Source organism: Doryrhamphus excisus, chromosome 18 (genome assembly GCF_030265055.1).
Source record: "Doryrhamphus excisus isolate RoL2022-K1 chromosome 18, RoL_Dexc_1.0, whole genome shotgun sequence".
NCBI lineage: Eukaryota > Metazoa > Chordata > Actinopteri > Syngnathiformes > Syngnathidae > Doryrhamphus > Doryrhamphus excisus.
Genome location: NC_080483.1, coordinates 166629 through 414329, shown reverse-complemented (window position 1 = coordinate 414329; position 247701 = coordinate 166629). Strand labels below are relative to the sequence as shown.

Below are 247701 nucleotides of genomic sequence, written 5' to 3'. Positions count from 1 at the left end.
CAGTCATCTTTGTGACACGTGATTAACGTGCACGCCTCCTGTTTGACCCCCGCCCCCTACCATAGTATGGTTGAAGCACGGTAACTCTGTAGCCACAAGCTGGAACAAATATTGATGGGAAATGGAGAAAGAAAAGAGTATTTAGATTGGTAAAGTTAGCTTCAAAGCCCTGGCAGATGGCTCTTGTAGCAAGACCAAAGTTATTTAGATACTTATTTATCTGTATCATATATCATATGACTGTAGCAGTGCAGGTATTGTTTTATTGTCATATACAGTGCTACCTTGGCGAAAGAGCGTCAGAGAACGGTAGGGTGGTGCGTTCAACGACCGTCAAAAATGTAGGACAAATAGCAGCTCATTCAAAAACTGGTATATCTAATGAATAGTTACAGCATTGTAACAAACGATTTACTGGAATATAATGATAAATTTAATGTGTTTTAAAAGAAAAACATTGAGTTTGCAATTTGGATGAAATGTTTTATGACTATTGCCCTGTTTTAGGTATTTTCATTTGTACGTTTCATGAAGGAAAGGTGCATTGAGGCAAATCCTTATAACCCTTGCTGAATATTCCTAAATAGGCTTTTTACTAACAATCATTTAGAATTTAAACCCAGTATCATGAATACATCTTTTGATCAGGTGGAATGACCTTTTTAGCGCTGGTCCGCCCAACATAAACAAAACTACAATTCCCACCATGCCATCAGAGATTCGGCATCAATGGCGCTTGAAGATGACGTCATCACACTAATAAATACAGCCCTGTTTCTTCGTCACATCCTCTTTCCGTTGCTCTTCTCGCTTTGAGGTAACTGGCTTGTTTCTTCTCATCGCAATCTGAATTAATCTCTCCAATGTATTGATCATCCACAACTAATAACATTTTGTTTCGTCTTTCTTTGAACAGACTCCTCTCCACACGATGAGAGCTAAGGTAAGAACACATTGTTTGAGCCATTAGCTCATCTTGTTAGCGGCCGAGGCTGAAGCATGAAATTGTTACAACAGATTTATTTTAACCAGGCTTATTAAACAGAACGTGTTTCAGTTGTTCATAATAGTTTTCATATCTGCAAAACACGTGTTGGGTATTTCTGCACACTAATGCTTTCTTCTGTTACAGTGGAGGAAGAAGCGCATGCGCAGGTGAGCGTTAACGTTGATGCAGAAAGTGAATGTGGAGTGTTTGTTTAAATGGTACTGTGAAGCTATTAGGTGCTTCTCCACAGCTTCTATTTGGAGTTGTAGCTTCCATGTGTTAGAGTTGAATTACTGACAGAAAGAATGCAACTCTACCTTAGATTTTGTTAAAACAAGTGATTATGTCCAAAAATGTCAAACCTCAGTTAAATGCTGGTGGTTCTAAATGTGTTGGTGAAACTCTGACATCAGGGGGTGTTGAACTCAATGCCATGGAGGGCCGAGACATTACAGGTTCTTTCCAGCCAGTTTCTCCAGCAGGTGATATAACAGCTCCTTCCCTCAAACCAAAGGAGGGTTAATCATTAAAATCACCTGCTTTAGTGACCCGCTGGAAAGAACCTGTAGTGTCTTGGCCCTCAGTGGCATGAGTTTGACTCACCTGTCCTAGATGAGTTTTTGAAGACTATCCCAAGTGTGAGTTAACATTGTGCGGAATTCTGTCTGTTTTGATATATATATTTTTTTTAGATAGACTCCCTTTATTGTCATTGCACAAAAACACAGTGAAATTGCCAACGAAATGTCGTTGCCTGGCTCCCATATAACAGACACAAAAGATAAGTAAAAACTAATAATAATAATAATAATAATAATAATAATAATGTGGAGAATAGATAGAATAGACACCAAATATGAACATAATGTAAAGTGCAACGTGAACAGTAAATTGCCCAAATTTAAATAAATAATAATGTAAGAGAGGGGCTTATTTGGCATTGAGCAGTCTGATGGCCAGGGGGAAGTAGCTGTCTCTGAACCTGGTCGTCCTACAGCGGATGCTGCAGAGCCTTCTCCCCGATGCCAGGCGAGAGAACAGTCCATGCCGGGGGTGTGTGGGGTCAGAGCAGATCCGATGGGCTCTAGATGCACACCTGCTGTTTGCTATGTCCTTAATGGGGGGGAGCTGGGTCCCGATCTTCTCCGCTGTCCTCACCCACCATTTCATGTTTACTTTGAGTATTTTTTAGATCCTAAACCCAAATGCCCAAGCACAGACAACATAATTAAGTGCTTAAATCCCCAATAAAATCAACTTCATACTTAAACTTGATTTGATTAGATATTTGAGCTTCTATCAAGCAATGCAACTCTTCCTGCTCTAAAGTGTGTTTTTTTTTTTTTTTAGGCTGAAGCGAAAAAGGAGAAAGATGAGGCAAAGGTCAAAGTAAGCCTCATCCTGCCAGCTGTGGCCGTCGGACTGCTTTGACTGCGGCGACCAAAGTGGATGCACAGTGCTGCCAACTTTTGACCACCCTGGTGGCTCCCCGACGACCACAAGTCCATCCACCCGGCTGTGAAAGTCTGCAGGATGACTCCGCCCGACCTGGGACCGTCTTGGCTGCAGCTGTTTGGTTCATGGACCATGAAACATGTTTCCTTGCAACTGTCGTGTGTAACAATAAATGAACACTGTTTCAAATTTTGATACAAGTACAGTCTTTATTGGTTAACTCAAGAGGCCATTTTTAACTCAGTTTTTAAAACTAAATGTATGCGGAATATATAAAAATATGCTAACTACAGGTGGCTACAGTTCCATGGAACAATACAGTAAGGTGTTGTACACACTTGATCTTCCATACCACTGGACTGTAAAGAACTCACCTGACATTACCCCCCTCCATACCTGCTAATATTTGTAAACAACAAATTAGTGCTTTAGTTCTTAACCAATTTTATTTTGGAGGCCTGACTATCAGCCATGGGAGTATTGCTGAGCGGGCCGGAGATTGTTTTTGGTTTCCTAATTAAAATTAAGCTACAAATTTCCCCACTGAGGGACGAATAAAGGCATATCTTAATCTTAAAACGCAAGGCCGTAGGGGGAAATTGGCAAATTGTGGTTGTTTTCCAGCGAAAACGGGAGATGAACCCATCTAGCTCTCCAACAACGTTTTTAGTACTTTTTTATATACACATGAAAGAATCATGAAGTTAAAACGTCTGCAATACAATGCATCAATTGTGTACAATTAAACCAGTTGACAGTGGGCGCCCGTGAGCTAGCATGCGACTACTTCCGCATAACTAAATACCATAGAAGAAGACGTAAAGACAAGGCTACGGAGGTATGAACCTATCAAGTGCTCAAAGTCCGTTTTGTGGCTGGCTTCTTTTGGTATATTGTGTTCATATGATTTATACTTTCATATATGATATTAAAAACACTTAAAGCAGATAAAATACCACAATTGTGTACAAACAAGCTACGATAAGTGATCTTTTATATCCTGCTGTCTCGACAGGGGGGCGCCCGTGAGCGAGTGTGTCGCTGCTGCTGTGTAACCAAACACCGCGGAAGAAGAGTTAGCGTTGTAAACATAAGGCTATGGCTGACGACAGAGGCGGAGGTGAAGACAACGTCAACGACAACATGGGGAACCAGCTACAGCTCTTACCAGGTAAGCACTCCATTTACCGGCGACATGGCTTCACTACCAAACACCCCCCTACAAGAACTTTCATCCAGCTGACGTATTTGTCTCGTATCAACGCAGCAACAGGCCACATTCAGTCAGCACACAGTCTGCCTAGCTACGTCTATCCCAGTGTTTCCCTAAGAGTTTCCCTAAGAGGCTTGTTGTATTTCTGGCTGGCCAACAACAGGCAACGGGGAGGAGGAAGAAGAGGAGGAGGAGGAGGAAGAGGAGCAGGATGAAGATGACATGGAGACTCAGGACCGAGACAGCGAGGAGGGAACAAAACCCAGCATCATCACATTTGACCCCAGTCTACCCACGTCACACAGTGTAAGCTTTTCACAGTAAAACCACTCAAACCTCAAAACATTTACACCAGACTAAAGCTGCGAGCTGACGGAGCAAAATAGAACAAAATGTATAGAATGTATTGTCCGAGAGCTGTCCGACTTTAAAGACATGAGCGTGAAGTTGAAGAGGCACAATGAAAATGAACATATGTAACTGACACGTGTGTGTGTGTGTGCGCAGTACCTGGGTTCAGACATGGAGGAGTTCCACGGACGCACTGTCCATGATGATGACAGCTGTCAGACCATCCCTGTGCTGCCGCACACGGCCGTGATGCTGGTGCCGGGACAGACTCTGCCCCTGCAGCTCTTCAGGCCGCAGGAGGTCAGCATGATGAGGAGCGTTATACAGAGGGATCGAACATTTGCTGTGCTCGCACACAGGTACGTTGCCACACGGATGTCATTTGGGTGGTGTGACAGTTTCTGCCCGCTGCGGTTTTTCTTCTTCCAAAAACAATGTTAGGCCATAGAACCCATGGAGCCCTAGGACTACGCGTCAAAATTTGGTCCATCCATACTAACAAAATTGCATGGAATGAACCTGGAGAGAACCCACATAAACTAAGTTTTTTTCTCCCAGTGATTCAGGTGAACCGGAAGCGTCGTTTGGGACGACAGCAGAAATTTACGCATACCGGGAGGAGCAGGAGTACGGCATTGAGACGGTCAAAGTGAAAGCCGTCGGGAGGCAGAGATTCAAAGTCCACGAGATAAGAACTCAAGCTGATGGGTAAGTCGGAACTGTCCTGGAATAATCAGTTTTGGAAATTCAAGGACATCCAGCTGGAATAGGTGCAGATTGTGGAAGATCTAGAAAGCTGTCTGTGCGGATTATGGTGTGGAGCTGCTCTATAGGAGTCCACAAACCAATACAAAGGGCTGAAAAATGAACATAATAGGTCCCCCCTTTAATACAGTACAGTACAGTACCACCACGCCATTTTGCACTTCCAATTTTTCAGCTTGCTTTTCAAAAGTGTTATGGACAGACGTTATGCTAAGCGGGAGTTACATCCCGATGTACATATTGGGCAATTTTGGGGAAATGTGTTAGCTGTGGCCAGCACGTAGATTTGAGCCTCTTTGCGCGTTGTTATTTTTATAACACTAAAAGTTTGTGACAAACATAAGCAAATAATTTATCCAAAATGCTGGGACATAAGTCTCACTGCACTTCCAAACTGAAAGATGAATTTATGATCTTCGTCTTGGTGACTCATATTGAATATTCTTATTGATAATGCTGTACTAAATGGAGCAAGAATTGTTGTCGTGAGGTTATTTTAAATCACTAGCAAAATGTATTTGTAATATTTCTTTGTTATTTACCCAGCTGCTAAGGGTGCACCACATGGAGCCCCATCAGATACATTTCTTTTTATGTTCTTATTATTACATGCTGCTTTTTTGCAGCAGCAGAACTGGACTTTTATGGTGAGAAAAATTTCAATAAAATTTAAAAAGGCAAGGTAATTTATTTTTTGTATCGAACTGTAACACAAATATATTGAACCCAACCTGTACAAAATTCATTCATTCATTCATTCATTTTCTACCGCTTATCCTCACAGCTGTCTTTGGGCGAGAGGCGGGGTACACCCTGGACTGGTGACCAGCCAATCACAGGGCACATACAGACAAACAACCATTCACACTCACATTCATACCTATGGACAATTTGGAGTGGCTAATTAACCTAGCATGTTTTTGGAATGTGGGAGGAAACCGGAGTACCCGGAGAAAACCCACACGGGAAGAACATGCAAACTCCACACAGAGATGGCCGAGGGTGGAATTGAACCCTGGTCTCCTAGCTGTGAGGTCTGTGCGGTAACCACTCAATAATCTGCAGTTTTTAGGACAATTATGGTTCAGCAAAATGAGTTATGGTGACGGGCCCAAACCTGGACTGTTCCACTTTGATGGCTAAGTGTTACTATTATCTTTCACCGCTAGAGGGCAGGCGCGCTCTTTATAGGAAAGGTTGGCTTTTGAAATGCAGCTTCTCATCAGGAATAGAATGGCATGTATATTTGGTCTTATGTAACAAAAGCAAACATGGCCACTTATTGAGTTTGGCACCACAGAGGCAACTATGAGGGAAAAAAAAGTATCTTCTTGCCTCCGTGACCATCATCAGCACAAATGAGGAGATCAGTAATGCTGACAGCTCATCAAGACACATTTCCTCCCATTTGCTGCTGGCGCCGACGTGGCGCTCACAACAAATGGCCGTCCTGGTGAGCCCGTTGACCTTTTTTTGCTCTGCGGATGAAACGGTGGCGATGGAAAGCTTAGTGATTAGTAGCTGGTGTCCTCCCACTCTGATGAAAGTAACATCTCTGCTGCTTCGTTGCATCATGCTCATGTTTCCATGCTCTGCAGGAAGGAACGGGAATCAGGCAATAATTGCAGAGAGTTAAATGTAAAAGTCCTACATGTAAATAAATCCCTCGTTTATGGCAGTTAATTGGTCCCAGACCCGACCACGATCAGTGAATTTCCACAAAGTAGGATTATTATTTATTGGGGTGTCACAAGATGAAAATATGACAGGATTTCTTTTGGGCACTAGGCCTGGTAGGGTAATAAATCAATCAAACAATAATTAAAAATGAAGCGGATAATGAATATATTGTCATGTGCATGCATGTTTTCCTTGTCTCTCACCTCGAACATGCAGGAAAAGGGTTCACTCTGTGCATTGTTTCTGCACCTGCATGTTTCTTTCATAGAACAACGGCATGAACAGAGTGAGCCCTTTTTTGTCTGTCATACAGTTGAGAACAAAATTATTAAACTCAAAAATGTTTGAACGTTTGGAAGACACGCTTGTAGTGCTGACTGCTTCAGGTCTTCTTTCAAACTCTCCACATATCTTTCTTTCTTCAAGATTTCCACTCGCACTGAAGCATCCCCACAGCATAGTACTCCCACTACCATGCCTCTACCAGGTTCTCTGTGGCCAAAGAGCTCTAGCTTAGTTTCATCAGACCATAGGACGTGCTTCCAGTATGCATAATCTTTCTCCAGGTTGTCCTGAGCATACCCAAGTCTGGCTTGAAGGGGTCTCTTGAGGTCTGAACTCTGGTGATTGTCTTTTTAGAGCAGGGGTCGGGAACCTTTTTGGCTAAGAGAGCCATGAAGGCCAGATATTTTTAAAATGTGTATCTGTGAGAGCCATATACATTTTTTTAAACATTGAATGCAATAAAATGTGTGCATTTTTATGTAAGACCAACAGTTTTAGATATAATGGGCTCTAATTACGTAGACCAGGCACACTACCCCACGCCAATGGGGTGTGGCCAGCACACTTTTGTGAGCAGCGCAGTGTCTAATAATAAATCTAATACTTGCTGCCATTAATGCAACTTCTGCTGCTGCATGGTTTTGAACCGTATTCAGTACACGTATTTCATTCTTTTGGCCATCTTCACCAGAAGGCTTGGTTCTGCAGCTTTAGCTAGGTGACTATTTGACTAAAGGAGGAAAGTTTACATTTACATGTTGACATCTCAATGACCGAGGTAGACTACCGCATTACCCAGTAATAATCAAGTTTTGGTGTTTGACCTGGAAAATATCATCAGGAAAGATGGATATGGTCGGCCGTATTGCAGTAGAAAATAGATGGACAAATTAAAATGCATAAGAAAGTTTTGATTTTTAATATTAACATTTAACATTTCTGTGATGTTTACTTTAAAATGTTAGCAAAAATACATTTTTATTGTGGTAAGAAATGCTTGAGAGCCAGATACAGTCATCAAAAGAGCCCTACCTGGCTCCCGAGCCATAGGTTCCCTACCTCTGTTTTAGAGGCTACGATTCCTGATGTGGCCAAGTCATTCACCGGCGTCTTGGCAGTTTTTCTCTCACTACTTTTCTTTCCTGGCCTCTGCCAGGCTAGTTCTGTACTGTGTGCTGTCTTTGAATCTCTGCATTATACTTCTCACTCCAGGTCTTCACACTTGAGAACGCTTGGGTAGCTTTCTATATCCTTCTCGTGTTTTGTGTGCATCAATCATTCTTTTTATGTAGTGGACATTTTTTTTTCCATTGCACTTTTCTTACAAGAAATGGTCAAATCTGGTAGAACCAATCTTGTGTCATCTTGTAACACTCCTAACTTTTTTAGGAATGGAATATTTTTACAGTCAGAGCACAGAAAGCCTGTTTGCGACCTTCCTATTACGGTTTCTAACATAGTAGGAACCTTTAGACATGAAATAGCGCCCTTATAGTCATCTTAGTACTTCTATGACCCAATATAGCGAATAAATCAAATAAAACATGAATAAGACTGGCACATGATCCCATGTTAGGGATTAGTTAATTATTTAAAAAATGCATTTAGGCAAAAAAATTGGCTTAAATTTTAAATTATCGGAGCTTCTCAGTGTATGTCTATTGTACATTTTACAAGATTTTTTGGGGTTAAAAAAATGTGAGCCGTTTCCTCAAACACTGTGTTTGCCCCCCTCAGGATCCGACAGGCCAAAGTCCAGATCCTTCCAGAACGCATCCTTCCTGATCCCTTGTCTGCTGTCCAGCTAACGCCGCTGTCCAGGCTCATCACGCACCCTTCCTCCAAGCCCCCCCCTCAGAGCTGCAAGCAGGCGGAATGCTGGTGGAGCAGCTACCAACACGTATTCCCTCTTAAGACTCTTATGTACTCTGATAGATGCCTGCCTTGTGGTCCCGCCGTAATGAAATAAGTGCTGGTCTGTTGTTCATCGCAGAGGAAGTTCCACTGTGCCAGTCTGACGCCGTGGCCCCCGTGGGTCTACGCCCTCTATGACTCTGTGAGAAGTGGCTCTGCTACATGCCCGCAGTATTCAGTCTGTCCAGGATATGATGTCAATAAACCTGGGGGTCTCTCCCGTCCCTGCAGGAGTCCCTCATGAACAGAGTAAAGAAACAACTCCACGAGTGGGATGAGAATCTGAAGGATGACTCTCTGCCAACCAACGCCATAGGTTAGCTTCTGCTGTTTATAGCACACACACACACACACACACACACACACACCATTTGTCTCTTTGTTTGTGTTCCATGTGTTCTTGTCCTCTCTCCTTCCTCCCCTCCTGTCTGGTTACCGTCAGACTTCTCCTACAGAGTGGCGGCCTGTCTGCCCATAGACGACACGCTCAGGCTGCAGCTGCTGAAGATCGGCAGCGCCATTCAGAGGCTTCGCTGCGAGCTGGACATCATGGACCGGGTAAACCAAAACAACAATACCACGCCAAACTCACTCGTGTTCATACATATGCTGTACATTCAGTCGTCCCTTAGTAGTCCCTCCTTTATGGCCGCTTGCTGGTTCCAGACACCGCTCAAATTCCTTGAAGTGGGATTCGGTATTCATGAATGGAATATTTTTGTGATTAGAAAATGTGTCAATATGCTTTTTAACATGATTAGAGCCCTCCAGACATGAAATAACACCCCTATTGTCACCTTCACACTTGTATTACCCAATATAGTAGACAGAATAAGATAAAGTAAGACGTATAACACAAAGAAAACATGTTTATCAACTTCTAAATATGCTTTTTAACATGATTAGAGCCCTCCAGACATGAAATAACACCCCTATTGTCACCTTCACACTTATACTACCCAATATAGTAGCCAGCATAAGATAAAGTAAGACATATAACACAATGAAAACCTGTATATCAACTTTTAAATATGCTTTTTAACATGATTAGAGCCCTCCAGACATGAAATAACACCCCTATAGTCACCTTCACACTTATATTACCCAATATAGTAGCCAGCATAAGATAAAGTAAGACATATAACACAATGAAAACCTGTATATCAACTTATAAATATGCTTTTTAACACGATTAGAGCCCTCCAGACATGAAATAACACCCCTATTGTCACCTTTACACTTATACTACCCAATATAGTAGCCAGCATAAGATAAAGTAAGACATATAACACAATGAAAACATGTTTATCAACTTATAAATGTGCTTTTTAACATTATTAGAGCCCTATAGACATGAAATAACACCCCTATTGTCACCTTTACACTTATATTACCTAATATAGTAGACAGCATAAGATAAAGTAAGACATATAACACAATGAAAACCTGTATATCAACTTATAAATATGCTTTTTAACATGATTAGAGCCCTCCAGACATGAAATAACACCCCTATTGTCACCTTCACACTTATATTACCCAATATAGTAGCCAGCATAAGATAAAGTAAGACATATAACACAATGAAAACATGTTTATCAACTTATAAATGTGCTTTTTAACATTATTAGAGCCCTCCAGACATGAAATAACACCCCTATTGTCACCTTCACACTCTTACGACCCAATATACTAGACAGCATAACAGAAAATATGACATAACGCATAGAAAACCTGTTTACGACCTTCTAACTACACTTTTTTTTTTACATTATTAGAGCCCTCTAGACATGAAATAACTTTTACACCATTTCAGGGTTCACTTCCAAATGCACTAACTCATGATGTGAAACTTTGGTATGGTTTAACACCAGAATCCAACATTCCAACTACATTTGTAGGTCCCAAAAGTGGAAAAAGCATCATAGGTCCCCTTTAAATCGTTTATATATTTCTATTAATAATGTACTTTTTTACCATTTTTGCATTATTTGACAGAATGTTTTATGTGTGTATTTTTTGTGGTGATTGTATTCTGACTAACAAATTTCTTAGGGATTTCTAGACAATAAAAAGGTCATATTTATAAGAAAGCATCATTCCAACTCCAAGTCAATCATTCTAGCGGCATCCTGTCGGGAGGAAATGGCACCTCCATAAGTGCAGGCAATTCCCCCCCCGTTTTTCCAATAAATATTGAAGATGTTCATAAAGCTTGCTGTGACGCTCGCTCCTTCTGGTGCGGTCGCCTCGGTTCTGAAGCAGCGACTGGGTGTACTTCTTGAAGTTATACCGCCTTTTTTTTACCTTATGATGAAATAACATAATCCTCCTTAATGGGAAGCTATTATGCTTACATTCTAGTCTAGTCTTGGAGCCGGATATTCCAAACCATGACTGAGAACATGACGGGTTTAAAAATAAAAAATAAAAAATTATATCAATGACGTTGCCAGTACTTCTGCATTCATGCAGATTTGAGCCTTCCTTTCTTTGAAGGAAATACACTTGAAAGAAAGCTGCTCCCTTTTGAATGTTTTGTTGTGTCTCCTCCTCAGTGCACGTCTCTGTGCTGCAAGCAGTGCCAAGACACTGAAATCACCACCAAAAAGGAGATATTCAGGTGAGCTTGGTACAAGTCATTACTAATCGATTGAAGTCACCTACAGCAATCAGCTGGGTCATTGGTCCAGCACACTGGAGCACCGCAAAGCAGCCATTGAACTACTCACTACTGATCAGTCCCTCAACCTTCACCCCGTGTGTTGGTTTCTGTGTATGCAACAAGTTGCACCTGTGAGTCAGTGAAGTTCGAGTCTTTGTGGAGCAGCTGAGTCAATGAAACTCGAGTTTTTTGAACCTGTGAGTCAGTGAAACTCTAGTGTTCATGTAGTGTTTGTGATTCAGTGGAGCTCAAGTGTTCGTCGAGCACCCATGAGTCAGTGAAACTCAAGTGTTCGTCTAGTATTTGTGAGTCACTGAAACTCGAGCGAGTGTCGACCACCTGTGAGTCGGTGAAACTCCAGTCTTTGTCAACGCTTGAGTCAGTGAAACTGGAGCTTTTAACCCGTGAGTCACTAAAACCCGTGTTTTTAACCCGTGAGTCAGTAAAACTGGAGCTTTTAACCTGTGAGTCAGTAAAACTGGAGCCTTTAACCCGTGAGTCAGTAAAACTGGAGCTTTTAACCCGTGAGTCAGTAAAACTCAACGTTTGTTGCGTACCCGAGAGTCAGTAAAATCGGAGCCTTTAACCCGTAAGTCAGTAAAACTGGAGCTTTTAACCCGTGAGTCAGTAAAACTGGAGTTTTTAACCCGTGAGTCAGTCAAACTCAACGTTTGTTGCGTACCCGAGAGTCAGTAAAACTCGAGTCTTGTCTTTTCCACAGTATGCATGATCAAAGTCATTTGATATCTGCTGTTGGGCCGTCGGGACCAAACTCTACTCCACTTTTGCGTGTACCAAATGCGGCATAACTGACTTTGAAAGGCTTGCAAACGATGGAGGCAAGCGGAAGACAGCTCTTAAGACTAGGGTCACTAAGTTGGAATATGTTGAAGATCTGAAGGAACGTCGTCCATGCCGCGAGGAGCGTGTACCAGCACAAGGTTGCTATCCATGCCTTAAACGTCCAAGAGTCTGCCACTCTCGTATTGGACTAGTGACTCATCTCAGAGCTCACCACGCAAGGAGGGTTGGGGTTGAACATCTAATTGGATCTGTCCATCTCAACAAACCAATCACAGGTACAGCCTTGATGACTTAATGACTCTAATACTCTGAATTATGAGGACGTGGCAAGTGATTAGTTTCCCAGGAAACAAGAAGTTCCATCATGGAGAGACCCGACATGTTCGTATTATTCCAAGATGACATTATGTAAGAAAGTGGGCACACTGTACAGTCTGGCATCCATCTAGAAAGATAATTGGATTGAGCGAGCGGTTGCTGGCAGTATAGCGGTTCACTTGGTGTCCAATCCAGTAAATAAGCCAGCACGGGGGGGCGGTCTTGAGCGGCTATAGACTGCGTGTCCATCTGATTCTATGTTTTTTCCTCCCCCAGTTTGTCGCTGTACGGTCCCATGGCCGCCTACGTCAATCCACACGGTTACGTCCACGAGACGCTGACCGTCTACAAGGCCAACAACCTCAACCTCGTCGGCAGGCCGTCCACGCTCCACAGCTGGTTTCCAGGGTAACTCGTCTTCTTTGTCGTTTACATTCCAGCTTCACCTTCTTGACTCAGTCAGGGGGCAGACATTCTCTCTTTATTGAAAAGGAAGTAAGTAAGTTTTATTTATATAGCACCTTTCTCAGACAGAAGTCACAAAGTGCTTCACAAAAGGCAAAACACAGAGTTAAAATACACACATAAAAAAAAATACAATAAAACAATGTACAATAAAAATAGACATAAAACAGTATACAATAAAATAGACATAAATATATGATGGTCATAGTACCCTAAATCTACTGAGCTGGGTATGCCTGCAAAAACAAGTGAGTTTTAAGGTTACTCTTAAATGCATCGACAGAGTCAAGCGAACGTAGGGAGGGTGGAAGGTCATTCCAGAGCCTCGGCGCAACAACCTGAAAAGATAGGTCTCCTCGGGTCCTAAAACGACTACGAGGGACCATGAGTACATTTTGATCTAACGATCTCAGCCTCCGAGAGGGAGTATAGGGACGCAACAAGTCTCGTATGTAGACAGGGGCCTGGCCTTGCAAGGCTCTAAAAGTGAGCACCAGGATTTTAAAATTCACACGGAATGAGACGGGGAGCCAATGGAGAGCTTTCAGAATCGGCCTGATGTGAGCCCTTCTGATGCATCGAGTCAATAACCGCGCAGCAGAATTTTGAACCTGTTGCAGACGAGACAACTCTTTTTTGTTTAGACAAGAAAACAAACTATTGCAGTAGTCTAAACGAGAAGACACAAAGGCATGGATTATCATCTCGAGCTCACCTTTAGATAACATTGTTCGAAGTTTCGAGATTTTTCTTAGCTGAAAGAAACAATTCCGAGGAAACTCACCTTCAATCCAATCCAATCCACTTTATTTATATAGCACATTTTATGAACAGAGTTTCCAAAGTGCTGCACAGACGAGTAAAAATAAAAAGTAATAATCCAAAACTAAAAGAGCATTTAAGAAATAAAATAGTAAAATAGATATTAAAATATTAAAAACAAGAAACAAAGCAATAAAAGTATAAAAAATAGAACCAATTACAATAAAAACAAAGAACTAAAAGACACAGGACCATACGACTCACTCTGAGTTAAAAGCCAGAGAATAAAAGTGGCTTTTAAGACGAGACTTAAAGCTTTCGATATTGGGGGCCTTTTTTACTTGGGAGGGCAGAGAGTTCCATAGTTTGGGGCCGACCACAGAAAAGGCTCGGTCCCCCCTGGTCTTAAGTCTCGTCTTGGGCACCACAAGTTGGAGCTGGCCCTCGGACCTCAGTGACCGAGCTGGAGAGTAAACTTGGATGAGGTCCGAGATGTATTTGGGGGCCAGCCCATTCAACGCCTTAAAAACAAACAATAAAATCTTAAAATCAATCCTAAAGCGAACAGGCAACCAATGAAGGGAGGCCAGAATTGGGGTGATGTGCTCCCCCTTTTTGGTTCCTGTTAAAAGCCGTGCCGCTGAGTTCTGGACTAACTGTAAGCGGGAGAGAGACTTTTGGCACCTTATAGTCAGGATGTGTCTCCTAGCTATACCTCCATAGGCCTGGACTGGATCCTCCTTCATAAACCAAGTAGAGGGACAATTGCGTCTCGAGATGCACCTCAAACCTAACCCAGGCGTGTGTTGGGTTAGATACGCTAGGTTAGGGGGACCCTAGGACAGGGGTGGGAAAACTTTTTGACCCGTGGGCCGCATTTAACAAAATTGACCGTGGTCCAGACGTTATATTTTACACGTCTGGATTTATTGTATCTATAAACGTGTCATGCAATCTGCTATATGTGCTGGTGTCCCTTTTTCAGGATGTGATGCGTTATTTCGCTGTGGGTGTTACGTTTTGGTTTTGTTGCACCGCCCAGGTTGGATTCTCAATGCAACGCACATCTTGTGCCCTCAGGTACGCCTGGACCATTGCCCAGTGCCGAAGCTGCGGCTCTCACATGGGCTGGAAGTTCACGGCCACCAAGAAGGACTTGTCTCCGCCTCGCTTCTGGGGTCTGACCCGCTCCGCCATGCTCCCTCGCATCCCCCAGGCCGAGGGCGACGACGGGCGGGAGAGCTCTCGCCTCTTCTGCCTGTGACCGCCTGCCTTGGTTTCCTCCGTGGCGTGGTGGAATGACTGCAATGCAACCCCCGTGTCCGGCTGCGTGCTGCCTCCCGTCATCACACCCCGTCACCCTTGGCAGCGCATCCATCATATTAGCCCCAAAAGGTCACCCCGCATCTGTAGGAGGGAGACTGGTCGCTCTGCCATCGTGGTGCACTCGCAGATGTTTGCAGGCACTCTGACGCCAAAGCGAGTGCCGTGCTTTTCGAGACCACTCCATGAATTCACGCTCAGACTGACCTGGTCTGACCAGGTGGAAGGCTCTGCCAGGTGACACCTTCTTAAAGGAAGAGAAGGACCTGCGTACGTTGGTTGACCTTATCAAACCCTGCAGGGTTGTATCTTCTGTTGCTGTGATTTTTGCTCAATATCAGTAAACATGTCCGTGTCATGAGAAGAACGTCAGCTAAAAGCAACCAATTTTAGCAAAACAGAACAAATCCAAACACATAAAATGTCAAAAACTAGCAGACCGTCCCCAAGACCACAATATGAAACAAAACACAAATGCAACAAACTTGGATGAGCTTGAAAGCTAACACAGGAGACATTTATCCATCTGTAAAGATACTGTATGTAGTGTACATCTTCATATCTATAAGCATAAGCATATAGGCTACCTTCACTGCAGGGTATGATACACAGTTTTTCATGTGCTCGTTCACATGAACACAAAGCAAGAAGTACATGCACAGCGCACGTTTGTGAATGATGGGCAAAATGTTTTTCAAAAAGTGCTGTTCCCCTTTAAGAGGAAGGATGTACCAAATGCACCGCAAGTAGGGGGAAAAAACTCAACTTTATCAGTCACCTGAAATGGCAGCGACGCAACATTTGAAAAGTGTAAAAGGTTTGCCAGAGACCTCCAAGGCATCACAGAGGCTGTTCGGGACGTGTGCCCGAATACAGTGCACCTTGCTGGGCCTCGGCAGGTGGCTCACTCCCCTGTATACTCTGGTTCTCCTGGTAGTGATGTGCTAGTAATGTCATGATATTTGATCAGGACAAAAATACTTGGTTGCATCCTAATTTCTTCCAGTCCTCCTTATCTCCCGGTGTGTACAAACACAGTGAGGTAAATTTAAAAAGTAAGTATAAAAAGGTTATTGGTTATGGCTATCATATTGGTAAATCTACATATTGTACATCTCTGCTGATTATGTTTTTCAGCTAAATGTTGCGGGGGTCTCAAACTGGCAGCTCTACTGGTTAATGTTAGTGTGGGCCGTGATGGTGAGATGACAACACAACAAGGAACAGGTAAATAAACACAACTACTACTATTATAGGACAACTACTACTATTACGGCTAAGAATACATTTGTCAACTACAAACATTTTGAACAACTTTTACCAAAACAAGTGCTGCAAGGCATGCTGGGAAGCCCTCCAAGTCATACTTGAAAGCATTTTCCGTGGAATACTTGATGCGGCCCAGCCTCACCCTGACTAAGTCTCATTTTGAGGTAAAGTAGGACGGCCCTCGTTTAAAAGTTCTGGTTGGGTTTTGGATTTTTGTGTGATTCTCAGAGAGCAAGTACATGTACTCTCGTACACGGCAAAGTGAGGATGCAATCTTTGTGTGTATTCATGTGTCGGGATTCTCTTTTCACCATTGTGAAGCTCCAAGATGCTGCTTCGTGCCCATGGCTTTACGCTATTAAAAGTGCACTCCAATGCAACATGTTCCGTTGATTAGCTTGGGAAGATGTTCTTCTTCTTGCCACTTGAAAAATGTCAAGAATGTGCATTTGTACTGTTGGATCTTAAGGAGGTTCTAAGGAGACATTGTAAATTCAAAGGGAAGAAATGGATTGGATGATTTAGTGTCAGGTATTCACGCTGTCATCATCTCTCCATGGCGGAGACAACAAAGCTTCTTCTCTTGGAGGCTCATGGATCTAAAACGTCAAGCGGTAGACGCCATTGGCTGTCCGTCAAGACACGGGACCATCCCGGGCCCATAACCATCAGACGCCATCTGCCAGAGAAGAAAGCACATCTCCAAAGGCCTGGTCTCCTTCAAGGTTTGGAATGAGCAGGAGAGCACCAAACATGGGACATTGAAAGGTGGAGGAAAGTTTTCTTCTCCCTGGACGCTCCTGATGGCTTCCAAGGAGATCCCACCTGAGATGTTTTCCACCATCATTGTCTTTCAATGGAACAGTGGAGCTTCATGTGGTGCGGGGGCGTCAAACGGTGGAGGGGGATGAAGGCCTTGGTCTAACACCTGACTCTTTTGGACCATCCTGCGTCTTCCTATCATCTAAATCCAATGGAGAAGATTTGGGGATGGATTTAGAAAAATGCCCTGTGATTGGCTGGCGACCAGTACCCCGCCTCTTGCCCATAGACAGCTGGGATAGGCTCCAGCACCCCCGTGACCCTCGTGAGGATAAGCAGTAGAAAATGAATGAATGATTTATAAAAATGGACATGAGTTCCAGACAGTGAAGCCATCTTCAGCACCTGGAGCAACATTCCCACTAGCCATTACTCATTCCCTCGTTCAACATTTCATTCCTATTTTAGGGGTGTTTGGGGGTCGGGGTCGGGGGGGGTCAGCAATGGTCTTAAACTTTTGATGAAAATGTTTTAGCCTCCCTCTCGTTTCTTGTTGCATTTTGAAGCCCCACTAAGAGCCTCCTTAAGATCCGACAGTGCAAACATTCCCGAGTTGTTAGCATTGTTATCAGGAGTGTAGCTGTGATGATAGCCCGGCATGAATTGTGCTTAAACGTGCCCTAGAAGACCACGCAACCGGCCCAGGCTGAGGCCGCGTGGTTGATTCACCATGTCATGAACTTTGTACCATACGTGTCCACTCACGTGTCTTCTATTCCTAAAAAGGCTGTGTGGACTTTAGTGTAGCATATATTATGATATGTAGCATATATTATGATATGTAGCATATATTATGATATGTAGCATATATTATGATATGTAGCATATATTATGATATGTAGCATATATTTCCAGCCTTTGCTGCCACTCTACCTTTAAACAAACAGGCCGGCTGAGAATGTACAGCATGGAAATCTATTTCAGCTGTGGGATTGGTGGATGTGGCTTGCTTTTGAAAAAGTATTAAACATGGCTTTGTGTTGCACGAAGCATAGCATAGCATAGCATAGCATAGCTCACTTAGACACGCAGGATTTTATTGTCTTGGCTCACGACGTCACATGGCAATAGCACCCGTAGAAAGTAAAACAGCACCGTGAAGATCATGGGAGACGCAGCTCTGCATTACATACATACATACATACATACATACATACATACATACATACATACATACACATGACCAGTGCGGCCGTAGCCACCACCTCCACCTCTCAGGCACAGCGTGGCGTGACATCCCATAATATAGTTCACATATTTCACACTTTTTCATTCAGTGTCCTCCTGCCGGCTTGATGTTGACGTCTGCAATCAAAGGCGGTGATTAGATTACATGACATTACATTACATTAGATTAGCCCCACCCACACACACGCCCCTTCTCTCTTCAACTGCCGTTGTTTGCTCCCCACGATGGAAGGATGCTGGTCTCATACCAATCTAATACGCCCCATGTCTCATCATCACCATCATTTAGTTTACATTTACAGTCAAAAGTTCCAATAAAAGCAATGTCAATAATAGGATACATATTAATATTATTTTTCCCTGATAATCCACCTACTATCTAGAAGAATACATATCATACTTTTTTTGTAGCTTTTCCAGTACTTTTTATTTTATATTTCATATCAAATTAAAATAAACCAAAATATTCCTGATTTTGGAAGATGAAATATTAGGACCACATTGGAAAGAAAAAATGGGGAGATTTTCAGAATAAGGTTGTAAATGTACAATAGAAAAAAAAAGACTATTTTTTTCTCTTGACGACTTTTTTCTCATAAATCTACAGCTTTATTCTTGTAATTGTAAATCTTTTTTCTCCGATTATTCTTGTAAATATGTGACTTTTGGCTTCATTGTCATAAATGTATAAATGTACTTTATTCTGGTTATTTTACAGCTTTTTCTTCTAAAGGTACTCATAAATGGGCTTTATTCTTGTTAATGTGCAACTTTTTTGTGTGTAAATGTGACTTCATTCTTGAAATCTCCAATATTTTTCTCCAATGCAGCCCTAATACTCAGTTTTTTTCATTTTATTGTTAACATTTTACACTAAAAATAGACTATAAAAAAATGTAGTCATTGATTATTTTTGTTATATTATTCTTCAATTTTGTCAAAAAGGAATACAAAAAATATTTCTGCTAATACAAGTACTGCGTGCGGTCGACTAGTACATGATTTGATATTACTTTTGGACATGAAATAGTAAAAAAAAAATAGTCATGGCATGGAATGGCGGGCCATTGGACTGTTAGGGTGGTCTTAAACGACGTTTGGCCTCCCAGGCGTCATCGTTGATGCTGAAAGACTACTTAGGCGGGACACACAGCAGCCAGGCTAGCGACAGCTAGCTTCAGCTACAATTCCCCGACTCTAGTTTTCACACTATTTCTTTTTGGACAGTTTAGTCATGTATTAGTATTGGATGGATGACTTATTAATAACTGAATAACTTTTCTCACCCATCATAATGTTTTGGTACAGGAGCGTCCAATGTTTTTTTTTATTTGTAAAAAGCAGCTGTGGCTGCAAACGGCCTGGGACAGCCTTTGGCCATGCACCATGCACCATGCACCATGCACACCATGCACCATGCACCCTGCACCATGCACCCTGCACCATGCACACCATGCACCATGCACCCTGCACCATGCACCCTGCAGCAGCTGGAGCCAGGATCCTCATGTCTTTGAGCCCAACTGATGCGTCGTCCCGCATCTGCAGCCCGGCCCAGCATCAGACCACCCGCTCCTGCTTGGACCCCCGTCCCCACCCGGTCAGCCCGTGTTTGACCTATCACACGTCGCTGACAACAGATGAGTCTTTCCAGTCCACGCTTAGCAGCACCCGGTGTCAACGGCGCCCTGCTTTTTGCTTTGCAGGGGGCCCCCCCCCCCACACCTCATTTGGAGACGGAGAGGTTTTTAAAAGTGGTGTGAAAGGTGCTGACCAGCGTGGCCTCCTCGTGAACAGAGTCCTTGATGTCGGAGCGGCGCCGGCACACGGGCGTGGGAAGCTGGCCGCTGAAGAGGAGGTAGATGATGGGGTTGGCGCAGCTGTTGAGGCTGGCCAGCAGCATCAGGATGGTGAAGGTGGCCGCTGCGAGGACACAACATTAGGCACGCCTGCACACTTTCTCCGTGGCAAAGATGAACGCTATGCAATGTCATGCCGCACTCTTGGCTTCTCAGTGTGCACGACGCCGCCGCGCATGTGATGATGACTGTGGAACAGGAAGGAACTCACTTCCACTTCCTTTGACATCAAATCCGGACTACTTTGGGTTTTTTATTTAATTTAGTCCCGTTACACGACGGCAACTCTTTTTGAATATCCACAGAACGTTTTGTCCTTCTAACTCTTTTTGCGCTTCTGCTGTTTGTCCTTTTAACTCTTTTTTAATTTTTTTAATTTAATTTAGTACTGATACACGACGGGAACTCTTTTTGAATATCCACAGAACGTTTTGTCCTTCTAACTCTTTTTGCGCTTCGGTTGTTTGTGCTTTTAACTCTTTTTATGCTTCCGCTGTTTGTCCTTTTAACTCTTTTTGCACCTCTGTTGTTTCTCCTTTTAACTCTTTTGCACTCCTTCCTTTTAACTCTTTTTGCACTATGCTGTTTGTCCTCGAACTCTTTTTACGCTTCCGTTGTTTGTCCTTTTAACTATTTTTGCACCTCAGCTGTTTGTCCTTTTAACTCTTTTTACACTTCCGTTGTTTGTACTTTTAACTCTTTTTACTTTGGGTTTCTTTTTTGTTTTTTTTATTTTAGTCCTGTTACTCGACGGTAACTCTTTTTGCATATCCACAGATCATTATGTCCTTTTAACTATTTTTGCGCCTCAGCTGTTTGTCCTTTTAACTCTTTTTACACTTCCGTTGTTTGTCCTTTTAACTTTTTTTACTTTGGGGGTTTTTTTGGATTTTTTATTTTAGTCCTGTTACTCGACGGGAACTCTTTTTGCATATCCACAGAACATTATGTCCTTTTAACTATTTTTGCGCCTCAGCTGTTTCTCCTTTTAACTCTTTTTGCACTTCCGCTGTTTCTCCTTTTAACTCTTTTTACGCTTCCGCTGTTTGTCTTTTTAACTTTTAACTCTTTTTGCACCTCTGCTGTTTCTCATTTTAACTCTTTTCACACTCCTTCCTTTTAACTCTTTTTGCACTTTACTCTTTGTCCTTGAACTCTTTTTACGCGTCCGCTGTTTGTCCTTTTAACTATTTTTATGCTTCCGCTGTTTGTCCTTTTAACTATTTTTGCACCTCAGCTGTTTGTCCTTTTAACTCTTTTTACGCTTCTGCTGTTTGTATTTTTAACTCTTTTTACGCTCCTTCCTTTGAACTCTTTTTGCACTTTGCTGTTTGTCCTTTTAACTCTTTTTGCGCTTCCGCTGTTTGTTCTTTTAACTCTTTGTTCTAACTCTTTATGCACGTCTGTTTTGGGGTCTCTCCCATTCGTCTTTAGAAGTCATTTTGCTTGTCCAAAGTTTGTCTTATGATTCCTTGTGATCTTCTGTGTTTTCTTTCTAAGTGATTTTGCATTTCTTTTGTTTTTGCACTTCTCTTTTTTCACTCACTCACTCAGCGTGAAAAGGGCGTGGTCAATGAAGGTAGCGTACTAGCTCTACAGTAGCGTGAACTTACTTTCCGTGGGTGCGTGGTCGTCCCAGGCAGACCAGAGCTGGACGGTGAAGAAGGGGGACCAGCAGACTATGTAGGCCCCGACAATGACCACGGTCATCTTGAGGGTCTTCACCCTGGCTTTGGACATGCCGGCCGCCCCGCTGGCCCTGGGGGGCGGCGCGGCTCCCTTCCGGAGCACGTTCTTCCGGATGGCTCTGCAAATGCGCACCTGGCAGAAGACGAGCGTGACGACGGGCACCACAAAGATGACCAGCGTGGTCCAGGTGACGTAGGTCCGCAGCCCCCACGGCTGGACGAACTCCGCCCAACAGTCGAACACGCCGGGCGCCACCTCCGCCAGGGAGAAGATGAACACCTGCGGCAGGCCGCCCACCAGGGACGCCCCCCAGGCGGCGCGCACGGGCAAGTTGACGCGCGCGTGAATGCGCGTGAACCTGACCATGGGGTGGCACACGGCCCGGTACCGGTCCACCGTCATCACCACGATCATGTAGGTGGACGAGAACATGCCCACCACCTGCAGGTACTTGACCAGGCGGCACACCGCGTCCGGCCCGACGAACCTGTCCGTGACGTCCCACATGAGCTGCGGCCACACCTGAAAGAAAGTCACCGCCAGGTCCGCCACGCACAGGTGGAAGACGAACACGCGCATCCTGCTCGCGGCGCGCTTGCGCTGCCGCCACAGGAGCAGCAGCAGGGCGCCGTTGAGGACGGCGGCGCAGGAGAAGATGCACCCCAGGAGGCTGATCTCCACTTTGGCCAGACGCTCGTCTCTCGGATCCGCCGGCTGGCTGCCGTTCGCCGACATCTTAGCTTCGTTGGGAGCCCGCGTGGAGGACCGTGCGCGCGTGCGGACGTGCCGGTCTTTGTGGCCGCTGATGCGGGATGGCTCGGCTCTGTTCCTTTTGCACGTGCTGGGGGGGGGGGGGGGGGCAAGCTGGGAGGAGCTTCCATTAATGCTCTCGCTTCAACTTTAAAAAAAAAATGTATTTGTCGTCTCACGCGCAGCCTTCATGCGTGCGCAGCCTTCATGCGTGCGCAGCCCCAGGTGGGTTTTTTTTTGCCCTTTTCTCCCATTTCTACTGTTTTGACATTTTTATTTCTTCTGAATTTCAACTCTTCATTAATATGGAAATTTCTATTGGTAATATGATGACTTTATTCCCATCATATTTTAACTTTATTCTTGGCTCATTCCCCAACCTCATTTTCAAAACATTACAACTTTTAAAAGGACAAACTACCTTATACTCATGAGTATAAGGTAGGTAGAAAATTAATGAATGAATATTACATTTTTTATGTATTTTGTCCTTCATTATTTTAACTACATGCTACTAAAATGACATTTATTTAAAATTTTTACTTATTTTAACTTTTTTTTTTTTTACTTATTCTTACTAGTATTTTGACTTTTTTTTACAACTACTTTCATCGTGCATTTTCTACTGCTTGTCTTTTTTACCTTTCTTTATAACCGATTTTTAATTTTATTTTGTTTGTCTTTTTAGCCTTTTTAACTTGTTTTGACTCCACGAGTTGTCATACTTATGGAGCAATATTACAAATGTGAGATATTATCATTTGAAAGGAAAACTCCATAATCAATCCATATGTATGTACCTACATGTCCATGTCCAATAATACACGAATCTGTCCAGTCGCGCTGCAGTGACGTCACGGCCCCGTTCGCCAATCGCCTTAACAACAATCACGTGACGTCGATACCGGAAATGGGGAGGTAAACATACAAGTTTCCGCATAAGCGCCGTTACGTTGTTTTTTGGGGGGGTTTGTTGGGGTTTTTTAGCCTTTGCGTTTTTGGTTTAGACAATTTAAACCAAGTGAGTTGATTAAATGAACGGTCCTCGCGTTTTTTTACAACGTTCTTAGACCGCTGCTCATAGTCCAAAAAAAAACAACGTTAGCATTAGCAGCATGTCTGAAGATTGGGGTCTGCCTTTGGTTCGCTCCTTAAACACTCGCATTCCCACGAGTGTTGTCTTTTGCAACCGCAGTCCCCGAGTGGTGCGGCCACTGTGGATTGATTTCCGCGGGGAGCCACGGCCCTACAACGACTTACAGCCGAGGACTGGGCGAAAAGTCACAACATTCGTGGGTACGACACAGCGCTTGTTCATTGATTCACTCATAACAGCGGAGGGTGGGCGGATCGATCCAAATATCGATAGTGTCGTGAGCGATTTTTGCCGCACAAGTGGTACTGCGTATATAACAATATAATACAATATAACAGAATATAACAATACAAGACACAACTTTGTGAAAGTGCCGGGAAAGTCACACCTGGCATCAATCCGATATATTGATACTACAGGTACCATCGATATTTGGATCGATCCGCTGCCCTATGCCATTGAATTGGTGACGTGGTTGACGTGTGTGTGAATGTGACACCCAGGCCACCCGTGGATGTTCACCGATGCAGAAAGTGATGATCTGCTGAGGGTGAACGGCAAGGAGCTCTTCCTTCCTGCCCTGGCTGGCGCTGAGAATGCCGCATTTGTAAATATCACTTTGCCAGGTGAGTCTCTTTGCCACTTCCACAGGTTGTCTAATACGGTTAAGAAGATGGACAAACTTCCATCCTGCATTGATTTCACAAAGCAAAATAGACGGGAACGCAAAACAAAAAGCTCTAATATGTAACGTTTGGCTAGTCGCTAGCCGGCGTGGCGTGGCGAGGTGTCACTACACATACAAAGTAGTTCTTGGGCGTAAGAATGTTAATAATAACAATAACATTCATGTTGCTGTAGCATGGTAATACCCAGGTGCCGAGCCATCATGATGCTTTTTGGAGTTTTTTTCAGAAGGCTTTAAAGTGGAATAGGTGTGCTGCATTCTTAGCTGTTTCTTTTTTATCTGTTTTAATATCTTTTGAAGGCACAAAAAAGATAAATGTTTCACGTTAAGATTCTTTTTTAAAAAAGGGGTTGTTTTCCTCGGAAGTTTGAAGTGGTTCCAGCATGGCTCCTGTATTAGAACAAAAAGGAAAATAAAAGGAAAATAATTACCAAGGGAAATAGTCGCCACAAAACACATCAGCACTGCCGCCTAGTGGTCGCCACCAGGTACAGCAGTCTAGATTTTTAATCGTACAACAACAAGAAGGTGAAAAAGACAGATTCTTATTTATTATTTGTTTTTTTAAATGGATTTAAGTCACGTTATCATTTAAGTATGTTTGGGGAATTCAGGTTTTTTTAAACTACATCTTGAGCACCCCCCCCTTGCACCCAATGACTTCCATCTGTGATGCAGTTTACAGCCTGAAGGACCGTGCCCTCCAGGAGATCCGACGCCTGGTAGAACCGGAGGACTACAGAAGTTTGGAGATAGCACGCAGTCTCATTGAGGAGCTGGAGGATCCGCCCAGTTTGTCCAAGAGTCTACATCGCTTGAATCGGCGAGCAGAGCAACATCTCCTCCAGAGAGTGGAAGGACAGTCGGAGTGACTCCCAAAAGCCCCGACCAACGACGACTGAACTCTTCTTTTGTATTCATATTTGTTTGTTTATCAGGTGGTTTCTGTCAGCGTCATCCAAGTGTCTTCTGTGAAGCTGTATTTGATATTTTTATTGTACCGGCCCTTTAAATGGACCACGTCCATCAGCAGGCTTTAATACAGGATGTATGCTACACCCTGGATGTATGTATGGTGGATGTATGTACATCCTGACAGTGTCGTGCTGTCTCAAATCCATCATGACTGTTACACACCTCTTCTCTCCTTTTTTGCAACCACTCTGGTTAGTCCTTCCCTTCCCGCCATGGAGCCAAGATGGCGACGTTATAAAGCTTTTATTGCAAGTTGTTAATAAAGTTAACAAAATAGCTTTTCTAATATAGCCGGACACGTGTGAGTGATATTCATAATAAATAGCACATTTTGCCACAAATGATGCTGTTCAGTAGTGATATTTTTGTGTGCGCTTGTATCATTCCAAAGTTTACAGCCAGTGGAATTCTGCATTTCAAACTGCCAAATAGGTTCATGAGAAATTCTGCTGAAAGAAGTCTGATTCCGCATGAGGAGCCACCTGGCATGGCCCGGCAAGGTGCACGGTATTCGGACACACGGCGTAAGCAGCCATTGTGATCCCACGGAGGTCTCTGGCAAACCTTTTCCACTTTTCACTCACTGGTTGAGAAGAAAGCATCAGCATGTGAGACCTCCCACTAGATGACCTCGCTATATGCCACACTTTTTCTACGAGTCCTTTCTCTCGTGCTCCTTATACCAAATGCTGCGTGACGACGGGGGGAAACCACATCGAGCACACAAAAACCTTTATCAGCCACCTGAAACGTTTGAAAAGTGTTGAAGGTTTGCCAGAGACCTCTGTGGCTGCTCGGAGCATGTGCCTGAATACAGTGCACCTTGCTGGGCCACAGCAGGTGGCTCCTCCCCCCTCTAAGAAAAGGCATGCAAAAGGCCTCATGAAAGGCATGCAAAAACTTCAAAGTGAAGGACGCCATCAGCCAGAAGTATGTATGTCAAAGTATGGCATTCTGTATTATTAGCTGCTGGTTGTCCCGGTGCTTTTCCCTCATTCAATAACGTAAATAATATAATAATATATATATATATAATATATATAATAATATAATAATATAATAATTTCTGATTTTTCGTTGTTGTCGGGCTAATTTTTGACGTGTCAATTCCTATTTTTGGATCAATATTGGCTCAGAGGCACCAAATCTCGCGAGATGCGATCAAAGCTGAACTTTGTCGCCATCTGGCGTTAGCGTCTCGACGTTTAAAAAAAGCAACCTGCTCCACAGAATCAATTTAAAAATGAAACTTTGAAGTCAGTCTAAAAAAAAAGTAAATCCAATCTTTGTGGTACAGGCAGTCTCCGTAAAAAGGCTGCGAAGATACACTTTATTCATCATTTTCCATCAAAAGAAGGTAAAGGTCTTCGATATTTCATCCCATTAAAATCCACAGAGACGACGGCGTCATGCGCTTTGTGCGTGGCTGCTACGTTTATATGACGTTTAGCAAGTGTGTGTTTATTATTATTTCGCTTTGAAAAAGGCGAACATTGAAAATACAGGCAAGTTAGCAGCGGTGACGCGCAATGCTAGCTAGCTCTTAATTGGCTAAAGAGCGGCACGCTACCGAGCTAGCTAGCTAGCTAGCTAGCTAGCAGCAGTTAAAGTTTCTACTTGTGTAGCATAAACTCGTCACTTCAATTACGACGGCGAAAGAAAAAAAAAACGATAGAATAGTTGATTGCGCCTAAGATAAGGTAAGTTAAAGATTCCCATTCAATAGAACGGGACTGTATCATGCAGACACATGTTTCTATTATTTTGGCCTTTTTTGCTGCACAATGATGGCGGAGGCACCTTTTAAATGATGCTAATATCCATCCATCCATTTTATGTACCGCTTATCATATAAATAAACACATTAAATGGCGACCATAAGAATGAACCACGTCTATGCTTTAATGTTGTTAGCAAGCATAGCCAAAAGAATATGAGCAAATTTAGCCAAAAGAATATCAGCAAACTTGGCTGGCTGCACATGCGCTTCGCCTGATGGCCGCACAAAACAGTCGAAGAGTTTATTACAGCCGCATACCAAATCAGTCATAATGATTTTGTGTTTTCCGATGGCCTGCGATGCCTTAGTGCTAGCACATTGTGGTAGCATTGCGTAAGTGGAGATGTTCTATGTTCTTCCAGCTAATTTCGCTGATATTCATCTGATATGGTTGCATATTAAAGCTGATGGAGCGTCTGTAATGTATGTAAATTCAGGTGTCTGGATCGATAACATGAGTGCTTGTTTGTGTTTTGTTGTGACTGGTGACCAAAGTCAGCTGGGATAGATTCTAACTCGCGTCGCCGTATGTATGCTCTGAATAAATGTACTCATGCTTTTTACGGCCAGCATCTACGTTCTCCGACGACATGGACAGCAGCAGGAAGAAGGTGACTTTTAAGTGGCTGCAAAGGGCTTCCTCTCCAACTGCGACTTTCCAGGACAGAACACCCCCGTCTGCCGTCGGTGAGTCACCAGGATCGGCCAGCTTTGCTGAGCTCAGCCTGGACACTCCCAAGAGAAAAGCCGAGGTGCTCGGTGAAGCTGCCACATCTTTAAGCAAAATGGAGCTGAGGAAGCGCTCCAGGTTGAATTTTGGCACATTCAAGGTAAATGTGTTTGAAACACTCGTGAGTCGTTAACATTTTATTAAGAATGTTGTCTTGGCATCTGCCAGGACTCCGATGAGGAGGTATCTACACCCAGTGACGCTTCATCTCATCCCTCTCACTCCTTCGTCATGAAAAAGAAGGACAGGACGCCGGAGGAGGGGTTAAAGGCCATTTACAGGAGGGCGTTATCTGCAGCTGTCGGCAGCAGTGCGTTGAAGCTCACCCCGACCAAAAGCACACTGAGGGCAAATAAATGTGAGGATCCAAAAGATGAGCCGTCCACCTCTCGGCTTGTTGGAGTTTCCGTGACAGCCCTACCTGTAAGTCAATGAGGTCATGTTCTCTTCTTAAAGGGGACCTGTTATGCTCATTTGTGATCCTTTGTATCGAGTTGTGGACTCCTATAGAGCAGCTACACTCAATAACCCGCACAGAAAACTTTCTAGATCTTCCAGAATCTGCAACTGGATTTCCAAAACGCTCTGTTTTAATTTATTCCACCCATGGCCCGCCTCCTGGCACACTGCACTGTGATTGGTCACACTCTCAAACTGTCCGGACTTCTCTTTTGTGGGTATAGGGGTTGATGAGAAATGAATGAACCCTTTGGAGGATTACTCGGACTTGCTACTGACTTGCCTGTATGAACTCAAGGAGTGGTAACGTAGGCACGCCCATATAAGGAAGTCTGGCTCTTGTTGGAAAAAAAAACTCTCTGAAGCCAAGCATTGAGCGACATCTCAAACTTGTTTCAGGACAACGTTGGCATGGTTGAACATGAGAATGCAACATTTGTAGGTCAGAAAAGAGATAAAAGCATAACCGGTCCCCTTTAAGTAAGGTTTTAGACGTGAGATGAGGTTACACAAACCAAAAAGCCCTGTTTTACCCGTTGGTCCACAAACAGTATCTAAGTTTCTGAATGTTAGACCATGATGTCATAGAGAACCCCAGCCACAAACCCAGTGCCACAGATAGATTAGAGTCCTGTGGAAAGACCGACCTCACTCCTGTTGTTGTTTTTCAGAGCTCTGCGCTCAAAGTGGAGACCGACACAACACACAAAAGCTTTCCTCGTGCTTCCCAAAACTGTGTGGCAGCCGAACCTGCAGCTGAGGATGGCGATTTGGCCCCCCCTCTTCTTGAGGATGTTTCAGATTCTTTGTCTTGCTGTATGACTCCTATGGATGAACCTTCCGACGGCTGGCGGCGCCTCACTCCGACATTAAAACACAGTCTTGGAGCTGCACCTTCCACGGGGGACATCTGGGATGCAGGGTCCTCCCTGTCCCACAGGACTGTTTTTGTGTCCTGCAAGCAGCAACAAGCTGCTGCAGCCGGAGCGGACCCCAAGACCGCACGCTCCCCCGGCATTATTGATTCAGCACACATGCGAGCGGGAGACTATGCGACCACACGCAGGCAATCGTATGCCGGCACTTCCGTCCATTCGCCGCCTTTCTCATCTCTACGTGACGGCAACCCCAGGAGAAGACTGTCCATGGGGGACCCTCAACCCACCTGGACGCGCTACCCCTCCAGCGGGTCTGGCTTCATCGACACCCACTGCCATCTTGACATGCTCTACTCAAAGCTGCGCTTCCGCGGATCCTTTGGGCGTTTCCAAAAAGTCTACAGCAGCAGCTTTCCCGCCGAGTTTGGCGGCTGCATCGCAGACTTCTGCAACCCCCGCCTCATGGCACAGGAGGCATTGTGGGAAGATTTACTGGCTGAGGACATGGTCTGGGGGGCGTTCGGGTGCCACCCTCACTTTGTCAACGAGTACTCCGACGTCCATGAACGCAGCATCCTGAAAGCCATGGGGCACCCGAAAGCGGTGGCATTCGGCGAGATGGGGCTGGACTACTCGCACAAGAACTCCACGTCTTCCGACAAGCAGAAAGAGGTGAGCTGGATCAATGGATGTGATATCAATCCATGGTCTGTCACGCACGCTGTGGTCGTTGTGTGAAGGTCTTTGAGCGTCAGCTGCGGTGGGCTGTAGCCATGCAGAAGCCCCTGGTCATCCACTGCAGGGATGCAGATGACGACCTGATGAGAATCCTGAAGAAGTCCGTCCCCAAGGACTACAAAATTCACAGGTCTGTATTTTCGTCCTGAACATTTACACGATTCCCTCAAGCCTTTGTTTCATCTTACACCATTTGACTGATTTTGGATCGCAGGCACTGTTTTACAAACAGCTATTCGGTGATTGAGCCCTTCCTGGAAGAGTTCCCCAACCTCTATGTGGGCTTCACAGCCTTGATCACCTACTACAACGCTTTCCAGGTGCGAGATGCTGTCCGCAAGGTGCCTCTCCACCGCATTGTGTTGGAGACCGACGCGCCCTACTTCCTGCCGAGGATGGTATGTTCACCTTGACACCTTCAAAAAATGGAAGTATCCCACGTTGGGGATTATTGTGCCTGATGTGGGATCAGGTCTGGTGCTTGTGTGTCTCACCAAACTTTACAGTAACATTACTGACACCGAGGGACCAGTGTAGAATACATATTATCAGGTCTTTGAATGCGTCTTAGAGTGACTTATATTGGTATTTGACTTCTTTTAGCCATTTTGACTAATAAGCCGTGTTTAATTCAAATCAGCAACATTTGAAAAAACGTTGATGGATATGAAATATCCATATATGAAATACATTTTCCCAGCAGCCTGAACTACTTGACTCCACTTGTATTCTTTTGATATCTCTCCCGCTCTGCCAGGTGAGCAAAGACCTGTGCAAGTTTTCCCATCCGGGAATGGGCATCCACACCCTGCAAGAGCTGAGCCTACTGAAGGGGGAGGACATGCCCACAGTCCTCGCCGCCATCCGAAACAACACCACTCGGCTTTACGGCATCTGAGCCACTTGATGGGCCCTAATGTTAGTTTCTGGCTGGTTATATATTTATGTATCCTTTAGAGCAGGCAATGTAAGTTTTTACCGTTATTGTTCATAAGCCTCTCTTGTTTTTTTTGCTTCGCTTCATTCAGGATGTTTAACACGCCTTCTTTGTGTAGATACTGCTTACTTTGACAGTATGCCAAATATATTAAACAGTTGAAATCCTGCAGATGTAATTTCAGCGGTGCACACAAGACGCTGCAGCACATTAATATGTGGAACGAACACACTAAGGCAGATGACTCCTGAGCGCATTGATTGAAGGAGCAGCTCTGAGTGACACCACTTACACGCAATGTTCCTTTGTGGTGCTTTTATTTTGACATCCAGCAGCCTAGGTCTTAAGTGTTATACAAGGTAAGAGTGTACATCAAGTTTGACTAGAAGGATGTGTGGAAAACACACGTTACCGGGGGGATTCTATTCAAAGCATCACAATTAATCAATTGTTCAAAGTGTGGCGGTGAGCTGACAGAGTGCTGTTTTGTACAAATTTACCAGCTCTTTCCCCTGAGTTGGCCTGCAATTTCCGGCTGCTTTACAACAATGCAATGGTAACTGGTGCAGTACATAATTCTGGCCACTAGTCGGTGGTATACCGACATATAGGCAGCAAGCAAAGTCGTAGAGGAAGCCCGAAGGATATCACTCATGTACAGTTAGTTACCCGTGAAAAACAACAGTCTGCTAATTGCATCAAGACGATTTAAAAATGGATAAAAGGAAGAAACCATTTGATGTGACTGCCTCTTCGGTAAGTTATACGCATTGACAAATACCGGCAACGCCGCGTGGCGTTAAATGTCGCGACCAAAAAAGCGCTAACGTTAGCAAACATGCTAACTTGCTAACATCAAGTTCCATGACTGGACTCTTGTCGCTTCTTTCTAACAGTTGGTGGACCTTAAAGCCGAACTATACAGGAAGCAGGAGCAATTCAAACAACAGAGACTCGGGCAAGAGCACGGCGGCGCTGCATTTAAACCCAAAGCCAAAGTTAAGGTCGGTTGCTTTCCACATTTCATGTCCAAAGGAGATGTTTACTCAAGCTGCTTCCTTGTTACCTGTAGAAACCAAACGTATGGGCCAAGCAAAACTCTGGTGTTTCTGCGAGAGCCGACAAGGATGCAGAGCAGCTGGCTGAGGAGCAGAGGAGCATTGACAATGCAAAGTAGGTTTGAATCCTATTCTGTGGCCTGAAACAACGACACCGAGTGGTACTTGAATAGTTGTTGGTTCCTTTCAGGAGCAAACTCGAGGAGAAAGCCAAACTCTACGAGCAGATGACAAAAGGAGACTTCCCAGGTTTTATAGCTTAGAGTCCAAGCGCATGTCATTGGATCTTCCTGGTATTTACAGTGGTTTGTATTGTTCCAGATGAAGAAACAGAGGGATTGTACCTGGTGGATTTTGCTCAGAAGATAATTGACAAAAGAAGGGACAGACATGCCGAAAGTGAGGATGAAGAAACGGGAAGATTGTCCCCAATACCCCCTCCTCAGAACCCAGATGAGGAATGGTAATCGTCTCACCACATGTGCTTCCATGATGTCGACCAGATGATTAACTTTCCTTCTTTCTAGGGTGGACTTTGTGGATGCATTGGGACGATCTCGAAGGTGTATGAAGAAAGACCTGCCAGATTTTAAGAAAATGGACCAAGATCTTCATGGAAATTGGTAATCTGTGTTTAAAAAAAAAAGATGTTTTACAGCATTGAATGGCGTGCTGTACATCTTTGTGGAACTGTGTTCCTTCTAGGAGAGTGACCACTGACAAGACCTTGCTGTCAGAGGACATGCGCCGAGATCTGCAGAGGCAGGAGTGGGAGCGAGAAGAGGAGGAAGCTCTGAAGAAGCCAGTCGGACCCATCCACTATGAGGACATCAGGGCTCAAGGTTGGAAATTGACGGGGCGCCGGTGGTTAGGACTTGAAGTTCCTCACTTTGGTGTTGTCACACAGAGGCTCGGGAGCTCGGCGTGGGCTACTTCGCCTTCGCTCAAGATGAGGAGCATCGGCAAAAGCAGAGGCAGACGCTGGACATGCTGCGGGATCAGGTGAGCAGCTCCGTTTTAATGGCTTATCTTTTTGGAGGGCAATGCTATTGGATTAAAATGTACTTTAGAGTAGTCAGTGTGCAGCTTGTAAACCAGTATAGATTTTCTGATGATCCCTGGTGGTTAGTTGGTTCCAGACCCTATAGGATTTCTTATTTATAAATTGAATATTTTTGTAGCTGGAGCTGAGAAAACCTGCCGAGGACCTTCTAAATATGCCTTTTAACATTATTAGAGCTCTTCAGACATTAAATAACACCCCTATAATGCAATATAGTAGACATAATAAGAGAAAATCTGACTTTAATGACATTCTAAATGTTGCTCTTAACAATAGAGCCATCTCAACATGAAATAACACCCCTATAGTCGCCTTTACACTCCTATTACCCAATATAGAAGACATTAGACATAATATAGGCCCGGGGAGTCCAAGCGTAGTGAAAAATGAAAGGATGCCACTTGATATTTTATAAAGCAATGCTAATAGGTAGTTCAAGAAAAAGCTGCATCTCTGCTTTCTGATGGCGGTGGAAAAATATCAACTTCACTCACTTTTTTTCCCTGTTTTGCTGATTTAAAAAAATGTTGGCAATATTTTAACTTTCTTAAATAATTTTGGTAAATGTTCTTTTTCTAATATTATTTTATTCCCATAGTTGACTTTATTGCCTAATTTTATAACTTTTCCCCAAGTAAATATTTTGTATTGTGTTACATCTTAAAAACAAACAACACATTAAAGATATCCTAAAGTGCTTCATTTAGACAAGAAATATGTCCAATTTATTTCCATATGCATATTTTGGACTCGTGATAGACCACATTTAAGACATTTGTGAAGCCGTGAAATGTGAAGTGCCAAGTAGCGGGTCTTTACAGCTTATAGCTTTATAGCTTCACGATGTCATCCTTGTTTCAGACGACTGACCAGCGCAGCAAGCGGGAACGCCTGAAAGAGAAGAAGAAGGCTGTCCTGCAGGCCAGACTGGCCAAAATAAAGCAGAGGAAGATGAAGGCAAAGGGCGTGGTTGCTGAGGAAGATCCGCTGGATGCGGGTAGTGAAGGTTAGAATAACAACATTTGATCGGATTCTATCATTTCTTTTCTATGATTTCAACCTCTGGTGACTTGTTCCTCATAGAAGAGGAGGACGTGGCGCCATCGCCTCCACCAGACGACCCACCAGAGGTCAGCAGACTGAAGAAGGTGGAGGTTGAGATTCAGGAAAGGAGAGACACCAAACCTGGTGTCCCTCATGTCCGAGAATGGGACCGAGGCAAAGGTACTGTAGCGCATTCAAGTCTCGTATTTCATCTTTTTCTTTACTCTTGAATTGAAAGGCCTGCACGTTTCATTCGGAATCTTTTTTTGCCCGTTAGAATCCATGTTCACTCAGTGGAAAAGTCGGCGTCAGGAGGAGCGAGATTCAGAGTTTGCGCCTCCCTCCGCATACTTTACCGATGAGAAGCGTTCGAGACCTCCAAAAATACACATCCCGGAGAGGAAGATTCCCAACATGTCCTTCAAGGGGACCAAAGTCCCAGATGGGGATGCCGAGACCCCGGAAGATCCACAGCCTACCCCTCCTGAAGTTGCTCCTCCTCCTCCTCATCCTCCACCTGCACACAACCCCCCTGTCCAGCCACGGCCCCCGCCTCCATGTCGCCCCGCAGTTCCTCCCCCTGCCAACCTCCAGTATCCCCCCCCGCCTCCTTTTTACCCCCCTTATGCCCACCCCCACTTTATATGTCCGCCATACCCATTTCCTCACTTTCTACCACCCTTCCACAGCCAGTATCCGCCACAGTGTCGGCCCCCGATGCCGGGACCGTTCCTAGCTCAGCCGGCCTCTCAGCCCACACAGCCCATCCAACCTCAGCCGCCGCCCCAACCCACAGACCCCATCCAACCTCAGCCGCCGCCCCAACTCACAGACCCCATCCAACCTCACCCACCGCCCCAACCTACAGACCCCATCCAACCTCAGCCGCCGCCCCAATCCACAGACCCCACCCACCCTCAGCCGCCGCCGCCCCCCCAAACCCCATTGCCTGGCCAGGCTCAGCAGCCTCCTCGAGGCTCTTCCCAAAGTCTGGATGACATGTTGTCCTTCTACAGGAACGCCACCTGATGGTGGTGGTGATGATGATGATGATGGGGGGGGGGGGGGTAAATGAAATTGACACATGAGCATCAACATCATGAAATGTCAGGTTGTCCACCTCCAGACCATCAGAGGTGTTGTCAATCATCCCAGCTCACTCATTTAGTATTTAATAAATAGAAGCAACGTGACTCCATATTATTCTCACGTGGTTCATAGCGCTGACTGGCCACTCGATTAGGTACAGCTGCAAGTGCAAGGGGGGAGGACGTACCATTAGGCCAACATCTAGCTCAGGACACGGGAAGGATCATTTTCTCATATTGGACGCTGTCCATCACAATCAATCGTTATTCTATTTGGGAGGCATATTTTTGTTTTTATCCAAGCTGTTCTGATGAATCAGGTCACTTTTACCTACAACCACTAGATGGTGGCATTTCATTTATTTTATTCGTTGCACTAGGATGGCAGACACTAAGACAGCTTTATGTTTGTTGTAGTATAACAACAATAACACAATAACACTTGTTTGCTCTTGTAAATTTACGGCATTATTGTAAATGTACGCATTTTGGGAGAGAACTAACAAAGCTACTTCCGTGTTCAGAGCGGATGTTTGCGGTGAAACTTCAAAGTAAGAGCAGCACATTGCTTTGGTTTGTGTCCCGGCATCACTTCTTGCCTCTACCATTGAGCAGTGAGAGATGTGGAAATGAAATGATGCATATCCACCCAATTTGGGTTACTTGGAGGTAAACTTTCACCGGAAGTGTGTCCTTTAGCATCACTAATTTTTGTTTTTAAACCACGAGTGCTTGTGCTCCCAAACAGGTGAAAGTGTGTCAGAAACCGCACCCCCAATTCCCTGACATGTAAACCAACCCACCAGCCAGCATCACAGTGCCCCCTACAGAGCACCAAGTGTAACTTCAAGGGTGCCGAGTCAAATCGCCACGAAGCTGGTCAGCTGCTTCCGCCTGAACAGGTTAGCATGCTAGCTAGCTAGCCCTCTAGCTAGCTACATTTCTGACCTTTGTCGCCTAATTTATGTCATTGTCACGTTTTGTCCTGTAAACTTTATTCTTGTAAATGTAAAACCCTTTTCTTGTAATTTTACAACTTTATTCTCATTAATGGAAAACTTTTTCACATCAATTTCCAACATTTTTTTTTGTAAATTGACTTTGTTCTCATGAATTTACGACTATTTTCTAATTAATTTACAGCATTATCGTAAATGTACAAATTTTTTCTTTTCATAACTTATTACGGGGCTGCATGGTGGTCGAGTGGTTAGCGGGCAGACCTCACAGCTAGAAGACCCAAATTCAATCCCACCCTGGGCCATCCCTGTGTGGAGTTTGCATGTTCTCCCCGTGTATGCGTGGGTTTTCTCCGGGTACTCCGGTTTCCTCCCACATTCCAAAAACATGCTAGGTTAATTAGCCACTCCAAATTGTCCATAGGTATGAATGTGAGTGTGAATGGTTGTTTGTCTATATGTGCCCTGTGATTGGCTGGCCACCAGTCCAGGGTGGACCCCGCCTCTCGCCCAAGGACAGCTGGGATAGGCTCCAGCACTTGTTATTACGACTTTTTCCTCAATTTTACAATGTTATTCTTATAAATCTATGTCTCTTAAGTGTCTCGTAACTTTATTCTTGAAAATGTACAACTATTTCTTGTGAGTTTGCAACTTTCTGTCAAGGATTTTATCCTTGTCAGCATGAGAACCTGTTGATAGACGATGGAGAGTGCCTTTTATTCACATGTTGTTTGCTTTCGGTTTCAGTTGGACCTTCTGGAGCAAAAAAATGCTAACCAAGGAAAGGAATGTTAACCAAGGCACCACTGCAATCTTTTTCAGTTGGGACGCCGTAGCCAGATTCCAGCCAGAGAATCCTCTACTCATCTTTTTGATGGTAGGTGATTTATTTGTTTGTATAATGCGCTCCTTTCTTCCTCCTTGTGCACCCTGCGGCGAAAAGACGTTCAAGCGCACAGATGTGTGGAGTTAGCATGTTCTGTTTCCATTTTTTCAACCAGTTTTTTTGTTGAGTTGTATTTTTAGATTGTGGCAAGGGCCTTGAAATGGCCCCTGAGCCACACTTTGGCGTGTGTTACAATAGTATAGGCTCCCAGTGAAGACGCGTTGCAGGGGAACGGTTTAAGGGAGTCCAATTATATTGAAACATAAAGGTATGTGGCGTAGTCTGGCCACTAGGTGTCAGTAATGTCCCATTATTGAGCTTACCATTATGGAGTCTGCTTGGCCGTTGCATACAACGAAATTTGAGTGCAACTCCACGGTGCATTTTGTAGAAAGTAAAATAAGAATAAGGAAAAGGATAAGAATAAAACAAGGAATAACAATATAAATATAAAAGTGGCAGGTGCTGTTCAAAATAAGTGTAAATATATGTACATAAAAAACAATAACCTATACAGTAACAAAATGTAGAATTGCAGTAAAAAACAATAACTTATACAGTAACAAGATGTAGAATTGCAGTAACCAAAAGGTGGAATTTCAGTAAAAAATGTAGTATTGCACATATTTGACCTGAGTTTCACTTGGATGAATGAATCTTATTGCACATAAGTCCAGTATTGCACATTTGAAGCATGATTGTACATAACGGCGAGGTGTGTGTTTTAGTTGCAAATTCTTTTTTATTTTTTTTTATTTTGCAAAAATAAGTATGTTCATTCATCATTGTTCATTGCAGTCCCTGCGCACCATGCTCCTCCCATTCCATGTGGAAGTGGTAAGTTTTTGACCTCTTTGTCCTTCGTCCCTTCTTTTCTTCGTTTTAATCCCTTAAGTTTACAACACAGTCAATAAATTGGAGGCTAACTAGTTAGCTCGCTAGTTTGCTAATGTTCAAAGCCAAGGCCGCCTCATAACAGGAGAGTAAAAGTGGGTGTTATTTCATGTCTACAGGTCTCTAATAATGGTAAAGATTGTATTTAGAAAGTCATAAGGAGATTTTTAAGCTTTATTAATGTTGGAAAATCACTTATTGCGATCTGGTCTGGAACCAGTTAACGGTGATGACGGAGGGACGCCAGTAATGATCCTCTATGGAGTATGGAGTACGGAGTATGCTAACAGCTTTGGATGTCTGGAACGGCTAAAGTGACTTTGCATTAATTCTTTATGCAGATTTTGATGTTTGGGTTTTGGTCGGCCCTTTTGGAAAGCTTCCATGATGAAAATGCCCCCCCCCCACACACACACTTAGAAGTTACTTTTTAAAATAGTTTGTCTCTTGGAGCCACTTCACCAAGTCCACTTTTCAATTCTATTAACATCACAAACCTGATCCAAAAAGCTTAAAGACCATCTTATAATATCCCGGGGCGGTTTTGTAAATGCATTTAGTCGCCTCACTATGGCATGCGGGATTTAAGCAGTTGAGTCTTAATGACCTATTATCCTTAATGGGACCCGCAGCACTGCCTTATACCCTCCACTTGCTTTTATGTTGATGTTCTGCCGTTCAGGGAGGGATCCTAAATTCATCCAAAAAGCTCATGGTGTATTTTTGTCTTCATTTCACTGCCTTGTTAAATTGTTGTGCGTGATGCGCCACTTGATCAACTTGGCCGTCGTCGTGGGATCGTCGAAAGACGTTTCGGATGTCTTGATGATTCCCGTTTTCACTTCCTGGTCGGGCAGTTAAAGTGCGCCATCGTAAAAACGCCCAAAGGCTTAATTAAAAATCAACCACTGTTGAGGGCCTTGGTTTTAGCCTTGAACCGTGAACAGGAAGTCCTGGGAAGCACAGGAATTACCCATGGGCTGGAAAAATGACATCCGACCTCGGAACGCTTTAGATTTCATCACTTGATGTGACTTCTCAAACACTGTTCCACACGTCATCCATGATGGTACCTCCTCTCCTCCACCCTGATAGAAATGGAATTTATAGATGAAGTTGGAGGATAGAAAACCTGTTTACAACCTTCTAAATACACTTTTCTACATGATTAGAGCCCTCTAGGCATAAGGTAACACCCCTACAATCACCTTTACTCTCCTATTACCCAATAGAGTAAATATAAGATAAAATAAGACATAGAAAACATGTTTACAACCTTCTAAATACACTTTTTAACATGATTAGAGCCCTCCAGGCATAAGATAACACCCCTACAATCACCTTTACACTCCTATTACCCAATATAGTAAATGTAAGATAAAATAAGACATGGAAAACATGTTTACAACCTTCTAAATACACTTTTCAACATGATTAGAGACCTCTAGGCATAAGATGACACCCCTACAATCACCTGTACACTCCTCTTACCCAATAGAGTCAATATAAGATAAAATAAGACATAGAAAATATGTTTACAACCTTCTAAATACACTTTTTAACATGATTAGAGCCCTCTAGGCATAAGATAACACCCCTACAATCACCTTTACACTCCTATTACCCAATAGAGTCAAAATAAGATAAAATAAGACATAGAAAACATGTTTACAACCTTCTAAATACACTTTTTAACATGATTAGATACCTCTAGACATAAGATAACAACCCTACAATCACCTTTACACTCCTATTACCCAATAGAGTAAATATAAGATGAAATAAGACATAGAAAACATGTTTACAAAGTTAAAGTGATGGTACTTTTTGGGAGACGCGTATGAGCGGTAAAGCGTAGCGCTCCCTTCCGTGCTCCACTTTTAGTGCAAAACAGGCAAACAGTAACAGGAAGGAGTATATCAAGATGGGACTTCCTTTTTTCATCCGCGTGATTGTGTCACCCCCTCCCAGCAGGAGAGGAGAGGAGAGGAGGAGACGCAGAGTTTGATGTGGTCATGATCAGACGCTGTCAGTAGATCTGTGATGCGACCTAGCAGATAGGATGGGAGAGATGATGTCATCGTGAGACGCAGCCCGCCGTCATGTTGTTGTTGTTGTTGTTGTTGATGACGATGGCGTCACCGCTCCTCCAGCAGGAAGTACATCCTCTCTTTTCTTCGCCTTCCTGTTCCGCTCTGGAGTGAAGCTTGTTCCCATGGATGGGATGGGATGGGATGGGATGGGATGGGAAGAGCCGACTCTAAAAGTTCTCCTCCAGTCCTGAAGGTGGCAGTGATGCATGTCCAAGTGGTGACGTGCTACTAAGCTATGATAAGAATAGCAGTAACTTATGACCATATGAGTAACTCCTATCTTATGTGTTAGTTATGATTTTGATCATCTAAAACAATCCAGGGGTCCCGGTGGGGTACACGTGCCAATGGAACAATGTGGAACACTTCCATGGCGGCATTCCTCCCTAGCCTGAAAAAATTCCAATTTTTTTTCTTTAATATTTCATTTCTGTCCTACTTAAATTACATTATTTTATCTTCTAATTATATTTGTCATCAAATTTTTTTTTTTTCACTTAAAATTTTGACTATTTTTGTAGCATTACAGCTGGCTTTTTTAATTTTTCAAATATTTCAACCTTCTTGAACAATCTTAGTAAATGTTCTTCTTGTAATATTATGATTATATTATTCTTGTAATATTTACACCTTACTCTCATCATATTCCAACTAAATCCACAACCTACATTTCCCCAAAATACTTTATTTTGTTAGTTTCTCTTATATAATATTCCAACGTCAACAAAAAATAAAATGTTACAAGTTTATACTCATCAAACTTAGACTTTATTCTCTTCATATTTTAACTTTTTTAATCTATTTTTCTCAACATATTAACTTAATTCCCATCATATTTTGACTTTAGATGTGACATATAGATTTACTTTATTTACTAAGATATGAGCTCATTCTTTCCAAAGCCGTGATTACACGTACATTTTTGTCATAACCTTGATTGAGAAGTAAGAAAAAGCAACAATAATGTGACTCGCGTTGTTTACATGCACGCCTCATGTCTATTCCGATGTCAAGTGGGCTTTGGCCAGGAAACCGGAGAGAGCAACTTCCTGTTATGTACGCTGTTGTTTGGTCATTTGCTGTCAGGTGTGTTTATTGGGGTTTTTCTATTTAAAAAAAAAAAGATGGCTTACAACACAACCATAAATCAAATCTCAATTTTTATTTTAATTTAGCTCCTGATGTTAACTAATGTGTTTTTACTCTTGTTAGCTTTATAAATATATACCTTCCAAATATATTTTTATAATATAATTAGAGCCATCTAGACATGAAATAACACCCCTATAGTCACTTATACAGTCCTGTTACCCAATATAGTAGACAGAAGTGAAAATAAGACATGAATGGCCTTCTAAATATACATTTCAGCATGATTAGAGCCCCCCACACATAAAATAACACCCCTATTGTCACTCTTAGACTCCTGTTATCTGATATAGTCGACATAAGGAAAAATAACACATGGTCCTTTAAGTACAACTTTTAACATTATTGGAGCCCTCGAGGCATTATATAACTATGCTCTTATTACCAGATATCGTAGACTTTATAGAGAAAATAGGGCATAGAATATCTGTTTACTACCTTCTAAATACACTTTTTAACTTTATTGGAGCCCTCGAGGCATGAAATAACACCCCTATGTCAAGTTTCCCCCCCTACTACCAGATATCGTAGACATTATAGAGAAAATAGGACATAGAATATCTGTTTACTACCTTCTAAATACACTTTTTAACATTATTGGAGCTCTAAAGGCATTAAATAACACCCCTATGTCACCTTTACCTCCTCCTATTACCAGATATAGTAGACATTATAGAGAAAATAGGGCATAGAATATCTGTTTACCACCTTCCAAATACACTTTTTAACATTATTGGAGCCCTCGAGGCATGAAATAACACCCCTATGTCAACTTTCCCCTCCTATTACCAGATATAGTAGACATTATAGAGAAAATAGGGCATAGAATATCTGTTTACCACCTTCTAAGTACACTTTTTAACATTATTGGAGCCCTCGAGGCATGAAATAACACCCCTATGTCACCTTTCCCCTTCTATTACCAGATATAGTAGACATTATAGAGAAAATAGGGCATAGAATATCTGTTTACCACCTTCCAAATACACTTTTTAACATTATTGGAGCCCTCGAGGCATGAAATAACACCCCTATGTCAACTTTCCCCTCCTATTACCAGATATAGTAGACATTATAGAGAAAATAGGGCATAGAATATCTGTTTACCACCTTCTAAGTACACTTTTTAACATTATTGGAGCCCTCGAGGCATGAAATAACACCCCTATGTCACCTTTCCCCTTCTATTACCAGATATAGTAGACATTATAGAGAAAATAGGGCATAGAATATCTGTTTACTACCTTCTAAATACACTTTTTAACATTATTGGAGCCCTCGAGGCATGAAATAACACCCCTATGTCACCTTTCCCCTTCTATTACCAGATATAGTAGACATTACAGAGAGAATAAGGCATAGAAGACCTGTTTACCACCTACTGAATACACTTTTTAACATTCATTCATTCATTTTCTACCGCTTATCCTCACTAGGGTTGGGGGGGGGGTGCTGGAGCCTATCCCAGCTGTCTTTGGGCGAGACGCGGGGTGCCAATCATAGACTTTTTAACATTATTAGTGGTAATATTTTGAGATATTTAATTTCAACAGCTTGTGGGCGTGTATGTGTGTGTAGCCATGAAACACAAGTACTTTGTCTCTCTCTCTTCCTCTCTCTCTCTCTCTCTCTCTCTTACGCTCCTTGCCTTCTACTTTTCATTGAGTGTGACTGTGGAAGAGCAAAGATCAGTGGGGTCCAAGCAGGGCGGACAACAACGAGCACCAAGTTCACCCTTTTTTCTTTTTCTTTTTCTTTTTGAAGCACGTTGAGTTTGTCAAGCTGCTCTTATGGACGACCTGTTGGGGACGTTGGCTTGGTCAAAATGAACGCAGGTGAGTCCTCTTTCTAACGGCTGGCATTTGGAAACACAAATCATGATCTTTAGGCTCGTTTTAGGGGTCGGGGGGGCAATGTGAAAGTATCACTAATATGTTGTATTCCAGGGGTGGGCAAATATTTTGACTCGTGGGCCGCATTAAGTTTACAAAATTGACCGGGGGTCTACAACGTATATTTAACACACACACACGCTATTTTATGCTTATAATTTTCCTTGAAGTATTTGTGTACTTTTATGTGTAAAAGTGTTGTACTATCAGCTGTATGTTCTCATGTCCCTTTTTCAGGAGCACTTTAAACATCACACCACATCAAACTATCTTATTTCATTATACAGTTTTTTTACTAAATAAGACATCCGACTTGCAAGTCATGTTGCCACTTTGTATGTTAAAAGTTGAAATACTTACAAAGCAACTGGAGGGCCGGATTCAAACGCTTGGTGGGCCACATGTAGCCCCCGGGCCGTAGTTTGCCCATCCCCTGGGCTAAGTTAAACAAATACAGTGTATTCGTTAAAAAAAAAAATTCAAACTTAGTCCCAAAAATGAAGTGATATAATCTCAGCTAGCTAGCTTACTACCAGCTAGCTAGCACACTACTCCATCCTTTAATAGCTCGACTTTTTTCACTTTTTTCTAATCAACCTAAGCTTTAGATTTTTCATGTTTGCTAAAAGAAATACTGCATGTTTACCACGGCGACATTGGGGTGGGAGGATCCCCCAGAATATCGTCAATATCAATACCCGTGATAGCATCAGTGTCAGGTCCATGCTAGCGCCATACTAGCATGATACACTTCAGGTTTTGGTTGTTGGTCAGACAATGGCAATAAAGGAGAACGTCATGGCTCCATATGATTCCGACTTAGAGAAATTCATTTATCGGAATATTACTGCTGATTACAGCAACCGTGACAATTTTTACATATTTTATGAGGTAGCAAATTCAGGGTTTTTATTATCTTTAAGATATAACCATGAAGAAACTATTTGACTTGGTGTGCAGTACAAGAGTACCACCTTTTGAATGGAAGTACCAAAATACATCCATGTTTCTAACTCAGAATAATACATGTGTATTTTTATATTTTATGTTATATTTTATTTCATGTTATGTCGTTGGATATATTTGTAGCTTTCAATAAGAGCCAATAATTGTTTTGTAGTATTTTGTTTTATAAAGGTAATATTTTTTCCATATTTTTTATATTGGATCATATTGTATTTATACAGAAATTGAATTTTTGAATTTCACAGATTCAATTTAAAAAATGTTTGACAATATTTTGTTTAAAAAATATATATTAATATTGGTTGAATACAAACTATTTGTAAAAAGTAGCAAAATCAACTACTTTTGCCAAAATGAAGACACATTGAAAGACGTGATGATATGTAGTATTGTACACTGGTCACTAGGTGTCAGTAATGTTGCTGTATTGACAGCCGAGACACACAAGCACCAGACTTCATGGGCTAGAACATCAGGCTATTATTATTGCCGCTCCCACAACAGGGACAATAACCCGTAATAACAACATAGCCGACTCTTGTGGCCATAACCACCTACCTCACTTCCTGTCCACCCACCCACTCGGCTCCCCCAGGCACCGGAACAACACACGAGCAAGAGTCTTATTTTCTGTAATTATGTCTATATTGCCATAAAGGTGACAAGAGTGGTAAAATAAGGTGTTAAAGGCTATGCTCTAACTACCTAAATATTCCATTTATACATAAGAAATGCTACTTCAAGCAAATTGACTTATCAGGGTCGGGTGTGGAACCAATTAAAGGAGGGATGACTTTACTGGCGGTTCCTAAAGTATGGTCCCAAATCATGAGTATGGCCCACCCCTGCGTTGGGTCGTCATGGACTAACTTTGCAGTAGCTGTGTTTGAAATGCACCGGTTGTTCTAAGGAGGCTTTTCAATCACAGGAAGCCACTCAGGAAAACCCCTTCCCTTATTTTGGTTCCTCCAAGGGTGTACTAGCATTGTGGACAGTAGCAACTTTATAGCGGAGTCGAGCCTTGACTCCATAGACGCGCTCATTCGCTACAATCCCAGCCCACAAATGATCTATTTTAAGGCGTTTCCTTTTCCTGTCGCTCCTGCAGACAAGCCCTGCGTTGCTCCCAAAGCCACGCTTGTTGGTGCCGCCCGCCCGGCGCTGACGTCGGCAGCCAGGAGCCCCAAACCCTCTGTCGCCCCCAAGCCCATTCTGAAGCTCCACTCCAGGGACCGCCTCTTGACAGGCCCCCTGGAAGGAGGCGTGGATGGAGACGTGAGGATTGCTCTGAAGGACGATGAGCCTCGTCCGGGAAAGACGGAAGAAACGTTACAGAAGATGGACGAGGACTGGAGACTGACAGAGGAAGCAGACTCCCTGGATGGAGCGTGGACCACCGACTCCGAGGATGCGGTGGAGATGATTGACACCACGGACGTGACGGAGGAAATGGACGAGGACGGCGGTGAGGCGCTGGCCGACGCGGACGGTCTCTCCATGGGGGACTTTTCTGTTCATAGCGTGGAGGAAGAGAAAGGAATGGAGAAGATGGCGGCGGGACCACAAAAACCAGATGAGTCTCTTGCCAATCTCCTCGGTGAAGCTTCTCCTGATGGTGGTGGACACCAAATATATGACACGGTGGAGCGGCAGGATGCCGTGGAGGGGAGTCCACTTCGCCAGCCGTACTACGTGGCGCCAGAGGACATTATCGATAAAGACCTGGTCCCAAGTTCTAACGGAGCTTGTGGTGTGGCAGGAAGTCCCCTGTCACCACGGAGGTGCTATCTCGGTGGTCTTTTAGCAGGGAACTATCTCACAAGTCATGGCAAGCCAGGTCCACGAGGATGCCGTGGGGGTGAAGACCCCAAAGTGGACGCCTTCTTGAATCGTTTGTACCCCCAACCCAAGTCGCTCTGCAACTCTCATACCTCAGAAAACCACCTGAAGGACTTGGAGGCGTGCAGTGATCCGGATCCCCTTTACGAGGATCCGGGCGACGACAGCTCAGAGGGTGAGAATGTCCTCCCTCTACGGAGGAGGACAACAGGAATGCGGTCACGCTCCCTGTCCCACAACCTGAAGAATGACACGGGGGGCCGCCTCGTTCACGGACCCTGCATGAGCACGTCCGTACTGGGCAGCAGCCCCGCCATGAAGATCCGCTCCAAACCTCACTATCTGGCCCTCTACCCGCCCTCGCCCCACGTCCACAGAGACGCCCGAGCATCCCCATGTGGAAGTTTCTCCAGATGTTCACCTCTGCCATCCAGCGGTCTATCCACGCCCTCGTCTGTGGTGGACATCCCTCCCCCGTTTCAGCTGGCCTACATCACCAAGAGGCCCATCACCAAGAGCACGCCCTCGCTTCTTGTCAACGCGGACTCCTCGGAGAAAAACAGGAAGAAGAAATCCCCCATCAAGCGCTTCCTGATGCTGAAGTTTCGTCGGAAAGCAGAGAGCAAGCCCGCCATCGTGGACTCGCCCTCATCGGAGTCCTCCACGGACTGCGGCCACCTCAGCCACAGCAGAGTGTTGGATCTGGATGGACACGGCGTCGGGAGTTCCCCGCATCTCCGCCTGCGTGCCGCACGCCGACCTCAAGTGTCACCTGAGCCCACTTCCGTCTTTTTGTTCCGACCGGGAACCAAAGGAACAGGAAGCTCCGTGGCGTTCCTCAATCGCAGCGTGGTGCGGGTGGAGTCCTTCGAGGACCGCTCCCGCGTGCCTTTCTCGCCGCTCCCCCTCACCAAGCCTCGCTCCATCTCCTTCCCCAACGTGGGGAACTCCGACTACGAAAACGTGGCCGCTGTTGACTCGGACTACGAGAACGTTCACGTCTCGCAGTGGAGGCCCCTGCGCCCCCGGGCTCTGGGTGGCTTCTTTGAGCATCCGCCGAGGGTTCTGTCATTGACCAATGAGACGGACGGGTACGTGGACATGAGCAGTCTTCCTGGGTTTGAGCACCAGATGAAGTCACCTGCACGGGAAGAAGAGAGGTGAGTGTTCATTTAGGCTGATGGGGCCTAGATGAAGCCCCCATGATGCTCCTGCTCCCGCATTGGGGGGCTAGTGTGTGTTACGCTGGTTGCCCCCCCCTGCAAAATGGATGCTGTGGTGCCACCAAAGGGTGACTCGGGTTGGCATTTGTCTAGTACATTTCTGAGGTATATATTTGGAGTGTTAAGTTGCTGTGTGATGATTTTAGCATTAGTCAGTAATGACCTCCTGTGATTTCTGATGGGTTGACAAGCTTGTGTGGAGTTCACTTGTAGTCTGTGGTTGGCTCCTGCCAAAGAAAGAGCTGTCGTTTGCTCACTGACTCGCGGGCAGCACAGTATTCAAAAGACGTATTGGCGATGTCATGAGATTCGAACTTTGCCATATATAAGCAGTGCCGCTGTATAAGCCACAGGCTTCAAAGTAGTGGCTTATACACCAGAAATGACAGTAAATATCTAAGTAGGTATATAAGTAATAAACATTAAATACCGTAGTGACATAAGGTGTACATAATGGTAGCACTAATATAAATGCTGATTCCTCTTCCATCCCGAAATAAACACAAGGATGTAACTGTACTGCTTGATGGTGTCATCACGGTTTGGGCTTGAAGGTAGAATGGAACGATCCCGTACAGCAGAGTAACGATGCTTTAGTTGTTTCATTGCCCCAAAAGACCAATTTAGCAGCTGGTTGCATTTTGATGTCAGTGGAGCAAACCGGCTCAGTCATCAACCCCAAGCAGAAGGACAGTGAGTACTTATGTCTCCTTAACGCTTTTATGGTAGTACTTTGTTCCCCATGTCCAGAGTCAGCGTTATAAAAGACAAATGTAGAACGTGTGGATGTGGTTGCATCCATCCATAGGCGGCCATGTTCTAAAGTAGACATATGTCCTTCATATGCGACTCATTCGCTTCTCAGCGGGGGATTGGCGTGAACGCCGTCAAGACGCAATTGCATCGGCGACGTAACGTAAGGAGGCGTTCTTATTTGCATACATCCTCCCGCTGCCTGTGGAGTTGCAGGCGTACGTTGAGGCTTCCCCGCAGGCCCACATGGGACCACTTTATTGGCCCCACTAAAGCTGCAATGTTTCAGCAATTCACACCGGCTTCCAGCATGTTTATTATGGGGACGTGTTTATTGTGGGGATAATTCAACGGCGGCTCGGACGGCTAATCAAACTGATTTAGCGGCAAATTACAAGCTTGTGTATGGCGGCCCCACGTACGCCCACGGGACGCTTAGTTGGGTGCCATCAGATCAGGCCTTTTCATTATTTAGCACTTTGTGAGATGCGGGGGTGTCCAAACTTTTGTCCCAAAAAAAATCAACGGACGGCCACTTTAGACCCCCCCCGCCCCCCTGATATGAATATGTGTGTCTCTGTGCTCCGCTCTGCAGTGCCTACACAGAAGCCTCCAAAGTGTGTCCAGTTGCTGCGGTCCCTCCAAGCAGCCCAGTTAGCGGCGCCAGTGGACCCACTACGGCGGCGGTGGAAGATGGCGTTGGCGCACGGACCTCCGAGGAGGAAGACGCGAGCAGCGAGAGCCCCTATGAGAGACGGGTACAATTGAACATTGAAGATTCATTCATCAGAATATCTAGCAGGGGAACTGCAATACTCTCCTATGTAAACACTGAGACTATAGACCAGGGGCGTCACAGGATGCTCAGTCCCCAGGACCAGACCATGCACGAAACCATTGGCAGATTTCGTTTTAGAAAAGTACAATGAAAAAATCTATGATCTATTAATTTCACAGACTGTATGACTGACATAAGGTCTCACTCTGTTCATGCTGTTGTTCTACGGAATTAACATGCCAATGTGCTGAAACCAATGAACTCTCTTCCTGCCTGTTTGGAGGCGAGAGATGATGCACATGGCGATATATGAATTATGCAGCTTATTTTCATTTATTGGCATCAAAAATCATGTCTTATTGTCCCGGGCATAGTGCCAACAAGGCAGCCTTATTATTTATTCTTAATGAGAATATGTTTTAATCTGGCCACATCTTGTGACGCCCCTGCTAATGAAGGATTATGCAGATAAGTAGCTCAGATGAATCAACTGCTAATCAAAGTTTTGGCCATTAAGACACTCGTAGCAATCCAATGTATGCTATCGCATGCTAAGCTGTCTGTCACCGAGCTAATTAATAAAAATTAATAAATGGACACATGACATCCACTGATACCGATGACATAGATGCAGTGTCAGTGTTTTCGTGTACTGCTGGATATATCGGAGCTCACCAAGGTTTTTCCTTGGGAGAGGTACTTTTTTGGGATAGGCTTTGAAAGACATTGTTTATGAAAACATCCCAATATGTCACCAAATCTCTGATTGGCTGCCCGAGTCTGCCTCAAATGGATTTTTTATTCCAGATATTACTAACACAGATGTAGTATTAGAATGGAGTCTCGTCTTCTCCTAAAGGACAGCACATACTGTGTGGAGGAGAACCAACACGCTTGTTGAATATTGCTCTTCACAGATAGACGGGCGATCGCAAGCCTTTTACATCGCCAAGGAGCTGCTGGATACCGAGCGACTGTAAGTGGCATCGCACATATTCATTCATTCAAGATGTCGTCCTGTTAAAGCATTACTTCTCTCTTCATAGACACGTGGAAGCCCTCAAGCTTCTCCAGGAAGTAAGTGATGGATCTGTGCTTTGTCCTTTCTTCTGTGTTTATTTACTACATCCTTGGTCCATCATCCATGCAGTAATTCATAAGTTGTATGTATAATCTTGCCAACATGCTGTAGAGGAAGGCAATGAAAAGACAATTAATTAAATGTGTTAATTAAAAGCTCCCATCCCGTGACACAGGATTTTCGGGAAGCGGTCGGCGCGGCGGCGGGCGACGACGGAGAGCCTGCTTTGGATGACGGAAGACTTAGTGAGATCCTCAACGAGCTGCCTGATGTTTACCTCCTGCACCGCAGAATCCTCACCGAGCTGCAGAACGGAACCCGGCGCTGGTGAAACTCTTGAAAATACTTCCTAAAGTACGCCACCGCCGCCTTACTCATCCTCTGCCAATTCAGGGAGGAGAGTCAGAAGATAGCAGACATCTTCCTCCGCAGGAGGGCAGACTTTGTGGTCTTCACCACCTACATTGGACACTACGACAGAAGCATCAACCTGCTGGAGGAGAGCTGCAGCGCCTCGCCTGCCTTTGCAGCCATCGTTGGCCAGTTTGAGGTCGGTGACACAAGTGGCATGGGGCGTTCAGGGCATTTGCATAATGATGCATTCGGATGCAACAGTAATGGACGCTGTAGGACAGACAAATAATGTCCCGGGAGACAAAAAGCACAGAGCGACATACGAGTCTCTTTTAGAAAGCCCGCAATTTATTTCACTGATCATAATGTTCATCAAGCATTAAGATTTTGCACTTTCTCAGGCAGTCCTTAAACGCACCACAATTATGTGCAATGAGATGCAAAAGTGAAAGCTAAAAGATTCTGTTTTCCGACGCTGCCACAGAAGAACACACGGCTGTTTAACACCATCCTTCCTTCTCACAATCACGGCATTTCAGTCAACAACGCGCTGGCCTCGCAGCTAGGAGACCCGAGTTCAATTCCACCCTCAGCCATCTCTGTGTGGAGTTGAATGACTGAATGAATGAATGAATGAACTCTTGTTTACGTTTACTACGTTTAGCATTAACAATGGTATAAGTCATTTTCTCATGGTGCAAAATGTCAACACTTAACACAAAAAGCTTTATGAGGGAAGCATAAACACATACATTGATTTTATTAAATGTGGGCTTCTTTTGTTTTGGTACATTTTATCTGCACTATCGCATACTTTTTATTCCATATTTAAAAATGAATACCAAACATGACAAGATTTTTTTTTTTTAACGTCTAGTTGCCACTGGGCCAGGAACGTTAATAAATTCACTCATTCAATTCCATATCAATACATATTTATGTATGTTTTTCAACACCAACACACAATCCTAGACGTTTTTATACGTCTTGTATGTTGTTTGCGCGAGAGGCAAAAAGAGGTGAGATCATGTTTGGTGCAGTAGTGCATGGAGGCGTGTAGCGTTCCCAAGGTTACGTACGTACTGAAGGGACATTTTAACGTAGGCACATGTGTGCACGTGCGGGCAAACACATGCGCGTGCACGGTTCAGTCCCAAATGTGAAAATGGTAAAGAGTTGATGGTGTTATATTCCTACATAAATGGTTATTTTCATGTAAACAACCATTTTTTACGGTTGTTCATGTCGTGGCATAGTTGTTGAGACATCTTGGCTAAATATATTGTATATGTGAAAGTTATGCTTTAAATGTGTCTTTTCACAAAAAGCAGTTTTTCCTCCCTTTTTCCTCTCCTGCTGATTACTAAAGAATGGAAAAAGGTAGAAGTAAAGCTTTTATCAGGGGAAGATGAGAGTCAAGGTGCCATGTTTATATAGCCCAAGAATCAATATATCGCCATGTGCGTCTGTTTTGGTTCCATAAAACAACGGCATGAACAGAAGGAGACCTTCCATCAGTCATACGGTGTCTTTGTCTCCATGGGAGGCGGATTGCTAGCATAGAGTACTCGAGTGCGGAAGAGTATCACAAAGTCAAAAGGACATTTTTCACCTCATCTGGTTGTGAATGAGACGCATTAGCGCCATGTTTACGATAAAACTGGAGAGTGACTTCTTTCCACGGGTGCCAGTACAGGCATTGTGTTCCCTCCGGAACCTCAAAGGGCAGACGTCAACGCTGCTATTTTTTTCCCTTTTCGGTTGGCCCAGTTGCAGCTGGCTTTTAACGTGGTTGACATTTCAACGCGGACACGCGTGCATTCTCCCTACTTTCCTGTGTTGGAAAGGTCTTTGGTCATAAGAATGGTGTGACGCTCTTCTCCTGTACCGTTGTAGGTCATATCAACGCCACGGAACATGTCGTCATAATGGTGGATGGCCTTAGTGTTCATAGTTCAACGAACCATGAACCATGAATGAATACGATCCATGAATGACCTCCGTTGTTGTTGTTGTGAATTGAAAGTAAAATGAAACTATTAAATATGCACACTAATATAACGGTAGGGGACATAATAGGGTTTGTGTCATCCGTGCCTCCATACGGTTTTTCATGTTCAGCGAGAGGACTTTTTGTAGTTTTTGTATCAACCACAGTTGTTGTGGTGTTCCAGTGCGAGTGTACCACAGTCGTTCCTTGTGACATGGCCCCCTCAGTCCAGCACAGTTTTTCAAACATTAACCAATTAATCATCACTACCTCCATAAACTTGCAAATATTACTCTTTTTTTGCCTAAATGAATCATTTCAAGCATAACAATGGCCAAGCAAGTTAATTACATCAATCAGAAAAATTGTCAATGTTGTGTTCTACGTTGGTCACTAGGTGTCACTAGGGGTCACTAGGGCTCCCTAGGGCTCCCTAGGGCTCCCTAGGGGTCACTAGGGTGTCACTAGGGTGTCACTAGGGGTCACTAGGGCTCCCTAGGGCTCCCTAGGGGTCACTAGGGCTCCCTAGGGGTCACTAGGGCTCCCTAGGGCTCCCTAGGGGTCACTAGGGTGTCACTAGGGTGTCACTAGGGTGTCACTAGGGTGTCACTAGGGTGTCACTAGGGGGTCACTAGGGGTCACTAGGGGTCACTAGGGCTCCCTAGGGCTCCCTAGGGGTCACTAGGGCTCCCTAGGGCTCCCTAGGGGTCACTAGGGTGTCACTAGGGTGTCACTAGGGTGTCACTAGGGTGTCACTAGGGTGTCACTAGGGTGTCACTAGGGTGTCACTGGGTGTCACTAGGGTGTCACTAGGGTGTCACTAGGGTGTCACTAGGGTGTCACTAGGGCTCCCTAGGTGTCACTAGGGTGTCACTAGGGTGTCACTAGGGTGTCACTAGGGTGTCACTAGGTGTCACTAGGGCTCCCTAGGGGTCACTAGGGCTCCCTAGGGGTCACTAGGGGTCACTAGGGCTCCCTGGGTGTCACTAGGGTGTCACTAGGGTGTCACTAGGGGGTCACTAGGGGGTCACTAGGGGTCACTAGGGGTCACTAGGGGTCACTAGGGGTCACTAGGGGGTCACTAGGTGTCACTAGGTGTCACTAGGTGTCACTAGGGTGTCACTACGGTGTCACTCGGGTGTCACTAGGGTGTCACTCGGTGTCACTAGGGCTACTGCTCTACCTGTAACCCACCAAAAGCTGAAGCTAAACTCTGAACCCGCAACGCCACTTCCTGTCCTCCACACAGAACACATTTACTGCGACACACCAGCACAAGTTGTATTTAACTCTTAAATGTCTTATTTATGATGTGTACTATATTGGTAATAGGAGTTTAAAGGGGACTATATGGATGTTATTTCATGAATTAATCATCTTAAAAAACACATTTAGGTCATTTTCCTTAAATGTTGACTATATTGTGCAATAGGAGTGTAAATAGAGTTATAGGGGTGTTATTTCATGGCTACAGGGCTCTGATAATGTAAAAAACTGTATTTAGAAGGTACGTAAAGTCTTATTTTCTCTTACTATGGCGACTATATTGGCCAATGGGAGTGTAAAGGTGACTATAGGGGTGTTAGTTCATATCTAAAGGGCTCTAATAATGTTAGAAAGAATATTAGAAAGTCAAACAGGTTTACTCTAACTATGAAAATATTGGATTTATAAGTAAGTAAAGCTACTTGGTGTTATTTGTCTGATCATGGTCAGGTCTCGAACCAACGAAGTGCCATAAAGGAGGGATTGCTGCATCACTTACAGGGGTGGGGGGGTTGTCTCCACAGCAGCAGAGTCCATCCGGCCAGTCCGTCTCTGTCAAGCAGCAGCTCCTGCAGGTGATCGTGCGGGTGGCGCAGTACCGCATGATCCTGACAGGTGACTAAAATGTTTCTTTTTATAAAGTCAAACTTTCAAAACTCATCCTCACTTTTGCTTTCAGACTACTTGAACAACCTGTCCCCTGATTCACGAGAATACGAGGACACCCAAGGTACACCAGAAACACACAAGCTCTCACGGGGGTCTTACTGTAGCTTTATGGGGACTTTCTTTCATCCGGCATGGACCACTGGCCATGAGGGGGTCAATTTAGATTTTATTCTCCGAGAGCCAGCGGTGGTGTTTTCTGCAATGACTGGGATTCATCAGCATGGTAGCAAACATAAAAAGAAGAAAGGGAGTGTAGTGTGAAACCAGTGGGAATATTCCTACTGGGAACGTCTTACGTTCCATGACTGGAACACGGGTGGTCCTGCAAAAACCCTGCAAAGACCACATCTCCACTACCGATGTTAGGTCAAGATAGTTGCCACTAAATAAACACGGAGTCCTCACGTCCAGCTTTTCCTGATCTCCAACGGTGCCTACGTTACCACTCTGACTTCATCCACGGTTAATCAGGGGTCTCCAACCAGTAGATCAGGAGCTACCAGTAGCTCCTAACCACTGTTCAAAAGGCTTGATTTGTTTATTATCAACTCTTATACCCACTAAATTAGGAAGTGGGGTTCGGCAGTCGTTCAGAAGTACTCTGGAGCACTTGGAAGTCCAATCAAAGAGCAATCAAAGCGGAGTGGGCATTTTGGAAATCCAGCTGGAATAGGTGCAGATTGTGGAAGATGCAGAAAGCTTTTCTTTGCGGGTTATTGTGTGTAGCTGCTCTACTGGGGTCCACATCTCAATGCAAAGGGCAGAGATGAGCATGATGGGTACTCTTTACAATCCAACAGTGCAAAGTGTACGTTCTTCACACTTTTTAACTGCTCTTAACATGTCGTCAGGAGTGTACTCCACGTACCAGGCCTTGTACTCCACGTGCCGGGCCTTGTACTCCACGTGCCGGGCCTTGTACTCCACGTACGCGGCCTGGTACTCCACGTACGGGGCCTGGTACTCCACGTGCCGGGGCCTTGTGCTCCACGTGCCGGGGCCTTGTGCTCCACGTGCCGGGGCCTTGTGCTCCACGTGCCGGGGCCTTGTGCTCCACGTGCCGGGGCCTTGTGCTCCACGTGCCGGGGCCTTGTACTCCACGTGCCGGGGCCTTGTACTCCACGTACGCGGCCTGGTACTCCACGTACGAGGCCTGGTACTCCACGTACGGGGCCTGGTACTCCACGTGCCGGGGCCTTGTGCTCCACGTGCCGGGGCCTTGTGCTCCACGTGCCGGGGCCTTGTGCTCCACGTGCCGGGGCCTTGTGCTCCACGTACCGGGCCTTGTACTCCACGTGCCGGGGCCTTGTACTCCACGTGCCGGGGCCTTGTGCTCCACGTGCCGGGGCCTTGTGCTCCACGTGCCGGGGCCTTGTGCTCCACGTGCCGGGGCCTTGTGCTCCACGTGCCGGGGCCTTGTGCTCCACGTGCCGGGGCCTTGTGCTCCACGTGCCGGGGCCTTGTACTCCACGTGCCGGGGCCTTGTACTCCACGTGCCGGGGCCTTGTACTCCACGTGCCGGGGCCTTGTACTCCACGTGCCGGGGCCTTGTACTCCACGTGCCGGGGCCTTGTACTCCACGTGCCGGGGCCTTGTACTCCACGTGCCGGGGCCTTGTACTCCACGTGCCGGGCCTTGTACTCCACACGTGCCGGGCCTTGTACTCCACACGTGCCGGGCCTTGTACTCCACACGTGCCGGGCCTGGTACTCCACACGTACGGGGCCTGGTACTCCACGTAAGCTAACCTTTAGCTTTGCCCCCCCCCCCCAATGGCTAAAGCGTGTCGAATGCAAACGTGATATATTGTTTTTCAGCTGCTATCGTGATGGTGGCAGACATTGCAGACCAGGCCAGTGACAGCTTAAGACACGGGGTGAGTATCGCAGTATTTACCTCCAACCTAGTATGACTGAAAGCTGTAGTATTCATAGTATCTGAGTTATTTATTCTATGCTAGGTACTTTACGTACAGCAGGGCCACATAGTGAATAATGGAAGGATGCAGCTTTGCCACTTGATATTTTGTAAAGCAATATGTGTAGATATGCTACCCAGTTATATATTTTAACCTTATTCATAAAAAATATCTTCGTACTTTTTTACCATATTATTACAACCCCCCTCCCAAATTTTGTTTTGTATGTTTCTTATAATATTGTGATTTTTTTTCTAATATTCCAGCTCAATGCTCAATACAAAAAAGAATATTTGTCCTTGTAATATTAGCATTTTATTCTCCTGAAATTGCGGCTTTTTTCCTTGTTAGAATACGACTATTAAATACAAATACTTGGACTTTATTTCTCATAAAAAAAAGAAAAAGTGCATCGTGGTGGCATTTGAAGGCAGGCCAGCAGAACTTCCCTTAATGAAGCACGTGTGAGACTCTTCTTCATGGCTCAGAAGATACCGACAAAGCCGACCGGGCAGGAAGCGACCTCCAACAATATGATGGTGCTGGGAGATGACGCATTCCAGTCCTTCAGTCCTTCCCACATGAGCTGTCAAGGAGCAGCCCCACAAAGCCTCACTTGGAAAATGGAGTCTCCAAAACAACCAGCATGACTTTCATTGGCCTTTCAAGGTCAAATATTGTTTTATTTGTCAACGTTTCCAATGAAAAGGTGCCGCAGTAGAGCACTGGAAGTCATGCTGGCCTTGATGCTGGTATTCACACGGTTTACCAGCACTTTTAGTGAAGCCCTACTGGGAACGGGAGCACTCCATTCAGTAGCATTAAGGACTGGGTCAGGAGGACACTCATAGCATTGCTATAGCATGTGATGCTAACATGCGAACATGAACAAGAACAAGAATGTCATTCATTGATTCCTCATCCTCTCAAATGTTGTGTTGTGTCAGGAGAACATGCTGCGTCTGGTCAACATCGAGTACAGCGTCCACGGCCAGCGGGACCTGCTGCAGCCTGGTCGGGTATGACTCCCAGAACATTGCATCGTTTCTCTCTGGCTCTTTTAGCCTTTACAGGATTCTCACCTGGCTTTCCACAAAAACTATATTAACCATAATAAGTACAGTACACATAGTAATATTGCCTCTGCTTAAATGGTAAATCATTCCTACGTAGATGTAAGTGTAGCTTATGCCCACCTGGAGGTAGGAAGGACTGCAACAAATGGAGATTTGACCAAGTGTACCTGCTGACTAGTCCTAATCAAATATGATGACATGACTATAATACCACATGACCACCATCAGGAGAACCAGAATATAGAAGGGGAGGGAGCCACCTGCTGTGGCCCAGCAAGGTGCACTGTATTCGGGCACACGCTCCGAGTGTTCTCTCTGGTAAAACTTTAGCACTTTTCAAATGGCGCAGACGTTTCAGGTGGTTGATGAGGTTTTTGTAGTGCTCGGTTCAACATCCACCCCCTTGAAGCAAGTGTTTGTCTACAAGTCAGCTCAGAGGAAGTAATGGCAGTACGTGCGCTATCTGGGCTATTTTTACTCTTATCGGTTATCAGTATGACGCCATAATTCCCTCATATGGGCATGATAACTATGGTGCCCTTACTGTATACTCCAATTACTGTGTAGTACTTTTCATGGTTTCTTTTTGTGTTTTTGTCACATGTGGGGAACGTAAGCGCTTGTGAGTAGCGGAGATCTGGTCTACATACTAAATGTGTATGTGTGGTCTGATGGTTTTGTGTGTGTGTCAGGTTTTTGTGAAGGAGGGCACCTTGATGAAGGTCAGCAGGAGGAGCCGACAGCCTCGTCATCTGTTTCTGGTGAGTGCTGCTTCCTGTTTGCTCTTTACGTCTTATGCTAATAGTTCCATGACTTTCTAGCAAGTGCAGCGTCTTGGTTGGTATGTATCGGTACACACGGACTTTAACGGGAGGCAGACCTCTTCCCTCTGGCCTATTTCTACCGTCTATGTCAGGACTGCTCTACAAGAGCCTGCTTTCCTGACCGGATGTTTGTGGATGTTGACTTCCTGAGGCGCTGACAGGACAGGGAAGATCAGAACTTCCAAAGCAGCTCCTCCTGGTCTTTCCTGCCTGAAGTATTATTGGACTGTGCTTCACCTGTTGGGGTTTCTGTCCTCAATAATGGAAATAATCTGTTCCAGTGGCAAGCTGTGGTCATCGGTAAACCTTTATTAACCGTGCAGTCATCCTTTGCCACGTCGTGCTTTGAATTTTTCAAAAATCACAATATGCAAAAAAAATGATATGCATACAAAATATGCATATTTAAGCACCTTTTACATATTTTTTGGCCAAAATGTAGCATGTTCAAGCGTAACAATGGCTATACAAAGTAAAATACAAATATAAATCATTCATTGTACAGCCGTCCCTCTTTTATAGCTGCTAATTGGTTCTAGGCAATAAATCTATACAAAATCTATAAATCTATAAAATCATTTTCTACTACATAGGATTCAATATGAATAAATATGAATACATGGAATATTTGCATAGTGACATACCCTCACCATTCATCACTGTTTATCCCCTAATTGGCGCGTTTTTTTAAATGATTGCTTATTGGAGTAATTTTGAATGTGATGTGATTTATCGTGATGACGTCATAATTCTCCCATATCGATTGGCGTGCAGCTTGTTTTGTTTGCTTTGTGCTGATCTTAGTATGAAAATGTACCACATGATTGAATTCATGGTGAATTGCTCCTTACTACATGTCAGGAGTATGAGCTCACAGTGCCACCTAGCGGACAGTGGCTGCACATGCAGCGTTTGGAGTACAATGAGCCTTGCCGCCCTCCCAACGTTTGTGCTGTGTTTGTGTTCCCAGATGAGTGACGTTTGTGCTGTGTTTGTGTTCCCAGATGAGTGACGTGTTGCTGTACACCTACCCACAGCAGGACGGCAAGTACAGACTGAAGAACACTCTGTCACTCACCGGGCTCAAGGTCGGCGTCACGATACCTTTAGTATACTTTTAATGATCTTTCTTCTTTACAGACAGTACAAAGTCTTTGAATATTTTTATCACATGCATCAATCGTAGAATTATTAGTTTATAATACTGTTGTTTTTAACAGTTAGTGAACTATTAGCTGTAAGCAATTCAGATGAAGAAGAAACAGTAGATGCCTGCATCATTGATGGAGGTGCACCTGGATTACTGATACTTGTGTATCAATATGGGGCAAAGAAAGAAGTGAAATACGTCAGTAATTCCCTTGGGACGTGTGTAATATCACTAAGTACTAACTACTACCACTAACTCCAATGAAACTAGTCGTCTTGTGTGCTTCCAGGTTACGAAAGCCATCATAGAAAATGTCCAGAACGCACTGAGGATGGAGGGGACGGACATTTCCATCACTTTGTCTGCAAGGTGCGATGCTCATTCCGTCCTCATGATTCCCAGTATTTGTCTAGTAAGGCTGCGTTCGTTTGCCCAGCTCCTTCCTTGAACGAGAGGACTGGTTTTACGCTCTGAGCCGCACCGTGAGTGAACACAACCGAGGATGCGTGCAATCAGACGACTGCTCAGGAGAGGTGAGGATGTCTCTTTAACGCCGCTGCCCTCGCCATCGCTAATGCCACCTGCTAATGTATGTTTAGGTCAGGGATGGTCTTGGGCTCGCGTTAGGAGAAAAGCCCCCCACGCTGGTCCCCGTGTCCCAAGCGATGATGTGCATGAACTGCACTTCGGACTTCAGCCTGACTCTGCGTCGACACCACTGCCACAGCTGTGGGAGGGTACGCCACCATGCTAACGCGCGCCATCACATGCGCCAATCATAATAACAATAAGTGTGAAGCGTCCCTGCGGGGGCCCTCCTGCCGGCAGATTGTTTGCAGGAGCTGCTCCAGGAACAGATATCCTCTCAAGTACTTGAAGGACCGCATGGCCAAAGTCTGCGACCACTGTTACAAGGAGCTGAAGAAGAGAGGTGGGGACACCAAACATTATATTTATTACCATCACATACTTCACCTAAATACCACAATTATCCTACAAAAACAAATATTATATACATCATAAATAAATGTATGAGTAATGTATGTAAGGTTAAGGCCTTGGACTCCACATCCAATGGGGTCTTCCCATGCGGGTTCTAACCCTGCTGGCAGCGGTGGTGGTGCTTGCTTTAGGTGGATGGATGGATGGATAGATAGATAGATAGATAGATAGATAGATAGATAGATAGATAGATAGACTTTATTGTCATTGCACAATAACACAGCAGTGAAATTGCCAACGAAATACCGTATAATAATAATAATATGGACAATAAATAGATGACATCAGATATGAACAACAATATACAGCGTAAACAGTAAATTGCACAAATAATTTTCTTAATTGCACATTTAGAATAAGTAATAATAATGAAAAGTTTTGGTGTGGGCAGGTAGAGGGGCTTATTTGGCACTGAGCAGTCTGATGGCCACTGGGAAGTAGCTGTCTCTTGCTGTGTCATTTCTCCCACGACTTTATCGGCTCCAACACGTTTCTTTGTCTAGCGTGCCTCATGCTTCAGAGACATCATCAAATGTTGAGTAAAAAGATGAAATCTGACATATTTGTGATCTAAATGATGCATTTTAGATCACTGACTGAATGAATGTCTAAATGAAGTAAAATAGTAAAATAGAAGACACACTGACAGAAGTTGTGATGATATTTATGTAGTATTATACACTGGACACTAGGTGTCATTAAGGCTGCTGTAATGTCGGTTGAGACACACAAGCACCAGACTTGGTGGCCCCTTGAGATGCAGCGTGTGTGTGTGGGGGGGGGGGGTAAAATATAAGACACACTGACAGAAGTTGTGATGATATTTATGTAGTATTATACACTGGACACTAGGTGTCATTAAGGCTGCTGTAATGTTGGTTGAGACACACAAGCACCAGACTTGGTGGCCCCTTGAGATGCAGCGTGTGTGTGTGGGGGGGGGGGGAATAAAATAGAAGACACACTGACAGAAGTTGTGATGATATGTATGTAGTATTATACACTGGACACTAGGTGTCATTAAGGATGCTGTAATGTTGGTTGAGACACACAAGCACCAGACTTGATGGCCCCTTGAGATTAGTAAAACAAGGAGCACCTGTATTGGTGACCAGATGCTCCAACTGGACCTTCTGGTTACGTGGCTGTGATGGCCGAGAGGTTAAGGCCTTGGACTCCAGATCCAATGGGGTCTTCCCGTGCGGGTTCCAACCCTGCTCACAGCGTTGGTGTCCCTTCCTTTAAATATGTCTGCTTCTTTTAAGAACAGTGAAATATTATTGTAATGTGTGTCCACTGCAGGAGAAGACACATCTGCCCTCCCGGCCGAGAGCAGCCCTCGTCTGAGCCGCCCCAGTCGCCCCCTCTCCTCCGTCTTCCATAGCCTCCATCCTCCAAACATTTGGAGGCATCGCAAGGGCACCCTCTCCTTCAACCATCAGGTGCACCAGCGAGACCGGGTCGGGTTGCACACTGCTCAAAGAGCCAGGAGTGACTCGGCGCCTGTCGCCTTCTGCAGGTGAGCGTGTCTGATGAGGGCTCCATGAGTGGCAGTTTGCATCGCAGCAAGAAGAGCAAGAGGAACTGGAAGAGACTGTGGTTCCTGCTGAAAGACAAGGTCCTCTACACCTACAGAGGCCAAGAGGTGAGGGACTCGTGCGCTCCCCTCCGAGCTCCTCATCACGCCATGAAAGCGGCCATCTTGTCTGTTTGTGCAGGAGACGGTGGCGTCGGAGAGTTTGCCCTTGTTGGGCTTCACGGTGAAGTTACCCGACACCCACCAAGGTGACCAAGACGCCAACGTCTTCCAACTGTACCACAAAAATACTTTGTACTACACCTTTAAAGCCGAGGACAAGTACACGGCCCGAAGGTGAGACGTTTTCATCTTTTCTATGTACTGGTACTGCACATGTTGTGTATACGATGTTGTTAATGGGTACAACCCGCTCACTACACAGGTGGGTCAACGCCATGGAGGAAGCCACCCTTTTATAGGACCAGGCAGCGTGGACGACTAGGGGACACTTTCACCTTCTTTTGTCTGCAACCTCCTGCCAGCAGGTGTGATGCTGTGCACCACCTGCCGTGTCATGTGACCTCTATCTCCATCCGCCGCTTTTTTTTTTTTTTCTCCTGCCCGTGACGTCAGCAACCTTATCAGCCAGTCTGGAAAGTTAGCCAGAGACCTCCGTGGCGGCTGCTCGGAGCGTGTACCCGAATACAGTGCACCTTGCTGGGCCACAGCGGCCGGCTCCTCCCCCTCTATACTCTGGTTCTCCTTGTCCTGATAGCCTGGATGTGCTGGTAATGTCATCATATCTGATTAGGACGCTCGGCTTGGTCAAGTCCTCATTTGTTCCAGTCCTCCTTACCTCCAGGTGGGCACATTTTAAAAGTAGATATCAAATAATTATCGGTTATCGGTATCATGTGGGTCTTGAGGAGGAGAAGGTTAATATATTCCTTTTCTAAAGAAGCATCTGCTGTAAGGGTTCATGCGGGGGGGGGTTGCCGTGACATAAAAAGGTCCGTGTATAATGTCAGCACACCCCACGGTTTGGACTTTGTGCTGTTTGGACTTGTTGATGTATTGAGCTTATTTCTAAAAGGATTCTATTAAAAACCAAGCAAAGGGGAAAGATAACAATGGCAGCCATCTGTGTCCCGCTAATGGCTGCCGGTCATAATATTGACATTTGGCAGGCTGTTATTGACTTGGTGGTACTCTGTCCTTGCAGAAGGACACGCTACATATATGTACAGGATATACAGGATATACAGGATATATAGGATATACAGGATATACAGGATATATAGGATATACAGGATATACGTACACGAATGCCAACATTGGCCCTAAAGCGCTCACACTGCCCCTTACACACAAGTCAGCCATGCCTGCTCCGCTTCTCCTCTCCGCCGCCCCCCCTTGAGGTTTGCTGACCCAGAATATAGTCAAGCAGGGGGGCCTTCTTTCTGGGGCTGCTGAGAAACTGTTGACAGGTTGGTCCTACATGGAGCATGGAGGGCGCAGCCTCCGTTACCCAAATCCTAGCCCTCATTCTGATGCTTTTTATTTGGATCACTTACAGGGCCTGACCCCACACGGTCCTTTATGACATTATGGCGCTTAATTGGTTCCAGCCCCCCCCCCCCATAAATGAATTTCCACAATATTGGACTCAATGTTAATAAATGGAATCTATTTGGAATTAGAGCATAGAAAACTACATACCTTTTTAACATGATTAGAGCCCTGCAGACATGAAATAGCACCCCTATAGTCACCTTTACACAGTCGAGTCGAGGTGAGTCAATGTGCTGTTAACGATGCTAAGCCTTTGTATGCAAATTAGGCGGCGATTATCACCAATTGTCGTATGTGTGCCTGTGTATTATGCTGACGTTTTGACGTGCTAGCTAGCCTGTTGGCGCCCATTTTGTGGTGAAGCCAATCTTGTGTGTGTATAAAGACCACGTGCTCCTTTAAGCTAGCATTGACATTTATGTTGATGTTCATTTCTGACAGAAACCAGACTCCTTGAGATGTCATACCATCACAAATGACCCTGGTGGATGGGAAGTGGACTGGAGATAAATAAAGTCCATATAGTTCTGTTATTGTTACCAGAGTTCTGGTGTGGAGGAGGGGCTCCAGCGACCCCCCCACCCCAACTACTATACCAGGGGTGAGCAAACTTTTTGACTCACGGGCCGCATTGATATAACAAAATTTCCGGGGGGGCAGACTATATATTTTACACGTAACAGTCCACCTGGTATTATTGTATCTGTAAAATTGTCATGCAATCTGCTATTATTATTTATTTTATATTTATATTTAAATATTAAAAATATATATATTAAAAAAATAATATTATAATAATTAAAATAAAATTAAAATAATAATTATTATATTATTATTATGTAAAATGTGCAAATATAACAATATTATTATATATAATTAATATAATAATTAGCATTAATATAATAAATATAATAATCATAATAGTTATAATAATAATATAATAATTATTATTTTAAGTTTTTTTATTATTATTATGTGCTTGTGTCCCTTTTTTCAGGAGCACTTTGTAAACAACAGACCATGTCAAACAACGAAATTGATACAACCATCAAAAGGTTGGCTCAGGCCATGATGCCAGGTTGTATGTTGACTTTAAATGAAATACTTTGGAAAGATTGGGCGGGCCGTATTCAAACACTTGGCGGGCCGGATGCGGCCCCCGGGACGTAGTTTGCCCACCCCTGTACTATACTCTATTTGTACCCTCTCTCACCTCCTGCTTGCTCCCAAATACTCATACATGTGGGAATAAATCCGATCACCTTATTGCGTGCTAATGGGAATATTTGTTGGGTCCACCAGCCCAAATTAATGGATGTGTGTACCACCGTGCTTGAAAGTCATGTCAAAGTGATACCTCTTGTCAAAACAGAGCATCTTTATGTTGATCTTGATTGGCCCTGCGTTAGATAGAAGAGACAGAGGGTTTTTGTTGTTTTTTTTACGGTCATGCAGCAGCTCAGTGATCATCCCAGCTCACGTCCAGGTTGCCGCCGGCACAAGCAATGCCGATCAATCCCACACAATAACGTTGGACCAATGCCGCTGACAAATGGTTAGCCGGCCATGCTAAAAGGAAATCAATGAAAAGCTGCACTTTTGTGACTTCTTTCTCCTCCTTTTCCAACCTGCTTGTACGTCCAACACAGGAACTCCGACCGCTTGGCCTGGTGTTAGGAATCGTAAACAAATGTGGCTTTCCCGTATGAGCCACTGCTAGCTTGGGGGAGGGCAGAGAGTGTATCTGGCCTACAGCCACGCCCATATAAGGTAGTCCACTCCTCTGTGACATCACAAAGAAATGGTTTTGCAGTTTTGCGTTCTGAGCCATCCCAAACGTCTTTTAGGGCTCACTTACCTCATGATGTGAAACGTTGGCATGATGCAACACCAGAATACAACATTACAAGTACATTCGAAGTACATTCGAAGTACAGTTATTGGTCAGAAATGTGGAAAAAGCATCATTGGTCCCATCTTGAGCAAGAAAGGGAAAGGTCTTCAGAACGACTGGTCTAGACCAGGGGTGGGCAAACTTTTTGACTCGCGGGCCGCATTGATATGACAAGATTTACAAGGGGGGGGGGGCAGACTATATATTTTACACGTAACAGTCCACCTGGTATTATTGTATCTGTAAAATTGTCATGCAATCTGCTATTATTATTTATTATTTTATATTTATATTTAAAAAATAATAAAATATTATAATTACAAGAAATTAAAATAATAATTATTATATTATTATTATGTAAATATGCAAATATAACAATAATATTATATATAATTAATATAATAATTAGCATTAATATAATAATTATAATAATCTAATAATAATAATAATAATTATTAATATTATTATGTGCTTGTGTCCCTTTTTTCAGGAGCACTTTGTAAACAACAGACCATGTCAAAAAACGAAATTGATACAACCATCAAAAGGTTGGCTCAGGCCATGATGCCAGGTTGTATGTTGACTTTAAATGAAATACTTTGGAAAGATTGGGCGGGCCGTATTCAAACACTTGGCGGGCCGGATGTGGCCCCCGGGCCGTAGTTTGCCCACCCCTGGTCAGAACGAGTGTTTGCCAACCTTTTATTAGGCCAAGACTCACACAAGGTTTGAGTTATTGGAGCAGTGGAGTGAAACTGGATCACTTCCTGTCATGCATTGGTGTGTCACGGGAACGGGGGTTGGGAATGGACGCTCAGGACGTCCTCCATTGCGCTTTTCCTCCTTGGCCATGTGGTGTGGGCAAATTGTCAGGAGGAAATGATGCTAAAAGAACAACGTGGTTTTGGTGCGTGTCGGCGTAGCCTCGTCTGGTGTATCTGGTGTATCTGGTGTACGGCTGGGAGGCTGCCAAGCGGAAAGAGGAAAGCAATGTGCTCTCATGTCCTACTTTGCTAAGTCTTTGCAGCCCACGTTACACCTTTCCCTCCTCCCTGGATGCTTTAAATACACGGCTTCCTCCTTCAGCAGGACAAACAACCCCCCCTGCCCCCCCCCCCCCCCCCCACTGTGTACCGCGATGTGTTGGATGTGACCGTTCTGTCATCTGCGGCTCTCTGGGGGGGGCGGAGCATCGAGGTCGGCAGCTGAAGCCAAAGAAGGGCTTATTTTAGCTCGCTTGAGGGGGCGCTTGGTGCTGATGAGACGGCTGCTTCAAAGCTCCTCGTCTGGAGGAAGGACACTTGGAACCTTCTTGGCGCTACAAAACGTTCTAACACACGGCTACCAAGTTCCAGTCTCACGGCTACCGAGTTCCAGTCTCACGTCTACCGAGTTCCAGTCTCACGTCCACCGAGTTCCAGTCTCACGTCTACCAAGTTCCAGTCTCACGTCTACCAAGTTCCAGTCTCACGTCTACCAAGTTCCATCGTCACGTCTACCGAGTTCCAGTCTCACGTCTACCAAGTTCCAGTCTCACGTCTACCAAGTTCCATCGTCACGTCTACCGAGTTCCAGTCTCACGTCTACCTAGTTCCAGTCTCACGTCTACCAAGTTCCATCATCACCTCTACCGAGTTCCAGTCTCGCGTCCGCCGAGTTCCAGTCTCGCGTCCGCCGAGTTCCAGTCTCGCGTCCGCCGAGTTCCAGTCTCACGTCTACCGAGTTCCATCGTCACGTCTACCGAGTTCCAGTCTCACGTCTACCGAGTTCCAGTCTCACGTCTACCGAGTTCCATCATCACCTCTACCGAGTTCCAGTCTCGCGTCCGCCGAGTTCCAGTCTCGCGTCCGCCGAGTTCCAGTCTCGCGTCCGCCGAGTTCCAGTCTCGCGTCCGCCGAGTTCCAGTCTCGCGTCCGCCCGAGTTCCAGTCTCGCGTCCGCCCGAGTTCCAGTCTCGCGTCCGCCCGAGTTCCAGTCTCGCGTCCGCCGAGTTCCAGTCTCGCGTCCGCCGAGTTCCAGTCTCGCGTCCGCCGAGTTCCAGTCTCACGTCTACCGAGTTCCATCGTCACGTCTACCGAGTTCCAGTCTCACGTCTACCGAGTTCCAGTCTCACGTCTACCGAGTTCCATCATCACCTCTACCGAGTTCCAGTCTCGCGTCCGCCGAGTTCCAGTCTCGCGTCCGCCGAGTTCCAGTCTCGCGTCCGCCGAGTTCCAGTCTCGCGTCCGCCGAGTTCCAGTCTCGCGTCCGCCCGAGTTCCAGTCTCGCGTCCGCCCGAGTTCCAGTCTCGCGTCCGCCCGAGTTCCAGTCTCGCGTCCGCCGAGTTCCAGTCTCGCGTCCGCCGAGTTCCAGTCTCGCGTCCGCCGAGTTCCAGTCTCACGTCTACCGAGTTCCATCGTCACGTCTACCGAGTTCCAGTCTCACGTCTACCGAGTTCCAGTCTCACGTCTACCGAGTTCCATCATCACCTCTACCGAGTTCCAGTCTCGCGTCCGCCGAGTTCCAGTCTCGCGTCCGCCGAGTTCCAGTCTCGCGTCCGCCGAGTTCCAGTCTCGCGTCCGCCGAGTTCCAGTCTCGCGTCCGCCCGAGTTCCAGTCTCGCGTCCGCCCGAGTTCCAGTCTCGCGTCCGCCGAGTTCCAGTCTCGCGTCCGCCGAGTTCCAGTCTCGCGTCCGCCGAGTTCCAGTCTCACGTCTACCGAGTTCCATCGTCACGTCTACCGAGTTCCAGTCTCACGTCTACCGAGTTCCAGTCTCACGTCTACCGAGTTCCAGTCTCGCGTCCGCCGAGTTCCAGTCTCGCGTCCGCCGAGTTCCAGTCTCGCGTCCGCCGAGTTCCAGTCTCGCGTCCGCCGAGTTCCAGTCTCGCGTCCGCCGAGTTCCAGTCTCGCGTCCGCCGAGTTCCAGTCTCACGTCCACCGAGTTCCAGTCTCACCTCTACCGAGTTCCAGTCTCACCTCTACCGAGTTCCAGTCTCGCGTCCGCCGAGTTCCAGTCTCGCGTCCGCCGAGTTCCAGTCTCGCGTCCGCCGAGTTCCAGTCTCGCGTCTACCGAGTTCCAGTCTCACGTCCACCGAGTTCCAGTCTCACGGCGACCGAGTTCCAGTCTCACGGCGACCGAGTTCCAGTCTCACGTCCACCGAGTTCCAGTCTCACGTCCACCGAGTTCCAGTCTCACGTCCACCGAGTTCCAGTCTCACGTCCACCGAGTTCCAGTCTCACGTCCACCGAGTTCCAGTCTCACGTCCACCGAGTTCCAGTCTCACGGCTACCGAGTTCCAGTCTCACGTCTACCGAGTTCCAGTCTCACGTCTACCGAGTTCCAGTCTCACGGCGGCCGAGTTCCAGTCTCACGGCGGCCGAGTTCCAGTCTCACGGCGGCCGAGTTCCAGTCTCACGGCGGCCGAGTTCCAGTCTCACGGCGGCCGAGTTCCAGTCTCACGGCGGCCAAGTTCCAGTCTCACGGCGGCCAAGTTCCAGTCTCACGGCGGCCAAGTTCCAGTCTCACGTCCACCAAGTTCCAGTTGTCCACAAAGATCGAGATTGGATTTGTTATCATTTTTGAACAGCAACCTAACCTTTTAGTTCCAAATGTTTTATCACCCCCCAGACTTCCCGGTCCCCCCGGCCACCTCCTCCAGTTCCAGGCGTTCCCAGACCAGCTGGAAGACATAATCCCCATGAGGCCATCAGGACCACATCGTCTGCAAATAGCAGAGACCAGATCTTAAGGCCCAGAACCGGACTGCCTCCACGCCTTGGCTGCTGCTAGAAACCGTGTCCATGCAATGACAAAGAGAACATGTGACAAAGCAGCCTTGGTGGAGGTCAGCGTGATCAGGCTGGACTTACTGCTGGCGATGCCAACCAGGACCTGCTCCGGTTCTACCGGGACCCAATTTGGAAGCTTAGTTTTCAAGCTCCAAAATCTTTCAAAACGTGTCAGAAAGGATCCGACTGATACGAGTGGCGTGTCAACCGACCCCAGGAAGCACGATACCATGATTCTCACGGAGGTCATCACATTCCACACCTGTCACATGACCCGGCAGCGTGCATTGTTGAGCTGCTGTGTGCATTCACATGTGTCTGGTAATGCCAGATGGTGAGTGTGAAGGTCTTCATGTGTGCTCACCCAACGTTGACTTCCTGCGTGTATAAGAGGAGAGACGCCCTGTTTGGGGCCCATGATGCCATACTGTAAACATGGTTTAGTTGCTCTATGATTGCATGAATTCATGTTGTTTTCAGCATGACTGGGGGGGGGAGTATGGACGTTGGATAGATGTCCCTGTGATGTCCCACCAGCCATGATGCATAAGCACCATATACGTTATAGGAGGACATAGTTGATATATTTCAGAAGAACGCTCTTCCTTCACAACAACAAAAGAGGCTGGAGGCGGCGTCATGCTTCCTACCTCCTCATTAAGGTCCTATCTTATGTATTTGTGTGTGTGTGTGTGTGTGTGTGTATGTGTGTCTTTTAACTGCAAGCGCCCCCATAAGCGTTCTGTGTACTCTTGTCTCGGTGTGGAGTTACTTCGAATAATCCTATATTTCATCATCATTATTATTATGTAAAGGGTGCATCAACTTTGCTCTGATTTATTAGATATTGTTTGTCGTTATCTTCCACATTGTTCCATTTTTGAAAGCCAACGGTAAATTCAAAGTAGCTCCTGGGTTGGCCAAAGGCTTCTCCAGGTAGTCGGTAGTAGTCATGCCAAAATGTTGTGTTGCTGCTGGATGTTCATCGTATCCCAGTCATACTGGAAATGGGTTTTCTTTTCCAAAAGAGGAAGCTTTGTGCAGAGAAGGAGTTCTCGTTTTCGCTGATGACTGCGATGAGGCAAGACCTTTTACAAGAACCCTTCGGCTTGAAAGTACGCTATAAACGTATTTTGAAAAAGGATGCTATTCCACTGGTACACGAGGAAAATAAAAGACAACAGAATAACATAAGTCATGTGTTGTTTACATAATGATTTGTAAATCTTCTGTCCACACCACTATGTTGGTTTACATACCTAAGTACCTAAGTACCTAAGTACCCGATAGCGTCAAATGAGACTAAAACAGCGAGTGCTAGCTCATCATGGGTGGTGGCATGAACGAGGATGACATTTTAGCTAATGTATCCTTGGCTTTCCAAAGATAACGACAAACAATAGACCCTTTAGTTCCTCTATGAATCAGCCTTACTGTGGAGCTATGGTGTCTGGGGGCCATATTGGTAGGACCTCCCAAGGAAAACACTTCCTGGGTGATGGACCCAAGAGGGATTCAGAAGACCCCAAGAAAAAAACAAGTGGAAGGAATGTGGGTCAGAGGGGGCCTCACTCTGAAGCCAGGTGAGTGCCCCGTGGGCGGACCTTCACCGTGGGGCCTGGCCCGCGGACCAACCACCTGTGGTGTTTCGGGTGGCGGTCGAGGGCGGGCGACCTGGTCTTCTGGCGGCGACCTGGTCTTCTTGCGGCGACCTGGTCTCCTTGCGGCGACCTGGCCTTCTTGCGGCGACCTGGTCTCCCTGCGGCGACCTGGCCTTCTGGCGGCGACCTGGTCTTCTGGCGGCGACCTGGTCTTCTGGCAGCGACCTGGTCTCCTTGCGGCGACCTGGCCTTCTTGAGGCGACCTGGCCTTCTTGAGGCGACCTGGTCTTCTTGCGGCGCCACTTCTCTGATGGGAAAGGAGCTCCAACTTGTGCGAGAGGGTGAAACATTCTGACTAGACTAGCCTGCAATTTATGTTCCTGAAGCAAACTCCTCCACTGGTGGTGGACCTGCTCTACTCTGGAGTTGCCCCAGTGAGCTTATTCATTCATTCATTCATTTTCTACCGCTTATATTATTTTTATTTTGGAATAAAAACCCAAAACATAGTAAGCTACAAAGCCTTTTAATGTGGATCAGCGGTACAAAAATCGGATGAAGAAAAGCGGCGTACTTGACATGGAAATCTAAACCGAGACTGGACAACCCGCCTTCATGGAGGCGCGTTCGCGTGTGCGCGCGGGCGTCAGGTAGACGTCACGATGGTCCCGCCAGAGAGCGGGAGCGCGCGCTGCCACCGCCGCCGCACTTCCTCAATCAGAGGGTAGGAGGGAAAAAAGGAGGCGAAGACAAACAAGAACAAGTTGACGGTACTCCAAACAACAACAAGGTAAGACTTAACTTGGATTCCGTTGCTTTGTCGAGCCCTTCGCAGCCTTTTATGTGTGAACGTTTACATGAAAAACAACAACAAAAACATCTTTGTCGAGACTTTAGAGTCACCTTTGGATGAGTGTGACGTTAGCTAGCTTGATGCGATGCTGCTAGTTTGTTAGTTTATTTGGCATTAAAAGTAGGAAGATGTGTTGATGAAATGGTGAATGTCAACTAAAGTTCACCAACCAACTTTTGCCATTGGCGCCCATGAAATCTGTCATGTTGTGTTGTTTACATTAAACTTGATTTGTTTGTCAGTTCAGTATATTCGTTCCCATCTATCTGGTTTCTATACCACTCGTCCTTAAACACTAACAAGTAAAGAGCATCAAAATTATACAGTATAACGCTCCTGTCATATAGAGGATCTTTGGCTTGCTTCCTGTCCACACCGGAACGTGGCGGCTTGACAACAATTAAGTAAATAGTTGAATTGAGTGAGTGAAAAGGATGTAATACACAAGGCTCACCTACGTGTGGCGCTGTGAACAGACACACAGACGGAACCATGTGACGCTCCAAACCATAGAAGAAGAAACAAAGTCTGTTGTCTTCCGTTTTCTAAGGCTCAGCAAGACTTAATAGAAGTGGAATAACTTCTAGGAGTCGTTATGGAGTATAAACTAGCAAATATCAGGAGAATGTCCACCGAGGTGAGTCTTGGGGATGAGTTAGGACTGAACCAACAGCGCCCCTGCAGGGAGCAGCCCAGTAGTGCACTCTTCCTTGATGGGATTAATTATACAATTAATTATATTGTATAAAAATGATCACCAAATACTGATTGTTATATAAATATTCTGTAAATAAATTGTAATATTAGTATTTATTTTATGAATATATAATTTAAGAACGGAACGGAACGCCTTGGTGTCCTCCCGGTGGAGCTGGAGGAGGTGGCCGGGGACTGGGAAGTCTGGGCTTCCCTACTGAGACTGCTGCCCCCGTGACCTGGACCCGGATAAGCGGAGGAAATGGATGGATAATTAAAAAATATATATCCATCTATCTTATATGGCTTCTCCTTATTAGAGTTGCAGGGTATGCTGGAGCTAGGAGCTAGTATAATAATTAAACTACGGTGAACTCCGGTGCTAACCACTCGGTGACCGTGCAGCCCAAGCTAGTATAATATATTAGTATAATATAATAACACAGAAATGTATATACAGTATATATTATTTTCTATATTTTCTTCATATATTATTTGTGGAAAGATAAAGTAATTGTAATGCATCAATAGAATAATGCAGTAATAATATTTATTATTGTTAGATGTATTATTTGTACTGTCATTGATATTGCTGTTGTATTATTTCATGATTATTAAGATATGCCTTTATTCGTCCCTCAGTGGGGAAATTTGTAATTATTAGTAGTAATAGCATTATTAGTGTACAGCATGTGTTTCGAGGAAAGCTAAACTAAAAAAAAAGAAAAACTGCGGAAAAGATCAGTTTAAAAATCTGAAAATATATATCGTGCAGATAATATTTTTTTGATCAAATAAATCATACTAAAATGTCTGAATTGGTGAATAATATCTTCTTTACGATTTGTTTTTTTTGTAAGGAAAAAACTCAAATGAAAATGCAAAACTTCAAAATAGAAGTTTGCCAGAGAACAAGAAGATGGAGCACGAGGGATCGGTTTTGCCCTATTTGGCGAGTCATCCGACCCCTTGAGATCCTCTTTTTCCAAAAGGTGACAGATTGAACGTAGAGGAGAGTGTTTAGACTCACCAAGGATTTAGAAACCATATCGTATTCAACCCCAACCATCCGATGCAGCGTACAACGGTTATTGGGAAGCCCGGTGCTCTTTTGTTGCAATGAACCTGTTAGCTAAGATTGTGTGTTAGCTAAGAAGGGTGAAGTAACAGTCCTTGCTGGCAACCACACGTTTGTGTCATTCAGTGAACACACACTGCAAGGAGGCGACATGTGGTCTGTATTGTATGAACAGGAAGTACAGTATGTCACATGTCGTGTTTTGGAGAAAGGCACGGAGATGCACATCAAATGAAAAGAGTGCGGGGACACCAATCGATCATCGCCGGCCCCGATCACGCAGTACATTGTGTGTATTGATTCTACTTCCAAACGCAGCAGCCACAGTCAATCAGTGACTTTGGTGCAGGAAGCCCCGCCCCCAACACCGCCGCCGCCACTTCTCTTTATTACTGCACATTTTTCTCTCCCCGTGTTGCTTTTCTGGTGCAAGTGTGGGCGGTTACAGGTTTGGAATTGCAGAGCTTCCCATGGAGCGCTAAAGGCTTGTTCTTGGAGCGGGGACGTGTTGAGGCTCGCATCTTTGACGTTCAAGCTCCCTCCCCACATGCTGTACACACAGACTGGGCTGGACTCGCACGGGTGCCTTTGGCTGGGTCGGCCAGGGGTGTCAAACCGCTTTTCACCGTGTTCACTTATGGTTGCCCTCAGGGGGACACTGGTAGAATTCTATTTAGAATATTTTTCTTCAGAATGAATAATCATTATTATATTTAAAAAAATTAATAAGTAGCATATATATATTAATTTTAAATTGAATCTGACAACAAAAAATTTGATTTTTTTCCTGTCAAAATTGACAGTCTTTTTGATTTAATAAAAAACTATTTGTAACTTAATAATTTTTTTACTAAAAAGGTAAAAGGTAAATATATATATATATATATATTTTTACAAAATTAATAATTTAATTAATAATATAATTTTAAGTCATAATAACATGAATAAAAATAATAAAATAAAAATATGTTAGCAAATATAAAAAATAAGTAATACAAAATTGAATTTTAAATTGAATCCGACGGCAAAAATGCCAATTTTTTTTGGCAGAATTTGACACAAAGGGTCTTTTTGATTTAATAAAAAAGTTGATATAATAGAAATATTTTGAAATGAAATTGTTAAAAGTCAATGTATAAAATGTATGTTTACAGTAACATTACAAAAAATAAATAAAATGCTAAAACAAATAGCAATTTAAAATTTGGTCCACTGACAAAAATACACACTTTGTCTGTCCATGTCTGCTCAAAATACAAATATTGTAAAAAAACAAAAAAAAGGCACCAGTCTGGATGCGGCGTATGATAGCCTGGGGTGTCATCTGATATGTCCCCCATCCAGGTAACACTCCCTGGTTCTTGTGTCTTTGCCAGCAGGTGAGTCCTGGTACTTGTCACCATGCCTCCTTTCTTGAGGATCGCCTTCAACGCCTTTGAGCTGGGCGTCCTGGCCCCCCTGCCCGATCCCCCTTTCTGTGCGATCAAGATGAAGGAGGCCTTGACCACTGGTGAGAACGTCTGCATGAGCAAAGCCTCCAGGAAAGTCACGTTAATTGTCTTCCCCAGAACGAGGCAAGACCCTTGTCCAGCGGAAGCCCACCATGTATCCCGCCTGGAAGGCCAGTTTTGACGCGCACATCTACGAGGGCCGTGTGCTGGAAGTACTGCTGATGAAGACGGCGGAGGAGCCCCTGGCCGAGGTCACGGTTGGCGTGTCTGTGCTTGCCGAGCGCTGCAAGAAAGCCAACGGCCGCGCTGAATTCTGGGTAGGACGCCTCAGCTGGGCCTGTGTTGCCAAGCTGTGGCACGCCTGTCATGGTTCCTACGTGTGTGCTCAGGTGGATCTCCATCCTTCTGGTAAGGTGATGATGGCAGTGCAGTACTTTTTGGAAGGAGCGGATTCAGGTAAAGAGATCACGTATATGCTGTTATTATATTTTACTCTTTAGCAAACATGTGTACTTACAGGACTGAGTAGTAATCAAGTACGTATTCCAAGTACCCTTTCGTTGCAAATTAACTTATTTTGATATTATTGCAGGTTGCAATGATAAAATTATAAGTAATGCTAGGAATGTTGTATGCAGTAGAACCTATATTCTAAGGAAAAGCACCATTGGGACACTATAGACAGATTTAGGCCAGCTATTATTTTTTAATATATATATTTTTAGTAATATTTTGTGTTGGAATGGTAAAACTTTAAGCAAGGCGAGGGATTTAGTATACAGTACAAGTTGCAGGCCAGTATAAAACCGTATTGAGTTACTGAGGAATAAAGAAGAAAGTGGAGCCCAGACCTAAACGTGTCACGTCCTACAGTCAGACCCCTGTGGACCTTGCAAGTACCGATTGAGAAAAATGGGTTTTCAGAGCAAGCGAGGAAAGTGGGTGGCCATTTTTTTTTCTGCAGTCGCCTCACTGAACATTCATCAAATACCAGGCCTTATCTGTCATCCTTGCAACAAGTACACACACATAAACACACACATAAACACACACTTTTCCTGCACTCCTCCAATGCAGCGGCTTGCAGCAGAGCATATGAACTATGAAATAAATGTAAAAAGTGGATTATGGTGTCATTCACTCTGCTGTCTCTTACAGAGAGTAAGCAGGCAGCCAAAGAAGAAGAGGCCCCGACCCTAAATCGCAGACGAGGTGCCATCAAGCAAGCCAAGATCCACTTTATCAAGAACCACGAGTTCATCGCCACCTTCTTCAGGCAGCCCACATTCTGCTCTGTGTGCAGAGAGTTCGTCTGGTTGGTGCAGCCTACTTTCTGCTCCTATAAACAAAACACCATGGGAATTCAAGTGGGGGGGGGGGGGGGGATCTTGTGGTTCCACTCACTCAGTCTGATTTCTGTCATGCTTTTGAAGAAAGTGCAGTTCTCCACTCCAAGCGCACCGCCCACTAGTTGTGCCGTTGACATGTTCAACCTAATGATGGCACAGCTCCACTTAAAACTGGTCAGACTCTTTGTGGTCTCACATGACAGGAAGTTGATGCACAAGGGGAATAGTTACGCAAACCAGCAGGGGCGCACCACAGTTGCTGATTCTCACGTGCAAAGGATCCATCGGCCAATTATTCACTGATGTCATCACACTTTGGTAGTACGCTAATGTGTTTCCTGTTCCTCACAGGGGACTCAACAAGCAAGGCTACAAATGCAGACGTAAGTCATTCTAACTTCTAAACCTGACATGATTCATCAACATGGCTGAAATATGTTATATGTAATTATTTCCTGCATTGTTTGATTTGTATTTGAAATTGAACGGTAAATTGATGTTCAATTTCATTGACTATAAAAGAAGAAAAATGACATTTATAGTGGATGGTGCCAGCCATGACAAGCTAGTTCTCGCAGTCCAGGGTCACTCAGATAAACAAACACAGCGTCTGTGTCCGTGGCAGAGGATGTTTGCAGTCATTATAGCCAAGATTTCAGCCTTTGGAGATGAAATAGAAAACTTTTACAACATGGACTTAACCCTTAAGACGTGGAGATGACGATTCTAAGTGTAAATGAGTCTGGAGTTGCTTATCCTTCAATTCTTCTTTTAATTCTCAATGAGTGCAAAGAGGTTGATAGCCTGTTTGACTGTATGTGGGTGCCATCACCACCGCCCCCACACTAAACATACGGCTGTGGAAAGATATTTATATAAGATATAGAATGCTTGTACTGCACTTGCTTCATCCATTGTTGTCTTAAACCTCTTGTGGAAGAGAAAAGAAACTTCCAGCATGACGGGATACTGTGAACATCCAGCAGCAACTCAACATTTTGGCATGACTACTATTTTGGTGAAAAATATAGTGAAGCAATTCAGGTCTAGAATGTGACATATTCACATTAATAATAACAATGACTAATATTGTGTTGTGAGGGGTATTGTATGTTTTACTGGCAGTGATTGCTCATACACAGGAAGTAAGCCTTTTCATGTCATTTTTCAGGGCAGAAGCAACAAGATTAATATGTGTTTTGTTTTTGTCACGAGCTCTTGAAATGTGGTGTTAAACCCCTAGAACAAACGTACCGCTGTAGTAGGGTGTCTAGCCCCACATTTGTAAATATTGGATTTGGGTTTTCCGTTCCGTTGCTCAGACTGACGTTTCCAATGTCTCTTGGCCAGAATGCAACGCAGCCATCCACAAGAAATGTATCGACAAAATCATTGGCAGATGCACCGGCACTGCTGCCAACAGTCGGGACACTGTGGTACGTAACACATCTCCGCACGACACAAAATGCACTCACACTCACAATGTACACATTCACACTCGTCTCCAACTGTCATGTCTCTTTAAAGGGGTACTACACTTTTGGGACTTTTGCCCATCATTTATAATTCTTATGTCAAACATGAACACGTGTCTTTCACTTTTCTGTTCAATATAATGCCAGAAAATGAGTTAATATGAGCCTGCTAACAATGCACGTCATTGGGACACAGCTATATCGACTACCAAAAACCCCCAACATTTTATAGTTTTATATCCATCATGTAATCATGCATGAACAAGTTGATGATAATGTGTAATAGTTGCAGTATCTCACCCTATTTGGATGATTTAAAACATTATTGGAACTTCTTTCCTTGGCCCACATACCCATAGATTGGAACTAAAGCTACTTCCGTCAACTTCCTGTCTACTTCCTGTCACCTCTAGGCAGAGAATCATGTTGTTGTGTGCTATAGCGAGGCGTTGTGTTATTCTGATAGAAATATAGTGCTAGGCGTTAGCTGCTACAATACCAAGATGGCTGTAGCCCACTTAATATACGTACAAGTCAGCAATGGAAAATGGAACACTGCACCTGTGTGCCAATGACGTCCATTTTAGCTAGCTCGTATTGTCTTGTTTTTCTCGTGTTATAAGGTACAGAAAAGGGAAAGAAATATGTGTACGTGTTTCACATAATTCACATAAGGATTGTGAATGATGGGCAAAATTCCCCCAAAAGGCGTAGTTCCCCTTTAAGAGAATTAGTGATTTCATTTTTTCTGGGGGCATAAGTTCCTGGGTTACTTGACAACAAAGGCAGACGTCAGTCAAAGTCCATGTCGTATAAGGTCATCAATATTAAGGATAAAGACGTTCAAAGACCGACTGACCCAGATAAGAGCTTGATGGAATTGATCAAGTACAAATATCCACACTGTGGGAAATGCAAGCTGGGGCGGGGTCTATGAAGACACCTCCAGGAACAACACCAGAATTTGGGATCTTAACACGGAGTTGTGAAAGGTGCTAAGATGAGGCAGATGCGCGGACCTATGAGGTGTTGCAGAGCCCTCACGCGGATTCCACCATCACGGGTCAGTAACGGCGACGGCCGATCTCGCTTGTCCCTGCAGTTCCAGAAGGAGCGCTTCAACATCGACATGCCGCATCGCTTCAAGACCCACAACTACATGAGTCCCACTTTCTGTGACCACTGTGGAAGCATGCTGTGGGGTCTGGTCAAGCAGGGCCTGAAATGCGAAGGTAACACCCGGCAGACATGGAGGACCCGACCCCTGACCGGCGCCGAAGTTGGAATCTGGTCTTGGTTGTGTTTGCAGATTGTTGCATGAACGTTCACCACAAGTGTCAGGATAAAGTGGCAAACCTTTGTGGCATCAACCAGAAGCTTCTCGCTGAAGCGCTTACACAAGTCAGCCAGGTGAGAGCAAACACCCGACGTGACCCTTTAACTGGCGGCTGTCAATCAAATCTTCATCAACATTACTACAAAGTACTACAAAGGTAGTAGATATTGTAGGGGTTATTATAGTTATTATATTAGAGTTATTTGGGCACCCTGTGGTGCCGATGTGGCCTGTGAGGTGGTCACGGACCCAGGGGGCGGGGCTATGTGACATCATTGGCTGATTTGCATAAGTTCTCATCAAAAAAAGGGTGTGTATTACAGGTAAAATTAAGCTTTTTTTGGCATTGTTTAACCAACAGAGCATAAAATGATGAACTGACGAGGGCTGGTTGGTCGTTTTCATGGTGGAACTGACGTTTTTACCGTGGGCCACAACATAGTTACTGCACGGCCTCATATTATATATTATAGAATATTATAATATACAAGTTTAATATACTCTAGCGGCCCCGCCCTGCCTCCACACACCGAGACAAAGCAACTGTATGCCCTTGTTCTATAGATAGACTCCCTTTATTGTCATTGCACAAAAACACAGTAGTGAAATTGCCAACGAAATGTCGTTGCCTGGCTCCCAAAAGAAGATAAGTAATAATAAATAATAATAATAATAACAGATACAGACATGCATATACATGGCGATACAATGAGGCCAGCAAAAGGATCATTTTCATGTACTGTGTGGTTCATGAATGTCTTACCATCATGACACGCGTGTGTGGATGCCGTGTCCTGGTGTCTTCTTGGAGAATGATTTCTTCTTTTTCACCACCAGAAATCTTTCACTCGCCGTTCTGATCCAAACCTTCCAAATCTGCCTGACATTGGAATCTACGATGAGGTTAATAAGCTGTCGGAACTGGACATCAACGGTCAGTGGGAGCCTGTCCGTCCAAGCGGGAATATATACAGGAATATACAGTACTGACTAATTCATAGCACGGAATAACGTTTGTTCACTAGATTCAAGTCACTATAGCAGAATATGGGGTGGGTCCAGTCCTCAGCCTCAGACTCGCCTGACCCATCTGACCCGCATCAACGTGGACGACTTTGTCTTCCAGAAGGTCCTGGGGAAAGGCAGCTTTGGCAAGGTGAGCAGCTATCGTGTTCAACGCCATCCAGGCTTGATCGATACTAGGGCTGTAACAGTACAAGCATTCAGGGGGGGTCCCATTGCCCATTGGGTGCACATTAAAAGCCAGGGACATGGCTTTTATGTCATAATATGTCTTATTAGGTCTATGTATTGGTATGGTAATAGGAAAGTAAAGGTGACTATAGGGGTGTTATTTTATGCCTGAAAGGTCTTCAATGTTTTTTCTATGCTCTACAAAAAGATTTCATTGTAAATAAGGAATCCTGGACTAGAAGGCAATTAACAACGGTAAAGGAGACATTTCTGTGTATCATAATCATCATGTCATCATTTGGAACCATGATTTGTGTGTCAGGTTCTCTTGGCAGAGCTGAAAGGTCAGGAAGAGTACTTTGCAGTGAAAGCTCTGAAGAAGGACGTGGTGCTGATGGATGACGACGTGGAGTGCACCATGGTGGAGAAGAGAGTCTTGGCTCTCGCCTGGGAAAACCCTTTCCTCACACACCTTTACTCAACTTTCCAGACCAAGGTAGGACATACTTACTGTCCTGTCGTCCTATCTCGCCTGCGGTGACAACTCACAAGGGTGCTCCTCCTCCTCCTTCCCTGCAGGAGCATCTGTTCTTTGTGATGGAGTACCTGAACGGAGGAGACCTCATGTTTCACATTCAGGAAAAAGGACGTTTTGATGTCTGCAGAGCCACGTAAGAAAGGACTCTGCCTCCATGACACAGCGTCGTCTCTAATGGAAAGCCGATGCGAGCACAGACCATCTAGTGTTTAGTCTGCGTGTCCTCTCTCTTTGTCTTTCTCCCTTTATGGGTTTTTTGGGGGGCACCTTGATGGGCTGAGGTCGGGCTGGTGTCCTTTCACTGTTGCTCACGAGCAACATTGACCTTGTAAGGACTCAGCTGGTCTAAGTGCTTTGTGCAGTTTGTAGAAGGAGGTATCGGTTACCACATTTCCCCCACCCGCCACACATTTTGATGCTTGGATGGCCTTGTTTGCTGCACTTCAGGTACATCACATCAAGCCTGTCTTGAGACTGCCTACAGCCACATTGCCAAAAGCAACATGATTCATTGCACTTGTAGGACTCCACAGTAAAGCTTTTAAAGGACAAGTACAATTTCTTTGGAATCCACAAACCTATGTGAGACATCAACACACGCCTGTCTCTTTTCTGTGCGTTCTAAAGATATAAAAACAGCTAAAAAGAGACTACCAAGGGCAGCAGGGGCTCAGGAGGTAGAGCAGGTCGTCCAGACACCAGCAGGTTGGCGGTTTGATCCTGACTGCCTCCACCCAGTCCCTGTTATGTCCCACCTTGCCTCCAGTGCTGCCCATACTGGTGCAGCTGTAGCTACAGATGTAGTTGGCCACCACCAGTGTGTGACTGAGGAGTCATTGTCAAGTGCTTTGGTTGCCTTGGAAAGCGCTATACAATGCAATCCATTATTATTATTATTATTATTATTATTATTATTATTATTACGTCACAGAATTGAAAGGGTGAATTGAATTGGTCCGTTATGTAATAGTTGTTTTTCCTTGTGTGTACTTGTGTACCTGACACGCGTGACTACCCTCTCGGGTTTCACCTGATAGCAGAATTACTACCTTTCCTACCAGTTGGCACGCACGTCCCGCTCAATAATTCACGTCTGTGCTGAAACGGGTCGTCGTCGCCGGCGTCTGGCCTCCTGCCCAGCGGCGACTTGCTGACATCCATCTTGTCTCTGCCTCATCTTTGTCTTTCCAGGTTTTACTCGGCTGAGATCATTTGTGGCCTTCAGTTCTTGCATTCCAAAGGGATCATCTACAGGTCAGACAGCATGCTTTTGTCTCAAGATCTGGACTGTATTTAAAAAAAAAAAAAAAAGGTCTCTAAATGACTCTGAATGAAATCACTTTTTAAAATGTCTTACCCTCGCTGTGTTGTTGGTTTTTTCAGGGACCTAAAGTTAGACAACGTGATGCTGGATCACGAAGGACACATAAAAATAGCTGACTTTGGCATGTGCAAGGAGAACGTCTTCGGAGAGAACCGCGCCACCACCTTCTGTGGCACCCCTGACTACATCGCCCCCGAGGTGAGTGATGTGATAACGTCCCTTACTGGATGGCTACTTGCTGCTATGTGATAACGTCTCCCTTACTGGATAGATACTTGCTGCTGAGCGAAGTACAGTCCAGCCGTCCCTCGCAATGTCGCAGTTGGTTTATGGCTGCCTCACTATATTGACGGTTTTACAAAATGTACTAAACAATGGCTGTTTGGGGGTTAAAAGCAGCCTATTATTAGTTTAAAAACAACACATTTAAGCTAATTTCTGGTCTAAATGAAGCATTTTCAAGCATAAAAATGCCTAAATGAACTGGCAAATACAGGAAAAGCATTGTAAATGTGAATGTGGACACTCTGGACAGGGTTGGTTGGTGTTCAGTAGGACAGGCACTAGACCCCTCACCAAGGAACACATCTACTGTGACGCTGCTCCAGCAGGAGGTTTTTTCATGTTGCAACAATCGCTTTTCCTCAAAGCGACAACGCAAAATAAGTTGGTCGGGAGGATCTGTGGGAGACAAAATACAACAACAAAAATGCTCAGTTGGCTCCAATACGGCTGTTTAACGCATCCGTCCATTTTCCTCCCCTTATTCGGGCGGCAGCAGCATAGAACACTTCCGTCTTCCAGCACAAGACGTGTGCTTCAGTCCTCATCCAAAAAAAGGACTGCAAACCAGTATCTTGAGTCTTGGTAGCCAAATGGAGAGCTAGCTACTAGCCACTCTTCCGTCTGGGAATTACGCTGAGCCCATAAAAATGTTCTCTCCTTGTAAACCCTCTTGCTAGCTTGACGTTGATGTTCTCCCATTTCAGATGAAAAAGTGTTACTATGTCTTACCTGAGGAGGCTGATTTGTCTTGTGATGTTTGACGGCAGATCCTGCTGGGCCAGAAATATTCTTTCTCCGTGGACTGGTGGTCGTTTGGCGTGCTGCTGTATGAAATGCTTGTCGGACAATCCCCCTTCCACGGAGACGACGAGGATGAGTTGTTTGAGTCCATCCGCATGGACACCCCCCACTATCCCCGCTGGATCAACAAGGAGGCCAAGGAGCTGCTGGAGCGGGTCTGTACCGTCGCTATACACCCCTGATCACGGCACTGTTGGATCTTAAGCAGGCTCTAAGTAGGGTCACGGGGGTGTCTTCGGGTGAGTTGCGTGGACAAGGCAACGTGTTGAAGGGAAGCACGGTAGCGTGCAGACACTATGTAGCACGATGTCACACTTTAAGCGCAGGGGGAACTTTGCTTGTGTGCGGGGCTGCGTCGGAAGTCGAGGAATGTCTTTTGGAAAATGGCTGGGATTGAATGAGGAAAGATCCAACAGCGTAAAATATACATGATGACATTTTTCACCCGCTCTAAACATTTACACGGAGCGTAAACATGTCATGTACATGATGTGGTGGGGTGACAAGAAGAATTGAATGTAGACGTTGTTTTCCCATCTTCATTGAATTTGTCTCTCTGCAGCTGTTTGAAAGAGACCCAACACGCAGGCTGGGCATCATGGGTAATATCCGCTTACACGCCTTCTTCAAGTCCATCGACTGGCAGGCCTTGGAGAACAAAGAGGTGGAGCCACCCTTCAAGCCCAAAGTGGTACGACACACACACACACACACACACACACACGTATTGTGTCGCTGTTCTTTCAAGTGTGGTGCTGAGCGTGTCCATTTTGCGTTGATGACAGCGAGCAGCCAATGATTGCAGCAACTTTGATCGAGAGTTCCTGAGCGAGAAGCCTCGCCTGTCCTACAGTGACAAGAACTTCATCGACTCCATGGACCAGTCCGCATTTGCCGGCTTTTCTTTCATCAACCCCAAGATGGAGCTCCTTTTAGAGAAGTAAATCTCCGATGAATAGTGTTAGGGGCCACGTGCCTCGTCTTTAGGTACAATTCACGTCTCTTGTCACATGGTTCAACTTGCCAATCAGCTGGTCCACCAGCAGCGTACGGTGACCTTACTGTAAGCACACGTGACTCGCCTTTGGGTACAAGTAGATTGTTAGCGCAATAACAGGAACCGGTACTGTATATATCAACCTTATTGCATTTGTGTGCATGCATGTAATACGTAATAATATTAATAATAGGTGGTAGGCTGAAGAACTCCTACATTACATTTAATGCAGGGGTGTCCAAAGTGTGATTTGTTTATTTTAATAAAATATTCCATCAATTTCAAAATGCTTTGATTCCGCAACCTGCGGCTATCTAGACCAGCATCTAGATAGCCAATTTACAGGAAAAGGCAAAAACGCTACTGAGAGTAGTTGCATACATGTTTGGTTTTATGCCTCTTCTACTCATTTAGGCCCAAATTATTTCATTTGTCAGCATGTGGCCACTTGGTAGAAGGAGTTTGGACACACCAACCAGAGTTTGTCACTACTGCCATCTTATGTTGTTCTTGTGTAGTGCTCAGTTCAAACCAGCAAATAATGGAAATCTTTCAAATAAATCAGTTCTTCATGAAATGTGCACACAGGGCAGATCAACGAAAAAGGGATTCTATATTTTACTGTTTTATTTTTGTGCAATTCCTTCCTTTGGCTGGATGTTAGGGCGCTAATAAAAGTAGCTGATATTGTGTATATATAGATAAAGTGTATATTGGTGTAACATGTATATTGGTAGCTGTGGATGTTTTTTTTTTTTTACGGTCTCCATCTTTTGCATGTAATTAAAAAACATCAAATACTTCAAACCGCACCTGAGTTGGATGGTCAATTTTTAATTATGAAATTATTTTATTATGTTTTAACAGTGCTCTTCCCACATTTTATTCCAAAATATTTGTCCTCACAATGTTATACATACATCCCATAATGACAACATAAAAAACACATTATAAAATATATATGGAGTTTTAAAGAAATAGATTTTTGCGTTGGCAGGAAACAAACGAAAACCAAACAGAAGTTGACATACCTGTACATTGGATGAGCGGACGTCTACGGCGACGTCATGCGTAGCACATGTGACGTAATCACGCAAAGTACGTATGCCAATGTATCCGGAAGTGGGAACGCCGGACTGTCATTCCCGTCTGTGTGCCCACTCGTGTTATTTCCACGTTGTGTACGACGTTAAAGTTGGACTTTTATGTGGAAACTTAAATGGTAACTTAAAGTTGCGGCGAGAAAACGGCTGATAATGAACTCTCAGGACGTACTGAAGAAAGCGTCCACTCTGGCGTCGTACAATGTCTTGCTACAGGTGAGTTACTTCTCTTACTTCTTTGTTTGTGTGTAAAATATAATAATAATAATAATAATAACGCGTCCAAATATTACATTCTTGCTCTCAGGTGATGTTCCGTGTGCTCACCTTCCTGTTGAACGCCTTCACTCTTCGCTTTGTTTCCAAAGAATTGATCGGGGTGGTGAACGTCAGGCAAGCTGTGTGCATCATTCATCACCAATGCTAGCTCAGTGCTAGCTCAGTGCTAGCTCAGTGCTAGCTCAGTGCTAGCTCAGTGCTAGCTCAGTGCTAGCTCAGTGCTAGCTCAGTGCTAGCTCAGTGCTAGCTCAGTGCTAGCTCAGTGCTAGCTCAGTGCTAGCTTTCCCACCAACTAGTCACGTGCACATCGATACCAAAAGTTCGGTACTTCCGCTACCAGAGCTTCATGCTGTAAAATCGATTCTCAAGTCAAAATATTGATTACTTTGGCTGCTTTTGTCATTTGTGGAGAAAGTTTTCATTCTATGGAAGTTCTTAATTTATCATTTTAGTTCTTATATTATGTTTTTTTGTTTAAAATACCATTGTGTCATATTGTCTGCTTTTTCTGTTGTTGGACATATCAGCTGCACTGTATTTGAAATCACTCCCTCAAAATACTCCAGGCCTTAAAATAAATTATTAAGTTAATTAAACTAATTATTACTATATTATTCATTTATTTAAAGTAATATATTTTTATGAATACATTATAGAATTGGAATTTTACTCAGTATCACATCGGGAACAAAATCACTGGTATTGCACATCACGCAGGGATGTAAAAATACAAGAAAACTTGTACAAAAATAGAAGAAATGAATAATGTACCAATATTAGGAGAGTAAAGTTGTCATCTTTCAAGAAAATAATCATCATTTCAAAAGAATAAAGACTAATTTGAGGGGGAAAAAGTGCTTTCAACACATAAAGCATAAAGCATAAATATAAAAATTAAACATCATTAAAGTCCTAACATGAGAAAAAAAATGAAATGTTGTAATTTGACGAGAATGAGGCGAAAATATTTGGGAATAAAATCATAGTACTAGAAAAAAGATTCACAACAATGACATATTTGTTAAAAAAATGTTTTACATAAGCAAACATTTCTACGAGGGCTGTGAAAAAATAGCGCCTTAATTTCAAGTATGTTAAAATATTTAGCCTCATTGCTGCATTACTGCATGTGCATCGTGTCTGATGCAACATCATGTCTGTTACGGCGGCAGACGCAGCCACAATGGCGTCCGCTGAGGGTCTGACGCTTTAATAACTTTATTCTGACCTGAACGCAGTACCTTTCCAACACAGTAAATATATCTCCGAGGGCACACAAGTATTTTTCCATGAGCGTCCCTAAGTGTAAAACGTGCTGCTCTTTTCACACATGCAGGCTGACCCTCCTCTACTCCACCCTGGTGTTTTTATCCAGAGAAGCTTTCAGGAGAGCGTGTCTGAGTGGCGATACGGGGGGGAAGCACAACTGGAGACAGCTGGTCACCCTGCTATGGATGACGTAAGCATCATCATCATCATCATCATCACGTGAGAGACAAAAATAGGAGTGTGAAGGCAGACCAGAGGCTTCCCTTCCCCTCTTAGGTTGCCTCTTGGTGTCATCTGGGGAGTGCTGCTGGCTTGCGTGTGGCTCTGGTTCCTGGAGGTCCCGGATCCTCAAACGGTTCCTTTCTACGGCCCCTCCGTGGTGTTGTTCGCCCTCGCGGGGGTCCAGGAGCTCCTGGCCGAGCCCCTGTGGGTGCTGGCCCAGGCCCACATGATGCTTCGACTCAAGGTGGTGGCAGAAAGCTTGGCCATGCTGGCCAAGTGCAGCCTCACGGTGGTGCTGGTGGTGTCGGCTCGGGAGTGGGGGCTTTACATCTTCTCCACTGCTCACGTGAGGGACACGGTCCAAGTTCACAGGATGTGGTTTTTCATCGATGGATGAACTTACCTGCTTGGTGTTTCCCAGCTGGTGTACACGGGAGTGCTGGTGCTCTGCTACGCCGGATACTTTCTTCGCTTTTTGGGGTCTGAAGAGGCCACCAAGAGGGATTTTCCTCTACGCAGTGTTGGAGATCTGCTTCCCCACAGAGCCAATGGAGAGGTATCTGTTATACACTTTAATACATTAAGGGGATCCACACGGGAACGTTCCAGGTCAAAGCATGGAGAAATTGACACATGCTGTCAACTGAGCTTTTCTTCTTGTCGCTCACACACACACACACACACACCAGTGAAAGAGAAGCTGCCTCATCTGCTCGTGTGCTTTCAGCCGCTGGTGGATGGAAGCGTGGCCCGGCTCACCTGGAGCTTCTTCAAGCAATCCTTCCTCAAGCAGATCCTGACGGAAGGCGAGCGCTACGTCATGACCTTCCTGAACGTCCTGAGCTTCGGGGAGCAGGGCGTCTACGACGTGGTCAACAATCTGGGCTCCACGGTGGCCCGCTTCGTCTTCCTGCCCATCGAGGAAAGCTTCTACATCTTCTTTGCCAAAGTTCTGCAGCGAGGGCGCCCTGTCCAAAGTCAGAGAAAGGTGCTCACTTGTTGAAGAAATGTATTTGATGTCGTGCTCCTTGCTCATCCTGTGTGGTGACCAACAGGAAGATGTTGCCATGGCGGCAGAGGTGCTGGAATGTCTACTGAAGCTGGTGCTGGTGGTTGGACTCGTCATCGCAGTGTTTGGACACGCCTACTCTGCCCTGGCGCTGGACATCTACGGTGGCTCGCTGCTGAGTAGCGGAGCAGGTAACACGGCATCCACATCCACACTTGTTCATTTCAAAGAGTCGGTCGCAAGAAGCCGATCGTTCACAAACGCCCCGTTGCTAACTGTGTGTGTTGAGGTCCTGGTCTGCTGCGATGCTACAGCTGCTACGTCCTCCTGCTGGCTGTGAACGGCGTGAGCGAGTGTTTTGTGTTCGCCGCCATGAGCCAGGAAGAGGTGGACAAGTACGCATGGCGTTACGATGGATTGGCCAGATTGCCGCGACACGACGTGACCGCTTTTGTTGTTGGTTCAACCTGCAGGTATAACGTGGTGATGCTGGCGCTGTCTGCGTCGTTCCTGTTGCTGTCCTACATGCTGACGTGGTGGGCGGGGGGGGTGGGCTTCATACTGGCCAACTGCCTCAACATGGCCCTGCGCATCTCGCACAGCGTCCTGTACATCCACCGCTACTTCCTGTCCAGTCCGTGGAAACCCCTGCGAGGCCTGCTGCCCTCGCCGCCGCTGTGCGTGGCGCTCGCCGCCAGCGCGGTGGTCACGGTCGTTAGTGAGGTATCCTTCCACGCTATTTGATTGCATTTGTTGGTCTTTAATTCGACCTTTCTCTGGTTGCAGGGCGTCTTCTGCTGTGCCAGCGGGTGGCTCCTCAGGGTGGTCCACGTCGGCGTGGGGGCGCTATGCCTCGCTTTTGTGCTTTTAGCCGTTCTTCTTACAGAAAGGCGACTTGTGGCATTTGTGAGGACGCAGCTTTTACCCCAGTATGGGAAAAAACACACGTAGCGCCCGAGTCAACTTCTCTTTCATGGACGCCAGTGCGGTACAGTATGGGAACGTGTGGCGATGCTACGCCCTCATAGGACTCTTCATTCATTCTCCCATTTCATTAGGATGTCTAAAGTAGTCTGTGTCCAGCTTGTACAGCAGTGTGGATTATACTGGCCACAGGCGGCACTCGTGCAGCCCCAGACTGTAGGCAGTATGGTGCCTACGTGAGAAGATACACTATCATACTGATACTACTACTGTAGTACAATGTACGATGTATCGCACACGGCATCAGCATAGCTAGTGGCTGGTGAGTGTATGATCATTGTTTTAATATTTGAATCTGTGACTTGAGATATTCACAGTACAGTAAAATGATGAGTATGTGTAGTACTGCGTGATGAAGTATCACGGCCCATGGTCAGTTGATTTCTTTGATCAACTGTGGACAAATTGAAGGGTTATTTAGCCTTTTTATTGAAAATACCATTTTATAGGAGACGCACTCTGTGAATGTTCTGAACTCTTGTTTCCATGCTGGGGTTAGCTTTTAGCTGAGGTTATGTACTAGTATGGTTTATATGTTTATGTACTAGTTCTTAAGACAGCAAATCCACAGCGCCCCTGCTGGACTACAACAGGTACTGCTAAGCCTTCTCACATCAGGTCGTGTTCATGCTGCTTGTTTTAATAAATTGAATATTTTTGTAGGGATGGCAAAGAAAACTTTGGAATCTTCAAAACACATTTTATTCTTTCATGAGCTTTACACTCCTATTACCCAACATAGAGAAAAATACACATTTAGGACATGGGAAACCTGTTTACCACCTTCTATATACACTTTTTATTGTTATTAGAGCTCCTGTAGACATGAAATAACACCCCTATAGTCACCCTTCCACTCCTTTTACCCAATATAGTAGACTTAACAAGAGAAAATTACACATTTAAGACATAGAAAACATATTTACCACCTTCTATATACACTTTTATTGTTATTAGAGCTCCTGTTGACATGAAATAACACCCCTATAGTAATCTTTACACTCCTATTACCCAATATAGTAGACTTAACAAGAGAAAATAAGACATTTAAGACATGTAAAACCTGTTTACTACCTTAAATGTGCTTTTTATTCTTATTAGAGCTCCTGAAGACATGAAATAACACCCCTATAGTAATCTTTACACTCCTATTACCCAATATAGTAGACTTAACGAGAAAATAAGACATTTAAGACATGGACAACCTGTTTACTACCTTAAATGTGCTTTTTATTGTTATTAGAGCTCCTGTAGACATGAAATAACACCCCTATAGTAATCTTTACACTCCTATTACCCAATATAGTAGACTTAACAAGATAAAATAAGACATTTAAAACCTGTTTACTACCTTAAATGTGCTTTTTATTGTTATTAGAGCTCCTGCAGACATGAAATAACCTTGTGTTGATGTTAGCATCTGACTAAACTAGTAGACATGGTGGAGGAACGCTCTACTTTCACTTTGGTCTACCGGCTTGACTTGTGTGGAGCTGCTAGACATCTCTGGTAGGAGGAGCTTCCCCTCACGGCATCATTTGTTGTCCTGTGGAGAACCCCCCCCCCACGCCAGGCCGGCCATAGACTGTCCCAGCAGACGACACCGAGGACCTCCATGTCTCAGGTATGGAGAAGCGTTTCCCAAGGGGAGTGGAGTTCACTTCCTCTGGGATCTTTTGTTTCCAACAGGAGAAGGGAAGGGAAGCCCGAGGAGGAGGAGAAGGAGAAGAGGAAGAGGGGCAGCGTCCTGCGGTCAGACAGGAGGACCTGGACCAGGCAAAGAAGAACCTTGGCAGCGGAGGACCAAAGAAGAGTAAGACGCTGCAGGTCATGGATGAGTACGGTGAGTATACACACAGTATGAACATCCAATATGATCATACTAGATGTTCATAAGAATAAGACATGTTATTCTTATGAACATCTAGTATGATCATATTACTGCATGTCTTATTCTTATGAACATCTAGTATGATCATATTACTGCATGTCTTATTCTTATGAACATCCAGTATGATCATATTACTGCATGTCTTATTCTTATGAACATCCAGTATGATCATATTACTGCATGTCTTATTCTACATTAGCATAGCATCACATTGTTTAGCATGGACAAAGTTTCCACTCCATATAGGGACAAAGGGGGGGACCTTTTCCCACGGGACTAGACTAGTGTGTGTGTGTGTGTGTGTGTGTGTGTGTGTAATAGATAATTATGTTCCTAAATTTTCTAACCACCATTCTTGATGATATTTTACGTTTTATTTTAGTGATGATATTAAAAATGTTAATTTTAATTAAAAAAAGATGATAATAATTGTTACGCAATGAATGGTATTTATGTTTACACTTATATATTTAGACTATTTTCTGTCTAAAGTATTATTCTAATAGCGTTTATTATGTATGAATATGAATATGAATCCCATGGCATGAAGTAAACGTATCCATTCCAGGATGAAATTATTAGCATCATAATACATAAGTAACATTTGAATATTAGAAATGCTCATATTTGGAAATTACATTTTTGTTTTTAGACAATCTTTATCAATTCCTAATAGTTAGTATTTGTTGTATTTCATTTTAATATGTACATTTTGTATAGTATTATCATCATAGCATTTATTTTTAAATCATTTAATATCATAAATGCTCATATTTGGAAATATCCAATGTAAACACCAAATGATTATTTATAACTTTTTTCTTTAGTTATTTTTACTAATATTTTTCACAATTTATAATATATAATCCATAATATTGTTTTATTTTAACATGTATAATTCTTTATATCTATCTATCTAATTATTATAGCATTTATGTAATTACAAAAATATCCTCATCGATAAAATGTAACGTGAATTAGACAATTGACAAATATTAAAAAATATGATCGTTCTGATTATGAAGTACTAAATAATATTCCCGTAAATAAAAACCAACCAGGAATGAGTGCGTTAATTCCGGGGTCCAAGTGTGACCAAACAATGACAGCAGAGAATATTTAGGCCTTTGAGCCTTGTCCTGTCAGGGCTGGGAATCAAACCCACACCCTCCGTGACGACAGGCAGAGGTAGAGGTGTGTTGCATTCCACCGCCAGGATAAGCCAGAATAAAACAACACAAAGCTTTGGAAGACCAGCCAGGAAGGAAGTGAGGGTCGGCAGAGCAATGCTGACCCCTGCTGGTGTTAGCAGGTATTGCTGCCATAAAGCGTACTGTAGATCTGGAGAAAGTGAGATTGATGCTTTGTTCTCGGCAGAGAAAAGCGGGAAAGTTGCTCCATCCGTCTTCAGCGGCGCGAGGTCAGGAGGAGAAACGGCTTTGAACACGCGCTCATCCCCACCCGCCAGGAAGTAGATGATCACTTCCTGTTTCCTGTCGCCGGTCCGCCTCTGAGGCAAGTTTGTTTGTGTGCTTAGATTGTGCATTTAGGGCTGATGTAGTACATTTTGAGATAACCGAAATCTTACAAATTGCGATCAGTGTGACACATGAACAGTAATAAACATTATATGACAGTGTCAATCAAAAGTCAGCATTTTTGATACTGCTAACATTGGATCTTTCATGTAATCCATTGCGTTTATCAAATCATAATAAATGATGGCTGTTTGGTGGGTGTTTTATTAGTCCAGAGATATAGAAATACAAGTTATATCAAGTATTGCTATGAGATAGCGTTAGTTAGCATTAGCTTCCACAGTGCATGGAGCCTGGCTACTAAGCTAGCAGAGAGGACACCGTGGCTCACATCGAAGGATAAGAACATCTTTTAATTCCTCTTCTCATGCCTTTTTCTCATATGTCGTCGTTCCTCCATCGGAAAATTGTAAGTAATTGTAATTGTAATTGTAAAGTTTGTCTTGACTAAATTGGCTAGGTAAACTAGTTAGCTAGCTCGCTAGATCCTATGCTACATCTTTGATATCCCTGCAGTGATCCCGTAGCACGTGCTCGGTGTGACGTAAGCAATGGATAATGGGATGTTAACGTGACCATTGGGGTGTTATATCACGTCTACAGGGAGCTAATAATGCTAACCCCCCAGGTTGTCTGTGCACTAACGATGAAAACATCACATTAATATGAACTGGAGTTAATTGAAGTGAAGTTAATAAATGTATTAAACCACAGTCTTGGGAGGAAAAAAAAACATTTTAGTCAGTAAAAGCACAAGTAGTCCAATGCTTGTTAATCTTCATCTCCATCCATCTAGAAGATGGCTCGTGATGAAGATACAGCTATAACAATAGAAAAAAAATCCAAAGAACAAGCAAACAGACTTGGCATCAGCTGAGCCCTCTGTCACGTTTTCATTTCATAAATTTGTGATGCTGATCTTGGAGGATTTTAGCGGAGGACTTGGCGTCATAGAAGAGCTCGTTGATCTCCTCGACCTGCTCTCGCTCCACCGTCTCTTTGCCCTGAACACGACCCAGCAGGCTGGCCGGGGTCAGCAGCTGGACGGCATACCTGAGCACCCACACGGGAGACGGACAGCTGTCACCAAACCACAAGGGATGCTTGAATTCTACCAACTCTACCATGACGTGGTACCTGAGGGTGGTCTTGGCGCCGATCTCCGCCAGGTGGGTGAGCGCTTCCTCGCTGATGCCAAGCCCCTCGGTTTGAGCGCGGATCTTGATGATCTGGAACGTGAGAATGGTCATCATGGTGGCACAAGGTCAGGACAAGCGTGTTTGCTGCGGACGTCCACGCTGACCTGCTTCATCTCCTGGGGCGTGTACAGCATGGTGCGGATGATCATGACGCGGTCCAGCAGGTCCAGTGGAATGCCGTGCGGAGAGCTGATGTCCTCCGTGCCTCTAAACGCCACACAAAGACAAAACTCTTCAATGAAAATAGCCAAGTTGGCCCCGCATTGGAAGGTGACAGAAAACTAAGAAACCCCAAGACTGACCAGCCGTGCATCTTCCAGTACTTCACATTTTTATTCACATGAACGTGGAGTTTATGCTCACCTGGAGGTGAGAAGGACTGGAACAAGTCCTAAACAAATCCAATATGACAAGACTACTTTGGGGGACACGGACCCCGCCCCCCCCCATGAAAGCATGAGGTCATACCTGATGAGACAGTTCCCCCGGTTGGACGCGAACACCACGATGGGGGCGATGGTGCTCTCCAGGGCTCGATGGAGGTAGGTGAAGCACTCGATGTCCAACATGTGGACCTCGTCCACAAACAGCACACCCGGCACCAGCTCAGCCACGCCCTGGTCGATGTAGCGGTTCACCACCTTGTTGATCTCCGCCCGAAGCTTGTCTGCAAGGACAAACGCGGGCGGTGAACCAACAAGCCAAAAGCTGTAGACGCGGCAACGGCGGCGTGGCGCCCCCACCTGTGATTTCCGTCTTTTTGGGCTTCATCAGCTGGCCCATCATGGACAGGATGTCCTGGCCTCCCTGCCACCATGACACAGCGGTCAGTGCGGACCTCCGCCAAGGCAATCAACACATTCAGCGATGGCTAAAAGTTGGCAACCTGACGACTAACAACTACTGTGTGTATGTTACGTAGGGCGTGGCTTGTCATGTCTGAGCGGGATTTTATTTTTGGCTTCTCATTTTCTCCTTTCTTCCCCACATTGGATGTCCTCCCTGTTTCTCCCACGTACCATTGGCTGGCTGCTTTGCAGGCATTTCCATGAAAACCTGTTTACCGCCTTCTAAATATACTTTCTAAAGAGCCCTCTCAACATGAAATAACACCCCTATAGTCACCTTTCAACTCCTATAACCCAATATAGTAGACATAAGAGAAAACACCACATACAAAAGCTGTTTACCACCTTTTAAATACACTTGAATATGATTAGAGCATATCCAGCCTTCTAAATATACTTTCTAAAGAGCCCTCTCAACATGAAATAACACCCCTATAGTCACCTCTCAACTCCTATAACCTGATATAGTAGACATAAGAGAAAACACCACATACAAAAGCTGTTTACCACCTTTTAAATACACTTGAATATGATTAGAGCCCTCTATACATGACATAGCACCCCTATAATTACATTTACACTCCAATTACCCAATATAGTAGCCGTAAGAGAAAACACCACATACAAAAGCGGTTTACCACCTTTTAAACATGATTAGAGCCCTCTATACATGAAATAGCACCCCTATAATTCCATAATTAGAACAGAAATACCTGTGGTCGGGCGTTTGCCACGTCCAGGTCGTGCAGCGTGACATCCTGGACGATCTCCTTCTTCTTGTGGACGTCACCTTTGGGCAGCGGCACGTACTCCTCAGCCTCCAGGTCAAACTCCGTGGCGAACGTGTCGCAGCGGCCTTGCCTCTGGAAACACAGACCCACGGAGGTGAGGGGCGGGACGGAAAGGGGGCAGGGCGGGTGCGCTCGTGCCACCGACTGCTGTTTGCTGAGGAAAGCTCAAAAACGACAGAAGAAGGACGAGTGTGGCGCCTACCTTGACGGCGCCGCTGTTGGCTTCGATGTAGATGACGTCGCCCACCTCCACGCGCTCCTTCTGGAGACTCTCGTAGATGCTGGGGTCCAACTGGGGAGCACAAGACAAAACCACTACTGAAGGCCGGTTGCCGGTCTTGGCCATGAATACACACTTCCGTGACCGTCCTTCAAAATAAGAGCGCTGTACAGTTCTACATTAAAAATGAGTGACTCTGACCTTGAGCTGCTTGGTGCCCTTGCCCGTCTTCAGACCGATGATGACGTGGCTGATGGTCTTGCCGTAGCCCCCCATGGGGTTCTCCGTCTCACAGGGGGTCAGCTCCGTCACCTCGCCCTCGTAGACCTCCTTGGTCTCTTTGATACGCAGCCCTGCAGGGGAGGGGGGCAGCATGGACTCAATGCCGCCTTTGTGCGTGGCGTCCCTCAGGTCCACGGTCATGCTCAGGTCATGGATTCATTCACAGTGTGGGGGAAAAACCCTGTATGCTCTCTAAATGTCTTTTTTTTTTGTATAACCCTGTGCCCTGCTATTTAAGTCAAAATGGCTGCTGTGCCAGTCCAAATAAACAATACATAACATAAATAAAAGACCCTTTAAGGCACCAAAATAATACACACGAGACGAGGCTTTAAAAGAACTTGTGTAAACACAGCAACATGCCAGTGACAGGAAGTGACGCTCACCGATGGCTCTTCTGAAATTCTCCATCAGTACTTCTGTCTTTTTGATCTCCGACGAGTAGACCTCACTGCCCACCATGGGGCAGAAAGGCACCTTGTTGCCCAGCTCCTGTGCTATGGCTAACGCCAGCGCCGTCTGTACCGGAGAAGAATAAAACATGAAAAATACCAAAACACGCTCTAGTACCGCTCTCATTGAGTTATTACCTTTCCGGTGCCTGGCGGTCCTGCCAGTAAAACCGCCCTTCCTGCCATCTTCTTGGAGCGGATCAGCTCAACGATGATGCCACATGCCTGAAAAACAATTGAAGAAATGCAGAGCAAGATGACCACACAACATCACCACACGTGGGGTGGATTACAAAGACCACCTCCTCATAATAATAATAATAATAATACCATGGACGCTCGGTTTCATGCAAAACACCAACTAAAGCTAGGACAAACTTAACTGCAATATAATGCAATTCATTATTTCTTTCAATTTCTTTCAATTCAATTCATTTATTGTCTTTGGGGGAGAGATAAACAATCTATTATACATTGTGTTGCATTTCTGACTAAGGTGAATGTAAACAGAATCTAACCATCTATAAGAGTTACACTTTAGAGTCATATTTTAATAATGAATCCCAATATAGCGCCGATATCCGATTCTTGGTCGAATACCCGTGAGTCCGTGAAACTTTCGTCAAGCACCCGCGAGTAAATCGTTCGTTGTGCAGAATCTGTCATCTCGGCTAGGGGGGGAATCGAGTTGATCTGAGGCAAGGAACCGACCCGTTGCTTTTTCCAATTGTCTTATACATCCTTTTGGAATTTTGCTAGCTGTACCTGAGGGAATGGGAGGGGTCAGTGAACGAGGTACCAGAGACAAGCACCCGTTTTGGCGTGGTACAGAAGGAGTTAAAACCCAGCCAGTTTTCAACGACTCGTTCGTGACTCGCACATCTACGCACTCAAAAGTATGGAAGTTTTCCAATTGAATCACAGCTTTGTATTTTATGTACACCAAGTGTGCAACAGCGACCCCACATGCTAGCAGGCTTAGCTCAACGGCGCAGGCCGGACATACAAACAGACTATTTCATGCTATCAAAAATGTTAACTCACAGGCACCATGACGTCAAACAATAGAATAATAAAACAACATGAACATTACCTCCCTGGCAGCTTCCTGTCCCACCAAACCACATGCTGTCTGTTTAGCGTTACCGGCCTCATCTAAGCCGAGTCCTTTGACGTGACTGTGAGAGGCGATCCGTTGAGTCTTCGTGGTACTCTTCACCTCCTCAATCTTCATGATTGCGTGTATAGTTTGTGCCACAAACTCGGCTAAAGTATTCAGAAAATAGCAACTTGCGCTTCGATTGGCCACTTGCCGCCGCAATCGCCGCCGAAACTCAAAACACAGGAAGAATGGTTTCCATGTGGGGTTACTAAGGAAAGTTGGCGGAAGTGTTACCCTGAGACCCCGCCTGTTTTTGAGTTCTACGCCACACGATTGGGTACCTAGCTCACAGAGAGTGTATTGATTGGCTGTGACTTGTGTCAAGTATCACTGTTACCGGAAATTCAACCTGTGAGGGGTTTATTTCCGGTTGTGTTTGAAGTTTCCTGTCGTAGTGGAAACGGCAAGAAACATTGCGCGTGAGTGAAACAAATGTCAAAGAAGAGTGGAAAAATAACAGTAAAAGTAGAGCTTTTAATAATTCTGTTTATTTGTTATGCTTTCATATACAGCGTTATTGGAGTTGTTTATAGCAAAGCAAACACTGCTCAAGCTAACACAGACAAGAGGCGACTTTCACGTCAACTTTTAGCAGCAATGTGAGCTTTATAGCTTTATATGTATAAAGTAATACTGTGTTTTGTTGTCTAATTATGTGTGTGTGTTTATAATTACAGTGTCTGGCAGTGACAATACTCCATGGTGGTACACGTAAATAGCAGAAAGTACTTGTAAGAGGTGACAGCTGGTCAACATGGCCGACGGTCGGACAGACACTTTAAACTTCAACGTCGGGGTCCTTGGACATGTCGACAGCGGCAAGACGTCGCTGGCTCGGGCGCTGAGCAGCACCGCCTCCACGGCAGCCTTCGACAAGAACCCCCAATCCCGCGAGAGAGGCATCACCCTGGACCTCGGCTTCTCCTCCTTCACCGTGGCCCTTCCGGATCACCTGCGGGACAGCGAGGGCCGGCGTCCGTATGACAGCCTGCAATTCACCCTGGTGGACTGCCCGGGACATGCCTCTCTCATTCGGACTATTATTGGAGGTAAGGCATTCGTGTTATTCAGGGACGGCATTTGAGGTCAAATGGTAGTACATTGCATTCAACTAAGGCGGGTTAAACCTAATTTGTTTGCCTTTTCTTGTGAAAGAGAAAATGATTCATGATGGTAGTGCTGTCATTTTCCTCATTCGGCCATCATAGACTCACTTGTGTTGTCCCGCATACGTCCAGTAGAGGGCGCCAGATACACAGTACAGTGTCACCTCTATTTCTTCCATATAATTCTCCAAAGCAAAGTCGATGCAGTATACTGTACATCGACTGTGCCAGTAGTCCTAAATCTATTCACACGGGAATTGCATGCAAAATAATTTTGTGCATATTTCCAATACAAATAGTAATTTGTTACTTGTCAATTTAATGCACACACACATTTAAAAGCTTTTTAAGTAAACTGGGTAACATTTTAATGAATTCACACAATACTTTATTTCATTTTGGAGCAAAAAAAGGTTCGAAAATATTAAAAATTATATTCCAGCAGTCATGAGATGAAAGAGAATTTAAAAAGTCGTTGCGGTGTACGAGACGTAGTATGTTTACACTGATTATAACCAAGGTAGCCACTACAGCCCTAAAACATGGCGATGAACATTGGTGACCTTCAAAACACAGAATGCTAAGTGTCAAGGACAATGACAGGAACGTTTCCATCAGGATTTGATGCCGATCCCGATCATCCATGAGTGAAATGGATCCCATAGATGCAGTTTAAATGTTTACATGTACTACTGACTATATTGGGGCAATATTAGGGCTATATTAAGGCTCACCAAGGTTTTCAACGCGCCACCGCTGTTAGACATTTTTAAGGCATGTTGTGCAGGGTGCATTACGTCACTTCCGGAACTGTGATAGCTAGCTCACCACCATCAACTATTAATGTCACTCATTTACTCTTTGTTATTAAAAACGGAACAATGTATAAGATAATAAGCCAAGTTGATCGACCATGTCAGCGACCCTTGAAGGTCACTGTGTATCGGGACGCCAAGTCTGGTGGCTGCAGGATAAAAACTTCATGGTTCTTGAGGGGTCCCCGAGTCCAAAAGGGGGCTGATCCGAACCACAAGGTGGACTAAAGCAGGACTGTCAGTGACAGCCCAGCGTTAGGGAACACTAGATTTGGGAATGGCTATAAATGTTCCCCAGCTCTAATAAACACCATGCTGACACAGGGGGCACATGTTGGAGATTATCCTGGGAAGAAGAATGGAGCCATCGGGCTATACATATATTAACCCCCACCCGCCCCCCTCCCCGGTCCCAAATGGGGAAAGGACAGGAAAGCTATGGAGCCAAGTGGAAGCAAAGCAAAGTCAGGAAAGACAACCAAGCGTGCGGCAGCTCCGGTTTCAGCCCTCCAGCCCCTCTTCTCACCCCTTCTCACCCCTTCTCACCCCTTCTCCCCTCTTCTCCCCTCTCCTCCCCTCTCCTCCCCTCTCCTCCCCTCTCCTCCCCTATTCTCCCCTCTTCTCCCCTCTTCTCCCCTCTTCTCACCTCTTCTCCCCTCTTCTCCCCTCTTCTCCCCTCTTCTCCCCCCTTCTCCCCCCTTCTCCCCCCTTCTCCCCCCTTCTCCCCCCTTCTCCCCTCTTCTCCCCTCTTCTCCCCTCTTCTCACCTCTTCTCACCTCTTCTCCCCCCTTCTCTCTCTTCTCACCTCTTCTCACCTCTTCTCACCTCTTCTCCCCTCTTCTCACCTCTTCTCACCTCTTCTCACCTCTTCTCACCTCTTCTCCCCTCTTCTCACCTCTTCTCACCTCTTCTCCCCTCTTCTCCCCTCTTCTCCCCTCTTCTCCCCTCTTCTCACCTCTTCTCACCTCTTCTCCCCTCTTCTCACCTCTTCTCACCTCTTCTCACCTCTTCTCCCCCCTTCTCTCTCTTCTCCCCTCTTCTCCCCTCTTCTCCCCTCTTCTCCCCTCTTCTCCCCTCTTCTCACCTCTTCTCACCTCTTCTCCCCCCTTCTCTCTCTTCTCCCCTCTTCTCCCCTGTTCTCCCCCCTTCTCCCCTCTTCTCCCCTCTTCTCCGCTCTTCCCCCCTCTTCTCTCCTCTTCCCCCCTCTTCTCTCCACTCTTCTCCCCTCTTCTCCCCTCTTCTCCCCTCTTCTCCCCTCTTCTCCCCTCTTCTCACCTCTTCTCACCTCTTCTCACCTCTTCTCCCCTCTTCTCCCCTCTTCTCCCCTCTTCTCTCTCTTCTCACCTCTTCTCCCCTCTTCTCCCCTCTTCTCTCTCTTCTCACCTCTTCTCTCTCTTCTCTCTCTTCTCCCCTCTTCTCCCCTCTTCTCCCCTCTTCTCCCCTCTTCTCACCTCTTCTCACCTCTTCTCACCTCTTCTCACCTCTTCTCCCCTCTTCTCCCCCTTCTCACCTCTTCTCCCCTCTTCTCCCCCTTCTCACCTCTCCTCTTCTCTCCTCTTCTCTCCTCTTCTCACCTCTTCTCACCTCTTCTCCCCTCTTCTCCCCTCTTCTCCCCTCTTCTTTTCCTCGTTGGGCTGTTTTCCTTGGATGTCTGTGTCCCTTCCTGTTTGCACGTGTATTGTGGGTCACATGACATGCATTGTCAGTGCAGGCGTGCACGTGTCGCACAACAACGTGTTGGTGTGTGTCTCCTAGGAGCGCAGATCATCGACCTGATGATGCTGGTGGTGGACGTGGTGAAAGGGGTCCAGACGCAAACTGCAGAGTGTCTGCTGATCGGCGAGCTGACCTGTCCCCGCATGGTGGTCGTGCTCAACAAGACCGACCTCCTGCCAGCCAACAAGAGACAGAGCGCCATCCAGAGGATGACCAAGAGACTACACAAAACGCTGGAGAACACCAGGTCTGCTCCGTGCTGCTGCTGTCCAACCTTCTTCACGTTTAACACGCCTTTTGGTCTTTTTCTTTCTTTGTCATCGTTTTTTAGATTTAAGGACTGTCCCGTCATTGCAGTGGCAGCCAAGCCCGGGGGCCCCGAGGCTCCTGACACGGAGGAACCCCAGGGGGTATCAGAGTTAATGGAGGTAAAAACCCTGGCCCCCGATGTACCTGCAGCTGATTTAAAGGTCCCCTATTGTGTCAGATGGACTTTTTACGTCGATTTAACAAAACAAATGTAGAGAGCAGTTGGACAATGTACATTTTACACTGGTGTATACAAGTAGAGCTTCAAAATGCAAAAGGAGGACATGGGAATCAGACAAAAAGCAATTTATTGTAGACAGTAAAGTGAATTTGGGTGTTCATCAGCTTAGTTGAGGACCATAGCTAAAAAAAAAGCTCCAGTACATATAGACAAACAACCATTCACACTCACATTCATACCTATGGACAATTTGGAGTGGCTAATTAACCTAGCATGTTTTTGGAATGTGGGAGGAAACCGGAGTACCCGGAGAAAAGCCACGCATGCACGGGGAGAACATGCAAACTCCACACAGAGATGGCCGAGTGGAGATTCCAACCCAGGTCTTCCCATCTCCTGTCAGTGTGGCCTACATGCTACCCACTCGTCCACCGTGCGCCCTATTTAGAAAGTCATACAGGTCATACAGGTGCTAATGGCACCAATTCACCAGCATTAATGAAGGTCAACTATAAGATGGGAAGGTCATATACAAGGTCATACAAAGTGCTAAATACATGACACATAAAGAGTAGCGTTATATCCTGGTCAAAGTAGCAATATTTGTCAGTTATTTGTTATTCTAGACGCCCCCCCCCCCCATCTCTATAAGCTAGACCATGTCAAAAGTGTGTTTTGACATATTTATGCCCCCCCCCCGCTTCTCAGCTGTTAAAGAACCAGACGTATCTCCCACGGAGAGACCCCACAGGCGACCTGCTGATGGCGGTGGACCACTGCTTCTCCATCCGGGGCCAGGGGACGGTCATGACCGGGACCATCCTGCAGGGGTCGCTGGCCATCAACGACACGGTGGAAATCCCAGCACTGAAGGTAAATATGACATGTTCGACTCCAGGGGTCTTCATTCAAATGGAATACTTTTTCACAGCGAAGGTCACGACCTTATGATGTACATTTAATGTACAGTCACAGTCAAAAGTATTTCATCCCTTGCCCACTAATTAAGGCGTGATCATTCTATACTTTTAATGGTAGATGTATTCTAACATGGAGAGACAAAATATCAAAAACAAAATCCAGAAATAGCTCATATATTTTTATATATATATTATTTTTTATGTATATTTTAAATGATTTGTATTTGATTGAGGGAAATAAGTATTTGATCCTCCGACCGGGTAGACAGCCCAATTAGCGTATTAACTGAACGGCAGACACCCGTGCTAGCTAACCACAGGTATGACAGACACCTGGTCTACACAACCAGACAGAACTCTCCAACATGGCCTAGACCAAAGAGTTCTCTCAGGACCCCAGAGACAGGATTGTTGACCTGCACCAATCTGGAATGGGCTACAAAAACAGTCTAAAGCAGGGGTCGGCAACCTTTACTATGAAAAGAGCCGTTTTATGTCCTTGCCCACTAAAGAAAAATAGCATGGAGCCGCAAAACATACGTTTAAAACAACGTTGGGGGGATGAACGTAGTTCAGACAAGTTGGAGTACTTGTACATTTTTAATGTCTAACTTTTTATACCCGACTTCTGCACCTCACCCCGCTTTTAGCCTTGTTTTAACTCCGAATTAATGTTTGGATATTGTATTTTAACTCATTTTATTTTATAATTTTACTACGTTTTAGCATATTTCCACAGCATTTCAGTCCAGCTTCAGCTTCCGAACGACTCTGGAGAGTCGACAATCTGCTGAAAACCTGTATAGCAGATTCAAGATCAGCTCTATTTTTATTTATTTTTCTCTACTGTAAAGCGTCTTGAGTACTCTGAAAAGCGCTATACAAAAAAAATGTATTATTATTACTCTGGAGATAAAGTTATATCAATGTATGTGTAAACTACTGTAAACCTACCCGATTTGTTTACCAAGTTCCCATGCAGCTGTTTTTAAATGTCAAATAGCTCTGGAAAAGTATTACTTATTTTACTTCATGTTTACCTGCGTGAGAGAGAACTGAATAGCATCCTGTCTGCTCATCCAATCAGTCAGAACTCAGTCAGGATGCATTCATGGTCTCACAGAAAATTAGATTTTTTTAAAAACTCATTACAAAGATGTACATTTTCCCCACTTGTGTGTATAAAAATATTCAATCATTGCAAAGGGAGCCACAACAAAGAGGCTGAAGAGCCACATGTGGCTCAGGAGCCGCGGGTTGCTGACCCCTGGTCTAAAGTATAAGATGACCATCAATAGACCCGGGTCTGGCGCTCCATACAAGATTTCCCCTGGTGGGGCGCCAATGATCCTGATCGTCCTGCAACCAGCTGGCAGCTGGGACCGCCGTCACCAGGAAAACATTTGGCAACACTTTGCCAAAAACATCACACAGTGCCCCGAAATGCTGCTGCGTTCAATGATGGACGTGAGTTGGTCAAGGACCCATCACCTGTAAGTGGGTCTGTATCTGGACCGAGGTCAGCCATCTTGTGATGGCCGCTCACGACTGTTTGATGTATTATATTGAAGTAGCCACTTAGCAAGTACTGACTGCATAGGAAGGTTGGGTGGATGTTGAAGCAACGTGAGAAATACTGGAGATCTCAAAGGCAAACCAGACACTTCCCATTTTCACCACTTGGTGGCAGCAAGTGATTAAATTAACCCCCATTTTATTTTGGAACACTCTGATGCAATAATAATAATTGATGAGTGCTTGATAGTCAATCAGACATCTTTTAGAGTATTGGTGGAAGGGTTGTTTTTATTCAAGGTGGAATTGAAATGATTGTAACATTGATAGGTAAGCATTGATGACAGACAGCCTTATTTTCTACATTGTCACATGTTTGTGGAAGATTAAAATGATATCAAATAAATCAGCACTATCAATAAGAGGGCAGTACCAGCTGTATAGTAAAGTCATCATGATACACCCTGGGCACCCTCCCCTACGCCCCAATACCCGACTTTCTCAGTTGGCAAACGGTGGCCACCCCAGGCTCCGTTTGCTCTGGCAACTTAGCAACCAAAAACTTTATTTAAAAATATACCTATATTATTCTTCATTTTTTCCAAGCTGCTGCACCTCCCAGGCATGGCCGGCCCCGCCCTGTCATGTCCTGTCTTAAGAGTCTGATATTTGAGCATTTTTATTCTCATCATTATTAGATCGTTACTATTATTTATATAATATTGCTATTAATGAAATTAATGATATTTGTTGTATGCATGTATTTAAATAAATAATGCATCGTGATTCTTGTCAAGTGTTACAGAAATGGTTTTTAGTTTAAAACTATTTTAGCATTATTGTTATTACTATTATTTCAATATTATAGTTTGTATTTTATTTTAATACATATTTGATGATATATTCTTAAATACTAATTCCATTGTGACAATATTATGACAATATTCAGAGTAAAAAAAATTCCCATCATGAAAATGGCATTGTTTACTTTCTATTCAATGTTTAAGATCATTTTGTCATTATTAGTAGTATTATTATTATTGAAGTAATATTCTTTTATCTTTCAAATCATTTATATATTATTTACTCGAATTAATGCAATTTATATTTTATTATATTTCTTCTTAAACTAATTACATTGCGGCAATTGTTCAGTTGGATCTTGATAAAAATGATACTTTGTATTGAATCTTTAAGATCATTTTTTCCTATTATAATTATTTTGATATCATTTAAATCATTCAGATATGATTTTCATCAATTTGATGATTATATTATTTATTTTATGCTATTTGATTAAATGACAAAAACAAATTTTCTTCATGAAAAAGCTGTTTGATTTGTATTGAATGTGATTAAGATAACTGAAGCATTATTCTTATTGAATGAATATTTTTAAATCATTTCATAATTTGCATAATGTCATTTTGTAATATATTAATATTACATATTAATTTAATAATAAAGATGTCGTTTGTATGAAAGGTGTTTAGTCTTGTGATTGTGATTATATCATTTATGATATCAAGATGATATTGTTTGTATGAATATACTTCATGTACTTGATGATGATTAATAAATGGGCGTGCTTGAGTGGCGATGAGTCGGCGTTTGAGACGGATGTTGATACTTCTCCTCTCGCCTCCTCCCACCAGGTGAGCAAGAAGGTGAAGTCCATCCAGATGTTTCGTAAGCCGGTGTCGGGGGCCATGCAGGGGGACCGCGTGGGTGTGTGCGTGACCCAGTTTGACCCCAAGCTGTTGGAGCGGGGCATGGTGTGCGCCCCGGGCTCCCTTCGCACCATCCACGCCGCCGTGGTCTCGGCCAGGAAGATCGGCTACTTCAAGGGCTCCCTCAGCACGCGGGCCAAGTTCCACATCACCATGGGACACGAGACCGTCATGGCGAGGGTGACCTTCTTCGGCCTCCCCGAGCCGCCTGTGGACACGCCCGATCTGCGACCGTGCTCGTTGGACGGCGCCTTCGCTTTGGACAGAGAGTACCTTTACCAGGAAGACTACGTCACGGCGCCGGGAGAGTCTGGCTCAGGACCCGACCCGGATCAGTGGGCCTTGCTGGAGTTCGAGCGTCCGGTCACGTGCCCTTTACTCTGCCTGGTCATCGGATCCAAGCTGGACGCCGACATCCACGCCAACGCATGCCGCTTGGCCTTCCAAGGACGTCTGCTGCTCGGCTTCGAGGATAAAGGCTACGCCGAGACCGACCTTCCCGGTCTGCTCATCTACAAGACCAAACACCGCGAGGGCCAAGTGGAAAGGGTGAGTCCTCGCTCCGAGCTCTCGTTTTAACATGCCCTCCTTTTTGCCTCGTGCCCTCGCCGTCACCCCGCCGTCTTCCTGCTGATCTTGCTTCTTTGAATGTTTGTCATTGCTGGTGGCAGTGGAGCATGGCTCGCTCACAAAGCCGCCATTGTGCCTTCACAAACACGCACGTACGCACAAACAAGCGTGCTCTGGCGTTTCAGACATGTGGGTGCACATGCCTGCGTCGCAGACGTGCGTGTGTGGCCGCCTGACGCCGCCTGACGCCGCCTGACGCCGCTCGCCCCGTCTCGCTGTCACAGACTGGCGCTGTTTGGACACACCTGAGCGCTGCAGGAATACCCACACGGCTCGCCGTGGGATGACGCCGCTTCCCCAACCAGCATCTGACTCCACACGGAAAGTCGTTAGCTGGATTATGCAAAAACTAGTGTTTATTATGTTTTTGTAGAGCAGCGGCCCAAGGGGCACGGAGGAACCCACGGAATTATGGCCCTTTATTTTCATGATTGTAATCACGCCAGCTGTCTACGTGTTACTCTCCATGAACCAGGAAGTAGCTGGCTACGCTCCCAACACACGCACCAAAAACACTCTTGTTTGCAAAAAGATGGTTTGCAAAAAGCTTCTTTCCAAGTGCTGTTCCATTCCAAGGACGGGACTTTTCATCCTAAAACTTTTCCTGCGTGTTTGTCCCACTTCCATGTTTCACATCATCATCATCAACAAATGTAAATATTAGTCCATGACAACAAGTCAACACTCAAAGTCCTTTTCAAATGAAAGTCTTCATGATGAAGGGAGTCAAAAAGCAAAGCTCCACGTTCCCGTGTGGAAAAGTGATTAGCCTAAAGCTAATGCTAAGTGCAATCAAGCCTTTGGGATAACTTGCAATGAGTCTCTTCCAGCTGCGGAGGAATTGTTGTCATTCAGCCACATTGGAGGCTTTTCCAGCATGAAGGCCTTTTGAAGGTCATTCCAATTTCCCCGAGGGAATCCCAAAGGGATGAATAAAGTATTGTGTCTGTCTGTCACAGCATCTCCATAGGATCCCAGCTCCCATTCCCAAATCTTCCCAAATGTGTTGTAAAGCAGCAGCACATGTAGTCATGTGTTTTTGTTATGCTTTCCGCCGCCGTGCCGACCCCCGTGTCGGGGTCAGGTTGAGGTCGGGTGGGGGGGTCAAGTGTGCAACAAGTTTCCTGCTGTTTGCACCTCCGAGGCGTTGACGGCTTCTGTCCGCAGCTCTCAAGCGAAAGGATGCGTGCAGGAGGTCAGAGTGACGTCATGTGACATGTAAAGTACTTTTTGTTTTTTGCTGGTGTGTGTGTGTGTGTGTGTGTGTGTGTGTGTCATGGCACATTGTTGGCACGGTTGTCGCTATTCCATGGTCTGTCGGACGTCTGTAGCCACTGTATGTTTTTTATCAGCGCATCAGTCACGCTTGAGGAGCGCCAGGGTCAAATGTTCACGAGGGAATGAGGGTTAGGCACCAAAAAAGAGGAAGAGCTGGTGGCGGCGGCGGCGGAGGCTCTGAGACAGAGCGGTGCCCTCCTGTGATCAGATTAGTGGCGGGTTAGATGGACTCGGCGATGGCCGATAAGCCGGGAATACAAAGGAATATAGCATGAAATGTGCAGGAGGAAGGAGAGACAGCCAGGCGGCGAGGCTGCAAGAATGCGGCGGCGGCGGCGGCGGTGGGGTGGATGAGGGCGTAAGACACAGGGTGAGCTGTTCACATGGCGGGGACCAATCCCTCTGGCATTTCCACACCTCTAACCAAATGCATTCATTTCTCAGCCTAACTCACTTCCTTCCTCCTTCGTTCACCCAGGTGACCGACGACTACACCGTGATTGGCCGAAACCTGTTCAAGAAGGAAACCAACCTGCAGATCTTCATGGGGCTGAAGGTCACGCTGTCCACGGGTGAAACCGGCGTCATCGAGGGCGGATTTGGACAGAGCGGGAAGTTCAAAGTCCGGGTGAAAGGTAAGAGGGCGGGCCCCAAGACTAGAGCGTCAGCATCGGTCTCAGTGGGGGGCAGGTGTATTCGTTCATACAGTAACCCCAGGCTTCCATTGCATACCTTTCCAAAAGATATATATTCATGGATATATAATATAATCCATGAAATCTATTATTGGGTAAAAATATGTCAAAATGAAGCATTTTCAAGCATAAAAGTGAAGTCAAATCCAAATGTAAGACATTGAAAGAGGGTGTGATGATGTGTAGTATTATACACCGGCCACTAGGTGTCACTAATGCTACTGTAGTGTTGGCTGAGACACACAAGCACCAGACTCAATGGCCTGCTTCTATGTGTTGTATCGCTTATGTGTACTATATTGGGTAATAGGAGTGTAACGGTAACTATAGGGGTGTTACTTCATGTATAGAAGGCTCTAATAATGTTAAAAAGCCTATTTAGAAGTTGGTAAACATGTTTTCTATGTGTTGTATCGCTTATGTGTACTATATTGGGTAAAAGGAGTGTAAAGGTAAATATAGGGGTGTTACTTCGTGTATAGAAGGCTCTAATAATGTTAAAAAGCCTATTTAGAAGTTGGTAAACATGTTTTCTATGTGTTGTATCGCTTATGTGTACTATATTGGGTAATAGGAGTGTAAAGATGACTATAGGGGTGTTACTTCATGTATACAAGGCTCTAATAATGTTAAAAAGCCTATTTAGAAGTTGGTAAACATGTTTTCTATGTGTTGTATCGCTTATGTGTACAATATTGGGTAATAGGAGTGTAACGGTAACTATAGGGGTGTTACTTCATGTATAGAAGGCTCTAATAATGTTAAAAAGCCTATTTAGAAGTTGGTAAACATGTTTTCTATGTGTTGTATCACTTATGTGTACTATATTGGGTAATAGGAGTGTAAAGGTAACTATAGGGGTGTTACTTCATGTATAGAAGGCTCTATGTTAATGTTAAAAAGCCTATTTAGAAGTTGGTAAACATGTTTTCTATGTGTTGTATCGCTTATGTGTACTATATTGGGTAATAGGAGTGTAAAGATGACTATAGGGGTGTTACTTCATGTGTTGAGGGCTCTAATAATGTTAAGAAGCCTATTTAGAAGGTGCTAAACATGTGTCCATTTCTAAATAAGGAATTGTACTTTGTGGAATTGCAGTCATCCCACTGTTGGGTTTTGAACCAATGAACCAACGAACCGCCATAAACGGTTGCTGTAACCAAAGCGTCACTCACATTAAAGCCGAGCGACATGCGGGCCGGTGATGGTGGATGGTGGCGTAGCATTCCGGCCCTACTTCACAGCCAACAGCCTTTCCCTGATCCTGGGGCAGGGAAGGTCGTTGTAAGTGTATATGTTCAGGATGTGGTAAAGAGAAGTAGGGTTGACATCTCCAGCCGCATTCCCAGGATTCCTCCGGGGATTGCCTGTGTTCCGGGGGAAGTCTGCTCTGTATTTATTTTACCTTCTGTTGCTCCAAACCCACTGCTCCACACCAGGAGGGGAGAGAAAACCAAAACATATCCAAGTCAGAACCTCACATCCTATATCCTCTTCACTGCATCACACACAAGTTGTGGAGGAGTGGAAGGGACTTGACTAAAGTTGATAAAAATGCATATTAACGTGGGCAATGGAAGCACGGAATATCACTCACAAGCGAGGGAAGTCAGCAATCTACGGAGCGTATGCATGCGTCTGCTAGACATGGAGCTAATCTACAGCACATTCAGACCGCCACAGTTCTAGCTGGACCGCCACTGATAGATTAGACCCCACTTGTTAGCCCTCGCCCATGAACATGACCTGTACGGAAGGGGGTGTCGTAAGTCATATGCACCTGGTCCACCAGAGAGTAAGAAGACGTAGCAGGAGGGATCAGTGTTGCCACCTTTGACCCCTCCAGATGATTGTTTTTAAAAAGAAATAAAAATTGGATGGATGAATTCCTGTGATGTAGGCTTCAATGTTAATAAATGTCATATTTTCTTACAGAAAGAAAACCTTTCTAAATGCAATCTCAACCATGATTAGAGCCCTGTAGACATGAAATAACACCCCTATAATCACATTGCTTGCTTGTCATGATCAGCAACCTACGGGGTTTCAAACAAGAAGCAAAAAACATACCACTTCCACACTGAACGGGAGGAGACTTTTTTTCCACTCTGTCGTGCCGTACAAGCCAGGGCTGGCTCCACCCACACTGTGTGACGCTGAATAATGCAACATGACTGCCGCCTAGTGGCCATGATGCTACATATCCCTTTGTCTGTTTCAGTCGCGTTGAGCGAGGGAGTGATAAGCGAGGGAGTGATAAGCGAGGGAGTGATAAGCGAAGCGTGGTATTTTGGGGGCCGACTGCGCTGACACATGCAGTGAGTTTTTCTGGTCTTACTGGTGACTCGGGTCGCTCTTGTCACATGCGTGACCGCTAATATGCACATGATACGGTCTGGGATGGCACGCCATGATGGATGGATGGACTTCCTTGATTGTCGTTGCCTGGCTCCACTATTACATGAGACTAAAAAGAGAAAGAATGACACAAACAAACGAAAGGAGAGTACTGTATGACTGTATTTACTGTATGTACAGTAATACCATGTGTACAGGATGCCAACCCCAAGTGTGTAGAAGCGTGTGCATGCTGGCGTGGCCACAACCAGCCGAGATATGAAGCCGGCGTAACGAGCCTTACATCGCCATAACGATAACGGCGACAACGCTGGCGCCGTGATGCATGAGCCCAGACAGACGGCGTGTTGAGCAATAAAAGCAGAACGGCAGCCCGCCTTCCATGTCCTCAAGCGACGTTAGCTTACATTAGCCACACCAACCTTCTGTCTGGAGGAGGAGATGACATCACAGATGGCAAGTGTTCTTCTGCTATCCCTCCCATGTGGGGACGGAAGCAGGAGTTCAGAACATCCAATTCTCTCCTGTCGCTAAACCACAGCGGTCCCTGGTTTAGCGTTGGCGTGTTTTCGGTTATGTCTTGTTTGTGGTTTCTGGCGGTTCATTGGTCCCAGGCCAAACCATGGAAAGTGAATTTCCATGAAGTAGGATGAAATACTAGCTCTTGCAGTATCAAAGGCGTATTTCTACATTTCTAGAATCCTGAACACCCCATCTTGACGGTTTCTTGCACACGTGTACACTCATAGTTCAGTTCCAAGGGTGAAATTATAATAGCTGGTGGTGGTATATTTGTCAATAAATAGTTATTTTTATGTCAACCTATTTTTGTTGTCGGCATACTTGTTTAGATATCTGAGCAACAAATATTTGTATCAAAGTGAAAGTGCTGCTTTTCTAACTTTTCTTTAGTTGGTAACTGAAATTTGCCTGAAACATAGTACCTATGCTCTACTGCTGATGACTAAAGAACACAAAAAGGTAGACCCAAACCTTTTTCCCTGATGAAAGATGGGAGTCTCCTCTTTCTTTTGGTAGGTTCCGTGTGAATATAGCATTAGAACACAAGATTCCGTGTGCCTTGGAAGGTCAGCCTAGTGGTGGTCCCTACTGAGGGGCTTGTCTTTTGTAAAAAGGCTGGCATGGAATGACTTGGCAATTGGACTATTTTCTTAGTTGGAACACATAAAACCTGTTTATGACCTTCTCAAACTGTTTTTTGTACATGATTAGAGCCCTGTAGACATGAACTAACACCCCTATAGTCACCTTTCCACTCCTAGTACTTAATATAGTAAATGTATAAATATTGAATCTCACGTTGAGGATGTTCAAGTGAGTACGTTTCAGTCGTTCACCTGAATGACTGGGAACACGGCTCCCTTTTTATGGGATGGGGGTTGGGGGCCGGTTGAGGGCCGGGTGGGGGCCGGTTGAGGGCTGGTTGAGGACGTGACTGCCGATCTCCTCCTCAGAGGGTCTTCGGCCAGAGACCAAGCAGTTGCTGTCCTCGTCCTCCAAGAAAAAAGGGAAGGGGGGCGGCAAAGACGGCGCTGCCAAGGAAGAGGAGTCCAAAGCGGACACGCATCCCGTCAGCATTCACTTGGATTTCAAGCGCTACGTGTTCGACCCCCACAAGAAGATGGTCCAGTTGTGACTCACGGCCGACGCTGAGACTGGTTTCCCAGGGAGAAGCGATGCTGGCTGACGGGATATCAAATGAAGAAGCGACATGGACGTTCTCAGCATAATCGGGAACGTCGGATTTGCAAATCCTGGCCTCGTGCTAGCGTGTATCATCTAACCAATCATATCTAACATCTTATCTTCTTGCTGGGCCACAACCTGTAAAGGTCACCTGTGGCATTTTTAACCACTCAATCAATCGTTTTCTTTCTCATTTCATTTGATTTTTTTCACCTCTTTTTTTCCTGTATGGAATTTTTTGGCCCGGAATGTTGATTATGTCAGAAATACAACAACTCTTATCTGAAGCTTCATTTGCTTCATTTTCATTATTTTTGCATCCATGCTTTTATGAACGTCATTGCCAGGATGACGTACTTGACAGGAAAATACGATCGTTGGTAGCTGACGTGGGGGAGGAAGAGGATGGTGGCAAGGGGAAGCGTTCCAAACGTGTCTCAAGGCAGAGGAGATTGAAAAGACTAATTAGCCGCCGTTTGACTGATAAATGGCTGCAACATTAATTAGCAATTTAACCACGGGGGGTCGGGGGGGGGCCCCCCTCCAAACACCAAGCATGCTCTCCAAACGCCAAAAGCACAAATACTCACTGCCAGGCAAGATTAGGACCATCATATCTGCTCATCCTTCTCATTTTGCTTCTTGGACACCACGAGAAGTACTTCACAGAAGTACTACACAGTCCGACGTCAGGACGCGTCTCTCCATCCCTAATTTTTCCCCAACGCTAATTCCCTTCCACCAGACATGAACACGTCTTTCTCCTCTCATCATTCTCCTGACCACCGTAGCACGCCGGAGCTCGGCCCATGTGTCCGACTACAGCGTACCTCACCGGGCCCCCCGCCTGATGATGTTCAGTGTTGTCATTCCACACCTTCATTGGAATTCTTTTCATTCCACAACAGCTTTTGTTCCTTTTGATGTTTTCACTCTGCACCAAAATTCCTTTTATTTATTTTTCATTTGGAGATAAAATATCTATTTTAATTCTACACCAAATTTGATTTAGATTCTACACCAAAATTGATGTATTATTTTTTTCATTTTATTAATTTTGTAAAACAATTTGAAACAATTTTCATTTAAACACCAACATTTTTCTGTTTTTTTTATTCTACAGCAATTTTAAAAATTGTATTTTCATTCCATACCAAAATAATATTTCATTCTGCACCAAAATAGATGTTTTATCATTTTTAGTCTACACCTACTGTACATTTTTATTTCATTCTGCACCAAAATTCTTCCATTACTTTCATTCTGCACAAATTTTCTTTCAAGGAAAATCTTACCATGTGAGACATGGACGCCACCGTGGCGTCACATCCCCCAATACAGGGCACCTTGCTGGGCCACGCCAGCGGGCTCCTCCCCCTCCATACTCTGGTTCTCCTGGTAGTGGTGATGTGGTGATATTTGATCAGGACCAATCCTCATTTGTTCCCGTTCGTCTTACCTCCTCGTGTGCACAAACGACACGTGCAACGACGTTTGAAAAAAGTAGCGATGAAAACATGGATATCATATCGGTCCGGAGATGCAGCAAGTTATTGATATGATAAAAAGATATTGTGCATGTCTGGTCTTCATCGTGCCACGGGCTGCCCACCAATGGCCCACCAGTGGCCCACCAGCGGCCCACCAGTGGCCCACCAGCGGCCCACCAGTGGCCCACCAGTGGCCCACCAGTGGCCCACCAGTGGCCCACCAGTGGCCCACCAGCGGCCCACCAGTGGCCCACCAGTGGCCCACCAGTGGCCCACCAGTGGCCCACCAGTGGCCCACCAGGGCCAGACTTTGGCCAACCCCGCCCCAAGAGATAAGGATATGATGCGTCCCGGGTGGATATTTCTCCACATGTTGCAGCACCTTGCTAATGAAGGCGATAGAATCACACCCCCCCCCCCCCCCAACCTCAGCACACGTTAATTAAAAGTGTGATTAAAAATGGCCGTGGTTTAATTAATAGCGCCACAGCCCCTTTCTTTCACTCCACCTCTCCCATTTCCGCCCGCCGTTATCTCCCACCTGCGCAGCTGTGGGAATCTTAGCACGGGAATTGTGCCGCTATTATCGCTCCAAAGTTCTTCAATGATTGGAAATCATTGAGGCGTCTTCCCGCCAACGTGTGTCCTTTTTGCAAATGAAACAGGCTAATTAGCCCATCTTGTCTTAAATCTGCAAGGCCAACCCAAAATGGCAGACAAAGAAAAGGCCCCAACGTTGGCCATTGTTCCCCCGTCAGCGCCCAATTGGACGCACGTCCGCGGCTGCTGTCTCGGCACGGCCCGGGAAACAAAACATGCAAATGAGCTGCCCGTTCAGCCAAGCAGCGTTATTGATGAAGTGTTAGCATGTCGCGTGGACGTGATGGCGGACATAGGTGGAGGGAGGCGCACAGCCGTCATGGCGGAAAAAGCCCAATGACACGGCGTGGCGTGTGGCGCCCGCATCATCGCCGTCACGCTGCCTTCCAACGCTGATGGTGATGCTGTAAATAATAGCTAATAATAATGGGCTAATAGAACATTTATTAGCCCGTCTGGAGCAGCGTTGGTTCCACTGTGGTATCTCTTGTAGCGTCCAGTAGGAGCATTGTAGTGGTTTCACTGGTCTAGGGAAACATTGGAGGTCTGAGAATCCGTCCTGAACGTCCAAAGTGTCTGAAAGCCACAAAAACCTTCCAGCCCCCCCCCCCCTTTTCCTCTCAAAGCAAACAGCAGGATATCAGGTGAAATCAGATTAGGAGGTATTTATTGGAGCCGCAGGCCTTGCTGATCTTCTCTAATGGACCCAACTCATCCTGGACTGGCAGGCTGGGACGGCTGGTTCTCGTGAGGGGGGGGGCTTTGAGGGAGCGGAGTGACTGACGGAGGTTTGGAGGAAAGACCCGTGACACCGTAAGATGTTTGTTTGTGTATGCTAGCTGCATGCTAGCTGGCCATCTGATAGCATCGACCTTGCGTGGCGACGAAGGGGCGGACGTACGTGAGGGAAAAAGATGGCTTCCTCTTCACTTCTGACAAGTACTTTAACTCTAAGTAGAACGTCGCTCACAGTAATCCCCCCCCCCTCCTCCTACGATGACTTTAATTTGATCCCCCCCCTTGTCTTTTTGGGGGGGGGCCTCTGGTTGTCTTCCTTCCCTAATTAGCTCATATCCCTCTGCTTTGCCCTCGCCAGGGTGGTGGCACCCACACGGCCCCCAATCAAGGGCCCTTCTCCCCCCACTTCCAGGATCTGCTAGTCACCAGGAAGCCCATCTTGGTGACTAGCACACATGGCAAAGTTAGCGCCACTTTTTGGCACGTGGGCCCACGCCGTCGTTTGCGGACACGGCGATGTGGAGCCACGAGTTGAACAAACAGAGGAAGTAGAGGCTGTTTGGGTTGCTAGCGCTAAGCTAGCGTTAGCTTAGCCATGTGGCAGACACGGCTACTGGTACCCATGCTGCCACAGAGAGGCCCCTGGAGCACGGATGTTACTTTTCTACTGCCATGTATACAGTAGTACCTTGGTGTGTACTTTTTATTGTACTTTGTACCAAAACTTCCTGGGCCAAGCGACTGGACTACAGTAGAGTCCATCACTCATCCAGTTTTAGTCTCATGAAAGCAAACCAGGTAAACGATGCCAAGTAACACTTTGTTACATGTGTCAATCAAACGCTAACGTTATTATTCATACGAGTTGGTGATACCGCCTCCATTTTAGTCCTAATTGGCACATGCGGGCGTCTGGAACCTGGACTCGGCGCGTCCTTGATGGTTAAAGCGCCGTATCACAGGGAAACTGCTTTCCCCGAGTTCACATTTCAAATATTTTCATTGTTTGCGTTCTTTCATTTATTTTTCTAATAATCCCCGAAGGCGGACGCCAGGCTGTTTACTCGCTTTCGTTTGCCGTGCTCCAACTTTTTACTGCCGGTCTTAATTAACCTTCAAACGAACAAATTACAGCAAAGCCGCAGCAAAACCACAGCAAAGCCGCACCAGCGCTCACGTACCGGGACCCCCCCCCCCCCCATGCCCCCCCGGCCTGCTTTTCATCTGAGGTGTTCCCCACACGCTTCCCTTCCTTCTTCTAACACGTCAAACGACATGTCCCCCCCCCCCCCCCCCCCCCCCACGCTGCTTCTCTTGTCCTCGTTTCCTTTGTGACCAAAAGTCCGCCTCCTTTCAACGTCCGTCTGCAGGCTGGAAACCAACATGAAAGCTTCAAGACGACAGCGAGATATCTGCCTTTCACTTTCTTCTTTGAAGAGCAGCTGAACGACGTTTCTCACTCTTGGATCTCAAGGAGCTTCTAAGCAGACATTCAACATGCAAACCAAGAAATTGATGGCTAAGAAACGTTCATGACAAATCCAAAGTTTAATAACGTAGCCATAAAAGGCTCACGGAGAACTAAGGAGTATAAAAAGTTCCCAGGAGGCTAGTGGGAATGTTGCTCCAGGTGCTGAAGATGGCTTCACTGTCTGGAACTCATGTCCATTTTTCTAAATCCATCCCAAATCTTCTCCATTGGATTTAGATGAGGGGAAGACACAGGATGGTCCAAAAGAGTCAGCTTATTCCTCTGGAAGAAGTCCTTGGTCAAGTGTTGGACCAGGGCCTTCAGACCCCTCCACCGTTTGACACCCCCGCACCACCTGAAGCTCCACTGTTCCATTGAAGGATGATGATGGTGGAAAACATCTCAGGTGGGATCTCCTTGGAAGCCATCAGGAGCGTCCAGGGAGAAGAAAACGTTCCTCCACCTTTCAATGTCCCATGTTTGGTGCTCTCCTGCTCATTCCAAACCTTGAAGGAGACCAGGCCTTTGGAGATGTGCTTTCTTCTCTGGCAGATGGTCAGACGGAGCTGTGAGACGTAGATGGTCGCCATGACAACACAATCACATATTCCAGCCAAGCTGATGGATCTCATCAAAGCTTCTTGATTGGCTTCCATTTGACACCTGAGCAAACCTCCCCCCCCCCCCCCCCCACGTTTGTGTCCCCCTCCCTGACGAGTGCCCTGATTGGCTGATTCATGTTTACCCCCCCCCCCCCCCCCCCCCCCCCCCCCCCCCGTGTGTGGTTATCAGATGTGCTGGTGTCTACGGCGGCGTGTTTACTTAGCATGCTAGCACAATGGAGGAGCCTGATTGGCCAGGAAGCCCCTTTGTCATCTTCTCCTTAGTCCGCATCTGCTCCTTTTATACAGACGTCAATCTGCCTTTTCATCACCGCTATGAGGAACATCCATCATCACGGGGGGGGGCATCGGTGGGCGATGATGGCGACCTTTCAGCCTCCTCGCCATCGGTCTGGTTTGGGTTAAGGTTTGGGTTAGCATTAGGGTTTGGGTTTGGGTTAGCATTAGCGTTAGGGTTAGCATTAGCGTTAGGGTTAGCATTAGCGTTAGGGTTTGGGTTAGCATTAGCGTTAGGGTTTGGGTTAGCATTAGCGTTTGGGTTTGGGTTAGCATTAGCGTTAGGGTTTGGGTTAGCAGCCACAGCCGGCATGATGAAACAATTATCGATGATTAGTTTTGATGTATTGATGATCCATGGATGGAGCAGACAGAACAAGTGAAGGATGTTCCATGAAAGATGGAAGTACCAGTATAGTACTAGTATAGTACTAGTATCAGTATCAGTGTCAGTACCAGTATAGTACTAGTATCAGTATCAGTATCAGTATAGTACTAGTATCAGTATCAGTGTCAGTACCAGTATAGTACTAGTATCAGTATCAGTATCAGTATAGTACTAGTATCAGTATCAGTGTCAGTACCAGTATAGTACTAGTATCAGTGTCAGTACCAGTATAGTACTAGTATCGGTATCAGTATCAGTACATGCTTCTACTGCTGCGTGTAATATGAAGGAATATCCAGCCTGTCATCATAATCAATGAAGCAATCAATAAAACCTGACATGTGTGCCTCAGAGTGAACCCTCCTGTCAGTCATCCACTCTCTTTGGCCCAGTGGGGAGAGGCGGGGCATAGCCAGCTGACTTATTGACTTATTGACTTATAACTTAGTCACTCTTTATTTATTGTTTTTTTTTATTTAATTTACTCCTAATTTATTGACTTATTTGTTTTATGTTCTATTTATTGATGAGTTAAATATATATTCTTATTTATATTCTAAATAAATATATATTCTTATTTATATTCTAAATAAATATATATTCTTATTTATATTTTAAATAAATATATATTCTTATTTATATTTTAAATAAATATATATTCTTATTTATATTCTAAATAAATATATATTCTTATTTATATTCTAAATAAATATATATTCTTATTTATATTTTAAATAAATATATATTCTTATTTATATTCTAAATAAATATATATTCTTATTTATATTCTAAATAAATATATATTCTTATTTATATTTTAAATAAATATATATTCTTATTTATATTTTAAATAAATATATATTCTTATTTATATTCTAAATAAATATATATTCTTATTTATATTCTAAATAAATATATATTCTTATTTATATTCTAAATAAATATATATTCTTTATTTCAAACCTATTGAATTATTTGTTGTTATATTGTGTAATATGTAAATATGATAGATGAGTGGAGCCTGTCATCCACGTATGAGGCTAGCATGTTTTAAGCATGTTTTAAGAAAGAGATGAAGGTTTCTTGGGGGGGGGGGGGGGGGTCCTTGAGCTTAGCGTCCCACGGAAATCATCCATTAAAAGGAAGGATGTATTTATTTTTCCTCCCGTCTTTTCCTTCAGCATGGAGCACACAAGCGAGGCGGGATGGTTTGGGAATGATTTGGGGGGGTTGGAGGGTGGGGGGGGGGCATTAGAGGCAGTTGCCTGATTATGATGGCGTTTGTGTTTTATCAGGCATATCTGGGGGCTGGCTGGGGTCCTGAAGGCTTCCTCTTTGGCCAGACGCTCGTTAAAGCGGCGGTGGGAGTTTGGAAGTTCTCCCACGGAGATCACGGTCACATGACTGTTTGCCGGGGGGGGGGGGGATGTTTGAAAACATCTTTTGAGATGACTTAGTAGCAAAAATGGACAAAATCAAGCAAATGGAATTCTTTTTCTCACTTTTTATTCGTCTTTGTACAAAGTAGATGAAGGATGTGATGGCGAGGGATGCGATGGCGAGGGATGAGGTGGAGGGGATGCGGTGGAGGTTAGCGCTGCGCTTGCAGTTAGTCAACTACAAAGAGGACCCCGGTTTTGAACGCCACCCGCCACCCCCGGCAGTGGTGGGGTGGGGGGGGCATGGAGATGAGAGGCTGAGATGAGTGGTGTAGAAAAACCCAAACAAAGTCAGGCCACAACAAAACAAACCAATGAAGACACAACAAAGAATCAGGTCGCCCACTGTTGACATTTCAGGAACCCCCCCCCCCCATCCACAGGTGACCTCATTTCCTCCAAGAACGCACAGACGAGCCTTTTGGTCCTTACTGTACGTGGTAACGTGTTCGATGCCTTTGATGACAGCGTGGCCTGCTGAACCACGTAGAGATGATGAAAGAGAAGCCAGTGTGTCATGTGACTTCACTTCTACCTTCTTCCATTCTCACCTCCTTCATCCCAACGCTGGTCCTGCTGACTTTGGGGTGGTTGGGGTGCCAGATGCCAGATGCCTTCACTGACACCCCGAAAACACCATGCACGTATGCTTGGTCTTGGCTGCTATTCTTACCCCCCCCCCCCCTTTGTGGCTCCTCATGTGCTGCATTTGAGGAACCTGCACTCCAAGCATGTGAAGTCAACGTGGTGTCCTTGAACGCAACGCCACAGCGGCTGGTAGCGGCAGGCCGGAGTCATCCTGCCACTTTGAAGGACTAGCGTGAGGTAGAACTGGGATGATGAGAAGATGACTTGGAAATGAGGAACATAAGATGGATGAAGTGCATCCTTGTGACGAGAAGAACGTTGGCTCTCAGCTGAACGAAACCGCTTGAAATGGCCACGCTAGCAGGGTTAGCTTGGTTTAGCATGCTAGGGTGTATGACGGGACGGGAGGAACGTTTTAGATGCCCTGGGATGACGAAGAGGTTCTGTTTGAAGACAGGATGCACGTTTATTCTTCTAACCAGATCCTCCTACAGACCTTCTCAACACACCTGGCTTCAAAATGGTGTTTGGGGGGGGGGGGGTCATAGGGCGTTGAAATAAGCAGTAGACGTTAAATGTGCCTTCCATTTAGCGTATCCATTACTGCTCCCACACGGAGGAACCAAAGGCGAGTGGAAGCAGGAGATGAGATCAATAGAGACAAAATGGACCATCGATTGCTCCTTTTAGATCTTTCAGATTAGTGCCGCCGTCTGAGACGAATACCCGGGTGGGTCATGCCGCCCGGGTGACACGGCCCACAAACGCTCTCCGTATCGTAAAGCACAATGGCAGACTTTCTACTTGTCATTAGTTGGCTATGTCCGCCTTCCACGGCCGTCACGGGAGGTCTTCTGTTCTCTGGTGGGCTCCATCCTGGGGAGGACAAGAAACAGATACAATCCATACATTCTCTGGTGGGCTCCATCTGGGGAGGACAAGAAACAGCTTCCCTGGCGCCTGAACCCACGTCCTCACTACCTTTAAAATGGACGCTGAGACGATGCCAGTGTTTCCATGCCAACACAGCGGCCCCTAATTAGCCAAACACGTTGGATGCTCTTGATTGGCAGGTGAAGTCGGAGTCGGAGTCGGAACGATAAACAAGTCTTCCAGCCAGAATTAGCGTCAGGAAGTTTCTGGGCGGACGGCTGTTTTCCAAATGAGATGAATAAATTGAGCAGCTTAATTATTGTCGGACGCTTTGAGCTATTATTCTCCTCCGTGGGAAGGAGGCGGGGGAAGGAGGCGGGGGAAGGAGGTGGGGAAGGAGTTTATGATCCCTAGAAGACGGAATGCAATCTGCCGTCCTCCTTTTGGTGCCCGATGGGCGTAGCTTTGTGTGGCGTGTCACCAGGAGATGTTGGGGAACGTTGGTGACATGGGAGATGTTAAGATGTTTAAGTGCCACTTCGGGCCTTGACTAGAACCTTAACCTTAACTAGAACTGGTCCTGTGGTCTTCCTTTCCTTACTATGTTCCTCAGAGTGGAACCTGACAGCTGAAATCTGTGAGCTAGCTTGTGTATCCTTCCCCTAGACCATGATGTTGGACAACCTTTGCTCTCAGGTCATGTGACATGTTGTTTAGGGGTGACCATGGTGCTACCTGTCAGAGACGATTGGCCCCCTTAAGTACCCTTTCCTGATTGGCTTCACTTGGGATGCAGGTCAAAGGTCAATGAGCTTCCCAAAGTCATTTTGTGTTCCAAATACTAAAGGTACCCCCCCCCCCCCATTGAAAATACTATTGGGAATGTGAGGAGCAGTGAGGAGCAGTGAGGAGCAAGTCCTAGATCAGATTGCATGCTCAGTACAATAACGTAGTACACGTTGGCAGCTCAGCACAGCCCCCGAGGGGCGGCCCTCTCCACTATTTGAGAAGCACCGGACGACTTGAAGGCCCACACATGCTCTTTTAATAAGCACGGCGTGTGCCCCCCCCCCCCCCACGCTTCCCTGCCTCAGCAGCCAGTTCAGCAGTTGGCGTGTTTGATGGCGTCTCCTTGGGGTCTTCGTCCGCGGGGACCGGCGGCCCGCTGGCTCACATCGGGACTCAAACAATCACCCTCGCCTCTTACTTCTCTTTCGTCCGTCCGCCGCTGCTCTTTTCTTTCTTTCTCCGTCTCCTCCGTCCGCGTCCTGGGGCGCTACCCCCCCCCCCCCCGTTTATTTATCTACCAGGAGACGGAAATGGACTCCCACCCAGGGAGGAGGGGTTAGATGGAGGTGAATAGCGACCACGTCTGCCTGGGTGTGTGTGTGTGTGTGTGTGTATGTGGCGCTTTGCATGTGAGCAAAGTTCAATCACAGTTGCTGTTGCCATGGCAACATTTGCCATAAATCCATTCTAGCCAATCAGAAAGAAAGAAGAAAGTCGTTTGTGGAAAAGGCAGCACAATAAGAAAAGTTGCTGAAAATTTGACATCCATCCATTTTCTATGCCGCTTATTCAGATGGTGGCGATGCTGGAACCTACCCCAGCACACTGGTGGCCAGCCGATCCCAGGGCACATATGGACAAACAACCATTCACACTCACATTCCAGAGCCAAACTTGGAAGAAGGTCTCCACTAAAATGTTCCTAGGCTACGTTCTGGTTCCGTTTTAGAGACGGAGGGTTTGAATCCTTCCTAGCTTCCCAGGGCCCAAAGCCTGCATGGGAAAATAATACGCATAAAAGGAAGAAATGTCATTTTTCCCACAAAGATATGGACCCCCCATAAGGTAATATGGCCCCCCCATAAGGTAATATGGCCCCCCATAAGGTAATATGGCCCCCCCATAAGGTAATATGCCCCCCATAAGGTAATATGGCCCCCCATAAGGTAATATGGCCCCCCCATAAGGTGATATGGACCCCCCATAAGGTAATATGGCCCCCCATAAGGTAATATGGCCCCTCCATAAGGTAATTGGCCCCCCATAAGGTAATATGGCCCCCTCATAAGGTAATATGGACCCCCCATAAGGTAATATGGCCCCCCCATAAGGTAATATGGCCCCCCCATAAGGTAATATGGCCCCCCATAAGGTAATATGGCCCCTCCATAAGGTAATATGGCCCCCCCATAAGGTAATATGGCCCCCCATAAGGTAATATGGCCCCCCATAAGGTAATATGCCCCCCCATAAGGTAATATGGCCCCCCATAAGGTAATATGGCCCCTCCATAAGGTAATATGGCCCCCCCATAAGGTAATATGGCCCCCCATAAGGTAATATGGCCCCCCCATAAGGTAATATGCCCCCCCATAAGGTAATATGGCCCCCCCCATAAGGTAATATGGCCCCTCCATAAGGTAATATGGCCCCCCCATAAGGTAACATGGCCCCCCATAAGGTAATATGCCCCCCCCATAAGGTAATATGGGCCCCCCATAAGGTAATATGCCCCCCCCATAAGGTAACATGGCCCCCCATAAGGTAATATGCCCCCCCCCCCCCCATAAGGTAAACTGTTGATGAAAAAGGTCCAGTCCCTCTTTGATAGCCCGTTTTTAGCCGCTCGGATCCAGATGGCGTTCCTCACGTTCCTCACACGGCAAAGCCGTCTGTCAGCAGAGCTGAGTCATGGCCGCCCGATGCACGCAGGCGTGACCGATCTCGGCCGCCATGAGATGTTCTGATTAAGCTGGCGGTGTGTCGACCCCCCCCCCCCCCCCCCCCCGCTCCTTCCGACTTCCTCTTCAACATCCTTGCCTGACCCGTGGCTGACCTCCTCCAGAGGACTAGGAGAACTCAGTCATACGGAGAGTCATATATGTGTGTATGTGTATGTGTGTGTGTGTGTGTGTGTGTGTGCATTGTGTCCTTCCCACGGTGTTGTGTTATGGCTGCCATCACTTCTGTACGTTCTTCTAATTGTAGCCGCCGCTGAACTTCCATCATCTTCAAGTTCTTGTAAGACGGAACCTGCGATGATGGATGAGGGATGATGGATTATGATGGATGGATGATGGCTGATGGACTAGTAAACTAGTGTTACAGTATAAGGAAGGTGTTACGGTATAAGGAAGGCGTTACAGTATAAGGAAGGTATTACGGTGTAGGGAAGGTTTTATGGTGTAGGGAAGGTTTTACGGTGTAGGGAAGGTGTTACAGTGTAAGGAAGGTGTTAGAGTATAAGGAAGGTGTTACAGTATAAGGAAGGTGTTACAGTATAAGGAAGGCGTTACGGTGTGAGGAAGGTGTTATGGTGTAGGGAAGGTTTTATGGTGTAGGGAAGGTGTTACAGTATAAGGAAGGTGTTACAGTATAAGGAAGGTGTTACAGTATAAGGAAGGTGTTACAGTGGAAAGAAGGTGTTACAGTGGAAAGAAGGTGTTACAGTGGAAAGAAGGCGTTACAGTATAAGGAAGGTGTTACAGTGGAAAGAAGGTGTTACAGTATAAGGAAGGTGTTACAGTATAAGGAAGGCGTTACAGTGTAGGAAGGCGTTACAGTGTAGGAAGTGTTACAGTGTAGGAAGTGTTACAGTATAAGGAAGGTGTTACAGTGTAGGAAGTGTTACAGTATAAGGAAGGCGTTACAGTGTAGGAAGTGTTACAGTGTAGGAAGTGTTACAGTGTAGGAAGTGTTACAGTGTCAGGAAGGCGTTACAGTGTAGGAAGTGTTACAGTGTAAGGAAGGTGTTACAGTGTAGGAAGTGTTACAGTGTAGGAAGTGTTACAGTGTAGGAAGTGTTACAGTGTAGGAAGCGTTACAGTGTAAGGAAGCGTTACAGTGTAGGAAGTGTTACAGTGTAGGAAGTGTTACAGTGTAGGAAGTGTTACAGTGTAGGAAGTGTTACAGTGCAGGAAGCGTTACAGTGTAGGAAGCGTTACAGTGTAGGAAGTGTTACAGTGGAAGGAAGGTGTTAGTGTCAGGAAGGCGTTACAGTGTAAGGAAGGCGTTACAGTGTCAGGAAGGCGTTACAGTGTAGGAAGTGTTACAGTGTAGGAAGTGTTACAGTGTCAGGAAGGTGTTACAGTGTCAGGAAGGCGTTACAGTGTAGGAAGGCGTTACAGTGTAGGAAGGCGTTACAGTGTAGGAAGTGTTACAGTGTAGGAAGTGTTACAGTGTAGGAAGTGTTACAGTGTAGGAAGTGTTACAGTGTAGGAAGCGTTACAGTGTAGGAAGCGTTACAGTGTAGGAAGCGTTACAGTGTAGGAAGCGTTACAGTGTAGGAAGCGTTACAGTGTAGGAAGCGTTACAGTGTAGGAAGTGTTACAGTGTAATGAAGTGTTCCACATCCATGCGTGTTGTGGTGAAGATGCTAGCAACATTGGTACACATGCAAAGATGCACACGTGTGTGCGTGTGTGTTTGCATGGGGGGGGGGGGCATAGAGAGAGAGACATAGAGAGAGGGGGGGGGCATAGAGAGAGAGACATAGAGAGAGGGGGGGGCATAGAGAGAGAGACATAGAGAGAGGGGGGGGCATAGAGAGAGAGACATAGAGAGAGGGGGGGGCATAGAGAGAGAGACATAGAGAGAGGGGGGGGCATAGAGAGAGAGACATAGAGAGAGGGGGGGGCATAGAGAGAGAGACATAGAGAGAGGGGGGGGCATAGAGAGAGAGACATAGAGAGAGGGGGGGGCATAGAGAGAGAGACATAGAGAGAGGGGGGGACATAGAGCAATAGAAGCAGCAGCTGATCACCTGCAGGGTCAGGCCTGCTTCCTTATCGCGTGCTGCCTCTCTCATTGGCTTTTATCAGCCAGCTGCTCCTGGTTGCCTTTATCTGAGAGGCCAGTGTGGGGTGTGTGCACGCGTGTGCACGTGTGTGCATGTGTGTACACGTGTGTGCATGCGTGTGCACGCGTGTGCACGCGTGTGCACGTGTGTACACGTGTGTACGCAGCCGTGGCGAGGCTCAGCGGTCTCACTACAACACAGCAAAAATGGTGATGATGATAGAAAGTTCAGGCCCAACAAGCCATGATATCCCATCTTACATCCTGGGGGGTTACATCCTGGGGGGTTACATCCTGGGGGGTTACATCCTGGAGGGTTACTTCCTGGGGGGTTACATCCCCTATCCCAGCTGTCCACCCTGGACTGGTGGCCAGCCAATCCCAGGGCACATATAGACAAACAACCATTCACACTCACATTCATACCTATGGACAATTTGGAGTGGCTAATTAACCTAGCATGTTTTTGGAATGTGGGAGGAAACCGGAGTACCCGGTACCCAGGGTTCTCCCGTCAGTAGGAGGACTGTGGTCTGAATGAAAGACGTCCATGGGATCTCCATGGGAATGGTTCTTAATGAGGGAAGGACTCTGAGGAATCGTCTTCACGTGCAACCTTCAAAGGTCCTCACCAGAAGCTCTTTTATCATTAGAATAATTGTCTAAAAGGGGCCGGCGGGGATGGGAGGAGGGGGGGAGGTCCTGATGCTCTGACCAACTGAAATGAGATCTGGCCATTAGCGGCGTGGAGGCCGTAGGAGCCTATCATAGGATTAGACTTCAGGGATGGACATCCTTTTCCTTTCCTTCCATCTTTTTACTGCAAAGACGTGAGGATCTCAACTTTTTCTTCTTCTTCTCTCTGTGATGCATGGCTTTCTTCTTCTATGGTATAAATACCATAAATACCCCCCCCCCCCCTTGTGTTTTAGCATATTCTTGAATACTTCAACTTCACCCTGAGAAGTGTAGAACGTGTAAAATGTTTACTATTAGTTGATCATGTTGATTGATTGGCCATCAAATGATGTCATTCTATTAAAGAACAGCTTTGCTGTATTCAATACCATACAATACTCATTGGAATACTCGTGTAGTACTTGTTGTATTCAGAATAGTGTCTTATTGTATCAAGGACACGTCAGCGCCACCTAGAGGACGTTGTGTTAGCTCCAGTTAGCCCCAGTTAGCCCCAGTTAGCCCCAGTTAGCTCCAGTTAGCCCCAGTTAGCCTCGGGGTGGTCTTCTTGGTCCTTAAAGGAGGTCAATTAGCTCAACAACACGACGTGGTCATTTCTAAGTCAGTAAGAACGTTCCACGATAGGAGCCAAAAACACACACACACACACACACACACACACACACACACTCACACACACACACACACACACACACACACACACTCCCCCTCTTCACTGTAAGGAGTAAATAAATAAAAGTGTCTTGGTGAAATGTGCTTTAAAGACGAGGACCACACTGGCGCTGGATAAAGTTTTATTGTGTTGGAAACGTAAAGGAGCTTTTAAAGGCGCTCAGTAAAACATGTTGACTTTATTGGCTGGTCTATGGAGACATGATAGCGTAGCACAGGAAGTGGCTTGGAGTCTATGGAGACATGATAGCGTAGCACAGGAAGTGGCTTGGATTCTTCTTCCTGTGTGGCAGCACGTGGCGTCACCTTTCTTTACAAATAGCAACTCTTGCCGTCCATTATTGGACGTTTAACAGGGGTCGATGCTAGATGCTAAATGCTAAAGGCTAAAGGCTAGTTCCCCCATGGTGGGGGGGGGGAGGGTGTCTCAGCTGTTTTTTCCCCCTGGTGAGGCAGGACTGGGCAAAAGTGTGTACACATGATGACCCGATGCCCATCCATGTGGCTCATTGATACATACACCATATGACTTCACAACCTTCTGTATACACTTTAACATGATTAGAGCTCTACAGACATGAAATAACACCCCTATGGTCATCTTTATGCTCCTATTACACTATATGGTAGACATCATAGGAGAAAATAAGACATTAATGACCTTGTATATATACTTTCAACATGATTAGAGCCCTCTAGACACAAAATAGTACCCCTATGGTCACCTTTATACTCCTCTTACCCAATATAGTAGACATCATATGGGAAAATAACACCATGTAAACATACTTTTAATATGATTAGAGCCCTCTAGACATGAAATAACACCCCTATGGTCACCTTTATACTCCTATTACGCAATATGGTAGACATCATAAGAGAAAATAAGACATTAATGACCTTGTATATATACTTTCAACATGATTAGAGCCCTCCAGACATGAAATAACACCCCTATGGTCACCTTTATACTCCTATTACCCAATATGGTAGACATCATAGGAGAAAATAAGACATTAATGACCTTGAATATATACTATCAACATGATTAGAGCCCTCCAGACATGAAATAACACCCCTATGGTCACTTTTATACTCCTGTATAAAATAAGACATATTAGTAATAGAAAACCTGTTTACTACATTCTAAATATACTTTTTAATTTGACCTTATTGTCATAATATGAAGAGTTTTTTTGTAAATTAGATTTGTTTTTTTCTGGTGTGTAAAAGTCCAACTTATAAATGAATGGTAACAATAGTATTTTCATATGAAGTTTTTCTCCTAAAAGGATGACTTTACTGACGGAAATGTACTACTTATTACTGTTTCGTGTAATATTTGGATTTTATTGGTGTACATTTCTGACTTTATTTACGTTAATTAACAACTTTATTTATGGACATTAGCAACTTTATTTATGGACATTAGCAACTTTATTTATGGACATTAGCAACTTTATTTACGTTAATTAGCAACTTTATTTATGGACATTAGCAACTTTATTTATGGACATTAGCAACTTTATTTATGGACATTAGCAACTTTATTTATGGACATTAGCAACTTTATTTACGTTAATTAGCAACTTTATTTATGGACATTAGCAACTTTATTTATGGACATTAGCAACTTTATTTATGGACATTAGCAACTTTATTTATGGACATTAGCAACTTTATTTACGTTAATTTACAACTTTATTTATGGACATTAACAACTTTATTTATGGACATTAGCAACTTTATTTATGGACATTAACAACTTTATTTATGGACATTAGCAACTTTATTTACGTTAATTTACAACTTTATTTATGGACATTAACAACTTTATTTACGTTAATTTACAACTTTATTTATGGACATTAACAACTTTATTTACGTTAATTTACAACTTTATTTATGGACATTAGCAACTTTATTTACGTTAATTTACAACTTTATTTATGGACATTAACAACTTTATTTATGGACATTAGCAACTTTATTTATGGACATTAGCAACTTTATTTATGGACATTAGCAACTTTATTTATGGACATTAGCAACTTTATTTACGTTAATTTACAACTTTATTTATGGACATTAACAACTTTATTTATGGACATTAGCAACTTTATTTATGGACATTAGCAACTTTATTTATGGACATTAGCAACTTTATTTACGTTAATTAGCAACTTTATTTATGGACATTAGCAACTTTATTTATGGACATTAGCAACTTTATTTATGGACATTAACAACTTTATTTACGTTAATTAGCAACTTTATTTATGGACATTAGCAACTTTATTTATGGACATTAGCAACTTTATTTACGTTAATTTACAACTTTATTTATGGACATTAACAACTTTATTTACGTTAATTAACAACTTTATTTATGGACATTAGCAACTTTGTTATCCGCTAAGAAATGGGAATTATTTATTGTTTGTTGTTGCACTGAAGCTGAAATCATTTCAAAACTATTTGGAATGAATGATCCAACACACACACACACGCACACACAGACATGAACACACACACACACTCAGTCTGCAGATGCTGAAGGCCAAATGTAAATGAGTAGAAAGTTAAAGCAGAGAAGAAAGCAGATTTGAACTTTGGGCTTATTTGGTTCATGCTATTCAAGGCACAATGGCTGGTTCTCTCCCTCAGTTACACACACACACTCGCACACACACACACACTTGCACACGCACACACATGCAAGCACACACACACACACACATGCACACGCACACACACACACACGCACACACATGCAAGCACACACGCAAGCACCTGCACAAAGAAAAGTGATTGTTTCAACTTTCACCCGTGTCGTCTGTATTGTCCCTTGGCGGCCCTCTTCCTTGTCACCAAGATTTACATGCTCCTTTTTTTCAGACTCCTTTCATGACCCCCCCCCCCCCCCCCCCCCCACCCCCCTACACACAGACACACACAGACACCCCGCCCTGGCTGTCCAAACACAGCTGACAGGAGGAGCTGAGGTCCAGGCCGCCATGACAGTCGCGTGCCGTCCAACAAATAACTCTTAGCCTGCCAACCAGGACTTGGGGCTCCTCCTCACATTTGGAGTGTGTGCATATGGGTGTGTGTGTGTGTGTGTGTGTGTGTGTGTGTGTGTGTGTCCTCCATGCAACCTGCATCCATGACAACCCCCCCCCCCCCCCCATACTTTTTCTGGACTTTTTAGGACTGATTTTGGGCTGGTCTAAATATTCCACAGACAGCTTTGATTGGAAAACAGCCCAACGTCAAAACACAAAGTATAATAATAATAATAATAGTAATAATAATAGTAATAATAATAGTAATAATAATAATAATAAACAATAAGGCAATAAGCTGATAGCTAAAACGGCTAGATGGCCAGTGGAGCGGCCAAGCTTGGGTTAAAATGTTCCTATGACGTCTAACCTTCTCCTCCACGCTCCTCCACGCTCCTCCACGCTCCTCCACGCTCCTCCACGTTCCTCCACCTCTCTCACTTCCTCCTTGCCGTTCAGCACATGCAGAAGATGCATGCCCATCGCTCATCCAAAAATGGCCTCCTGTTGTGCACTTGCACCATCACCTCCTTGTGCCTGGCACCAAAACACCTAAAACCTATGAAAGGTCTTTGGGAGCGCGGTGTACCAAGGTAGCACCAACACGAGTTAACATCTGGGAATCTTCTGGGAATCATCTGGGAATCATCTGGGAATCATCTGGGAATCATCTGGTACGTGTCAATGTGTAAAAATCAGGTGGCGCCTGATTTCTCGGAGTCACCAAAAAGTTCCAGGCAGACTTTGGTTAATCGGGTTGGAACCTACTTTAGTTGCTGACAAATTCAATGATTGCTGACTCGTCCAATTCCTCATCAATGACAGAGCAGGAGAATCCATACTTTGCTCTCAAACCTTCGCCCTTGTGGAGGCAAGCTTTGCCTCTGCAGACGTGAGGTCATGCAGATGAGGACCACCGGTGGTCTTTAGTCTGTCATGGTCTTTGTCTACGCTGTCTTCTCAGGACAAAGGTCATCCGTAGACTCAGGATGGACATTTTCATAACGCTTGGTCCAACCTTGGACTACCTAGCAATAATTCAACAAGTCCAACGGGTGCCGTGATACTACAGTATCCATAAACGTTAGCCACACTAGCATAGCTATGTGACGCTACCGTGCTAACCTGCTAACAGTTGAAAAGTAACGTCAAAAACAACAGCAAAAAAAGTACCAGCAAAAAAACACCAGGATCAAAGTTGAAGCTCCGAAGTAGACGACCAATAAGGAGTCAGTGGAGCTGCATATTAACACGTGTAGTGAAGCCTGGCTTGTTTTTACATAAGGAGTCAGTGGAGCTGCTTTTTAACACGTGTAGTGAAGCCTGGCTTGTTTTTACAAAGATTTCCTCAATTCATTCATTCATTTAATTGGCCTGTGCCACATACTAAAAATACTATATTATTATATCATAATATAATACTAAACATTTGACAAGGAAACAACAACAAAAGAGAAAATTTAAATTTAAAATTGTAAATTAGTACATTTTAAAGTACATTTTCTTGTACACATTATGACAGTTTTTGGAGTTATTCACAGAAATGTACAATTTTATTTCTTGTAAACTTGAGATTTTATTTTCTGTAAATGTCCAACTTTATTCTTTTACTATTACAACTTTTTTACAGTAAAATGATGACTTTATTTCTTGTAAACGTTCCACTTTTTCGTCTCTTAATATTAGGACATTTTTTGTCGTGAATTTAAATTTTTATTCACAGAAATTGACAATTTTATTTCAATGTACATTTAAAAAACATATTCTCGTAATATTACACCTTTTGTCCAGTAAATTTATGACTTTATTCTTGTAGATCTACTTTTACTTATCTTTTCTTGGAAATTTCAGACTTTTTTTAAATTTTAAAATTAAATTAAAATTAAATTTTAAATTTAAATTCACAACTCTTACAATTTACAACTCTTTTACTCTTTTTCTTGGAAATTTATGACTTTTTTCTATGTATCTATGTACTTTTTTCTAATATGTATGACTTCATTCATTCATTCATTTTCTACCGCTTTTTTCATAACTTTATTCTTGTAAATGTATTTTTTAAATGTATTTTTTTTTACTTTTGTGACAATTTTTGTAGTAAATTTCCACTGTTAAACCCAGAAATATATAATTTTATTTCCTGTAAATGTCCAACTTTATTCTCGTATTATTACACATTTTTTCCAGTAAAATTGTGATTTTTTTTTTCTTGTAAATGTTTCACTTTTTTCCCGGAAATTGCCAACTTTATTGTGGAGATGTCAGATGACTGTATGATTATTTTTCAATATGGCCCATGTAAAGAAGAAAAAGCTAGCTAGCTAGCTGCTAGCTACATGACAAAGCTGAGATAAAATAGGTGGTTAGCATATCTACTCTACATGTGTTTCTTTCCCAAATATTCTTCATTTAACTTTATGTGTAGTGACTCGTCTTCCTGTTCAACAACAATAATAATACTACTACTAATAATACTAATACTAATACTAATAATACATTTAATTTGTATGATGACAAGCCTTTCCTGTGTGAATGCTGATAATTTGGTCCTCCCACTTGAAGGCGTGACTTTGACCTGCATCTGCATCACAGGCTGCTTCGTGTCATAAAGGAGCTAGCGATGGATGGCTAGCATGGCTAGCATGGCTAGCAGGCCTTTAGAAAGCCTCTGCAGCTGCCCCCTGCTCCATGCCACCTAGCGCACACACACACACACACACACACACATACACACACACACACGCGGTCCAGGGGGCAGTAACGTGGTTATCTACCCTCTCAGATCCTAATCTGACAGCAGCTCCAGCCTGTTGCCAGGTTACCCCGGGGCGTCAATCTCCATTTAAATCCCGGCCGCCTCCCCGCCCGGCCGTCAGCGCACCCGACGCTCCCCGAGGGTCAGCTCTCTCCTCCCTCGCCCCCCCGTGGGGACGGTGGCGGGCCACGTGGGCGCCATCCTCCAGCAGGTGACACACGGATGCTTTTGGTGATGCTTTGGGATCAGCTGCCACTCAGGAGAAGATGTCTTCTGATTGAATAGTGGTTGTCCTGCAGGCTGCTCTTGGCGTACTTTGGCACTGGTACACACACACACACACACACACACACACACACGTGTGGATGTGGGCTGAGTGTGACGGAGGCTTGTAGCCGTGGGAGGATGTGGGCAGCGTCTGCACAGGAGAAATGATTGACAGGTGCTCCGATATGCACACACCCTTCTTCTCTGACTTGTGTCTCCGATGCCAGACGGAACCGGACTCACGTATTCCAACTTTCAGTGTTTTCCCAAAGGCGTCTTTCTATGGTGGACTCATGAACCCTGACCTTCACTGAGGCCAGCGAGGCCTGCACTTCTTTGGATCTTGTTGTGGGGTCTTTTGTGACCTCTCGGATCAGACGTTGGCCGCTCCTGGGAAGGTTCACCACTGTTCCGTGTTTTCACCATTTGTGGATAATGGCTCTCGCCGTGGTTGGCTGGAGTCCACAATGATAGATCACTTAAGTTTTGTTTTAATGGGCGGGGGGGGGGGGGTCACCTTTTCACACAGGACTATGTAGCTCTGCCTTAATCATAAAAAGTTCCATTTGCAAGACAGACATGGGGGGGGGGGGGGGTTGGGGGGGGCAACACTTCATGCCATCCCTCTACAGCTCATTGAAAATTCCCTAATATTCCCTAAAATACTTTTCACATCATCGTCTATTTGATTGGAATTACAGCTTTCTTCCATTTCTGCTGGTTTTGTTTTTCCAACAAAATCAACTTTGGTCTTATAAATAAATGTATTTATGTAATGTAATAAATGTATTCATTTTTATACATTTTTATTTCCATCATATTTGGGCTTTACTTTCATAAGGTTAGAACTTTTCCAACAAATGACAACTTTATTTCTTATTTTGTAGCTTTCTTGTAATATTCCAACTTTTTAAAAAGTCTTTATTCTTCAATATTTCAAGTCTAGCCGATCACAATTTGATGAATTTATTCTCGTCCAATTGTTGGAGATACATTACCCACTTTTTGCTCATATTTGGACTTTAAAATTAGGGCTTTTTTTTCATTTCTGCTGCGTTTTTTTCTTCAACTTTTGTTGTAAATGTTCTTGTCATAATTGAGACATTATTGTTATTGCCATCATATTTTGACTTTACACATTAGAACCTTTTACACAACCCCATTTTTACTTTATTGTTGTTTTGGGTTTCATATCCGATATCAGCATAAAAATGTGATATCAGTCAGATATCAGATATCAGTATCAGATTTTTCCCCAATCATGAAAGCCGATATTAGAATAATATAATAAGCAGAGTAAAGGCTAAAGGTCTATTTGGTCGTCCTTGTGGGGGTCTAACCCTGACAGACGCCATTGTGGCCATGTTCCTCAGGTTCTTCTCATCTCTGCCACTTTTTCCTCCAATTCCAGCCGAGGGAGAGAGAGAAGTTGCCAGGCGCTTCCTGGGGTCAAACCGGAGAAATAAGCTTCCCGAGTGCGGCTGGATAAGACTGAAACGCTCCGCCGTCAGCTTCCCGCATCCCCCCCCCCCCCCGACCCCCACCACCCCCACCTCCCTCTTCCCTGGACTCAGATCGTTATCGCTGCTGAGCTTATTGCTTCCTGAGGAGACCTGGTGCTGCCCCCCCCCCCCCCCCCCCCCCATGTTCCCGGATAAAAGGTAAAGCCAAATTATTACTACGCTGGCAATAAAGTGGACAAAGGTCAGTGGAGGACCTCCACAATGGTGGGCGTCCCGCTTGGCTTGTGTCTCCTTTTAAGGTTCTGGCCAGGAGATCCCTTGAACCTTCTAAACGCTGAAACAATGCCAGACCTTCTGTCCTCCACTGACCTCACTTGTCGGAAGAACCCAAGCAAACCTTGCACATTTACAAGAACGGGAACAAAAACTACTTTTCCCATCATGCATTGCATCTGAGCGGCTCATTCTTTGATGCGCTGCGATGATGTCAGCCTCCCTCTGGGCTCCTCTTGTGGACAGAGGCAGCATTGCCGCACCAGCCATCCTTTTTCTGTGCTGCTTGTCTTCCGATGAATGTGTTGCTCAAACAAAATGCATTCATGGAAAACTTTATTTCTCTCCATTTTGACTTGTATTGGTACATGTTTGTATATTCTCACAGACACCTCTACTAAACACTCAACCCCCCACTGTGCCGTTCATCTTAAAGGGCCAGCGTCCATATGCTGCCGGGAAGGAAGACCATGCTGCTGGATCAAGCCTCCTTGCAGCTCGTTTGCTTGATGATGATTGGATTCTAATGACGGACATTACTGGACCACCCCTGGGGTAACCCGAGACACGCCCGCCCCGCCTGGCACCCGCCGTCCCGCTTGACTCCTCGTCCCCTGATTAGATTGGCCCGCTCAAATTGTGCAACAAACATCCTTTAATGGTTTCACAGACGCAAACATCCGCCACGCCCAAAACGCCGGCGAGATGATTTGTTGATTGGCGGTAAAAGCCGCTAATGGCAGCAAAGGACTGCTGCCAACCCGGGGAACCGCTTGGCTCCGCTTAATGGAGTTAACGCCGGACCAATCCAATTACGGGCCTGCACGGGGGCCATTGGAGAGGGTGGGGGGGCAGGGGGCGTGAGTGTCATTATTTGCTTTCCGTGGGGCAAACATTGAAATAAGTAATAGCATTTAATGCTAACACTAGCGCAGGAAAAGGAACCTCAAGGGTCTACGGTTCCAACCATGCAGGGTCGCTAGTTTCCTAGAACAACGGCATGAAGAGAGTGAGACCTTTTGTCCGTCACACATTAGCGTTCCCTCAGTGGGTGGAGGCGGGGCCGCCAGCATACACACAGAGTGAGGAAGAGTTCAACGTAGTAGAAGTTGAATGAGTACATTGCAATATATTCTAGTATTTTTTCATGGTACTTTTCTTAAAAGTAACGTTCAAATCTCGTCGTGTTCCCGCAGACCTAATCTCGTATAACAAAAGCAACCTTTTTCAAAATGCGTTTCTTCATAGCAGTCATCAGTGAAAGGATCACTGCCAAGAACAGGACTGGAGGTGGGCTTCCATGCGGCTCTCCTGCTCTGAACTTGCCTCCTCCGTTGATTCTTCAAGCTTCAAGCAAATGAAATGACTGGGATGTTGTGAACATCCAGCAGCAACACATCATTTTGGCATGACTACTATTTGGATGAACAGTAGACTGAAGCAAGTCCAGCATCTTTGTGGAGCAGCCTTTGTTTGAGGTGTCACCCCGATGGCGTCGCTTCCAAATATGAGGCTGAACTGCGAGCGCTAGCTAGCTAGCTAGCGTGTCCTGGCTGGCACTATCAAAAAATGTAAGAATGTAGAACATAATGCCAAATATCGAAGATATTGAAGCCAAGTTGAGGACTCGTGTCATGGAGTTTGGAGACGTACGTTATCTACAGAACGTGGCTTCAAGTCCAAACTGTACCAGGCTAGAAGACACTTTCATGACCGCTTTGGTTGGTAAAATGCGACTTAAAACGTATCGTTAAAACCATTTTTACGATGCTGACGCTTGACCCTTGACCCTAGAGCGGACTATTCCCCTCCCTGACATCTTGGGGGGAAAGTAGTTTCACGACGTGTTTACGAGGAGATGATGTCGCGCCGAGCGGCACGTCTTGTCATGATGGATGTTTTTATCGACCATTGCTGAGGCGAAGGATCTCCCTCTCACACGATGCTTTGGTTTCTTCTGCTTGGTGTCGGACTTCAGGCTGGCTCCTGACCTGCCAGGTCAGCGGGAACGCGGCTCTCGCTCGGCGTTGACGTCGAGGTCAGAAACTCAAAGCGGACCCGTTCATCAAAGCTAATGCGACTTTTACGCCGCCATGTTTTCTCCACTTCATTGAAGCTCCGTTACCTCGGCCTTGCCTCCTCGTTCCCCGTCCTCCTGCTCTCCTCCATCTGGCTCCATTACCTCGGCCTGGCCTCCTCGTTCCCCGTCCTCCTGCTCTGCTCCTTCAACTGGCTCCATTACCTCGGCCTTGCCTCTTCGTTCCCCATCCTCCTGCTCTCCTTCAAGTGGCTCCATTACCTCGGCCTTGCCTCCTCGTTCCCCGTCCTCCTGCTCTGCTCCTTCAACTGGCTCCATTACCTCGGCCTTGCCTCCTCGTTCCCCGTCCTCCTGCTCTGCTCCTTCAACTGGCTCCATTACCTCGGCCTTGCCTCCTCGTTCCCCGTCCTCCTGCTCTCCTTCAAGTGGCTCCATTACCTCGGCCTTGCCTCCTCGTTCCCCGTCCTCCTGCTCTCCTCCTTCATCTGGCTCCATTACCAGAGCCCCCCCGCCCACCCTTCCATTCAGGTCTCTCCCCTCAGGCATCCCAAACCTCATTTGCCAGACATGTTTAGCAGCACAGGAAGCCAGCCGTGCCCTTTAACAAAATGACGGTGCAGCCAGCGAATGAGCCGCAGGGCTGGTCTGCAGGGACCAATCACAGAGGACCTCCACTCCACCACTTCCTCCTCTAAAAATGGACATTTGGCTCCAGCTACTATTCTGATGTTCAGGGTGCCGACCAGCAGCTCACCAAACGTGCTCCACATCTCCACGTGGCGCTTTGAAGGACGCGAGCGATAAGAGCTGCTAATGATGCTAATGGAAACGTAGCGAGCGCCGCGGTAACAGACTCGGGGTGCATGGCCGCCGCGCTCTGATGGCTATCTCTGCGGCGCCGCAGTAATTTGCCTCTGAAGTTTGCTCTATTAATGGAAACTCTGCCCCCCCCCCCTCGCCCCCCTCGTGGCGTCCTAGATTCCTCCGAAAGGAAGCCAATGCACAGCCACTTTATTAGGTACAACTGCATCCAAAATGGAACTGCCTCTAAACTTGCTGTGATCTCTAGCCGCCGTTTATTTGTTTGTCACTTGAAAAGGTCTCAATGGATCTGGATGAAGCCACTATTATGCTTGATGTTAGCATGCTAGCATTAGCTTAGTAGCTTTGTTAACATGCTAATGTTAGCTTAGTAGCCTTTTTAGCCACTATTATGCTTGATGTTAGCATGCTAGCATTAGCTTAGTAGCTTTGTTAACATGCTAATGTTAGCTTAGTAGCCTTTTTAGCCACTATTATGCTTGATGTTAGCATGCTAGCATTAGCTTAGTAGCTTTGTTAACATGCTAATGTTAGCTTAGCAGCCTTTTTAGCCACTATTATGCTTCATGTTAGCATGCTAGCATTAGCTTAGCTTTGTTAACATGCTAATGTTAGCTTAGTAGCCTTTTTAGCCACTATTATGCTTGATGTTAGCATGCTAGCATTAGCTTAGTAGCTTTGTTAACATGCTAATGTTAGCTTAGTAGCCTTTTTAGCCACTATTATGCTTGATGTTAGCATGCTAGCATTAGCTTAGTAGCTTTGTTAACATGCTAATGTTAGCTTAGTAGCCTTTTCAGCCACTATTATGCTTGATGTTAGCATGCTAGCATTAGCTTAGTAGCTTTGTTAACATGCTAATGTTAGCTTAGTAGCCTTTTCAGCCACTATTATGCTTGATGTTAGCATGCTAGCATTAGCTTAGTAGCTTTGTTAACATGCTAATGTTAGCTTAGTAGCCTTTTTAGCCACTATTATGCTTGATGTTAGCATGCTAGCATTAGCTTAGTAGCTTTGTTAACATGCTAATGTTAGCTTAGTAGCCTTTTTAGACACTATTATGCTAGGTGTTCATGATTGATACACACCATTCCCACCGCCCTAAATGATGCGGAATGCCACACCAGGCCCCAGGACCTTGGGTTTGACACATGTCCCTTAATACATACAGTATACCCCCCCAATAGTGTCAAGTGTCCCACCTTACCTCCTTTGGTGGGAGACATCTCAACGTGTGTGTGTAGGTGTGTGTGTGTGTGTGTGTGTGAGATTCCTGTTTAATATTCCAAGGTTGTCCGTGGTCTTTGGAGGACCAACAAGCCTCCATTAAATTTCTGCATGCATGCGGGAGGGAAAGCCACGCCAGCTATCTCCACATCCTTCATTCCAATCACCTCTCCCTCTCTCTCCCTCTTTCCCTCTCTCTCTCCCTCCCTCTCTCTCTCCCTCCCTCTCTCTCTCTCTCTCTCTCTCTCTCTCTCTCTCTGCATGCCCTCTGCTCAGGTAATTAACTTCTCCCTCCATCATCTCCCTCTCTGCTCCTTATCACCACTCCATTCTGTTAAAACTATCAGCCCTGCTGCCATCTTTAATGCTGCACTGGAAGGCACCCAATCATCACAAACCTCTTCCTCTTCTTCTTCCTCTTCCTCTTCCTGCTGCTTTGTTCTGCTTTCTCTTTCTTCCTCATCTTCCTTTTCCTTCTACTTCTTCCTCTGTCCTTTTCCTCCTTTCTTGTCCTTCTTTTTCTTCCTTCTTTCTGTTTCTCTCCCTATTTGGCCTTCCTTTGTTCTTCTTTCTTCTTCCCTCTTGCTCCATCTTCTTTTTCTTCCTTCATCTCCTTCTTGTCCTTCCATCTTTTTTTCTTTTCTTCCCTCCTTCTCCCTTCTTCTTCTTCTCCCTTCCCCATCTTCTCCTTCTCCCCTTCCTCTTCCTTTTCTTCTTCCTCCCCTTGGGCCCCGTGGTTCCCGAGAGCAGGTCCCCAGCCTCGGGCCCCGTGGTTCCCGAGAGCAGGTCCCCAGCCTCGGGCCCCGTGGTTCCCAAGAGCCAGGGGCCCAGCCTCGGGCCCCGTGGTTCCTGAGAGCAGGGGCCCAGCCTCGGGCCCTGTGGTTCTTGAGAGCAGGTCCCCAGCCTTGGGCCCCGTGGTTCCAGAGAGCAGGTCCCCAGCCTTGGGCCCCGTGGTTCCCGAGAGCAGGTCCCCAGCCTTGGGCCCCGTGGTTCTTGAGAGCAGGTCCCCAGCCTTGGGCCCCGTGGTTCTTGAGAGCAGGTCCCCAGCCTCGGGCCCCGTGGTTCCCGAGAGCAGGTCCCCAGCCTTGGGCCCCGTGGTTCTTGAGAGCAGGTCCCCAGCCTTGGGCCCCGTGGTTCTTGAGAGCAGGTCCCCAGCCTCGGGCCCCGTGGTTCCCGAGAGCAGGTCCCCAGCCTCGGGCCCCGTGGTTCCCGAGAGCAGGTCCCCAGCCTCGGGCCCCGTGGTTCCCGAGAGCATGTCCCCAGCCTTGGGCCCCTCTGTAAGAGTGGTTGTGAAGCGGTTGAAAGGAGAGAGTGAAGGAGGTTACCCTGACGCTGATCCCTCCCCAGTGGACGCTGATTTAGGACGCAGACAAGGTGAGCAAAGACAAGCTAAATCTGGGAGTTTAGAAAGTGTTAGGGATTAAGATTGGAATTGCTCCCCCCCCCCCCCCCCCACCCCCCCAGCGGCTTCCATCTGTATTGACGAGGTGTTAGCTCCTTGTCGCACGCGGCGGCGACGTCTGCAGACAAAGACGCAGCAAAGCGAGCCTTGGACGCTAATTCCCCGTTTATGAAGCAGAGAAGGTAAAGTAGCTGTCAGACGGTCCAACGGGACACAAAGACCAGCGTGATCTTCTGGGAGATAATCCCAGAGCTTCATTTCCACTTTGTGATCATGGAGAGCTGATTGAATGTCACCACGCTCCTCTCTCGTCTTTACATCCTTCTCTCCTTTCATCACGCTCGCTTATGGGCGGCACGTCGCCTACAGGCCAAGTGTTAAGTGGTAGACGTGTGTGTGTCTGTGTGTGTCTGTGTGTGTGTGTGTGTGTGTGTGTGTGTGTGTGTGTGTGTGCGGCCTGAGGATTTGCTCCAGCTTTAACCCACATTGTTAAAAATAGTCAAAGATCCTCAATATGACGAGAGCCCTCTGCTATTTTTAGGAACCTACAGCAAAAAACCAAAATGCCAGTCAAAGATCCTGTATTCTGGTCTTTTTAAGAACCTGATCAAAGATCCTCTATATGGCGGGAAAGTTCTGCTATTTTTAAGAACCCGAGAGAGGTTTTCCTTGTAATGCAGACTTGCCAACATGTACACATTCAGAGTACTCAGCATGCAATCTGACTCCTGAATACGCTGGTACTTGGTCTCCATTTTGGGGCATCTTCCTGCTTTCAGTTTCAAGTTCAGTCTGGACAGTACGGGTACTTCAATTCATATTATCACCTTCTCTAGTATTTCAAAAACTTCAAAAAAATAATTGAGAAACACTGCTCAATAAAAGTATATGTGATGGTATAAATATTGTTATCGATATCGGAATCGGAACGTTTGACAATATCGGCAAAAGTCACTTCGGCCATGCCTATTTATTATATCTCTATTTATAATCCGTATAAGGCAAACAGGAAGTGGTTTTGTCAGAATAAAATGTGTCAAGTATCTCTTGGCTTATCTAAGTCAAGTCCCATTTGCCTTTGGCCTGATTTGCATCCGTGCACCCGTGTGGCGGTACGAGCAGATAAGGTGCACCTTGGCGCTGCCGCAGCGTGGACCACCGTAGCGCACCAGGCTTCTATCAGGCAGGAAGCAATCATGCAAATCAAATACGCACGGACATTTGTTGGAGGCGAGGCACGTTTCAATGGAGCACACGTCTCCACTTGGACTGGGCCCGGGTCAGATGCCGGGTCAGATGCCGGGTAATCCTGCGTCCCGGTCTCAGCGTCTGTAAACCAAACTAGCATTCTCTCCATTCAGGCCTCCGTCTTTGGTGGCCGCCCGTATCGTGTTGCCGGGACAAAGTAGCCTCGTAGTCCAGCCCGCCTCTCCTTTGTGTGGATCACCAGGTCTGGTTCTCACAGCCTCGCTTTCTCTCTTCCGCTAACGCAATGACTTCCTGGATCGGGGATGGCGACATGACTTGTCTACACCATAGCGTGCATGCTCCTCATGCTCCTCATGCTCCTCATGCTCCTCATGCTCCTCATGCGCCTCATGCTCCTCATGCTCCTCATGCTCCTCATGCTCCTCATGCGCCTCATGCTCCTCATGCTCCTCATGCTCCTCATGCTCCTCATGCGCCTCATGCTCCTCATGCTCCTCATGCTCCTCATGCTCCTCATGCTCCTTATGCTCCTCATGCTCCTCATGCTCCTCATGCTCCACTGGCAGAAGCCTTCTGGAGCTACTGCAAAAAATCACTAGCCAAAGATCCTCTATATGACAGGAGCAATCTGCTGTTTTTAAGAACCTACTGTAAAAAAAAAATCACCAGCCAAAGATCCTCTATATGACAGGAGCAATATGCTGTTTTTAAGAACCTACTGTAAAAAAAATCACCAGCCAAAGATCCTCTATATGACAGGAGCAATATGCTGTTTTTAAGAACCTACTGTAAAAAAAATCACCAGCCAAAGATCCTCTATATGACAGGAGCAATATGCTGTTTTTAAGAACCTACTGTAAAAAAAAAATCACCAGCCAAAGATCCTCTATATGACAGGAGCAATATGCTGTTTTTAAGAACCTACTGTAAAAAAAAAATCACCAGCCAAAGATCCTCTATATGACAGAACCTACTGTAAAAAGCCAGGCTAACATCATTTGTGTTCTGCTGTTTTGAAGAACCTGCTACAAACGTGATGGTCAAAGATGCTCTATATGACGGGGTGCTCTGCTGTTTTCAGGAACCAAAAAAATAAATTCTGCTGTTTGCAAGAAGCAGAGATCCTCAGTATGACAGAAGAGCTTCGCTGTTTTTATATAAACGCTAGTCAAAGATCCTCTATATGACATTAGCAGTTCTTTATACGTACTGCAGAAATGCTCGTCAAAGATCATCAACATGGCAAGAGCACTCACTGTTTTGAATAACAGAGATCCTCAATGTGAAAAATGTGCTTTTGCAGAGTAAAAAATATATACCAGTCAAAGATCCTCTATGTGACAACCAGGTGTACTTTGCTGGTTCTCAGGATCTGCCAAATGCCAGTCAAAGATCCTCTATACAACATGACCGTGTTGCTGTTTTTAAGGATCCACTGCAAAATGACCCAGCAAAGATCCTCTACCTGACAGGCAGGTGTGCTCTGCTTTTTTTAAGGGTCCTGCTCCAAAATCCGATGGAAGTCATCTGCCGTTTATTTAGAAACGCCAGTCAAAGATCCCCTACGTGACAGGCGGGCACGCTCTGCTGCTTTTAAGGACCTGCCACAAAAATGCCAGTCAAAGATCTTCTATAACAGCATGAGCACACTGCTGCCTTTAAGGATCCGTGCCAAATTGCCGGTCAAAGATTGTCTTTGTGACAGGAGGCGTCACCTGCCATGATGACATGGATGACGGTGCAGCGGAAGGTCCCGTGCCGCCCTGCCGGGTCTGTGTGATGCCGTGTAAGTGGATTAAGATAGACAGGCAGAGGCGGAGCCAGAAGGACCCTAATGCTATTAGTACCTGCACACCGCCCAGCTCTGACCAATCGTCAATCCAAATCTGTTTGGCCGCGACCGACCGGCGATAAAGACTTTCAAATGAAGAGCACTTTGCCCTCCGCGTGATAAGCATTTGTTTCCGGGCGGAGAGCACACTTAGCATGAATTAGCATGCTGGACCGTAGAAAAACGCCATCATCGAGAACGAGACAAGAAGGGAACTGGTGATGTCCCTGCGCCATCCTGATAACCTTGATGCCTGGCCTCCATTATCTCTGCAAGGACCACATCATTGGATTAAGCGTCTGATATGTAACGGATACCTGCCATTATTAATTACCAAGTGCAATTACGGCTGACGGCCGATGGGAATGACACATTAGGCTCTCATGCCGTGGTTACCGGAAGGCACCTGGATTCTGGTCCAGTGATCACGTCTGGGAATGACGATATGACGTATCCATGCGACTGCGGTATTCTCATCCTGGAACATCTCAGCCCAGCTGTATGATTGGCCGCTCTGCTTTTTTCATATTTCCTCCTTGTAACAGCGCCCAGACTCCATAACCCCCCCAGCATTTGTCAGTATTCCCATATCTTTAATATCTCGATGGTTGCAACAGTTGAGCGCTTTGGACCAACATCATAACTAGAACTATATTATACGTTCTACTGAATGTTGACACAATGATAATCATATTCACCAATCCCATGTGAGCTTTGTCTTTGTTCAGGCACAACCAGAGGAAGCTAACCTTGTAGCCTGCTCACCTTTACTCGTACTCGCTAAGTATTCGAACTATACACAGTACACATTTTTTTCTAAATCCATCCCAAATCTTCTCCATTGGATTTAGATGAGGGGAAGACGCAGGATGGTCCAAAAGAGTCAGCTTGTTCCTCTGGAAGAAGTCCTTGGTCAAGTGTTGGACCAGGGCCTCCAGCCCCCTCCACCGTTTGACGCCCCCGCACCACATGAACCTCCATTGTTCCGTTAAAGGATGACGATGCTGGAGCCTATCCCAGCTGTCTTCAGGTGAGAGACCGGGTACACCCTGGACTGGTGGCCAGCCAATCCCAGGGCACATATAGACAAACAACCATTCACACTCACATTCATACCTATGGACAATTTGGAGTGGCTAATTAACCTAGCATGTTTTTGGAATGGGGGAGGAAAACCCACGCATGCTTGAGGAGAACATGCAAACTCCACACAGAGATGCCCAAGTGGAGATTCCAACCCAGATCTTCCCATCTCCTGACTGTGAGGCGTACATGCTAACCACTCGTCCACCGTGCGGCCCTCCTTAAGATACAACAGTGCCAAATGTCCTTTCTTCACATTCTTCACCAGCTAGGAGTGTATTAGAAGAAGAATTGTAGAATAAAAGTGTTTCTTCCTTCTCTTGCAGCTATTTGAATGTGATGATCGGAACAAGAATGCGCCGCTGCCAGAGCGTTTGAAAGGAAGCCTTGATGAAGATGTTCCTGTGCGGGGGATGATGCTCTAACACACTCCAAGCGGCGCTGTTCATTTGTCAGGAGATGGATTGCAGTCATTGAGAGGAAAAGCTTTTCATTTGGCGCTGGTGTGGTAATTAGGTTTCAATTGGCTGCGCTCGCTAAGAGGAATGAGGGAGGTAATGAAGTTACTGCGTGTGCGTGTGTGGGGGGGGGGGAGAGGCGCCAGGACCAGTTGGGGTGGGGGGTAGCTTAGGTAACGCACACCCAGTACATTTAACATCTCATACTGGTGCTAATTTGTTGTGTAATGGTGTTTATTGTGCGTATGGCGGGCCTTTTATGCTCCAGTTAAGTGGGCATTACTGTAATGGGAACGGGTCATGAAAACACACGGAAACCCGATCTAGAGCCTCTCCCTTACTTCCTCCACTTGTCTTCATAATACCTCATAATGGCGCTTCCGTCTCATTCGTCCATGGCGGTCCCTGACGTCTCCTTCCCGTGATGTCCAAACTGTGTTGATGTCATTAATGGTGGAGAGAAAGGACAGAACGCTCAGGTTACCCGGGAAGAAGGTAGGCAAAGTGCATTGTTACACACACGCTCACGGACACACAGTCATGACAATTGTTATTATTATGCACACACAATACACTTGCGGTTATGTGGAAATTAATCATGTGGTCTACCGTATGCTGCCTGTGTGTGTGTGTGTGGGGGGGGCATTAACCACATAATAACCCCGGCGTGACCCCTGAGAAGCGTGTAGGCGCCGGGTTCAGTCTGACTCTTGTCACATGATCCCCTGTTGCCCCCCACCGCCGCCACCGTTCACAATGGCGTATTAATCTGTGCACGTGCCGCTCGCAGAAACACACAAGTTTGCAAAGAAGCACAAGAACATAAAGGCCTTCTTTGTCTCCCGTCAATGTTGGCCCTGCGGTCATCTCGACAGTCATCTCAGCAGTCATCTCGGCAGTCATCTCAGCAGTCATCTCGGCAGTCATCTCAGCAGTCATCTCGACAGTCATCTCGGCAGTCATCTCGGCAGTCATCTCGGCAGTCATGACAGTGAAGCATGATGAATGTATTTCTGACATCTCAGTCTGGCACACTTTTTGCTAGTTGGGATGGACACCATACCTCCGTATGAAATTCAATCAAGTCAATGCGCTTTTCTGTTGTGTTGCCCAGCCATCCATTTTAAAAGCCCAAATAAATTGAAATAATTCTAAAAAAAATGTTCAGAATAATTATAATTATATATGGAATAAAAAAATAATTAATAATTTAATAACTGATGTAATAGCAGAACATATTAAAAATAATACATTGACTTTTATCATTGTACATTTTATTGATTTTAAAAATATAATGAAAAATGCTGGCATAAAGACTTAGCAGGAATTGTGTACCCTATGAAATGAAATGATCATCAAAGAATATATTTACAGCACACATTTTTGTGCAACGAAAATGTTTTTGGTTTTGGTTATATTGAGATTGAGAATATTTAGTATTTCAATATTTTTGAATATATTTTTCCATAAGCATTCACTTCATCTTAATTGATTTGCTTTACTTTGTTCCTATACAAATTTACCATGGCTACACATTTCCCATTTTCAATAGGAGTTAGTGTTGGGGTGGCGCCATTGACGATTAAAAAAGACATTAGATTATAAATACAATTCTAGATTTATAGATGTATCAGGTTTTCTTTTTGTGTACTGTTTATTTTTTGTGTTAAAACAATATTTAATATTAAATAAACACCCTTTATGCTGGCCTACTTCCTTTTGCTTTCATTGTAATCTAAAATGTGTGTGTTTTATTTTTACCTCTCTGGTAATGTGGTTGTTTTGAAGCATCTTAGCTGATTGACATCTTGTTTGACCAATCAGATCTCAAATTACGAGGCTAGCTCATTAGAGGCGTTGACCAACTCCTGTAGCCAATCACGGGGGTTTAAGGAGCTGCGTCCAAGTTTGGTTGCTTTGTAGCGGGAAAATGTAACTTTTTAACACCGACGAAAATACTTAGAAACGTCATGGAGGCGGCGCAGTTGAGTTGATATTTCTGAAGAAGACATTGAACGGTAAGACTAATTGTTATTTTAAATAACATACAGACTTTCAGTGTTGTTTTAGAAGGAGCATGTAGCGTTTAGCTGTTAGTATGGTTTGCCTTGTTAAGCTAACATGTTCTAGTTAGCCTTGTTAAACTAGTTTTGAGCTAGCCTTGTTAAGCTAGCTCGTTCTGTTGCTTTTTTACGTGTGTTTCATCAGAGTATGCGTGTTCAATGTATGTGCTTAGGAGGTTTTGGTCTTTAAAACAAGATATAACTTGAGGGTTAGATGTAGCAGGCCAATGCCATTCCACCTGAAGTGGGTGTTCCTGGGTAATTCAGGTAGGTTTGTCATAACCCTGCTAATAAACAACTCAGATGGTTTAATAACAGCACAGGTTGCCGGGTGATTGGTAATGGGTCATTGTGAATCATTCTGTGTATAGAGTATATTGAATGGACAAGGGATAAAGTAGGCATTTTCTGTCCTGTGTCCAGGCATCCTTCGTGTGTGTGGGCGGACTCCAACTTGACTTCCTGTTAGAGAATATTTGGGAACCTGTCAGGTGAGTGTTGTTTTTGTCTCGAATCTAATCTCCACTACTATAGAGTATTCCCACTGATTAGCATTATTCCAGATGCAGTGAGATATGTCTTCAGGTCAAATGTCTGAAGGGGTACGCGGTGTGAAAAGTTTGGGAACCACTGGTCTACGTGATTTGGAGACCATTTTTTTCATGAATATAGTGATAATATATGGCAAAATAATGCCAGTACACCATATCAAAAGCAACTTTCATTTCTCAAGAGTTTTTAACATTGGAACTGAAATGTCAAGAGAAGGGTTGGGTGATTTTTTTATATATATATCGTGGTACGTATTCTTCACGCTCCGTAAGAGGTTACGCCAACTTTCACTGGTCTTTATTGCCATTTTAACATGTTTACTTCATCTACTCTGCTTTTCATCTTTACTGATCATTTATACCTCTATAAGTCATTTTCTTGTTATTGGAAGAATTTCTACTGACATATACTGCAATACAAGCTGTGCATTTTACGCTTACTAGTGCTATCCCTAGAGCAGAGACAGTATAGCGTACTGTAATATGAATGGATACTGAAATGTATGAGGGTTGTACTCTTGTTGGATACTGTAATCTGACTAAATTATTGTGCAGGCTTTTCCATGCTATTGTTTTCCCTACAAATGAATCTGTGCTCCAAATATTCTGCCCTTCATGCCCAGAAATAAGACTTTGAAGTCAGGCATAGTGCTGAATTGCTTCCATTATTCTCACATTGCCTCATTCAGCGTCAAATATGTGAGGCCATGTAGGTAGGTGTGTGTGTGTGTGTGTGTGTGAGAGAGACACACGTTTAATGGGGTCAAACTGTTTAGGAAAGACATTGTGTGCCGGTTCCTTGACTGGTCGTCGCCGTGAATGCCTGCAGTGATTTGTGTCTGCACACAACCTCTCTTCTGTAGGTGACAAAACAGCCTCATTATATCGCCGCCGTTAAAAGGACAATACAACAGGGTGTTGTGGTCGCGGGCACAATACCCCCCTGAAATGAAAGATGTGACGAAGCTGGTGGGTGCAGATGAAGGGGGAGGGGCTTCCGATGGGTAGTGTACAGCAGCGGCTACAGGTGAGGAGGATCCGTGTCTCTTTTCTTTTATCGCCGCTCTTTCTCCTCTCAGTGCTCTCGTCCATGTCTCCAGTTTCCTTTGGCCCGATTTCCGTCCCTCGCCCCACCTCAGTGTGTGAAAGTTGTCGACTTTGTGTCTCGTCTTTCTCAGAGCTTCTTCCTTTTCCTTGTGTGAAGCAATAGGAGATGGCTTGTATGCCGTTTATGATCAGATGTCATAAAACGGTGATTTCACCAACAAAAGGCCTGATCTATGGAGTGAGAATAACAAGGTATCTGTCTGCAGTGGTTGAGGGGGCCGCTGGCACATTATATTAGAAAATTAAATGATAAAAGAAAAGTAATAAAAGGGAGAGGAAATGAAAAGCTGCTTGATGGTGCGGGGTGATAAAGTTGTGCGCTTGTCACAAAGGCAATCAGCTCAAATTAAAAAGGAGCGCGTCGCTAGCCAGCATGTCACATTTGCCAGGTCACCTTTGCCTTTCTTGTGTTTTTACCAAAAAATAAATAAACACACGCCTTTTGGATTTGTATGCAAATCCAGAGCTATACGTGAGTGTATGCCAGCCTGTCAATTCAAAAACCCAGGTAACTCATGTATCATGTAAATCATGTAAATCCAATTCATCTGATTTTATAGTGAATAATTATATTTTTAAATGCAGTAACAACGCAAAGTTATATGATGATTGCATGGACCTATCACTGGTCTGCCACCAAAAAGAAATGGTGACAGTTTTCTTTATTAGATGACTAAAAAGAAAAAGTATGTCAGTAGTGCATAGTAGATATTCAATCAGCGGATGTCTCAGGACATTTCTTGACAGATAATAAAATGAAACTTCAATATTTTCAATATATAAATATTATTTTTAAGCGAATATAACATCTGTGACATCTTTTAGTTAGCTGACTTATATTAACTTGTTTTGTCATGCCAGAATGCACAGAAAAGGGAGTATCTGTTCATGTTTCACATAGGATTGTAATGAAACTGCGGTTCCCCTTTAAGTAACGACAAGTATGCAAGTGTGCAAATACTTTGAACGCCATTCACTCCTCCACCTTGCTCCTCTTCCTCTGCTTGATGATGCCCCACAGGTGCTCCATTGGGTTCAGATGTGGAGGAGACATACTTGGCCGCTCTGTCGTCTTCACCTTCAGCTTCCACAGGAAGGCGCCTGCCATCATTGGGGTGGGTTTGGGCTGTGGCCCAGTTTCTGCTTCACAATGTCACTCTACATTTAGGAATGTATGTTTCCTCCACCAAGCCCACTGCTCAACTGTGCAAGACAAATATCTTGCAATTTTATCAGTAATAATATGTTGAGTCATGTTCTGTGTAGTAAATGTATACCACAAAAGACGCTGTACACTGACCAATCTGAAGTGGTACAATTTCTATGGTACCGTTTATTGTAAAGACGTACTATAATACAAATGGTTGCTAGAATGTGGGGGAGGTACTGGCTCGAGTGAGATACTGTATGGGCCAGCGTATCCAAGATGCGTTGTCCCTACTTCCGTCTTTGTTGGCCTAGATAGCCCACCTCTCAGATTTCCCGAAGGCTGAGCCTTGGGCTTTTTGTCAACAGTGTTATAAGATAGCCTGGGCCAAGACGCCCAGTCCCAGGGGCTGCGACATTGGCCCAGTGCAACTCTGCCTTCCTCCTCCCTGTGAGACCCTCCCTCCTCCTGTCAGGAGTGCATGCGGCGGGAGAAAAGAGGCGATTGTTGGGAGACAAGAGGGATGAATTTGTCTGGCCCAGACAGGTGAAGAAAGGCAGTCTGAAAAGGACTTGTCAGTGGCTGGGGAGTGTCCCACTTTTGAGTGGGAATGCAGCATGTCAACTTCTACCTTTTTTACTGTGCGCAGGTGTGAATTCCTTCATTCTCACTTTTCTGAGGAGCTTTTATGTCTGCTCAAGGGTTCTCTGGGCTTCATACTTGTCAACCACACGGTTGGGTACACCTGCAGTCAAGAACAGTATCAACAGTCTGCCTTTCCAAAGACAACAAGGCTCAGACTTTCAGCTGTTATATGGGATCTCACTGGATTGGTCCAGTCCTGTCTATGAAGACCCATGCTGGGGCTCAGATTGAATACTCTGGCCGGTGTTGTGCACACTATGTACTTAGTTCCTGAGTGTGTGAATTTTGACAGTGTACTACTCCATCATATCGATTAAGAGTAGTCGTACCTTACTATATCGCGCCCTCGCTATATCTCTACTATATAAATAGTAGCTGTTTTGTGGTTGTGATTACTAGTCCGAAAATTTAGAAAGACAATGTCACTAGGCATCAGTAATGTGAGACATGACGTCAGATGACATTAGCTTTCACAATGCATGCAGGACACACAGCGTGGTCGGCATTAATGCACCTGTCCTGGCGAGAGCCCGCTGCTTTTGGCTTCAGCAAGTTTGGTCACGGTCCAGTGTGAAATGCCTTTGACAGATGAAAATATTCTTTCTCTTTTTCTCTTGCACCAACTACAATAACTACTGCCCTTCTTAACAGAGAAGCATAGCTTGGGGGAGGGCAGAGAGCATATCGCCTACAGCCACAACCATATAAGGAAGCTGTGCAACGCCCTCTGGAAGGAAGCGTATTGAGCCATGCCAAACTTCTTACAGGGCTCACTTCCAAATGATGGAAAACTTTGGCATGATTTAACACCGGAATACAACATTCTAACTACAGTTATAGCTCAGAAAAGGGGAAAAGCATCATAGGGCCCCTTTCAGTTTACACTCAGTCAACTGGAGAGGCTAACTAGTTAGCTTGGTAGCTTGCTATCCTAGCTCTTCAGCCTTCTTGTCGTGGTTTGAATATTTTGCTCCTCTTTCATCTCTTATATCTTTCTGGCTGGATTTGTGCTCCGTCACTCCTCCAAGCCCATGCTGGCGTTGTTTTAGAGTCCAGTAATTGAGTTAGCTAGAACAACAAATGCCGTGAGCGGGGAGGATGTGTCCGCAATGGAGCTACGTTTGCTTGTGAGCTGATTTACAGTGGCCACCCATTTCCAAAGTCACCCTTTCACCTCTTGCTCCATCTTTATGGGAAGTACCTCCTTCCATTGCTTGCTCGCACTCACAGGGAGGATGTGACATTTTTAAAGTGTCTGTAACTAATTCCAAGGGCAGTGGAGGTGGGCCCAGAAGAAAGATGGAGTAAGTGCTTCCAGGGTCAAATGTCAGGGACACACTGAGAAGGGATGGCGTGCTGCACTGAGGTTGACCCGTGTCATATCACGACATTACAGCGCTGGTTCAGTAAAACTTGGCTGTTTATGTCGGGGGGGTCCAAAGTGTGGCCCAAGGGACATGTATGGCCTCCAGCTCATTTTTTTGTTTGTTTGTTTGTTTGTTTTTTAGTAGACTGCAGCATATTCTCAAAATACAATTAAACAAGAAAAGAAAAATGGGGGAAAAAAGAGCAAAAAAGTGTAACGTTACAATAAAAAGTTAATTCTAAGACTCTGCAGCTTAGTCATATATTTTTTTTGAACAACAAGCTCCAGTGTGACTTTGTGCAGTTGCAAATGTTATGTTTATTGTTTTCATGTATAATTATGGTCTGCTTTATTCTCTTTTTCTATCTTGTTTATTGTATTTTTCTTTCTCCGTGCCCCCGAGTTCAAATTTCACTTTCCATGTTTGCAAGGACTACAAAATAAATCAACAAACCATACCATACATCAAACCTAATTACACAAATACTAATGGATTTGGTAAACAACATGAATATACAGTAAGTGTGGACAGCACAGATTTACAATAATCTTGTTTTGTTTGTGCTTGGATTATTTTTATACACTTTCTTCTCTTCTTACTGCCGTTACATAATTTAATCGTATTTATTTAATGATAATCATCATTAATCATTAGGAATTGACTGAGCAACCTAAGATTATGTGGAATAAAAAGCCCACCGTGATAATGCTATCCAGAGAACAGCTGAAGTCCTCGTGGAAGTGACGTCTGAAATAGGCTTGTCCATGTTGTATGTTGTACTTCCACTTGCATTTTTAGATTCTTATTTTTCATGCCATATTTTATTCTGCCTGGTGAAGTCATGTTGCTGCATGTCTAGACTGCAACAGCAGTGAATGTGAAAATCAATGAAATGGCTGAATTTGTTTGTTGTTGATGGAATAATCCAGGCTAATACTGCCAGGCTTTATTTTGAAGCTTACTTTGCACTGAACATTTGAATACTGTGTAACTAGACGGCGGTTATGATGCTGTTTTTGACAGTACAGCGGACCCATTTTTCACATGCCGACGTCAACTTTGAATAACGACAGAAGCACTGCAGTGCAGACCTCGGTCTCCTAGCTGTGTGGCCTGGTTTTGGATCAGGCAGAGATATCTTTTAGAGCCTGTTGGAAACATGCAGCCCCTTTCTGTGCCGCTTATCATCACAAGGGTTGTGGGTATGCTGGAGCCTATCCCAGCTGTCTTTGGGTGAGAGGCGGGGTACACCCTGGACTGGTGGCCAGCCATTCACAGGGCACATATAGACAAACAACCATTCACACTCACATTCATACCTATGGACTATTTACACTCTCCAATCAAGCTAACATGCATGTTTTTGGAATGTGGGAGGAAAGCGGAGTACCTGGAGAAAAGCCACGCATGCACGGGGAGAACATGCAAACTCCACACAGAGATGCTGTTGCAAACTTGTCCTGTTTAATTTGTTTAAAATGTTAGCCAAATTTATTCAGAACTTTTGAACTTTGAACACAAACAGATTAACGCCCTCAGAAATATAACCTATACACTAGTGGTGGGCAAAACCGGAATGATCTGCTTCACTGAAATGAATGTGCCAACATTAGCATACTAGATTTTCTTGCAGTTTTCGTGAATATGAAATTAAGCAAACACTTAACGCTATCATGCTTGGTGGTAGCACACTTATGTTAGCATGCTAGCAATGCCAACAAAAGCACATTAGCATTTTTGCCATTTTCATAGGTACACACTATCATGCTAGGTGGTAACCTTAGCATGTTAGCATTGCTAGCATGCTAACATTAGCATACTAAATTGGGCAAATGGATCCCAGTGTTAAGGTTGTGATAACCTGCAAGAACACTGGTGCCGTACCTGGGGTGATGGCAAGGACAGGCCCATTCAAAATGTCGAATAAAAGTTTTCGCTACAACAAAGCATGCTGATCAAAAATCACTTTTATTGAAACCAACCACCACGCCAAAACAGCCGCAGACGTATATCCACAGCCCTACGTCTGGCTCACCCAATCAGCAGTCAGGACGCATTGGCGGCCCCCGGGGAGAGTAGACATTTCAAGCCGGACACCAATTAGGTTATTTTCACTCCATCCAGACGCTGGTCTTGTTCAGCCCCGGACCTTCTAACGTCGGTTTAGGGTTTTGGCCCCCAGGGGGATTGAGTGTTACGCCCCTAGCATAGAAAATCACACTTTTATGTACGAGGACTGGTGAAGTGTTAGTGTGGGGCAGAAGGAGCGGACGTGATTGTGTGAACGTGATTTCTTTATTTCGTATGAGTATAAAGCATGAGCAGCTCAGAAGAAAGCGCTTGTTGCTAAATAATATTGTCATAACTGGGACGGCAGCATTTGGATTAGGATCACTGTGATAAAGCAGTGGAAAATAAATTATCTCAATAACAATAATTACAAGTAACAGTCTCAAATTACAAATCATAAAGCCGTTTTCTTTCTTTTTACATTTTTGTGAGGGGAAAAAAAATCCCAGCATATTTTCATTGGATTGTGGTTTGGGGAGACCGGTGGGGGTGACTTTGTCCCCTTCTATACAATATTCACAGGTAAGGAAAATGGGCCAGGGCAAACTAAACCAGGATGCAGTCATGCCGGCAAGTCTGGTGGACTAAAACTGTGAGGTGCAATGATATCATCGTGTGTGTGTGTGTGTGTGTGTGTGTGTGTGTGTGTGTGTGTGTGTGTGTGTGTGTGTGTGTGTGTGTGTGTGTAGGGTCCACCAGCCAGAGTTAGGTACCTACAGTTGCTCCATACCGTTTGCATAATCAATCAGAAAATCCACAATTCAAGTCTTTGCGTAGTGGTGTGGTCTAGCCCATGGCTGTCACCATGTTGGAGTGGTGGCCAAAGGACGGGTGTATCGGGGTGGGCGTGGGCAGCATGTGTCCGGCATGGCTGAAAGGCGGCAAGTGTCCCATGGACATGTGTCCCGCCAAGGAGCTGAAGGTAGAGTTCTTGTCATGAAGACTTTTGGTGTACTCCTCGTAGCTCTCGCTGCCCCGCTTCATCTTTTTGGTCTTGCTGGACATTTTCCTGTTTCTCGTTTGTATTCCCTCTTTTTTCATGGTCAGGGGTCGGTTCACCTGTGAGGGCAGGGGTAGGTTCTGTTAGTGACCGCTTTAAAAATGCTGACAAAAGTTTTTCTCTGCAAAAGTCATTATGTTGCTATCAGGGCTGCGACTAATGGACTACTGATTATTTTCTTAGGCCCTGTCCACATGGGAACATTGCTGGGATTTCTGTTTCGGCGGGTTGAAAAGAAATAGTTTCATAAAGAACGGAAGGGGTCACTGGGTGTAAAGGCACACCTCCGGTACATGCGGCGCAGATGGAACCTTGGCAGATACACCAAACTATAGAAGAAGAAAGTTTGCTCTTAATGTTAGCTCTTATAACAACAAAATTCAACAAATGAAAGTGGCGCCAGCATGTGTAGGCCTACATTGAAATCATTGAAACAGTGGACTCTCCAAGCCTTTTGCAGTTGTTCCCGTGTTTGTTTGAAATGAAAACTAAATGTAGCCAATCTGATCTAATGTTAGTTAGGAGACATGAGGTTCAACACAGCATGGACACACCTGAAGCTTCTGAATAGGCACTACAGTCCCATCCAAATTAAGGCTGGTATCGGCAGTACCGATCCGATACTGATCCTTGGTACAAATACACCTAATGTGTCTGGTCAATTTTAAAAAGTATCAAATCAAATCAACTTTATTTGTAGAGCACTTTTCCTGCAAGGAGATGCGACACAAAGTGCTTTCCAGAATTAAAACAATTACCACAATTAAAAAGGAAAACAATGAAGAAAAAAGAAAGCCCCTCCTTCCCACCCTCCATACTAGACCCACACCCACACACACACCCATCCACCCACACACACACACACGCAAGCACACAATCACCCACATTAGGGAGACATGGCAGTAGTGTGTTTCTATGTATGTACGTATTGATTGTTTGTACCATGATGTCCGGTGTATAAGATGCACCGTTGTTTAACCCGCACCTATGCATGTCAACCATATTGTGATGTGCACCGCGGTCTTTATTTGATAGGAGCCAATCATGAGCTATGAGAAAACTCATAACGAGCCCTTCAACGCTTCGGAAATTGCAGGAGGTCATTACTCAAACAGCCTCACTTACGATGTCATCTTACAAACATTAACCCATCACACAGCAACTTAACACCCAAAAGTTATACCAAAGAAAGATACAAACACGTACCAATATGAGTTTAACAATGTCACAAGATTACAACATGATCATAAATTATCCACAGCATTGTATAAGATGCAGAAAGAAGTAGGGGCTTAGAATATAGAAATGATGGTTACTGCTTGATGAAATGGTTGTTCCAGTCTCATTTGACGAAATAAAGCATGATGGAAGATGTTTACTTTCTCACAAAGGTTTTATTCAATCTACCGACCTGTTATTGTCGTTTTATCACTGACGAACCAAATACATATTTTCAGGCTATTTTTATTCCTTTGTGAATACAAAAGTGAAGTTTTGGTGTGGCACCGCCACTGTTTATGTTTCTGCACAGCGAGATTCTTAGCCATATACTTAAAAATGACAACGTCGTTAACTTTACATTGGCCCCTCCCCCTGGCTTGTTAGTCTTCAATTGTGAATTGAATGTCCTTGGCAGCGATGCCGTGACACTCCACGGAGCCTGGCATTTAGGAACCCAAACCTGGTACCCTTTGGGTTTAAGTGAGTCGAGGCCTGGTAGTAGCTTATAGAAGTATGGTAACTGTCACCCATCCCTCAAATACACAATTACCAACGTTGTTGTGTATTTAGCTCATGGGCTAAGGAGTCAATGACACGACCCAACTGTGTTATACAGACTTTAAGAAATGCATCCTAGTGGCTGTCTCAACGCTCTTCCTATGGATGCCGGCCCTGTGGTTCCACTCAATAACAGTCTTACCATTGTGGCTCTCAGGGGGATAACCATGGAAACAATAAAGCACAAAGGCAAAGAGCAGCCTCCAGTGCAAGCTCTGTGCACGCAGGTCAAACGACTCTCACTCCCCTCTCTCCCGCCTCTTTGGCCTCAACAATCAGTGAAACCTTCCCTGCTCGCTCCCCGACTACTGGACCCTGTCGGCTTTGTGCGGACCCAACCTGGCCATCAGCAGTGTGAGACTTACATTATGCAGTTTGTAATAGAGGCCGCAGGCGTTGCACACTGGGTCTCCGTTAGCATTGCGTCGCCAGAGCGTGGTGGTGGTCGTCTGACAGTTAGCGCAACAGGTGCCTGCTCGTCTGGCTGCCGACTGCAAAGAGACATCAGTCCATTAGAGCACGCATGCAAAAACACTTCCACATTTTGCTGCACATATTACTCCCATGGACGGTCCCCAAACGTGGAGATGGGATTGACCAGTTAACGTCTCACTCGCTAACAACAATGCGGAAGGCAGCTTTGTGGAAAATATGACTTTTTTCCCCAAAAACTCCAATTCTTTTTTTTATGTGGCTCTAAGTCTCTGTGGAAAATAATAACACAACATTATGAATGTTTTTGTCAGGATTTATGTTTCATCATTTCTGACCTTCTTGGGAAACTTCAATGCATTTATTTGCACTTTGCTTAGTTTTTTTACTAAGAGAATATTTATTGTGGCTTGCAGGATGAGCCACAGTAAACACCTTTGACTGCCCAGGTTGCCAACGTGGGGGAAGCGCAGGACTACACAAACGGTCATGGAGGTACGGCAATAAAAACTCTAAACAATTAGTGCCTAACGAACGCAGTTACAAGTGTGCCTGAATGCCTCACAGAGCAGAAAGGAGACCAAGCATGAAGTTGTGCATGGTATAAACAAATAAGTACCTTTGGTGATTATTTTGTGCATTAAGCACATTTTGTCTTGAAGATTGCGTTTCAAGTCAAAGCCAAGTATGTGTGCAAAGTTTTATTAAAATGTAAACAAGCTTATAGAAAAAGGAGCTGAAGGAGATAAGTATATTTAAATAAATATAGAAGAAGTCAAATATAATTCAATCTTCAGTGCAATCAGCCGGGTTAGTGCCGTTCGCTTCATCTCACGTTCTTTATACCGCAATTTTAATACCATCTTTTTCTCTCTTCACTCCCGCTGTGCAGCCTCTCCTTCTCCGTATCTCCTCAGGGATCCCCCATCGCCCGGCGCAGCGAAGGGGTGCTCAAAGCTAACAGCTGCTCCCGAGGGTAAACAATGGAGCAAGAGGCAAGCTACAAACATAAGATGAACATCATAGCTACACACTTGCTTAAGGGGGTCCTAATGGCACCAAAGCAATAAGGTCATAAATAAAAAAACACTAAAAACACCACAGAAGATACGGAGCTGACGTAACTAGCTTGCACTCGAAACATGAGACCTCCGCATCCAATCCAGTCTATAACCATATGCTTGGTTTTCATATCCTGCTTAACAGAAATATCCATATATCACCCGGCCCTAGTACAGACTGGAATCTATTCATCTATTTATCAGCGCTCATGTCAAACTCTCTCAAAATATCACCGTGCAAAATAACCACCTAAAATGACCATGGAATGAATGAACCAATTCAGTATGGTCTTTATTTCAACTTCATTCAGATTTAAATATAATATTTCTCCCCTCATGTTGAGAATAATTGTTCCATATTTTGGTAGCAGGTTATTTGTTGCTTCATGCAACTTGACCAAAGGAAGAGACTCCTTTTTAACATGTTTGAACATATGCAGCCATTGTTCCTGTGACATTTGAAATGCTTGCTGAGCACCACCTAGCATGCTATCATTTCATCACACGTCATTAGCAGGGCCGTGCCACAACCGCCTGATGGATGTCGCTCAAACTTGGTCAAGGACTGACAGAGGCCAGGACCAAGGGAAAATGGTTCAACTTTAATGTAATGTCTGTTTCTGTTCCCCTTCCTGTCCACGGCGTGAATGAATGTACAGTATGAATCTTAATGGCGACGTTCGGGCATACGCAGGAAGTGAGTATCTGCTGTATGAAAGCGTACACCGGCCCGCGTGTTCACTTCAAAACCTGGGAGAGACCAGAGTGTTTTTGAAGCAGATGCCTAAAGAGAGCCGAGTGCCCCTCCTGGCAAGTACAGAAGACCAGCGTTTCTGCCCCAGATGCCTTAAAACAGCCAAGGATTCCGGGATCTTTTACTAGCATTTTTTTGCAGCAGAGCAGGGGCATTTTCACCGTGGGCCAGGTTTGATGTTACGGTTACCCTCAGAGGGCCGCTTGTGAAACCCCATACCTAATCCCCCCATTTGATCCTTATCCTTTTCATTTTGTATTGTTTTACTAACAAACTTACGGTGAAAGAAGTCAAGCGTATACAATCATTTCATTTCAACAAAAACATCTGAAACTCAAATTGCATGCAAGGATTTTTGAAAAGTATTTTTAAATATAAATAGTAGTAAAAAGTGTATATGTCTAAAAAATTATTACTCAAATAATTGAATAACATTCTGCTTATATATACTGTATTTCCAGGCAGCGGGCCAAGTCTGGCCCCCAAGATGTGCGTTTGACACCTGTCATATAAAGGATCTTTTACTAGCATTTTTGCATTCATGCTTTTTTATTTTTTATTTTATTTTTTACTAAACTCCACAAAAGCACATGAATTTGAAACAGGAATATATGCATGCCATGTGTTCCACAGAAGCCCTCATAGTGTTTCCACAACTTTACTAATCCCCTTTCTCTGCTTGTTCTTTTTGTGTGTCTCTGCGCCGTCGACACCAGAGAGCTTGACCACTGGAAAAATGAGGTCTGAGTCTATTTAGGAGGTCGCGGGAGGAAACAGACGCCGGGCCCGCCGCTTTATCTGGACCGGTCAGATATCCGGATAGGAAACAACTGAAAGGCTGCTGCCACCCAACACAAGAGTCAGTGGCGAGCCATACGGAAAGCGGCTGTGATATATGGCCCCATGCGCTATTATTGCTGAAATGTGTTGAAGTCAAACGCTCGTAGATTCTGCATCAATCGCAGGCTTGTTTTCCTACGCTCCCTCTAGACTTAGGCGGAATATACTTAAGGCTAAGTAAACCCTACCACTGCAGGGGAGTAAAAAGCATTGGTCATTCTCACTTTAGTATTTTTGTAGGTTTAGGTATTTTTGTAGGTAGTATGTTGCTACAGTCCACTTTGTTAGTTTGGCTGTTGCATCATACCACTTATTTCAAGCCTTTTGGATACAAGTTGAATCTTTGAAGCATGATTGTTTTCAATTGTTTGCTCTGTGTTGTTGCAGGCCCACTAAAGCCATCTTCTCTGAAAACCACAGATGACATTTTGAAAGTGGCTTGTCGTGTGAAATCCTCTGCGTTTTATCAGCGAGGCATCAGTCGGAGGGACGCTATCAGTGACGGTTATCAGGGGAGGCAGCAATAATGATAGCAGCAACAAGCACCATGCCCCCGCTCGGCTGACATCTTGAGCTGGAGGAGCAAGAGGTGAGCCCGACACACAATTCCTGGAAACTCTTTGGGAAAATATAACTTTCCTGGAATTGTGTTCTACCCCCCAACTGTGCACTCTTTATATTTACCACCCTCACACACACACACACACACCCACAGGGTGCAGTGGACTCACCAGTCTGCGTTTGGGCTTGATGAGTGGTCGGTTCTGGCCGTTCATCTTGTGGTACAGTCCGCAGGCGTTGCACAGGTAGTGTCCCGTGCTGTCGCGTCTCCACAGAGGCGTGGATGTGGCGCCACAGTTCACACACTCTCTGCCCTCTGACGGCCAGAATACACATTCACGTCACATCACTAGCAAATGGCATCATCCTACTTTTTACCAGCAGGCCACAAATGCACCTTCAGTCACAGTTACAAAATATACATTTTTACAGAATATGCAACAATGATGTCACATCATAATTCATCTGAAATATACATACACACACACACGTGTGTGTGTGTGTGTGTGTGTGTGTATATATATATATATATATATATATATTTATTTATTTTTTGTTTTGGTTTTTTTTTTTAGGTTTTCAGGCTGTGCGTACCTGATCTCGAATAAAGTTATTATCTTGCATGCATTTTTGGACGTTGAGCTGCAGCCAACTCAGAAGTAATTCCACTTAAAAGAAACAGTGTCACCATGCAGCCGCCTGCTTTTTTTTTTTTACTATTATTCTTATTTTCATAATTAACACATTTTCATAAATCACACTGCCAAATCCTGGCAGCACTTAGAGTCCAACATAAATTAATCTCTTTAATTATGACGATCTCAAATAGATTTTATGGCCTGTTAGGCGTAATTTTTAAATCACATCGTTTATAACGTTTACAGTATTCATGCCAATTAGGGTAACACAGAATGAAAGGCTTTATTTGGGGATGTGCGTCTGTTTAACGGTAATATTAATATAGCCCTCATAAATTATGAAAGCTGCAGAAAGACGTTGAATGAATTGCGGGGACTCACCCGTGCAGGACCGAGTCTTGCCTTTGCTCTTGGGGGTGAAGCCGGCGGAAGCCCCGAGCAGGCTGCCCGGGTGGAACAGACTGCCGCCGTAGTCGTGGGCCGAAGGCAGCGAGTAGGTGGGGTACGTCGGTATGGGGTGGTGGGTGGACGCGCTGTGAGCTCCCACGGAGGCCAGGCTGCTTCTCATCGGACTCGAACCCTCCATCTTCATCCCCTCGGACAGCGAAACGTGATATTTAATAGATTCCTTCTCGTCCATTCTCGGCGAGGCGGCCCCCGGGTCCGGCGAGACGTCCTTCGGCGGCGTCGGGGGGAAGGTGTACAGGTGCGGGCTCGAGTGGGAAGGCGGCGTAAGGGAAGGCGCGGAGGCCGCGTTTGAGGTGCCGCCGCACGGGTAGACCGCCGACAGGCCTCCGGGGGACGCGGAGCCCGGGTGGTGGAGACCGGGCTTGCTGAAGGGGCTCACCGCCCACGCGTTGTGGTGGTGGTGGTGGTGGTGGGCGGACAGAGCCGCCTTGCCGCCCTCCAGCCACGGGATGCCCGGGCTGTGGATGAGATGAGGCCGGCACACCTGAGGCCCCGTCAGGCGAGCTGTGGAGGGAACAACAGGCCCCTGAAGTTTGATGCCTCATTGAAGTGAATGGCTACATACTACATTTCATTTCATGGCGGTCATTATACGCTGCATGGCGATGGAAGTCTCATTGTTTTTTCCTACCGTGAGCCTGGCTGTAGGACACTCTGGCCCTGGCGGGGTTGTGGTAGTACGGGTTTCCCTGAGAGTCCAGGTGGTTAAAGAAGACGTCCACCTCGTCCGGGGGCAGCAGCTGTGCCGAGGGCTCCATGTAGTTGTGGCCCAGGCTGGCATGGTGCGAGTCCGGGTGCTGTCCGTTTAGCACGGCGTGGGGGTGCATCCAGCGGGGCTGATCAGCCGCCACATCCATCTCTCTCTTGTATCCTATTTGATTTCTTTTTTTATCTTCTTATCTTTATCTTTATATCCGAACACAGACAACACGCGAGATGCCGGATAATTTGTCTCTTTTTTTCTTACACCTTTCTCCTTCGAGAGATGGCCATTCGCAGGGGACGACTATCATCCACATGAAATTCTCTTGGAAAGCTGCAGGAAACACATGCAAATGTCAAAGTTAGAGAAATAAGACCGGTGCATGACACGGGAGTCACACGACTTACTCGGACTAAACTTCATGTGTCCTGGATCCTCTTCCGTTTTTCAGGTTCCTCGTCCGTGTGCGGCTGTGCTGCTTCTGTCCGGATGTTTGTCGAGAAAAGACTCCGTCCTCCGGGACTTGAAGCAACACGTAATTGTGGCGGGCTGACAGCAGCCACCGCGATTGTCAAAGCGGTGGGCGGAGTCACCTCTGGTCTTCGTCTCAGCCAATGAGAGGCTCTGCTACTCTGCCGGGGGCGGGGCATTTGGCCTGGACGCAAAAGGTATTTTTTTGGAAGATGTAATCTTCATTGAAATGCACTTTGTCCCGGTTTGATGTATGTCTTAGTGGGCATGTATTTATCAGCCATTTAAAGTGCAACTAACTCATATATTTCACATTCTTAGCCAATGTGTATCAAATGGCACTTTGCATCGTGTGTGTGTGGGGTGGAGGGGGGGGTCCTCCTCCCTACTTGGGTGTGATTGACAGGCAATAATTGGAGTGGGAGCGCGTGCAGCCTCTGGACTTCCACTGCCGCCTGCTTGACGCCGTTTGCTGACGTCATTGTATCAGAGGGAGGGAGGGAGGAAAAAAACCATTCGGGACTTGAACTTTTTAAAAAGTCCATAAGTGGGAGACAACAAGAATATAGAGACAAGGAGAGAAGAGCTTTGCCCAGCAGATGAACTCTGGAAGGACAGCAAGCTCCATTGGTTTACTGCCATTGTTAGGCATGGAGGCCAGCATCAGTGGGGTTTTATTCCATTAGATCAGATTGGATACGCTGGAGCCTATCCCAGCTGTCTTTGGGCCAGAGGCGGGGTACAACTTGGACTGGTAGCCAGCCAATCACAGGGCACATATATACAAACAACCATTCACACTCACATTCATACCTATGGACAATTTGGAGTGGCCAATTAACCTAGCATGTATGTTTTGCGGGTGGATGGATGGATGGATGGATGAATTGACCAGTGGCAGCATTCCCACTAATCAAGCTGTGTTGTTGTTCACACACTTGGTGCTTTTTTGTCTTCTATACTGCTTTTATCCAAGCTTTTTGCTTCTTGTATTTTTACTGCACAAACAGAGCGGGAAAGAAAGTATTTTGCTGTCAGTCAGAGCCGCTGATGATGTAATCGCCGGACGTAACACAAAAGAGACAGCAGGCACAAAGCTAGCACAAACCAATGGGACTATTTTTGTTTAATTTGGAGAAAAGGGGGCCTACACAATACAATAAGCTTTAATAAAGGTGAGCATAACAAACCTTTGAGAGTTTTGCATGGGGTGGGGGGGCCAATTTGCGATTCATCATTCCCTTAGTCGCTGATTTTTTTTTCTTACAGATTTTGTTACTTGTGGAAAACCCTCAATTTCGTGTGCTGTGCGTCTGCGGCAACTTTGTTCTGATCCGCGCCTCGACAACGGGCAGGGAGGTGAACACAAGTTAGCGTGTGACCCAAAGTGGATTCTGGGTTTACAACAGGCCGGCGGTATGGATGATGCAGATGCGGCAACTCTCGGACCGCCATCGATGGGAGAACCCAGCATCCTCGGGAGCAACGGAAGCACGGCCGGACCAAGATGGAGGCAGCCTGGCCACCAGGCTAAAGGCTGGCCGTGACTCCTCTTCCATCTGTGGGTGAGTACCTGTGTATTTCTAAGGTGTATCATCAGTGTCAGCCACATGATGGGCCTTATTTGTTGGATTTCATTTCAATGGCAGCTCAGTGAATCTTTGTTCAGTAGTCCTGTATAGTCTTCTCATTGAACGATATCACCACCATGTAGCACTGGTGCCACTTTGAGAATAAAAGTTCTAGGTCATTTGTACGCTCCACTTACCTGATTGCGGCTAGTGTTTTATGCACAAGTTGTGCAATTTCGAAATGCACATTACTGCACAATGTTTGCCTGGAGGTGCAGCTCACTGTCACCTCCAGGGATGGAAGCAAAGCGAAGAGGAATGAAAAAGAAATGAAAGGCTGTCCACTTGGCTTGCAGTTCTCCATGTCCAGTATGAATGGCGTTCCATATGCCCAGAGACTTCTTAGAAAATAAGACAGTCAGGGAAATGGCGACTGGACTAGAAGGAGTGGCACGCAGCATTACAGCTCATCAGCATGATAATGCCAACGCACGCTTGCTTGCTGTGTGGGGCCCTTTTGATGCTGGCGATAAAACCTTATCAGCCACAAACATCCATTTTAGGCCTTGACATTAATTCAATCCCCTGTGGGGGTTTTTACCCCCCTCACACGATCCAAGGAGAGACAGAGAGATCTCAACACAGTGACAATCTTGTTATTATGCAAAGAAACGGAAGTGGCTTTGGCCTATCGTTTAAAAAATGTCAGTCCTTCTTAGCAATGGGATCATTTTTTACAAAAACACAATTGTTATATTTTCAGTAGGGCTGCCAACTGCCGTATTTATTTCATTATTAGAGCTAACATTTTATAGCGTAACTAACACATGCAAGCCCCCTGCATTCTGTTATGATGGCAGACGGAGGCAAGCATCCTTACAGTCTCCAGTCAACCTCTCTTTTATAACTTTATTTCAACCCGAACCCGTCAGCAGCACCGCAGTTCCAAAACAAACACGTCTCTGGGCCTCCTCGGAACCATACTTCCTCTTTGTCACCCAACTGCAGCTAGGCGCCTTCACAGACATGGCCGACAGCACAACGAGCTCTTTATTGTGCGTGTATGGGTGGTTGAAATCAGTACAAAGACAGACAGGAAGTTGGTCTTCTCACCGCTCACTAACGGAACGCTTGGCCCAAATTCACACCAGACGTGGAACGTCACGCGGCCGTAGCCGTGCCTCATATGCTTTCCCATCGCTTCCATTGGAATCCGTCCGGGAAGTCACAGCAGCCGACACACACGCACGTCTCAAACGGACGTCTCACGCGCACGTCTCACGCGCACGTCTCACGCGCACGTCTCACGCGTGTCGTGTTTGATGCAACTTGAGTTTACCCTCCAGTACGATGACTGCCACCTGTCAGGGCATAATGCGGGTGTTTACAGAGCCCCAGGGTGAACACCACCTTCCCCTTTGCTGCCCTGAAGTATACTTCAGCTTTCAGTGTTTCTGGATTTTTCCTAGCATGTATGCTGGGAAAAATCCAGTAACACTGAAAATGCCACGGTGTCTTTGAATGCAACGCCAATGGCTCCTTGTGTCCTGAGTGTTCTGCTGGTTGAAGAGACTAGCTGGAGGCACAGTTGGCAGTTTTAGCAGGTTCATTTGGAGCCACCCAGACCCTCCATCCCAGCATTTCTCTTCTACTTGCTCAGGAAGTACAATAGAAGGTCATAGTTCACTGGCAAATGATGAGCAATTCATCATCAAATGATGAATATGAACTTTTTTGGACAAGATATCAAACATTGATGTTTGTGAAAACAGCGATGATGACCTCATGAATTGGTTCTTTCACCACAAACTCTCCTTTGGTAGCTTTTCTTTTCCAGTACAGCTTTGTAATGCCTGCATAACGGCAACCTTTATATTATTATTATTATCATTATCATTATCATTATTATTATTATCACTATTATTATATTCTTATTTTTATTGTTGTTGTTGTTAATATTATTATTAATATTATTATTATTATTATTATTAATGTTATTCTTATTTGCCGCGCACGTGCCGCTCGGGTTAATAAAGCGTAAGGCAGCTAAATAAGCAATCCAAAGCGGTGAGGATCCTCGGGTCCCACTGATTATAAGCCATCCCGGGGTAATTTTTCATCGGTGCAGGCTAATCTTTGTTCTTTGTGAAGATAATAAATGGCCTAATCGTTATCAGCGAGCTGCTGGAGGTGTCGCGGAGAATGGGGGCTGATCGGGCCGGGAAATAGGCTCCCAAGTGGCGCGGAATAAATGGTATTCCTTATCGCTCTCTCCCAGATTATCGCCGCCTTTTCAAATTGGCACAACAAATACATCTAATGCAGGGAATGCTTCGTCGGCTGCCGCAGATCCGGGAGGATGATTGATAGATAGACACGCAGATAGATGCGAGCAGCTTTTCACTTGCACATTTAACGCTCTGCATGTGCAAAGTCTTTTTATTGGCTGCTTTTTCCCTTCTTTAATAACCCCCCCTATTTGGGGGTTATCTGCAGCAGCCATCACAGGTTCCGGTTCTGTTGTTGTGCCGAATATGATTTCTTTCATGTCGGATTCGGCGGGATAAGACTTCAACAGACGCGGTCCGCTTCCACGGCCCGCTTCCACGCTTCCACGCTTCCACGGCCCCACGGCCCGCTTCCACGCCGCTTGCCCACAACGTCTTTCAGTAGCAGCCGCTAGCGGGAACATCGCCATACTTCAGATGGCGCAAGTTTGCACATCAAAAATCATCATAGCCTTTCGTCATTTTCTCACTTGTGAACTACTTCATTTTTTTACCACCCTTTCTTTGTCTGGTGTTTGTCTGTCTCCTGTCCCGTGGACCAGGATCGGAAGGATCATTCCTTACCTTCCTTACCATGGAAGGATCATTCCTTACCATGTAAAGATCATTGGATCAAGAACGATGGAAGCATCATTCCTTACCTTCCTTACCATGTAAGGATCATGTAAGGAATGATCCTTAGCTTACATTCAGCAATCAATAACTATCTTCAAATTCATATTATCCTTTACAATCTCATTACATTACTTGATATTACACTATCACAATTATCTACAATCATTTTATTATTGATATTACTAAGATACATTTTTTATTTGATGCATATCATTTTTATCATAATGTATTTTATTAGACTTCTGATTATTTGTATAATTCATGTTATTAATATTTCAATCCATAACCATATGAACAAGATGCACCATATAAAAGATTAAATCTGATTGTTTTTATTATTGTTTTAATAGCCTATTTTATTATTTTGTCACAATTATTATTCTATAATACTTTTATTGTATATGACTGATCATTTTTATTATTTTATTTGAACGCATATGTTTGTCATTATAATGCTATTTTATTTTATTATGAATACTATTTCCCCCCATAACCACGGTGACAACATGACATAAAACGTGTGTATAAACTTGCACTAAAAGATTCTAACATGTAAATGTATTTGTCCACTGGCTTATTTTATTATTATGGTCATCATTAATAATAATATTTTAATATTAATATTTATAAATTAATATGTATATAGTTATGATCCATATTGGTATCATTGTCTTTATATTATACACACTTTGAATGCTATTTTATTGTGGTTCGTATTTTATAATGGTTTTATGATGGTGTTATGATCCATAACTAGGGTGAGAAAAGACCCCAACATGTTTATGAAGTTGCAGGTGGAGATTGAGTATCGTCAGTGCTGGATGCATCCATCCAAAGTGTATGCTTGAATAAGTTGGGTGCTGATGCTGATGGTCTCCGGGGAAACGCAGATAGCCGTGCACTCATTTTCCATATCTTACTGTCTATTATATTCAAGGATTAGAGGTCAAACATCAAGTCAAGCCAGTCAGGAGTGCTCCTCCTCTTCCTCCTCCCCCTGCTCCTCCTCCTTCTCCGCCTCCTCCCTTTCATGTTTTCATATCCAAAGCTGTTGAGATGACCTCTCCCAATAAGTTGGATCTGTGCTCTTTCATAACAAGGCTGGCCAGGGAAAGCTTTCCGGTCATAAAATGTGTATGAATTCACTGTGACCCGATGCGCACGCGCAAGCAAGCTGGTTGGAGGAAATGAAAACGTTTGTTTATCTGCTACATGTGGAAAGAGTTGGTATGAGGAGTAGAAGGTTAGAGGCTCGGCCATGACGGTTGGAATCATCTAGTGGACAGCGCCACCTAGAGGAGAATTAATCCCTTCCAACGTCACAGTGAAAAGAAAATGCAGGAGTTTTATAAAACCTATCCTCTCCTTGATGTGGTTTCATATGAAGCATCTTCTTTACGCTTATTACATTTGTTTTTGGTTTATTTTGAACACAAACACGCCAGATTAAACATAACCTCCTTGGTAACACTTTACTATAAGGTACACAAAATGACAGTTGATCATTCATTCATTTTCTACCGCTTATCCTCACCAGGGTCACGGGGGTGCTGGAGCCTATCCCAGCTGTCTTTGGGCCTGGACTGGTGGCCAGCCAATCACAGGGCACATATAGACAAACAACCATTCACACTCACATTCATACCTATGGACAATGAGGGTGGGGTAATGGGGGAGAAAACCCACGCATGCATGGGGAGAACATGCAAACTCCATACAGAGATGGCCGAGGGTGGTCGTTCGATTCCTAGCCTTAGTCGTTTGTCAGTAACTACTCTAAATGGACGTGCCTTAGTCATTAGTTCATCAGTAACTACTCTAAATGGACGTGCCTTAGTCATTAGTTCATCAGTAACTACTCTAAATGAACGTGCCTTAGTCATTAGTTCATCAGTAACTACTCTAAATGGATGTGCCTTAGTCATTAGTTCATCAGTAACTACTCTAAATGGATGCGCCTTAGTCATTAGTTCATCAGTAACTACTCTAAATGGACGTGCCTTAGTCATTAGTTCATCAGTAACTACTCTAAATGGACGTGCCTTAGTCATTAGTTCATCAGTAACTACTCTAAATGGACGTGTCTTAGTCATTAGTTCATCAGTAACTACTCCAAATTGATATGCCTTAGTCATTAGTTCCCCAGTTACTACTCTACATGAATATTTTGTAGTCGTTAGTTCCTCAGTAACTACTCCAAATGGATGTGCCTTAGTCATTAGTTCCTTGAAGCTATCATTTGTGTTGTAATGGTCAGTAACAGACATGGATGAAGTACATGAAGTACAGTATGTCTTCTTTTGGGCCATGGTGGAGAGGGCAAATGTCACATGCACGTTGTGTTCTTTATGCTTCATCTCTTCGCTTTTTGTGCACGTTCCAGAGGAGATGTTCTTCAACGCCAATGATGTTTGGGATCCACATGAGGCCATAATGCCCATAAACGTCTAAGAGACCATCCTGTAACAAGCCTGCAGGAGTGTTCTCCATCAGCCTGGGCTTTCTTCAACATGATCTCTAATGACTAATTGGAGGTCAGAGGTTGAACACTTCACTTCCTGCCCCAAGAGGAGCAGGAAGTGAGCGTTTACGACACCTTGTCACTAACAAGCTGTCAGTCAGCGACGGCCAGGGAGTTGAAGAATTCTAAACTCCTCAACCTCAAATGTCTGTTCGCCAATTTCAGACTTTTATTTTGTCTCTCTCATTTCCTCCAGGGATACCGTGTGTTTGTGTGTGTGTTTGTGTGTGTTTGTGTGTGTGTGCGTGCATGTGTGTGTGTGTAATATATGCAAGCATTGTTACGTCTGACTCTGATCCTCAGTGTGGAAATCCCGATTTTCTTCCTCTGTGGTAGAATGTCTGCTACTTTGCTTAAGCTCATTCTCAGAGCCAAGCCGCCCTGCATCACACACACACACACACACACACACACACACACACGCTGTCTTGTGTTCAGGTACACACTCAACATAATCTCAAAACATTCCAAGGAATTCACAGAGACAAATGTTGCTCTATTTCTTCCGAGACGAGGGAGTCGTGAGGTCATGCTAACCACGCGTGTGTTTGTTTATTTCAGACGACTCACCGCTAATCCTCAACCTTCACCCTGAAACGGCCCGTACGGGAAGACTTGGGACGTGTCTTCAAAAGAGAGGTGAGTCCCCACCAACCAGCATCAACCAGCCATGAAACACCGACACGCGGCGCTTCACCACTCCTGACATTGGCAGCGTGGATTATTCCACTGACATTTCCTCTTCCTTGTCCACCTTCATCCTTCATCTCTTCATCCTGCATGCTCCCCCAACTCCACAAAGATTTGGCTGACCTTCCAGGAGCTGGGAGACGAGGACAGAATACAAGAAAACAGACAGGAAAAATAACACGGCCACAAAATATAGGGAGTTTCTCTGTGTGACATCGTGCCCTTGCACAGCACAAACACACGAATACATACACATACGAATAGTCAATACCTAGTAGTAGTATAATAATAGTAATCAATACCTCTATCACATCCACCACTCTACACGTACACTATTAGTCAATCAATACCTCTATTACACAGTACATCCTTTTGGGACTGCTGGGACTATTATTCAAATGATAGTATTACTTACTTTTGATTATTTAGTTTGTATTCATTATTTAAATATAATACTTGTTCTTATATTATGTATTAGGGCTGTCAATCGATTCAAATATTTGATCACGATTAATAACATTTTTTGTCAATGTTAACTTTGTTAACTCAGAATTTATTGCATTTAATCACAGATAGAAATATGTTTTTATCTATAATAAGTAGGGGGAATATCTTTGTGGTAAATGATTCGATGTACAAGTACAACGATAATTCCATCCAATTTGATGTATAAGGATATCAATTTGGGAACTATGGGCCATTATTTTAAACAATACAGTCAGCAAGCATATTTTTTATTGCTATTTTTCTTTGATAGCAATAAATAAGCACTGGTTAGTTGGGCCACTCTTATGCCAAGGTAGCACTGGATATGACAATAAAAACAATACCTGCACTGCTACACTCATATCATATATGATAGATACAGTAGATCCAAATAACTTTGGTCTTGCTACAAGAGCCATCTGCCAGGGCTTTGAAGCTAACTTTACCAATCTAAATACTCTTTTCTTTCTCCATTTCCCATCAATATTTGTTCCAGCTTGTGGCTACAGCGTTACCGTGCTTCAACCAAACTATGGTGGGGGCCAAGGGTCAAACAGGAGGGGTGTAGTTAAGCGTGTCTGCTGGCCGGGTGTAGAAGGAGCAAATGATGGCCCCCCGCCACGTGTTGGCCTCCTTGTGCAAATGTAGAAATGACACCAGGCCTGCAATGTGGTGCCATCTGTCTCCCACACACACACCCCCCAGCCCTCACCACATCAGGATACACTTGTTCTGTTCAATTCCGGTTTCAAACGGAACGCTGCCTTGCTTGCCTGTGTTGCCTTTGCGGGTCTCATGCAAGCAGGTACAGTGTGTGTGTGTGTGTGTGTGTGTGTGTGTGTGTGTGTGTGTGGTCAGGGGAGGGGAGCCCCTCAACGGCCTCACACACCTTGTTGAAACTTTGCTCCTGTGTCATACACCCAAAAAGTGAATATATATATATATACGTATATATATTTTTTATTTATTATTTTGTATTTTTTGATGACTCTAACACGGTGAAAACGTAAAATGAATAATATTATACAGTTGGAGCAGTACTCGGGTGGAACCTTTGTCTCGGGAGCTGTTGTGCCAGGACTTGTGCCAACGCTCAGGTGCAATCTGGACCAAGAAGTTGTTGCTCCGTGTCCTCCCTGCTGTCCACTTATATCCGTCCTTTATCCTGGGACCTGTAACACTCCCGCTTCCTGGTCCCCGAGCCTCATCTCACATCAACGTGCTTTCTCACCACCATACCAGATGAGATGATGAAGATGATGATGATGATGATTATATCAGGTGTCCCTCCTGCAAAGCCGTTAGCGTCATTAAGTTGATCCGTGCATACATTAGTCCGTCTCATTCCGACATGCTATGTGTCATACTCACCACACTGCTTTTGACCTTTGACCCAAGTATGGTGCCCCCTCTGTTTGCAAGTAGACACTGCTAGAGTCTTATGGAAAGAGCCAAGTCACTTCTGTGTTTCAAAGGAAAGGTGCACTTTTGGGGGAATAGGTGTTCATGTCATGAGACATGAACACCTATTTCTTTCTTTCCCTTGTCTGTGGCTTCTGGAGAGAGAACAACAGGTCAAAACAGGCCGCTAATGAATGCACGTCATGGGACATACCTATTTGGCTGCTCTTAAAACACCTTGTGCTTTTCCATCCATGCTGTGAGCCTGTATTCATAGGTACATGCATGGTAACATGTCATACGTGTAGTACTTCCTTCCTGGGTGCATGGATGTCACACAGCAATAGAAAGGAAGGCTACACCTAGCCTCCAAAACCAAACACTCCAATACCTTTGACTAGTCGCTAGCCGCCATGGTGTCACTACGGCAGCAGCGTAGTTCTTGGGCGTAGCAATGTTAATAACAATCATAATAAGAATGTGCTTCAGATGATGGAAGAGGTGTGTCCCAGTATGCGCATTCATAGCTGCCTCTTTTTTCTCTTATTATTTCTTTAGCACAGAAAAAAAGAGATTTGTGTGTTGATGTCTCACATAAGGATTGTGGACGGTTGTGGACTACCAGGACCCCGACCACGCTGGAAAGAGAAGATGGCAGAGTATGAGCCACCCATCCCAAAAGAGTGTTCCACAAGCAGAGGCGTGGTTGAGTAAAGCAAAACATCCACGCATCAGTTTCAAGATGTTGAGGAGAAACTGGACACTTTTGAATACAAAATATCTCCAAAGAAAGCACACGGCTCTCACGGTGTGCTGAGAAAATGTCTGGTCCTTGAGAGGCCCTGCTTTGGTTTATTCCTTCCACGGTGCAACATTGCCACCTGCAGGTCATTGGGCTACTGCTGCTGCTGATGGAGGGCCTCCCAGGAACCAATGTCACACTGGAGGAAATTTGTCTCTGCATGCAACATGGTCCATCCATCTTCACTTGGCACCTGGTAAGTCTGCTGAAACCGTGGGTGACTAACATGCTGGCTTACTATTGGCTGCCAATCTGACTGGGCTGGTCAGACAGACTTTGGAGGTTGGAGGTTGGAGGAACGACACTCACTTTGAGGTGATGGTCTTTCTCATCATTCGGGTTGTGGTCCAAGACGACCTTGTCAAAAAGGTTGTGATGCAGTCATTGAACATTGACATTTACGTATGTGTGTAAATCCATTCAAATGTCTTGAGAAACCATCTGCCTATCTCCAGCGCCTCCAACTTGCTTTGGTAACTTGCTGTGGTAAAAAGAGGTGGCGTCTCCCCCGCTGATTTGAACAAACATCTCTTGAAGCGTTTTTGTCGAGGATGCTGGGATAACATCCCTTACCTTCTCCACACAGATGCCAGTTCCACTGGACTAGGTGCTGTCTTGTACCAGAAGGTACAAGGTCAACCTGGTGTGATTTCCTATGCCAGCCATGGTCTGTCCACATGTGAGTCCAAGTATCCAGCCCACAAGTTTCTTGTTGACAAGAGTTTATGGCCCTAAAGTGGGCATTCAACAACATGACAAACAGAATGTGGATGCAGATGCTCTTTCTTGTAGACCACATGGAGGCCTCATCAATGACCCAATGTCTCAGACAGAACAGGAAAGGATTCAAGCTGTTACACGTACGAGGACGTAGAAGACTTCGGGGGGACCTGTAACCCTTGTCATGGTGCACCAACGAGGAGCGTGAAGTCCCCTCCTGATTGGCTGTGGTTGCTGCAAGGAAACACTGAATGCCAGCAGGTGCAGCCAATCAGCGGCTCCTGCTGTGGGTGGTCAACAAGCGGCACCTTCACGACCCTTTTGGGAATCGACCTAAAGAAAACAACTCTCCCTCACACCGCTCACGTCCGCGGCCGCTACATAGGTATGTTGCACGAAAATTGTTGCTAGCGCAGATCGCGCTGTTAACGCTGAACTCCATGAGGGTTCACCCCCCACCCCCCACCCCCCGTCCACCTTGACTACTTGTCATCAAAGATGTTTTCTTCATGCGTGATGACTTGAATGCTATTAGTGCATAGTTTCATACTTGACTTTGTTCTTCTATGGATGTGCCAAATAGTCATGGTGGAGTACTGGACCAGGACTGGTATTGGTCTCCTTTAACTCCCTGACTGGACCTGCTGCTGCTGGCTAAACGACAAAGGGAAGCAGGCAACATGCCCGGTTCATCTTGTGTATGGAATTCTACCAACAAGATCTCACCTTCACAGGTAAGGCTGACAAACAGGTGGGGGTCTTAGGAGACACCAGATTGGGTCCACCAGATACATACATTTGAGGGATAACTAGTAATACAGTAAACCTCGGATATATCGGACTCGGATATATCGGAAATTCGCTCACAACGGACAGATAAAAAAGAACCAATTTTTCTGTAATGCATTTCCAATAAAAATTCATTGCATATATCGGATTTTTTATAACGGATTTCGCCTATTTCGGACAAAATCTCCAGTCCCGTTCCAATGCATTTCCATGAAATTTCCCTGGCATATATCGGATGGCCGCATCGTGGCGCTCCGATTCGCCGAATGGTGACAGGCCGCTATACGACGTCATTTGCAGCGTTTGCAGCGTTGCCTGCGCGTCCAGGTACATTGGAAACATAGTCAAGGAAGTGCCTTTTTAGAACGGATAAAATCCCATTTACGCATATACCGGATATAAATCCCATATATGCGTAAAACGGACATTTTCCGGTATACGCATATAACGGATTTCGCTTATATCGGACAAAACCAGTGGGAACAATTGAATCCGATATATCCGAGGTTTACTGTATTGTTTATTTTGGTGACAGCTCAACTATGTCAAGAACTATACCAACATAAACAACACAAAATTGGTTCTCTTCCATCCAAAGAACTTTGAGTGTATTCTTAGTCGTGGATGTATCTATTTCATGGAGACAAATATGGAAACCTTTCTTTTTGTGTTGCATTCTCCTATTTTCTACCCACGGTGTTTACTGTGATGTCACTGTTGGATCTAAAAGAGGTTGGAAGTAGACATTCAACATCCGAATATAGGGAGACAAAAAGAAGCATTGAAGTGAAACACACGGATCATCTGCTGATCAAAAGTTGAAGAGCATAGCTCAAAAAAACAGAAGTAAGATGTGTAGAAGAAGGAGCGAGTCATGAGAATTGATGCCAGTGTTTCCAGGAGGCTAGTGGGAATGTTGCTCCAGGTGCTGAAGATGGCTTCACTGTCTGGAACTCATGTCCATTTTTATAAATCCATTTCCAAATCTTCTCCATTGGATTTAGATGAGGGGAAGACACAGGATGGTCCAAAAGAGTCAGCTTATTCCTCTGGAAGAAGTCCTTGGTCAAGTGTTGGACCAGGGCCTTCATCCCCTCCACCGTTTGGTGCTCTCCTGCTCATTCCAAACCTTGAAGGAGACCAGGCCTTTGGAGATGTGCTTTCTTCTCTGGCAGATGGCGTCTGATGGTTATGGGCCTTCAGGATGGTCCAGTGTCTTGGAGAGATGATGACAGTGTGAACACCTGACACTAAATCATCCAATCCACATTTTGACCAACATTTGACCTTCTAAAGGCTGTGCTCTTCCACTTTGGATCAACAGCCTATTCCACTTCAATGCTTCTTGGCTATCAGCTGCTTTTTCTGTCCCTCCATGTTGAAGCTCTACTTAGAACCTCCTTCAGATCCAACAGTGCCAGATTGTTGCAGTGGTTTGAGTGGTTTTGAAATGTATGTGAATGGTGGAGAGATGGTGAGGAAGCTGTGGAAAGGGATCTAGCAAGTGTAGTGCAGCCGTGTAGTGTAGCTTCCATGTAGTGTAGCAGCAGTCAAGAAGCATCTAGAAGACGACTGTTGCAGATGCTTGCATCAAGGGGGCACAGAGGTCACCGTCGGTTGGCTTTCCAACCCTGCCAAAAGTCGTACCAAGATGCACGAGGGTCTGTTTTCACTCTGATATCTCTGTCTGTTAATAAGTGACACAAGTCACGGGGGGCACTTCCCTTAAAGTAGCTGAGAGCTTCTCAGAGGGATGTGCAGGCTAACCGCTGCCCGGGTTGGGGCTTCCGGCTCTGGGGGCAACTGAGCGCAGCGGTACCCCTCACAGCTCGCAGCAGCGCCGCTATCACCCCACTCCAGACACCGTGCCAGGATACTGTGGTGACACAACTGCGAGCCGCTGTTCCTCCCTTGTCAACAAGACTGATGGATACAGAAAGGAGCAGCAGGAGAAGACCGGAGGACTGATTGATATCTAACGACACCACAAAGCGACGGGTGCGGCAGTGGAGAAGATGTAAAAAACACCTTCGGGAGGCAATTGGGGGAGGAAAAAGATGTTGGGGATGACGAGAAACCATGCATCTGTGTGGGACTTCTGACGTGAAAAGGCTGCGTTGTTAGCTAATTAGCACCTGGGGGGGAGTTTCCGGGCTGGCGATCGATTCCACTCTATGTCCAACCGCACGGACCGGACCACATCAGACCAGGCGGGACATCTTCATCTCAGAAACTCCACTTTGTCATCACCATGCGCTCCCCGTGTCGGCCACCAGGGGGCAGAGCACCCAGACCCAGACCAGAGCTCGGGACCCTTGCAGATGCTGACTTTCTATTCTCTCTCTGGACTGGTCATTGTTGACATTAGGGTCACTCCTAGGGTCGTGGTTTAGTCTTTGGGTGGTTTCATTCAGGTGTTGCTTGTCTTATGACTTATTACTTATGACTTATGACTTATGACTTATTACTTATGACTTATGACTTATCTGTACCTGTTTCTGTCAACTTTGAATGGACGGAGTGAGCTATTTACAAGCATACTAGCTATTAACTTGCCTTACATTTTCTTTTCCAATTGGGGAAAACCACTGCTTCATGTTAACAGGACATTACCACCGACGGTTGGGGCCATCACATTTGGAGGACATTCATAAATTCATGACAAAAAAGTCATACATTTACAAGAATTAAAGCGTAAAATTTGTGAGAAAATGTTTTTACATTTCCCAGAAATAACTGTACATTTACAAGAAACAATTACAATACAATTACCAGAATAAAAGTCATGTTTAAAAGAATAACGGCATACCTTTACGAAAATAAAAGCTGTAAATTTATGACAAAAAAGTAGTATATTCACAAGAAGAACATCATCAATTTCTGAGAATAAAAGAAAAAAGTATTACGTTTACCAGAATAAAAGCCATACATTTACGAGAAAAAACATTTACAGAAATAAAAGTTGTAAATTTGCCAGAAAAGAAGATGTACATTCATGAGAAAAACGTCATAAATGTATGAGAATCAAAGTTGTACATTTATTTTTAAAATGTCATACATTTGCAAGAATAAAAGTCTTATTTATGAAAATAAAAGTCCTACGTTTATGAGAAGAATGTCATACATTTACAGACATAAAAATACATTTACAAGAAAAGCGTCATATAATAATAATTTATGATAATAAAAGTTGTAAATCTTTAAAAATTACCAGAATAAAAGTAATACATTTATTTTTAAAATGTCATACAAAAATAAAAGCTGTACATTTGTGAGAAAAAAAGTTGTACATTTACGACAAAACCATCACACATTTATGAGCATAAGTTTTAAATTTGCAGAAAAAAGTCAAATTTGGGAGAATAATTTAATAATTTTAGATTTAAACATTTGCTAGATATGCCTAGATATAGATATGCCTTTATTCGTCCCTCAGTGGGGAAATTTGCATTGCACAGCAGCAAGAGTACAGAATCAGTTAAGCAGTACAAAATACACAATGTAAAAATAATAAATAAATTCATTTACGGAAATCTGTACATTTATGAGGAAAGGGTCATATAATAATTCAGGAGAATAAAAGTCGGAAACTTGGGAGAATAAAGTTGTACATTCATGATAAAAGTCATAAGAAAAAATAGTAGTAAATTTCTGAGTAAAAATGTAGTTGAGAAGAATAAAAGTGGTAAAACGTGGGACTTTGTCAGCATTTACTGATTTGACTGTTTTTTGCGGGGCTTCTTCCTTCAGCGATGTTGAATTGTGCAAACGTAAACGTGATGTTCTTAGATGAAACTTTTGTCTCAGCCATGGTCTTTCCCTTCGGGTATGGACTGGACTGGACTGGACCGGACCAGACTGGCTGGAGGTCTTGTTATAGCACCTTGATTATGAGCACTGCCTTTGATCCGTGTGTGTGTGGTGTGGTGAAGCACTGAAGCGGGTCAGAAGCAGGTCTCAAGTGTGTCTGTGCATTCAGATTAGAGCCCGCCGGGACCCCGGGGTAGTTAACAATAGACCCTGGGCTGAATGGAGACCCTGACAGTTCATCGTGAACACTGCTAAAACTGGCACAAGCGTTCAAAGGCTGAGCGTGCGGCCGTCTGAGGGAGACACCCACCTGATGCCAAATGCGTAAAGCGGGTGTGCTTTAGTGTGACCCGGACCTGCACGGGTGTGGCAACATTCTAATGTGAAGAATGCCTTCTGCAAATGGAGTCATCCAGTGTCCATGCTGGGCTTGGAGGCGGAGCACTCGGGTCTGCTAGCGAGCTTGGAGAATGCTTGTCGTCTCCCATAAGGACCTCATTAACATGTTCCAGAGGCTCGGACTCCAACCAGAACACACTCGAACCAAAACACATTTGCCCATAAAAAATCCTGTAAATCCGATGAATTCGTTCCACAACAGACTTTAATCAAAGCAAATGTTTCCGTAGAAAATCATGGAAATCCCATTCATCTGTTCCAGAAGCTCAGACTCAAACCAAAACTGACTCTAACCAAAGCAAAATTTTTTGTAGAAAATAATTTCAATCCAATCCAGTCGTTCCAGAAGCTCAGACTCAAACCAGAATAGACTCTAACCAAGACAAAATTTCCTGTAGAAAATATTGTCAATCCACTTAATTTTTTCTCAAACCGAAACGGACTCTAACCAAAGCAATTTTCCCAAAGAAAACCATTTCAATCCAATTCATCTACAAATGATCTAAGCTAGTTTACAATGTTGTCATTGGAGTACACCTATTTGGACATGGAATAGTTGCAGTATCCTGGCCTATTTGGATGATGTAAAACACTACCAAACTTCTTTCCTAGGTGCTTGATACACATGCACATACACATACATCCTTGATACACATACGTATGCTAGTTACGTCAACAACAGCAGCATAGATACAGCAACAACACTTCCGATGTCCGCTCTCCTTGGGATGGCTGTATCTTCCAGCACAAGACGTGCGCTCCTGTCCTCAGGTCAAAAATGCTGACGGCAAACCAGCATCTTGTTGGGTCTTTGTAGCCAAATGGAGAGCTAGCTACTAGCCACTCTTCTGTCTGTGAATGACGCCGAGACTAGCAATTGGTGAGGCGTGTTAGTCACATCAAAATACTTTCTCATATTAGCTGCTACAATAAAAATATGGCTGTAGCTTGGTTAACATACAGTCATATGTATATATAAATATAAAGTCACTTATGTAAATGGAACACCGTTGCAGGTTTTTCCAAGAGCCTGTACACAGTTTGGATTTATGGAGTCATTTTTATTCAAAGTATCTTCCACAGTTTAAAAGTGAGCAGGCTAGGACTTCCACAACAACGTTCACTAACCTGTACCAACAGTTTTTGCTCTTTATGAAGCCATCTGTGTGGACTTGGCTTATTTGAGGATGACTGCTAACCACACAAAATGATTGTCTTCTCATGTTCACCTTCCCTGATCTTCAAGAGGAGCCAGCAAAGCTCAGTGGCCTTATCTTCATCTCCACTCTCTTGAAGGAGTAGCGTTCACCGGTTCGCCCGTCAGTCAGGATGTACCACGTCCCCCAGTAGATACCGTTGGTCACCCCGCTGTAGCGCCCCCGGTGGTAGCGCCCGTTCAGGTTGGCGGCCAGGCAGGCATCAAACCACCAGCCTGCACCGTAGTACTGACCACAGCTTCCAGCAGCGTAACGGTCGTGATCTCGGTCCATGGTGCTGAAGGATCGGCCGTCATGGTTGTAACGTTTGCTGTAGCTCAGTGCGTTGCCTGCATCACCGGAGTACTCGCGAGCTGTCAGACGGTACCTGGGGGAGGGAGATGGTGGGACCTTCAAGGTGTGGACTCACTCAACATTTGCTTCACAAGAACTTTAAACACAAAGTCTGCAATTCTACAAAACCCTGATCTATGCTAGTAGCGTACATCGGGTCGTATAAGTATTCCATACCTTGCAGATTTTGGGAGTGTGCCCCCTTACGGTCCACAACTTTTTTGGTTACCACATGGCATGCTGGGTAGTCCTGTGGCTGCAACAATATGAACTATGAATAATAAGAAATGGTATGTTTCTCCTGTTTAGGTCCCTGACGACCTCCTCAACATGATTTCCAATCAAGCAAAAATACGCCAAATTTGGACAGTACCACAAGCTAGCCGGCACGCCTCGCCGTGGGAATATATGGGTGCGGTTTTGTGATGGTGTTCAACGTAGATGTTTATCTGAATGTGGCTTCCATTGTGCCACGTGTGTGTTGGCTAGTTTGGACGAGCTGCACATTGCATCAGACTCGAGCGTGGGGCAGTAGCCCTGCAAGTCATGTTGCTAGCTACAGTGTCCATGTCAAAGGTTGTGAAAAAAAGAAAAGTCATGGAGATGTTTGCCCAGCCCTGCACGAGGAGACGCCTGGTGTTGGCGGGTGTAATGAACTTTTGGAAATAAAGTTCCTGACAGGTGCATCTGAGACAAGAGCCAAGCCCTGAGACGGGGTGCCACGTGTGGGTTGGTCACCTCTGTGCCTCTGCGGCTACTTTGAAGTTGTCGTAGGTGGCGTGACGCCTCTGCTGGTGCCAGTCGTCCAACTCCACACGGAGCTGGTGCTGGGAGGCGGAGGTCAGTGCGTGCAGCGCGGCGTTGCCCAGCCAATGGTCTCCCTGCGGATTGCCAAAGCCCTCCCGGTATTCCCGCCACGTCCTGTTGAAGTCCACTGAGCCGTCCTGGCGGTTCTGGATCACTGTCCACCCGCCCCCCGTCGTCACCATGTCACATTTAGCCTGAGCCAAAACAAAGACTTTGACTTTTCCAAAGCCGCGGTCTAAAAGAAGCACGGTGCAAGCGGGGGTCTGTTTTATGTGGGCGGAGGATGTCAAATACCTCCACTGCTGGTCCCTGCAGGTCCGGCTGGATGGTGTAGATACCGTTCTCTTTGATCCCCAGTCTGTAAATCTCTGCACAGTCCTGAGGATGCAACCTTTCCAACGGTGCAACTGCCGAACAAAAGTTCAATTCCATGACTTGAATTCAGCTAAAGGCCCACGCTGGCCAAGGGGTTAGCATCAATACGGAAGATCTGGAAGATTCCAATTTCCATGTGGGCATGTTCTCCCCGTGTGTGTGTACATTTCCCACATTCCCAAAACATGTATGTTAGGTTCTTTCTTTTCCCAAAACACACGTTAATATAAAAATATGCATGTTAGCTACATTTTTTTACAAAAGCATCCATATTAGGTTGTTTGTTTTTTTTAGAAACATGCATGTTAGCTTAATTGGCCACTCCAAATTGTCCATAGGTATGAATGTGAGTGTGAATGGTTGTTTGTCTATACGTGCCCTGGGATTGGCTGGCCACCAGTCGAGGGTGGACCCCGCCTCTCTCCTCTCGTTGATCAGGAGGCGTTCCCGACCAGTTGAGAGACATAGTCTCTCCCCGAGGCCTCCTACTGGTTGGACATGAGTCCCTCCCCAAACTCATGACCATGACAACACAAAAACCAACCTGTGGGGTCAGGTCTGCTGAAAGGCCCATGCGTGGGATCCGGCCTACTCACCTGTGGGAGGATGATGTGTGATGCTCTTGAGGAATAGAAGGAGGTCTTTCTCCCCTTCTCGACCCACGGCTGCACTTCCTGACAAAAGCAGAGACAGACGACCTTGTCACGCGTGGCCCCCCTGCCCCCCCTCTTCCCCCTGGACATGATGAGGCTGGCTGTCTGTGGACATTTCTTCCATCCCTCCCAAACACTTCCATTCCCAAGCTGTCACCTGTGACCAACTCTTGGCAGGCCTCCTTGGGCTTGTGTTTACTGTGTGTGCGTATGTTTGTGTGTGTGTGTTGCACGGGGCGGGTGGCTATGAATGCACGCCACTAACCCAGTCGCTTAGCCATGGCCCCCAGGGCCTGGCTGTGACAGCGGAGGTCACACTCTGTCAGCACGGCCGCCATTAGGGCCAGGATGGCCCCCAGTGAGTCGCCATCTTGGCTTGTCCGGACTCCCCCCGACTCCTGGAGAGAAAGCATGCAGCGCTGCAGCTGAACCAGGCGCTCCTTCACACCGCCGCCCTGCAAAGACACGCATCACACCTATGGGGACTTCACAGGGATGGGGGGCAGGATGGGTGGATGGATTTGATTCCCATGTCGTGCCTTTATTCTAGTAACATTATAACTTTTGCCACAACCAAATTTTCAGAAAATGACACTGACACAAACAGTGCGATTAGGCAAGGTGCTAGCATGCTAATGTTAACATTGTTAGCATGCTTATGTCATTCAAACCCTTCCATGGTTCCACCTCTGAGTGCTTTTCTTACAATGCAACACATTTTGTCATGAATATTTCAGGTTTATGCTTCTAAAGTGCCATTATTTTTTGGAATACTTTTCTTAATATTTTGACTTTATTCTAGAAAAGTTACAGCTGTTCTTCCATTTCTGCGGTTGTTTTTTTCAAACTTTCTTGTAAATGGGAATAATGACTTCATTGCCATGATATTTTGACTTTATTCTCGTAACTCAACTTTCTGCTGGTAAAATGTTATTCTTCCTCATAACATTCTGAGTTTATTCTCATAAATTGAGACAGTTTTCATTAGAATTGCCACTTTAAAAAATATATTTTGACTTCATTCTGGTAAAATGACTTGAATGACTTTATTGCCATGATATTTGGATATTTTCCTCTTGATATTTGGACTTTATTCTTGTCAAATTACCGCAGATTGTTCCATGTTTCTGATGTTTTCTTGTTAAACTGTCTTTTTAGAATGTGCCGCAGGCCCATAAAAAGAACCACTGCAGGCAGCAAATGGCAACCAGGCCGCACCTTGGACACCAACGTCCTCGGTTTTGGTGGGACCTTTTGGCAGTGGTTGCTAAGAAAAGGCGAGGTGCCGTTAATGGATTGAGATGATGAGAAGCTGTGGGTACGGTTACGTTTGTGCATGAGCGTCAGTTACTACGTCAGTTACTACGTCAGTTACTACGTCAGTTACTACGTCAGTGGCCATTCAAGACCCGGCAGGCGAATGTTTTGTGTCACTCTCCGTCCGTCTCTTTGGCTTCCATCAACCATGCCGCCCCTCCAACACCTGTTGTGGTTGAAGCCTACCATGAGGACATTTGGAAAGCAGGACTAATTTTATCCTTCCTTCCATTGCTCCACAGCCAACGTGGTGGACCTGCCTGGCCCACAGCTCTGCTTCAACCTTGATCTCTCCTGAGGTTTCCGTTGTGTCGCGTCAAGCCGTCACTCACCTGAGGCGGAATCTGGCTGAGGTCCGTCCGGTGCTCCGCCTCCCGAGGAGCGTCTGAGATAGCCGGAAGCAAAAGGCCCCTCCTGCACGCCGCCTGACCCCCGCAGGTGCCGGGCGGGCCGGGCGCCGCCACCAGGTCATCCCCGCAGGGAGGCTGCGTGCAGTCTGGAGAAGCCTGACAGGAGAGCAGCGCTCCCACGCACAGAGACAACAGAGCCAGCATTCCCGCCAGCTCTTGGAGGCCTAAAAGTGTTGGAGGTCTTCGTCCTTCCTTTTCTTCCTAATCTCTGCCAACGTCCACCACTTTAGGTCTTTCTGCTGGTGTCCTCCTCTGGTGAGTCTCTCATCCTCTTGGGCTCGGCCTCCCTCGCTGCATCTTTGTCCTGGAGAGCTTGCTTTGGCTGGGATTCCTAGATGGCTGTCTGACACGGACTGATGCACCCACCCCCTCACACACACACCCCCTCACACACACACCCCCTCACACACACACACACACACACACACTGCATCTCCCTAATTCAGCCCCTCTCTTCAGCCATTGGTGTTTATGCACATATTCCAAATTGTTGCTTTATGGATGCCTTTTTTTGTTGGTGTTTTGGAGCAGCAGCTCACTTTTTTTGTTTGACATGTTCTATCCATCCATCCATCCATCCATCCATCCGGCCAAAAGCCAAAAGCAGCAGATGCCTGAAGAATGTGACCCCTTTGAGTCTCGCTCACCTCCTTTTGTGCGACAGCGTTTGTGTCTACAAACGCCTTTCCGAGGAGGCCATAAAGAGAGCCCCCTTCTATGGGCTCGGGAGGACAGGAATTTCTCTGCAAATAAATACAAATGTCAAAAAGACAGAGTCCGGCCAGTCGGCCGAGGCACGCTGCCATCCTGACATGGGATGCAAATGTGCTCAGTTTAGGAATATTTCAGCTTTTCACAAGTCATTGGTCACGTACACTCATGCAAGCAACCATGCAAGGCATTCAATATACCATTCAAGATAAATCATATCAGAAACTATGGTTATCATTAATAATCATTCATAAATTGATTGGTTTTCATTAAATGACTGAATGAATTTAGGATAAATGATATCAGGAAGTGGTCTTCATAAAAGAATCAATGATATCATACCCCACAACCTTTACTAGATGCTGAGAGAGAAGGAAAGTCGTCAATCAAAGCAAAGGGTATGACCCACAGTATTTCACTGGACAATCAGGTGACTTCATGAAAATGAGGTGACACCGCCATCTTGTGGTGGAGTGGCGCACTTGGTTCAATCGTAGCAAAGCAGGACTTGCACAATCAGGCCTTTCGTTAAAGCGGTGTGTAACAGAAATAATAAAAACAGTGTTTTAAAAAGTACAATCCTGAATTTATGCTCCAAACTACGTAGGGACCTGGTGACGTAGCTTGTGGGCGTGGCTTATGAGGAGGAAGTGAAAGGGGAAGAGAAGCCGAGAGAGTAGTAGACAGTTAGCTCGCTGGCAGGCTCGCCTTGTAACAAAGTGCCAAATTTACCAACTGTTGATCATTTGCCGCCTCCTTTTGCCATACCTTTGGTGATTGTTGCCAAAAGTTCGTTAAAATTCTGCTAAAATAACATCTGCTCGGGCGACGACTTGAGTGTCAGCGAGCTAGCCAACGCACCGCCGAGTTAGCTGTCAGCGCTAGCAGCAGCTAGCCTGTTAGCCCCACATTCCAGCCGGCAGGAAGTCGCCTTCTGTGTGGAGCAACCTCAAAGCCGACCCCAAAGTAAGTCGGATTCGACGACGACGACGTTTCGGGGTTTATTCTATGCTTGCGGAGCGTTAAACGGAATGAGTATCCGCAATCTCTTGGGGCTGATGGTAGCGGTGCTGAGGTGCAGCCCTGTTTGCGACGAGCTCCTTGTCAAAACAAGGCCCTCCGTCCTGGAGGTCTTTGGGCCCAAAACCGGCAGGGACCAAGTCTGTGATTGTTGACTGAAAATTGAGGATGTTTGGGAAATATGCTGCTAAATTTGAAAGGCCATATGACGGCACAAATAGTTACCAAAGCTTGTGGAGAAGCTTAGGGCGATAATGATGCAACTCGATGGTATTTGTAATGATAATGTTGCTACCGAGGTAGTAATGGGATATGTTTGGTAGCCATGTGACATGTTTGACAGGAAGAGGGTCGTAAAATGTAGATGCTACTCAAATGATATCAACTATAGAAGACTGGAAATACAACATGGGGTCTAAGATAATATGCTATGGGAAAGACTAGCATTGAACATATGATATTGGACCTATTATAGTATATCTACAGTAAGTGGGATTGGTGCAACTCCCTGCTGCAAAGAGACACGCCTCCCTCAAACGTTATTTGCTCCAGAGGCGTGGCACCAGACGATGCACAAGATTGAATGTCATATAAAAGAATATATGACAACATATTTAAATATAGTCATTTCATTTCCACTCCCTCACCTTCTGGTCTGTGTGCGTAGTAGCGGCCCCGCCTCCACCCACGGAGACAGCAATTGTATGAGTGACAAAAAGGCACACATTTAATGCTGAAGGCAATGCACAGAGTGAACTCTCTTCCTGTTTGGAGGTGAGGAAAACAGACACGCATACGCATGGGAATGTGTGGATTATCCACTTCATTTTCATTTATTGTGGGATTGTTTGATTTATCATCCCAAGCCTAGAGCTCAAAAGGCTCTTATTATTTATTAATTTTTTCTGGACAAGGAATCTTGCCACAACTTAATCGTGCAAACTCTTGTGACACCCATACTCCCCCCGCGCCTGTAAACCGTGACGAAGAATTGGACATGCAGTAATGGGAGGAATCTGGTGTGCAGCTGTGCTTCATTGGTGAAACAGCTGTCTGTCACTTTCCATGGCCACCTCACTCAGCTTCACGTCCGCCATTCTTCCATCAACCGGGCATGAGCAGAGTTGCTAATGTAGGATAAAGATGCTGTACGTACATCCTGAGTTAGGCATTCAGAAAAAGGAGCACTGGAATGTCAGTGTGTGTATTGTGGCTAATCTTGTGTATGGATGCGGTGCTGTTGCTAGGAAGACTTGGAAGGCGTGTTTTTCTCTGCGTTTGATACATCTCGACTTTGCTGTGACTCATTTGCGTCACGTTGATGCACGTTATTCTGTGTTCTCTGTCTTGGATGACAGAAGTTCCATCACTTGGCAACCATCAAGTTTTTGACACATCAGCAAATGTGGTTTCTAAATGTTGACTCTGCTGGCACTTGCTACTCCTACATTGCAGTTTGGTTTGCCATAAATTGGCCTGAGCGTCCATTATACGGTATACGGTGTTCGCGCTTTTATTCCCAGAATAGCCCGCAATAAGTGAAATCTGCCAAGTCGCCCAGTGTATTTGTTTACCATTGTTACATACGCTGTAAATCCCTCCCAAACACCATATATACTATTCTCATAATAACGTTTTCCCACATTTGTCATGTAAACACTCTCATAGTTACAGTTTTGTTTGTGTTGTTGTTGTGTTGTTGAATTATAATTACCAACCTACTTGGTTGGACACAACAAATGGACTGACTTACCATCATTTGGCTTTGGAGTTTTTGTGTCCTTGTTGAAGCATGTTCTGTCGGCTGAGGATTCATTTGTTCGTAGCTTGCCGTCTTTCAGTGTGTAAACAAATCTTCTTAAAGGGCCAGACCCGGCCTGTAACAGTGTTTTTACGGTGTGAAATTGTTTTTGAAGTGAAGCTTCACTTTTGACATACTTTTTACTTACTTATATAATGTTTGTAAATGCATTCAAACAGAATATACTTCACTTGTTCATAAGTATTCACAGCCTTTGCCATCCCACCTCCACCTTCAACTCTTCTGTCCCACCTCCCATCTTACCCCTGTCTTCCAGTCCTCATCCATGTCCTGCACCACTTGAACATACCTCTCCGTCACTCCAGACTTCCTCATGCCGTACCACAGTTCCTGTCTAGGAACCCTGGCCTAGGCTTTCTCCACATCTACACCTCTCCATCACTCCAGACTTCCTCATGCAGTACCACAGTTCCTGTCTAGGAACCCTGGCCTAGGCTTTCTCCACATCTACACCTCTCCGTCACTCCAGACTTCCTCATGCAGTACCACAGTTCCTGTCTAGGAACCCTGGCCTAGGCTTTCTTCACATCTACAAAGACACAATGCAGCTCCCTCTGACCTTCTCTGTACTTCCTTATTAACGTTCCTAAAGCAAATACTGCATCTGTAGTACTTGTGGCATGAAACCATACTGCTGCTCCCAGACTTCTGCCCTTAGTCTAGCTTCAAGTGTTGTGTTGCTGTGTGTAGTTCTTTTGACACCATGAGTTTGCTTGGTGTTTCAATTGGGGACACCACAATTCAGTATAATATGCTACATATGGGAATAACTACACTTGAGTACCACCTAGTGGCTCAATGTGACATGACACGATATTTGATCATCTCATGATGATTGCTATTTTTAAAAATAAGGGACAATATTGATTATTGTTGTTAATTAATAGCAGTTATTGACCAGCAAAATGGGTTATCATGGTACTGTACTGTATGGTACTGTACTGTGTAGTACTGTATGGCACTGTACTGTGTAGTACTGTATGGCACTGTGCTGTACCGTACGGTGCCATACATGATGTCCCACATGACTGCACTGGGTGCTTGAATTAGTGGTTGGGTGGTGAGAGGAGCCCCCATGTGTTGGTGTGTTGGACACCAGCAGAGGGTCCTGTCGCCAAGCAGTTCTAGCCAGCTGGGACCTGGAGTCCAGAGGTTGGTGTGTTCCTCGTGACAAGTCCAACAGCTTAGCAAACGCATGACCGCCATTCACAGCTGATTTCATCACGTGTTGCACTCATACACCCGTTGGGGCCTGCCCCCCTGTGGCAATGTTGTGGTCCAACGCAAACGTCTGTCTGACCCGTTTACATGCCAGACCTGCCAGGTATACTGCCATGGTGTATAGCGCCATGGTAACTTGGTAACTAGAGTCTGTAGTAACCTGGTCCTGACCAGCCTTACTACCCCGTAGCCATCTTTTTCTACTCCTCATACTGCTCCATCGTGATGACTGGGATGGCAAACGTGCAATGAGCACAATGCCAAAAACTGGACTGGACTGTTTGGGGAACTGGGCTTTGGGGGAGCTGCACGTTGACCACAAAGCTTGGCATTTATTGATTTCTTTCTTTCTGTCCTCCATCTCACAGGTTGAAGAATGACCTCCAGGAAGAAAGTCCTCTTGAAAGTCATCATCCTGGGAGATTCTGGGTGAGTGTGACTGTAACTCAAACACCCACGGAACATCATGTCTTGTTGCTTTTAGTTAGGTTACTCTCTCACCTAGCCATGTTTAGCCATGTTTAGCCATGTTTCCCAAAGGACTACAATCTATCTGTGGTGCCTGGCTTTTAGGCGAGTTCATCATCTAATTGAATGAATGGGAGCAATTAAACATGGAAAGCTCAAACGCTATCCCTTCTTTGAGTTTTATTACGTCACGCCCAAGGCTGATGTGAGGCCATGTCTACATGGATCTTCATAAAATATGGATTTATCACCTCTGGTCCACATCCAATGTAGGTTATTGTCCGTACAAACTCAGAGTTTGGAATACGTGGAAGTAAGTTTTCCAAACTCTGTCTTGCTGTTTGTGTGGTAGTGACTTCTTTTTGTGGGAATACTATGGAATACTATGGAATACTATGGAATACTATGGTGTGGAATGTGGAGTGCTGTAGAGGAGAAAAGATTTGAAGCAGGTTGTATTGAACCAAATCTAGAATGAGCAGTTTGGGCCGGAAGGCTTGCATGGCTACGGTATCATCAGGGCATGACCTGGTACCTGGTGGTACATCTGGTGGTACATCTGGTGGTACATCTGGTGGTACATCTGGTGGTACATCTGGTGGTACATCACGTGTGGTTCTGTGCCGACAGCGTTGGAAAGACCTCCCTGATGAACCAGTACGTGAACAAGAAGTTCAGTAACCAGTACAAAGCTACAATAGGTGCAGACTTCCTGACTAAGGAGGTGATGGTGGACGACAGGCTTGTTACCATGCAGGTGCGTCACCACCACACCTGCAAAACGTACTCCTCCCGGCGTTCCCCGTCTTCTTGCTCATCCTGCTTTCTCTCCGTGTGGCCGCTCAGATCTGGGACACGGCGGGCCAGGAGCGGTTCCAGTCCCTGGGTGTGGCCTTCTACCGCGGAGCAGACTGCTGTGTGCTGGTGTTTGACGTGACCGCGCCCAACACCTTCAAGACGCTGGACAGCTGGAGGGACGAGTTCCTCATCCAGGCCAGCCCTCGAGACCCGGAGAACTTCCCCTTTGTGGTGCTCGGCAACAAGATCGACCTGGAGAACAGACAGGTAGGGTCAACGATGATGCAATGATGGGGGGGGCACAATATGTGCATGTGAGCCAATGTTTGCTCTCACCCTCACCCTCACTCGGCTAGGAGACCACTGTGGTAGTATCACCATCATCATGCTGTATGTTCATCAAACAAGAACATACTCAGGCCATCCATCCATCTTATCCTCACTAAGGTCCACGGGGTCCACCCTGGACTGGTGGCCAGCCAATCCCAGGGCACATATAGACAAACAACCATTCACACTCACATTCATACCTATGGACAATTTGGAGTGGCTAATTAACCTAGCATGTTTTTGGAATGGGGGAGGAAACCGGAGTACCCGGAGAAAACCCACGCATGCAGAATCAAACCCGGGTCTTCCCCATCTCCTGTGTGGCGCACATGCTAACCACTCGTCCACCGCGTGGTCCTTGTTGAAAGTAGACAGCTAAGTTGTTCCGTGGCACTTGTAAAGCTAGTCCATACCCTTGGACTAACTTTACATCCTAATCCCAGGTCGAAGCACTTCAAGGCCCAGGTGAGGGCGACAGGTGAGAGTTTTCCCTCAGGTGTCAGCCGCTCATGCCCTTGTTTCTTCCTGCTGGCTGGCAGGTGACCACCAAAAGGGCTCAGGCTTGGTGTCAGAGTAAGAACAACATTCCCTACTTTGAGACCAGCGCCAAGGAAGCCATAAACGTGGAGCAGGCATTCCAGACTATTGCACGCAACGCCCTCAAACAGGTGAGTCATGGCAGCGCACGCACACACACACACACACACACACACACACACACCGCCAGATGTTGCTGTAGTAGCACCTCACATGCAATGTTAGCACCTCACGTGCAATGTTAGCACTCTTTCAGTCCCAGGCATTTGGCAACACGTCCCACCAGTAGCCACCATTTTGGAATATTTGGACTGATTTTTAAAAGAAAAGATGAGACTCTCATGAGGAACAAAATGTTTGTTTCCCCCTTCTTCCGTTCTGGTAATCAGCAGTGGAACATCGACGTTCCAAAGGGACTATTATAATCATTTTGCTGTACACCAGTCGTGAGCACGGCGCATCTTGCACACGCTATCCAAGACTGCTTTCAGGGCGGACTTCCAAATGCTCAACCTGACACGTTGGCATTGTTGGACACCTGAATGCAGCATCGTAGCAACCTTTAGAGGTCAGAAAGAGGTCAAAAACAGGTTGGCCCCTTGCTGCTGGGGAGCCTTCTACGTGGGAAGGATGCTAGCCAGCTCTTACCAGATGCTCTGGTACCACCTTGTGGCCCTTTCTACTCTTGACCTCCTCTGATGGGCAGTGGCGTCATCACCTCCTTTTGCCTCTCGGGCAACAAACATTAGGACGTATAAAAGCGTCTTTGGATGTGAATGGGTTAAGTGTTGAGTGGCGGCCTGTCATTGGTGTCATTTGTCCTGCAGGAGACGGAGGTGGAGCTCTACAACGAATTCCCGGAGCCCATCAAACTGGATAGGAACGACAGAGCCAAGCCTTCGGCGGAGAGCTGCAGCTGCTGAGGGACAATTGGGACCATCTCTCTCCCTCTCTCTCTCTCTCTCCCTCTCTCTCTCTCTCTCGCTCTCTCTCTCGTCCCTCGGCCCATCCGTCACCTGCACCTCGCTCCCAGGGAACCCCCCTTCCCTGCCAGTCTTCCTGCTTCATTTCACCCATCATGCAACACTCCCCCTCACTACTCTGGTAAGAAAAAGAAAAGAAAGAGTGACGACACCAGAGTCCAAACATCACACGAGGAGATCAGCGCCCCCGCTCTGATCCCTCAGCAGTGAGACCTCCACTTGTTGGACCCCAATTGGGAACTCTTAACTGGGGGGTTGGTGCTTTGTAACGTCAGCCTATTAGCTCTTTCTCTTCCGTCATCACGCATATAAAAAAGTATACATATATATAGAAATGACAGATATATTTTCATTGGCAAGCCAATCTAAAACCTTTTTGTTTTTGCACTTTGTCATGTGTTTGCCTTTCTAAGTTGTAAACGTAGAGGGATGACATCTGTATACGCTATATATATCCAAGGATATCCCAGAAAAACAATCCGTCTCCTCACTTCCACATGGATCGTACGAGCACCCGCACTCCAGGCCTTCAACTGCCTGATGCTCCATCTTCCAACGTCACGTCTTCATCGCTTCTCTCACTGTCTGCTTGTAGCTCAGGTTGGCTAAAGTGGTTCTGATTTTTAACGGCTTGTGTATTACGGTGTTTAGATGGTCCACAAACACAACAACAAACACAACAACAAACACGGGTTGATGGCTCGAATGGAAATGGATGTTATCTCTTTCCATTCCGACAAATATTCCCTGATATTATTCAAAAGCCAGAATCACTGCAACGCCAATAATGTTGTCAATGGAAATTTGAACAGCTAATAATAAAACTCTTCAATTGATCATATTGTACTTTCTGTTGAAGTAGAAATACAATCATTTGCCATCTGTTAAAAAAACGCATACATCAGCAGTCATTTTACAAGAAGTCAACATGTTAAAAGAATAAAGTTGGAATCTAACGAGAAAACGTCATGATTTTATGACAATAACTACTTTTACTTGATTTACTTTTACTGGAGGTATGCAGTGTCAGGAGACATTGCCTGTGGATGTGCAACCGGACATGTTGGAATGATACATGGCATGATGGCATGAAGCGGAATGTTGGAATGATACATGGCATGATGGCATGAAGCGGAATGTTGGAATGATACATGGCATGATGGCATGAAGCTGAATGTTGGAATGATACCTGGCATGATGGCATGAAGCTGAATGTTGGAATGATACCTGGCATGATGGCATGAAGCTGAATGTTGGAATGATACATGGCATGATGGCATGAAGCTGAATGTTGGAATGATACCTGGCATGATGGCACGAAGCGGAATGTTGGAATGATACATGGCATGATGGCATGAAGCGGAATGTTGGAATGATACATGGCATGATGGCATGAAGCGGAATGTTGGAATGATACATGGCATGATGGCATGAAGCGGAATGTTGGAATGATACATGGCATGATGGCATGAAGCGGAATGTTGGAATGATACATGGCATGATGGCATGAAGCGGAATGTTGGAATGATACATATGGAGACTTCTGGCTTCCATCTAAACGTCTTATTCTGCATGGCGGCCTTCCTCCAATAAAGGTGGCGCTCACCGGCGACAGTCCCTGCTTCTTCCTCCACCAAAGACACTCCATACATTGTAGAAACACCTACAGCTGCATCATCCAGCTGACGCCTTTCCAACTAAAACATCTGCAAATGTTTTTTAATGAGCGGCTGTCCTGTTGTCAATCATTTTCTATCCGTCTTGTTTCAAAAGGTTAAGAGGTGAGTGAAATCATGAAATATAAATACAATAATTTGTACAGCGATAAAAACACCATTGCAACACCAAAAATAGAAATGGATGACGATACTTGCGAGTAACACAATTGTCCACCAGAGGCCGCTGTTTCCAAAGGCCCAAACACGTAAGCTATGTTATATAGCAGGATTTCTACTCATTTTTCCAATGAAAAAAAAAATCAGGATTCCAAACAAAAAGAGTTTAATGTTCTCACCTATGGCCAAGCAGAAGAATCCCAGGAGCAAAAGCTGGGAAGCAAGTCTTGGCTTGACAAGAAAGACATTGATGGCAAACAGTACAATGTTCACACAAAGGGAGGGGTGACGTCACAAAAAGATGACATCATAGCCCGGAAAAAAAACAGGCTTTGAGGAAAATATTGATGATTTGCTGTAAAATAGGCTGTCGTACTAAATATATGAAAGTCAAAGAAATGAAAGCAATGTCATGAGCACCAAGTGAACGATCTCCCATGGAATGATCCAATAGAAATGTATAGAAAATAATTACATCATGGCATGATTTGCGCTTGTGCTCCTGGGAATGTTTGGAGTGTGAGTAAGAAGAGAAATCCTCTCCACGTCCCACTTTTCCACTGGCCACCCCCACGGCTGGGAGACAATTTTGACAAATGGAGCTCTGTGCTGCGGAACCATAGTTCAGCCTGACCGCCGTTTCCGAATGGACGCATTTCAATGCAGCACACAACAGAAGCGAGCGGCGGGGTAGCCACCCCACTGGCCATCCAGACAATTCAGGTATAAACTAATTGCCACCCCTATGTGAGTAATGGTCTCGCCCTGGCCACCGCAATGAAAAATAACTAACTATGTATATTAAAGACACATCTTCCAGGCCATAAAACTATACGTGGAGTATTTATTGTGAAATTAATATTATTGTTTAAAGTAGGGGGAAAGTTGTCGGCTTGGCTCATATGTCTACGGCTTGGATGACTTCACTTCCGGTGCCTTTGCGGAAATAGCTTGACCAAAGAACAGCTACTTCCGCCTGTAGCTGCCTGTCTTGACACATCAAAATGGTAAGCTCAGTTCGACATTTCTTTCTTTTTTGGTGTATTATTGGGAACTGTACGCGTCGTGTACTTTTTTACGTGCCGATAAATTCGGAGGTTGAATTAATCCACGGAGTTCATTCAAACATGCTAGATAGCAAAGGAGCTAGCAGGCAAACACTATAACTGCTCGGCCCTTTACGTTATTAAAGCCACATTTGGTCATTAGCGTTTAGTGTAAACACTTCAATGAACCCGTCCGCATTCTCGTTTTCGTAATATGACGTTTCCTGTAAGATCGATGACGTCGTGGCTAAAGGGGTTTGTTGCGTGCTAAGAATGCTAGCATGCTAAAGCTAACAGCTGTCAGTATTAACTCAAAAAACCCTCGTTAACTTGAATTAAAACTGCCCAAACGTTTGGGAAGAATATACAACATATTTTAAAAATATAAAAAAAATAGTGTGTGTTTTAATTAAATACTTGAAATATAAAATATTTGTAAATCATTTCATTACCTTAAAATTGTGTAATAGTTACTATATTTTAACAGTATTTCAAAGAAACAATGGTTGAAATTTAAAAAAATAATTACAAATGTTAAAAAAAAACTTGTGTAAGAAATTATACAATGAGGGAAATAAATAACCAGAGTTCTGTTTTTGCTAAAAATACATTGCTTCCCCAATTACAAACATAATATTAACCAGCAAAATAGCTGAGTCTTTGATGGTCTTGCAAATGAATATGAAGAGCTTGCAACTAAAAGGCACTAAATCCATTTTGACTGATTTCGAGAAAATCAATGATTTTTAATTACGCACATATCAATCTATTTGGTCATCAAGTCTATATTGCAAATGAAAGAGCTATCAATATAGGTCATAAAAATGCATGCTATAAAAATCTTGCACACACCATGTATTTTATATGTTTTTTTTAATTCTTTTTTTTTTCGGATTTAGCGCCTTTTGGCTGAAATAAATTTGACAAAAATCATCTCATTCCAAACTCTTTACATTGTATGTTTTTTAGTACAAGTAAAATAATGTTTCTCATGAAAGTTGGAGGTGTCAAGGTAGAGACATGCCTTTTATGGCGTAAAAAAAAACTTCCATGTTACAGAATACTGTAAAAACACAATTTGTGTTCTCCTGAATTGCATAACATACTGTAACTATCATTTGTGTACTTCATGTACACAAACAAAACAGGATGCGCACTGATACTGGCTTTCTGTGTGTGCAGTGCCAATTGTATTCTTCTCTCTGATTGGTCAGATTATCAATAGATGGGAAACTTGGGCCAATCAGAATAAAGAAAGGGATTTAGCTCCTTTTGGTTGAAATCTGAAATGGAAATAGCGCCTTTTGGTTGAAAGCATAAATTTCATATCACTTTTTCTCATATTTTTAAAAATGATTTCAAGACCAAAATATGTGATTTGATACACATGACAGAGGTCTATTAAACTCATGAAAAACATGCAACTTAGTGAAAATTGGATTTAGCGCCTTTTGGTTGCAAGCTCTTCATATGTTCATCTTAACTAATGAAATGTCAAAGATCTTTTTGTTTTACCAACTCGTCTACTAAGAATACATAACAGAACAAGCAGGACTACAAACGTTTTTCATGTTGGTGATGCTTGTCCTCCCTCAGACCGCCACCTTGCGACCCTACCTGAATGCGGTGCGTGCCACCCTGCAGGCCGCCCTCTGTCTGGAGAACTTCTCCTCGCAGGTGGTGGAGAGACACAACAAGCCAGAGGTGGAAGTACGGTGAGTACTGTGATTTTGGTAAGACCCGGGAGACCCACGACATTCAACCCTGCGGGTCTTCTCCTCCAGGAGTAGTAAAGAACTCCTCCTCCAGCCTGTCATCATCAGCCGCAACGACAAGGAGAAAGTTCTCATTGAGGGATCCATCAACTCGGTCCGAGTCAGCATCGCCGTCAAGCAGGTGAAGATATAACAAAACTACTCCTGTGTGTGTCCGCCTGACCGCCAGTGTCGTCTTGGACAACCAGGCGGACGAGATCGAGAAGATTCTCTGCCACAAGTTCATGCGCTTCATGATGATGAGAGCTGAGAACTTCTTCATCCTCCGGAGGAAACCAGTGGAGGTGAGCATTTGCATGGGTGTGGGGAGGGGGGGGTCTTTGGGTATGTATTGTATGTTTTAGGGTGTCTTTGGGTACGTATGTGCTAGTGTGGGTGGGGTGGGGGTATATACTATGGACAATGAACATGCATTTTGGATGTACAGAAATATGATGGTATCCTGAACATGCTTGTGCCGTCCACCCACAACCATCACTTTGTGTTGCAGCATGCTAATTCCCATTTAGCTAATTCCCATTTAGCTAATTCCCATTTAGCACATTTGGGATGCTCTGAATCGGCTCATACAGCTTGTCACTTTTATTATGGCTCCCTCGCTATATTGTGTTTTTTCAGACATGAATGAGTAAACCAAGGCCCTTTGGTGGTAGACTGTGGAGTATTACCAGCCAATACATACTGGATGTAAATATAAGTGGTCACTAGGTGGCAGTAATGCTTACATTACATGACCTGAACATTGCATGAAGTCAGGCATGGCACATCCCACACCATAGTGGAAAAAAATCTCCCATCCTGTATGGAAGTGGTACATTTTTGGCCTCTAAAGTATAGAAAAATACATTTCAGGCTAACTGGTTAGCTTGCTAGCTAGCTGCTGTCTACCGTCCTGCATCATAAGACTTGCAATGTGGTGTTAACTATGAATACTAGTAGTGTAAAGGTGACTATAGGGGTGTTATTTCATGTCTAGAGGGCTCTAATTATGTTAAAGTGTATTTAGAAGGTGGAAAACAGCTTTTCTGTGTCTTATGTTGTCTTATTATGTCTACTATATTTGGTAATGGGGTATAAAGCTAAGTATAGGGCTGTTATTTCATGTCTAGAGGGCTCTAGTCATGTTAAAGTGTATTTAGAAGGTGGCAAACAGCTTTTCTATGCTCTTACAACCAAAGTATCCAATTTGTAAAGAAGGAATTCTACTTGTTTGAAATTGGCTGATTACAGTCAGGTCTGCTCCAACATTTCCTGGCACAGCCTTTTATTGTGGCCAGCCCGAGGCACGCCTGTGCTGTGAGGCGGCTGGAAGAGTTTGTGAAGCTGAAGTTGGCGTGTTTGTGCAGGGTTACGACATCAGCTTCCTCATCACCAACTTCCACACGGAGCAGATGTACAAACACAAGCTGGTGGACTTTGTCATCCACTTCATGGAGGAGATCGACAAGGAGATCAGCGAGATGAAACTGTCGGTCAACGCCCGAGCTCGCATCGTCGCGGAGGAGTTTCTCAAAAACGTGAGTGTTGACCCTTCTCCTCACGCTTTTAGCGTACTTTCAGTTTGTCAGCGTGGAGTTTGCAGCTTGAATAGACGAATGCCGGCTTTGCCCAAAGGTACAAAGGTGCGTACCGAGGGGTGTCGTGGAGTAACAGGGGTCATATTTTGTGTTTTGCAGTTCTAAGCGGGAGATCCCAGGAGGCAACATTCCACTCTTGGCCTTGACTGCTGCCAAGAAGACAAATATAAACCATGTACAAATGTACATTTAGTACTTCTCTAATCCACGCTGATGAGCACACGCTACTTTGGCTACTTTGGCTACTTGGGCTAATTTGGCTACTTTGGCTACTTTGGCTAATTTGGCTACTTTGGCTACGTTGGCTGGGTTTTTCTCTTCCTCGCTAATTGTTTTTATTCCTGTTTTATTGTGCTGGGGGGGGGGTTCATTTGGTGCACGACTTTCATGTTTTATGACACAGAGACGATGAAATTGCCAAAAGGAATAAATGGAGATGAAGAATAACTTAGCCTGTCCTCTTGTGAATAAGCTTTATTGACATTTGTACACGTGGACAAAGCAGGTGAGACTTCTTCTATACATTGCAGAATATGCAAAGGAAAACTGCACTTTGGGGGGGGGGGTTACCCATCACACCCTAATCTTGTCTTTTCTGTGTGTTCTAAAGATATAAAAACAGGTAAAAAAGAGGCAGCCAATGGATGCATGTCATGGGACACGCCTATTCCTGCTCTCCAAACACCTCCATAAAGCTCCAAGGAGGATTTCTATCTACCCAACTTCCTTCCTGGCTGCATTGGTTTCACATGGCAACCAGCACAAAGCTCGTTACCTGTGATGTCTCACATCAGGATTGTGCATGATGGCAACATTCCAACAACATTCCAAGCACTTTTCCTTGAAACACACGTTAGTATCCAAGTTTGCTTCCTCGGGGAGGAGCCATGTTGGTCCATTGATGATACCATTGTAGGTCAATGTGTGTTCATCCTTTGGAAGAAACGCTGAAATGTATCTAACACACGCTCTCATTTTCAGAACATGCCGAGGGCCACTTGGACACCGTCTTACTCCTTCAAAGAATCATCCCAAATGATGAGCATGTTTTGGTTTTTAAGCTGAAGTAGAAGCAAGTAGGAAGCACGGCAGCGAGCCCTGATGACTCCGTACCGTACGTGCCGCCACTCCATGACAGCTCACGACCACACCATTGATCCACATGGAAAATATATCCATGGGCATTCCCAAGCTACTGCAAAATGTCAACACATTTAGCGATAGTTCGGGTGAGGGTGCACTAAATAAAAGACACGGTGATGCAATACTTGAGTGTCCGTCAGCTTCAGAGCATGAACGTACGTTTGCTTTCCCAAACAGATGGAAACGTCTTCATGTCGGCCATTTGGCGGTCACGGTGCGAGGCAGCGGGAGCTCACAAATGCGCCGGGACGGTTTTGAGAGCGGCCTCCGTGCTCCGCTGCACGTTCACGTTCTGAAACAGTGACGGAACGTCGGTGAGTAAAAATACAAAGCAGAGGGAAATCAGATCTCACTGTACAGTAAAGCACACACATATACAGTAGTTACTGAGGCGCATCCGTTTAGAGTAGTTACTGACAACTAATGACTGAGGCGCATCCATTTAGAGTAGTTACTGACAACTAATGACTGTGGCGCATCCGTTTAGAGTGGTTACTGACAACTAATGACTGTGGCGCATCCGTTTAGAGTGGTTACTGACAACTAATGACTGTGGCGCATCTGTTTAGAGTAGTTACTGACAACTAATGACTGAGGCGCATCCGTTTAGAGTAGTTACTGACAACTAATGACTGAGGCGCATCCGTTTAGAGTAGTTACTGACAACTAATGACTGTGGCACATCCGTTTAGAGTGGTTACTGACAACTAATGACTGTGGTGCATCCGTTTAGAGTAGTTACTGACAACTAATGACTGTGGCGCATCCGTTTAGAGTGGTTACTGACAACTAATGACTGTGGCGCATCCGTTTAGAGTGGTTACTGACAACTAATGACTGAGGCGCATCCGTTTAGAGTAGTTACTGACAACTAATGACTGTGGCGCATCCGTTTAGAGTGGTTACGGATGAACTACTGACTAAGGTACTTCCATATAGAGTAGTTACTGAGGAACTAATGTACTAAGTAACTAATAATAAAGTACTTGGGGTCAACAGTCCAGAAGAATGGAAATGGTGAAAAGGAGGTGAAGAAGCGTGTGAAGGCAGGATGGAACGGGTGGAGGAACGGGTGGAGGAACGGGTGGAGGAACGGGTGGAGGAACGGGTGGAGGAACGGGTGGAGGAACGGGTCAGGCGAGATATGATGGAAGAGTTTCAGCTAAAATGAAAGGAAAGGTATACAAAACTTTGGTGAGACCAACCATGTTGCAGAGATGAGGATGCTGAGGTTCTCATTGGGAGTGACCGGGATGGATAGGATCAGGAAGGAGTACATCAGAGGGACAGTACATGTTAGAGGTCGTGGAGATAAAGTCAGACTGAGATGGTTGGGACATGTCCAGAGGAGACATAGTCCATATATTGGTAGAAGGCGTAGAAGAAGACCAAAGAGGGGCGTTTATGGACATGACAGAGAGACAGATACACCAGACGGGCTTGGATGGGGGAGATTGGTTTGCTGTGGTGACCCCTGAAGAGAAAAGCCCAAACTAAAGCACATCCATTTAGAGTAGTGACTGAGGAACTAATGAGTGAGGCCCGTCCATTTAGAGTGGTTACAGAGGAACTAACTAGTGGTTATGGTTAAGTAGGTTGTAAACGTGTATACCTTATTGAACTAATGAGTGAGGCACGTCCATTTAGAGTAGTTACTTACAGAGGGACTAATTAGTGTTTGGGTTAGGTGGGTTGCTTCCTCATTAGCGACTGTAATTGTGTGTACTTTTATTTCCAAGTGTGACCAAGATGAAGATGAAGATAACAAAGCTGAAGAGGAAAAGCGACACATTTATTAGCAATGCTGCATATGAAAATGTATTTGTGTTTCATGCTGACGCTCCTAAAGCGGCCAATGGAGGACATAACAAAGATGATTGTGTCCCACATCTACAATGGAAACCTGCATGGTGATACGAGAAGCGTTCATGCAGGTCATCAGCGCCCAAGATGACCAAAGAGGGGCGACCATGAGCGGTCTCTCAAGAGGTGCTGATGGTGGGCGTCCTCGCCAGGAAAAGAAATGGCGGACTCAAGGCGTCCGCTCTGGTGTCACGTCTGCGTTACGTACCTGCGGTCGCTCTCTGTGCGTGTTCACGGCGTCCACGCCCAAGTAGATGGACTCCACTTTGCACCCTGGACGCACAAACGCTCGTCAGGACTCAAACGCTGCGTAGTCCTCGGATGATCAATCGCTTACCGTAAGCCAGTGGCGTCAGTTTCAACACGGTGTGCAAAGGACACTTGAGGTAAGGCAGCTCATCTGTGGAACAAAGACAAGTACCTTTAGGGATACCTTTTTATGCTTGGGCTTTTAATTTGAAATCCTAACCTGACTTCAACCTGAAACACAACACGACTTCATTTCAAATCCTGACTTCACTTAAATCCCTAACTCTTGTTGACTTCAAACCCTAACCCTACCCTAAGACCCTGAATCCAAACCCAACCTAGCGTTAGCCTAACCCCTAAGGCCTTGAATCCAAACCCAACCTAGCGTTAGCCTACCCCTAAGGCCTTGAATCCAAACCCAACCTAGCGTTAGCCTACCCCTAAGGCCTTGAATCCAAACCCAACCTAGCGTTAGCCTACCCCTAAGGCCTTGAATCCAAACCCAAACTAGCGTTAGCCTAACTCTAAGGCCTTGAATCCAAACCCAACCTAGCGTTAGCCTAACTCTAAGGCCTTGAATCCAAACCCAACCGAGCGTTAGCCTAACTCTAAGGCCTTGAATCCAAACCCAACCTAGCGTTAGCCTAACTCTAAGGCCTTGAATCCAAACCCAACCTAGCGTTAGCCTAACCCCTAAGGCCTTGAATCCAAACCCAACCTAGCGTTAGCCTACCCCTAAGGCCTTGAATCCAAACCCAACCTAGCGTTAGCCTACCCCTAAGGCCTTGAATCCAAACCCAACCTAGCGTTAGCCTACCCCTAAGGCCTTGAATCCAAACCCAACCTAGCGTTAGCCTAACCCCAAGGCCTTGAATCCAAACCCAACCTAGCGTTAGCCTACCCCTAAGGCCTTGAATCCAAACCCAACCTAGCGTTAGCCTACCCCTAAGGCCTTGAATCCAAACCCAACCTAGCGTTAGCCTACCCCTAAGGCCTTGAATCCAAACCCAACCTAGCGTTAGCCTAACTCTAAGGCCTTGAATCCAAACCCAACCTAGCGTTAGCCTAACCCCAAGGCCTTGAATCCAAACCCAACCTAGCGTTAGCCTACCCCTAAGGCCTTGAATCCAAACCCAACCTAGCGTTAGCCTACCCCTAAGGCCTTGAATCCAAACCCAACCTGGTGTTAGCCTACCTTGAATCCAAACGGGGTCCTTTCATAGACCCGTGTCCTACCTGCAGTCTTGTCGAGGAAATAAGCGAGAAGACATCGCATGACGGCCTGGTGACAAATGACGAGCACGTTCTCCTGCCTCTCCAGCTCCATGATGACGGGTTCCAGCCTCTGCACCAGGTCTTCGTACGACTAGCGGAACACCACGACAGAGCGGTGAGCAACAAGGTGGTCTGGTGCCATAGGGCGTACGTGTACGGTGGTCTGACCTCTCCTTTGGGGTAGCGGTAGCGGTATTTGTCCTGGTCTCGGAGGGCAAACTCCACGGGGTAATGTTCCTGGATTTCTTCATACATCATTTCCTCACACACGCCCTGGCGAGGAACCAAAGCCTTCCAGTCTCGTACGCCAACATGAAGGTCACGTTCAGTGTGGAGATCCACTCACCGCATGGATTTCGTTGAGGGATTTCCACTGTTCGTAGGGCACGCCGAGACACTCTGCAGTCTGGATGGTTCTCTTCATCTGGCTGGTCCAGACCTTCAGGTCCTTTATGTTCTGGTCCTGGATGTACTTCATCAGACATCTGGCATACTGGGGGGGGGAAACCACAGGCAGTACAGCAACCCGGATCCACGTCCCCCTTCGTTGGCTACCTCTTTGCCTCGTGCCGACAAGCCCGAGTCGCCGCCGATGCGTCCTTTGATGTTGAGGTCGCTTTCGCCGTGGCGGCTCAGGTAGATGGAGCGCGGCGTGATGTGGATGTTCATCAGGTAGTACACGATTCGGCTCTGGATGTGGTCCTGCACGCGGTTCACCAGGTAGCGACGGCCCACGTCCATGATCTTGATGTAGGAGACTTCCCTGGGGGCGGGGCGGACAGCTTTAGTACCCAGAACCACACTTGGCCGCCCAAGACCAGGTGAAACCGACATTAGACTCTTGGATCCTCACCTGTCCAACACGTCGTCCAGAGGCTGGTAGGATGACTCGTAACATTGGATCCTCTTCATGAAGTCCTGGATGGCCTCCTGCGTGTCACAGTGGATGTAGTCCGGGTTGCCCAGCTTCACTTGCTACCGGGACAAGGAAACACAGCTTGGGTGCTGGTCTCGTTTCCACGGGGAAACCGAGACGGGAGGACTCACCACGATGTTTTGTGCGATGACGTCCGGGTCTTCACACACGGACTCCACGAAGAACACCTGGTGGATCCACAAAACCAGATTAACACAGGTGACTTCATCCGGACCGAAGCTTCTGGCGGCCTACCTTGAACCCATTTTGCTCTGCAAACTTGACGATGGCTCCTCTTCTTTCTCGGGTTGTGTTGGTGGCATCAAAGACCTGAGACCACATGGAAATATGGGAACGTTCTCCCATGCTAGCAGGAGAACTTTGGGAGGGGGACTCACCGCCACCTGGCCTCCTTCCACACTCAGGTACTGGCGAACATCGTTCAGCGCCGCCATGGCACAGTGCCTGGGGGGGAGGCACAAAAGGCAGGCTTCGCTACACATCTTCAACGACAGCCTGGTGGCTGACCTGGGAGCCGGACCTGCACCATTTGGTTTTTGGTCCAGCAAACAGGCTGACTATGCTAGCGTTGCTAGGAAAGGTCCACGTGCTCACCGTCTGATCTTTACGCCTTCTTCGTTATCGGGACTGAAGAACTCAAAGGACTTGTAGATCTTGACGCAGTCCCTGCGGTACTGGCCCACGTTGAACTCTGTCACACATCCAAGAGCAACAACATCACCTTTGATGACCACTTCAACGGCAGACAAAAGCAATCAATCATCATTCACTCATGATCATCAATAATCCATCCTGCTGTATCATATACTTTATGTACATTACAATATTTACACCACTTTATTATTATTTATTCATGTTAGCTCACCTACACATGCAACAATTATGTACATTACAATATTTACACCACTTTATTATTATTTATTCATGTTAGCTCCCTACACATGCAACAATTATGTACATTACAATATTTACACCACTTCTTTATTATTATTTATTCATGTTAGCTCACCTACACATGCAACAATTATGTACATTACAATATTTACACCACTTCTTTATTATTATTTATTCACGTTAGCTCACCTACACATGCAACAATTATGTACATTACAATATTTACACCACTTTATTATTATTATTTATTCATGTTAGCTCCCTACACATGCAACAATTATGTACATTACAATATTTACACCACTTTATTATTATTATTTATTCATGTTAGCTCACCTACACATGCAACAATTCAATGAGTTCATCATCAAAAACGATGTTGACATCTTTTCCTTTTTCCAACTTCTACATCAATGACCTCTGACCTCTGTATTTTAAGTCCCATCCTCTGTCCTGGCCGTGTAGGAACCTAACCCCCCCCCCCTCCCAAAGTGTGCCTGCACACCAAGCTGCTTCCCCCGTTTCCCACATGATGGCGAGCGGCCCCAGTGGTCGTATCCATCTCTTACCTTCTTGTTGACTTCTACTTCTACCTACTATCCATTCCTATCTTTATTCCCCTTTTATTCCAGTTATCCATGACTCCTTTCCTTCATCTCTGCCTCAGCAATCCCGCTCCGTCTATTTTTCCATGTTTGCATGGAAGTGAACAAAGGATTAGTAATTGTTGAGACAAGGGATTAAGGGATTCAATAAATTCTGCTTCTTCCTACTATTTTTTGGACATGTTGAAGTGTGCCAATGTCAACACGTGGAACCCGTTGGGCCTGTTAGGAAGCAGGAAGAAACGACTGCTGATACCTTTGGTGGCCACTCCGATCCAGTTTAGGTAGCGGGTCAGCTTCTTGGAGATGTAGGTCTTCCCTCGGGCAGGAAGCCCCACCGTCACAATGAGGGTGGGGCAGTTGGTCATACACACTGTGGGGGGGGGGGGAATCAACATGTTAGAAGGTGAAAAGAAGTCAGCCTGTAAAAATGTTAGCTTGCTTGTGAAGATTGATTGTTGATCATGAATATAAGTTAAGATAAGTGATCTTTGGTGGGAAAGGGTGCCGAGGCGAGGCTGGACCGGTTCCAAGGTTTTGGATGCAGCAGCAAAACACGCAGAAGCCTGACTCAGCAGAAACACGCCGACCTGCAGAGAGCCACCCAGCTGGCAGGTCCCACTGCTGTGGGATGATGAGAACTGATAACGTGACCACGTGATGCTGCTGGGCGTGTTAGTGTGCGGGCCCATCAAGGTCTGACCCCCCAAACACTAACCCAACATGGAAAGACAAAGTGCTGGAACAGGAAGCAGCATGGTCAGCTGATGCTGATGCTGATGCTGATGCTGATGCTGATGCTGCATCTTACCGCGTCTCTGCGCGATGTGGCCACTTTTGCCCGGCAACCAGATCTTCCTCAGCGGGTTCTGAGTCAGCTCCCGCGAGAAAGGCTCCAGCAAAAAGTCCTCATTGTCCAACATCCTTTTTTACTGTACGGTTCCTGACTGGGGGGGCAAGAGAGACTAGACGGAGCGGGTCTGGCTGCTCCAGCAGCAGCGAGAGAGGGTCTGAGCAGGCTGGGGGGAGGACGTCTCATATCATCTGAGGAACAGCAGATTGGCTTTACCGTAATGGCTTCACGAGCGCGCAACAAGAATAGAAGGCAGGAAAACAAGCACGAGCCTTTGGCTCAGTTTAAACGCACAGACTCCTTCGTTTCAATACTACTTACATATTTTTGACCTATACGTCACTTCATCTGACAAACACGCCCTAAAATGAACACACGTGCATGTAAACTACATGGTCATAACAATAAAAGACACAAACGCAACTTGCATCCATTTATATTACAGTAGTGAATATAGTTATCCATTTACCGTAAAGCTCACTGCCCAGCGAAAGGCGCACGAGAAAGAAAAAAACAACAACACAGCCATCGCATGCAGTGCACGTGGGCAGCGAGTGCAGCGGTGATCTCCGCCAATCAGAGAACAAACCGGAAGCCCAGCAACCAATGAGAGCAGCCTGTGACGACAACAACCAACGCGTGCTGAGATAGCAGAGAAACATTAGAAACGGAACACTTGCTTCTCTTCAAGGGTTGTTATTTGTGGCCTAGCGACCGTACGAAGATGAAATATTGACTGGACCAGACTCACAATCATCATTTCACTCATTTAATCTCTAATGACTCACTTTACTCAAAGGCTCTCCTTCCATTGACAAACATTCACTTGAGTTGAATGACACAATGTGGCCAGCAGGGGGAGCTGTACGGCCGGCGGCTGAAGCATGAAATTCTGTTATGACATAAAAAGGCCAGCAGGTGGAGCTGTGTGCCCGGGCAGCCGAAGCTCACTGCAGCCACTCGATGTGGTTCGGCAACCTTTTTGAAAGCCACATATTATATATATTATATTATATCGTGTATTTCCGTGAGAGCCATATCATACCCTACCAACCCTAAAGCAAGACCAAGTCTCTGAAGTTGGAATGTCTCTATGTGGAGTTTGCATGTTCTCTACATTCCAAAAACATGCATGTTAGCTTCACAGCTAATGCTAAATGACAATGTGAATGGTTGTTTGTGTATATGTGCCCTGCCATTGGCTGGCCACCATTACATGGAGATTTACAGTAACACACACACACACAAGCATGAAACTTATTTATGTCTTATTATCTTGTACTAAGTCTACTATACTGGCTAATAGGGGTGGAAAGGTGAATATAGGGGTGTTATTTCATGTTTTGAGGGCTCTAATCATGTTAAAAACAGTAACAGTAAACAAGTTTCCTGTGCCTTATATGTCTTATTTTCTCTTATTATGGGTAAAGGGAGTGGAAATGTGACTATAGGGTTGTTACTTCATGTTGAGAAGGCTCTAATAGTAAACAGCATATTTAGAAGGTGGTAAACAGGTTCTCTATGGGGTAATAAAGGTGACTATAGGGTCATATGTTTAGAAGGCGCTAATGTTAAAAGTGGGTTTAGAAAGTGTTGAACAGGTTTTCTATGTCTTCAATGTCTTATTATCTCTTACTATGTCTACTAAAGGGGTAATAGGAGTGTCATGGTGACTATAGGGCTGTTATTTCACGTGTAGAGGGCTCTAATGATGTTAAAAGGCTGTTTGGAAGGTGGTAAATGGGTTTATTATATAGTCAATGTCTTATTATCTCTTACTATGTCTACTATATTGGGTAATAGGAGTGTCATGGTGACTATAGGGGTGTTATTTCATGGGTAGAGGGCTCTAATGATGTTAAAAGGCTGTTTGGAAGGTGGTAAATGGGTTTATTATATAGTCAATGTCTTATTATCTCTTACTATGTCTACTAAAGGGGGTAATATGGGTGTCATGGTGACTATAGGGCTGTTATTTCACATCTAGGGGGCTCAGACACACATGAACGATTCATTTTCATTTATTGTGTGATTGATTCCAACCCAGGCCCAGTGCCCATGATACAGATTGTTTCTGAAAGAGAAATCTTGGAACATTTTAAAGCCATGAGAGATCTTGTGACTCCCTATTCATTTCTCACAAGAACACCATATGACCTGCATTTTTATTTGTGGAAAAATAAGTATTGATATTGGCAAATGTCAAATGATTCTCTAAACAACGGCCTGAGTAAGGGCTTGGGCATCCACCATTTGTGTTTAATGACTCCAAAACCAGCAAACATGGCCACTACCTCCTCCAGCACATTTACACACAATATGGAAGACTTCAGATGCACATGCACACAAACACACACACACACACACACACACACGCACACACACACACAGCAGCTGCAGCTCAGCCTGCAGCGTATAACCAGATTCAGAGCAGAGGGTGAACTTTCCCCTACATCTTGCTCAGACAACCAGCCAGGGAGGGGCGGCGGCCAGAGAAGCCAGCACCATTTGTTTTGTTATCATTGTTCACTGAAGCCACGATACGCCGTGATATACCGTGATACACCACAATACGCCATGATATACCATGATACGCCATGATACACCACAATACGCCATGATATACCGTGATACACCGTGATACACCATAATACACAACCACCACCACTGCACACTTTTACACACAAAGACATGGCGGCTGAAGGAAGATGACTGCGGCACATGTACACACACATACACACACGTACACACACGTACACACACGTACACACACGTACACACACGTACACACACATACACACACGTACACACACGTACACACACGTACACACACATTGGGGACATCTAGGGTCAGGTTGCTGCTGCATATTTCCATTCTTTATTTAGTGCAGTCTTGTCAGGACTCAGCTTAGTCAGTCCTGTGGCAAAGATGGACACATGGACAGCTTTCCTGCACCACACACACACACACACACACACAGGTACACACAGGTACACACACACACAGGTACACACAGGTACACATACACACATACGTTTATGCCATGTTATTTCCAAAACTTTACACAGGAAGCCAGCAAATTGTGTCAGCATTCCTTGCAAGCAGCACAAATTACATAACGTGTTTGTATTACATCCCAGTCACTGGACACACACACACACACACACACACACACACACACACACCTTTAACGAGCATTTTAACTGCACATATACTAACATTGCAAATGTCCTTTTGTGGCACCTGTTTTGCAGCCAAAAGTTACCAAAACACCAAACATCCATCCTGTTGTTCTCCTGACGTGTCCTAACGTTCCTGAGCTCACTTGGAAGTCAACGCTCTACCAGATGTTACCTACCAGATAGTCCGTCATGAGGGACAAGAAGACAAGCAAAGCCAAGCAAAAAACCTTAGCAGCCTCCTAAAATGCCAGCAATGCGGCACACACATTCATTCTTTCTTTCATTCATTCGTTCTTTCATTCATTCGTTCTTTCATTCTTTCTTCTACCGCTTTTCCTCACCAGGGTGGTGGGTATGCTGGAGCCTATCCCAGCTGTCTTGGGGCGAGAGGCGGGGTCCACCCTGGACTGGTGGCCAGCCAATCCCAGGGCACATATAGACAAACAACCATTCACACTCACATTCATACCTATGGACAATTTGGAGTCCAACTTGGAAAGTGGGACCTCCATGACATCACAGCGGCTGCCCCAATACAGTGCACCTTGCTGGGCCACAGCAGGTGAGTCCCTCCCTTCTCTACTCTGGTTCTCCTGATGTCTGGAAGTGCTAGTAGTCACCTTCATTAGGTGCTTCATTAGGACCAATCACCAGGTCCACTTGGTCCCATCCTAATACGTTCCAGTCCTTCTGACACAAACTAGTACTTAGGTGTACATTTTAAAAAGGACTGCCTTTTAAACAAGAGAAAATGATGCTTTTTAAAAACGTGAAAGCACATGAATGTCAACATTGTTTCCCTGCCAGGTAGGACTAGCTTCCTAAGACCTAAATGGCAGCTGGCCACGTTGAACTAATCAAAGAGAGACGCCATTGATGAACGACAAGAAGTGCAGCTGAAAGAGAAACAAACACTTTCTCCACCACAGACAGTTTGGTGGTCGCCGTGCTTGTTTACTAGTGGAATGCTAACACAGCCTGTGGATGCTACATCGACCAAACACGGAAGGACGGACACCAAAAGACATTCCATAGGCTTCGCTAGCTTACCTGCCCGGGCCCGCGGGTTGGTCGGGCGGCAGGAGCCCCTCATGGTCCCGCTTCGGAGCTCCGCTTCCACGCGTGGTTGACGGAAAAGGCGAGAAGAGCGACGGCGTCCACGCCGACTGCGATGAATGAAGTGCGCGCTCCCGCGTCACGCCTCCTCGCGCGCGCGTGCGCGCTCCACTTATTATTGTTTTGCTGCGCACGTGTCGTCCTGCAGACGTCCTGCACTTCCGGGTCTGCTGCAAAAGCCAACGAAACCCGAAACACACGCGGACACGCACGCGCACATAAATGTATTGAGGAAAAAATGTAGTAAATGAATGAGAAAAAAGTTGTAAAAGTTTGAAATAATATTGCAAATTTATGAATAAAAACCTTACATTTAAAATGAAAAAATACATTGAGGAATTTTTGGGGTAATTTTATGAGAAAACATAACATTATGAAATGTTATATTATATTGCAAATTCATGAATTAAGAAATCTTACTTTTAAAATAGAAAATCATAAATTTATGAGGAAAAAAGTACAGTAGATTTGAAGAAAAATGCAGTACATTTATGAGAAAAAGTTGCACAATAATGAAATAATATTGAACATTTATTAAAAATCATACATTTCAAATAAAAAGTCATACATTTCTGAGGAAAAATTGTCCTAAATTTACGAGAAAATAATTGTAAAGATGGAAGAATAAAGATGTATAATAAAGTAAAAAGTAGGGCTGTCAATCGATTAAAATATGAAAATATGATGAAAATGAGTTTGATTCATTTTTAATTTTAATTTTGTCCATAGTTAACTCACAATTAATCACGTTTAATCACAGATGGAAATAAGTTTTTTATCTCTAATAAGTAGGGAGAATATCTTTGTGGTAAATTATTGGATGTACAACTACAACGATAAATACATAACATTTTATGTCAATTTGGGAACTATGGGCTATTATTTTAAACAATACAGTCAGCAAGCATATTTTTGGATTACTATTTTTCTTTATTATTAGCTCTTAAACTGGCCCACAAACGTTCAGCAAATCCTAAATGTGAGCGAGTGAGACCTCTCACACAAACATGATCTTGTTTATTTGTGTCAGCTCCAAATAATAGTTAGTTTATTTATGATACTGGTTTTAAATTGTAAATGTGTGTTAGTAAAAAGCCTATTTAGGAACGTTCAGAAATGTTCCTGCACCACACACACACACATGTAATTATTATTATTATGAAGGATTTGCCTCAATGCACCTAAAAAATACCTAAATACCTCAAATACCTAAAACAGGGCAATAGTCATAAAGCATTTCATCCAAATTGCAAACCTAATATCATTTCATTTCTCTTTCATTGAAATACATAGAAATTCATCATTATATTACAGTAAATATTTTATTACAATACTATTTCCAGTTTTTGAATGTTTAATGCGATTTACCCTACTTGTTTGACATTGAACGCACTGACGCACCGTTCTCCGATGCAAAGGTATGGATGGATTTGACATCTTTTTCTTTCACCTCATACTTGCTCCCGAATGCTGATACTACATATGTGGGAATGCATAAAGTTGATGACTTTGAGTGCTAATGTTTGCTAACGCTAGCAAAACACTGGACTTCAGCCACGGTCATCACATTGACAGCCCGTCAATAGCAGCTGGAACTCCAATTTAGCTGGCAGTTCAATGCCAAAATCATCAGAGATGTAAAAATGTGAAAAGCACTGGTTAGTTGGGCCACTCTTATGCCAAGGTAGCACTGGATATGACAATAAAAACAATACCTGCACTGCTACACTCATATCATATTTCATACAGTAGATACTTGATACTTGTTTTAGTATGCTAACAGAAGACACGCTAAATAGTGTTCCCTTGACAAGTTGACTGTGTATTTTCCTACTTGATGTTGTAGTATGCTAACAGAAGACACGCTAAATAGTGTTCCCTTGACAAGTTGACTGTGTATTTTCCTACTTGATGTTGTAGTATGCTAACAGAAGACACGCTAAATAGTGTTCCCTTGACAAGTTGACTGTGTATTTTCCTACTTGATGTTGTAGTATGCTAACAGAAGACACGCTAAATAGTGTTCCCTTGACAAGTTGACTGTGTATTTTCCTACTTGATGTTGTAGTATGCTAACAGAAGACACGCTAAATAGTGTTCCCTTGACAAGTTGACTGTGTATTTTCCTACTTGATGTTGTAGTATGCTAACAGAAGACACGCTAAATAGTGTTCCCTTGACAAGTTGACTGTGTATTTTCCTACTTGATGTTGTAGTATGCTAACAGAAGACACGCTAAATAGTGTTCCCTTGACAAGTTGACTGTGTATTTTCCTACTTGATGTTGTAGTATGCTAACAGAAGACACGCTAAATAGTGTTCCCTTGACAAGTTGACTGTGTATTTTCCTACTTGATGTTGTAGTATGCTAACAGAAGACACGCTAAATAGTGTTCCCTTGACAAGTTGACTGTGTATTTTCCTACTTGATGTTGTAGTATGCTAACAGAAGACACGCTAAATAGTGTTCCCTTGACAAGTTGACTGTGTATTTTCCTACTTGATGTTGTAGTATGCTAACAGAAGACACGCTAAATAGTGTTCCCTTGACAAGTTGACTGTGTATTTTCCTACTTGATGTTGTAGTATGCTAACAGAAGACACGCTAAATAGTGTTCCCTTGACAAGTTGACTGTGTATTTTCCTACTTGATGTTGTAGTATGCTAACAGAAGACACGCTAAATAGTGTTCCCTTGACAAGTTGACTGTGTATTTTCCTACTTGATGTTGTAGTATGCTAACAGAAGACACGCTAAATAGTGTTCCCTTGACAAGTTGACTGTGTATTTTCCTACTTGATGTTGTAGTATGCTAACAGAAGACATGCTAAATAGTGTTCCCTTGTGTTTTCCTAAGACAATGAATGGACATGAATAGAAATAGAGCCAGACTAGCGCTGCTACTCGTGAGTAGACTTGTTGTGGTCTCGTGTCTGCGTACGATGTCAACGTGAGTGGACCAGGAAGTGGTGCATTCTGGCCAGGATTCTGATCATTGTGTTCTACCGTCGGGACCTTGGTCTCCTCACGTCCTCTTGCGTCTTTTGTTGAGCAGGGGGTTGTTGGACGTGTCCAGATCTTTAATCATCATCTTTTTCTGCTTGTGGTCCACACGCATGGTGGCCAAGACGTTGGTCATTTCCCCCTGATGGAACCAACCCAGCACGTCAGCCTGACCTCCTCCTGTCGCCCACACAAACATCCGGACGGGGACGCTCACCTTCACGTCGTCCCACAGTTCTCTGTCCTGGCTCAGAACACGCGAGGTGTGGAGGGGGGTGGGGGGGACGTCCGCGGACTGCTGTGGGGGGAGAACGCACACACGCAAGAAGGATGTCATGGCTGAACACGCCCACGTGGCCACTTACGCTGATCCACGGATGGCTCATGAACCAACATGGCCACTTACGCTGATCCACGGATGGCTCATGAACTGGCCCACGCTCATCCTTTCGCTCGGCTCCGTCTTCAGCAGCTGCACTATCAGCTGCTTGGCTGCACAACACACACACACACACACACACACACACACACACACACACACACACACACACACACACACACACACACACTTAGTCTCTCAACTCCTGTTTCCATGCCACTTCATTCTTTTTCCACATTATAATGAGAACATTCTGAACTCCTCTTTCCATTCATTTTCCCCACATTATTTAATATAAGATGGGAAAATATTGATGTGAATGTTCTGAACTCCTGTTTCCATGGCAATTGTCATTTTTTTTAAATGAGTTTTAAATGGAAAGGGTGAATATTTGTGTGAATGTTCTGAACTCCTGTTTCCACTACAATTGCTGCATTCTTTTTTACACGGGATGGTAGAATGTTTGCATGAATGTACTGAACTCCTGTTTCCATGCCAGTGTTGTATTATAGTATACTCGTACCTGGAGGAGTTGTGCCGTAGCGTGGAAGGAGCTCCACCCCCCCCACCCCCTTCTTGGGCTAGCTAACTACATAAGACTGACTCAAGGGCGCCTCTGCTGGTTGGCATCAAGTCCTGCACCCAAGTGCTCCACTTACATCAAAACCTTTGGATGATGCAACTTCTTGTGCTGGATCTCATTCCGTGTGCAGGTGTACCTAATCTTGTGTCCGCTAGGCGTGTGACGTCACAAGAAGCTAATGAACGCATCCTTAGCTTCCACGCTACCATCCGGCACACGCTTCCACTTCTCACCTTCCTCGGAAACGTCCGACCACTCGGGTTCCGGGAACTGGTACTGTCCCAGTCGGATGCGCTGCTTCATCCCGGGAGAGATGGCCTGGCCGGAGCTGGAGGAGAAGGGAGGGAATCCGCACAGCCTGATGGGAAAAGACAAAAGACGGGAAACGTGGAAACCGGATCGCTCTCGCCGGACGCTCTTCATACTCACAGGATGTACATGATGACGCCCAGGGACCACATGTCACATGACTTGTCGTATTTCTCCGAGCTCAGCACTTCAGGAGCTGAGTGGACACACGCGCACACGCACACACACACGCATACACACACATGCACACACGCACACACATGCACACACGCACACACGCACCAGATTAGAACGTTCATGAGTAGAAACGCCCAGCAAAGATACATCATTGCCTATCATAGCAACCTCCTTTCACCTCCTATTTGCTGACACTAAGTGGGAACCCATGAAGGTAAGATTTGATGACTGAGTGCTAATGTGCATCATTGGGGGACCTACAGTACTTATAGTATAGTATGGTACCTATAGTACTTATAGTATAGTATGGTACCTACAGTATGGCGTGTGAGATGTAAACACCCCCCTGATCTCATGGCGTGTGAGACGTAAACACCCACCAACATAGTATGGCGTGTAACAGGGCGTTTGTAGGGCGTTGTGGGGCGTGGTCTCCTTTGCGAAGCCAAAGTCGGTCAGTTTGAGAGCAGCGTTGCTGTCCTTGGTGCTGTACAGCAGGTTTTCAGGCTGAAGTGACAGACATGAGGAGATCATCCGGATGGAAGATGTTGTTTTACGTGTTCTACCTTGACGTCCCTGTGGGCGATGTCCATAAGATGGAGGTACTGGATGGCTGAGCCGATGTCACGCATGATCTCGGACGCCTCTAGGTAGACAGAGATTGGAGATTGCAAAGATGTCAAAATACGTTGGGGAAGTGACCTCCCTCAGCTCTCTGGCGAGGTCCACTCGAGATATTTAGCGTGAGGAGCGTGACCCACCTCTCTCAGTGAAGGCCTGGTCCCCTCTGGCCTGGATGCAAGAGAACAGCTCGCCTCCCTCCATGCTAACACACAGACGGCAACCATCAGGGGACGTCACCACAATCCCACTCCCTGGAGCTCAGACCTCCAAATAGAAAAGCATCCTTCCAAAACTAATGGAGGCAGTATGGACACCTCCATGGATGGACATCTCCATCTATGGACACCTCCATCTATGGACACCTCCGTGTATGGACACCTCCATGGATGGACACCTCCATCTATGGACACCTCCATCTATGGACACCTCTGTGTATGGACACCTCCATGGATGGACACCTCCATCTATGGACACCTCCATCGATGGACACCTCCGTGTATGGACACCTCCATCTATGGACACCTCCGTGTATGGACACCTCCATCTATGGACACCTCCATGTATGGACACCTCCATGTATGGACACCTCCATGTATGGACACCTCCATGTATGGACACCTCCATGTACGGACACCTCCATGTACGGACACCTCCATGTATGGACACCTCCATGTATGGACACCTCCATCTATGGACACCTCCATCTATGGACACCTCCATCTATGGACACCTCCATGTATGGACACCTCCATGTACAGACACGTCTGTGACCATGCCAGAACCTAGCAAATAAGAAGAAGCTCTCCTCACCACTCCATGACGATGAGCAGACATTTCTTCCCTTGGCGCATGTTCTCGTACAGGCTGAGGATGCGGACCACATGTGGACCCCCAGAAGCTCTCCAGTGCAGATCCACCTCCCGCCGAGCTTTGGGTGTGTCGTTCAATATCTGTTCCAAACGTCACCAAGCGGAAGAACTTCATCAAGCTTTGCTGCCGGCATAAAACAGTCTAAACGGCTCTTGGGGGCCACTTAGAGGGGAGCCCACCTTAGAGGGGAGCCCACTCACGTCCCCTCTAAGTGGGCCACGTATAGGCAACACACAGCAGCACTGGTTCATTATGTGGACTATAGTGGCTAATAAGAGTAGAAATGTGACTATAGGGGTGTTATTGCTCACCAAGAGGACTCTAATGATGTTTAACGGTGGATTTGGAAGGTTTGGAAATAGTGTAGATTTCTAAATAAGGAATCCTACTTCAGGAAAATTCATTCATCTGCAAAACCAGGAATATCATTCATTCATTTTCTACCGCTTTTTCCTCACAAGGGTCGCGGGGGTGCTGGAGCCTATCCCAGCTGTCTTCGGGCGAGAGGCGGGGTACACCCTGGACTGGTGGCCAGCCAATCCCAGGCCACATATAGACAAACAACCATTCACACTCACATTCATACCTATGGACAATTTGGAGTGGCTAATTAACCTAGCATGTTTTTGGAATGTGGGAGGAAACCGGAGTACCCGGAGAAAACCCACGCATGCACGGGGAGAACATGCAAACTCCACACAGAGATGGCCGAGGGTGGAATTGAACCCTGGTCTCCTAGCTGTGAGGTCTGCGCACTAACCAATGGGAAACACGTGACAGTGAAGACGGACGCACCTTTATAGCACATTTCTCTCCGGTCCGCTTGCAGAAACATTCCAGCACTTTGCCGTTGGTTCCCAATCCGAGCACCTCCGAGGTGACGTCATAGTCGTCCGTCACCGCGTTCTTCCTCAACTTCACTGGCGCGGGGTGAGCAGGGGGCGGGAGGACGCCGCTGCCGCTGCCGCTGCCGCTGCTGCCGCTGCTACATCCGGCCATGACGCAGCCGGTCCCGGGTTGAGCGGTCATCACCTCCGCGTCGTCTTCATGCATCCTTCATCCAGTGCGCACGTGGCTTTTCTAGTTCCCCGCCAATGGATCCGGGCTTCCTTGGAACACCGTGGAACATATTCAAGCAGGCATCGAACAGACGTGTCCCTCGTGACGATGATTTGACTCTCCCTGTAGATCATCTCTGACGTCACACTCCCTTAAAGGACCAACGCCACGTCAATACGTGATGGATGCACGACGTTGCACGTGCAGGGAAACCAAACATTGGACACACGTGATCATGGATGACATTCTATATGCAGGGCAATCAAACATCGGCCCTACGTAATAATACATTAGGATTATGTATGCAGAGAAACATTGGACATACATCGGGACAACATTATTAAGACACTTTAAGGTTAGCATGAATTTCTAGCTCACGTGATCTAGCTACGATAGACAGCTATTCCGGTGCATGATCTTCAAAATAAAGCAAAGTGAAATTTGTTTTCTAACTAATTGTGCTCTACATGAGGGGAAATAATAATAATAATTATAGCACAAGCAGAATATACACTGATACAACATTGTTTTCAAGTTCATTTTCAGGGTGTGGCGGGCTACCACGATCAGTTACATGTAACAGAGGGAAACATTGGACATATGCCATAAAACATGTTTATATATGCAGAGAAACATTGAATATACGCGATAAAACATGATGTTTAGATATGTAGGGAAACATTGGACATAAGTGATAAAACATTAGGTTTAGATATGTAGGGAAACATTGGACATAAGTGATAAAACATTAGGTTTAGATATGTAGGGAAACATTGGACATAAGTGATAAAACATTACGTTTAGATATGTAGGGAAACAAACATTGGACATAAGCAGGATATCGGTATGTATGCTAGCACATCGTCTGACCACACCCATAGGGGCCACCATAAATATTATGTATTTATCACAGCAGTGCATCCTACTGAGAGCTGTTTGCCACAGTCATGGATTATTTGGCTGCATGACAGGGACTCTATATGAATATGAATATGAATATGAAAAACAGCTCTCAGTTAGATCTCATGAGATGTGCTTTCAAACACCCTGAATGTTCCCCTTTAGCATACGCTAGGACGTATGCTAAGCTAGCCCTGCAGGGCCCGGTCCAGGATGTGCTCATCCTCCACAGGAAAAGGCAAGGTGACCCACAGCTTTCCATCCTCCTCCATGGTGCGCTGGATGGTCTGGTAGGCGTTGGCGTTTCCGCACCAGCAGCGGCGTGCCACCTGCCGCACACAGACATGAGCGTTGGTCGGCCACCGCCGCCTTACGCCCTCCGCTTACCCCGTTGGAGACGTCCCAGCTGAGCATCAGGGAGGCTCGCTTTGCCGCCTCCTCGCTGCCGTCCAGCAGCAGGCCGAAGCCTCCGTTCATCACCTCGCCCCTGCGGATGGAGCGTCAAGTCACGCCGCAGCGGTCAAGTCACGCCGCAGCGGTCAAGTCACGCCGCAGCAGCGCGCGGGTGTGGGATGCTGATGGAGGACGGGCCTTACCAGCCGACGCCGCCGCCGTTGTGCAGGGCCACCCAGGTGGCGCCCCTGAACGCATCGCCCACAAAGTTCTGAACCGCCATATCTGGAAAACATCGAGACCAAAGAAAGCGACATAAAGTTGTTTTTTGGAAAATTAGGTTGGGAAAAAGTGTACAGTGTACACCAGATGTTCTAGCATACTAGAACATAAAAGTGTACAGTGTACACCAGACATTCTAGCATACTAGAACATAAAAGTGTACAGTGTACACCAGACGTTCTAGCATATTAGAACATAAAAGTGTACAGTGTACCCCAGACGTTCTAGCATACTAGAACATAAAAGTGTACAGCATACACCAGACGTTCTAGCATACTAGAACATAAAAGTGTACAGTGTACACCAGACGTTCTAGCATACTAGAACAAAAGTGTACAGTGTACACCAGACGTTCTAGCATACTAGAACATAAAAGTGTACAGTGTACACCAGACGTTCTAGCATACTAGAACATAAAAGTGTACAGTGTACACCAGACGTTCTAGCATACTAGAACATAAAAGTGTACAGCGTACCCCAGACGTTCTAGCATACTAGAACATAAAAGTGTACAGCATACACCAGACGTTCTAGCATATTAGAACATAAAAGTGTACAGTGTACACCAGATGTTCTAGCATACTAGAACATAAAAGTGTACAGTGTACACCAGACGTTCTAGCATATTAGAACATAAAAGTGTACAGTGTACACCAGACGTTCTAGCATACAAGAACATAAAAGTGTACAGTATACACCAGACGTTCTAGCATACTAGAACATAAAAGTGTACAGTGTACACCAGACGTTCTAGCATACTAGAACATAAAAGTGTACAGTGTACACCAGACGTTCTAGCATACTAGAACATAAAAGTGTACCCCAGACGTTCTAGCATACTAGAACATAAAAGTGTACAGCATACACCAGACGTTCTAGCATATTAGAACATAAAAGTGTACAGTATACACCAGACGTTCTAGCATACTAGAACAAAAGTGTACAGTGTACACCAGACGTTCTAGCATACTAGAACATAAAAGTGTACAGTGTACACCAGACGTTCTAGCATACTAGAACATAAAAGTGTACAGTGTACACCAGACGTTCTAGCATACTAGAACATAAAAGTGTACAGCGTACCCCAGACGTTCTAGCATACTAGAACATAAAAGTGTACAGCATACACCAGACGTTCTAGCATATTAGAACATAAAAGTGTACAGTGTACACCAGATGTTCTAGCATACTAGAACATAAAAGTGTACAGTGTACACCAGACGTTCTAGCATATTAGAACATAAAAGTGTACAGTGTACACCAGACGTTCTAGCATACAAGAACATAAAAGTGTACAGTATACACCAGACGTTCTAGCATACTAGAACACAAAAGTGTACAGTGTACACCAGACGTTCTAGCATACTAGAACACAAAAGTGTACAGTGTACACCAGACGTTCTAGCATACTAGAACATAAAAGTGTACAGTGTACACCAGACGTTCTAGCATACTAGAACATAAAAGTGTACAGCGTACCCCAGACGTTCTAGCATACTAGAACATAAAAGTGTACAGCATACACCAGACGTTCTAGCATATTAGAACATAAAAGTGTACAGCGTACACCAGATGTTCTAGCATACTAGAACATAAAAGTGTACAGCGTACACCAGACGTTCTAGCATATTAGAACATAAAAGTGTACAGTGTACACCAGACGTTCTAGCATACAAGAACATAAAAGTGTACAGTATACACCAGACGTTCTAGCATACTAGAACACAAAAGTGTACAGTGTACACCAGACGTTCTAGCATACTAGAACACAAAAGTGTACAGTGTACACCAGACGTTCTAGCATACTAGAACATAAAAGTGTACAGTGTACACCAGACGTTCTAGCATACTAGAACATAAAAGTGTACAGCGTACCCCAGACGTTCTAGCATACTAGAACATAAAAGTGTACAGCATACACCAGACGTTCTAGCATATTAGAACATAAAAGTGTACAGCGTACACCAGATGTTCTAGCATACTAGAACATAAAAGTGTACAGCGTACACCAGACGTTCTAGCATACTAGAACATAAAAGTGTACAGCGTACACCAGACGTTCTAGCATATTAGAACATAAAAGTGTACAGTGTACACCAGACGTTCTAGCATACAAGAACATAAAAGTGTACAGTATACACCAGACGTTCTAGCATACTAGAACACAAAAGTGTACAGTGTACACCAGACGTTCTAGCATACTAGAACATAAAAGTGTACAGTGTACACCAGACGTTCTAGCATACTAGAACATAAAAGTGTACAGCGTACCCCAGACGTTCTAGCATACTAGAACATAAAAGTGTACAGCATACACCAGACGTTCTAGCATATTAGAACATAAAAGTGTACAGCGTACACCAGATGTTCTAGCATACTAGAACATAAAAGTGTACAGCGTACACCAGACGTTCTAGCATATTAGAACATAAAAGTGTACAGTGTACACCAGACGTTCTAGCATACAAGAACATAAAAGTGTACAGTATACACCAGACGTTCTAGCATACTAGAACACAAAAGTGTACAGTGTACACCAGACGTTCTAGCATACTAGAACACAAAAGTGTACAGTGTACACCAGACGTTCTAGCATACTAGAACATAAAAGTGTACAGTGTACACCAGACGTTCTAGCATACTAGAACATAAAAGTGTACAGTGTACACCAGACGTTCTAGCATATTAGAACACAAAAGTGTACAGCATATTGGAACAAATGTCAAAGTTGCATGGTTTGTGTAGGGAAGAAGTTAGGACACCCCCGGTGAGGAGGTGAAGGAGGAGGCCCACCGGCACAGAAGGCAGATCCGTCGTACACGTTGGAGGTCTCCCTGAAGGGGCTGTCGGTGCCGCTGACGTCATGGTGGTCTCTGCTGATCACCACAGGAGCCTACCACACCAGGGAGGTGAGAACTTGATGCTTGGTGCTTATGCAAGGTGAGGAGGAAGAGGATGTTTCTTACAGAAACTTGTCCATTGGCGACGGCTCGGTTGATGGCCAGAGCGATGGCCACTCTTCCTTTCTGGTCCGAGTAGAGGATTCTGGCCTGGGATCCCACAACCTGCAGCAGGTGGACACACACGCTGATGACCATCCTAGCGGGACACGGTACGGTACGGTACGGTAGGTGCAGACCATTTGGTGCTTCCCAGCCTCCCTGATCCACAGGATGTTGTCATCGTACTGCTGTCTGATTCCATCTGTCACGTTGGCGCTGATGTCCTCCAGGACCGAGGCGGCCAGCTCATCGGTTCGGGCGAGATCCTGGGGATCGCCGGAGGTGCACACCCAGCGGAATGGACCGAAGCCCAAAGAGAAAATGTCCCTGCATGCCGGAGACATGCTCACATCACTGCTGAGTCACTGGCGTTTTCAGCCATGTTGTCTGAGGAATGTGTCTTACGTATGATTCCAAACATTTGCTTATGATCAAACACGCACAATCCCACGCACACCCTAACCCTAACCCATCCATCCATCCTTCCATTCTTCCATCCATCCATCCATCCATCCACCCATGATATGTAACGTACAAACAACGCTGACAACTTCAGCGGCATGTGATGGTGTTTGTAAGCGTCTCACCCCATGATGTGTTGAACGTAAGACGGGTAACGGAATTCTGTGGCTCCTCCGCCAACCTTTTCTACCTGAGCACCTTTGAAAAGCAAGAGCAAAGCCAAGGTAGGTGCATATACGTGTATGTATATTCCATAGTACATATATGTTGATATACTATATATCATGATGAACGTCGTGTTGGCTACCAGCTCTCTGTGCTTCCAGTAGAAAGGCGTTTCCATAGTCCCAAAAGAACATGCCGGCATCCGACAGCTTGTTGATGGCGTTGACGTGTCTTCGCAGGCTGTGGGAGTGAGTGTGACGTGCGTTAGCCTGACAGGAAGTGTGCTGCGATATGAGCGAAGCGTGAACGCCGCCACCTTTCTTGGACCGTGAGGCGGAACAGGCCGGGATCCGTGGACATCAGCCGGTCGGCCTGGCGGAAGCTGAGCTGCACTGGGTAGTAGCCGCCATTGAAGGGGTTGTGAAGGGAGGTCTGGTCTGAGCCCAGATCCACCAGGAGTTCACCCGTCCTCTGGTACTCCAAAAGCAGACGCTCCCTGATCCAGAAAGAGCCAGATATGAACACAACTGGCCAGGTCAAATACTGGACTACGTTAAGCCGGCTATCATTGTAGATGCTTGGCACTCACCACAGGTCCACAATGTTGCCGTGGTAACCCAGACTGAGGGGAGTCTTTGCGCTTCGAGATTCCCTGAAAGACGCCGACATTGAGCATTTTTACCTCTGGGGTGGGGTGGCCTTCTTCTCAAACGCAAACTCCCTTGACATCAGGGCTTCCAACAGCTTTGTTGCTTTAAGCCTTTTTCTCATAATTTGACATGCTTTTATACGCTATTGATGAATTGAGTGAAATGATGTAAGCTTAGTAATAGTAATAATAATAAAAGTAATAATAAAGACTTTTGTGTCAACAAAGCTCCATCAACATTCCAGTTGGAAACACTTGATAGGTTTGATGGGAGGTCACCTTGGAAGACGACCATAAAATCAAAGGTAGGTACTAAAGTAGTACCTAGCCATAGAATGGATGGAGTAGTCACAGTAATAGTAACAATACTACAGTATTCTACACACATACGCCATACTAAGCAGTAGTAAGGTACCTGTAGAGTGACATGCAGTACCATGCCATCCAAGATGGATGACCTGCGTGTTACCTGATGCGTTGAATGCACTCATCCATATCTGCCGTCACCTCCATCAGCCAACCCTGCTGGTGTCTCTTCCTCAGGGGCGCCTCGTCCACCTAACACACACACACACACACACACACACACACACACACACACACACTGTCCACCGTGTCTTGGATGCGCCACCCGAGCGGACCCGACTCACCTCCGCAATCACGCCGATGCAGCCGGCGATGACGGCGGCTTTCGCCTGAGCGCCGCTCATGCCCCCCAGACCGGAGGTGACAAAGACCCGCCCCCTCAGGTCACCAGAACCCAGGTATCTCCGACCGGCGTTCAGCACCGTCAGCTGCACGGGAAATTAAACACGGCCATCTTTTAAAACAACAAACGACCACAAGGACTAAAATCTTCATCATCGTCATCAAGAAGGACTTCATATCGCTGTCAAAGACATTCAACTCGCATAATTCATAACAGCATCTTTTCATGAAGAACATGTCTTTTCTGGATGATATGATGTATGATATATGATGTACGATATATGATATATATATATGTTTCGTAATATTGATACTTAAAAATAACCTTCAATTATCATTGAAATATTTATATATATATTATAACACATAACACATGTATATATTATAATATATGGATATATATTTTTTCTTTTTGTAAGGATACCATGATAAAATCAATACAGTGGTCCTCAAAGAATGAATATCATGTCATATCATGCTCATATCATGATGATATGAATTCATTGGCAATTTGAATGGATGTGAATCATGTAGAATGATTATTTTCCTTTCCATTGGATGCATAGTGTTATTATTATGAAGATATATGGTGTACCAAGTATGGTGAATATGACGGCGTAGCATGTGTTATGAATATGAATATGATGAGTTATGGTACCATAGTGCCATGAACAATCCCTTGAGGTCCAATGTAGCAGTAGCTTCCTGCAGTCATTTGGCCGTACCTGCAAAGAAAGATGCAAAATGCAGACGGTATTGATTGACAGATTGGTGGATTGATGGATGATGGATTCCTGATGAGGGTGATGGCTGGAAGCTAGGATGCTAGTCAGTCTACTGATGATGGTGTACTTGCATTGACACGCCCAAAGCAAACATGCGCTCATACTGCTCCCTGGAGGAGTAGTTGGGAATAACCTGTGGGAAGCGGAGCAAAGGAAAGAGGGGTGAGGTGACGGGGAGGAAAGAACCAGACCCAGAAGCCTTGGCTGAGCTACCATGCCGTTGGTGATGATGGCGCGGGGCGAGGAAGGCAGGCTGGGGAAGAGACCCATGGGGTGACCGCTGTACATGACCAAGGTCTGCTCCTCAGTCATCTCGCTCAGGTAACGCATCACCAGGCGGAACTGCAACACAAACACCTCAGCTACCTCCACACGTCTACAGTTCTACAGGTCTACAGTTCTACAGATCTACAGTTCTACAGGTCTACACCTCTACAGGTCGACACCTCTTACAGGTCGACACCTCTTACAGGTCGACACCTCTACAGGTCTACAGTTCTACAGGTCTACACCTCTACAGTTCTACACCTCTACAGGTCTACACCTCTACAGGTCTACACCTCTACAGGTCTACACCTCTACAGGTCTACACCTCTACAGTTCTACACCTCTACAGTTCTACACCTCTACAGGTCTACAGGTCGACACCTCTACAGGTCGACACCTCTACAGGTCGACACCTCTACAGGTCTACAGGTCTACAGGTCGACACCTCTACAGGTCGACACCTCTACAGGTCGACACCTCTACAGGTCGACACCTCTACAGGTCTACACCTCTACAGGTCTACACCTCTACAGGTCTACACCTCTGCAGGTCGACACCTCTACAGGTCTACACCTCTACAGGTCTACACCTCTGCAGGTCGACACCTCTACAGGTCGACACCTCTACAGGTCGACACCTCTACAGGTCGACACCTCTACAGGTCTACACCTCTGCAGGTCGACACCTCTGCAGGTCGACACCTCTACAGGTCTACAGGTCTACAGGTCGACACCTCTACAGGTCTACACCTCTACAGGTCTACACCTCTGCAGGTCTACACCTCTGCAGGTCGACACCTCTACAGGTCTACACCTCTACAGGTCTACACCTCTGCAGGTCGACACCTCTACAGGTCGACACCTCTACAGGTCGACACCTCTACAGGTCTACACCTCTGCAGGTCGACACCTCTGCAGGTCGACACCTCTACAGGTCTACAGGTCTACAGGTCGACACCTCTACAGGTCTACACCTCTGCAGGTCGACACCTCTACAGGTCTACACCTCTACAGGTCTACAGGTCTACAGGTCGACACCTCTACAGGTCTACACCTCTACAGGTCTACACCTCTGCAGGTCGACACCTCTACAGGTCTACAGGTCTACAGGTCGACACCTCTGCAGGTCGACACCTCTACAGGTCTACACCTCTACAGGTCTACACCTCTACAGGTCGACACCTCTGCAGGTCGACACCTCTGCAGGTCGACACCTCTACAGGTCTACAGTTCTACAGGTCTACACCTCTACAGGTCTACACCTCTACAGGTCTACACCTCTACAGGTCTACACCTCTACAGGTCTACACCTCTGCAGGTCGACACCTCTGCAGGTCGACACCTCTGCAGGTCGACACCTCTACAGGTCTACAGTTCTACAGGTCGACACCTCTACAGGTCTACACCTCTACAGGTCGACACCTCTACAGGTCTACACCTCTACAGGTCGACACCTCTACAGGTCTACAGGTCTACAGGTCGACACCTCTACAGGTCGACACCTCTACAGGTCTACACCTCTACAGGTCGACACCTCTACAGGTCGACACCTCTACAGGTCTACAAGTCTACACCTCTACAGGTCTACAGTTCTACAAGTCTACACCTCTACAGGTCTTCACCTCTACAGGTCTACACCTCTACAGGTCTACACGCACCGCTTTGGAAGATAACATATTTTTTCTTTCATATTTCAACTTTATACTCCTAATTCATTTCCTATTATCAATACATTATTGTCAAATGATGACCCCTCCCCCATATGACAACTTTCTTCTCCTGATATTATGACGTTATTCTGCTTTCATAATGCTTTGCTTCCCATAATAGAAGTTTAGAAAATAACATCCTTTCTCTTTAAGATTTCAAAATTCATGCTCTTGATTTTTCTTCAGAATATCAGGATTTATTCTTGTAAAATCATAACGAGCTTTTTCCATCATCATAAACAGAAAAAATCACATCTTGTTTTTAATATTTCAACTTTATGCTTGTAAAATTCTCTTTTTTTTTGATTATTCTCATAAAAGGACAGATTTTTCCCCTGTAGGATGGCTCTATTTCTTGGAATATTATGACCTTATTTTGCTAATATACATTTTTTGCAGCGGTGAGGTTCCAATAAAATGTATCGGAGGCCGACCAGCTCTTGTGTGTAGGTGTACCTAATGTTGTGTCCTGTCAGGGTACATCATCATCATCATCATCAACAAAGAAAGGTCTTACCTGGGCCCAGTTACTGAACACCTGCCCATTTCCTCCATATGTCACCAGCTCCTGGGGGAACTAACACACACAGCCAGGCCACTTAGTCTATACGTGCCGCATACATCCTGTATACGTGCCGCATACATCCTGTATACGTGCCGCATACATCCTGTATACATGGCGCATACATCCTGTTTATACGCCGCATACATCCTGTTTATACGCCGCATACATCCTGTTTATACAGTATTACTTAGTCTAGTGCTGGTGGAAGCTGACCTGGGCCACAGCCGGGTCCAGGTTGTTCATGATCATGAGCATGATGGCGGCGGCTTGGCGTGTGCGGCACGGGTACTCGTGTAGGGGGTACGCTCTGAGGAAGAGGGTGTATGGACAAAATATTAGGAACACCTCAGTATAGGACGGCAGAACCTCTGTGAAGTGGCGTGGAAGCCCCGTCAGCCAGCCCGTCAGCCAGTGAAGCGGCGTGGTCACCTCATGCGTAGCGTGGGACAGAAGCGGTACATGTAGATGTGGCCATACTGCCGCAGTTCTACTGCAAACTCTGGTGCCAGGGTTGCATGGTGGGCCGGGGGGAAGTAGCGCAGGGCGTTCCTTAGTGCCAGCTACAGGGAACACATGGAAAAAACACATGCATTACTGCTCTAGAATACGTTGCAAGTAGAATATGGAAGTCAGGCTGAGAAAGCAATTCCAGGTTTTAGAGTCCATGTGTTGGTTGGAGTACCGACCACCTTTACAGTGTTCTTTCTTTGGAACATTTCCACATGTGATCACATACTGCATTTGGGCTTTTTATTAGCTGTAAGCCAGTGGGTGTCCAGAGTGTGGCCTGGAGGCCGTTTGTGGCCCGGGTCTTGTTTTTTGTGTGTTTTATCCCCCCCCGTGTCGGGGTGCACTCCTCTTAAAGTGAATGTTCGTCCACAAGGGATCTCGGGAAGTCAACGTAGGCCGGTAAAGTCACAGGCAGGAAAAAAAAGGAGCGCTTGATTTGCTCAGCGTGCACAGTACCACTAATCTCGCCTCATTGGAGTGTTTTTTTAAAAAGATGGATTTTATTGGTATGATTTCATAATTCCGTCATATTGAGGTGACAATAAACAATGATGCACCACTAATATTTGTAATTGTAGAGGTAATTCGGTATGGTATTTGACTTTGATACTGTGATGTTTGCGGTGATGTTTGTATTCCTGTGAGGATGAATCAGGGTGCATGAGTAGATGTTTGCCGTCCAACGTCTCCGTTGATGATTAACTAAAGATGATGTTGCATGTTGGCAGGGAAGGGAGGACGTTAGAGAAGAATCAATATTCAGTGCGGCACTCGTCAACAATGATGATGCAACCGTACTACGGGTTTGCCCATCTGCCGATCACAGGCCGCTGCTGCTAGGAAATCAGAGATTTTACTTTGAAATGCTTTGTATCTGAAATGTTATTATATTAATATTTTCCACGAGCAGTGAAGGCCACGGTGGCATTCCTTGCTTTTCATCTGCGGCCTACTCACCTGCTCCTCTTGAGCTGTGAGGTTTGGCGTGCGGACGGGCGCATGGGGCAGGCCAGGGTCTCGAGCTCGGCTCGGGGGCAAAGGGTCCAGAGGTAAACCGCTGCAGATGTCCTTCAGGGTGGACATGGTGCTGAATGTCTGCTCGGCAGCTGCAGGTCACGTTGAAAGGCCGCTGTGGGAGCGCGGCCACGCATTTAAGGCCGCTTGACCGGGTGCTCATCTTTGCCCTCTCTGGGAATCCACCAATGACAGGAAAGCGTGTTTGGTAATTATTGATTGCATATTTTGAAGTGGTTCAGTGGACAAAACCTTTGGACAAGGGAAGAAATATGTATGATTCCTGGTAAACAGGAATCACTCCCTCGCTGCATCACAGATGTATGAATGATGAATGGTTAATGTGTGGTGGTAGACTATGCCCTACTAGTAGTCCAAACGGAAATACAAGTGATATGTAGTATTGTGGTCAGCGGAAGCGTTGCGGCACATGACCTACACTGTATCTCTACTGCCTTGCTCAATACTGACACCTGCTGGATGTTTAAGGACGCGCATTGCTGCCATCAGACATCGGCGTACTTTGTTGGTAGAATGGTACACGTCCCAGTCCACCCGTCATTGCAGGCAACATAGTAACATAGTAGACAGGCTCAACCGACATATGGACTTTATGACTATATCCAACTATATTTAACCCCTTCAGACTCGCATTCTTATACTCCATCCACTCCCACATTAAACTGATATGTCCTATGTTGTATGTGGATTTTCATGTGCACACCAGGATAATAATGACGCAAATCATTCAGACATGATACGCCCCACACGATAAGGCGGATAAAAGCTATCCTCCCATCCTGTGAAAGTCGGACATTTGTGGCTTCTTAAGTTAGTTTAAAAGAATGAATACAATGCTAACTGGCTAGCTTGCTAGCGAGCAGCCGCCTTGGGTCCCTGCAGCGTAGGAGTTGTACAATGGGATGTAAACAAAGTCAATTCATGATAGTAAAGTTGATATTTCATGTCTACGGGGACTAATGCCGTATTTAGAAAGTCACTTGCTCGGGTCTAAAGGACATAAAGGAGGTAAAAGTGTACTGTACAACTAGTCACTTACCTGCCAAAATAACAGATTTTTCCCTAACACATTTACCGCTACCACTTAACATCGATACATGTGTTGTTCTTCCTTCCATCGGCTCCTAAAAGACTCGTGACTTTATTCTTGGAATATTACCATTTTCCGCTCATTTAACAAATTTATTCTCATAATATTTACGCAAATTTGCGACTATTTCTTCCAACCCAGGATTCATTTACAAGCCAGCTAGCAAGCAAGCAAATAATGCTGAGCCGGTAGAGCAGCACGATGGAGATTGATCTACACTACAGCCAATCAGGATGCAGAAAATAATGGGCGGTGCAGACAGAGGAGGGAAGAGAGAGCGAGAGAGAGAGAAAGAGACCCAACTTCCCACAATGCAATTCTTCTTAAAGGTCCAGGCTTGGCCCTAACAGTGTTCATGCTGTAATAATAAAAGTAGAAAAAGTCTCCAAAAAGCCAATCAGTGAAAGGTGAACCACGTTAGAGTGAGGGAACCCTGTATGCTTTTTGGGGGGATTTTTTGCAACAATAACAAAAAATAAAACATCCAAATGGCCCATTCTTCAAACCGCTATTGTACAATAGATAAGTCCAGATGTTGGCCAGTAAAATGATCTAGTGGAAAAAATACTTTATTGCAAACATGTTCCATAAGTTTGTCCCGGAATGTTTTTAAAAGACATTCCAAAGACTGTCTCACACATACAGACCAATCCAACACATTATGGAAAAAACAGATGATCTGTCCAGGTAAAAAAATCTAATCAAATAAGACAATGAAAATAAAGGAATATTAATCATAAAGACAAGTGATTGGATGAATAGAAACACCAGCAGTGAGGTCTCTGGTAATGATTTCTATCCCATCCATCAGCTGACATCATTTCCTGTAAACACCGCATCTTTTCTTCTTCTATGCTGGAAGGCGGCCGATGACAAACGTCCACAGGGTCGCTGGCAGGGAACATGATTGGAATGAACTCCATTCTGTCCCACAGCCGAGGTTCTGGTCTCCACCTTCACTGGAGTGGCAGCTCAATGAGAGTGAAAAATGTATCAAATCTGTCACGGTAGGAAGCGCGAGACCATCCACGCAGTCAATGATCAAGTATGACCAAAATCCTTAAACTCCACCATTCTTCTTAGAAGAAAAATCCTCCCAGGCTTCCGACTTCACTTTGCTCTTTGACAAAAATCTCAAAGTACTGATAGATGATTGTGACGGCCAGCAGGATTCCTGTGCCGGAGCCGATCGCTCCGAGGAAGTCAGCCATGACAGACAGGCCGCCGATACACAACCCGCCAAATGCAGCCGCCGTAGGTATGTACCTAAAAGGGAAGATGGACATGAGCATTGGAACAAGAAGTCTGTTCCCCTGTTCTTTCCAATAAAGATATTTTAGTAGGGTGGAAGTGTGATGTTCCTGCCAGAGGTTACAGTCGTACGTCCACCAATGCTCCAGGCTGTGATGAGGCTATGATTTTACCTGTTGAGTTCGTGCACCATTGAGGTCTCTCTGTGGCCCCTCATCACCATCTGCTGCTCCTTCAGCTGTTTGGCCACCTGGATCATCCAGAACAATCACATATTAAGAAGTCCTTTGTAGTCTGGGTGGGGGGGGATTTGATCTTACATCTTTTGCGGAGGAGCCGGAAACTTCGATCCAGCTTTTGGAGAAGAAGGCGCATGATCCGAGCATGAAGGCAATGTAGATGAGTGCATGGACTGGATCCTCCAGGACTGATCCAAATGACTCAGGTGGGGAGAAGTAGTAACAAAGCCCACCCACGGGGTACGCCCGGGCTGGACCGCCGCTTGTAGCATCCTGCAGACACGAGCATTAACGCTAACGTGTTTTTGGAATGTGGGAGGAAACCGGAGTACCCGGAGAAAACCCACGCATGCACGGGGAGAACATGCAAACTCCACACAGAGATGGCCGAGGGTGGAATCGAACTAGAGTCTCCTAGCTGTGTGTGCTGTTAGTGCGCCTGGAACCACTTATGGCATAATCATGTAGTCATGAGTAACTGTACCAAAAGTAATAAACTTTCCATTTCCCTAGACAATTTGACACCATGGTTTTCCATCATTAGAACACAGAACATTCCGTGACAAGTGACATACATGATGGGAACCGGATACTGATGCCGGAGCAGCAGGCCCATCTGCATTGAAGCATTATGGGAAAATGTAAAAGCTGAGATGTCCCAAGATGTCATTGAGGGTTCTTGTGGGCACTCGGCCTGGGACAATAATACATTAGACTCTCACAAGGAATGAAAACCAATATGTTGCCACGGGCACGTGTGTGTTTTCCTCCAAGCAGGCAGGAAGAGGTTTCACTCTGTGCATTGCTTTCAGCAACTTAGCACGTCTGTTCCATAGAACTACGGCATGAACAGAGTGAGCCCTTTTGGCCAGTCAAGGTTCTCTTTGTGTCAGCGGGTGGAGACGGGGCTGCTAGCATACACACAGTGCAGAAGAGTAACATAGCAGAAATGAAATCAGCAGATTGTGACACCCCCGGTAAAAGCAAAATGAAATGAAGACTTACAGACCAAGTTCCCAGCAGATTGACCAAGAAGTTCCCGCTGAAGCGCGTGGAAAGCATCTGGGAGATGACGTACAAATTGGAAACCAAGGCAGACTGCAGGATGATGGGAATGTTGGAGGTGTAGAAGAGTTTGATGGGGTAGGTGTTGTACTGGCCACGGTAGCGAGCGGACTTGATGGGCAGGTCCACTCTGAATCCCTGAGAGAGGCAATGGGAGGCGCCTCTGTCGTTGAGCAGGACTGTTGACGGACATGTCATCATACTTCACACACAACGACTCACCTGAAAGTATATGACGACAGCAAAAACAAACACAGTGGCGATGAGGTTCATGAGGTTGGGCAGGTTTTGTCTGTAGAAGGCCTCTCTTAGAGCACGCACTTTGTCCGTCCTCGTCGCCAGCAGATGGAAAAGAGCGATGATTGCGCCTTCAAATTCCGTGCCTGCCGGCCAAAATGAGAAGACGACACTTGGATTATTGCGCTGCCGGCGTGATGAGCAACACACAAGACAAACAGTGTTACGGTGCGGATGCCGACCTCTGCCAGTGTTGACAGTGGTAGGGCTGAAAGCCTTCCAGACGATGGTCTCACAGATGTTGGTGGCAATGAAGAGCGAGATGCCAGAGCCCAGACCGTAGCCTTTTTGGAGCAACTCATCCAGGAGCAGCACGATGAGACCGGCCACAAACAGCTGGTGGGGAGACAAACGTGATGGCTGTGTCAGCAGTAGCTGCTTGGCTAATGGCCGATACTGCTTTTGCTTCCTCAACTTATATGAAAAAATGACAATGATAACAAATATTACAGGTCTCAAGTTTACACAAATATTTATTGAAATGTAAACTGAACACAGTAGGATTCAGCTTTCTTAAACACACATTTAAACAGTATTATCAATTTAAAAGGAGAAATATTCATAGTTGAATTTTATCTAGCATCGATGTGATGACTGATCCTCCGCAGTGTGACGTGCACCCCCCCTCCACCACGCCTCCACACACAAACACATCACACTGACACACGTGTTGGTAACAGCTGTACATATTAGCCTCCAACGAGTAGCAAGTCAAGTAAGTAAAGAACGCAAATATCGGCCCGATATATCGGCCGGCCGATGTATCGGTCGATCCTTAGTCAGCAGGGTCAGAAAGTCTGATCATTCTCAATTCCCATCAAAATTCTTACGAGCTGTTTCTGTTAAACAGTTATTTTTAAAGAATATAACAGAAGATGGTGGAAGTGGAAGATTATCCTTACTACCATTTAGGTCAGCACCGCTGCTTCTACGACAGTTTGAGTCCACATAGGAGAGTCAAAGCAGCCAAAGAAAACAATTCCCCGAGTGTGTGTCTACTCCAGCCCATGTGTCTGTGTACCTGGATGATGATGAGCAGACAGATACCAGCTCCCATCTCTGAGGGGTCGCCATACATGCCGGTCATCACGTAAACAATAGCTTGGCCAATGGTGATGATTATTCCAAACACTGAAAGACACTGACAGGCGTGACACCGGCGACATCACTCGTCACCAAAAGAGCGTACGATAGTAGCCTCCGTACATTTCTGCGCTCCGTTGAAGAGGGCTCTGTCTTTGGGCGTGTCCCCAACTTCGATGACTTTAGCCCCAGCAAGCAGCTGCATGATGAGGCCCGAGGTGACGATAGGGGAGATGCCCAGCTCCATCAGGGTACCTGGAAGGAAACAGTCACATTAGAGGAGGACAGTAGTGGAGCAGTTATCATACTTGTCAACTAAAGATGCACTATTTTTTTTCCCAAACTGATACCGATAATGAGAACTTTCTGATCTGACTTTTCATGTCTACTTTTTCAAATGTAGATGTAAATGTAGTTTGTGCACATCTGGAGGTAAGATGGACTGGAAGAAATTAGGATTGGATTGATTAGTCCTGGTCAGATATCATGACATCACTACTACCATCAGGAGAAGCAGTGTCTAGAGGGGGAGGAGCCATCTGCTGTGGCCCAGCAAGGTACACTGTATTCAGACACATGTGCCGAGCGGCCGGTGTGACGCCATAGAGGTGTCTGACAAACCTTTTGCACTTTTCAAACATGATTTAGTCAGCTGATATTGGTACGATGTCATTCCTCTGAATGTCAACATTTGTTTACAAGTGAGCTTGTAAGAGGCAGGAGAAAAAAGGAGCGCTCCATTTGCTCACCCGAACAGTGCAAGTAATCTCAGCCCATTGGAGTGTTTTTTAATTGAAATAATTGCTTATCAGAGTGATTATAATAATTCCCTGATTAATAATTCCCCTATTTCAAACTGTGCACTGGTATTGTATGTTAACATGCAAACAAAGAGGTGATATGATAATATTAGTATTTGATATTAGTATCTACCTCGATTTGAGGCGAGAATGACTCTCATCCAGTAGAAAGGATCTGCAGAGTCTGAGGACATGATGCCAAAGAGGGGGATCTGGAAGAACAGAGATTAAAAATCATCTTCATAGACACATCTCAGTACAACATGAAGCACTTCTACACTACTACAGTCCCCCACTTTGTGTGTGTGTGTGTATATATATATATATATATGCGTGTGTGTGTGTGACACCCACCTGGCAGCAAACCAGGAAGATGAAGAGAGTGATGGCTGTCCATAGAACCTTCTCTTTGAACTGGATCTGAAATCAAGAACCATGACAAGTTGAATGTCACGCAGTCAGGAGTCGTTGGTTGATGCCATACTGACCATACCTTTCTTTCAGGTTTTTGGATTTCTGGCAGAATTGCACAGAAGGGCTTTATCACCTCCAAGAATTTGACTGCAAATGAAGCAAATGACAACATGTCAGTACTTTCCGTGAAACGTGGCCTTAGGAAGAGGGGGCGGGCCCACACTGCTAGAAAGCCAATCAACGCTCAGGCATCCTTCTTTATTCTCCATTCATTTCTTACTGCATCCGTTGTTTACCACACATCGTAACTTGGGTGCTTCCAGCAGTTTGCAGTTTGTGGACAACGAGGCAGAGGAACAATGTTACTAAACATGCACTAAACTCCCCACTGTCAGTGTTTGAATGAGTGGCTGAGTTAGCATAGGTCCAGCTCAGGTCCCAGAGCAGCACAAGGAAATAACACCACAATACATTGTTTTGTCAGACAGAGTAACTTCACTGCCAAATAACAACACCATGCAGGAAAGTAATCCGTTATAAAACATGACACTAGCTAGCTAGCTAGCTTACACGCTAACGATGTATAGGTTCTGCTTTATCGTTTGTTAAATTCAGCTACCAGTAAAAAGCTTTGTGAGCTATGTCCTTAAAATTACAGAAGCAGCGTTGTTGAAGTTCCACAATTAGGAGATACCCACTGCCCATGATGTTCCAAACGTCCACCTGAGCCCTCCTCGGCCAAAGCAACCTGAAGCGCCGTCAAACAGCTGCAGATGCCGGGAGTCAGAGGGAAGCCGGACAGACACGTCACCACTACCCACGTGACACAGCGTCTTAAAGGGCCAGCACACGAACCGAGCACAGTAACGTTGTGTGGATAATCAATGTACATTCATAAGGTAAGCTACAATCCAAAGTACATAAAGGTCATTGTTACATTAAAACGGATTAGAAAGAATGACAGATTTCGTGAATACATCATAAATTTACGAGAAAAAAGCCGGAATAATATTTAAGGTCACATAAGTCCCCCTTTCATAGGCATCTTAGGTGATGCCTGTTACAATGGAGTATTAAAACAATCTGAGATTTAAAAAATAACGTTGTACATTTACAACAATACATAAATTACGTAAATACATACATTTATGAGAAAAAAATGATAAAAATGTAGCTGTAATGCAAAGGGATGTATGTATGTACACATCTATGTATGTATGTACACATCTATGTATGTACACATCTATGTATGTATGTACATATCTATGTATGTATGTACATATCTATGTATGTATGTACACATCTATGTATGTATGTACACATCTATGTATGCATGTACACATCTCTGTATGCATGTACACATCTATGTATGTATGTACATATCTATGTATGTATGTACACATCTATGTATGTATGTACACATCTATGTATGTATGTACACATCTATGTATGTATGTACACATCTATGTATGTATGTACACATCTATGCATGTATGTACACATCTATGTATGTATGTACACATCTATGTATGTATGTACACATCTATGTATATATGTACACATCTATGTATGTATGTACACATCTATGCATATATGTACACATCTATGTATGTATGTACACATCTATGTATGTATGTACACATCTATGTATGTATGTACACATCTATGTATGTATGTACACATCTATGTATATATGTACACATCTATGTATGTATGTACACATCTATGTATGTATGTGCACATCTATGTATGTATGTACACATCTATGTATGTACGTACACATCTGTATATGTATGTACACATCTATGTATGTATGTACACATCTATGTATGTATGTACACATCTATGTATGTATGTACACATCTATGTATGTATGTACACATCTATGTATGTATGTACACATCTATGTATGTATGTACACATTTGGATCCAATGACAAATCATAATCACCCCCATTAAACTCTTGTACACCTCCAGTCAGCCCATACAGTATCTAAGCAGTATATAAGCAGACCAAAAGGCCTTTAGATGGACTTAGCTATTTCTTGACTTTACAGCAACACATGCAGACAGCTAGTAGAGGGCAGCAGAGGAGTAAATATATTTGACCAAAGCCAGCGTGATACTCACCAGCCACAATAACGATACAAACGATACAAAAGTTCAATAATGTTATGTTTTTAATAGTTTTAAACAGCATGTTCAGTATCTCTATAGATCTATCAGGTTGTTGCTGGAATTGTCTGCCCCCCAATGACACGGGAGGATGTCCACCTGGTGCTCAGGTATTCAATATTCCCCTTCCGTCTGGGAGTCGGTCACCAGCAATGTCCATACAACACATGATTGACAGTTCATGCAAAGCCACAATGACATGGCCTCAAGTGAGTCTCTGTGACGTTTCACACAACGAGGGACGAGGGCCACGATACTTCCTGCCATGAGGTGACATGAGGTGACAGATGGTAGAAGAAGTCGGTGTCTGAAGGGTAGCAACATTAGAAGACGGGTGAGCGAGGTCACTACTCCACAAATCCCAGCTCTGCGAGTCGCTCGGTACATTTCCGTGCAACAAACGTGCCAAGGTGCTGAAAGCAACAGAAAGCTTTCTAGATCTTCCAGACTCTGCACCTATTCCAGCTGTACTTCCTTCATCCAGATAAGAAATGAATAAAGCCTTTGGGGAGCGACTGGAAAAGTGGTTGGGAGTTACTGGCAGCTCATGATCTACTGGTTGGAGACCCCTGGATTAGCGTGTATGAACTCAGAGTGGTAACGCAGGTCTACGGGTATTGAGGGCACATAATCATGATTGTTGGTGTCAATTAGGTCATGAAACGTTTTTTGTGGGGCTTGGGTAGAAAGGCTACTAGCAACTCCAGACATCAGTGAGCTTGTCCTTTGCAAGATGCTCCCTGCATGCACACTCTATAATGCTACACAGACAGCGCTTACTTACACTACAGAAACACGGTTAGGGCGCTGACCAATGGAATTCTTACTTCCTGCTTGCACTTCTGACCAAGTAGTGTTGGAAAGGCGTCTGGCTTCAGCAACAGTATGGAGGACAGTCCAGCTTCGCCCATGTTCACAAAACTCCTATTTTTCTCTTGCTGGTCAGGAATCTGCAACTCCAAGCTCCAGGCTCCAAGATTTTAGCCAAGTTGTGTTATCATGGACTCATATTTACATTTATACATTTCTTTGATGATCTGAAACATTGACGTGGGACAAACATACAAAACTGACAATCTTTGACACCATATTGTGTACTTTCTATGTTTATAGGAGGTAGATGTTTGGGAGGAACCTCCATCCATGACATACCCACATGTTAGCCAAGGGCTCATCCAGATTATTCCAGACTACAAATGCTATCACTCGTAGCCGTCCTGGCTTGTCTTTGCCTGCTCGGGTTATTTTTAGCTCCCTGTCATAGACTTGCCAGTGCTGCAGGACAAATCAGCATGCATGTCCTGCCATGCCATCAGCATGCATCACCCCCCCCCCCCCCCCCCCCCCCACACGAGGCAGGCTTTTCTGGGGCTTCTTCTGTAACACACACCCATGACACACATCACCACAGCAGGCCTTCACACGCACGAGCACCTGTGCCAGTCTTACACCTGAGCAGGTCGGCCAACAACCGCTGGGGAAGGTCACCCAGACTTTTTGGAACATCACACGTGGGGGAATAGAGACACACTAGAACATCACACGCAGGGAATAGAGACATATTGGAACATCACACACAGGGAATAGAGACACATTGGAACATGAGAACATCACACACAGGGGAATAGAGACACATTGGAACATGAGAACATCACACACAGGGAATAGAGACACATTGGAACATTAGAACATCACACACAGGGGAATAGAGACACATGAGAACATCCCACGCAGGTTGTCATGACTGCACGTATCTTTCTTCATGACATTGTGTTACACGGTCTGCTCTTTAGAACTAGGTCACAATACTATGAAACATTCATAGAGGTACTATATATTATATTTCATCTCAGTTATTCTGTCATGCCCCCAAGGGGACATAAATGTTTGTGCCCCTCCCCCAATTGAAATAGTATTAAAAAACTATGGATGGATGTGTCCTGTACAGTCTGAACTGGGAACTGAAACCAGGTGAAATGCAGCAAAATGGAAATCTGGGTACGATAAGTGTGTACATGTTTAGTGCCCCCTGCCTTCATAATCCCCTTCTGACTGGGCCCCCTCTTGCTTGTATTTCCATGTTTAGTGTCAAAATAGGCATAGTCTACCACAAAACAGCCATCACTGATTCATTGGCGATATTGCGAGCGACGCCTGTACAAGTAAAGGTGTGCTGTGTTGTGGTGTGTTGTGCTGTGTTGTGCTGTGTTGTGCTGTGTTGTGTTGTGAGACACTGAGAGCACAGCAGTTACCCAACCGTGGGAAAAGGGCCAAGTACAGCAAGTTCAGGTTCACCCAATCAGCTTGCAGCACTCACCACCTGATTTACGTTGATATCTGATCCATCTGTTCCCACACTTTCATAGTGCAGTGGAAGATTGCATAACACAGCGCCACACTCTTTGGACCCCCCCAAATGAGAGCCCTGACCCCCCCCGTCATGGACCACACCACGATGACCATCAGCTGTTTTACCTTGACCTTTGGGGGACTTCCTACATCGTCCTTCCATTTCCACACCCTTTGGGGAGAATGACTCGGTGTCCCAACACTTTTGTCTGTATGACATGTCAGTGCTTCACTTCTTCTATGGAAGCCAGGAAGCCAGCAGCGCAGGTTCTTTATTCCACAAAGGTACATGGTAACAAAGCTCTTTCCACAACCTTTGAACTGTGATGGCCGGCACACAAAGCCATGATTGTACAAACACACACTCGTGTACTTTGATCTTTGATACTTGTACTTGTACTTTGATACTTTGATCTGTACAAAGGTGTTCATGTCATATTATCCAAAAATATACACAGTGGTGTGAACAAGTGTTTGCCCCATTCCTGGTTTCTTTGCATGTTTGTCACACTGTGTGAGATCGTCATAGAAATGTAATTAGTCCATGACAACACAACTGAACATGCCATTTCTATAGCTTTGGGACTCCAGCCAAGCACAGTGAGAGCCATTATCCACAAATGGTGAAAACTGTTTCCAACCACTGTATACTGTATGATATGATATGAGAGGAGCGATTAGCTGTGTCTAGTTTGTACACGACTTTTTCAATGATGCAGTTTATATTTGCATTGGTAGTTGGAGGGGGGGGGGGGGTCTGCTACACAAGCTATTTTCACAGTAAATATGTTGTCGGCCCATTTAGGTGAAAATGTTGTCATAACTGTAGTTCCCTCTGAGATATTACTGTAATCACCAAGTCACTTACGTCACAGCTCACACCTTCCAGCGCTATTCAGGTCAGCCTGGCCGGCTTCACTCGTTCCTCAGCGTCTTACATAACGGCCAAGATCCACTCGGATCGCAGTCAAGGTCATCCGTCAGCTGGCACGCTCCACGTGTGGAGATGAAGCAACATGCAAATACAGCCGGATGCATTCTGGCTAGTGATTGTCTTCTGGGGGGGGGGGGGGGGGGGGGGGACTCATTCACTGACTGGGATTTGAAATGTATTTACATTTGATGTATTTATACGGGCCTACTTTTGGACTTCAGCACTGACAACATGCTTGTTTGTATTGACAATCATTCAATCATTCCTCATCACAAAACATAGAAAACACAGGAAACTGCAAAACGCAAGAAAAATACTCACCTTTGAAGCTTCCCGCAAAAATGGTGTGTTTTCATTTATTCCACCCACATGCCACCTCCAGTCACGCCCACTCCATTGTGGTTGGTCACACCCCAAGTGCTCCCAAGGACTTCCGGTGTTGTGCTGCTCCATAATAAAGGCTGATGTATCTTTTTAAAGTGTGAGATTTTAACATCCAGCCATACGTGAGAGACCGGACAGTCCCAAGTGTCTCAAGAATAGAGGTTACTTCAAGATGTCTCTCAGTGCTTTAGCTTTAGCATTTTAGCGTTAGGTTTTCTACAGCATGGGTAACGTCTAATGTGGTCAGGGCAGGTTTTTGTGGGACTACCAGTGGTTAAAAAGTCAGACAGAGCCACTGATTGTGGTGGGAAAAGGCTATTAGCACCCCCACCCCCCCTTTTGAGCCATCCAGAGACAGCTACTTCCCCCTAGCCATCAGACTGCTCAGTGCCAAATAAGCCCCTCTACCTGCCCATACCAAAACTTTTCATTATTATTAGTTATTCTAAATTATTTGTGCAATTTACTGTTTACGCTGTACATTGTTTTTCATATCTGATGACATCTATTTATTCTCCACATTATTATTATTTATTATTATATGGGAGCCAAGCAACGACATTTCGTTGGCAATTTCACTGCTGTTATTGTACAATGACAATAAAGTCTATCTATCTATCTATCCATCCATCCATCCATCTATACGTACCTCCAATAGAACTGGTTTTCATGAATGTCGGTACCGTATGAACCTCCAATAGAACTGGTTTTCATGAACGTAGGTACCGTATGAACCTCCAATAGAACTGGTTTTCATCAACGTAGGTACCGTATGAACCTCCAATAGAACTGGTTTTCATCAACGTAGGTACCGTATGAACCTCCAATAGAACTGGTTTTCATCAACGTAGGTACCGTATGAACCTCCAATAGAACTGGTTTTCATGAACGTAGGTACCGTATGAACCTCCAATAGAACTGGACTTCAAATAGCAGTTTTAAGGTGCTAAAGTGACAACGCATTCCATTTGCCCTCTGTACGACCTTTCTCAGCACATTCTTGGCGCTTGTGCCCAATAGCCCTCCATTATTGTAAGCATGATTGTGATCAAGCAAAATGAAGGACTAAGCAGGACAGGATGCTGACAAAGCTGCTTCTAATACTTCCTGCTTGAGCCGGTTATGATGTTTGAGCTTTTCCCTTTTGCGTTACATAATCTGAGACCTTCTGGCACTAAGCAGTCAGCGCCATCGCCGCAGGCCGGAAGCGTACTTTTACCGTGTAGCTTGCAGAAAATCCTGTGCCACCAGCATTCCAGCGAGTCCACAGGCAGAAGAAGAAGAAGAAGAAGAAGAAGAAGAAAGCGAACAGCCGACCACAAATGAATGCCTTTATTTGCCAAGACAGCAGCAACACGGGGATGCAGGAGAGCTGCTGGGCTCTTGTGCTAACAAAATCAATCTTCAAGAGAGGAGCACGTTTAGAGTGGTTTAGAGTGGTTACATGGAATGTGAGTCAACAACCTTCTCAAATAAATACGTCTTTGTGGCTGTTTCGTCATTTTAATCCGGAAATTCTCTTAAAAGGAATGAAGCGGAAAACATCCATCCAAAACCACATAGGCAACAGAAACAAAGTCTTCTTGTCTTTTGTTTACAGTCAACAAAGTACAAACAGGAACAAAAACCAAAAAGGTCAAAGGTCATTGTGTTTCTAAGGTGTTGTTCGTCTTCCGAGCGGCTGATTGGACAACACGGCACATTTCTTACAAACACAAAACGTCCTTATGATGTTTGGGATCGCTACTAGGCTGCTGACCTCGCCAGCCGAGTCAGCCCTTACACCCCCCCCCCCCAGCCCCCCAACCCCCAAAACAGCCCATCGGGTTGGGCTGCAGGTAACGCCACGTTGGCCTCCAAGAAAGAATACACTTGAATGTCAACGTTCTCTCCACCTCCCCTTCTCTCTCAGAGAGAACGTACCATAAAGGAACCCGTGTTCACGCAGGAGGAGGGGGAGGGGTCCGAGGATGCTACAAGGGTTTGTGTGTCCGTCCGGAGACCCCCCCATCTTGGTTGGCGCTCCTCCTAGCGTGTGCACTAAAGAAAAGGAGCAGTCTCAGAAAGAGGAAAAGTGCGAGCAAAGGGCTCAGCCTGCCCCGTCTGCTCTCCGGCAGGTCGGGGGCGGCGCAGGAACCACCGTGCGTGACCCCCCTGCCCTCAACCCGAGGTCGCCTCCGAGCGGGAGGGAGTGTCAGACCTCCATGCCGGCGCAAGGAGGGCGGCGCCTCGTAGAAGCAGGCTGCGGGCTCAAGGAGCTCCTGCTTGAAATCCAAACCAACGGGCTCTCGTCCGGCCTCAGTCGGTGCTGTGGTCCTCCAGCTGGGAGATGATGGTGATCAGGTTCTGCAGTCCGAAGATGAAGCCGCTGTCCTGGCCCTCGTGCACCACGCTGTCCTCGCCGTAGTGCCGGCACGTGGTGTGAGCAAAGTCGATCATGCGTACGTCCACCGCCGGGCTGTTGGCGTCCGCCGTGCCGTGGGCGGAGCGGCCGCCGCTGTTGCCGCCGCCGCCGGCCCCGCCGCCACTGCAGCCTGCGGAGGACGAGCGAGGGAACCCGAAGGCCCCCTCTTCCTCCTCCTCTTCTTCATCCGACAACTCGTCCTCGTCCCCCTCCTCGCCGCCGTGGTGTCGGGGACGGGAGGGGGTTCTGGGAGGATCTCCGTCGTAGATGATGAGCAGGGAGCTGGAGTAGAATCGGTAGGACTCGCAGGCCTCCAGGGCGGCTTGCATTTCCCGAAGGCGCCGCAGCACCGGCGAGAGCAGCTCACGCCGCAGACGCCGCCCGTCGTGGAAGAACTGGTAGAGGGCCTCCTTGAAGCCGGCGAGGTTCAGCTTGCGGCCGTGGTATTTATTCATGAACACCAGCTGCCCGGAATCCGACTGGTAGACCTGCCCGGGTGAAAGTAAAATATCAGGTTGGGCCCCGCAGCCGGCATTTTGGGGTGTGGGGAACGGTCTACCCCCCCTCTACTCTTGGGGGGTGGGCTGTACCTGCATGCCACACAGTCGCACTCCTATGGAGGACGACGTGCTTTGCTGGCACTTTCGGATCTGGTTGGCCTTCTTCTCCTCTGATGCGTCGTCGCCGTGTTGGCGGGTCCCCATCTTCAGGTCCAAGACGCACGGCACCGTGTAGCGCCACGTTAGGTTCTCCAAAAGGATGAACTCTGGGGGGGTGCTGGTGAAGGAATGCCTACTTTTGGATTTGTTATCATTATGTGTTATTGCTACAGTGGCCCCCAGGCCGCATCATGGCCCCCCCCCCCCCCGGGCTGCATCACGGCCCCCCCACCTCGGGCACCAGCATGGAAGGATACTGTATTGGTTGCGGTGCTTGGCGTTCTCCTTCATCCTCTGCAAGTGCTGCTGGTGACACTTGAGGCTCCAGGGGTTGTGTTTGATCTGCGCCACCATGTTGCCTTTCTCCAGGCTCAGGTACAGGACCTCGGCCTGCTGCTGCGCCTGCACATCGTCCCGATAGCTGCCGAGGAGAGACGTGGGACAAGACGTCAGCGCTTGTGTGGGCGGCCTTTCCCGGGGGGGGGGACTTACCTCATGATCTTGTCGTCTTTGCGGCTCTGTCGCACTCGCTCTTTCCCGTAGTTGTCGTTCTCCAGGTGCAGGGGGGACTGCTTTTTGTTGCTCCACTTCAGCATCTTGCTCTTGGGCTCGCAGTCGGAGGAGGGGTCCTTGTTTTCCAGGTCGCCCGATTCGCTGTGGAGCGGGTACGCCACGAGGCACAGGTTCCCGCCTTCGTCCTCCTCAAAGCTGACGGACACCACGCCTGGAAAAAGGAAGCAGAGCATCCTTCACACGCACAATTCCGTGCAACATCTCAAGACAACCACCACGTATCCCCCTGGATGTAAAGTGACCAAATATGATCACAAATAATTTCCATATTGAAAACTATCATTATTAAAAACAACAAGACAATAGAATGAACCCCGGGTTCAAAACATCTCCTACACCGCCACCCGTGTGCGCCTGAGCTATCGTCCTCCAGTGACCTCATGTCCAGAAATAAGTGAGGAGAGCTAGCTGGTGATGGCCGCGCCGTGAACTATAATGGCCGCGCCGTGACCTATAATGGCCGCGCCGTGAACTAGAATGGCCGCGCCGTGAACTAGAATGGCCGTGCCGTGAACTATAAACGCCATTTTGTCAATGACGGCTTTCCAGAATGGACCAACATATGTATAGGAGAGGTTTAGCAAAGCTGATGAATCATGACAGGGGCCCTTTAAGCATGACGTCAGCATCTCGAAGCCCCCCCCCCCACCAGCCAAGTGTGGCCTGATGGAAACCTACACCGTCATCACACCCAGGCTGGGAACTGGTGACTCAAGTCCTGAAGTCCTTGTTCAAACTAAACGAAAGCCCTCAGTTCCAAGTCACGCCTTTCTACTGCTGTGCCAAATTCCTTCACATGACGGCGGCGGTTGCTTGGGGTGGGGTGGGGGGGGGGATCTCTGCCAGTCCTAGAAGTCTTGACTCTCAAAGTTGTCTGACTCGGCATGCTGGGTCTTTTTTTAGTCCCACATTGCATTTCTGAGAAGTCAGATGTCCAGGATGTCATGGCTGTCTCAGACGCAAACCAGCTTGGACCGTTTGCCCTCCATTGTCAGCAGACCGGACCCACATCGGAGTCATGACAAACTCTTACTCTGCATGTCAGTGGCCCGCCGTTGTTTTCCGCCATGATGCCCCCCAAGGGACGCCCATTCTAGTTTGACATAACCTGCCCTATTTATTCAGTCATTTACCTGGACCAACCACAGGATAGTTTCCATAGTTGAGGCATAAGAAACCCTACTTTAACATGATTAGAGCCCCCTAGACATGGAATAACACCCCTATAGTCACCTTTACACCGCTATTATCCAATGTGGTGGACATAATCAGACCAAATACAATACAAAGTACAGATGCACACATTAGCACCTCCTTGCTGTTTTTTGGACATCCCACATGGAGCTACTAGCTAAAGGCTACTGTCTCATCATGTATTATATATGTCCATTTCATCTTTCTTAGAATGACAGAATCAGAGTGAACAAGCCTTTTAAGACATGAATACAACTAAGGAAGAAAGGAAGTGACATCAGAGGTTCCCAGTTTCAGCTGGTCGTGGGTTATGGCCCCAACAGGTACGTGTTTTATGATGATGATTTTACCGCTACAATACCTGCCAAGCTTGTCTCACGCTGTGACACCTAGTGGCCAAAGTGGAACACTACATTCCCATGTAAACGTTTGTCGTTCACTTAGCCATTATATGCTTGAAAATGCTTCATTTAGGCCAATAATGGTACTGTGTACCATGGTACTATGTGGTACTTGGAATGTAATGTACGTCTACATGGTACATAAAGAACTGAACCTTTGGTAGTGACGTACGATATCACCCATTTCCTTTCCCATCCCATACGGAGTGAAATTCAGGCGGGTATCAGCGATACCCATGTGATACCCATGTGATACTTTCTGACCATTGACCGCCGGTCATCGTTTCAACCGATACAACCGTTTCAGACCAACATGACTCCAAAGACCGAGGTATGGATACTTTGACTGGACAACTGATTTTAGAGCATGAAGAGCTCGTATCGGCAGCATCCATATCTCCATGTCTCCATATCTCCATATCTCCATGTCTCCATGTCTCCATATCTCCATGTCTCCATATTTCCATATCAAGCCGCCAAGCATCGGGTCGACCAGGCCGTGTCACGCCGAGCTTCCCCTCAGAGAACAACATGCAGTAGAATATACTTCATGAGTATTTCCTGCTTACAGCTCGTCTGTTACCGTAGCAGCGGTTAGCTTGGGAAAATGTTTTTCTTCATTGTTATCAAGCTGCTGGGCCTCTTGGGTAAAACTGCTACTCTGTGGGTTTTGGCGAGTAAGACCGGTGCCAGGTTCCTATGCTCCTCTGTTTCTAGTGGACCTGTGCTGAAAACCACTAGAAAGATGGCGAGCCTGTAGCTAGCACCTGTAGCTAGCAGCTGTAGCTAGCACCTGTAGCTAGCACCTGTAGCTAGCACCTATAGGGGGCCTTCACAGTCTTCAAGGCCTCCTTTGACAGACTCCGGGTCCATCCATCTATAAATACATGTCCAGTACACGCGTACCGCTATGTCGTGTACATTCTGTCCTTGGGGGCCTTGCAACAACCCTACAGCATAATACCCAAGCCTCCATCACACACACACGCGCAGGCGCAGCGTTACGTAATGCTAGCATGGAGATGAGCCACATGCTAGCCACATGCTAGCCACATGCTAGCCACATGCTAGCCACATGCTAGCCACCGCAGTGACGCGCACACATCCGCAGACTGACAACCTTACCTTTATACTGAGGGGTGAACTTCCTCATTTCTGTCGGGAGGCTCTTGTAAAACTGGTGCTCCCGGGGAATGAGGGGCTTGCAGATGGTCTGCTCGCCGAACCGCAGCACGCAGGAGTGGCCCCCCACCTGGTGCACGAAGGGTTCAAGCATCACCCCTTTCCCGGAATAGGGAGTCCCGTCCGCCTGCATGAGGGCTTCCAGAGCGGGACTCATCCTCACTCCGCATCGGACAGCTGAGCGTGGGGGACCCACGACGCGCGCGTGGAGGCAAGAGACTCTGCCGCTCGTCTGGCTCCCTATCCTGGAGCTCTTCCCCGTACGGCCGGAGGGGGCGCTGCTCCGTCGCCTGCCGGAGCGAGCGACAGGAAAACAAAAGGCTGAACGGGAAGGGCAGAGCCGAGGAAATCCTTTATTGCCTCCGCGTCAGCGGCTCTGGGACGCTGGATAGTACTCCTCTGGTCAACTAGATCATCTCCGCGATGAATTTCGTGTCATAAAACGCCACGTATGCGACACAAAAGGCTGCTAAATACGTTTCCGCCTGACGTGGCCTGATCCTCTGGCAGTGCTGTGGCTGAACTGACGCACTCGTTAAAGTCCCTGCGAAAAGGCAACGGCGCTGCCCACAAGCCCCGCCCACTCCAGAGAATCAGCCAATGGCGGAGTCGCCCTTGTCGCTGGGAGGAGACAGCTCGAGGAGATCAGGCAAACAAAGGGGGAGAGAGAAAACAGGGGGAGGGGAGGGGAGGACAGGAAAAACACTAGACACAAAAACACAACACTGAAGGCCTTTTTCTCCTCCTCTTTACACGGGTTGCACTTGCTTGCCTTTGCTGCCTGAAGACAAGCTGCTGCTGGTAAATAAGGTTAGCGTCTGCCTTCAAGACAAGCTGCTGCTGGTAAATAACGTTAGCATCTGCTGCTGGTAAATAAGGTTAGCATCTGCTGCTGAAAGTCAGAGTACATGAAGTACATCAACAGCGGAAGGATATGTAACTTTGTTACATTTAGGGGAGACATTGGCCACAAACTAAATGCTATATTTATCATTACCCGAGTGTTCTTAATTATGTTATTAAAAAATACACATTTTAACATCCAACTGCTGGCCACCAGTCCAGGGTGTACCCCCCCCCCCAGGACAGCTGGGGTAGGCTCCAGCATACCCCACCACCCTAGTGAGGATAAGCAGCATAGGAAATGGATGGATTTTCGGCCTACTGCATCGTGCTTAAAGCAAAAGTGCATTTGTTTGTGGAATGTTGCCCATCATTTTAAGATTAAGATATGCCTTTATTCGTCCCTCAGTGGGGAAATTTGTAAACAATCCTTGTGTGAGACATGACACACATGGCTTTCACTTTT

At 45.3% G+C, this 247701-nt stretch overlaps 20 protein-coding genes, 1 long non-coding RNA gene and 1 other non-coding gene across 39 annotated transcripts; 13 read left to right on the top strand and 9 right to left on the bottom strand.

Annotated features, from left to right (window-relative positions):
* The first annotated feature begins 710 nt into the window (after nucleotides 1-710).
* Nucleotides 711-2632, top strand: LOC131106245 (uncharacterized). The gene is made up of 4 exons (XR_009120059.1): nucleotides 711-817; nucleotides 917-943; nucleotides 1133-1155; nucleotides 2339-2632. It is a non-coding gene; the product is annotated as an uncharacterized LOC131106245 (long non-coding RNA).
* Nucleotides 2633-3266: 634 nt separating this feature from the next.
* crbn (cereblon) lies at nucleotides 3267-15355 on the top strand. The gene is made up of 12 exons (XM_058055231.1): nucleotides 3267-3281; nucleotides 3459-3614; nucleotides 3820-3962; nucleotides 4164-4366; nucleotides 4566-4715; nucleotides 8475-8637; nucleotides 8731-8793; nucleotides 8883-8967; nucleotides 9094-9209; nucleotides 11210-11274; nucleotides 12715-12846; nucleotides 14746-15355. The coding sequence occupies exons 2-12, from the start codon at nucleotides 3542-3544 to the stop codon at nucleotides 14927-14929; spliced, it is 1377 nt and encodes a 458-aa protein (XP_057911214.1). The 5' UTR covers nucleotides 3267-3281; nucleotides 3459-3541; the 3' UTR covers nucleotides 14930-15355.
* A 4435-nt stretch (nucleotides 15356-19790) lies between these two features.
* On the bottom strand, nucleotides 19791-22626 carry LOC131106307 (vasopressin V2 receptor-like). The gene is made up of 2 exons (XM_058055232.1): nucleotides 21740-22626; nucleotides 19791-20190 (listed from the first exon to the last, which is right to left on the bottom strand). Exons 1-2 carry the CDS (start codon nucleotides 22548-22550, stop codon nucleotides 19994-19996), a joined length of 1008 nt encoding a protein of 335 aa, XP_057911215.1. The 5' UTR covers nucleotides 22551-22626; the 3' UTR covers nucleotides 19791-19993.
* An 817-nt stretch (nucleotides 22627-23443) lies between these two features.
* Nucleotides 23444-25656, top strand: vhl (von Hippel-Lindau tumor suppressor). The gene is made up of 3 exons (XM_058055079.1): nucleotides 23444-23861; nucleotides 24165-24287; nucleotides 25028-25656. The coding sequence occupies exons 1-3, from the start codon at nucleotides 23681-23683 to the stop codon at nucleotides 25219-25221; spliced, it is 498 nt and encodes a 165-aa protein (XP_057911062.1). The 5' UTR covers nucleotides 23444-23680; the 3' UTR covers nucleotides 25222-25656.
* An 835-nt stretch (nucleotides 25657-26491) lies between these two features.
* tatdn2 (TatD DNase domain containing 2) lies at nucleotides 26492-31174 on the top strand. Of its 2 annotated transcripts, none has more exons than XM_058055100.1 (7): nucleotides 26492-26681; nucleotides 27675-27934; nucleotides 28003-28257; nucleotides 28965-29843; nucleotides 29912-30039; nucleotides 30124-30307; nucleotides 30667-31174. In XM_058055100.1, the coding sequence occupies exons 2-7, from the start codon at nucleotides 27695-27697 to the stop codon at nucleotides 30805-30807; spliced, it is 1827 nt and encodes a 608-aa protein (XP_057911083.1). In that variant the 5' UTR covers nucleotides 26492-26681; nucleotides 27675-27694; the 3' UTR covers nucleotides 30808-31174. The 2 variants fall into 2 exon arrangements, with proteins under 2 accessions (XP_057911083.1, XP_057911084.1); XM_058055101.1 differs by lacking the exon at nucleotides 26492-26681 and adding an exon at nucleotides 26730-27024.
* Nucleotides 31175-31418: 244 nt separating this feature from the next.
* Nucleotides 31419-35632, top strand: ccdc174 (coiled-coil domain containing 174). Of its 2 annotated transcripts, none has more exons than XM_058055103.1 (11): nucleotides 31419-31602; nucleotides 31743-31850; nucleotides 31919-32019; nucleotides 32095-32153; nucleotides 32226-32367; nucleotides 32432-32527; nucleotides 32610-32746; nucleotides 32812-32906; nucleotides 33829-33973; nucleotides 34054-34191; nucleotides 34289-35632. In XM_058055103.1, exons 1-11 carry the CDS (start codon nucleotides 31561-31563, stop codon nucleotides 35038-35040), a joined length of 1815 nt encoding a protein of 604 aa, XP_057911086.1. In that variant the 5' UTR covers nucleotides 31419-31560; the 3' UTR covers nucleotides 35041-35632. The 2 variants fall into 2 exon arrangements, with proteins under 2 accessions (XP_057911086.1, XP_057911085.1); XM_058055102.1 differs by having other exon boundaries at nucleotides 34051-34191.
* A 213-nt stretch (nucleotides 35633-35845) lies between these two features.
* On the top strand, nucleotides 35846-63803 carry LOC131106222 (FYVE, RhoGEF and PH domain-containing protein 5-like). Of its 8 annotated transcripts, none has more exons than XM_058055094.1 (24): nucleotides 35846-35978; nucleotides 36809-36938; nucleotides 37746-37784; nucleotides 42848-42918; nucleotides 45050-46940; nucleotides 48352-48514; nucleotides 49452-49510; nucleotides 49581-49611; nucleotides 49791-49942; nucleotides 50009-50165; nucleotides 53750-53840; nucleotides 53905-53955; nucleotides 55712-55770; nucleotides 56760-56831; nucleotides 57581-57649; nucleotides 58717-58800; nucleotides 59152-59231; nucleotides 59299-59395; nucleotides 59462-59599; nucleotides 59691-59793; nucleotides 61167-61306; nucleotides 61384-61509; nucleotides 61559-61737; nucleotides 61826-63803. In XM_058055094.1, exons 3-24 carry the CDS (start codon nucleotides 37774-37776, stop codon nucleotides 61860-61862), a joined length of 3861 nt encoding a protein of 1286 aa, XP_057911077.1. In that variant the 5' UTR covers nucleotides 35846-35978; nucleotides 36809-36938; nucleotides 37746-37773; the 3' UTR covers nucleotides 61863-63803. The 8 variants fall into 8 exon arrangements, 7 of the variants coding, with proteins under 7 accessions (XP_057911077.1, XP_057911079.1, XP_057911075.1 ...); XM_058055096.1 differs by having other exon boundaries at nucleotides 35853-36001; nucleotides 53753-53840; XM_058055092.1 differs by having other exon boundaries at nucleotides 35853-36001.
* On the top strand, nucleotides 61009-61090 carry trnaw-cca (transfer RNA tryptophan (anticodon CCA)). Its single transcript has one exon. It is a non-coding gene; the product is annotated as a tRNA-Trp (tRNA).
* Nucleotides 63804-70881: 7078 nt separating the features above from the next.
* Nucleotides 70882-84399, top strand: prkcda (protein kinase C, delta a). 3 transcript variants are annotated; one of them, XM_058055284.1, is made up of 18 exons: nucleotides 70882-71006; nucleotides 74220-74353; nucleotides 74412-74611; nucleotides 74684-74750; nucleotides 75453-75609; nucleotides 75995-76026; nucleotides 76994-77079; nucleotides 78221-78350; nucleotides 78428-78528; nucleotides 79292-79388; nucleotides 79480-79610; nucleotides 79971-80144; nucleotides 80228-80319; nucleotides 81378-81440; nucleotides 81570-81708; nucleotides 82563-82751; nucleotides 83159-83287; nucleotides 83382-84399. In XM_058055284.1, exons 2-18 carry the CDS (start codon nucleotides 74245-74247, stop codon nucleotides 83538-83540), a joined length of 2055 nt encoding a protein of 684 aa, XP_057911267.1. In that variant the 5' UTR covers nucleotides 70882-71006; nucleotides 74220-74244; the 3' UTR covers nucleotides 83541-84399. The 3 variants fall into 3 exon arrangements, with proteins under 3 accessions (XP_057911267.1, XP_057911268.1, XP_057911269.1); XM_058055285.1 differs by having other exon boundaries at nucleotides 70904-71006; nucleotides 74223-74353; XM_058055286.1 differs by lacking the exon at nucleotides 74220-74353 and having other exon boundaries at nucleotides 70925-71006.
* Nucleotides 84400-84649: 250 nt separating this feature from the next.
* Nucleotides 84650-89714, top strand: rft1 (RFT1 homolog). Its single transcript, XM_058055396.1, has 10 exons — nucleotides 84650-84912; nucleotides 85004-85089; nucleotides 86312-86434; nucleotides 86521-86812; nucleotides 86888-87022; nucleotides 87194-87454; nucleotides 87522-87666; nucleotides 87765-87870; nucleotides 87949-88198; nucleotides 88262-89714. Exons 1-10 carry the CDS (start codon nucleotides 84850-84852, stop codon nucleotides 88424-88426), a joined length of 1626 nt encoding a protein of 541 aa, XP_057911379.1. The 5' UTR covers nucleotides 84650-84849; the 3' UTR covers nucleotides 88427-89714.
* Nucleotides 89715-89829: 115 nt separating this feature from the next.
* Nucleotides 89830-92941, top strand: mustn1a (musculoskeletal, embryonic nuclear protein 1a). Its single transcript, XM_058055405.1, has 3 exons — nucleotides 89830-90083; nucleotides 90149-90302; nucleotides 91728-92941. The coding sequence occupies exons 1-3, from the start codon at nucleotides 90075-90077 to the stop codon at nucleotides 91823-91825; spliced, it is 261 nt and encodes an 86-aa protein (XP_057911388.1). The 5' UTR covers nucleotides 89830-90074; the 3' UTR covers nucleotides 91826-92941.
* ruvbl1 (RuvB-like AAA ATPase 1) lies at nucleotides 92089-97085 on the bottom strand. Its single transcript, XM_058055400.1, has 11 exons — nucleotides 96774-97085; nucleotides 95819-95905; nucleotides 95615-95747; nucleotides 95148-95299; nucleotides 94929-95018; nucleotides 94649-94798; nucleotides 93831-93894; nucleotides 93556-93754; nucleotides 93192-93294; nucleotides 93026-93117; nucleotides 92089-92941 (listed from the first exon to the last, which is right to left on the bottom strand). The coding sequence occupies exons 1-11, from the start codon at nucleotides 96912-96914 to the stop codon at nucleotides 92782-92784; spliced, it is 1371 nt and encodes a 456-aa protein (XP_057911383.1). The 5' UTR covers nucleotides 96915-97085; the 3' UTR covers nucleotides 92089-92781.
* A 121-nt stretch (nucleotides 97086-97206) lies between these two features.
* On the top strand, nucleotides 97207-144475 carry eefsec (eukaryotic elongation factor, selenocysteine-tRNA-specific). Of its 3 annotated transcripts, XR_009120073.1 has the most exons (9): nucleotides 97207-97441; nucleotides 97520-97891; nucleotides 100519-100726; nucleotides 100811-100907; nucleotides 101678-101842; nucleotides 105060-105683; nucleotides 107521-107677; nucleotides 143672-143850; nucleotides 144230-144475. XR_009120073.1 is itself a non-coding variant. In XM_058055395.1 (8 exons), the coding sequence occupies exons 2-8, from the start codon at nucleotides 97597-97599 to the stop codon at nucleotides 143773-143775; spliced, it is 1650 nt and encodes a 549-aa protein (XP_057911378.1). In that variant the 5' UTR covers nucleotides 97207-97441; nucleotides 97520-97596; the 3' UTR covers nucleotides 143776-144121. The 3 variants fall into 3 exon arrangements, 2 of the variants coding, with proteins under 2 accessions (XP_057911378.1, XP_057911377.1); XM_058055395.1 differs by lacking the exon at nucleotides 144230-144475 and having other exon boundaries at nucleotides 143672-144121; XM_058055394.1 differs by lacking the exons at nucleotides 143672-143850; nucleotides 144230-144475 and adding an exon at nucleotides 111574-113401 and having other exon boundaries at nucleotides 97210-97441.
* A 9449-nt stretch (nucleotides 144476-153924) lies between these two features.
* On the bottom strand, nucleotides 153925-162099 carry gata2b (GATA binding protein 2b). Its single transcript, XM_058055401.1, has 6 exons — nucleotides 161955-162099; nucleotides 161476-161880; nucleotides 160758-161348; nucleotides 159909-160054; nucleotides 156456-156581; nucleotides 153925-154370 (listed from the first exon to the last, which is right to left on the bottom strand). Exons 2-6 carry the CDS (start codon nucleotides 161699-161701, stop codon nucleotides 154098-154100), a joined length of 1362 nt encoding a protein of 453 aa, XP_057911384.1. The 5' UTR covers nucleotides 161702-161880; nucleotides 161955-162099; the 3' UTR covers nucleotides 153925-154097.
* A 17192-nt stretch (nucleotides 162100-179291) lies between these two features.
* On the bottom strand, nucleotides 179292-187090 carry si:ch211-157b11.8 (fibroleukin). Its single transcript, XM_058055819.1, has 7 exons — nucleotides 187019-187090; nucleotides 183870-183965; nucleotides 181761-181950; nucleotides 181439-181516; nucleotides 180762-180874; nucleotides 180399-180661; nucleotides 179292-179694 (listed from the first exon to the last, which is right to left on the bottom strand). The coding sequence occupies exons 1-7, from the start codon at nucleotides 187088-187090 to the stop codon at nucleotides 179352-179354; spliced, it is 1155 nt and encodes a 384-aa protein (XP_057911802.1). The 3' UTR covers nucleotides 179292-179351.
* Nucleotides 184528-191948, top strand: LOC131106402 (ras-related protein rab7). Of its 2 annotated transcripts, XM_058055403.1 has the most exons (6): nucleotides 184528-184899; nucleotides 188365-188425; nucleotides 189095-189221; nucleotides 189311-189529; nucleotides 190132-190260; nucleotides 190957-191948. In XM_058055403.1, exons 2-6 carry the CDS (start codon nucleotides 188373-188375, stop codon nucleotides 191050-191052), a joined length of 624 nt encoding a protein of 207 aa, XP_057911386.1. In that variant the 5' UTR covers nucleotides 184528-184899; nucleotides 188365-188372; the 3' UTR covers nucleotides 191053-191948. The 2 variants fall into 2 exon arrangements, with proteins under 2 accessions (XP_057911386.1, XP_057911385.1); XM_058055402.1 differs by lacking the exons at nucleotides 184528-184899; nucleotides 188365-188425 and adding an exon at nucleotides 188498-189024 and having other exon boundaries at nucleotides 189073-189221.
* A 1704-nt stretch (nucleotides 191949-193652) lies between these two features.
* arpc4 (actin related protein 2/3 complex, subunit 4) lies at nucleotides 193653-197734 on the top strand. Its single transcript, XM_058055404.1, has 7 exons — nucleotides 193653-193670; nucleotides 193822-193954; nucleotides 195590-195708; nucleotides 195778-195889; nucleotides 195957-196052; nucleotides 197115-197285; nucleotides 197445-197734. Exons 2-7 carry the CDS (start codon nucleotides 193952-193954, stop codon nucleotides 197448-197450), a joined length of 507 nt encoding a protein of 168 aa, XP_057911387.1. The 5' UTR covers nucleotides 193653-193670; nucleotides 193822-193951; the 3' UTR covers nucleotides 197451-197734.
* Nucleotides 197735-197806: 72 nt separating this feature from the next.
* On the bottom strand, nucleotides 197807-209564 carry LOC131106399 (6-phosphofructo-2-kinase/fructose-2,6-bisphosphatase 4-like). Of its 2 annotated transcripts, none has more exons than XM_058055398.1 (14): nucleotides 209398-209564; nucleotides 204568-204684; nucleotides 203407-203503; nucleotides 203190-203256; nucleotides 203047-203121; nucleotides 202923-202979; nucleotides 202729-202850; nucleotides 202431-202638; nucleotides 202222-202368; nucleotides 202044-202148; nucleotides 201837-201966; nucleotides 200689-200751; nucleotides 200560-200624; nucleotides 197807-198780 (listed from the first exon to the last, which is right to left on the bottom strand). In XM_058055398.1, the coding sequence occupies exons 1-14, from the start codon at nucleotides 209438-209440 to the stop codon at nucleotides 198721-198723; spliced, it is 1356 nt and encodes a 451-aa protein (XP_057911381.1). In that variant the 5' UTR covers nucleotides 209441-209564; the 3' UTR covers nucleotides 197807-198720. The 2 variants fall into 2 exon arrangements, with proteins under 2 accessions (XP_057911381.1, XP_057911380.1); XM_058055397.1 differs by lacking the exon at nucleotides 209398-209564 and adding an exon at nucleotides 205123-205916.
* A 481-nt stretch (nucleotides 209565-210045) lies between these two features.
* On the bottom strand, nucleotides 210046-216845 carry LOC131106336 (MAP kinase-activated protein kinase 2-like). 2 transcript variants are annotated; one of them, XM_058055288.1, is made up of 10 exons: nucleotides 216204-216845; nucleotides 215349-215488; nucleotides 214676-214740; nucleotides 214481-214560; nucleotides 214295-214421; nucleotides 213858-213933; nucleotides 213662-213786; nucleotides 212873-212958; nucleotides 212684-212764; nucleotides 210046-212608 (listed from the first exon to the last, which is right to left on the bottom strand). In XM_058055288.1, the coding sequence occupies exons 1-10, from the start codon at nucleotides 216459-216461 to the stop codon at nucleotides 212489-212491; spliced, it is 1158 nt and encodes a 385-aa protein (XP_057911271.1). In that variant the 5' UTR covers nucleotides 216462-216845; the 3' UTR covers nucleotides 210046-212488. The 2 variants fall into 2 exon arrangements, 1 of the variants encoding a protein (XP_057911271.1); XR_009120068.1 differs by having other exon boundaries at nucleotides 212542-212608; nucleotides 212832-212958.
* Nucleotides 216846-216991: 146 nt separating this feature from the next.
* uroc1 (urocanate hydratase 1) lies at nucleotides 216992-229141 on the bottom strand. Its single transcript, XM_058055287.1, has 20 exons — nucleotides 228938-229141; nucleotides 227821-228051; nucleotides 226783-226913; nucleotides 226567-226660; nucleotides 226306-226365; nucleotides 224027-224155; nucleotides 223885-223946; nucleotides 223687-223753; nucleotides 222971-223114; nucleotides 222790-222878; nucleotides 222261-222323; nucleotides 221988-222167; nucleotides 221814-221911; nucleotides 221632-221704; nucleotides 221182-221371; nucleotides 221009-221107; nucleotides 220836-220935; nucleotides 217964-218045; nucleotides 217755-217854; nucleotides 216992-217696 (listed from the first exon to the last, which is right to left on the bottom strand). Exons 2-20 carry the CDS (start codon nucleotides 227944-227946, stop codon nucleotides 217556-217558), a joined length of 2028 nt encoding a protein of 675 aa, XP_057911270.1. The 5' UTR covers nucleotides 227947-228051; nucleotides 228938-229141; the 3' UTR covers nucleotides 216992-217555.
* Nucleotides 229142-229546: 405 nt separating this feature from the next.
* On the bottom strand, nucleotides 229547-239611 carry LOC131106534 (protein transport protein Sec61 subunit alpha-like 1). 2 transcript variants are annotated; one of them, XM_058055705.1, is made up of 12 exons: nucleotides 238788-239611; nucleotides 234217-234284; nucleotides 234078-234143; nucleotides 233857-233935; nucleotides 233047-233178; nucleotides 232862-232971; nucleotides 232023-232176; nucleotides 231766-231926; nucleotides 231484-231681; nucleotides 230560-230751; nucleotides 230413-230489; nucleotides 229547-230254 (listed from the first exon to the last, which is right to left on the bottom strand). In XM_058055705.1, exons 1-12 carry the CDS (start codon nucleotides 238879-238881, stop codon nucleotides 230068-230070), a joined length of 1518 nt encoding a protein of 505 aa, XP_057911688.1. In that variant the 5' UTR covers nucleotides 238882-239611; the 3' UTR covers nucleotides 229547-230067. The 2 variants fall into 2 exon arrangements, with proteins under 2 accessions (XP_057911688.1, XP_057911689.1); XM_058055706.1 differs by lacking the exon at nucleotides 238788-239611 and adding an exon at nucleotides 234836-234943.
* Nucleotides 239612-241296: 1685 nt separating this feature from the next.
* LOC131106541 (inositol hexakisphosphate kinase 2-like) lies at nucleotides 241297-246932 on the bottom strand. The gene is made up of 5 exons (XM_058055715.1): nucleotides 246336-246932; nucleotides 243535-243766; nucleotides 243300-243463; nucleotides 242974-243149; nucleotides 241297-242871 (listed from the first exon to the last, which is right to left on the bottom strand). The coding sequence occupies exons 1-5, from the start codon at nucleotides 246547-246549 to the stop codon at nucleotides 242278-242280; spliced, it is 1380 nt and encodes a 459-aa protein (XP_057911698.1). The 5' UTR covers nucleotides 246550-246932; the 3' UTR covers nucleotides 241297-242277.
* Between the last annotated feature and the right edge of the window lie 769 nt (nucleotides 246933-247701).

What these genes read in the sequence shown, in the direction of transcription:
- crbn (XM_058055231.1), top strand. Translation starts at nt 3,542, where the DNA reads ATGGCTGACGACAGAGGCGGAGGTGAAGACAACGTCAACGACAACATG. An exon ending in CCAGCTACAGCTCTTACCAG is followed by an intron (nt 3,615 to 3,819) that starts GTAAGCACTCCA and finishes GGCCAACAACAG; the next exon opens with GCAACGGGGAGGAGGAAGAA. An exon ending in ATAAGAACTCAAGCTGATGG is followed by an intron (nt 4,716 to 8,474) that starts GTAAGTCGGAAC and finishes TGCCCCCCTCAG; the next exon opens with GATCCGACAGGCCAAAGTCC.
- LOC131106541 (XM_058055715.1), bottom strand. Translation starts at nt 246,549, where the DNA reads ATGAGTCCCGCTCTGGAAGCCCTCATGCAGGCGGACGGGACTCCCTAT. An exon ending in GTTCACCCCTCAGTATAAAG is followed by an intron (nt 243,767 to 246,335) that starts GTAAGGTTGTCA and finishes TCCTTTTTCCAG; the next exon opens with GCGTGGTGTCCGTCAGCTTT. An exon ending in AAAGACGACAAGATCATGAG is followed by an intron (nt 243,464 to 243,534) that starts GTAAGTCCCCCC and finishes TCTCCTCGGCAG; the next exon opens with CTATCGGGACGATGTGCAGG.
- vhl (XM_058055079.1), top strand. Translation starts at nt 23,681, where the DNA reads ATGTCTGAAGATTGGGGTCTGCCTTTGGTTCGCTCCTTAAACACTCGC. An exon ending in AAAAGTCACAACATTCGTGG is followed by an intron (nt 23,862 to 24,164) that starts GTACGACACAGC and finishes TGTGACACCCAG; the next exon opens with GCCACCCGTGGATGTTCACC. An exon ending in TGTAAATATCACTTTGCCAG is followed by an intron (nt 24,288 to 25,027) that starts GTGAGTCTCTTT and finishes TCTGTGATGCAG; the next exon opens with TTTACAGCCTGAAGGACCGT.
- si:ch211-157b11.8 (XM_058055819.1), bottom strand. Translation starts at nt 187,090, where the DNA reads ATGAGGAAGTCTGGAGTGACGGAGAGGTATGTTCAAGTGGTGCAGGAC. An exon ending in GGCCATGGCTAAGCGACTGG is followed by an intron (nt 181,517 to 181,760) that starts GTTAGTGGCGTG and finishes TGCTTTTGTCAG; the next exon opens with GAAGTGCAGCCGTGGGTCGA. An exon ending in GTAGCCGCAGAGGCACAGAG is followed by an intron (nt 179,695 to 180,398) that starts GTGACCAACCCA and finishes TCCCTCCCCCAG; the next exon opens with GTACCGTCTGACAGCTCGCG.
- prkcda (XM_058055284.1), top strand. Translation starts at nt 74,245, where the DNA reads ATGCCTCCTTTCTTGAGGATCGCCTTCAACGCCTTTGAGCTGGGCGTC. An exon ending in ACTCAACTTTCCAGACCAAG is followed by an intron (nt 80,145 to 80,227) that starts GTAGGACATACT and finishes CCTTCCCTGCAG; the next exon opens with GAGCATCTGTTCTTTGTGAT. An exon ending in CTGACTACATCGCCCCCGAG is followed by an intron (nt 81,709 to 82,562) that starts GTGAGTGATGTG and finishes GTTTGACGGCAG; the next exon opens with ATCCTGCTGGGCCAGAAATA.
- rft1 (XM_058055396.1), top strand. Translation starts at nt 84,850, where the DNA reads ATGAACTCTCAGGACGTACTGAAGAAAGCGTCCACTCTGGCGTCGTAC. An exon ending in CTGTCCAAAGTCAGAGAAAG is followed by an intron (nt 87,455 to 87,521) that starts GTGCTCACTTGT and finishes GGTGACCAACAG; the next exon opens with GAAGATGTTGCCATGGCGGC. An exon ending in GCTGCTGAGTAGCGGAGCAG is followed by an intron (nt 87,667 to 87,764) that starts GTAACACGGCAT and finishes GTGTGTGTTGAG; the next exon opens with GTCCTGGTCTGCTGCGATGC.
- mustn1a (XM_058055405.1), top strand. An exon ending in GCAGGTCATGGATGAGTACG is followed by an intron (nt 90,303 to 91,727) that starts GTGAGTATACAC and finishes TGTTCTCGGCAG; the next exon opens with AGAAAAGCGGGAAAGTTGCT.
- LOC131106222 (XM_058055094.1), top strand. An exon ending in CAAGGAGCTGAAGAAGAGAG is followed by an intron (nt 59,794 to 61,166) that starts GTGGGGACACCA and finishes TGTCCACTGCAG; the next exon opens with GAGAAGACACATCTGCCCTC. An exon ending in GACAAGTACACGGCCCGAAG is followed by an intron (nt 61,738 to 61,825) that starts GTGAGACGTTTT and finishes CTCACTACACAG; the next exon opens with GTGGGTCAACGCCATGGAGG.
- LOC131106307 (XM_058055232.1), bottom strand. Translation starts at nt 22,550, where the DNA reads ATGTCGGCGAACGGCAGCCAGCCGGCGGATCCGAGAGACGAGCGTCTG. An exon ending in CGACCACGCACCCACGGAAA is followed by an intron (nt 20,191 to 21,739) that starts GTAAGTTCACGC and finishes GTGTCCTCGCAG; the next exon opens with CGGCCACCTTCACCATCCTG.
- LOC131106336 (XM_058055288.1), bottom strand. Translation starts at nt 216,461, where the DNA reads ATGCATGAAGACGACGCGGAGGTGATGACCGCTCAACCCGGGACCGGC. An exon ending in GAGAGAAATGTGCTATAAAG is followed by an intron (nt 215,489 to 216,203) that starts GTGCGTCCGTCT and finishes CGTTTGGAACAG; the next exon opens with ATATTGAACGACACACCCAA. An exon ending in GGCGTCATCATGTACATCCT is followed by an intron (nt 213,787 to 213,857) that starts GTGAGTATGAAG and finishes TTTTCCCATCAG; the next exon opens with GCTGTGCGGATTCCCTCCCT.
- ruvbl1 (XM_058055400.1), bottom strand. Translation starts at nt 96,914, where the DNA reads ATGAAGATTGAGGAGGTGAAGAGTACCACGAAGACTCAACGGATCGCC. An exon ending in GACAGGAAGCTGCCAGGGAG is followed by an intron (nt 95,906 to 96,773) that starts GTAATGTTCATG and finishes ATTGTTTTTCAG; the next exon opens with GCATGTGGCATCATCGTTGA. An exon ending in CGCCCCAGGAGATGAAGCAG is followed by an intron (nt 93,118 to 93,191) that starts GTCAGCGTGGAC and finishes CTCACGTTCCAG; the next exon opens with ATCATCAAGATCCGCGCTCA.
- arpc4 (XM_058055404.1), top strand. An exon ending in AAGCCAGAGGTGGAAGTACG is followed by an intron (nt 195,709 to 195,777) that starts GTGAGTACTGTG and finishes CTTCTCCTCCAG; the next exon opens with GAGTAGTAAAGAACTCCTCC. An exon ending in TCCGGAGGAAACCAGTGGAG is followed by an intron (nt 196,053 to 197,114) that starts GTGAGCATTTGC and finishes GTGTTTGTGCAG; the next exon opens with GGTTACGACATCAGCTTCCT.
- LOC131106402 (XM_058055402.1), top strand. Translation starts at nt 188,988, where the DNA reads ATGACCTGGTACCTGGTGGTACATCTGGTGGTACATC. An exon ending in ACAGGCTTGTTACCATGCAG is followed by an intron (nt 189,222 to 189,310) that starts GTGCGTCACCAC and finishes GTGGCCGCTCAG; the next exon opens with ATCTGGGACACGGCGGGCCA. An exon ending in TCGACCTGGAGAACAGACAG is followed by an intron (nt 189,530 to 190,131) that starts GTAGGGTCAACG and finishes GCTGGCTGGCAG; the next exon opens with GTGACCACCAAAAGGGCTCA.
- eefsec (XM_058055394.1), top strand. Translation starts at nt 97,597, where the DNA reads ATGGCCGACGGTCGGACAGACACTTTAAACTTCAACGTCGGGGTCCTT. An exon ending in TGGAAATCCCAGCACTGAAG is followed by an intron (nt 101,843 to 105,059) that starts GTAAATATGACA and finishes TCCTCCCACCAG; the next exon opens with GTGAGCAAGAAGGTGAAGTC. An exon ending in GCGAGGGCCAAGTGGAAAGG is followed by an intron (nt 105,684 to 107,520) that starts GTGAGTCCTCGC and finishes TCGTTCACCCAG; the next exon opens with GTGACCGACGACTACACCGT.
- uroc1 (XM_058055287.1), bottom strand. Translation starts at nt 227,946, where the DNA reads ATGTCCACCCTGAAGGACATCTGCAGCGGTTTACCTCTGGACCCTTTG. An exon ending in TTTGCTTTGGGCGTGTCAAT is followed by an intron (nt 223,754 to 223,884) that starts GCAAGTACACCA and finishes CTTTCTTTGCAG; the next exon opens with GTACGGCCAAATGACTGCAG. An exon ending in ACTGGAAGCACAGAGAGCTG is followed by an intron (nt 221,705 to 221,813) that starts GTAGCCAACACG and finishes TGCTTTTCAAAG; the next exon opens with GTGCTCAGGTAGAAAAGGTT.
- tatdn2 (XM_058055100.1), top strand. Translation starts at nt 27,695, where the DNA reads ATGGACAGCAGCAGGAAGAAGGTGACTTTTAAGTGGCTGCAAAGGGCT. An exon ending in AAGGACTACAAAATTCACAG is followed by an intron (nt 30,040 to 30,123) that starts GTCTGTATTTTC and finishes TTTGGATCGCAG; the next exon opens with GCACTGTTTTACAAACAGCT. An exon ending in CCTACTTCCTGCCGAGGATG is followed by an intron (nt 30,308 to 30,666) that starts GTATGTTCACCT and finishes CCGCTCTGCCAG; the next exon opens with GTGAGCAAAGACCTGTGCAA.
- gata2b (XM_058055401.1), bottom strand. Translation starts at nt 161,701, where the DNA reads ATGGATGTGGCGGCTGATCAGCCCCGCTGGATGCACCCCCACGCCGTG. An exon ending in GTCCTACAGCCAGGCTCACG is followed by an intron (nt 161,349 to 161,475) that starts GTAGGAAAAAAC and finishes TTCCCTCCACAG; the next exon opens with CTCGCCTGACGGGGCCTCAG. An exon ending in CAAGACTCGGTCCTGCACGG is followed by an intron (nt 160,055 to 160,757) that starts GTGAGTCCCCGC and finishes TCTGGCCGTCAG; the next exon opens with AGGGCAGAGAGTGTGTGAAC.
- LOC131106399 (XM_058055397.1), bottom strand. Translation starts at nt 205,234, where the DNA reads ATGTTGGACAATGAGGACTTTTTGCTGGAGCCTTTCTCGCGGGAGCTG. An exon ending in ACCGCTACCCCAAAGGAGAG is followed by an intron (nt 201,967 to 202,043) that starts GTCAGACCACCG and finishes GTGTTCCGCTAG; the next exon opens with TCGTACGAAGACCTGGTGCA. An exon ending in ACTGACGCCACTGGCTTACG is followed by an intron (nt 200,625 to 200,688) that starts GTAAGCGATTGA and finishes TTGTGCGTCCAG; the next exon opens with GGTGCAAAGTGGAGTCCATC.
- ccdc174 (XM_058055102.1), top strand. Translation starts at nt 31,561, where the DNA reads ATGGATAAAAGGAAGAAACCATTTGATGTGACTGCCTCTTCG. An exon ending in CAAGATCTTCATGGAAATTG is followed by an intron (nt 32,528 to 32,609) that starts GTAATCTGTGTT and finishes TGTTCCTTCTAG; the next exon opens with GAGAGTGACCACTGACAAGA. An exon ending in AGAATGGGACCGAGGCAAAG is followed by an intron (nt 34,192 to 34,288) that starts GTACTGTAGCGC and finishes TTTGCCCGTTAG; the next exon opens with AATCCATGTTCACTCAGTGG.
- LOC131106534 (XM_058055705.1), bottom strand. Translation starts at nt 238,881, where the DNA reads ATGTCATACAGACAAAAGTGTTGGGACACCGAGTCATTCTCCCCAAAG. An exon ending in TCTTCCTGGTTTGCTGCCAG is followed by an intron (nt 233,936 to 234,077) that starts GTGGGTGTCACA and finishes CTGTTCTTCCAG; the next exon opens with ATCCCCCTCTTTGGCATCAT. An exon ending in ATGGTGCACGAACTCAACAG is followed by an intron (nt 230,255 to 230,412) that starts GTAAAATCATAG and finishes CTTCCCTTTTAG; the next exon opens with GTACATACCTACGGCGGCTG.